Source organism: Mustela putorius, unplaced genomic scaffold (genome assembly GCF_011764305.1).
Source record: "Mustela putorius furo isolate JIRA1106 unplaced genomic scaffold, ASM1176430v1.1 tig00000874_pilon_pilon_pilon, whole genome shotgun sequence".
Taxonomy (NCBI): Eukaryota; Metazoa; Chordata; class Mammalia; order Carnivora; family Mustelidae; genus Mustela; species Mustela putorius.
In genome coordinates, this window is record NW_025421505.1 from 7,633,509 (window position 1) to 7,902,242 (window position 268,734).

The 268,734-nt window shown below is 43.6% G+C and overlaps 7 protein-coding genes and 2 long non-coding RNA genes across 28 annotated transcripts; 3 read left to right on the top strand and 6 right to left on the bottom strand.

Annotated features, from left to right (window-relative positions):
• Nucleotides 1–23,580: 23,580 nt before the first annotated feature.
• Nucleotides 23,581–127,977, top strand: RNF24 (ring finger protein 24). The gene is made up of 6 exons (XM_004772840.3): nt 23,581–23,768; nt 87,250–87,399; nt 105,447–105,489; nt 107,853–107,894; nt 121,121–121,200; nt 121,933–127,977. Exons 2-6 carry the CDS (start codon nt 87,257–87,259, stop codon nt 122,069–122,071), a joined length of 447 nt encoding a protein of 148 aa, XP_004772897.1. The 5' UTR covers nt 23,581–23,768; nt 87,250–87,256; the 3' UTR covers nt 122,072–127,977.
• PANK2 (pantothenate kinase 2) lies at nt 126,236–169,752 on the bottom strand. The gene is given in 8 exon segments (XM_045086057.1): nt 126,236–131,460; nt 135,202–135,327; nt 136,904–137,027; nt 138,889–139,065; nt 140,282–140,535; nt 144,570–144,922; nt 168,832–169,588; nt 169,624–169,752. Coding segments are annotated over 8 exon segments (1,971 nt in total). The 3' UTR covers nt 126,236–131,409.
• Nucleotides 169,753–171,809: 2,057 nt separating this feature from the next.
• LOC106003779 lies at nt 171,810–174,373 on the bottom strand. Its single transcript, XR_001176468.2, has 3 exons — nt 174,314–174,373; nt 173,530–173,681; nt 171,810–172,075 (listed from the first exon to the last, which is right to left on the bottom strand). It is a non-coding gene; the product is annotated as an uncharacterized LOC106003779 (long non-coding RNA).
• Nucleotides 174,374–174,442: 69 nt separating this feature from the next.
• MAVS (mitochondrial antiviral signaling protein) lies at nt 174,443–203,840 on the bottom strand. Of its 10 annotated transcripts, none has more exons than XR_001176466.2 (10): nt 199,440–199,890; nt 198,083–198,257; nt 196,742–196,914; nt 195,916–196,072; nt 194,372–194,883; nt 193,086–193,427; nt 191,509–191,604; nt 178,906–179,147; nt 177,033–177,151; nt 174,443–174,500 (listed from the first exon to the last, which is right to left on the bottom strand). XR_001176466.2 is itself a non-coding variant. In XM_013046037.2 (8 exons), the coding sequence occupies exons 1-7, from the start codon at nt 199,557–199,559 to the stop codon at nt 191,515–191,517; spliced, it is 1,569 nt and encodes a 522-aa protein (XP_012901491.1). In that variant the 5' UTR covers nt 199,560–199,890; the 3' UTR covers nt 176,855–177,151; nt 191,509–191,514. The 10 variants fall into 10 exon arrangements, 5 of the variants coding, with proteins under 5 accessions (XP_012901491.1, XP_044941978.1, XP_004772902.1 ...); XR_001176465.2 differs by having other exon boundaries at nt 174,463–174,500; nt 177,021–177,151; XR_006608393.1 differs by lacking the exon at nt 178,906–179,147.
• Nucleotides 203,841–222,475: 18,635 nt separating this feature from the next.
• Nucleotides 222,476–231,196, bottom strand: AP5S1 (adaptor related protein complex 5 subunit sigma 1). Of its 6 annotated transcripts, none has more exons than XM_013046040.2 (4): nt 231,042–231,196; nt 225,549–225,635; nt 225,220–225,411; nt 222,477–223,537 (listed from the first exon to the last, which is right to left on the bottom strand). In XM_013046040.2, the coding sequence occupies exons 3-4, from the start codon at nt 225,393–225,395 to the stop codon at nt 223,111–223,113; spliced, it is 603 nt and encodes a 200-aa protein (XP_012901494.1). In that variant the 5' UTR covers nt 225,396–225,411; nt 225,549–225,635; nt 231,042–231,196; the 3' UTR covers nt 222,477–223,110. The 6 variants fall into 6 exon arrangements, with proteins under 6 accessions (XP_012901496.1, XP_004772900.1, XP_012901494.1 ...); XM_045086044.1 differs by lacking the exon at nt 231,042–231,196 and adding an exon at nt 230,674–230,838; XM_004772841.3 differs by lacking the exon at nt 231,042–231,196 and adding an exon at nt 226,690–226,826.
• A 2,997-nt stretch (nt 231,197–234,193) lies between these two features.
• Nucleotides 234,194–245,605, bottom strand: CDC25B (cell division cycle 25B). 3 transcript variants are annotated; one of them, XM_045086041.1, is made up of 16 exons: nt 243,632–245,599; nt 242,682–242,791; nt 241,840–241,963; nt 239,742–239,783; nt 239,491–239,527; nt 239,125–239,247; nt 238,896–239,018; nt 238,588–238,722; nt 238,121–238,201; nt 237,854–238,030; nt 237,588–237,683; nt 236,921–236,983; nt 236,665–236,763; nt 236,427–236,560; nt 235,611–235,722; nt 234,194–235,461 (listed from the first exon to the last, which is right to left on the bottom strand). In XM_045086041.1, exons 1-16 carry the CDS (start codon nt 243,829–243,831, stop codon nt 235,321–235,323), a joined length of 1,797 nt encoding a protein of 598 aa, XP_044941976.1. In that variant the 5' UTR covers nt 243,832–245,599; the 3' UTR covers nt 234,194–235,320. The 3 variants fall into 3 exon arrangements, with proteins under 3 accessions (XP_044941976.1, XP_004772906.1, XP_044941977.1); XM_004772849.3 differs by having other exon boundaries at nt 241,840–241,891; nt 243,632–245,595; XM_045086042.1 differs by lacking the exons at nt 234,194–235,461; nt 235,611–235,722 and adding an exon at nt 235,742–235,899 and having other exon boundaries at nt 243,632–245,605.
• Nucleotides 245,606–247,387: 1,782 nt separating this feature from the next.
• Nucleotides 247,388–252,261, bottom strand: LOC106003785. Of its 2 annotated transcripts, none has more exons than XR_006608394.1 (3): nt 252,014–252,261; nt 250,504–250,582; nt 247,388–247,429 (listed from the first exon to the last, which is right to left on the bottom strand). It is a non-coding gene; the product is annotated as an uncharacterized LOC106003785 (long non-coding RNA). The 2 variants fall into 2 exon arrangements; XR_006608395.1 differs by lacking the exon at nt 247,388–247,429 and adding an exon at nt 249,278–249,320.
• Nucleotides 252,262–252,443: 182 nt separating this feature from the next.
• On the top strand, nt 252,444–255,297 carry CENPB (centromere protein B). Its single transcript, XM_045086045.1, has 2 exons — nt 252,444–252,586; nt 252,639–255,297. The coding sequence occupies exon 2, from the start codon at nt 252,656–252,658 to the stop codon at nt 254,474–254,476; it is 1,821 nt and encodes a 606-aa protein (XP_044941980.1). The 5' UTR covers nt 252,444–252,586; nt 252,639–252,655; the 3' UTR covers nt 254,477–255,297.
• A 114-nt stretch (nt 255,298–255,411) lies between these two features.
• Nucleotides 255,412–261,407, top strand: SPEF1 (sperm flagellar 1). Of its 3 annotated transcripts, none has more exons than XM_004772851.3 (8): nt 255,412–257,876; nt 259,092–259,203; nt 259,543–259,699; nt 259,880–259,919; nt 260,054–260,114; nt 260,320–260,446; nt 260,562–260,655; nt 260,935–261,407. In XM_004772851.3, the coding sequence occupies exons 1-8, from the start codon at nt 257,768–257,770 to the stop codon at nt 261,402–261,404; spliced, it is 1,170 nt and encodes a 389-aa protein (XP_004772908.1). In that variant the 5' UTR covers nt 255,412–257,767; the 3' UTR covers nt 261,405–261,407. The 3 variants fall into 3 exon arrangements, with proteins under 3 accessions (XP_004772908.1, XP_004772909.1, XP_004772910.1); XM_004772852.3 differs by having other exon boundaries at nt 260,562–260,665; nt 260,935–261,394; XM_004772853.3 differs by having other exon boundaries at nt 260,562–261,075.
• The last annotated feature ends 7,327 nt before the right edge of the window (nt 261,408–268,734 follow it).

The following is a 268,734-nucleotide window of genomic DNA, read 5'->3' on the forward strand; positions in this document are numbered from 1 at the left end:
CTGTCCCTGACCGCCACAGAGACATTAGCACCCTGGACAAGGGAGCAAAGGTGACCCCCATCCCCAATAGGAGGACATCATAGAGCCTTGGAGCATGACCTTGCTGACCTTGCATGACCTTGATTTCGGACTTACAGCTTCCAGAACTGTGAGAGTATAAATTTCTGTTTTTTCAAGCTGCCCAGTTTGTGGCCCCGTGTTATGGTGGTCCTAGGAACCTGACACAGTGAGTCTAATTGCTGAAGTGTCAACCTCTAAATTTCTGAGGGAAGCCTGAGAATTAGATTCCAGAAATTGGTGGCCGCATCCAGGTACTGCCCTCCTTAGGGATCTGTCAGAGCAGCCAGCTGCACTCGCCCAGGCCAACTTTCTAACTTGGAACCATCATTGACCTCATGTGGAAATAGAGGCTCAGAGAGGGTTAGCTATTTACCCAAAGTCACACAGCTGGCAAGGGGTGAGGCTGAGACTTTAATCCAGACCGATACTAAAGCCTAGGTTTTGGTGACATGAGCCCCAGAGAGTATCCCCACCTGACACCGTCTAGGCAGGCCCATCCTCGGAGCTCCATCCCTGTTGGCTCATCTCACAGGTGTTTCGTGCCATGAGTCAGAGCCGCTGGAGACTTTATGAGCCCTCTAATGGGCTAACTACCTGATAACTTGATTATGCAAAAAGCCACATGTGAGACTCCCGCCCTCATAACCACATAATTTATAAGGAAATGAGTCTACCTTTTCCTAAGGCCTTTGGCTGCCAGCCCTTTATGAAGGCTCCGTGAGCTTTTCAAGCTAAAAGGAGCAGCAAAGAGGCGCTCCATTCCACCTTTCGCTCAGCTCCCAATCCCAGAGAGCCTCAACTGCCCCAAGCCTCCTTCCAGTCTGGGCCTCTTTGCCGTGGGGACCCCAGGGGTCAGGAAGCTGAAGAGGAGACATGCTGGGGGTGGTTGAAGGAAGCAAAGGGGAAAAGGGAGAGAAGGGGGTGGCGGAAAAAAGAGATGGACAGACAGACAGAAGGGAATGGGGCCTTCCAGCTCTTGTGGCTCAGAAGCTGGGGCTGAGACAAAGCCTACCAAATGAAACAGAATTCTGCCCTCTCTGAAGAACAGCAGACCCACACAGCAAGGCTGGGTCCAGAACGGGACAGTGGCCAATGGGAGCTGCCCGTCCCCTTCAACCATCTACTCCTCCAATGTTCAGGGACAGGGCTCCTCATTTTTCTCTGATTCCCTCTGACCTCTGTGTCCTTCACAGCTTCTTCCTCTCCCTCCCTATGTACCTTGGGAGTGTTTATAGCACATGCCAGTCATGATGCCGGGACACTGAGATGAGCAAGACTGCATAGCCTCTGCCTCTGCCTCCTGAAAACAAATATTTTTCCTCATTCTCCTTTAGTTTATGATCTTAAAAAATAAAATAAAATCGGCGGGGGGGGGGTGGATTCAACAGAGTTAAAGCCCCTTTTTCTCCCAGAGTTCATCATTCTCCTGATTAATAAGAATAAAGGACCTACTATATGCCAGGCCCTGCCCTAAGGCCTGTACGTACATTAACTTGTTTAACCTTCCAAATAACCCGCAGGAGGTAGGCACTATTGTGCTATTATTGGCTGGTAGTTACTTCTTCCCCTGTCCTTGCTCTGGTTCTCTCTGAGTGGGGTGTGCTTCCTCTACTCCACTGATTTCACCCTGGTGACTTGCTTTGGCCAGTGAAATGGGGATGGAAGCAACATGCTGTTCTGAGCCAAAGATTTAGGAAGGCATCATGTGTTTCCGCTTCCCTCTCTTACACTTGTGACCTCTGCGGTGAAAAGAACACACCCTGGATAGTTGCTGATAAAGACACATGGAACAAACCCTTACCAACCCACAGTCTGGAGCCAAGCCCAGCAGAACCACAGACAACTCACAGACATGAATGAAAAACAAATGCTTCTGGTTGTAAGCCACGGAACTTCAGGGTTGTTTGTTACACAGCATTAGTGCAGCAACCGTGGACTAACACAATCATCATTTCCCATCTTACATATAAGGAAAGTAAAGCCTGAAGAGGTTAATTAAGCTTTCCAAGTTACAGAACTAGTAAGAGATAGAACTGGAACGCAAACCCAAGCAATCAGGCTGCAAGTCCTGTTACTCTATTCTGACTCTCACATTGAGTATTAGGATTCCTGAGCACATTTACATCACACACACACACACACACACACACACACACACACACAAATATTTGCATGCTTTTAAACTATAAATTGCGACATTATGCAAATTGTTAGGCAGTGTGCTTCTTTCACTGATGATACTTGTAACTCTTGTTCATTTCACCTGCTGCATTCCATTGTGTGAATGTATCCAATTTCATAGGAGATGAACATTTTATTTATTTCCAATTTTTGCTATTTCAGACTATGCAGCAACAAACATTCTTGTATTCATTTTCTCCTACATATGCAAACATTTCTTTCAGGTATGTGGCTGAGAGTGGAATTGCTGGGTCATAGGACACATGAGTTTCCTACTCTACGTTACCAAATGGCTCTCCAAAGTCCTATAGCAATTTGCACTCCCTTGAGCAGGGTGTGAGACCATCTGTTACTCCACACCCTCATGTTTGTGGATGCTGTTGGTGCCTCACACAGATCCCCTTTGCTGGCTGGTACACCTCTGGCCCAGCTGCTGTGCATGTTGCTGCTAATGGCTCCCAGATGCCTCCTTGCTGGAGCATTGCCCTTGGCCATGGGAGTCTCCCATCTTGTATATTCCAGGCCCAGAGTAAGTCTCTATTCATTTTTGTTTTTTGAATTGGGTCCAAAGAGTAGGAATTAAAAATGGAAGCAAGAGAAGGAAGCCACGGTCACTGTCCCTCCTAAGCTCTAGACAAAGAAAGGCGCAGAGAGAGGAGGAAGAAAAAAGGGAAAGTCTCCAAGGAAGAAGAAAGCTGCTTCCTCAAAGCTGCTTCCCACATGAGGAGGGATGGAGGGTAGAAGCTGGACAAGCTTCCCTCCACAGGTGACAAGGATCCTAGAAACTACACCTCATCCCCTATTTGGTCTCTGTCACCCACTTCCATTCCCTCCTCCATACCCCTGTCTTTCTCTTTCTTTCACCCTGATTTCCTGACCCTCTCACTCACTCACCTCATTTGCTCACTGTACCCCCATTACAGGGGGCCTGGCAGCCGGTCAGTGTTTATTACATGAATTCACAGATGAATCTCATTCGACATGCACAAAGGACTTTTAATAGGGGACAAAATGCTTTATAAAAGTTGCAAATTTATCATTCTTCCCCAACCGGTCACTAAATTCTATACTTAAACTCACCACACACAGGCACTTCCAAATATGAAACCACAGTCCTATTTCCCATAACAAAACTGGTTTCTCTTTCTTTTTCCCCTCTCTGGTCCCAGAGCCCAGCCTCCTCCCTCTCTGCAGTGACAAGGTTCTGCCCACCCTCCACTCAGCCTGGCACTCCAGACCACACTCCCTTCCTCTGTTTTCACTCATGTGCGCATTCTTGGCAGCCTTGAAAACTTCTCTCTGTAAAGTCCATGGGCTCCACCCTCCTCAGTCTGTCTACTGCCCCACCTAAGACAGGACCACTTCCTCAGTAGATCCACCCTGCCTGTCTCATCCTTACTGTTCCTCCTGCTCCTAGCAGGCTCCTGTCATTGTTATGTTCATTCTGCTTCCTCCAGCTCCCTCCTCCCCATAATCACATGTGCATATGCATGTGTGTGCAAAATATATACTGTATATAAAGCCATTGAAATGTCTTCTTTTCTGTCTCTTTTATGTAAGAGCCTCTTTTTCCACCTTCCCCTCCCTTACAGTGCTGACTTCCTCTGGGGAGGTATTGCCAGCTCAGTCCCTTTAATCTAGACCCTTGATCACGGGCACTGTGGTGGGCAGAATAATGGCCCTCCAAGATGTTTCTGTCCTACTCCTCAGAACCTGTGAATGTGTTACCGTCTATGGCATAAGGGTCTTTGTGGTGATTAAATAAAGGATCTTGAAGATGGAGAGATTATCCTGGGGAGATGGGGAGATTATTCTGGATTACCCAGGTTGGTCCAATATAATCACAAGGGTCCTTATAAAGGAAAGAGGGAGACAGGCGAGTCAGAGATGTGATGATAGAAAAAGAGAAAAAAAAGAAAGAAAAGAAAGAGGGGCACTTGGGTGGCTCCATCAGCTGAGGGTCAGACTCTTGGTTTCGGCTCAGGTTGTGATCTCAGGGTCATGAAATCTAGCCCCACATTGGGCTCCACGCTCAGCACAGTCTGCTTGAGATTCTCTCCCTCCCTCTCCCTCTCTACTCCCATGAGCTCTCTCTCAAAATAAATAATCTTTAGAAAAGAAAAAAAAAAAAAAACAGAGGAAAGAAAGAGAAACTTTAAGCTATTACACTGCTGACTTTGAAAATGGAGGAGGGGGGGCCACAGTCAAGGAAAGCAGGAAGCCTCAAGAAGTTGAAAAAGGCAAGGAAACAGATATGTTCCTAGACAGAATCTCCAGAGCGAACACAGAGCTGCCCAAATCTTGATTGGAGTGCAGTGAAACCCATTTTGGACTTCTGACCTCCCCTACTACAAGATAACAAATGTGTGTCATTTTAAGATACTTTGTTACACAGCAGTAGGAAACTAATACAGGCACCAATTTGTAAAGCTCTGGGTAGTTGTATCCTGCACTGCCTGAGTAGCTGTTCACAGTAGCTATTGTTCGGTGCTGCCCCTGCATGATGCCTTTGCTGGCTGCAATCTGTATGTGACTAAGATAATGGCACCCATCAGCAGATGCCTTCATTTAGGTTCCTCCAGAAGCCAACTCTCAGACAAGGAACTGGATGCAAGTAGTTTGAGAGGTGATGCTAAGAAACATTTGTAGCAGAGTGGGGAAGTGAGACGGGATGGTGGGGGGTGGGGTGGGTGGGTGGAGGCAGCCAGTAAAGGTACCTTATCAATAAATTGCCAGTACAAACAACTAGAGTTCAATGCCATGGAGTTCAATGCATGGAAAACATGCCCCAGGGTTACCTCCCCCCAAGCTCCAGATGGGAAAGGGAGCTGGAGTGCTTATGCACATGCTCCCATCAGTTGCTGGTGGAAGGCTAAACAGGAGTGATGGGGGAGTATTTTAATCTCTGGATGACACACACGGAACTACTTTCATGCTTTGAAGAAAGTGCTCCAGCAGAGAGATGTGGATTTTAGCCGCAGAACACACTAAGCTACTGAGTCCCAAGCAGTGAGGTAGGCAACCATCCAGCCAGCAGGACAGCCTCCCTCAGAAAGGAGGCACCCCCATATCCTTGGCTTCCACGTCTTTCTTGACTAAAGTGGAAAGAGTAGGAGCTCCGGTTTCTAATCCAGGCACCTCTGTGGGATTCTGTAGACTGTTTTTCCCTTTGGGTTTGTCACGATTAGATTGAGGCAAGAAGCAATACTGTGTCCTTCCTAGTTCATCATGTCAAGGTTATGTAATGTCAATATGGCTATTACTAGTAATCTTGACCTTGATCCCTTGGTTATACAGGTGTCTGCAGGGTTTCTGCACTCCAGTATTTTCCCTTCATAATTAATAGGTAAGCTGAGGAGATACTTCAAGATTTTGTTACCTATCAAATTTTCACCTACTAAATTTTGCAACCATCAATGGAACTTGCCTGAAACTGTTCTTACTGTAGGGTTTTCCTTGTGGAGATTTTTGATCTCCTGCATTTTTAGACTTAGTTTTAAATTCTTCTGCACCTTAGTTTCCTCATCTGTAAATAGGGATTATACGTTTTCCTGCTAGACACAAAGAGCAACGTGACATAAAAATTAAAAGATTCATCCATCCACTAGGAAAGCACAAGGATCCTAAATGTGTACACGCTACAAAGACCTTCAAAATATATGATGCAGAAACTAGTAGTGTTGTAGGAAGAAATAGACAAGTCCACAATGCCAAGCGGAGACTTTAATCCCATTCTCAGCAAGTGGTAAAACTGTTAGGAAATCACTAAAGATAGAGAAAAACTCAACACTACCAGGTAGCAGGATATTGCTGACATCTTAGGAATCCAGGGATAACAGAACACATGTTCTTTTCAAGAATTCATATGATATTCACCAAGATAAACCATATCCGGGACCATAAAACAAACCTCAACTAATTTAAAATAATTGAAAACATCCGTACAAAGTAGGATCTCTGACCATAATGCGATCAAAGTGAAAAAAAAAAAGTCAATAATGGAATGACAACATGAAGAGCTCCAAACTTTAGAAGATAAACCCTCATCTAAATAATCTATGGGTCAAAAGTCTCAAGGGACATTGTTTTAAAAGTGGAACTAAATTAAAATGAAAACACAAAGTATCAAAATTTGTGGGATCCAACTAAAGCAGTGCTAAATGGGACATTTAAAGCACTAAAGTCTTATATTAAAAAAGAGAAGAAGCTTTAAATCAATAATCTAAGCTCCTACTTGGAAAAATTGGAAAAGAGGACAGAAGAATAAACCCAAACCAGGCTGAATAAATAAAATAATAAACAGCTAAAATCAATGAAACTGAAAAGAAGAAAACAATAGAGAGAATTACTTTAAAAAGCTAGTTCTTTGAAAATTTTAATAAAGTTTAAAAACTTTAAGCAAAACTGATGAAGATAAAAAGAGAGAAGATAAATATAACCAATATCAGGAGCAAACCAGGATATCACTTCATTCTTGAATCCATTAAGAGGATAATGAGGGGAATGCTAGTAAAAGATTTATGTTCATGAATTCAACAATTTAAAAGAAATAGACCAGGGGCACCTGGGTGGCTCAGTGGGTTAAAGCCTCTGCCTTCGACTCAGGTCGTGACCCCAGGGTCCTGGGATCGAGCCCTGCATTGGGCTGTCTGCTCTCTGTCTTCCTCTCTCTCTTCCTGCCTCTCTGCCTACTTGTGATCTTTGTCAAATAAATAAAAGTATTTTTTTAAATATTATTAAAAAAAAGAAATAGACCAATTTCAACCTACCTAACTACCAAATTTCAACAAAGATGAAGTAGATAATCAGAGTAATCCTATAACCATTAGATAAATTGAATCCATAATCTAAAAACTCCTGCAAAAGAAATCTCCAGGTCCATATGGGAATTCTAACATTTAAAGAATTAATACCAATTTATACAATCTCTTCCAGAAAACAGACATGGGAACATTTTCCAACTTTTATGAGGCCAGTGTTATTCTGATACCCAAACCAGACAAAAACTGGAAAAAGAAAAAGAAGGAGAGGGCAAGGAGGAGAAGGAATAGAAAATGAGAGTTATGAGATGACTAAGTTCTGGAGACGTAATATATAGTATGGTGACTATAGTTAACAATACTGTATTATATACTTAGAAGCTTCTAAGACAGTGGACTTTAAAAGTTCTCACCACACATACAAAATATTATAGGAGCACCTGGATGGCTCAGTCAGTTAAGCTCCCAAGATTTCTACTCAGGTCATGATCTCAGTGTTCTAAGATTGAGCCCCACGTCATGCTTGATATATATTTTTTTTAACTTGACAGACAGAGATCACAAGCAGGCAGAGAGGCAGGCAGAGAGAGAGGAGGAAGCAGGATCCCCACTGAGCAGAGAGCCCCATGCGTAGCTCGATCCCAGGACCCTGGGATCATGACCTGAGCTGAAGGCAGAGGCTTTAACCCACTGAGCCACGCAGGCGCCCCCCCACCCCCGCGCGTCATGCTTGAGATCAGCACGGATTCTGCCCAAGATTCTCTCTCCCTCTCTCTCCCCTCCCCTACCCCTGCCCCTGCAAGCACTCTCTTTCACTCTAAAATAAATTTTAAAAATCTTTAAGAAAAGTATTATAACTGGGAGGCTGGGTGGCTCAGTTGGCTAAGCAATTGCCTTCAGCTCAGGTCATGATCCCGGACTCTCAGGATCGAGTCCCAAATCAGGCTCCCTGCTTGGAGGGGAGTCTGCTTCTCCCTCTGACCCTCCCCCCTCTCATACTCTCTCTCTCTCTCTCAAGTAAATCAATAAAATCTTTTTTAAAAAGTATTACAACTATGTGAGGCTATGGATGTGTTAACTAATCTTCCTGAAGTAATCATTTTGCACTGTATACATATATGAAATCACTATGTTTACACCTTAAACTTACATATAACAGTGTTATATGTCAATTATATCTCAGCGAACCTAAGCAAAAATAAAATGTATATGGAAAGGGATAGGCAATAGAATAGATAAAACAAGTACAGAAAAGAAGAAAAATAAAGAGGAATCAGTCTACCCAAATTAGAGAGTTATTATATAGCTACAGTAATCAAAACTTTGTAGTACTGGGAGAGGGATAGATATATAGATCAAAGGAACAGAATACAAAACCAGAAATAGATCCACACAAATACGCCCAACTGATTTTTTACAAAGGTACAAAAACAATTCAACAGAAGAAGGATAGCCTTTCAAGAAGTGGTGCTAAAACAATTCAACATCCAAAAGCAAGCAATAACAACAGTAACAAAAACACTTCAACGTAAACATCACACCTTAAACAAAAATTAACTCAAAATGAATCAGAGACTTAAATGTAAAATGTAAAATTTTGGGAAAATCTTAGGAGAGAATCTTTACAATCAAAGCCAGGTAAAGAGTTCACAACCTGGGGCACCTGGGTGGCTCAGTTGGTTAAGCATCTGCTTTCAGCTCAGATCATGATCCCAGCATCCTAGAATCCAGTCCTGCATCAGGCTCCTTGCTCTGCAGGGAATCTGCTTGTACCTCTGCCCCATCCCTGCTCATGTGCTCTTTCTCTTTTCTCTCTCTCTCAAATAAGTAAATAAAATCATTTTTAAAAAAAATTTTTAAAGAGTTCATAATTTGACATGGAAAGCAAAATCCATGAAAGGAATACTTGGTAAATTGGGTTTCATCAGAATTAAAAATTTTTGGCTCTGTGAAGGATCTTTAAGGGGATGAAAATAAAAGCCACAGACTGGGAGAAAATATTTTAAAATCACATATCCAGCGAAAGACTAGTACCTAGAATATGTAAAGAACTCTGAAAAGTCAACAGTAAAAAAGCAAAACCAAACAAAACTGCACAAACAATCCAGTTAGAAAATGAGCAAAAGATTAACCAAACATTTTACCAAGAAGTTCTACAGATGGTTAATAAGCACATGAAAAAAATATATATATTCAACATCATTAGCCACCAGGGAAATGTGTTCAATATCATTAGCCACTGGGGAAATGGAGGGGGAAAAAAGTTCAAAAATCTCATTAGCCACAATGAGATATCACTACACATCTATCAGAATGGCTAGATTAAAAGGCCATGACACACAAAATGCTGGTGAGAATGCAGAGAATTTGGATCACTTATACAGTGCTGGTGGGAATATCAAAGGGTACAGCCACTCCAGAAAACAATGTGGTAGTTTCTTACAAAATTAAACACACAGTTCCATATGACTCAGCAATGGCACTCCTGGGCATTTATCCCAGAGAAGTTATGTTCATACAAAAGCCTGTACATGAATGTTCATCACTCTTGTATTGTCTTGACTGTTCGTAATAGTCCAAATTAGAAACAATCGAGATATCTTTCAATGAGGGAATGGTTAAAGAAACTGTGGAATACTGCTCAACAATAAAAAGGAATGAGCTACTGATACACACAACAATTTGGATAATCTCCAGGGAATTATGATGTGTAAATAAGACCAATCCCCAATGGGGCGCCTGGGTGGCTCAGTGGGTTAAAGCCTCTGCCTTAGGCTCAAGTCATGATCCCAGGGTCCCGAGATTGAACCCCGCATCAGGCTTTCTGCTCAGCGGGGAGCCTGCTCCCCTTCTTTCTCTGCCTGCCTCTCTGCCTACTTGTGATCTCTGTTGTCAAATAAATAAATAAAATCTTTAAAAAAAAATCCCCAAAGGCTACATGCTGTATAATGTCATTTATATAACATTCTTGAGAAAACAAAATTATATAGATGGATAATTATTAGTAGTTGTCAGGATTTAGGGACAGCATGGGGTGGAGTTCAGTGGCAAGAATATGGCTATGATTTAAAAAGGGCAGCAGCACAAGGGATCCTTGTGGTGGTTAAACTGTTCTGTATCTCAACTGTGATGATAATTACATGAATCTACATTTGTGATAAATTTCATAAAATGAAATACATACATATTCCTGTCTGTAGAACTGGAGAAAACAGAGTAAGATTGGTATATTGTGTCAATGTCAATTTCCAAGCTCTGCTCTTGTGCTACAGGTATACAAGATGTTACCACTGGAGGAAACTGAATGAGGGGTGCAAGGATCTTTCTGTGTTATTAATCACAATTTCATGTGGATCTACAATTAGTTAATTTAAAAGGTATCTTACTAGAAACTTAGAGGAATGTATATGCAAATTGTATAACATGTTTGAGAAAATGCATTTGATTTGAAAGAAATTACATATCCACATCTCCATTAGAATAAATCCCCAAACTGGGTGCTAAAGAGATAGTAGATACCTGAAAAAGGAAGCTCTACATCTCGCCTTTTTTTCCTCAATGAAACCCATATCGGTTTGGAAAACCCAAGTGCAGAGAGAACCCTGGGTAGAGCTCAGGGCAGCCATAAGACTTTCCCAAAGAAATGACTGTGTGAATGTGTTACATTACATACAGTCAGGACTCCCAAGAGTCAGGAAAGTGTAGAAATAACAGAATGAGTTGTGTACATCTGTGAATAACCCAGAGAATCCAAAGAGTCCTGAATAACCCACCAAGTTCCCTTGGCCCATCTCAGAACTTTAGAATACCCCATGAATCAAGAAAGGCACAGGAATTGGCTGAGAGACAGCAGGCCTCCAAGGAATCAAGGAGGAAACGATGGGGGTGGGGCCAGCAAGGACTTAGGTGAACTGACCACCAAAGACAACATCAAAAGAGGGCATCTCGTGTGATGCTGATGTGGACGATAACATAGACCAGATGCCACCTGCCAGTGCTTTGGATTTCTGAGAGCCTCCCAGAAACAGGCAACAACTGACTGAGATTAAGGTGACACAACACAGAAGGAAGCTCACAATAAAAAAGGAGTTCAGGAGATGGCTGGGTGGCTCAGTTAATGAAGCATCTGCCTTTGGCTCAGGTCATGATCTCAGCTTCCTGGGCCTGAATCCCGCATCATGCTCCTTGCTCAGTGGGGAGACTGCTTCTCCCTCTACCTGCTGCTCCCCCTGCTTGTACTGTCTCTCTCTCTCTCTCTCTGACTAATAAATAAAAATATTTTTAAAAAGGAAGAAAGAGGGGCACCTGGGTGGCCCAGTGAGGTAAAGCCTCTACTTTCGGCTCAGGTCATGATCCCAGGGTCCTGGGATCGAGCCCCGCATCGAGCTCTCGGCTCAGCAGGGAGCCTGGTTCCTTCTCTCTCTCTGCCTGCCTCTCTGCCTACTTGTGACCTCTCTCTCTCTGTCAAATAAATTAAAAAATCTTTAAAAAAAAAAAAAGAAAGAAAGAAAGAAACTGAGTTCAGTTTAGGTTGTGAAAATTGAAAGGTATTTCTTGCACACCAACCTTTTTCTGCTGAGAGGCACATCTACTGAACCAATAATTTGCTAAGAGAGCTGAGGGTTCTAAACAAGTAACACAAGCTTGTTTTACCAACTGTGTAGAGAAAAAGCTCTACTGTTCACATCAGGGGGTTGATTCTCACGGAGGAAGGTGGAAGGTGCAAGGGTGGGATTCAGTGGTGGGGACATAGACTTGTTTTGGGGTGGTCCCCATCAGTCCTCAAGTAAGGCAGTCTTATCTCTCAGAGGTCCCCTCCTATTCTCAAGGTGAAAAGTCCCCATCCTTAGAATTCTTCCAGTGGGACCCCTGGTTCATTGTACTGGCTTTCTTCTCAGGCCCTAACCACAGATGCCCTCAAGGTTCTTCTCTGCAGCTGTTTGGTGGTATATGAGGATTTCATCCTCTCACCTGGAGGGGCAGGGTGTAGCTGTCAAGGCCTCACACGTCTCTCTTGGCACTCACCACTGCACACCAAAAGCTGCTTACTGTGAACACCTGTAACTTTCTGCCTGAGGGCTTTTTCTTCCCCTTGGTGGCAGAAACATGTTTGGTCCACATACCAGGAAAGCCAGAAGTGCTTGCAGCCCTCAATCAATGAGGAACAGGAATTTGGTGGATAAATATCCCAGCTTCTTCACCTATTAGGCTGGACTGCTCTGAGGTGGGGGTTCTGCAGTGGATCCCAGAGTCCCCAGAGGGTGGAGCCTTGTACCCACAGTGATATCCTACTTGAAAAAGAAGATACCTTCTATTGGCTTCCTTCCCTTCCCTATCTCACTTCTTCATTCCCTTAACTAGCACTTCCTGAGATCACCTCCCACATCAACTACTTGCATTTGAATTCATGCCTCAGAATCTGCTTTGAGGGAGAACTGAAAACAAGATTAGTGGTAATTGCTGGCTAGGGTGTCAAACAAAATGCATTGTGTTGGATGAAAGAAGCCCGATTCAAAATGCTTTTTATTGTATGATTCCATGTATATATTATAGGAAACGTAAGGATGGAGAACAGATTGGTGGTTTCCAAGAGTTGAGGGAGGAGAAAGGGGTTGACTACAAAGGAGTAGCATGAGAGCATTTTTTTTAGGTGATGACTGCGGAGGTGGTTACATAACTATGCATTTTTCAAAACTCATAGAATTGTGTGTCATGAAGAATGAATTTCACAGAGGCAGAGAGAGCCTTAAAGACACATGGACTTCTTGTCGATTCAAGATACATGCCCATTCTTGACATTGAACAGAGGATGATTTAGAAGTCTAGGAAAGGAAAGAGACTTTCTCAGCACAGCTATCTCAAAACAAAGCCAGGACTGAATACCAAGTCTCAAGAGTATTACTGAGAGCTCTTTCCAACAATAAGTGGGGTCTCTGTCATCTAGCCAATTTACCTCAGACATCCGTATCTTGAAGAAAAACTGGTTATGAAATGGTACAATGTCAGTGGTCATCCTGCTCATAACAATCCTTTACATATTTGTGTCTTGAGTCTCTCGGCTCTAATCCTTCTAGGTTCACACTATATCAGCCTCACAGGAATTCCCATACCCCACATTGTGTTAGATCTCCTTCTTTCTGTATTCTGTGTCATTCTGTTTGGTTTACTCCCTCATTTTGGTAGAGAACATCCTTCAGTTACTTCCAAGTAAAGGATGCATAAGATTGTACACATCTGAAAGTCTCTATTCTACTTAGTTCTTGATTAATAGGTTGGCTGGGTATAGAATTCTAGATTGGAAACAAACTTCCTTTAGAATTATAAGGATATTACCCTAGTATTCTACCTTTCAGTGTTTCTGGAACAGTTCCAGCAAAGGAAGTCTGAAACTATTCTGATTCTTGAGATTTGGTTGGTATATGACTCTTTTCTCTTATTCAAGCATGTGGAATCTTCTTTGTCCCCAGGTTTCTGAAATCTCACAAGTATGTGTACTTGTTGGACCACTTTTACCCATTGATCTAGGCATATGATGGGCCCTTTCAACCTGGAAATTTGTTTTTTCAGTTTGGGAAATTCTTCTTGAATTACCTCATTAATGATTTCCTCCCCTCTCTTTCTGTAATGACTGTTATTCAGATGTTAAACCTTCTGGGCTATTCCTCCTGTATTCCTCTTTTCTTTCCTATTTTTCATTGTTTTGTCTTTTGGGTCTATTTCTGGGAAATACTGAGTTTTTCATTTCTCCTATCATGTTCGTTTGTTTGTTTTAAAAGCTTATTTTTGTTTCCTGCCTTCTAAAATAACATCTTAGGGACCCTGGGTGGCTCAGTGGTTAAGCCTCTGCCTTCGGCTCAGGTCATGATCCCAGTCTTGGGATCAAGCCCTATATCGGGAAGACTGCTTCTCCCTCTCCAGCTCCCTTGTGCTTGTGTTCATTTTCTTGTTATCTCTCTCTGCCATACATAAATAAATACAATCTTTTAAAAAATAAAAAAAAATCTTGTTCTTGTTTCATGGGAGCAATATCATCTCTTATTCTTCAGAGTAAGTCCTGGGTTCTTCCAAGTGGCTTTTCTAAATGTTTATTTTGGTTATTAGTTTGCTTTATTTGTTTTTGTTATTACTTCTTCCTTCTCTTGCCGATAGCAGTTTTCCTCAGCTATCTGGTAACCTGTAGCAGATGTTATTGGTGTCCTACCCATACCCCAGCTGATGTGGGTGCTGGTTATTAATGGATCAGAGCTACCCCTTTCTCTAGAGAATTGACCACAGTCAAGAGCTGCCTTGCCTGGGAGAGTACAGCCTCCTCTCTGGCAGCCCACAATCAATGACTGATTAATGTGTGGGCATAAAACAGCCCGCTTACTTCCAGGTGAAATCAATCCTGTGGTGTAATTCACACTCCAGGACTCCCTGGGGGATCAGACTGAGGCTAGACTCCAGCCAAGACCACACCCTTGCCCAGCTCTTCCCCCAGCTGCTTCTTGGGGGAGGTGAGAGAGGTGTGGGGAAGGCTTCTCCTGAGACCCTACCCTCAATAAATCATGTGCACCTAAAAGCATTTGCTTTTAGGGAACAGAAGACATGATCTTTGGCTGTCTGCTCTTGATTAAGACTAAAGGCCTGAAAAGCTAATTGAAAATGTGGGAGTCAGACCTGTCAACTCAGAGATTCACAGTAGGAAGACAAGGGCTCTCATTTATTGGAAATTCTAATGTCAGTATCTTTAGTTCTTTCCTTTGGGGCTGGTCAGAATTCCAGAGAGGAGGGGTGGAGTGTGGCTTTCAGGGATCTGGTAAAGAAGCAGAAAAGAGGGACGCCTGAGTGGCTCAGTTGGTTGGACAACTGCCTTCGGCTCAGGTCATGATCCTGGAGTCCCGGGATCGAGTCCCGCATCGGGCTCCCAGCTCCACGAGGAGTCTGCTTCTCCCTCTGACCTTCTCCTTGCTCATGCTCTCTCTCACTGTCTCTCTCTCAAATAAATAAATAAAATCTTAAAAAAAAAAAGAAGAAGCAGAAAAGAGAGCTGAGGATCTATGTGCAATGAGTAAATATTCACTTAATGCCCCTGTTCTTCACATGAAACCTTTGTTCACAGCCATCCCTTGTGCACCCAATTGAGACACCTTCTGTTTTACCCCCTTCTAGAAGCTACCTCTCCAGCCATATGCCTGTCGGGAGATGGGGCTCTGCAGCATGGAGGGTGATAGAAGGGAGACTTTAACTGCTTCTGGTTCTCCTGATTGTGGCTTGCTCAGTTCCAGAGTCGAGCTAGGACTGCCGATTCCTTTTTTGTTTGTTTGTTGGAGTTTTTGTTTTTGTTTTGATTTTAGGATTTTGCCAATAAAAGAGGGCTGTTCTTAGCTTTACCTGGGTTTTTCGCTTTCTTGAGTCTGCTAAGTCAATCAGTATTCATCCATCTTTTTTCCAGCTTACAAAATTATTTTTGCCATTGTCTCCCTTTCTATTCTCTCTGTCCTTGGGAGTTTGTTTCTTTTTAAAAAAACAATCCTTTTAGGGCACCTGGGTAGTTCAGTGGGTTAAGCCACTGCCTTCGGCTCAGGTCATGATCTCAGGGTCCTGGGATGGAGTCCCGCATCGGGCTTTCTGCTCAGCAGGGAGCCTGCTTCCTCCTGTCTCTCTCTGCCTGCCTCTCTGCCTACTTGTGATCTCTCTCTGTCAAATAAATAAATAAAATCTTTAAAAAAAATTAAAAAACAATCCCTTAGAATGTCTTAGCAGTTTTCAGGAAGGAGCAAAAGTAGATGTGTGGGTTCATTTCACCATTTTAACCTGGGGCGGGGGTGGGGGGGAGTGGAGGGAGGAGAAGGGGGGAGGAGCGTAGAAGACTCTGGTGGTATTAGAAACATATTACCTCCCAGCATTGCCTTCCTGGTGCACTCCTTCGGATGACAGGCGAGTGAGAGCTTTAGTAGGTGAGCCAGAGGCCCGTGATGGAAGTTGTGTGTCATGGTGGAGGACACGCCCCACTACAGAGGTTCAAGATTCTTCCCCAGTCACAGTCTTTGCCTGCCTCAGAGTCTTCAGAGGGCATGAAGGACTGAGTCCCAATTAGGATCATGTGGGTGAGAAGTGTGGCAAGCCAAGATAAATCAGAGATACCTATTTAGAGGAGTTGTCAAAATAGTAGAAGAATCAAAAGATACTGAGGCTCATTTTTCTTTTTTTTTTTTAATTAATTATTTTTATTAACATATAATGTATTATTTGCCCCAGGAGTACAGTTCTGTGAATCATCAGACTTACACACTTCACAGCGCTCAGTATTTCACATACCTTCCCCAATGTCCATAACCCAACCACTTTCTCCCCACCCCCCACCCCCCAGCAACCCTCAGTTTGTTTTGTGAGATTGAGTCTCTTATGTTTTGTCTCCCTCCTCATCCCATCTTGTTTCATTTTTTCCTTCCCTACCCTCCAAATCCCCCACCCTGCCTCTCAAATTCCTCATATTAGGGAGATCATATGATAATTGTCTTTCTCTGATTGACTTATTTTGCTCAGCATAATATCCTCTAGCACCATCCACATCATTGCAAATGGCAAGATTTCATTTTCTTTGATGGCTGCATAGTATTCCATTGTGTGTGTGTGTGTGTGTGTGTGTGTGTGTGTATCACATCTTCTTTATTCATTCATCTGTTGATGGACACCTAGGTTCTTTCCATAGTTTGGCTATTGTGGACATTGCTGCTATAAACATTTGGGTACACATGCACCTTTGGATCATTACATTTGTATCTTTAGGGTAAATACGCAGTAGTGCAATTGCTGGGTCATAAGGTAGCTCTATTTTCAACTTTTTGAGGAACCTCCATGCTGTTTTCCAGAGTGGCTGCACTAGCTTGCATACCCACTAACAGTGTAGGAGAGTTCTCCTTTCTCTACATCCTTGCCAACATCTGTCATTTCCTGAGTTGTTAATTTTAGCCATCTGATTGATATGAGGTGGTGTCTCACTGTGGTTTTGATTTGGAGTTCCCTGTTGCTGAGTGATGTGGAGCACTTTTTCATGTGTCCATTGGCCATCTGAATGTCTTCTTTGCAGAAATGTCTCTTCATGTCTTCTGCCCATTTCTTGATTGGATTATTTGTTCTTTGGATGTTGAGTTTGATAAGTTCTTTATAGATTTTATAGATACTAGCCCTTTATCTGATATGTCATTTGTGAATATCTTCTCCCATTCTGTCAGTTGTCTTTTGGTTTTGTTGACTGTTTCCATTGCTGTTCAAAAGCTTTTGATCATGATGAAGTCCCAATAGCTCATTTTTGCCCTTGCTTCCCTTGTCTTTGGTGATGTTTCTAGGAAGAAGTTGCTGTGGCTGAGGTCAAAGAGGTTGCTGCCTGTATTTTCCTCAAGGATTTTGATGGAGTCCTGTCTCACAGTGAGGTCTTTCATCCATTTGGAGTCTATTTTTGTGTGTGGTATAAGGAAATGGTCCAATTTCATTCTTCTGCATGTGGCTGTCCAATTTTCCCAATACCATTTGTTGAAGAGACTGTCTTATTTCCATTGGACATTCTTTCCTGCTTTGTTGAAGATTAATTGACCAAAGAGTTGAGGGTCTATTTCTGGGCTCTCTATTTTGTTCCATTGATCTATGTGTCTGTTTTTGTGCCAGTACCATACTGTCTTCGTGACCACAGCTTTGTAATAGAGCTTGAAGTCTGGAATTGTGATGCCACCAACTTCGGCTTTTTTTTTTTTTTTAAATTCGGGGTCTTTTCTGTTTCCATGTAAATTTTAGGATTATTTGTTCCAGTTCTTTGAAAAAAATTGATGGTATTTTGATAGGGATTGCCTTAAATGTGTAGATTGCTTTAGGTAGGATAGACATTTTCACAATATTTGTTCTTCCAATCCATGAGCATGAAAGTTTCTTTGTGACTTCCTCAGTTTCTTTCATGAATATTTTATAGTTTTCTGAGTACAGATTCTTTGCCTCTTTGGTCTGGTTTGTTCCTAGGTATCTCATGGTTTTGGATGCATTTGTAAATGGGATTGACTCCTTAATTTCTCTTTCTTCTGTCTTGTTGTTGGTGTATAGAAATGCAACTGATTTCTGTGCATTGATTTTATATCCCGACACTTTACTGAATTCCTGTATGAGTTCTAGCAGTTTTGGAGTGGAATCTTTTGCATTTTCCACATAAAGTATATCATCTGCAAAGAATGAGAGTTTGACTTCTTGCTAATCAGATGCCTTTTATTTCTTTCTGTTGTCTGATTGCTGGAGCTAGGACTTCTAGTACTATGTTGAATAGCAGTGGTGATAGTGGACAGCCCTGCCATGTTCCTGACCTTAGGGGAAAAGCTCTCAGTTTTTCCCCATTGAGAATTATATTCACTGTAGGTTTTTCATAGATGGCTTTGTTGATATTGAGGTATGTACCCACTATCCCTACACTTTAAAGAATTTTAATCAAGAAAGGATGCTGTACTTTGTCTAATGCTTTTTCAGCATCTATTGAGAGTATATGGTTTTTGTTCTTTCTTTTATTTATGTATTGTATCACTGATTAACTTGCAGGTGTTGAACCAACTTTGCAGCCCAGGAATAAATCCCACTTGGTGTAATGAATAATCCTTTTAATGTACTGTTGAGTCCTATTGACTAGTATTTTGGTGAGAATTTTTGCATCTGTGTTCAAACAAGGATATTGATCTGTAATTCTCCTTTTTGATGGTGTCTTTGTCTGGTTTTAGGATCAAGGTAATGCTGGCCTCATAAAAGAAGTTTGGAAGTTTTCCTTCCATTTCTATTTTTGGGAACAGTTTCAGAATAGGTTAATTAATTCTTCTTTAAATGTTTGGTGGAATTCCCCTGGGAAGCTGTCTGGCCCTGGGCTCTTGTTGGGAGATTTTTGATGACTGCTTCAATCTCCTTACTGGTTATGGGTCTGTTCAGGTTTTCTGTTTCTTCCTGGTTCAGTTTTGGTAGTTTATATGTCTCTAGGAATGCATCCATTTCTTCCAGATTGTCAAATTTGCTGGCGTATAGTTGCTCATAATATGTTCTTATAGTTGTTTGTATTTCTTTGGTGTTGGTTGTGATCTCTCCTCTTTCATTCATGATTTTATTAATTTGGGTCCTTTCTCTTTTCTTTTTGATAGGTCTGGCCAGGGTTTATCAATCTTATTAGTTCTTTCAAAGAACCAGCTCCTAGTTTCGTTGATTTGTTCAACTGTTCTTTTGGTTTCTACTTTATTGATTTCTGCTCTGATCTTTATGATTTCTCTTCTCCTGCTGGGTTTAGGCTTTCTTCGTTGTTCTTTCTCCAGCTCCTTTAGGTGTAGGGTTAGGTTGTGTACTTGAGACCTTTCTTGTTTCTTGAGAAAGGCTTATATGGCTATATACTTCCCTCTCAGCATGGAGGCTCATCTTTCTGAGAGAGCTCATTCCTTCTAGCTCTGGTTCTGTGACTCTGTGGTGCCAGAAGTCATTTCAAAGAGCTTGTTTGCTTTCTTGCTCTCTCTCTATCTCTTTTCTGTGCCTTGCTTTGAGATGAGGTGATGATGGTGGAGAGCTATTAGGGGAGATTGGATAGGTTCAAATGGGGGAAGAGCCACTATACTTCCTTTTTCTTAGGATGGTTTGTGAGCAAAGAAACCACTTCACTTCCTCTTACAAGCTTAGACTTAAGAACAGAAAGAAAAGGTAGTGACATAATTGGGTTAAAGAACTCAACAGGGGCAGGAATTGTGTGTGTGTGTGTTGGGGGAGGGGTGCTTCTAATAGTTGCAGCAGTGGTCGAGGGAGGAAGAGCTGAGCTAGCTGTAGCTTGCCTTGCTGCACAGCCATAACTTGTAAGTGTTCTGAGGGTCATCTAGAAGCAACAGGGAGATGGAAGTCAGTAGGTAAATGCCGCAGCCTCAGTGTTGAGACTCTTCCACCAGGTTTCTCTGAGTTTCCCTTGGCAGTAACTGGCTCAACACACCTTTGTATTGGCTTTTCTCTCTCCTCTATCTTGTTTTTCCATTTCTTCACTCCTGTTTCCTGCGATTACCTCCTAAGTAAAGTACCTGCATTCCAGCCCTTGTCTTGAACTTTCTGGGAGAATCCACATGAAGACAGGTATACTCCACTGCAATTGTCTGAGTGGGCTGTACCACCCCTGGAAAATTGTGCCCCCCCTCCATCTGCAGTTGGTCTCAGCTAATTCTCACATGGGATCCTGAGCACATTTATATTTTCGGGGCTCTGAGTTCTGTTTGGGTCATTTGGCTTGTGGGTGCCAGAAAGGCAGCGTGGATTGTTGGTGGCTGAGGACAGAATCCCTGATTTCTGTTTCTGAGGGTGGACACAGTCTTGCCCAAAGCTACCATGCACATAGAAGCCTACACTTCCTCCCACACTTGCACTGTTTCATAGTTGTGTACACACATCCTGCATCAAGGAGCTATTGAGGCCTCTTTGAGCAGGGTCACACCCTATCTAGAGGTCCACGTGTGCTATCAGGACACTTCTTGTAGGAGGAGGCCCAGCAGGAGATTAGGATTATCAAATGAAGGAGTTCAGGGAACACAGGAACACACCTCTGGCTCTCACAGAAATGGTGAGACTCCTCTGCTGACCAGTCCAAAGAATCAAAGCACTGACTGGTCAACACTTGAAAGGGTCATCCAGAGATCTAGATAACCAAGCAGCCAAATCATTGGCCAATATGAGGATGTTTTTCTGGGATAAAGACCACCACTTAACAGATGGATAGTTCTCACTAGGAGGAGAGGATGGACAGAGGGGTTTGGCCAAGGACAACCTTTGAGTTCTAGCTTCTCTTTGAAACACTGATTTTGCCTTTATTTGTTCACACAGTCATTCAATCAACTTGTATTGAACACCAGACCTAAGATGACAAAAAGCAACCCTTGCTCCTACTACAGTTACCATCCAGAAAGTTGCTGTTCCAAAATTGGTCACTAACATTTGATTTAAAATTACATGTCATTTATTTTCCAGAAGGTAGAAGAGTCTTGAAAGACTTCTGAACATGGAGGTAAGGATGGTTTTCTGAGTAATGGGTTGGAGTGAGGAAAATGCTTTAAAAGAAGTATAATGTAGGAAGAGGATAGAGAGGGCTAAGGGGAGAGGAAATGGAAAGAGGGATATCCTCTGAAGACTTAAGCAGTGAAGCTTTTCCCACTCCTCCATCACAAGCAACAAGAGCCCATATTAGCTGAGAAAGCCACTACTTGGGGCACCTGGGTGGCTCCATTGGTTGAGCAAATGCATTCAGCTCAGGTCATGATCCTGGAGTTCCAGGATCGAGTCTGGCATTGATCTCCCTGCTTAGCAGGGGTCTGCTTCTCCCTCTGACCTCTCCCCTCTCATGCTCTCTCTCCCTCTCAAATAAATATATAAAATTAGAAAAAAAAGAAAGAAAGAAAGAAAGAAAGAAAGCCACTACTTCAAGCCCTGGATGCCTGCTGTTTGGGGTACTCACCTAAGCTGCCTAGATCTCTCTGAATACATCCACATTCTACCCCCACATGTATTTTGCCTAAGTGGGAGCAGTTGGGTACAGTGAGAGGGAAGTAGAACCTTCTGTATCACTAGAAAGATAGGATTGTGGATCTGCTTATGAAATCCAGCTGGAGATACCAGGAGACCAAAAAATCTGACTTCTCTCCCAAGAAGAACAAGGAACAGTCTACTACTCTCTCTCTCCTGAGTTTCACAAGGACAAAGGACATGGAAACTAAAGCCACTATACCCTCTACCCTACAACCAGCTTGGACTAGAGAATTTCTAACCAAGCTTTTTAAACAAACAAATAAAACAGGCTTCCTAACACACAGAGGGTAAAGGAAGCCACAAGAAGGGAGGAGAAAGAGAAGTGAGTTCAGCTTTTCTCACCCCTGTGGAACCTCCCTCGCCCACCAGGGAATATCACCTCTCCCATCAACCATTGCTTCCTAATCATTTTCCCAATCACCTGCTAGGTCTTGAGGAGACATTGCTCCCATTGTTGAAGGGCTCACATTCTGGTAATGCAGGAAAATACTAGCAAATGGATATGAATCCCAAGTACATCTGGAGCTGAGAGGGACTTGGGTACAGGACCCAGGAGGATTCCAAAAGAAAGTCTGTCAACAAGGTGGGGAAAGATAGGACAGCTTCATAAAACGGAGACTCTTGAGTGTTTCTAGATAGGTTTTGCTTTCCTAGTAAAGGGAACAACAAGAACATAGGCACTGAGGGTGAAACATTGTGGTGCTATGCTGGAAATGACTGGAAAAAAAAGGGTCAAGTGGGCCACTTTAGAAAAAGACTATGACATAGGCAGATCTGCATATCCTGAGAATCTATTCACATGGGAATCAACAGGCCAGGAGAGAGACGAGGAGTCCTAGGTACCAGCAAATCAGAGTTGGGAAGGTCCTTCTGGTAACAACTCCCATTGAGAGCTAGCAGTGAGAGAAGAAAAGGTCCCCTGAGGCTCTTGGCCTGAAGGGCAAGGGGGTAGGTGTTGATAGGCAGCATTAGAGGAAGAATGGGTCTCCCCCATCCTTTTGTCACACTCTATAGAGCACATGCTTCCAACCATCTCTTACGGTGAAGGACTAGAACTACTAGGTGACTTCTTGAGATGTTCAATGATGTTTTTGCCTTTCCTTCCTCTTCCCTTGGAAGCTTATTTTTTGCAAAGCAGAAAGCATTTGTCTATAGGCACTTTCCATGATGGCTTTTGCTTCCTAAAGTTAAACCACTGAGTTGCTTGTGGTTTATGTGAGGGAAGCCTGGAAGATAGGAAAAGGAAGGAGAACCTCAGAAGGGAACCTGGGGACTGAGCTGTATTCACACACTCAGCCAAGGGACCTTAGAGGGGAAGGCTGTGAGGCCTCCTGCAGGCTCCCAGCATCCCCAAAGATTTCTGTGGCCCAGGAGTGGCAGAGCCAAGGGGCTAAGAACAGGAGGGTGTCTCCAAAGAATACACTGCCTACCAAAGAAGAGAGGCCTCCATAGATCCTTGGAGCTACGACACCCTAAGCCTTGATTTTACAGAAAGGTCTGGGCCTTTTTCAAAACCATGATCAATTTCTTGTCTACTCTGTGCAAAGACATGTAGGGACTGAGGGGACCAGGTCAATGCAAATAAACAATGTAATGCACTCTTTCCTGCACATGCTTCTCCACTACCTCGGCCGATTCTAGGTCTCATCTACCACTGTGGTCCCAGCATTCAGTGGAGAGGACCTGCTGGAGAGACAAATGGAGGAAAGGGGCGATGCGTACTGTCTTCCCATCAAACTAATGGGCATTCCTGTGCCCTCCGAGATTGGGAGGCTGGGTGCTAGGAAAGAGGTAGTGTCCCAAGCTTTCACCTAAAAAAATGTTTACAGAACATGCAAAAATACTAAACAGATGAGGGAATTGGTTTACCCGCTGCAGCAGCCCGTGTAATTGTACCACCACCCCAGGGGGCAGGGCGGAACGGGGCCAGCGCACCAAGTCCCGCGCCTGCGCACTGCAGACTCTGAAGCCAAGGCGCCCTCAGCGAGGTGGGCGGGAGCTGCCCGGGCATCCGGGTCCCTCACCCCGCCCCCGCTGCATGAATGAGAGGCGCGGTGACCGCCCCTCCCCCGCCGGGCCCGCCCCTTGTCGGGGGCCTCCGCGCGCAGTTGGCCGTCGCCACCTCAGCCGCGCTGGGTCCGGACAGACGCTCGCCGCCCTCAGCCTTCCTCCTGCCTCCCGGCGCTGACGGTCCCACACACCCGCCGCCGCAGCCGGCGCGCCCGAGTAAGTGAGGGACCGAGGGCAGGGCGCCGGAGGCTGGGGGCTGTCGCCCCGGGGCTGGGGTTTATGGGACCTGGCGGCTCCGGGCTCGGGATGCTGAAGAGACCGCGGGCCCGCGCCAGCCTCCCCTATTCACACTCCAGGGCGTTTCGGCGGGGACGGGGAGAGGTGGGACAGCGGCCCAGGCCGGGAGGGACGCGGGGCAGGCCGGGGGGGGGAGGCACCGGGGCCGGAGGCTGAGTCCCGCACAAAGGGCGGCGCGAGGCTGTCACCGGGAGGTCATAGAGGGAAGGTTCGCGGCGCCCCGCACGCCCCGCTAGCCGGTGCCGGGCCGTAGGTCCCCGGGCTGGGGAGGCGGCTTGGATGAGCGCGGGGGCGAGGACGAGGATGGCGAGGACCGCTGCCTCCGCGCTGGCGATGGGAACGCGCCTTGGGGGGCGCGGCGTGGCGGTGTTTTCCTGGTCCCCACCTGCCCCTCCCCTTTCTTTGTGGCGTTTGTCTCGTGCCCGTTTGTCACTGTGGGCATGACTGTGGGCTGGGGTGAGACCTATCGCCTCAGCGTACTCATTAATTAAAGTCAGGTGGTGGCCCTTATCTTTGGGTGGGGGGCGGGTGTTCTTCCACAGGCCGGAGAATTAAGGACCCTTCTTTGTTTCCCGAGACAAAATTTTGTGTGTGCCTGAGTGTGTGTGTGCGTGTGTGTGTGTGTCTCCCCGTCCTCGGTGTCCCCTACGAAATGGGTGTCCCCTACGAAATGAGAATCAGAGATTAAAAAGGGTATGAAGAAAAAGAGATTATTACTTCATCAGACCTTCAGGCAATTCTGTCTCTGGTATTCTTTCAAACAATATTGTATGTTTCTTACTGTAAAACCAGTGCGTTTTGTTCATTGAAAATGTTTTTACAATATTCGTTGAAAAATAAGATTCTCATATATCTATATACCTGGAACACTTTGCTTTTTGGGTTTAGGTAATGGATATATATATATACATACATAAATACATAGGTACATATACATACTCCAGAACATATAGGACACTGCCTTCTGGGTTTAGTTCATTGGTAATCTTATTTACTCATATACATATCTACAGAAATACTCCAATATATCCAGGACACTGTCTTCTCAGCTCCTCAGTAGAAGCAGATTTTGTTTCTCCCTGTCTCCCTGTGTTAAGAAGGTGGTCCAGCAGGTTCTCTCCTCCTTGCTTTTTTCTTTTGAGTGCTTTGGCAAAGGATTTTATTGCATATTACCCTGGCATGCGTCCTTGCTTTGATCTGAATTTTCCTGTGCTCTGTTTTCTGGTTGTGTGGCCCAGCTCAATGGCTCCTCTTACAGGACTACTGGAAAACAGAACACCTTTTATCCTTGTCCTCATCCCCAGAGAGAGAAGGAAGTTCTGCAGGTTCCCACAGACTTTGGTTCCATGGGTTGGATTGCCTGACTTTGTTTTGGTAAAGTTACGAAGAGTTACAGTTGATGCAGACCATTAAAAGGAGGCATTTGTAGTAGTACCAGTTATTCTTTGGTCTTTCATTTGGACCTTTTTCTTTTTATACCAGATTTTGTAAGTTTTAAAATATTGTTGGTTGCATTTTCAGTTTCTTTTTTCCCTTATAATTTTGCAGAGTGATAGGAAATTAGCTAAACTTGTATGTAAGAAACACATTTCCAAAATAGAATTTTTTTTTGAAGATTTTATTTATTTATTTGAGAGAGAGCATGGGAGGGAAGAAGGTCGGGGAAGAAGCAGACTCCCCTTGGAGCTGGGAGCTGGATGTGGGACTCTATCCCGCGGCTCCGGGATCATGCCCTGAGCTGAAGGCAGTTGCTTAACTAACTGAGCCACCCAGGTGCCCCCAAAATGGATTTTTATTATGATCTTTTGGTTGAAATAGTGGTGATAAAAAAAATTAAGAGGATCTTATTGGGTGATCTGAATAATTGAATTGGTTAAGTTTTAAGATTCTCTTTAAGATTATTCTTTTTTTTTTTTTTAAAGATTTTATTTATTTATTTGACAGAGAGAGATCACAAGTAGGCAGAGAGGCAGGCAGAGAGAGAGAAAGAGAGGAGGAAGCAGGCTCCCTGCTGAGCAGAGAGCCCGATGCGGGACTCGATCCCAGGACCCTGAGATCATGACCTGAGCCGAAGGCAGCGGCTTAAACACTGAGCCACCCAGGCTCCCTAAGATTATTCTTTAATCATGTGTATTTTAATGCCTGGTAGTTTTTAGTGCAAAATGAAATCCAAACTAAGCAGTCTTCCACAGCATCTGTTTATGAATATTCCCGCTATTAAAAACATTTGCTCTTAATTTGAAGGGGAAATTTGCCATTGGTTGGATAGGAATGTATTATTCTTGGTAAAAGTCTTAACTTATGTTAGCATGGTCAAATTCTTCTTTTGTAGAAGTTAAAATTAGTAAAGGTTGGTTTTTCAATTTGGAGAACTTTTGGTTTTATGATGAAGAATTTAAATAAAATTTTAATGTCAGTGAACTTAACTCAAAATAAGTTAACTTAAAAACAAGGGCTTCATAAATTAGTGTGTGTGTGTGTAATACTGAAGCAACCCCAATAATTTATAACTGCCTGCGTGAAATTTTTTTTTTTGGGGGGGGGGAATTCCCTTAAACCATAAGGGGAAGTCTTAGATAAACAGAGTAGTATAACCGGAATTATCACTGAAACAGGCTTGCATAGTACCACAGTATTGTGGAACTTCATTTTGCAAGAGTGACTTAACTATTGTTTGTATCAAGAAAGGAACTTAAAAACATCCTGGCCTTTTTTTTCAGCATTCTGTTAATAAAATTCTTCACCAACGCATACTTCAGCATTTCTGTAGTATGACGTTTGAAGAAAAAATCTGAAGTAATTTCTCTATCATGAAAATAGATTAAAGTATGCTAAGTGCTGTTTTAGTAGTAAATATATTCTTTATATTAGCAATACTAACTAATACTGTTACGTCAGTGATGGTGATAGCATGTATGGTAACTCTTTGTTACCCCAAACTGCAATATTTTATTCCCCCAACAATATCTGATAATAAAAAGTAGAGCTCTTTTTCCTTGGAGCGTTTTCTATCAATAATGGTTTTTTGTTCAAATAACAGCTTATTCTAAAATCAATTAATAGGGCACCTGGGTGGCTCAGTCGGTTGAGCATCTGCCTTTGGCCCAGGTCATGATCCCAGGGCTTTGGAAGTCGAGTCCCTTATTGAGGTCCCTGCTCAGCGGGGTGTCTCTGCTCTCCCACTGCTCCTCTCCCCTGCTTGTGCTGGCTTGCTCGCTCTGTCAGTGTGCATGCATGCAAAAATAAATAAAGTCTTTTTAAAAATAAAATGAAGTCAGTAATAAAGTAAAGTTATAATATATTAACTTATATGAAATTGCCATTTTTTAGATTGGGGAGTAGTGAAAAATCAGCAGTTTTAGAATGTTGAACTGCTTTCAACTCTCAACAGTTCCTTCTAGTATTTTCCTTTATATTTACTTCGTTCCTTTATATTTACTTCGTTTCCTTTATATTTACTTTACTTATTTATTGATTTTCCATCTTTGAACATCATCTGTGGACTTCTATTTTGGAAGTTGAGGACTTGGTTGTCCTTCATAACTACAGTTCCCAGTCAAGTCAGTACTCAGTATTTATATGACTATAATTGTGTACCTGTTATTCACAGATGAGCCATGTAGTGTACTAGTATTACATTTTCTATATTGTACTTTTGTTTCTCTAAATTAAATAATTTCCTCTCTTGTTTTTCACTTGATTTGTTTTCTCTGTCACTGACTCATCCTCAAATTCTGACAGAACTGATAATCTTTCAATATTTTCAGGTAATATGTTTCATTTATTTTTCATATCTGTCATCCAGGACTTCCCTTCGTCATCATCTTGGGAATTCTTTTTGCCTTCCTCCTGTGTTGGATTCTTTATTTCCTGAATCCTATGGCTTCCTTATTCTGTTGTACCTTCCAGAGAAAAGGAACATACAAACTGAAATTTTTCCTGAATTCATAAGTTGCATATCTGGAAATGTCTTCATTTAACCCTCACTTGAATAGTGGTTTAGCTGAATATTGAATTCTAGACTGAAAATTAGTGTCCCTCTTTTGAAGTCATTGTTCCATTAGCTTCTGGTGTTGCTGTTAAGAAGTCCAATCCAAGTCTAATCCCTATTCTTATTTTTCTCCCATTCTGGAAGATTTTAGGATCTTCTGTTTTAGGATCTTAGTTACCACATAGAAAGTTTCTTTAAACAATGAAATGCAGTCACTTCAGATGTACAAGAAGAATATCAGGTTCATTTAAAAAAATCTCCCTTAGGAAGTAGCAGAAACATTCATGACCAAATAGAAATAATCTTTAGGCTTCATGATTAAATATGTCATGACTAAATATGGCAAATACATTATTTACAAGAATTTCTGTTGTGAGGTGGAGACAAATGGAACTGTGTAGACCACAGCTTAATTGGACATCATTAGTGACTGTGGCATGGATACATATGCTCTTGGATACATTTTTTTTTTTTAATTTTTTAGCCAGGATTTTTTTTTTTCTATTTATAGCTGTTTTATCTCTCATCTGGTTTTTCCGTGAGTGCACATAAGTGGTTGACTATTAGAGGACTTCAGATTCATGACCAGAAATCTGAAGTGGACTCTCAGCACTGCCCAGGAAAGCAATCAGACTCCTAATATTTTTGCCTATAACTATTTAATAATTTCTTCCCACTCTTTAAACTCATGAGCAGCCCACCCTTCCCCATTCAGATAAGTAAGTGGGCTTCATATTTCGTTGAGGTTTAGAAGTTAGAGAGATACCACTCAACTTCCACTCACCAAATCTAGAAATCCACCTTCCTTAGGGCCCATGTTTTATGTTCTCCTCCTATGAGAGGCCAGCTTCCCTCCCTTCTATATTCCCCCTCATACCTAATCAAGGACTTACTCCTGAATTTATGACTCATTTACATCATCACCAAGTCTCCAAGCACTATCCATGTGCTCTGATGTTGTCCATCTTTAAAAATAATTTTAAAATTATAACAAAATTAAAAACAACTTCCTCCTGGGAGTGCCTGAGTGGCTCAGTGGTTTAAGCCTCTGTCATCTGCTCAGGTCATAGTCTCAGGGTCCTAGGATCAAGCCCTGCATCGGGCTCTCTGCCCCGCGGGGAGCCTGCTCCCTTCCCCCTTCTCTCTGCCAAAAAAAATATTAAATAATCTTTAAAAAAAAGTAAAAAAAAACTTCCCCCGACCTCCCATCCATCCTTTTCATTTTCGGCTTAGGTCATGATCTCAGGGTCTTGGGATTGAGCCCCACATCAGGCTCTCTGCTCAGCGGGGTGCCTGCTTCCCCCTTGTTCTCTCCCTGCCTCTCTGCCTACTTGTGATCTTTCTCTCTGTGTTAAATAAATAAAATCTTTTAAAAAAAGGAACTATACATTTCCTTCCTACTGCCTTTAAAATGTATCACTCTGAAATTCTGTTGTTAACTGATTTTTTTTAATTTAGCTCTTTTTAAAAATTTCTGATAAGAAAATCAGTGTTTGTTAATTTTCTTTGAATTACCACTTTTTAAAAAAGATTTCTTTATTTTAGAGAGAGAACATGAGCAAGCATGAATGGGGGAGGGGCAGTGGGAAAGAATATCAGGCTGACTCCCTGCTGAGCATGGAACCTGAGGTGCTTAATCCTAGGACCCTGAACTCATGACTTGAGCCAGAATCAAGAGGTAGACATTTAACTGACTGAGCCAACCAGGTGCCCTTAATTACCACCTTTGCTGTACTTAGTGTTGAAAAAATTACAAAGACTGTATTAATGATTGAATTTTTTTCCTACATTTCCTTCTTTTATAAGTATAACTTAATGTTGGCAGTTGTGCACCCAGATTCTTGGAGTAAGACAACTTGGAGTTGAATTCCAGCTCTTGCAGTTTAGCCATGTGACATTGGACAGGTTTCCTGATGACTCTGTTTCTCCATCTGCAAGATGGAAATAATAGTACCCACCTCATATGTTTGTTGTGTATATCAAATAATACGTAAAATGCTAAAGTCAGTACTTGGTATGGGGGTAGACACAATGAAAACTATAATTACAGTTATTATTTGTATAGCCTTCTCCATTTTCTAATATTTGATCTAATATTTTTGCTCAGAGTATTTCTATGTCATAAGGTTTACTGGCTATAAAAGCAACTCAGTTGTTGTTGTTGTTGTTGTTTTATTGTTTTAATTGCTTGTCTTTCTATTCCCATATTCATAATAGATTAGTGATAGATTAGTAAAATGATCTACAATGGCCAGATGAGCTCCCCCCTCCTTTTTTTAAGAGAGGGAAGGGGGGGAGGCAGAGGGAGAGGAAGTAAGAGAATCCCAAGCATGCTACATGCCCAACGCAGGGCTCTATCTCCCAACCCTGAGATGACCTGAGCCAGAATCAAGAGTCCAACGCTTAACCAACTGAGTTACCCAGAGTTCTGACAGATGAGCACTCTATAGCACTTCCCAATAATTTGGTCACTTGATAAGTCCTTTTGACCACTTAATAAAATATTTTTATGTCAAGCCAAGTCCTGTTCTTTATTTGGCTTGCCTTGGAGGAGAGGTCCTTTCTTCATGTTACTCCAGATTAAGTTTACTTATTTCTAGAAATGGAACCTTTAAAACACCCAATATTATCACTAACAGATTTTTTTTTTTTAATTAGCTATAAGGGAAAAAAAGCAGCTGGAAGACACTGCTGTTTTCACTTACTAGTTGTCTGGGAAGATAAGTATATGTAGCAATAAAAAGTCTACTTTTAGGGCCACATGAAGGATACAGACAGGCTCTGTAGAAGTTCAGAGTAGTGAGGGTCATGTTCAACAAGCCCTACAACTTTTCTATGTGTTAAATTGTCTGTGTAGCCTGTTTCCTTCTTATTTGGCCTGATGTTTATTTTGGAAGTTTGCTTAATAATCATGGGAATAGTTTAGATTTTAAGATAGATAATATACAAACTAAAATTGAGAGCAACTTTTAACTTTAGAAATTATTTCTTGAAGTAATTGACTTAACAGTTATTCTGCCTTTTTCTTTTCTTATCTAGGTAGGCAGTGGGGATCCCTCCAATTATCTGAGCATTTCAGACATTAGAGTGTAGTGCTGGGTAAAATGAGGGTTCAAAAAGAATGCCAGATGGTTTGAAAGGAATTGTGAGCACTCCAACTAGTGCAGCCCATCGAAAGCCAGCTGGCTGAGTTTCCTCTGCTTTGGAGGTAGGAACCAGACACGTTGTTCCATGCCAGCTGGCCCAGGAATAGCTGGCCATTGGCCTTACTTTGGGTTGGCCATTCCTGGGAAAACCAGCCTGGGCTCTCCATCTGCCCTGAGAACAGTCTGACACCAGAGAGTTGCTCTGTGCCTCCATGGTACTCCAGAGAGTTGGAGCAAGCCTGAGTGGCAAGGAAAGAAAGCCACTTTTTAGATACCATTACAGGTGACCTCACCTTAAGTTGTAAATTTGCTCTGAAAAAGTGAAATGCAACTTGAATTTTTATGCATTCAGTGCTGCTAGGTATACTAGAGTGCTTACTCTCAAAGTAACTGTAGTGAATGTTTTTATATTGTAAATAATTTCCAGTTTACCTGCTTATCAAGTTCCTTTTTTTGTTGACTTTTCTTAAAGTGAGATTTGCCTGTTCTTTTCATTGTCATCTTCTAATGTTTTGGACATTCAAGTTAGTAAATTTTCATCTTGTCATAAAGCTTGCTTCTGTATAAATCATAGACTTCTATGGAAGTTTAATTATGTATGTTGCCTTAAATCTGTGTCTCATTTTGTTTGTTGTTTATGTTTTCCCAACTAAGCTAGTGTTCATATCAGATTTAGTTCTTCTATTAGCAAACTTAATGTCAAAATAATTTAGCTGAGAAGGAAAGAAGTGCAGATATGGCACTACAAGTGTAAACATTCAATTCATTTGATGACAGTGCTTATTTAAGAATTCTAAAAATAATTTTGCCACAGTCTGTCAGTATGTTTTATGTTACCTTCAAAAAATTTTTTTTGAGTTTAGAGATTGAAAGGTGCTGCAGTATCTATGTTTGTTAGGTTCATCTAGATAAATAAAAAAATTATGATCTTCTTGTATCTCTTTATTGTTCTCTCCCAACTCTGGGCATGAAAAATTATACTCAGTCATATAAACTTCAGATAGAACCTAGGTGTTCTATCCAAATAGGCTCCTCATCTTGAACTGAAAGAAAAAGTTTGGCAGACAGTGAAACATCAAAGTATGAGCTAATGTAGTTTATAGGAAATGGGTGGGAAGGGAAATCAAAGGTGTGGGCTTTCATTTTTTTCCTTTATTGCGAAAGAAATTGCAAAGCTTCTTCAGAAATATGCTAGAAATCTCAGGGTTGGCTATACTTAAAGTTTTTACTTAAACTTATTTTTCCTGAAAACAGGCCAGAATGAATTTTTGTGGGAGTGAGAATGGTTTTTTTAAATCATAGAACAGCATATCAAAAGCCAGGGACAATATTATACCTGGAAAATCATCATTCATGTTAGCTGACCTTTACTAACGACCTTTTATGACAGTAGTTTTACGTGCATTGCTTATTTACTTCTTACAGCAACCCTCAAATAATTGTTTATGGATGATAAAAGGTCAAAGAAGTAACCTGTTCCAGTTTACAAAGTCAGGAGCCAGATTTAAAACCCAGGCTTTCATCCTCCACCTCACCACGTTACAGTTGGTGATATCAGCTTTCACAGGAATATAACTCTTTCCTATTCAAATGCTATCCTGTACTGGCACTTTCAGAAGACTATTGATAAAGGATATTCAGAGACTGTTGCAGAAAATAGCAGGAGAATAAGGAGGGATTTGGGGAGCCTCTACATCTTTTTAATCTCTTCTGCTCTTGAAATAATTAACCATTGCAGAACTGCAATAAACAAAAAAATGAAGTAAGTAAAAATAACTAGGAGGGTCTCTATAGTTTCCTAGTATTGTCATAACAAATTACAACAAAATTTATGGCTACAACAGAAATTTATCCTCACAATTCTGGAAGCCAGTAGTCTGAAATCAAAGTGTCAGCAAAGCTGCTGCATCCTCTCCAAAGACTCTAGGAGACAATGTTTCCTTGCTTCTTCCAGCTTTTGGTGGTTCCACACATTCTTTGATTTGGTTACATAATTCTAATCTCTGTTTCTGTTTTCATATGGCCTTCTCTTCTTTCTCTCTTAAAGACACTATCATTAGAGTTTGGGTCCACCTGGAAAATCAAAATGATCCCATCTCCAGATTCTTGATTACATCTGCAAAGACCCTTTTTCCAAATATGATCATATACACAGGTTCCTCAGGTAAAAATGTGGACATATCTTTTGGGGGGCCACCATTCAGCCCACTACAGGGAGTAAGAACTTCTTTGGTAATACTTTAAATTTCCACTGTTAATATCATGCAGAATACCAGATTAGAGAAGCATTTGGTGTAGACCATGATACAAAATGGGGAAAGGTGGGCGCCTGGGTGGCTCAGTGGGTTAAACGTCTGCCTTCGGCTCAGGTCATGATCTCAGGGTCCTGGCATCGAGCCCCACATTGGGCTCTCTGCTCGGCAGGGAGCCTGCATCTCCCTCTCTGCCTGCCTCTCTGCCTACTTGTGATCTCTCTCTCTGTGAAATAAATAAATAAAATCTTTTTTAAAAAATGGGGAAAGGTATTGGAAGTATAGGATAGAAGACAAATTCAGAGGAAAGTTTAGGGAATCAAAGAAGATTTCATGGGAGTTGTATTGCTTATGACAGATCATGAAGAACAGATAGATGGTTGGTTGGGATAGCCTGGAATGTGCAGATAGTGGAAATACTCAGAACAAAGATAGCGAGTCATATTCAGGGAACCATAACTAATGCATTTGAGTAAAGTGTGGTGGTTAGAGAAATAGTGGCCAACAGGGTTGAAAAGTCTGAGCTAAATTATGGGAGGCAGTTAGTATTGAGTTGATGAATTTGTACTTTGTTAAGAGCTGCTTATCCATGAGAACACTGTATTACAAAGGTTTCTAACAGGGGCCTTCTGAGCTATGATAAAAACTTTGAAAAAAATCTACATTTTTCTTTCTATAAAAAGATTTTCAGAGGGATTCATAACTCTAAAAAGAGGTTAAGAACCTCTGCTCTGTTAGAAATGAAATGTTTTATGCTTTGAAGATGTTTCTGGAAGATTATTGATTTTCCATTTGGTTTACTTTGAACGACTTGGAAGATAAGAAAATGGAGTTCCAAAGAGCTTTAGTCAGCACTCTTATGTGGAATACCTTATGAATGTTGTATACTAAAAGTTAAAATACTGGGTCAGGAGGGATGTAAACTAGGTCCAGGGTTCTTAGGAAAGTGATCAAATGATTACACAAAAAGAAAAATTCATAATATTCAGTTCAAAATGCAGCTGTGACTTCTGTTTTCTGTATCTCAATTGTCTGTATTTCAATTCTCTACCATTTAGAATTCCAGAATTATATAAAAGCATGACACAGTTCTGAGGAGAGGAAACCGACAGCTGCGTTCTTAAGGGTTTTTTTGGTTTTGTTTTGTTTTTAATGTATTCTGTGAAACTGCTTGTTCTCTGCTGTGAGTTTTCTGTGGAATAATCTATTTCAGGAATAAAACAGTATATTACATAGCTGTTTGAATATCTTTGTCCATTCAGTTTGCTATAACAAAATACCCTAGCCTGAATGTCTTAGAAACAACAGAAATTTCTCACAGTCTTGAATACTGGAAATTCAACATCAAGGCACCAGCAGATTCAGTGTCTAGTAAGAATACACTTCCTCATGCATAAATTGTACTTTTTCATTGTCTTTTTGCTGTGGCATCAAGTGGTGGATAAGGTCTAGGGAGCTATCTGGGCTTCTTTTGTAATGGCACTAATTCCATTCATGAGGGCTTCATCCTCATAAGGTAATCACCTCCAGATACCATCACACTGGGGATGAGATTTCAATATATGAATTAGGGGTTAGGAGATACAAACATTCAGTGTATAGCACTGACCATATTATATAAGGAGAAAATCAGTGCTTTACCATATAACTCAATTTCTAAATAATCAATCAACTGCCATTGATTTTTGTTTTTATTAATCCATTTATTTTCTCTCTGAGATTAGTATTACTTAATAGGTTTACCTGTACTGTTGTTCGGGCTTCTCTGCTAATGAGGTTCTTCTTTTTCTTTTTTTTTTTATTATACAAATTGTAAATACACTCAGAAGTAGACAAATAGTACAACATACTTCCATATGCCCATCACTCAGATGTTCAACTGTTACCAAGGTTTTGCCACATCTGTTTCATTTATCCTTTTTTCTTTCACTTTCATTTGCTGAAGTATTAAGCAAATCTCCAGCATTTCAGTATATGTATCCTGACATATTTCTAAATGCATCTCTAAAAAAAAGTAAAGATGTTTTTATTATAGAACCAAAATGCCTTTTTCACATAAAATTAACATTTACTCCTGGTGTCATCTAATAGATGGACCCAGTTCACGTTTGCCTGATTGTCTCAAGAATACCTTTTTTAGCGATGTCTTGTTCATATCAGGATTCAAAGTCCCTGGACCATATTTGATTATTTTGTCTCTCATGTCTAATTTGATCTAGTGATGTTCCTATTCCCACCCTCTCTCCCTACCTTTTTTGGTGTATCATGGACTAGTTGTAGGAACTGGATCATTTGTCCTATGGAATTTCTCACATTTGGAATTTGTTTTATCATGGTGTCAATTTGTTGGTCTATTCCCTGTATTTTCTACAAATGGAAGTGACCTCTAGAGGCTTGACTAAAATCAGACCTCAGTGTTTTGGCAAGAATGTTTAGGAGGTCACTAATATTACATCACATCCAGAGGCCTGCTGTATCTGGCAACACCACTTGTAGTAATGCTACAATGCAAGACCCCACTGATGGTCATGTCAGTATTAGAGATTTCATCCATTGTGGTTGAATGGTGATTTTCTTATTCTTTTATCTCTTCCACATTTATTAACAGGAATTCTGTAAAGAAGACTACCTCATCAAGCAGGGTTATTTGGGGTTACCCTGATATATGCTTTGTATGAGAGACTGTCAGGTACTTTTATAATATCGTTTTCATGATAAAAGATAATGAGTTTGAATCAGAATAAAAAGAATTGCATTTATTTTCTGTTTTAATGAATTTACAATGAAATTCTAAGTACTATAGCAAAATGTGAATAAGTGCTCTTACCAATTGAGAATGTGGACTCTAGTTGCTCTGAAAGTTAAAGGTGTATATGTGGAAGCCTGTTATAGACTAGACTTAAGCAGTGGAAAGAGTGTTAGATTAGGATTAAAAAATCAGGGGATTTCCAGAGTCTATTTGGCCCAGCCTCTGAATGTCAGATCATACATTCTTAGGCTGAGCATTTTGTGTATGTGTCCCTAAAATATTGTCAGTGTTTTCATGAAATTGGATATAGACTAAAGAAATAAAAGTTGTATATTATAGAATTAATGCGTAAGTAGCTTTAGAGACAGGGAGAATTCTTCATTGAATAGCTTTCTTTTTATTTAAATTGTGCTTTACAGGAGTCATTTGATCGCCGTTTCTCAGAATAACCTCTTGTTTAACTTCATGTCTTCATGTAAGAAGCAGCAAAACTACTGAATAAAGTCATGCTGAAAAGAGCCTTACTTATTTGTTCTGCTCTATTTTTCCTTAAGCCAAACGGTTTTTATTCAGCTTCTGAATTTGTTTGTTGTGGGGAAAGTAACCTTGATATCAAATAAAAATTAAAGAGATGCCTGGGTGGCTCAGTCAGTTAAGCATCTAACTTTGGCTCAGGTGATGATCTTAGGATCCTGGGATCCAGCCCAACGTTGAGCCCCACGTGGAGCCCTGCCTTGGGTTCCAGGGTCAGTGGGGAATCTGCTTCTCCCTCTTCCTCTGCCCCCTCCCCCGCCCCCACATTCATGCAATCTCGGTCTTTCTCAAATAAATAAAATCTTTTTTAAAAAATGAATAGTCTGGTGTTCTTAGCTCAGTGACCATCTCTAGAGAGCCTCTAAGGTTATTTGAGAAGGCCATTAAAAGTATGTGGTAGTATGATTTCTCCTAGGCAAACTCTGCTATGATTATGCTGTTTATTTTTAAGTAATAATACTGTGGGTTTTTTCTGAAAGATAAAGAATGCTATTACAAAAGGATACCTCAAAAGACCATAGATAAGATCAGTATACTTATTTTTAGTCAGTTGAGCTAAGCATCAAAGCTAATTTACTCCTCATCAGGTTTTTAAAATTGTTTTAGTACTGAAATTACATTTTCCCCAGGTTTCAGCACCAAAAAACCCAAAAAACAAAAACAAGAAAAACCCATTACGTTTTCCTACCTGTAGAACAGATGCCTGTGGAATAACTATTCTCTCTAAGTCATTGCACTTGCTCTGTAGTACAGTTGATTTTACTGTTTAGATAAAGATAGTATTTTTTTTTTTTTTTTAAAGAGCCCTCTAGGAAATTGTGTTTCAACAGTTGCCTCCTCACCCTCATTTAATGCAACCAGAAGCCTTGGGGCCTGGACCCAACCATGCATCCTTTGTCCTGTTCCCTTGTTTATTAAGTGCTACGTGGGCTGGAAAGTGGTGGACCACTGGGATTAGTGGGGTTAAAACTATGTTCTTTGGAGGCCACAAAACTTACACATTCTCCTTTCTATCCTCTGCTAGACACAAAGGTGGCTTTTGTCTTTTTCAGACTATTTCAATTATTTCATCCAGCATGCTGCTTGGATTTACCATCTTACCTTTATTCAGATCAATAAATGCTTATTGAGTATCTTTAAAGTACCAAATATTGTTCAGTCTGAATTTATAGAAATCTTACATCTTGTGGTAAGAGAAGCTCTTGTTGAATAATTCCAGTATAGTTAGTGAAGTTAAGGTATAGTTCTGAATTTATTAGATCTGAGGTTGTAATTCTAATATTCTTTTTCAGATTTTTAATATGATCTGACTGAAAAGTTCCCATAAAGCAAATGAAAACTGCCTCCTCATAAGGAATTTCAGTACTTTATGCAAGTTAAGATAACTTACCACAAGTGCAGTGAAATCAATGGAACCTGCATTTGGTTTTTATTCAGACTAACTTTCCAACTCTTAAAAACCTAAGCATGTATTTTTTGCATACTTAGAAGTTTGTTCTCATAAAGGTAAAAAAGGCATGTGGTATTTAAGTTCTGGCCCTGCTATTTGTTAACTGTGTAGCTTTGGTGAATTGTACCTCTCTTAGCCCTGAAATTCTTCAGAGTTATTGAATTTATAATTGAGTTACTTCAGAGATATTGAGAATATAAGTCTGTCTTCTTTAATAAAGTTCTCTCCTAATAATTATTGTTGTTAGGCAAGGAACGGGACATGGAAAGAATGAACACAAGAACAGTCTTTGCTATATCTCAGTTCTCTCGTTTTCATATGGATGGAACCAGGTAATGCTGCATTTTAGCCTGCTACTGGGCTGTGGCTGGTTAGAGGTTCCACTCCAGTGGTGATTGGATGATATAAAAAAAAAAAATGTTATTTAACTGCCCTACATACTTTCTTAACTTTTTAGGAGATTCTGGGTACGTCATTTCTGTTGGTTGTCTAAAGTCCTCTTTCTGCCCCTCCTTTTTTTAAATAGCTTCTTTTGAGACATCATTTGTACCCCATATATTGAAAGTGTGTAATGCAGTGGCTTTGAGTATATTCAGAGTTAAGCATCCATTACCACAATCATTTTTAGAGTATTTTCATTATCCCAAAAAGAAACCCTGGATCCTAGCCATTACTCCTCAATCCCGCCACTGTCTCCTGCCCCCATTCTCCACCCTAACCAATCACTAATCTACTCTTTCTGTCTCTCTAGATTGGCCTATTCTGGGCTTTCATGTAAAAAGAATCAGACAATATGTGGTCCTTTGTGATTGGGTTCATTTTACCTGGCATGACATTTTCAAGGTCTGTGTTCTCTTTTATAACATAAAGCGATATTAAGTTTCCTAGAGGCACATTGACCTATCCTGTGGGAAGAAGAGATGAAATGATTTTTTTTAAGTACACAAATGATGAGAAAAGCCCTGTAAATAGTTACTGTAGCTGCAAACCAAAGAATGGCATTTTAACATTGAATGTGGAAAAGATTCATGTCTCAGCATTTTTTTTTTAGCTCCATTTGTATATGTGGGTAGTGTCATAATTATTGGTCCATCACTCAGTATGGATAATAAGATGTAACTCTGTGGGACTAATGTAACTAGAACTGTTACTATCCTTTTTATTTGTTATTTCCTTTTGTAACTAATTTTCCTGCTGCATATTCTGCATAACTCAAATATTATGATATAATCTGTGGTTACTTGCTACATGTTACATGCTAATATTTGTGGTTATATACTGCATTTTGAATTTTTATGTGAAGTTGATGAGCTAAAGCTTATATTTTATTTGGGGATAGCCAATGATTATATATATTGTATAAATTTTGGAAACAGGATGCACAGAAATAAAAATTTCAGAGCATATTCCACCCCCCCCCCAAGTTTGTGGATGTAGTTTAAAAAGCTACAAAAGGGGAGGGGGGTGGACAGCCTTTTGACTTTAAAAAAACCAATTTCTCTGTGTCTCAGGTTCTTCCTCTATAGAAAGTGTGGAGCAATTGAACTATGATGGTCTTTAACTCTGTGGTTCTGGGAAGGTAATTGGTAAATATATTGTTGATGGTCCTAGACTACTTACTACATTACATGAAGGAAGTTAGCACTATAATGTCAGATTTCTTGTGTTCTAATTAGTTATCTAATGTGTTGTCATGACAGAAGGCTAATGATACATCTTAGCAAAAATCATATTTTTCTGTAGAATTAGAAGCCATGGTCTGTTTTTCCAAATGGTCTGTTAATACAAAATAATTTAAACTAATACTTACCTAGGACGCCTATATATTAGATAAATGTATTCAGCTAAGAGTTGCAGAAAACCCAAAATAACAGCTGGCTTAAAACAACATTAAATTTTATTTCTCCCTCGTGTCCAAGTTGGCAAAAGTCTGGTATGGAACTTCATGGCATTGGGGATCTCTTACCAATTGTCCTTTTTTCTTTCTTGGCACTCTACAATCCCTCTTGGTTATAAACTGTATTCTTATTGAGCAAGATGGTGGCATCCATATTATAAGAAACAGGATGGAGAAAGGGATGAAGCAGAAAGTAGAATGTACCCTCTGTTTCCTGTTAAGCATAATTTCCAGATATTTCCACATGAATCCATGAGATATGTGGCCATGTTTAGCTGCAAGAAAGGCTGGGAAATACAGCCATGTACCCCAATAAAAATTCTACCTACAGTGGAAGAAAGGGAGAAAAGATATTAAGAGGTGGGGAATCTACTACAATCTGTTTAATGATAAACAAAAGGGAAAACTAAAGAGCTTTTGTCATTGTATCTTTTCCACCAGAGAAGGAGCATTTTATATTTCTCTAGATGATGGTGGTTCTCAAAATGGAAATGTCTTTTTACAGGTGAAGAGCTGAGAACGTAATGGGAACATCTCAAGAATATGTGATTTTCTTTTCTGTAATTGGGTTAGTGCACAGGATCTTCCAAGAGAGAATTGTTATACATTTCCTGGTTTGAATTCATGAGTTGATCTTATGATTAATGAGCTAGCCTATTGTGGGTTTAGTTAGTAGAATTTTTCCCCCTGAGCCCAGTGGCCTCCAAGAAAACTGATCAAACATAGAATAGACCCAACCCTAATATGTACAGTGACTTTACTGGGAACATATGCCCTGTAACGTTTCATCTGACCTTAATCACCCATCTCTTACTCCTGATCTTGAAGGAGGAAAAAATTACACACTTGTAAATAGTCTTTACTATATCCATCTACAAAATCAAAATAATAGTGTTTCACATGATGAAGATTAGTAGTGGTCTTAAAAAGTATTTTTATAGGGGCGCCTGGGTGGCTCAGTGGGTTAAGCCGCTGCCTTCGGCTCAGGTCATGATCTCAGGGTTCTGGGATCGAGTCCCGCATCGGGCTCTCTGCTCAGCAGGGAGCCTGCTTCCTCCTTTCTCTCTGCCTGCCTCTCTGCCTACTTGTGATCTCTCTCTGTCAAATAAATAAATAAAATCTTTAAAAAAAATGTATTTTTATATAGGAAAGAGCTTCCAGGGCTAATGATATTGTAAGTCTTGACTCTTAAAAACCCGTTTAGAGAGAATTATTCACTGTTCTGGAATGATTGTGACCTTTTCAGAATTTAAAAAAAAAAAAAAATCAGCAGAAACACACTCACCCCCGGAATACTGAAATAACATGTTTCATCTGTGCCATTATCTCAGCTGTTCCATCGTCTGCCTGAAATCATCTTAAGGGTGAAGTCTCCCCATATCTTTCTTAAAAGAACAAAGTGATCCCAGTAGACAAAGAGACTTTGAGGCCATGCATAATATTGAGAAACTTAAGGTAATTATCACTAGTGTCACTAGTGTCAGAGTACCAAGCAGCCTGAATACTTTGCTGGTTTCATAACTATTTGAGGTTTGCTAAGTTAGTGGAGAGTATCTTAGATGCTGTTTTAGGGCTATAGAATTCTCCTACAAAATCAAGACCTAAAAACCGATAGGCTTTTGATTTATACAGATTAGCCATCTAGAAACTATTGTTGAAGAAGTGTAGCTAAACTAATTCCTGTTTCCCAGAATTTTCTACTCCAAGTCATTTCAGAATGCAGTTCACTCATGGCCCAGGCTCGAAGATTTGGATTAGAACAGAGTGGCCCAGGAAAATGTGGCCTAGGTTCAAATTATCCCTGACTCAAGAAAATTCAGATACCAACTCAATGCTAACCTCGCAGCAAAGAACCAGAAAAGACCTTGATATTGTTGATGAACACTTGCTGTATACAGATACATCCTCCAGAAATGGATGTAACTTACCACATGAGGAAATTGAGACTTGCCTGAAGGCCTAGTGAAGGGAGCAGCTAAGATTGAGTCTGCACTTAATGCTTCTGCTGTGGCATCTTCCAAAGAGCTCACGTATTGTGGTGGAGCCCTCTGATTTACCCTCATTTCCTGGCTGATGAATTTCTAAACCACAGATATATTGTTTTCTCTCATTTTTAAGGCTGTACAATAGCAGAATCTTCAATCACTAGAATCTTTTTCATTTGTTAGCTGGTTCTTGTTTTACCACTCTAGAAGTAACTTGTGGCTTACTTATCTTCCTTGTTTATGTTTTAATACATACAGTTTATGCCTCATCATCTTTCTTCTTCAGGGATTCTTAGCTCATTTAAGAATTCTGAAAAACCATTACCTTTTCTGGTAATTGAAAATTCACCAATAAAGTTCTGGAATTAATGTGCTCAACCCAGAACTTTTCAAGAATATGAGGTAACCTATAAAGGTTTATAGAGGACCTTCTTGCCATTTCTCCCAAAGTAACTTGGATAGGGTCTTGAGACTGTGCACTTTTCTTGTGGTTCAGGGTTTTAATTAGAGTCACCCACACCTCAGCTACTTTTAGGCTACAATTTACAAAAGGGGGTCCATATGAAAGGGAAATGTAGTGCCTTCTTTTTTTTTTTTTTTTTTAAAGATTTTATTTATTTATTTGGCACAGAGAAAGAGATCACAAGTAGGTGGGGAAGCAGGCTCCCCACTGAGCAGAGAACCCAATGCAGGGCTCCATCCCATGACCTGAGCCAAAGGCAGAGGCTTAACCCACTGAGCCACCCAGGTGCCCCAATGTAGTGCCTTTTAATAATCTTTTGTATATTTGAATGTAATTATTAAGCTACCTATAGACTGAACAAACTCAAGTCCTTTAATTTAAAAACAAATTTATCTTTCGTGACTGCTCCATTGAACAGAGTTGTTTTGATTTCTGTCTGGTACTCTGTGTTTTTCCAGGGAGTTATAACTGATTGTTGATATGTTTTCTGTGGGCATGTCTTAAATACAACTGATTTCTCCATATTGTCACAGCCAACATTCCCCTTTATTTAAGGAATGGCTCTTTTTCTGTCTTTAGAGCCACTCTGGCTCTTTATTTCAGGATGTTTTCTTGGCTATTGCATACACCCAGCAAGTCCCAAAACAGGTTTTCAGTATTCAGTGCTGTTTCCAGAAATGCCATGACACTTTCGGAATAAAATAAACTTTAATTTTAATTTAAAAGACACAGTTCTTTGTCACAGATTGAAGAAGACTAAAGAGACGTAAGTAAATGGGAGAAGACTAAAGAGACATAACTAAATGGGATCTTGGATTAGATCCTGGAAAAGAAAAAGAACATCAGTAGAAAAACTAGTGAAATTTGAATGAAGTCTGCACTTTAGTTAATAGTATTCTACCAGTGTTGATTTCCTGTCCTTATACAACATGGTTGTGTAAGATTTTAATATTAGGGGAAGCTAAGTGAAGGGTTTATGGTAACTTGTGCAACTTTTCTGTAAATCTAAAATAGTTTCAAAATTAGAAGTTTAAATATATTTAATAATTCCAAATTGTTTGGTATTATGGTGTTCACCTTTCTTGAGTCTCTCTCTAAGGCAGGGACAACAACCAAGGATCTATCAGCATGCTTACAGTCCACAGGAACTAGTCATAGAAATCATTTCATTTGTGTATCCATTCAGAGAGTAACAGTTGGATCTCTTCACATGAGATCATGGAAGAAAGCATGATCTCATGGGAAGAGTAAAAGATTTGGATTCAGATATGGGTTTCAGCCCCTCTTCTACCACTCATTGGTTTCAGTTGGGCAGCTAACTGGACCTTTCTCAGTTCCATCATCTGAATATAGAGTATGATACCCACCCCACAGTTATTTTAAGTATTAAATGAAATTTATATATGTGAATGCTAGTCATAAACTCTAAAACACTATAAAAATGTTCATTTTGGTTTGTATTCTAAAGGATTGTTTGAAGAAAAAAGATTATTCCGTTTCAGCAAGGTGAAATCAAGGTGATTTTTTCCTGGATTAATTATATTGCAGCACTGAGTACAATCAAAATCCATAGGAGATATATTTATAATTCTGCTTACAGTATTTTGAATCTTTTAACATTAACAATCAGTTTGAACCTGAATCTGTATGATCAGGAAACACAAAGCAGTAAGCAAAATGTTATATATATATATATATATATATATATATATATATATATTCAACATAGAGATTTTAACATGCACATTATTTTTACTTATTTAAGCCAATGTCTAGCCCTTTTACTTTAGAAGTCATAACACTAAGAAGAGAATTTTGGATACAAAAAGTCTAAATTTGCTTTCCTGAAATTTAAAGTGAAAGCCATCAGTGGAATCATTGGAGCTGTTTTCAAGACCTACCAATTATATGGGACTTATTATGGTGTAGTTTGTGCAGTTTGTTTCCAAAAGTTATTCTATAACAAATTGGGGGGCGGGGAGGAGCTCAGTCAAAATATTATAGTAGTGCTGCCAACTGTCTGTGGTGAAATTTTATTTTTTAAAAATTTTACATTTGAGGGATGTAAAGTAGATTCAAAGTCTGTATTTCAGATGGATTATATGCTCTGATTCCTTGCCTGGTGCAGGGGGGCTGTGTGGCTTCAATCATATGTTAATTGTGTCTGTCAGCTGATTTAGCTGCTTCACTAAAGCAGCCTCACAAAGATCAATCAGATTCTTTTTCAAAAGATCCCAATCTAAAGATTAAACAAATACAAGTTCTTCTAGTGAAGTCAGAGCTGCTCATCAGTAGTCCTCAAGTGCTTACCTTTGAATAAGAGGAATATTAAAAAGATTAATTGTTACCGAGTAGGTAAAATGAAATAGTATAATTCTCAAGGAATGCATTTTCCAATTCAATAAGAAGTAGTTTATTAGGAATAGATGGAGACTTCCTTAATATATATTTGTGTATATGTGTCTGTGTCTCATGGTATTCACATCCTATTTACTGATAAAACAATCTCATAAGATCATAAGTAAAACAAATCTTTACACACAGTACAAGGAACTTTTTCTATCCATTTGCAATTAAATTTCTGTTCTCTTTAATAAGTAGTATGTGCACATACTGTAAAATACAAAAGGTATTTTAAACAAGTACTCAATGAAAAGTCAGTCTTCTTCCAGCCCTGTCAGAGACAGTCATTGGTACCATTTTGTTGTTGTTTTTGTTTTTTTAAGGAATATCCTTCCAGAGACATGTTTGGCATATACAAAGCTAGCTTCTTTCTTAATATTTTTACATTTATGGTAATGTACCACATACATATTTTGTACCTTGTTTTTATTTTGTTTACTTAGTAATATTATCATGAAATTGTGACAGATCACCATAATCTACAACATTTTAATTTTTTTATCACCTGCTGCTTATCATGATAAGTACACTCTTTAATCCCCATCATTTATTTCACTCATGCCCCCACCCACCTCCCCACTGGTAGTCATCAGCTTATTCTCTATAGTTCAGAGTCTGTTTCTTGGTTTGTCTCTTTTCCCCCTTTGTTCTTTTGTTTCTTTAATTCCACATATGAATGAAATCATATGGTATTTGTTTTTCTCTGACTGATTTATTTTGCTTAGCATTATTCTTAGCTCCATACATGTTGTAAATGGCAAGATTTCATTCTTTTTATGACTAATATTCCATTATATATTTATACATCTTTATCCATTCATCAGTCATTGGACACTTGGGCTGCTTCCATATTTTGGCTATTGTAAATAATGCTGCAATAAACATAGGGGTGTATGTCTCCCTTTGAATTAGAGTTTTTATATTCTTTGGGTGAATATCAAGTAGTGTGATTGCTGGTTTGTAGGGTAGTTCTATTTTTAACTCTTGAGGAATCTCCAAATGGCTTTCCAGAGTGGCTGCCCCTGCTTGCATTCCCATCAGCAGTGCTATAGGGCTCCTTTTTCTCCACATCCTCCCCAACACCTTTTGTTTCCTGTGTTCTTGCTGTTAGCCATTCTGACAGGTGTGAGGTATATCTCATTGTAGTTTCGAATTGCATTTACCTAACAATAAGTGATGGTGAGCATCTTTTCATGTTGGCCATCTGTATGTCTTCTTTAGAGACATATCTGTTTGTGTCTTTTGCCCATTTTTTAATTGGGTTATTTGTTTTTTGAGTGTTAAGTTTTATAAGTTCTTTATATATCTTGGATACTAACCCTTTATTGGATATGTCATTTGCCAATACCTTCTCCCATTGTATTGGTTGCCTTTTAGTTTTGTTGATTGTTTCCTTCACTGTGCAGAAGCTTTTTATTTTGATGTAGTCCCAGTAGTTTACTTTTGCTTTTGTTTTCCTTGCCTCAGGAGACATATCTAGAAAAAAGTTGCTATGGCTGATATCAAAGAAGTTACTGTGTTCACTTCTAGGGTTTTTACAGTTTCCGGTCTCACATTTAGGTCTTTAATCCATTTTAATTTGATTTTTGTGCATGGTATAAGAAATTGGTCCAGTTTTATTTTTCTACATGTTGCTGTCCAGTTTTCCCAACACCATTTGTTGAAGAGACTTTTCCCCATTGGATATTCTTTCCTGCTTTGCCGAAGATAAATTTTTTAAATTCCATTATTGGTTTTAATAGGTTTTTATAGAATCTTTTAGATTTTCTACAAACACAATAACATTGCCTGTGAATAATGACAACTTAATTTCTTAATTTTTTAAATTTTCTTTTTTTTCTCTCTCTTTTTTAAAGATTTTTTTTATTTTGACAGAGAAAGCAAGTAGGCAGAGAGGCAGGCGGAGAAAGATGGGGAAGCAGGATCCCCGCTGAGCAGAGAGCATGATGCGGGGCTTGATCCCAGGACCCTGAGACCACGACCCGAGCCAAAGGTAGAGGCCCCAACCCACTGAGCCACCCAGGTGCCCCATTTTTCAAACTTTTTTTTTTCATTAACGTCCCTCTCTTTTTTAAAAAAAATATTTTATTTATTTATTTGACAGAGATCACAAGTGGGCAGAGAGGCAAGCAGAGGGGGTAGGGGGAAGCAGGCTCCCTGCTGAGCAGGGAGCACAATGCAGGTCTCGATCCCAGGACACTGAGATCATGACCTGAGTTGAAGGCAGAGGCTTAACCCACTGAGCTACCCAGGCACCCCTATTTTTAAATGTTCTTAATTTAATTCAATTAACATATAATGTATTATTGGTTTCAGAGGTAAAGGTCAGTGATTCATTAGTCTTACATAATACTTAGTGCATTTTTTTTTTATAATTTTCTTTTTTTTTTTAAGATTTTATTTATTTATTTGACAGAGAGAAATCACAAGTAGATAGAGAGGCAGGCAGAGAGAGAGAGAGGGAAGCAGGCTCCCTGCTGAGCAGAGAGCCTGATGCGGGACTCGATCCCAGGACTCTGAGATCATGACCTGAGCCGAAGGCAGCAGCTTAACCCACTGAGCCACCCAGGCACCTAATACTTAGTGCATATTAAATCGTGTGCCCTCCTTAGTGTCTATCACCCGGTTACCCCATTCCCCAATTCCCTCCCCTTCAGAAATCCTCAGTTTGTTTCCTATGATTAAGAATCTCTTATGGTTTATCTTCTTCTCTGGTTTCATCTTGTTTTATTTTTTCCTCTCTTCCCCTATGATTCTCTGTTTTGTTTCTTAAATTCCAAATATCAGTGAGATCATATGATGATTGTCTTTCTCTGATTGGCTTATTTCACTTAGCATAATACCCTCTAGTTCCATCCATGTCATTGCAAATGGCAAGATTTCAGTTTTTTTGATGGCTGAGTAATATTTCATTGTGTGTGTACACACCACATTTTCTTTATCTATTCATCTGTCAGTACATATCTGGGCTTTTTCCATAGTTTGGCTATTGTGGACATTGCTGCTATAAATATTGGGGGATGAAGGTTTTATGTCACTACCTTTGTATTTTTTTTTTTTAAGATTTTATTTATTTATTTGACAGAGAGAGATCACAAGTAGGCAGAGAGGCATGCAGAGAGAGAGGAAGGGAAACAGGCCCCCTGCTGAGCAGAGAGCCCGATGTGGGACTCGATCCCAGGACCCTGAGATCATGACCTGAGCCGAAGGCAGCGGCTTAACCCACTGAGCCACCCAGGCGCCCACTACCTTTGTATTTTTGAGGTAAATATCCAGTAGTGTACTTGCTGGGTCATAAGGTGACTCTGTATTCAACTTTATGAGGAAGCTCCATACTCTTTTCTAAAGTGGCTACACCAGCTTGCATTCTTGCCAATATTGTAAGGGGGTTCCCCTTTCTCTGCATCCTCACCAACATCTGTTGTTTCCTGACTTGTTAATTTTAGCCATTCTGACTTGTGTGAAGTGGTATCTCATTGTGCTTTTGATTTGTATTTCCCTGATGCTAAGTGATGTTGAGCATTTTTTCATAGGTCTGTTGGCCATTTTTATGTCTTCCTTGGAGAAATGTCTGCTCATGTCTTCTGCCCACTTATTGATTGGATTGTTTGTTCTTTGGGTGTCGAGTTTGATATGTTCTTTTATAGATTTTAGATACTAGCCCTTTCTTTGATATGTCATTTGCAAATATCTTCTCCCATTCTGTTGGTTGTCTTTTGGTTTTGTTGACTGTTTCCTTTGCTGTGCAAAAGCTTTTGATCTTGGTGAAGTCCTAATAGTTCATTTTTGCCTTGGTTTCCTTGCCTTTGGAGACATGTCTAGCAAGAAACTGCTGCAGTTGAGGTCAAAGAGGTTGCTACCTGTGTTCTCTAGGACTTTGGTGGGTTCCTATCTCATATTCAGGTCTTTCATACATTTTGAGTCTATTTTGTGTATTTTTGTGTATGGTGTAAATAGCCCGGTTTCAATTTTCTGTATGTAGCTGTCCAATTTTCCCAACACCATTTGTTGGAGAGACTGTCTTTTTTCCATTGGATATTCTTCCATGCTTTGTTAAAGATTAGTTGACCATAAAGTTGACAGTCCATTTCTAGGTTCTCTGTTCTGTTCCATTAATCTGTGTGTCTGTTTTGTGCCAATACCATACTATCTTGATGATTATAGCTTTGTAGTAGAACTTGAAGTCTGGAATTGGGATGCCACCAGTTTTTGTTTTCCTTTTCAACTTTCCTTTGGCTATTTAGGATCTCTTCTGGTTCCAACAAATTTTACGATTGTTTGTTCCAACTGTGTGGAAAAAAGTTGATGGTATTTTGATAGGGATTGTATTAAATGTTTAGATTGCTCTAGGTAGCATAGACATTTTAACAGTATTTGTTCTTCCAATCCATGAGCATGGGACATTTTTCCATTTCTTTGTGTCTTCCTCAATTTCTTTCATGAGTGTTCTATAGTTTTCTGAGTACAGATCCTTTGCCTCTTTGATTAGATTTATTCCTAGGGGTCTTATGGTTTGGGGGGCAATTGTAAATGGGATTGACTCCTTAATTTCTCTTTCTTCTGTCTCATTAGTTGTGAGTAGAAATGCAGCTGATTTCTATACATTGATTTTTATATCCCCCCACTTTGCTGAATTCCTGTGTGAGTTCTAGCAGTTTTGGGGTGGAGTCCTTTCTGTTTTCCATATAGAGTATCATGTTATTTGCAGAGAGTGAGAGTTCGACTTCTTTGCCAATTTGGGTGCCTTTTATTTCTTTTTGTTGTCTGATTGCTGAGTCTGGAACTTCTGGTACTATGTTGAACAGCAGTGGTGATAGTGGACATCCCTGCAGTGTTCCTGACCTTAGGGGAAATACTTTCAATTTTTCCCCATTGAGAGTGATATTCACTGTGGGCTTTTCTTATATGGCCTTCATTATATTAAGGTATATTCCCTTTATCCCTATACTGTAAAGGGTTTTAATCAAGAAAGAATGTTGTACTTTGTCAAATGCTTTTTCTGTATCTGTGGAGACAATCATATGGTTCTTGTTTTTTCTTTTATTTATGTAGTGTATCACATTGATTTGCAGATGTTGAACCACCCTTGCAGCCCAGGAATAAATCCTACTTGGTCATGGTGAATAATCCTTTTAATGTACTGTTGGATCCTATTGGCCAGTATTTTGGTGAGATTTTTGCATCCATGTTCATCAGGGATATTGGCCTATAATTCTCTGTTTTGGTGGGGCCTTTGCTTGATTTTTAGGATCAAGGTAATGCTGGCCTCATAGAGTTTGGAAGTTTTCCTGCCATTTCTGTCTTTTGAAACAGCTTCAGAAGAATAGATATTAATTTTCCATAAATGTTTGGTATGATTTCCCTGGGAAGCCATCCAGCCCTGTGTTCTTGTTTGTTGGGAGATTTTTGATTATTGCTTCAATTTCCTCACCTATCGGTCTGTTCAGGTTTTCTCTTTTTTCCTGGTTCAGTTTTGCTAGTGTATACATCTCTAGGAATGCATCAATTTATTCTAGATTGCCTAATTTGCTGGTATATAGTTGTTCCTAATATGTTCTTACAGTTCATTGTATTTCTTCAGTGTTGGTCATGATCTCTCCTCTTTCATTCATGACTTTTTTATTTGGTTCATTTTCTCTTTTTGATAAGTCTGGCCAGGGATTTATCAATTCTATTAATTCTTTTGAAGAATCAGCTCTAGTTTCATTGATCTGTTTTAGTGTTCTTTTGGTTTCTATTTCATTGATTTCTGCTATAATTTTTAGTATTTCTCTTTTGCTGGGTGTAGGCTTTATTTGCTGTTCTTTTTCCAGCTCCTTTAGGTGTAAGATTAGGTTGTATATTTGAGTCCTTTCTTGTTACTTGAGAAGGGGTACTATTGCTTTATATTTCCCTCTTAGGACCACCTTTGCTGCATCCCAAAGGTTTTGAACAATTGTGTTTTCATTTTCGTTTGTTTCCATGAATTTTTTTAAATTCTTTAATTTCATTCTTTAGTAGGATGCTCTTTAGCCTCCATGTATTTGAGTTCTTTACTCATGTGATTGAGTTCCAGTTTCAAAGCATTGTGGTCCAAAAATATGCAGAGAAAGATCTCAGTCTTTTGATATCAGTTGAGACCTGATTTGTGATCCAGTGTATGATCTATTCTGGAGAAAGTTCCATGTGCACTTGAGAAAAATGTGTATTCTGTTGCTTTATGAGGGAATGTTCTGAATATATCTATGAAGTCCAGCTGGTCTGGTGTGTCATTCAAAGCCCTTGTTTCCTTGTTGATCTTCTGCTTAGATGATCTGTCCATTGTAGTGAGTGGGGCGTTAAAGTCCCCTCGTATTATTGTACTATTATCAATGTGTTTCTTTAATTTTGTTATTAATTGGCTTATATAGTTGGCTGCTCCCATGTTAAGGGCATGAATATTTACAATTGTTAGATCTTCTTGTTGGATAGATGCTCTAATTATGGTAGAGTGTCCTTCTTCATCTCTTATGACAGTCTTGGTAAAAATCTAATTTGTCTTTATTTTGTTTTGATGTCCCAACTTTGTTTTGATGTCCATTAGCATGATAAATGGTTTTCCATCCCCTCGCTTTAAATCTGGAAGTGTCTTTAGGTCTAAAATGAGTCTCTTGCAGACAGCATGTCATTGGGTCTTGCTTTTTTATCCAATTTTATACCCTGTGTCTTTTGATCAGGGCATTTAGCCCACTTACATGTGGGGTAACTTTTGAAAGATATGAATTTAGTGTATTACCTGTAAAGTCACTGTTTCTGTATATTGTCTCTGTTCTTTTCTGGTCTATGTTACTTTTGGACTCTCTCTTTGCTTAAAGGATCCCTTTTAATATTTTTTGTAGGGCTGGTTTGGTGATGATAAATTCTTTTAGTTTCTGTTTGTCCTGGAAGCTTTTTATTACTCCTATTTTGAATGACAGCCTTGCTGGATAAAGTATTCTTGGCTGCATATTTTTCCCATTTAGCACGTTGACTATATCATGCTAGTCCTTTCTGGCCTGCCAGGTCTCTGTGGATAGGCCTGCCAGTCTAATGCTTCTACTCTTGTAGGTTATGGACCTCTTCTCCTAAGCTACTTGTAGGATTTTTTCTTTGTCTCTGAGATTTGCAAGTTTCACAATTGTATTTTGTGGTGGTATCCTAATTCTGTTGATTTTGAGGGGTGTTCCCTGTGCCTTCTGGACTTTGATGCCTGCTTCCTTTCCCGATTAGATTCTCTGCTATAATTTGCTCCAATATACCTTCTGTCCTTCTCTCTCTTTCTTCTTCTGGGATCCCAATTATTCTAATATTGTTTCACTTTATGGTGTCACTTAATCTCTTGAATTCTCGCCCATGATCCATCTGTGTTTTTGAGTACATGTAAGCACATTTGAAAGTTAAATTACTAGGGTGCCTGGGTGGCTTAGTCATTAAGTGTCTGACTTCAGCTCAGGTCATGATCTTGGGGCCCTGGGAAGGACCCCTGTGTTGGGCTCCTCACTAAGTGGAGAGATTGCTTGTCTTTCTCCCTTTGCCCCTTCCCATCTTGTATGTGTGGGCATATGTGCTCTTGCTGTTTCTCTCTCAAATAAATAAAATATTTATAAAAAAATAAAGTTAAATTACTAAATGTAGAATTATTGGATCAATGGGTAAATCCTTGTATAATTTTGCTAAGTCATTTTCATGGAGGCTGACATTTTCAGTAATTGATAGTTTCACTAATGTGTGAAAGTTCTTGCTAATGGGTAATATCAGCTACTCGGTAATATCAACTTTATAATATATTAGATTCCTATATAAATTTGGACTGCTCTTCAGCTTTCTTGTATCTACTAGGTTGGGCTAGATTATACCATAGTAACAAACAACCTCAAAATCTTAGTGGATTATAACAAGAAATTTTCCTTTTGGTACATGGCCATCAAGGATTGTGGAGGCTCTGTGCGATGACTTTCATTCAAAACCTTAGGCTAACAGGGTTGCTGTCATCTTGAACTTTGCTAGTTGTACACCATCAATACAGTCATACATGTGCCCAGAAGATGGAAAACTGAAGATATTTGGCACACAGCAGCTTTGATTAACTACCGTATCTCTCTTCTGTTCCGTTAATCTATCACTTTATGTAATAGAAAGACAAGTTTTTCCTTTTTAGAATATGTCTGGCTGTTCTCTCATTTTCATTTTGTGTATTAAACTAGAATTAGCTTCTCTAACCACCTTTTGCCCTCCTGAAAAAGCTAAATTCTGTCAATATTTTTTGTCTGCATTAAATTTATAGATTTAAAGAAAATTGACATCTTCATTGTATTGAGTTTCCACAACCAAGAAGCAGATATATATTTTCAGTTATTTGTATCTTCTATATTTTCTTAATATAGATTATGTATATTTCTTAGTAAGTATTCTTTTTATCTTACTATCACCTGCAAATAATCATTTTAATTCCTTCTTTATAATTAGGCTGGTTTTCTTGAAGGAGTAGAAAAGATATAACCATTTCTGAAATAACATATTCATTACAAAATCAAAAATTTTTTCAAAGAAATTCATATGGAAGATTTTTCTTTTCAAGATCCATCTTTGTATTAACTCTAGTAAATAAGTAGATTACCATTATAAATACCCCAACAGTAACATATTTACTCTAGAAACTGGAAGCACTTGCCAGATTTTTAAGAATTATATTTGTTTTGTGCTCTGCAGGTGTCTTTTATGCCCACCTGTACAGTCCTGGAGGTGATGAGCCATTAATGTAGAGTAAGATCTGACTCTATAAAGAAAGAAGCTCACTAGCCCTTTCATCATACCTGAGAGATGTTGAAAATTAAACATCCCCAGGTACTTAGAGTGTGGTTTTGAGTGACATAGGCATTGCTCTCCTATTGCATTTTCAATTCTTTTGTTGTGAGAAAAAAACATGTTGTTTTCTTGGGGAAGAAAAAAATTCTGCTTATTTCTAAAAGTAAGCAGGTATTGTATTACACCTAGGGCTTGTTTTATGTTGAGAATGAGAACTTGTCATTGCATCTTATTTCTTTTCACTGCCTTTGTAATTAGGACGTGAAGTTCAACCTGAGAATATTTTCCTTCCTTACAACTTGTTTCTCCTTTCATACTCCTATCTCAGCATTACTCTGCTCTTTTTCTTTTTTATTTCATTTCTTTTCAGTGTTCCAGAATTCATTGTTTATGCACCACACCCAGTGCTCCATGCAATACATGCCCTGTATAATACTCACCACCAGGCTCACCCACCCCTCTACCTTACTCCCCTCCAGAACCCTCAGTCTGTTTCTGAGTCCACAGTCTCTTGTGGTTTGTCTCCCCCTCCATTTTCCCCCAACTCACTTCTCTCCATCTCCCAGTGTCTTCCGTGTTATTCCTTATACTCCACAAGTAAGTGAAATCATATAATAATTGACTCTCTCTGCTTGACTTATTTCACTCAGCATAATCTCTTCCAGTCCCGTCCATGTTAATACAAAAGTTGGGTATTCATCTTTGTTCTCATGGAGGCATAATACTCCATTGTATATATGGACCATATCTTCTTTCTCCATTCGTGCATTAAAGGGCATGTTGGTTCTTTCCACAGTTTGGTGACTGTGGCCATTGCTGCTATGAACATTGGGGTACAGATGGCCCTTTTGCAGTGCAATTGCAGGGTCATAGGATAGGTCTGTTTTTAATTACTTAAGGTTATCTCCACACTGTTTTCCAAAGTGGCTGCACCAACTTGCATTCCCACCAACAGAGTAAGAGGGTTCCCCTTTCTCCACATCCTCTCCAACACATGTTGTTTACTGTCTTATTAATTTTGGCCATTCTAACTGGTGTGAGGTGGTATCTCAATGTGGTTTTAATTTGAATCTCCCTGATGGCTGGTGATGATAAACATTTTTTATGTGTCTGTTAGCCTTTTTTTTTTTTTTAAAGATTTTATTTATTCATTTGACAGAGAGAGACAGCGAGAGAAGGGAACACAGGAAGGGGGAGTGGGAGAGGGAGAAGCAGACTTCCTGCTGAGCAAGGAACCCGATGTGGGGCTCAATCCTAGGACCCCGGGATCATGACCTGAGCTGAAGGCAGACGCTTAACAACTGAGCCACCCAGGCGCGCCTCTGTTAGCCATTTGTATGTCTTCTTTGGAGAATTGTCTGTTCATGTCTTCTGCCCATTTTTTGACATGATTATCTGTTTTGTGTGTGTTGAGTTTAAGGAGTTCTTTATAGATCTTGGATATCGGCCCTTTGTAGTGTCATTTGCGAATATCTTCTTCCATTCCATGGGTTGCCTCTTTGTTTTGTTGATTGTTTCCTTTGCTGTGCAGAAGCTTTTGATCTTGATGAAGTCCTAAAAGTTCATTTTCACTTTTGTTTCCTTTGCCTTTGGAGACATATCTTGAAAGAAGTTGCTGTGGCCAATGTCAATGTCCAATTTTCCCAGCACCATTTATAGAAGAGACTGTCTTTTTTCCCCTGTATATTTTTTTCTGCATTGTTGAAGATTATTTGCCCATAGAGTTAAGGGTCCATATCTGGGCTCTCTGCTCTGTTCCTCTGGTTTATGTTTCTGTTTTTGTGCCACTGCCATGCTGTCTTGGTGATCACTGCTTTGTAGTAAATCTTGAAATCAGGCAATGTGATGCCCCCTGTTTTGTTTTTCAACATTTCCTAAGTACAAATGATCCTAAAATTTGTATGGAACCAAAAGAGACCCTGAATTACTCTGCTCTTTTTCTAACAGTTCATCCTCTTAAGAGTTCCATTCTTAGTTAATCACAAGACTGTGAATTAAATAGAAGTGGTTATTAGGTGCTGATAAGCAGATATTTGTGAAATTATAATGCATGTATGGTTGTGCTCAGGATAGAGGTCAGAGAGGAATACAGGAGATCAAATTTGAATACCTCACCATCATCAAATGAAGTCTCATAAAAATCTGATGGAATGGTGTGCCTGGTTGGCTCAGTTGGTTAAGTGCCTGCCTTTGGCTCAGTTCATGATCTTGGAGTCCTGGAATTGAGCCCAGTGGTGGGCTCCCTACTCAATGGGGAGTCTGCTTTTCCCTCTCCCTCTGCCCTTGCCTCCACTTGCACACACATGCACTCTCTCTCAAATAAATAAAAACCATTTTTAAAAAATCTGATGGAGGGGCGCCTGGGTGGCTCAGTGGGTTAAAGCCTCTGCCTTCGGTTCAGGTCATGATCCCAGGATTCTGGGATCGAGCCCCGCATTGGGCTGTCTGCTCAGCAGGAATCCTGCTTCCTCCTCTCTCTCTGCCTGCCTCTCTGCCTACTTGTGATCTCCTTCTGTCAAATAAATAAAATCTCTTAAAAAATAAAATAAATAAATAAATAATCTGATGGAATGATTTAAACTGAAAATAGAGACTTTATCATTACACAAAAATGGAGGGAAAAGTCTTCATAAAGCTGATGCAGAATAAAGTACGGGGAATATGGCAGAGTAAAAAGAGACCCACCCAAAAAACAAACATCTGAAATATAAAGTGTTTAGAAGACAGAGTTGAGATGTGGTAGACAAAGATAGCACCACAGCCTTGATTTTAGAACTTGGGCAATACCAGGGTACCTGGGTGGCTCAGTCATTAAGTATCTGCCTTTGGCTCAGGTCATGATTCTGGGGTCCTGGAATTGAACCCCATATCAGGCTTCGTGCTCAGTAGGAAGCCTGCTTCTCCCTTTCTGCGTCCCCTCCTTGTGTTCCCCCTCTAGCTGTCTCTCTCTCTGTCAAATAAATGAATAAAATCTTAAAAAGCAAAACAAACAACAAAAAAACCAACTTGGGCAATACCAACAACAAAAAAAAAGTATGTACAAACCCAGAGGAAACAATGGTAATAGAAAAATGAAAACAACAACAACAACACTAAAATGCAGAAGGAATGGAATTGTCAATAATAGGGCTGAAAAGGATAAAGACTATTAAGAAGAACTAGTAAGAAATAAAAACCCACCCGGAAGTACAGTGATAAAAGTATGAAACAGTTTACATCCCTTGAGGGGAAAATGTCATCATAATAGTGGAGTAGTCAATAAAATTGAGGCTAAATGTAAAGATCCAGATTAAAATACAGCTGAAATAGACAAATAGGTTACAATAAATCCTGTATATCTAGTTTTTTGCTCCTGCGACTCTCCTCTAAATAATGGCAGAAGATGGAGAGTATTGCAAATAGGAAGAAACTGCAGTAAAGGAAAAATTGAAGTTACTGCATAGAAAAAGAGATCTTTGTCTACAGATTGAGAGTTCGATGTGTACTTATTTTCCAGATTTGACACTTACAGACAGTATACTCACATACCTACTTACCAGTTTTTTAACACTGGAAAGAACTGTCCTCTGGAGAATAAAAGTTGAGAATGACCTTGGACTTTGTAACTCAAATAACACAATATGCATTTCGAAAAATATTTATAGGATACCAACCAATTATCTTGCTTAGTTGCCTGCCTTTTAAAGATAAAGGGGTTTTGAGCCATGATATCTTAGACTCTCCAATAACCAAGTACCAGAAAATATTATAAAAGACTGGGAATGCAGAGGAAACTTCTAAAAGTGGTGGAGACTAGAGCACTTTGAAGGACGTGAGATGGTGGTACCATCCAGGAGTGGCAGCTTAGGTACTTGGCACAAAGCATCTTAGTGCAGGATCTCCACATGAGGTTCTGCATTCTGGGATCTGGGCCTCTGTACATGTGGAAATGCAACCTTACCTATACTCGGGGATAACCAGAGCCTAGGAAAATCTTGCTGACCAAAGTGCAGACTGCCGATTTACAGATTTATCATGAGAAATAGAATTTTCAGGTGAACTTGAATGTTAGGCCTGAGTAAAATTTTTGTACTCTTTCCTTTAAGTAAGTCACAGGAGAAAACAGAAGTAAAACCACTGTATAACTTCGGTGAATTAGAATAGATTTAGAAGAAAAGAGTGTAAGTGGTTTTAAGAAGTGTTTTTCTGCTAAACTTGAGGTATTCTTCCCTGATATAGGGATGCTTTCTGGGAGACCTAAATGTTGGACATTCACTGATAAGCTCTGAATATGGCAAGAAATGTATGCTTTTAATTGTATACATATAATCCGTGCTTCCATGGAGATGGACTTCTACTGACACTTTCTCCCTTTAAATCCTTTAATACCATTGGCTTTACCAGCTTTTATCTATAGAGATAGATAGGTAGATATTGGTCAAATACATCACTGATTTTTTTACTTTAAATTCAAAAGATGCAGAAGGTTTCTATATGTAAAGAAAAGACTGGATTCCTTAGATTCCTCATCCCCTCACCAAAAACAGCTCATATTATCAACTTCTTAGACCTCCTTCCAAAGATAGGCATATTCAAGCAAATTCCTATATTCTTTAGTAGTGAAATACACCAAATCCATCTCGTAATGAATGTGTTGTGGTTTTGTTGGCCTCTGACATGTTAGAGCTATGGATTGAGCTGCAGAGTTTCCACATCTGCCCCTGACTATTAATAAAGACGTAGAACCTGCTATCTAATTCTCTCAGGCTCAGGTTATTGGAGTAGGGCCAGGTCCTTGGCTAGCCTAGTAAAGCCACAGTGTGGCTCATCAGCTGAATTCAGTCACAGGTCTGAGAGAATGATCTCTTCTGCTGTTGTTTCCTATCCTCTAGCTAAGTAAGACAGGGATGTATCTTGGTTTTCTTGTATTTATAATCCGTTCCTGAGACCATCTTTGGTTATGTTAGAAAACAAAATACTGCATCTTCTAAAACACAGACTAGGCACTGTTCCATTTGGGCAGGGTTTTGAGAGCCAACTTGTGAGTTTGCTATTTTGTTATCAAGAAGATGAGCTAGATATTGGACACATGAAAAAAATGTTCATCATCATTAGCCCTCAGGGAGATTCAAATTAAAACCACATTGAGATATCACCTTACACCAGTTAGAATGGCCAAAATTAGCAAGACAGGAAACAACATGTGTTGGAGAGGATGTGGAGAAAGGGGAACCCTCTTACACTGTTGGTGGGAATGCAAGTTGGTGCAGCCTCTTTGGAGAACAGTGTGGAGATTCCTCAAGAAATTAAAAATAGAACTTCCCTATGACCCTGCAATTGCACTCCTGGGTATTTACCCCAAAGATACAGATGTTGTAAAAAGAAGGGCCACCTGTACCCCAATGTTTATAGCAGCAATGGCCACGGTCGCCAAACTATGGAAAGAACCAAGATGCCCTTCAACGGACGAATGGATAAGGAAGATGTGGTCCATATACACTATGGAGTATTATGCCTCCATCAGAAAGGATGAATACCCAACTTTTGTAGCAACATGGATGGGACTGGAAGAGATTATGCTGAGTGAAATAAGTCAAGCAGAGAGAGTCAATTATATGGTTTCACTTATTTGTGGAGCATAACAAATATCATGGAGGACAAGGGGTGTTAGGAGAAGGGAGTTGGGGTAAATTGGAAGGGGAGGTGAATCATGAGACTGTGGACTCTGAAAAACAATCTGAGGGGTTTGAAGTGGCGGGGGTGTGGGAGGTTGTGGTGCCAGGTGCTGGGTATTATAGAGGGCACGGATTGCATGGAACACTGGGGTGCGGTGAAAAAATAATGAATACTGTTTTTCTGAAAATAAATAAATTGAAAAATAATAATAATAATAATAATAATAAATGAGCGGTAATGCCCACAGAGAACGCAGGGAAAAAAAAAAAAAAGAAGAAGAAGATGAGCTAGAGATCAGCTAGTCCAAAACAAAGTTATATTTGGTGATACTATTTCTTTTTCTTTCTTTTTTTTTTTTTTAATTTCTTTTCAGCATAACAGAATTCATTGTTTTTGCACCATACCCAGTGCTCCATGCAATGCGTGCCCTCCATAATACCCACCACCTGGCTCCCCCAACCTCTCACCCCCCGTCCCTTCAAAACCCTCAGGTTGTTTTTCAGAGTCCATAGTCTCTCATGGTTCATCTCCCCCTCCATTACAATTATTTTAGGTGATATATGAGCAAAAAGCCCATTTGAAAGTCACTGTGTTCATTTGCTTTAGTGTATATTTTGCAACTAGTTGTTCTTGGAGTGCTCACTGCTCAGAGCTGTGAGTGCTTCATTAAGATTTATTTTTATGCAGGCAGTTAGTCACACCTACCCTAAAAAATGTTTCCATGTTAGGCTCTAAAATAAATATACAAAAAGCAGTAGCTTTTCTCTCTGCCAGGAATAACTAGTTTAGAAAATATAATGGAAGAAAAGATCCCATTCATAATGACAGCAAAAATACATATAATAACTGGGAATAAACTAAAGGAAAGTATAAAGCTTATATGAATAAAGCTATACAAATCTACTGAGAGCCATAAATTAAAACTAGAATAAATAAAAAGATCACTAAAATGAGCTATAAATATAATTTCAGTCAACTTCCTAACAGGATATATTTTTATTATTTAAATTCCAATTTAATAAACATACAGCATATGAATTTAATGATTCATCAGTTGTATTATATGCAACTGTGATTGCATATAATCAGTACTGCAAAGTGCTGACTTGCCCTCCTTAATGCCCATCACCCAGTTACATCATTCCCCTACCCATCTTCCCTCCAGCAACCCTCATTTTGTTTTGTATAGTTAAGAGTCACTTATGGTTCGTCTCCCAGCAATTAGACTGCTTATCTGAAAAAGATGTCATAAAAAAATAGCCTTGAAAATACTAAAAAAGAGTAATAATGGAAATATTATATGAATTGTTGGTATTCTAAAGCTATAATGTATGAATGAATTATTGGTGTTCATGTATGAATTGTTGGTAATTTAAAGCTATAAAACATAACATTGAGGGACGGGCGCCTGGGTGGTTCAGTGGATTAAGCCTCTGCCTTCGGCTCAGGTCATGATCTCAGGGTCCTGGGAACAAGCCCCACATCAGGTTCTCTGCTCTGCTTCCCCGTCTCTCTCACTGCCTGCCTCTCTGCCTGCTTGTGATCTATGTCTGTCAGATAAATAAATAAAATCTTAAAAAAACAAACAAAACATGGAGAGCTGATGCAGGCCATCATCACAGACAGAAAAAAGGGAAGGGACTACAAAATACAGGAACAGATTCAGACATAATGTAAAAAGTGACTTTGTGAGAAAGAATTTTAAGACCAAGGAGAAAGAACTTTATAAATGCCATTGGAGGGACGCCTGGGTGGCTCAGTTGGTTAAGCAGCTGCCTTCGGCTCAGGTCATGATCCCAGCGTCCTGGGATCGAGTCCCACATCGGGCTCCTTGCTCCGCAGGGAGCCTGCTTCTCCCTCTGACTCTGCCTTCCACTCTGTCTGCCTGTGCTCGCTCTCACTCTCTCTCTCTTACAAATAAATAAATAAAATCTTTAAAAAAATAAAAAATAAATGCCATTGGAACAAATGACTAACCATTGGGAAAATCAATTTTAGGGTTTTTTTTCCCCATGTAATAGTTTCAAGATGGAATAAACATTTAAAATTAAGTTGCAGAACCACGTAGGTATTATAAAGAATATAGGTGAGAATGTCTAATCTGACATGGGGAAATCAAAGATAGAAACCATAAGGGAGGGGCACAGACTTGCAACAGGGCCATAAAGAAAATTGAATCATCCAAGTACACTTGTGTAGAAAACACAAAACCGTATAACCCTTGATTTCTTTTCTTTTATTTTTTTTGATAGAGGTAGAAATGTTTATCTTCTTTAGGAAGAATAACAGGGTAAGTACAGTAAGTGACTACTGACATTTGTTTCAGAGTTAGGGAGTGGGAGGGTGTGGTGGAAATTGTGACAAATGAGAGCATACTGGGGCGCCTGGGTGGCTCAGTGGGTTAAAGCCTCTGCCTTCAGCTCAGGTCATGATCTCAGAGTCCTGAGATCGAGCCCCACATCAGGCTCTCTGCTCAGCGGGGAGCCTGCTTCCTCCTCTCTCTCTCTCTGCCTGCCTCTCTGCCTACTTGTGATCTCTGTCTGTCAAATAAATAAATAAAACCTTTAAAAAAAAAATGAGAGCATACTGACCTAGGCCCAAGGATGCATTCACCCTAGTATGTAAGACTGTCTCCTCCTCTCATCCCACTTGTACAACAACATGATAGCTTGGACATCCCAAGGACACTGAGTAGTTAGTGCCATACAAGATGAAGCCCAGAATCATCAGGTCTTCTGATCTTTTTCCATATAAAGCTAGGCTGCAAATTATATATTAAATCTCCCAAATTTAAACTGTTATCTTAGAGTGCCTGGGTGGCTCAGTCCATTGAGTCCGTTATGCATCAGCTCTGGTCATGATTCTGGGGTCCTGAGATTGAGTTCTACATCAGGCACAACAGGCTCCCTGATCAGGGAAGAGTCCGCTTGTCCCTCTCCCTCTGCTTGTGCTCTTTCTCACTGTTGGTTAACTCTGTCTCTGAAATAAATAAATAAAATATTTTAATAAATAAGTAAGTAAACTGTTATCTTAATTTTTAAAACTTTGTATAGGCCAAACAAACCATATTCACAAGGCCAGATTCATCATATAAGCCTCAAATTTGTGAACTCCACTGTATAGTTTTGGTTTTGGCTTCATAATTATGCTTACCTCTTTAAATGAGTTGGGATGCTCTCTATCTTTTTCTCTCTCTCTGTCTCTCTAAATCAGTTTATCTAGCAGAGGAATTATCTATACAAGTTTAGGTGGAGTTCCCTCTCCATTCTTATCTTAGCCCAGGCCTCTTTTGTGAAGACAGAGTTCTATATTTTCAGGATTTCTTCTTGAACCAGTTTTGGTTATTTATATCCCTATAAAATGGTACATTTAATCTAGGTTTAAATGAATTCTCTTGTGGATTTTTTTAAAAATGTCAGCATATCAGTAGTTTTTATCTCTTTCACATTCTTAATATTTTATTGGTTAGTTGGTTGATTTCAATTCCCCTATGAATTTTTTTGTTTTAATTCATCTATTTTTGTTTGACCTTTATTATTCCTTCATCTGGTTTATTTTGATTTGTTCTTTTTTAGCTTCTAAAGTAAATTCTTATTTTTTGATTGATAATACAAGATTGAAGATTATTAATTTTTCTCTTAGTACAAAGGCTTTTTCCTCTGTGTGATTAATTTCTAAATGGTCTGTAACTTGTTTTGATTACCTCTTGGACCCAAGTCATTTCAAATATTATTTTTTGAATTTCCAAGTAGTTAGTTTTCTTTTGTTGAGTTAATTTTATTGCACTGTGAGCACAGTATGTGGTCTCTTTCTATCCTTTTAAATGTTCCTTATGGCATGATAAACAATCACCTATCTAAACATAGGTGTTCTGGAGTATTTGAAAAGAATGTGTTTTCTCTGTAAGAGAAAGTTCTAAATGTCTATTTATTATTTGTTAATGGTATTGTTTATATTCTGTCTTTTTAGGCCCTCGTGTTTTTAACCAAATCCTTGGTGTGCTTCTAATAACCTTTGCTTCTGTATTTTGATGCTATGTTAAGTAAAGGTTTGTGTCTGTTTGGTTTTTTTTTTTTTAAAGATTTACTTACTAATATGAGAGAGAGAGAGTGCACACGTGTGGGGAGGAACAGAGGGAGAGAAGACTCTTCAAGGAGACTCCCTGCTGAGGGCAGAGCCCAACTCAGGGCTTGATCTCACCACCCATGAGATCATAACCTGACAGAACCAATAGTTGGACACTCAACCAGATGAGCCACCCGGTGCCCCATGTCTTTTATATCTTATTTGGTTATATATACCTCTAATTTTTTAATGACTATATAACATCACTATTCCATGTAACCTTTTTCTGTCTTCATTTCTACTTGTTTGAAATTGGCACTACAGTATTTACCCACAATATTTGTACTCATTTTCTTACTGTCATTTAGAAAATTCTTAGTATTGGTATAAATGTTTTCTTTTAAAGAAAACATCAGCATATAGCTGATGATTGCATTTATGTAGCCTTAGAGTCTTTTAATAAGGGAATTTAGACCATTTATTATCCTCATAATTAGCCTTAGATCTTATTCCTATCATTTTATTTTAATTTCTTTCATTTGCTTTCTTATGACTATCCCCTCCCCTTTTTGTTTGTTTTAGATTTTACTAAAGTAATCCAGCTTTCTTTGCTTCATTTTCCTCCCTCCTAGTCATGAATGTCATACATCCCATTCGTGGTTTACTACATTTTAACAAACTTATTTGTTGTATTGTTTGATTTTTGTTTTCTTTTTTAGATGCTTTTATCAAGTTGAGGAAGTTCTCTTCTGTTCCTTTATCTCTGGTAGTTTTTATATTGAGTGGATGTTGAATTTTGTCAAATGCTTTCTTTTGCATCAATTACTATGGTCGTGTGATTTTTTAATTCTTTTGCTATTTAATAGAGTCACCATTTAATATGGTGCTTACTTTGACTTTAAAAAAAAAAAATATTAAGGCAACTGGGACACCTGGGTGGCTCAGTCAGTTAAGTGTCTGCCTTCAACTCAGGTTGTGATCCTAGGGTCCTAGAATCAAGCCTGTGTCAGGCCCCCTGCCCAGTGAGGAGACTGCTTCTCCATCTCCTTCTGCAGCTTCCCTTGCTTGTGCTCTATCTTGCTCTCTTTCTCTCAAATAAATAAGTAAAATTTTTAAAACATATATATAAAGCCAGCTTTATCCATAGAATAACCTCCACTTAATTCTAGTGTAAAATTCTTTTTTTTATATTGCTGAATTCTACTTGCAAAATTTTGTTGAGAAGTTTTGTTTTATATTCATGAGACACTATCCTTATCTGCTTTGGCATCCAGAGTAATACTGGCTTTAAAAATTGAATTTGAGAGTGTTTCCTTTTACTTTCTGCACAAGATTGTCAATTGGTGTTAATTATTCTTTAAAAATTTGGTAGAATCCTCTGGTAAAATCATATGGGCCTAGAGCTTTCTTTTTTGTATATTTTTAAATGACACATTTGATTTCTTTCATAGTTACAAAACTGTTCAAATTATTTTATATTAGTTTGTGTTTTTTGAGGAATTGGTCTTTTTCGTCTAGGTTTTTAAATTTGCATGTGTATGCCCTAATCCTTTTGATGGCTGCAGGATCTGTAGTGATAGCTCCTGTTTAATTTTTGATATTGATAATTTGTGTCATCTCTTTTTTTCTAATTATTTTTGCTACGGGTTTGTCAATTTGATTTATTTTTTTTTAAGAATTTTATTTATTTATCTGAGAGAGAGAATATGAGAGAGGGAGAGCATGAGGGGGGGGAGGGTCAGAGGAAGAAGTAGACCCCCCTGCTGAGCAGGGAGCCCAGTATAGGACTCAGTCCTGGATCATGTCCTGAGCTGAAGGCAGTCATCTAACCAACTGAGCCACCCAGGTGCCCTCAGCTTTGTCAATTTAAAAAGAACAAGCTTAGCTTCCCTCCCCCCCCATTTGTTTTCTCTATCATTTTCCTATTTTTCATTTCATTTATTTCTGATCATTATTATTTCCTCTTTTCCACTTAACTTGGGTTTATTTTGCTCATTTTCTAAAGTCTCGATGTGGAGCTTTGATTATTGACTTGAGATCCTCCTTTTCTAATGTGTGCATTTTTAGTGCTATGAATTTCCCTCTAGGTATTGCTTTACCTGTGTCCCACAAATGTTGATGTGTTGTATTTCCGTTTTCAATCAACTTACTATATTTTTTAAAATATAACCCTAGAGACCTCTTTTTGACCATTGGATTATTTAGAAGTGTGTTGTACCCATATGTTCATAGCAGCTTTTTTTGGTAGTGGCCCAAATTGGAAACAACCCTGATGTCCTTCAGCAGATGAATGGTTAAACTGTGGTACATACATAACCATTGAGTAAAAAGGAACAAACTACTGATACATGAAGCAACCTGGATGAATCTCCAGGGATTTATGCTGAGTGCAAAAAACCGCAAAAAGTTCCATACTTTGATTCCATTTATGTATCATTTTTCAAATGACAACATTTTAGACATGGAGAACATATTGGCCATCGCCAGAGATTAGGTACTAAAAGTGAAGGGCAAGAGTACCTTGTCATAAAAGGATCCTTCTGGTGTTGGAACTGTTCAGTATCTTCTCTGTGGTGGTAAATACACATACCTGCGTGCATACAGAAACAAGCGTAAGGAAAACTGGGGAAATTTGAATAGGATTGATTATATCAGTATCCCTCCCCTGTTTGTGATTTATAGTTAAAAAAATCACAACTATATATTAGTTATATTTATAAGATTTTATTTACTTACTTGAAAGGGAGTGTGAGCAAGGAGCATGGGTGGGTAGGGGGAGAGAGAAAAGCATACTGCCTGATAAGCAGGGAGCTCGACATGAGACTTGATCCCAGGACCCTGAGACCGTGACCTGAGCCAAAGGCAGACACTTAACCAACTCAGCCACTCAGGTACCCCAATATGGTTGTGATTTTATATGGTGAAATGTTAGCACTGTGGGAAACTTAGTAAAATATACAAAGGATCTATTATTTCTTAAACTGCCTATGACTCTACAATCATGTAAATAAAAGAGCAATTAGGGGAAAATGTTTTAAAATTCAAAAAAAGGGGGTGCCTGGGTGGCTTAGTGGGTTAAAGCCTCTGCCTTCAGCTCAGGTCATGATCCTAGGGTTCTGGGATTGAGCCCCACATCAGGCTCTCTGTTCAGCAGGGAGCCTGCTTCCTCCCTTCTCTCTCTCTGCCTCCCTCTCTGCCTACTTGTGATCTCTGTCTGCCAAATAAATAAATAAAATCTTAAAAAATAAAATAAAATTCAAAAAAGGGAGTGAGAGAACAAATCTGCAAGTCTACAAAAGTAAACCATGGAAAGTAGGAGCTGCAGAGAGTTGATTTGGGGGAGATAAGAATTGCAGGTGCTGTGAAGGGGAGGAGCCCTGCTTATGGAGACTACTGCAAGGTATTAGAAGCAGTGGAGTACAAAATCTGAAGTTTTAGAAGTCCACCACCACCGGGGTCATGTCTGGCTTAAATTTAAGGTGCTCCACTGGGGAAGGACGGTGGAGATACGAGACTGGACAGCATGGACAGAAGATCCCATGGGTTGCAAGAAGGAGTCGTGCCAATGTGCTGCACTGTTCCCAGGCATACGAGCAGGTGGCTGGCTGAGGGCAGTGATCCTGGGTGCTGGCTCTTTAGCTCTGCTTTTCCATAAACCCCAAACCAATGCACCTGGTGTGCGGGTGCTTTACCAGGACTGGCCAGCAAATGGCAAAAAACAACAACAACAAACAGCAAGACCCTCCTCCAGAAGATCAGCGTCCACATCTACAGGAGTCCCTAAAATTTTGAAATTGTGAAACCTAGCTGCACACCTGAGATAAAACACAGAAGCACGGTGCCACCTGGCAGGCAGACCACTACAACATAGGTTGAAGGCAAGGATCTGACAGAAACTGGGGACACAAGAAGGGTGATTGTTTGCTCTTCTTTGAAGGCTTCCTCAAGAGTGGCAGGCAGAAACTCTCAGCTCTGGAATGAGAGAGTGGGGTGACAACACCATTTTGCAGCCTGAACCCATCCATCAGCAAGGACTAACCTCACTGAGCTACACAGCAGCACCAAGTGGAGACCAGCACCACTTACACCAAGCCCCACCCCCACCCCGTACCCAATAGGTGTGTCTCCAATAGGGCAAGTGCACCTGAGAATTAGCACAAACCAAAATAATGGGGGATTACCCAAAGTAATCTATAGAGTCAGTGTAATCTCTATCAAAATTTCAATTTATTTTTTGCAGAAATGGAAAAGCCAGTTCTCAAATTCTTGTGGAATTATAAAGGGCCCCAAAAAGCCAAAACGGTTTTGAAAAAGAACAGAGTTGGAAGACCTACACTTCAAACCTACACAGTTCAAAACTTACTACAAAGCTATAGTAATCAAAACAATGTGGTATTGGCACAGACCATTGGAATAAATTTGAGAGTCCACAAATAACCTCAAGCATCTATGGCCAATTAGTTTTTGACAAGAGTGTGAAGATCATTCAATAAGTAAATAATAGTCTTACAAGTGATGCTAGGACAACTGGGTATTCACATGCAAAAGAATAAAGTTAGACCCCTTTCACATATCTTACACAAAAAATTAACTCAAAATGGACCAATGACCTAAAATTAAGAACTGAAACTAGAAAATCTTAGAAGGAAACATAGAGGTAAATCTACATGACCTTGGATTTAGCAATAGATTACAAGGTATGACACCAAAAGCATGAACCACCAAAAAAAAAAAAGCTTACAAGATAAATTTGACTTCATCAAAATTTAATTTTTTTTGTACTTTGAAGGACATTATCAAGAAAGTAAAAGGAAACTACACAGTGGGAGAAAATAATTGTAAATCATGTGTCTAATGAGGGTTTAGTATCTAGAATACAGAAAGAACTCTTAAAACTTAGCAAAGAAAGATAGCCCCGTCTAAAAAATGGGCAAGGGACTTAAACAGACATTCTTCAAAGAAGATAGATAAATGAAATAACCACACAAAATGACATTCAACATCATTAGTCATTAGGGACATGCAAATCAAAACCTCAGTGAAATACCACTTTATAAACAAAAATTGCAGAAAATAAAAAATGTGGTATATACGTACAGTGGAATATTATTTAACCATAAAAAGAAATGAAGTACTGATACATGCTACAACATGGATAAAACCTCAAAAGCAGGCTGAGAAAGAAATCAGATACATTATAGAAGTAATATATCATGTGAATCTATGTATATGAAATATCCAGAACAGGTAATCCATAGAAGGAAAAAAATAGTTTGGTAGCTGCTAGGGCTAGGATGTGTAAGGAATGTTTCATAGATACAGAGTGTCTTTAAATTTAGAATGATGAAGTGTTTTAGACTTAGATAGAGGTGATAGTTGCACACCATTGTGAAGGCACTAAATACCAATGGAATTACTCACTTTAAAATGGTTAATTTTATGTTCGGTAAATTTCACCTCAAAATGCTTAAGCATATGCAGAGTATGTACTCTTAAGTTGTGACAAACTAAAATTTTGAAAGTTATATTCAAAGGAATCACTTTTGTAATAATCATTTGCTACTTGACTGATCTAGTAAAAAGAAAGATACAAATTTTAAAATCCAGAATAAAAGAGGACACACAATACCAATCTTACAAAAATTAAAAGAATTATAAAGGGATACTATGAGCAACTCTGTCAATAAATTTTTAAATGTAGATGAAATGGACATATTCTTAGAAAGACCCAGATTACTGAACTGACTCAAGAAAAAAATCCTGAATAGGCCTGTAACAGGTAAACAAATTGAAAAACTTACCAAGCCTTCCCACAAAGGCCATATGGCCTTACTGAATTTTACTAAACATTTAAAGAAGGAATAATGCCAATTTTTCACAAATTCTTTCAGAAAACAGAGGAAGAGGGTCACTTCACAACTCATTCTATGAGACCAATATGTTTTCTAATGATAATACCCTGGTATCCTGGGTATTAGCCTGATACCAAAGCCAAACAAAACATCACAAGAAAAGAAAACACAAACCAGTATCTTTTATGACTATAGCTGTAAAAATCCTCCACAAAATATTACCAAACTTATTCCAGCAATATATAATAATGATTGTGACTGAGATTTACACCAGAAATGCAAGGTTAAACTCATTTGAACACGTACATATATCAATTAATAGACTGTTATGATTAAATACTCTCAACAAATTAGGAATAGCAGAAACTTACACAGAAAAATTGTACGTAAACTCCTGTAGCTACATCATAATTGTGAAAGACTAAATGTTTTTTTCCTCTAAGACTGGAAACAACGAAAGGATATCTGCATTCACTACTACTTTTCAACATTGTACTGGAGATTCTAGTCCATTCAGTCAGGAAAAAAAAATGAAATATAGTCAGATTAGAAAAAAGATGTAAAGCTGCTTTTATTCACAGACAAAGTGATGCTAGATATAGGGAATACTAAGGAATCTCAAAGTGAGGGGAACCCTAAAAAGTGAGATCAGTAAGGTCACAGGATATAAGATCATTATACAGAAAATTAGTATATTTCTATATATAAAGATTGGACAATCGGCAACAAATTTAAAAATTCCAATCACAATGGCATTAAAAAGAATAAATTACTTGGGAGTAAATTTAACAAAAGGAGTGCAAGATTTGTACACTGAAAACCACAAAATAAGGCTTAAAAAAATCAAAGACAATCTAAATAAATGGAGAGAAATTCCCATCTTCATGTATTTGAGGACATTATCATCATGGCAATTCTTTCCAAATTTATAAATTTAAAGCAATCTCCTTCAAAATCCCAGCTGGCTTTTTTGCAGAAATCCACAAGCTGATTGTAAATTTGAAATAATAGAGAATCAAATAGTCAAAACAATATTGAAAAAGAACAAAGTCAGAGGTGCCTGGGTGGCTCAGTCAGTTAAGCATCTTCCTTCAGCACAGATCATGATCCCAGGGTCCTGCGATCCATCCCCACGCTGAGCTCCCTGCTCAGTGGGGAGCGTGCTTCTTCCCCTCCGTCTGCCTGCTGCTCCCCCTACTAGGCTCTCTTTATCTCTCTCTGTCAAATAAAAAAAATCTTTGATTTAAAAAAAAAAAAAAGAAAAAGAACAGAGTTGGAGGACTTCACTTTTTGATTCTAAAACTTACATCAATCAAGACTGTGTAATGATACTGGAATAAAGGTAGACATACAGATCAATGAAATAATTCAGAGTCCAGAAGTAAATCCTTATATTTATGGTCAACTGATTTTCTATTAAGGTCCCAAGGCAATTCAATGGGACAAGGGTTGTCTTTTCAACAAATAGTGCTAGGACAATTAGATATCCAACTAGGACATGTAAAATGATTAATTTAGACCTTTGCCTTGTGCCATATATAAAATGAATTCAAAATAGATCATAGAGCTAAAAGATTATATAGCTAGAACTGTATACTTGTAAAAGAAAACGTAGAGATAAATCTTTATGACCCTGAGTCAAGCAAAGATTTCTTAGATAAAACACCAGAAGTGTAAGCAATAAAAGTCAAAATTGATAAAATAAACATCAAAATTAAAACCGTTTATGCTTCAGAAGACACCATTTAAGGGAAAAGAAAAGCCCATAACTTGGAGACAAGTTTGACAGGCCATGTATCTGATAAAGCATTTGTATCCAAATATATAAAAAACTCATACAACTGAATAATAATAAAAACAGTATAAAATTGGGCAGAGGGTTTAAATAGGTAGTTCATAAAAGATGATATACAGTGGCCAAATGCACATGGAAAGATGGTCAGCATCACTAATCATTAAGGAAATGCAAATTAAAACCATTAGGAGATACCACTTCACATCCCCTAGGATGGCTAAAAGCACAAAGATAAGTTTGGAGAGGATGTGAAGAAATTTGAACCCTCATACATTACTACTAGGATTGTATAGCCTGGCAATTCCTTCAAAGATTAAACATAAAGCTATCATATTACCCAACATTCCACCCCAGGAATATACCCAAGAGAAGTGAAAACATGTCCACACAAAATTTTCACATTGATGTCCATAACAGCATTATTCATAATAGCTAGAAAGTAGAAACATTCCAAATGTCCATCAACTGGTAAGAGAATAAAGAAAATATAGTTTATCCTTAAAATGAAAAACTACTTGTCAGTAAGAGTCTCATGCTCTACGACTGAGCTAGCCAGGCGCCTGCTATTTGTCAGTAAAAATCAGGAACAAAGTACTAATATACGCTATACCTGGAAGACATTAATAAAAGAAGCCAGCACAAATCATATGATTATACGGACATAAAATATTCAGAAAAGGGAAATGTTTAGAGACCGTATATTAGTAGTTCCCTCGGGGTGGGAAAAGGGAATGACAGCTAATGGGTACATTTTCTTTGGGGATGATAAAAATAATTTGAAATCAGGTTATCGTGTTCATTGAACAATTCTGTTTACTAAAAATTATTGTAAACTTAAAATCAGGTGCATTTAAATTGTATAGTACATAAATTTTATCTCAAAGCTAATAAGGAGAAAAAGATTGGGAACTGAGTATTTTGAAAATTGAAACTTTTAGATTATTGCAAGAAGGCTTCTCGCATGCTGAAATGGCATTTGGTACGATATGAAAGACATTGAAATGTGTTTTCAAGAGTTTTCATTTGAACACGTACATATATCATTATTGTTATTTATTTATACCATTATTTAACCCTTTATTTAATAAATATATCCTGGGCACATCCTAGATGCTAGGGATACCAAAATGATCAAAACACCAGATTCTGGTATCTGGGAGTTTCCAGTATAGTTGTGATGAAAAACATTAATAAAATCATGGCTAACTGTTTAATTACAACCTTCGGTAATAAAGGCTTTAATTTGATAAGTCATTTTGTCTTCCTTTTTAATAGAGCTAATTAAGGGTAACTTTTTGAAACAAGTTGGACGTTAGAACGTCCCCAAATTTGTTAATGTGCCCCAGTTCCAACTATGTTTCCCAAGTTTGCTTTTGGAAGCCCAAAATGTATCCCTCACTATTTAAAATGTTAGTTAAGTTCCTGGACCTAATAAAAAGCAGGCCCAAGAGCCTGCTTCTTATTCCATAGCTAGATTTTTTTTTTTTTTAAAGACTCCATTTGTTTATTTGACAGAGATCACAAGTAGGCAGAGAGGCAAGCAGAGAGACAGGAGGAAGCAGGCTCCCTGCCGAGCAGAGAGCCCATTGAGAGTTCCAATCCCAGGACTCTGGGATCAAGACCCAAGCCCAAGGCAGAGGCTTTAACCCACTAAGCCACCCAGGCACCCTCCATAGCTAGACTTTTTTAAAGGGCCATGCAGAAGATAGAAATGGAAATGGAAGAAAATAATTTTCTCTTGTTTTCTGGGAAAATTCCAAACTTAGGCAGAATTCTGAAGTGAACGACATTGTCATGTCAGATCTTTGAACACGTTTTTCTTACCTCCTTTCTTTACCACAGACCTGGCACTCAGTTCTTTGTTGAATTAGGCTAGAGTTTGGTGGTTTGGTCTTTTTTTTTTTTTTTTTAATTCCAATTAGTCAACATATAGTGTAGTATTGGTTTCAGAAGAATTTAGTGATTCATCACATACTCATAGCACCCAGTGCTCACCCCAGCGAGTGTCCTCCTTAATGCCCATAATGCATTTAGTCCATCCCCCACCAACCTCCCCTCTAGCAACCCTCAGTCTGTTCTCTGTATTTGAGTCTCTTGGGGTGCCTGGGTGGTTCAACTTGTTGAGAATCCGACTCTTGATCTCAGGTCATGGTTTCAGGTCATGGGATTGAGCCCCATGTCAGGCTCCATGCTGGGTGGGGAGTTTACTAAAGAGTCTCTCTTTCCCTCTCCCTCTACCCCTTGCTGCCCCCTTTCTTTGATATAAATAAATAAATATTTTTTTAAAAAGCCTCCCTCTTTTTAATCTTGTTTCCTTCCCTTCCTCATGCCCATCTGTTTTGTTTCTTAAATTCCACATATGAGTGAAATCATATATTTGTCTTTCTCTGACTTATTTCACTTAGTATAATACACTCAGTTCCATTCACATCATTGCAAATGACAAGATTTCATTCTTTCTGATTTCCAAGTAATATTCCACTTTGTATGTATACCACTCTTCTTTATCCATTCATCAGTCGATGGACATCTGGGCTCTAATCTGGTTATTGTTGATAATGCTGTTGTAAACATTGGGGTGCATCTACCCCTTCAATCTGTATTTTTGTATCCTTTGGATAAATGCCTTGTAGTGCAATTGCTAGGTCATAGGATAGTTCTATTTTTAACTTTCTGAGGAAGCTCCATACGGTTTTCCAGAGTGGCTGCCCCAGTAGTTGCCTTCCCACTAACAGTGCAAAAGGGCTCCCCTTTCTCTGCATCCTTGCCAATATCTGTTGTTTCCTATGTTGTTTATTTTAGCTGTTCTGACAGGTGTGAGGTGGTATCTCATCATGGTTTTGATTTGTATTTCCCTGATGGTGAGTGGTGTTCAGCATCTTTTCATGTGTCTGTTAGCCATCTGAATGTCTTCTCTGGAAAAGTGTCTATCCAAAAAAAAAAAAGAGAGAGAATTGTCTAGTCATGTTTTCTGCCCATTTCTTAACTGGATTATTTGTGTCTTCGGTGTTGAGTTTGATGAGTTCTTTACAGGTTTTGGATACTAATCCTTTATCAGATATGTTATTTACAAATCTCTTCTGCCATTCTGTAACCTGCCTTTAGTTCTATTGATTGTTTCCTTCACTGTGCAGAAGCTTATCTTGATGAAGTCCCAATAGTTCATGTTTGCTTTCATTTCCCTTGCCTTGGGAGATGTGTCTAGTAGGAAGTTGCTGGGGCCAAGGTCAAGGAGGTTGCTTCCTGTTTTCTTCTCTAGGATTTTGATGGTTTCCTGTATTACATTCAAAATCCATTTTGAATTTATTTTTGTGTCTAGTGTAAGAAAGTGGTCCAGTTTCATTCTTCTGCATGTCACTGTCCAGTTTTCCCAACACCATTTGTTGAAGAGACTTTTTTCCATCATTTTTTTCTGCTTTGTCAAAGATTAGTTGACCATATAATTCTGGGTCCATTTCTGGGTTCTCTGTTCTGTTCCATTGATCTATGTGTCAGTTTTTGTGCTAGAACCAAACCATTTTGATGAGTACAGCTTTGTAATCAGCTTGAAATCAGGAATCATGATGCCTCCCTCTTTGATTTTCTTTTTCAGGATTGCCTTGGCTATTCAGTCTTTTATGGTTCCATACAAATTTTAGGATTGTTTGTTCTAGCTCTGTGAAAAATGCTGGTGGTATTTTAGTATATGTGCTGCCGAAGCGAGCACATTCCTGGTGGTATTTTGATAGGGATTGCATTGAATGTCTAGATTGCTTTGGGTAGTATAGACATTTTAATATTTGTTCTTCCAATCTATGAGCATGGCATGTTTTTCCATTTCTTTTTGTCCTCTTTCATTTCTTTCATAAATGTTCTATAGTTTTCAGAGTACAGATCTTTTATCACTTTGACTGGGTTTATTCCTAGGTATCTTATGGTTTTTGGTGCAATTGTAAATGTGGTTAATTCCTTGATTTCTTTTTTGCTACTTCATGATTGGTGTAAGAAATGCAACAGATGTCTGTATGTTGATTTTATATCCTGTGCCTTTGCTGAATTCATGAATTAGTTCTAGCAAATTTTTGGTGGAATCTTTCTGGCTGGCTTTCTTTCTTTCTTCCTTTCTGGTTTTATTTATTTGAGAGAGTATGAGCTGGGGGAAAGGCAGATGGAGAGGAAAAGGCAGATAGAAAGGGAGAGGCAGACTCCCCGCTGAGCAAGGAACCCAACAAGGGACTCAATTCCAGGACCCTGGGATCATGACCTGAGCCAAAGGCAGATGCTTAACCAACTGAGACACCCAGGCACCCCTTTTGGGTGTTCTACGTAAAGTATCATGTTGTCTAAAATAGTGAAAGTTTAACTTCTTCCTTGCCAATTTGGATGCTTTTTCTTTCTTTTTGTTGTCTGATTGCTAAGGCTAAGACTTTTGGTACTGTGTTAAGTAATAATGGTGAGAGTGGACATCCTTGTCTTGTTCCTGAGCATAGAGAAAAGCTCTCAGTTTTTCCCAATTGAGGATAGTATGAGCTGTGGGTCTTTCACATATGGCCTTTAAGATGTTAAACTATGTTCCATCTATCCCTCCTTTCTTGAGGGTTTTTATCACACATGGGTGCTGTATTTGTCAAATGCTTTTTCTGCATCTATTGAGACAATCATATGGTTCTTATCCTTTCTTTTATTAATGTTATATATCACATTGATTGATTTGGGACTATTGAACCAGCTCTGCAGCCCAGTGTTAAATCCCATTGGATCATAATGAATAATTCTTTTAATATATTGTTGGATTTGATTTGCTAGAATCTTGTTGAGAATTTTTGCATCCATGTTCCTCAGGATATTGGCCTATAAATCTCCTTTTTGGTAGGGTCTTTGTCTGGTTTTGGAATCAAGGTAATGCTGGCCTCATAGAATGAGTATGGAACTTTTCCTTCCCTTTCTATTTTTTTGGGACAATTTGAGAAGGATAGGTATTAACTGTTCATTAAATAGCTGGTAGAATTCTCCTGGAAAACCACCAGACCGTGGACTTTTGTTACTTGGGAGATTTTTGATTACTGACTCAATTTCTTTGCTGATTACGTCTGTTCAAATTTTCTTTTTCTTTCTGTTTCAGTTTCGGTAGTTTGTATGTTTCTAGGAATTTCTCCATTTCATCCAGATTGCCCAATTTGTTGGCATATAATTGCTAATAATATTGTTATGATTATTTGTATTTCTGTGGTGTTGGTTGTGATCTCTCCTCTTTCATTCATGATTTTATTTACTTGGGCCCTTTTTTTTCTGTAAGTCTGGCTGGGGGGTTATCAGTTTTATTAATTCTTTCAGAGAGCCAGCTCCTAGTATCACTGATCTGTTCTACTGGGTTTTTTTGTTTGTTTGTTCCTATGTTGTTTATTTCTGCTCTAATCTCTATTATTTCCCTTCTTCTGCTGGCTGTAGGCTTTATTTGCTGTTCCTTACCTAGCTCCAGTCCATGTAAGGTTACGTTGTGTATTTGAGAATTTTCTTGCTTCATGATGAAGGCCTGTATTGGTATCTTTTCCTCTTATAATTGCCTCTTCTGCATCCCAAAGATCTTGAACTGTCGTGTTTTCATTTTCATTTGCTTCCATTTATTTTTTTATTTTTTCTTTAATTCCTGGTTAACCCATTCATTCTTTAGTAGGATGTTCTTTAACCTCTTTGTGTTTATGGTCTTTCTAAATTTTCTCTTGTGGATGACTTCAAGTTTCATTAGTGTTGTGGTCTGAAAATATGCTTGGTATATTCTCAATCTTTCTGTTCTTGTTGCAGGCTGATTTATGACCCAGTATGTGATCTGTTCTGGAGAGTGTTCCATGTTCACTCAAAGAGACTGTGCATTCTGCTGCTTTAGGATGAAATGTTCTGAATATATCTGTTAAATCTATCTGATCTAGTGTATCATTCAAAGCCATTATTTCTTAGTGATTTTCTGCTTAGATGATCTGTCCATTGCTGTAAGTGGAATGTTAAAAGACCCCTACTATTACTGTATTATTATCAATGAGTTTATGTTTGTTTTTAATTGATATAAATATTTATGCCCCTAATATGGGAGCAGCTAAATATATATAATTGTTAGATTTTCTTGTTGGATAGACCCCTTGATTATAGTACCCTTCTTCATTTCTTGTTACAGTTACTGTTTTACAGTCTAGTTTGCCTGATATATAAGTATGGTATTCTGGCTTTCTTTTGTCATTCATTAGCATGATAGATGGTTCTCCACCCCCCTCACTTCCAATGTGCAGATGTCTTTGGGTCTAAATTGAGTCCCTTGTGAGCAGCATATTGATGGGTCTTGTGTTCTTTTCCATTCTGTTACACTGTGTCTTTTGACTGGAGCACTGACTCCATTTACATTCAGAGTGATAATTGAAAGATAGGATTTTAGGGCCATAGTGTTACCTGTAAAGTTGGTGTTTCTGGTGATGTTCTCTGTTCCTTTGTAGTCTTTGTTGCTTTTGGTCTTTTTTTCCCCAAAGATTTCCCCATTAATACTTCTTGCAGGACTGGTTTAGTGGTCACAAACTCCTTTAGTTTTTGCTTGTCCTGGAAACTCTTTATCTCTCCTCCTATTCTGAATGACAGCCTTGCCAAATAAAGTATTCTTGACTGCATATTTTTCCCATTTAGCATTTAGCACATTGAATATATCATGTCACCGCTTTCTGTCCTGTCAAGTTTCTGTGGACATGTCTGCTGCCAACCTTATGTGTCTACCCTTGTAGGTTAAGGATATTTGTCTCTAGCTGCTATCAGAATTCTCTTTAACTTTGTATTTTGCAAGTTTCACTATGATATGTCTTGGAGTTGACCTGTTTTTATTGATTTCAAGAGTTCTCTGTGCCTCTTGGACTTGAATGCCTGTGTCCTTCCCTAGATTAGGGAGGTTCTCAGCTAATATTTGTTCAAATAAACCTGCCCCCTTTCCTGCTCTCTTTTCTGGGACTCCTGTAATACAGGTTTTATTATGCTTTGCAGAATTGTTGAGTTCACAGAGTCTACATTTGTGATCTCATAATTTTCTTTCCCTCTTTTCAGCTTTGTTATTTTCTATATAATTTTATCTTCTATATCACCTATTCAGTCCTCTCCTTCTTTCATCCTTGTTGTGATTACATTCAGTCGGTTTTGCATCTCAGTTATAGCATTTTTCATTTTGCCCTGAATACTTTTTAGGTCTTTTATCTCAGCAGTCTCCTTGCTTGCTGGGGGCAGGGTGGTGGGGTAGGGGTATTTGGACCTTTAACTAGATGTACTTTGATTTGTTTATTAATATAAGCCTGAAAAAGGAAAAAAGCCCTAATCCAAGCATAGGAAAAGGAGCAAAACAGCAAACAAACAATAAAGTATAAGCTTGATTCCAAAGAATAATAAAGAAGGAAAAAAGAAAAGAAGAAGAAGAAAAAAAAAAAAAAACCTGATCCAAAAAAAGGAAATAATCCAACAAATGAACAAAAACCTATAAGACTAATGCCAAAGAAAAAGAAGGGGGGGGACCCAAAGTAAAAATATTTTAAAAAATTTAAAAAGCTTGGTTCTATTTCCACCAGAACTGAGGCTGATGCTTTTGAGCACTCTATGATGGGTAGAACTGCTACATGCAAGGGGCGTGTGTTGGTCTGAGAGAGAGGTCCTCTGTGCTGGCTCACAATCAGACCCGTCCTTATAAAGATGCCCCTGTGGGCTGTAGGGAGCAGAGTTTGCTGTAAGCACCTCCAGCCTCCACTGGAGGCTCTGTTTCTCTCTAAAGTCTAACTGTGCTGGGCTGTGGGGAGTGGTGGAAGATGACATCATCACCCCCTCCCTCTCCTCCCAGAGAGTGAAGGGGAATTCCCACTCCCCACTATTCAGGAGGCCCTCACAGAAAAGCAAACAGTCTCCTCTCCTGTGTCCCAGGCTTTTGTCAGATCCCTGCCCTTCCTCTTTGTATCTGGCCACCGGCCTACCCAGCACCACAGTTCTGTTTTATCTCTGGCCAGTGGCTGGGATTCAAAACTCCAAATCTGGAGCACCTGGGTGGCTCAGTCATTTAAGTGTCTGACTCTTAATCTTGGTTCAGATCTTGATTTCGGGGTCATGAGTTCAAGCCCCACCTTGGGCTGCAGGCTACATTAAAAAGAAGAAGAGGAAGATGAAAAAGAGGAAGAGGAGGAAGAAGAAAAGACAAGAAAGGGAGGGAGGAGGAAGGAAGGAAAAGAAGGAAAGGAAAGGAGGGAAGGAAAGAAAAGAAAGGAAGGAAGAACGAAAGAAGAAAAAAGAAAACCTCCAAATCCTAAAGGGCCCAGCAAAGCATGGATTCCATCTCTCCCCCCCCCACACCCCAAGAGGGCTTTGCTGTGTACCAGGCACTGTTGTGTCCCAGAAAAGCACTCGCAAGGCTGCACTTGGTGGCTGGAGTCTGTTTTGACACACAGAGGAAAAACTGCAAGCAGGTTGTCTGCCCTCTGCCTGCGCCTGTTTTATGCTGTTGAACAGTCACTCAGTGGCTCCCAGCAGTCCTTTTGTCCTTGGAGAGGCAAATACCCTCTTCCAAATGTACTCGAAGAAGGGGAGTAATCTCTCCCAGTATGACCCAAGGGATCCCCTCATCACAGTGTATTGTACGAACCCTATGCGCTGCTCTCTTTCCTGCTCTCTCTTTTTCCCTGACTTTTCTCTGCAAAAAGGACTCCCTCCATTTCATGGCACTGCAGCTTTTCTGTCCCCCAGTTCACAGCTCTGAATCTCACATCTGCCATACTCTCTCTCCAATTGTGCAGATTGTTTTCTTAATCCTCAGATTGATTTCCTAGTTGGAGAATGAGTTGATGAGAATTCTCAGAATGTATTTGAGAAGAAAATATACTTTTTAAATAGGGAATGAAATAAAACAGCAAAATAAATGAAAAAAAAAATTCTGTTTAAGCAGTCCCAGGTGTTGATCATATGTGTTCATTAGTCGTACTCTTTCCCACCAACAGATGTATAGGTCTATAGATGCAAAGGTGGTTTGTTTTTTTTTAATGGTTCTATGGAAATAAAAGGTGAAAATAATCAAAGAACAACAGCAGTGAAATAAAGAATTCTACGCATGTCCACTTCCTTTGTATTCCCTCCTGGCTTAATGAAGGAGCCCACCTGGGCTGGATTCTGAGTAGGACTTCTTTTCTCCTAGCCCCTGGAGACTTTCCCGTATCAGCAGATGCCTCACCATAAAAGGGGCTTCACTGTTTCATTCCTGAGCACCTCAGAGTTCTTATTTTCTCATAGAATTTGATTAGGACAAAACATGATAAATGGATCACATTTTATGTTTCTTCTGCTGAAGACTTAAAAAATAATAGGTGGAAGGAATGTGCTCCACTGAAGACTTAAAAAATGGAAAGGAACACCTGTATAAAGGATGTGATAAAAATTTCTTCCATGAAATCAATTACAACTTAAAGGGATAACCAGGAGTTCTATAGAAAGAAATATCAAGGGGTTAATCATAAAATTGATATATTCAAAGACAAAGTTCAGCTTTAAGACACTATAATTGTATGGGGTGCCTGGGTGGCTCAGTTGATTAAAGCCTCTGCCTTCGCCTTGGGTAATGATCCCAGGGTCCTGGGATCGAGACCTGCATTAGGCTCTCTGCTCAGCGGGATGCCTGCTTCCCTTCTTCTCTCTCTCTGCCTACCTGTGATCTCTGTCTGTCAAATAAATAAATAAAATCTTTAAAAAAATTTTTTAAAAAGAGACTATAATTGTAGATAATATAAGTAGAGCAAACTAGGAATATAATGTGAAGTATTTTTTGTAACTGTTTGTTACTAGTCTTTCAGGGGCACTTGGGTGGCTCAGTCTGTTGAACATCTGACTCTTGGTTTCAGCTCAAGTCGTGATCCCAGGGTTGTGAGGTTAGGCCCCATGTCAGGCTCCACGCTCGACATGGAGTCTGTTCAAGCTTCTCTCACTTCCTTTTCCCCTTCTCCAACTTGTGCTCATTCTCTCCAAAATAAATCTTTTTAAAAAAAAAAAAGAGTCTTTCAAGGACCTACTGAGTGACTAGAAGCTGAATATAAAGGAATACATACTGTGTGATTCCATTTAACTATGAAATTCTAGAATAAGGAAAATTAATCTGTAATGATAGCAATCAGATCGGTAGTTGGGAGTGGTGGTTAACTGCACAAGGGTACAAGGGAACTTTCTGGGTAAATGGAAATGTTCTGTGTCTTGATTAGGGTTGTGGTAACATGGGTGTATTCACTCTTTGACCTGTACACACAATATGGGTGCATTTTTTAAAGTGAATTATGTCTCATTAAAAAAAAGATTTTAAAAGTCTAAAATAATTTTTAAGTTTTTCTTGGACTTCTGTGCTATAAGACAAAAAAAGTTTGTGGAGGTTTTTTTAATGGTTTGTGAACCATAAATTGTAAAATACAGCAGTCAAATTATTGGTGTCTCTTTTTCTGAGCATTTTTAAAAATTTAAATTCAATTAGCCTACATATAGTACATTATTAGTTTCATATGTAGTGTTCAGTAATTCATCAGTTGCATATAATACCCAATGCTCATCACATCACATGCCCTCCTTAATGCCCATCACCCAATTACCCCATCCCCCTACCTACCTCCCCTCCAACAACCCTAGTTTGTTTCCTATAGTTAAGAGTGTCTTGTGGTTCTTTTCCCTCTCTGATGACTTCCCATTCAGTTTCCCTCCCTTCCCCTATGATCCTCTGTGGTGTCTCTCATGTAACACATGAGTGAAACCATATGATAGTTGTCTTTCTCTGATTGGCTTATTTTGCTCAGCAAAATACCCTCCAGTTCTATCCACATTGGTGTAGATGGTAAGTATTCATCCTTTCTGATGGCTGAGTTATATTCCATTGTATATATGTATACACCATATCTTCTTTATCCATTCATCTGCTGATGGACATCTCAGCTCTTTCCACAGTTTGGCTATTACGGACATTTCTGCTATGAACATTGGGGTACTGGTGCTCCTTCAGAATCTTTGAGGTAAATACCTAGTAGTACAATTGCTGGGTCATAGGGTAGCTCTATTTTTAACTTCATGAGGAACCACCATCCCATTTTTTCTGAGCATTTTTAAAGCAAAAATAGAATACTAACTTCTGGGAAGGTGATGTGGTATTATCTAGGGAACAGGAACTGGCCTGGGAAGAATGTGGCTACCAAACACACTTGAAGAAACACTGTTGTTATAACCTTTCTGGCTGTGTGGTGCATTGTGTTAAGTTCAGGTCATCTATGCAGCCAAATCTTGTACTCTGTCCCTTTTGTATATTGGTGAGAAATCCCACTGCGTATAAAATACTCAGATCTTCCCGCCTCTTTCTTTTCTTTTTTTAATTTTTTTATTTATTTGACAGACCAAGATCACAAGTAGGCAGAGAGTTAGGCAGAGAGAGAGAGGGAGGAGGAAGCAGGCTCCCTGCTGAGCAAAGAGTGGGATGTGGGGCTCGATCCCAGGACCCTGGGATCATGACCTGAGCCGAAGGCAGAGGCTTAAGCACAGAGCCACCCAGGCGCCCCTTCTTTTCTTTTTTAATTTTTAATTTTTTAAAAAAGATTTTATTTGTTCGACAGAGAGGGAGTACATGCACTGGTAGGGGGAGCAGGACAGGGAGAAGCAGGCTCCCTGCTGAAAAGGAAACCCAATGCAGGGTTCAATCCCAGGACCCTGGGGTCATGACCTGAGCCAGAGGCCAATACTTAACCAAATGAGCCGCCCAGGTGCCCCTCTTTTCTCTTTTTAAATAACCTGATTAGATGATTTGAAATTGAGACCGAGACTAGAGATATCAGGAGCAATGAATTTCATAAGGAGGGAAAGGCTTTTATGCAAATGAAATCAGAAATGCCAAGATCCAGCAGTTCTGTTTCTCTTTAAAGATTTATTCATTTATTTTAGAGAGCACACAGGTGAGGCAGAGGGGCAGGGGGAGAGGGAGAGAATCTTAAGCAGACTCCCTGCTGCTTGCAGAGCCTTACATGGGACTTGATCTCCCCAACCCTAAGATCATGACCTGAGCCAAAATCAAGAGTCCGCTGCTTCACCAACTGAGTCACCCAGACTCAGATGTGTTTCTCTTTTTTAAAAAATGACCTTATTGTAAAAGATTAACGCTCATGCTGAAAAGATATTATGATGAAAATACTATAAAACTGAAGTGTCACTAGACTAGGATTAACATCTTGAAACAAGACACCATCTATTTAGACTATTGGGCCAAAATTTCAATTGTAGCTAAGCAATTAAATTATCAAAAGAATGGGAGAAAATTCCTAAAATGTATTCTGCATCAGCTATCCTCTACCAACCCCACCCCTCTGGTAATAGGTTGTAAGGCGCTGCTAAGAAGGGAAAACTTAGACAAATCTCAGCAGCCAGGTCTCAGGAACACTGAGATAGACATCTGTTCCCTCTTCTAATGACAGTGCTACCTTTCATACTCTACATGTCTATGTACCTGTTCAGAATTCCTCAGGTTTGTTGGTGATGCCACCCAGTGCAAGGACTCCTGCAGAGCAACATTCTCACACCATTGACACACTCCCTGCTGGCCTATATTGATGGCTGCCTTTAGCCAGAGTAAGTTTCCAGTTCCTGCCTCTGGGGACCAGGCTGGCAGGCCACTTGACACAAAGCTTGGCAGCATGTGCAGAGGAGCTCCCTGAGAAAGGAGCTCTTGGTTTGGTGAAATCCTTCCCAGAGACTTGATCTTGGTCAAGGCTTCTTTTATGTTCTTTAATTTTTTTTTTAAGATTTTATTTATTTATTTGACAGAGATCACAAGTAGGCAGAGAGGCAGGGAGAGAGAGGGAGAGGCAGGCTCCCCACTGAGCAGAGAGCCCGATGCGAGGCTCGATCCCAGGACCCTGAGATCATGATCTGAGCCAAAGGCAGAGGCTTAACCCACTGAGCACCCACGTGCCCCTTATGTTCTTTTACTTAAAGTCACCCCTCCTTGTTATCCCTGCCAAAATGTGCTCTCACACACACAAATGCACTAAAACCTTAGTATTTTGTACTAACTCTTTCAGATACTTCCGTATCTGTGGTCTTATTTTATCCTTCCAGGAATCCCTTGAAGTTGATAGAATAGGCATTTTTCCACTTGAAAGATGAGAAAATGAAGATATAGATGGACCTAATACTGATATCTAGTTAGTAATATCCTGGGAACAACATCCAGAGTTGCTGACTGCAAACCTGTTCCTTTTTCTACAATACACACTTTCTGTTTCCCTGTTTCCTCTCTATTAAACCTTCCAGCATGGGTGTTTAATCTCTTATTTCCTAAGGTGAGAGTTCTTTTACCAAGCCTTGTTTGTCTGGTGAGGGATATTTCTAAGGGACTGAAGGACTGCCATCCAAGTCTTGACTATAACAAGGGTCATCAAGTGAGGCCTCTCAATGATGTGGAGATTAAGAGTTAAGTTTAGTGCAGCTATAATTTTCTTACAACACTCTAATGTATGTGCTAGATATATTCAATAAAATACTCCTTAACTCTTTCCTTCCCTTCCAAGATGATCTGAGTGTAGGAAAAGGAAAATTATGTATCTGAGTAAAAAAGCAACTTGCAAAAAATTGCTAAAAGTTCAAAATTAAATATTACCCATTATTTTTGCATGGACGTTCTCAGAGAAGAGTTTCCTTGGGATGAAGTTGTCCTTTGCAGCTGTTGACTTCCTGGTATAAGTTATTAGAAGCTGGAAATTAGTAAGTAATAAATAAAAGTAATAAGTTGTGGGGCACCTGGGTGGCTTAGTCTGTTGAGTGCCAACTCTTGACTTCAGCTCAGGTCATGGTCTCAGGGTCATGGGACCAAGCCTTGCCTTGAGCTCCATGCTCAGTGGGGAGTCTGCTCCCTCTCCTTCTGCCCCTCCCCACGCCTGTGTGCATATGCACTCTCTCAAAATAAATTTTTTTAAAGTAATAACTCATTAGATATTGCATATAGCCAGTTAGTATCTCAGTAGTATCTATAAGTATATTCTTCTAGGAACCAAAAAAGACATAAAAAATCTGTAAACACTTTTTAAATTTACATTATATAAAAGATAGCAGTGTTTGGTAGGTCTTTGTTTTGTTTCGATTTTGGCAGTAGTCACTGTTAAAATTCAGTTATCAGTACGTAATCTTGATAATCAGGCCTGGCAGTTGCTCTTTCTTTTGTAATGAATCACAATGAGGAGAAAAGTTCTAGTGAAAAGGTGTGATGAGCCACTTTATCACTAAAACTCATCATCCAATGGAGAGGTCAGCCTCCACTCATGGAATTTGAACTGTGTGGTGATCCATTAAGTATTACCAAATTGACAGAAATAGCCCCTTTTTAAATGTGTGGACAATATTTGCTGTTTTCTGATTATAAAATCAATACAAGAGAGACCATAGAGCATATAGGCTATGGGTTCACTGGCTTTGGAGTTGGAGAAGGCTTGGCTGCCATACATACTTGGTCACTCATGACTATGTGATCAAAACTCTCTAAGCTTTGGTGTCCTTATCTATAAAATGGGAGATACTACTTATCTGTAGGTATATATCTATAGAGGTATTATGTGAAGATAAAATAAAGCCAGTAAAATGCTTAGAACAGGGCCTAACCTAATAAGGGAAGTTAAAAAAAGAAGAAAATCAAAATGACTAGTAAACCACAAGCCACTGTTAACATGTTGACATGTTGGCTCTCAGGCTTTTTTCTGCTATACACACATATACACCAGTATGTACACATTTCTTTCAACCTTTTCCAAAATTGGGATTTTTTTTTGTTTTGTTTATTTTATTTTATTTATTTATTTGACAGATTACAAGTAGGCAGAGAAGCAGGCAGAGAGAGGGGGGGAAGCAGGCTCCCTGCGGCAGAGAGCACGGATGTGGGGCTCGATCCTATGACCCTGAGATCATGACCTGAGCCGAAGGCAGAGGTGAATTGGGATATTTTATATATAATCTATAACCTGCTTAAATTTTTCCCATGTATTTTTTTTTTCCAAGCTGTGTTTATTTGGGGCACCTGGTGGCTCAGTAGGTTAAAGCCTCTGCCTTTAGCTCAGGTCATGATCCCAGGGTCCTGGGATCGAGTCCTGAGTTGGGCTCTCTGCTCAGCAGGGAGCCTGCTTCCCTGCCTCTCTGCCTACTTGTGATCTGTCTGTCAAATAAATAAATAAATAAATAAAATCTTAAAAGAAAAATATGTGTTTATTTAGGGATACCTGGGTGGCTCAGTTGGTTAAGCATCTGCGTTTAGCTCAGGTCATGATCCCAGGACCCTGGGATCAAGTTCCACATCAGGCTCCTTGCTCAGCAGGGAGCCTGCTTCCCCCTGCTTGTTCGTTCTCTCTCTCTCTCTCTCTCTCTCTCTCTGACAAATTAATAAATAAATCTTTTTTTTTTTTTTAAGATTTATTTGGGAGAGAGTGCATATGTGAGCAGGGAGGGGTGGGGGAGAGAATCTCCAGCAGATTCCCCCCTCATCATCCCCCCGCTCCCGTAGAGCCCAATACAGGGCTCAATCCCATGACACTGGTATTACAACCTGAGCCACAATCAAAAGCCAGGCATTTAACCCATTGAGCCACCTGGGCTCCTCTCCCATATATCTTTATATTGCCCTTGACATTAAAATTTACTAAAACAGATTTTCATGATCTCATAATACTGTAACATGATTAAACATATTTAATCACTGCCTCCTTATGAGATTTGTTATTTCCAATATTTTACTATTATTAATGCTGCTATTTTTTTAAGAGTTTATTTATTTATGTGAGAGAGAGCACAGAGGAAGAGTAAGATGGAGAAGCAGACTTCCAGCTGAGCTGAGAGCCTGAGCAGTTTGAGTTTGAACTTTTTCATATGTTTATTAATTCCTGGCATTACTTCAGCAAAATACTTTTTTTTTTCTTTGAGAAGTTGTTTATTTATTTGTCAGAGAGCACAAGAAGGGGGAGTGGCAGGCAGAGGTAGAAGCAGGCTCCTTGCTCAGCAGTGCCAGACTCAATCCCATGACCAGAGCCAAAGGCAAACACTTAACGGACTGAACCACTCAGGTGTCCCAGTGAAAATACCTTTTAATGAATGAATATAACCTGTAAAAGTTTTTTAGGTAGGATCTCAAGCTTATAGAATAGTGCCAGGTACATAATAAGTACTCAGAAAATATTTTTGGCATGAAAATTAGATGAATGGCAAGAATATTAACTATCATATTTGTTTCAGATGGTGTCAAGTCTTAATATCATTGCCTTGTATACATACAAAGATAATGCTATCTTGATTCTTAGTCTTATACCCTAATTTTTTTCCATTCTTTTCTACCCCTACAGTTCATCCATGAGCTCGGATTTCCCACATTACAACTTCAGGATGCCTAATATTGGATTCCAGAATCTGCCTCTCAACATATATATTGTGGTTTTTGGCACTGCTATATTTGTCTTCATCCTCAGTTTACTCTTCTGTTGCTACTTGATTAGGTAATCAATTTTCATTCTTTGTTACTTCAGACTATGTTAAACAATCAATTGTAAATCAGTTCTTTGCCCTTATGTTAAAAAATTATGTAAGTGTGATAATGAGCAAATTTTCTTTCTTTCTTTTTTTTTTTAAGTTTGCTTATTTAAGCAATCTCTACACCCAGTGTGGGGCTCAAACTCACGAACCCAAGATCAAGAGCTGCACACTCCTCTAACTGAGCCAGCCAAGCACCCCAATAATTAGCAAAGTTTCTAAAATTAAGGTTGCTTAATATTTTAACCTTCTGCGTGTTAGTTACTTATCAGTAAACACCTTTATAAAGTCTTCAATCCTTCCTGCTGATGAAATGTTTTACTCTAGAGAAGAAAATTGTCATTTATTTTTCTAACGTATTAGTACCTGGTCTAGGTACACTTACGTCATTTTCTGTTCCCAAGATTTAATCTACATTCACAGATTTCAGGGTATTTTTTCAAGAAGGGTATTACATCATTGTCAGCCAAAGTTATTAGGGATCAGAAAACATTGTCCAAGACAAGATCTGAGCCTTTAAACAGGTTCTTGTGATCTCTTAAGATTTCAAGCTCCTTTGGTCAGGTGTTCAGGTGATTGATTATCTACATAAAACACTAAATATTCAGGGCACCTGGGTGTCTCAGTTGGTTGGGTCTGCCTTTGATTTGGGTCATGATCCCAGGGTCCTGGGATCCCATGGGTCCTGCGTTGGGCTCCCTGCTCAGCAGGGAGTCTACCTCTCCCTCTCCTGCCCCTCCCCCTACTGCTCATGCCTCTCCCTCTTTCTCACAAATAAATAAAAACTTTAAAAAAAAGCCACTAAATACTCCACAAGCTCTACAGCACATATACAGATAAGTGACACCTCACTTGAAAAGGAGTAATGGATTTGGCCAGTAAAGATTCACAGTTCACTTACTTATAATTATTTAATGAAGTATCTTCTTCTTATAAGTTTTTAGATAGGATCTAATTTTCAAACCCAAAACTCAGACTATAAAAATTCGTAAACTATATTGTTCAAAGAGTGTTATAAGAAAGAGTAGAAAAACTGGGTTTTACTAAACAACTATACTTCTAACAATTTTTAGTATTTGCATAATATGTGATTATGGTCAAGGTAAATACCATCAACAGATATCTTTCAGCAATAATTAATTGTTTCCACCAGTGGTCACTCACTGATGGTAAAATTCAAACACTTCTAGTGTGTATTTCCAGTATTCTGACAAGTGAATTTATATTCTTCATAAAAAGTGAATCTTTTCTGAAGCTCTCACAAAATATAGTCACCTCTTATCTCATAGATATGCTGGTTAGTTATGATTTTTAGGTCTTTATCAGAGTAATGAACACTTTAGCTCATGTAATTATAGCATTAGGAAAAGAGTTTTTAAAAAATCTATTTCCATAAATGCCTTCTTTCTAACATTTCTTTAATAATAGTTTGATAGGGGCCTCTGAGTGGCTCAGTCCCTTAGGCATCTGCCTTCCACTCAGGTCATGATCCCAGGGTAGTGGGATCAAGTCCCACATCAGGCTCCCTGCTCATCGGGAGTCTGCTTCTCCCTCTGCCCCTCATCCCATTCATATGCTCTCATGTACGCTCTCTCGCTCGCTCTCAAATAAATAAAATCTTTAAAAATAATAATAGTTTGATAAATTTTATATAAATATTCAGCTTATTTTTTTAAATTAAGGAATTACCCATAGCAAAAATAGGTCTTTGTAACTTTAAAATAATTATCTCTGGGGAAGATGGCAGAAGACTGCTGATTTTTTGTTGTTGTTCCTTTTCTCAGACCTACTAAATTTTTGGGTAATTCCCCTACAGATAGTGGTTTTTAACTAAGAAATTTGTTAACTTAATATTTGAAACCAAATTATATTTTAAAAGAAGATAAAAATAATAAAACATAACAAAATATCTTTAAAGGCTTATTAAAGAAGGGGTTTTATATATATAAAATATTCTAAAGTATTGTAAACAAGCTCATAGTATAATTTTTATTACTATGTCAAAGAATTAATTAAGCCTTTAACCTTCCTGTTTTAAGAAAAACACTAATATACCAATTGTGATTCTGTGTAAATCTTTTGAGAAATCAGTTGTGAAACACCATTTTACCTCATTGTATTCCTTTTTTTTTTTTTTTTTAAAGATTTTATTTATTTGACAGACAGAGATCACAAGTAGGCAGAGAGGCAGGCAGAGAGGAAGTGGAAAGAAGGCGCCCCGCTGAGCAGAGAGCCGGATGCGGGGCTCAATCCCGGGACCCCGAGATCATGACCTGAGCCAAAGGCAGAGGCTTTAATCCAATGAGCCACCCAGGCGCCCCACACCTCATTGTATTCCTTCTAATAACCAGGCAAATAGGTAAAGAGAAAGGGAAAAAATGATAGCGTTGTTTTTACATTATTATTACACTTCTTTTTATCCTTTCTGTATGCTTATTATTCAGCTAACAAAGCAAGTGGGGATCTGCGACACTAAAATAAAATTACCTTGTCTAATCAAAGAAGCCAGTCAAGTTTAAACATTTCTAAATTTCATTTCCAAGTCAGTGGTACCATTTTGGAAATTAAATCATGATCTAAGGACCTTTTCCTGATGATCCCAGTTTGTTACTTTTAACCTTTCGTATGTTAAATTTGGATTTAACAAGTCTTGCAGTTAATCTGGAAATTCATGGATTCGGCTCTTTTAAAATGATCCAAGCCCATTTTTGAACCTAACTTAAGGTCTCTAACACCTTTCCAGGAGGCTCTTCTGTTCTCACGCAGAGAGATCCCTCTAGTCACACCAGACTCATCAGAACCTTAGGAGGAACATAAGAGTACAATCACAGTCTTATACAGTACTGTAGTATAGAATATTCTGCCCTTGATAGCGTTAGGAATAGATCACTACTGGAACACAAAAAGAGGACATCTTACCTTGCTAGCAATGATACTGCTTTATAATGAATAATATAATATTCTGTTATAATATAATATTCTGTTATTTATCTCTGCCCAGATAGATATTTGTTTTGCTTACTGTATCCCAAACACTCATAGCAGTGCCTGGCAGAATACTGGCATTTAATAAATGTTTGTTGGGTAAATGAAAGAATGGTGCCCCTAGTAGGAAGTCATTAGATATGCATAAAAGTAAAAAATCAAGAAGCAGCAACATAAGGAAGGTATTTAAAGACATGGAAAGAAACATCAAAATAGTAAGCTAAAAGGGAGAGGGCAGAGGGCTGATTTTCTTTTTATTACTAACCTTGTAGAACTATATATGACTTTGAAACTTGGGCATATATAATTTTGATAAAGTCAAAAACTGAAATTACAGGGGAGATTGTGAGTTATCTAATAGAAATCATAAGGTATTGAGCCAAGATAATGAATAGATCACTACTGGAACACAAAAAGAGGACATCTTACCTTGCTAGCAATGATAATGATAGTAGAGCCAGAGAGGTTGTTATGGATGGTTGTAAGTAATATTTGTCAGGAGAAAATGAACAGAATTTGGTGACCAGACATTAATGATGGGCAGCTCAGAATTTTTCCTGGACTTCTGGTTGGCAGCCAGGTAGATAGCAGTCTAGAGACAGAAAATGGATAGGCAAGTTTGGGGTGGAAGTATAATAGATTCCGTTTTAGACATGGGAGGACTGTGTTTCCAGTGTAATAGTCAAACTGTTTATACACAATTGGATATATAGGTCTAAAGCTTATATATATACGTCTGGTCTTAAAATAGGAGGTCATGTAATAATAGGTAGAGGCTAAGGCCAGGAGTGTCCCCTAGAGAGAATGTGTATAGTGAAATAAAATAGGTACAGGACCAAATCCTAGGAAAATTTTGATATTTAAGAGGAGCCCATAGAAGACACTTGGAGGGGATAATAGAAGATAGGCAGAAAATCATGAGACCAGTACCCCATAAGTAGGGTTTCCATGGATTGAGTCAGTTGTGTCAGCTGCTTTCGTGGATGTCCAGTAAAAGAAGAACTGAAACGTTCTCATTACATTTGATAATTAGGTTTGCATCTATAATTTTAGTTAGGAAAGTTTTAGTAGCGTGGATACAGGGGTGATGAAAGGTGAGCTGTAATTGGGCAAAGCCTAACCAGCAGGTGAAAATGGATACAAGAAATATGATCTCCTCTCTGAAGAATCTTGGCTGAGAAAACATTAGGTTGGGGTGGGATGGGGGAGGGGTGTGGTTTGCTGTAGAATCAAGGGACTATTTTGGTGTTTGTTTAAGAGATTTGAGCATATTTGTAAATATATATATAATATAAATAATATTAAGGAGAATGAGCTAGATGTGGAGGATTTTTAAGAAAGAAGGAACCATGGAGGTAAGAAGAGACTCACATAAAAGTTCAAGTGGCATTTGTTCTAAGCAGGAGATCCTTCTTAAGACAGAGATGAAAGTAACTGTGGAAAATGATACACATGTATAGAGCTTCCTCAACTTGTAATGGGATTTTGTCTCAACAAACCCATGGTAAATTGAGAATATCTTAAGTCAGAAATGCATTTAATACACCTAACCTGCTGCACATCATAGCTTAGCCTAGCCTACCTTTATGGGCTCAAAACACTTAGGTTAGATTACAGTTAGGCAAAATCATCTAACACAAAGCCTATTTTATAATAAAGTGTTGAATATCTAGTGTAATTTATTGACTACTGTACTGAAAGGGAAAAACTGAAAGGGTTGTATTGGTACAGAATCGTTGTAAGTGTACAGCTTGTTTACCCTCATGATTGTGTGGCTGACTTGGGAGCTGCAGCTACTACCATTGCCCAGCATCACAAAAGAGTATCAGACAGCATATTGCTAGCCTGGAAAGAGATCAAAATCCAAAGTAAGGTTTGGATTTTGATCTCTTTCCAGGCTAGCAATATGCTGTCTGATACTCTCTTGTAGGACTTTACAAGATACAAGATACTCTCTTGTAGGACTTTAGCACCATCTTAAAGTTGAAAAGCACAAAGTCAAGCCATGTTTAGTCCGGGACTTGTAAGTATGTGAAACCAGAGAGCTTTCATATCTGATAATCTCTTTCTTTCACTTTAAAGTAGTTGAAAATGATGTGGAAGGGAATGGTAGGATAAAGCTTGAAGAGAGTGGCAAGAATTTGAATTACCACTGTATGGAAGCTTAGTATACCAAGAATGAATAGGTAGAATTAGAAAACAAGTGGAGAGTCTAAACTGAGAATGGAGACCACAGATTTATTGTGGCCATCAGCTATACAGTTTTATAATTTTCTCCAGCACTATGCAGCTTTTTTTTTTTGCTTTTTTTTTTTAGATTTTATTGATTTATTTGAGAGAGAAACAGTGAGAGAGAGCATGAAAGAGGAAAAGGTCAGAGGGAGAAGCAGACTCCCGGTAGAGCTGGGAGCCTGATGCGGGGCTCTATCCCGGGACTCCGGGATCATGACTTGGGCCAAAGGCAGTTGCTTAACCAGCTGAATCACCCAGGTGCCCTACTATTCAGCATTTTTAATCACACCCTCTTAGATACTTCTTTAGGAATCAGTATTTATTCAGCACTTACTGTCTTTCAGCCCCTGTGCTGTGCACTGCAGTTGAACTAGGTAATTTTATTATCTTTATTTTACAGAAGTTAAATAATTATCTTACAGTCACACAGATAAAAATTGGTTAGAGCTGAGACTCAAACCCATTTGTATCTGACCCCAGAACATGTGCTCTTAACCTTAAACAATAATCAGTTGTGTTTATTAGGCTTCATTTCAAAATAACAATTTTAGAATTTCATAATCACTCTTAAAAGACAGATTTGCATTTGAACCTGGAATTTTTTAATGAAGATAGTACCTATTTTGCTTTTCTTTTAAATAGTGGATAACAAACTATATAAGAAAAAGGAAATAAAAGTATTATTCCCCATTCTCACCTCTCTTCACCAAGTAAGTCACAATCTATATTACTAGTATGTTTCCTGGAAGGAATAGCAAAAAGGTAACTGTTAAATGTGTAGCAAATGGAAAATAAAACAGTTTAATGTAAAATATTAGGTAATTAATGGAACTTAGAGTAAAGGAATGATCAGAAAGGTGAAGTTAATTTAAGGAGGAGTTCCTAGAAGCGATGAATTATGAAGCTTGGATTAAAGAAAAAGGTGAGCACAAATTGGTTTATGCTGTGGTTGGATATAATGATGCTTTGGAAAAATATGTAGATCCAACTAAAAGAGTCAAACAAATATGCAGATCTAGCCTCATTTTAATGAACTCTAATGGAATTCATTTTATTCTTTACATGAAAATGTACTGAACACTTTTCTTGTAAAACAAGCAGACAAAAAGAAGCAGTAAGGATATAGATGATTTGAACTACGTGAGTAATAAATTAGACCTAAGAAAGAGAAATTTATAGTTTTAAAAATATATTTTACAGACAGGCTGAAAACCAGTTATATGTTTTCCTTTAATAAAGCCTAAAAAAAAAAAAGCCAATTAAATCCAAAAGAAAGTAGAAGAAGAAAATTAAAAACCCAGGCACCGAAATCAATGAAATAGAAAACAAATGTATAATAAAATCACTGAAGCCAAAAGCTGATTCTTTGGAAAGATTAACAAAATTAATGAATCTCCAGAAAGAATTGATCAGGAAAAAGAGGAGAAAAAACATAAATTACTAATATCAGAAATGTGGGGCCCCTGGCTAGCTCAGTCAGTAGAGCGTGTGACTCTCTCAGAGTACTTAGTTCAGTCCCCTTATTGAGTGCAGAGATTACTTAAAAATAAAATCTTTTTTAAAAAATTGAAAAAGAGGACAGTACTATAAATCCTACAAATATTGTAAGATCAAAATGTATATTATGAACAACTTTATGCCAATAAATTTGAAATTTTAGTTGAATTGGATATTTTCCTAGAAAAAATGTAGTGCATCAAAACTGACACAAGAAATGGCATTTAAGAAAACCCACAATTAACATCAGACCCAGTGGTGAAAGACTGAAAGCTTTCCCCCTAAGATCAGGAACAACACAAAGGTACCTGTTTTCACCAAGGCTGTTTAGCATTATATTAGCAGTTCTGGCCAGAGTAGTTAAGCAAGAAAGGGAAATAGAAGGCATCCAATTGGAAAGAAGCAAAACTATCTTATTGCAGATGACATGATTCTGTATAGTATTGGCAATCCCACAGAATACACACACACACACACACACACACACACACACACAAAACTCTAGACCTAACATATTAAGCAAAGTTTCAGGGTACAAAATCAATACACAAAAATTGGTTGTGTTTCTATACATCAGCAAGGAATGATCTGAAAAGAAAATAAACAATCCATTTACAATAGCATCCAAAAGAATAAACTTCCTAGGAATAAAATTAACCAAGGAGGTAGAAGACTTGTACATTGAAAACTACAGAAACTGCTGAAAGAAATTAAAGAAGACTTAAATAAATGGAAAGGCATTCTGTATGTTTATGGATTAGAAGACTTAATATTATTAAGTTGGCAGTACTTCTCAAAGCAACCTACAGATTCATTGCACTCCCTAACAAAATTCCAGTAGCCTTTTATATGGAAAAACTGACCCTCAGCTGATCTGGAAATGCAGGGGGCCCTGAATAGCCAAAACAGTGTTGAAAAGGAAATGATTTCTTAGATTTGACATCAAAAGCACAAGCAACAAAAGAAAGAATAGATAAGACTCACAAATATTAAAAACATTTGTGCATCAGAGAACATTATCAAGAAAGTAAAAATAAAGGAGGAGCCTGTGTGGTTCAGTCAGTTAAGCGTCTGACTCTTAATTTCAGCTCAGGTCATGATCTCGGGGTCATGAGATTGAGCCCCATTTCAGACTCTGTGCATGGAGTCCGCTGGAGATTCTCTTCTCCCTTTGCCCTCACTTGCATATATTCTTTCTCTCTCTCTCTCTAATAAATAAATCTTTTATTTTTTTAAAAAAAAGGTAAAAAGATAATCTATAGAATGGAAGAGAAATATTTCCCGTTCATATATCATTTTTTCAAGATTTTATTTATTTATTTGACAGAGATCACAAACAGGGAGAGCAGGAAAGGGAGAAGCAGGCATCCCACTGAGCAGGGATCCTGATGCAGGACCCTGGGATCATGACTTGAGCTGAAGGCAGACACTTAACCAACTAAGCCACCCAGGCATCCCTCCAATTCATATATCTGATAAGGATTTAATAACCAGAGTATATTTTTTAAAATTTCTAACAACTCAATGATGAAAGACAACTGAATTTTAAAATAGACAAAAGACTTAAATAAATAGCCATTTTCCCAAAAAGGATATATGAATGGCCAAGAAATACATGAAAAGATGTTCAAATAGAACATCTGGATCTCACCTTTATGATCATTGATCATAAAGGAAGTGAAAATTAAAACCACTATGAGATCCACTTCACAAGTACTAGAATGTTATAATCAAAAATATAGAAAATTACAAGTGCCCTACCTAGGAACGTGTAAAAAGAAAGAAGATGTAACAAACAGAGGAATATATTGTGTTCATAGTTTGGAAACTTAGACTTGCAAGATGTCAGTTATTCCCACAGTTGATCTATAAATTCTATGTACAACCTCAGTTAAAATCCCAGCAGATTTTTTGGGAAATTGACTACCTCATAAAATTTATATGGAAGTGCAGAGGATCAAGAATAGCCAAGACAGTAGTCAAAAGCAGAGCTTGAGGACTTAACACTATCAGACCCGAAACTTGTTTCAAAGCCCCAGTATTTAAAACAAAGTGCTATTCATCTAGCACTCAGAATTTGGTTTCTAAATACTATTCTTTAATAAAAGGAACCAAGACTCTTTCGAAGAAGTGTTAACCACTTCTACAACTGGGGCATGGGAAATACAAGATGAGTTTGGAACACCTTTTCGTACAAGTAAGCAAGGACATGCATGGAAAAGGGTAAGGGCAAGCTGAAAGGACACGAGTCAGCCTGGTGGAGCTCCTAAAGGCCAAACCCAAATCAGTTTGAGCAACAAAATAAATAATGATCTTACTGAATTATAACCCATAGACTAAAACAAATATCCACAAGTTACTACAGATATAAATAAATAAGGAAGATGGGACATCTTTTCCATACAGAAGAATTCCAGTTAATATACTAGGAATTAGAAAACTATAAAACTATCACCATGCAGCCACTATAGTAATTGTTGCAAGATGGGTGCTAAAATCAGTGGGCAAAAGTTTGAGGGGAAAAAATAGGGTATTTGCATAGTTTCAACATCTCTCCTGCAAGATAATGACTGATCAGTCACAAAGAGGGAAATAGTAACTTTTTTCTTTTTAAGATTTTATTTATTTATTTGACAGATCACAAGTAGGCACAGAGGTGGCAGCGGGGGCGGGGGCTGGGGCGGGGGGCGGGGGTGGCAGGAAGCAGGCTCCCTGCTGAGCAGAGAGCCTGGATGTGGGGCTTGATCCTAGGACCCTGAGATCATGGCCTGAGCCAAAAGCAGAGGCTTAACCCACTGAGCCACCCAGGCTCCCCAAGGGAAATAGTAACTTTTACAGTGGAGAGACCCAGTAGACACTGCCATAACTAAATGATCATGGCTAATGTGTCAAAAGCTTGCAAGTCAAGGGAAAACTAAAGAATTTTCAGGGATTGGAGGAGACTAAGGAGACCTAAATAGATGCAAGGTAGGATCTTAGATTGGATAAAAGAACAGGAAAAGGAGGTTAATGAAAAAAAAAGTTTGAAAAACGGGGCGCCTGGGTGGCTCAGTGGGTTAAAGCCTCTGCCTTCGGCTCAGGTCATGATCCCAGGGTCCTGGGATCTAGCCCCACATCGGGCTCTCTGCTCAGCAGTGAGCCTGCTTCCTCCTCTCTCTCTCTCTCTGCCTGCTTCTCTGCCTACTTGTGATCTCTGTCTGTCAAATAAATAAATCTTTTTTAAAAAAAAGTTTGAGGGGCGCCTGGGTGGCTCAGTGGGTTAAGCCGCTGCCTTCGGCTCAGGTCATGATCTCAGAGTCCTGGGATCGAGTCCTGCATTGGGCTCTCTGCTCAGCAGGGAGCCTGCTTCCTCCTCTCTCTCTCTCTGCCTGCCTCTCTGCCTACTTGTGATCTCTCTCTGTCAAATAAAAAAAAAAAAAAAAAGTTTGAAATTGAAACGGTTTGTTTAATTTTATGATAATATTATAGTAATAATAAATAAGTAATAAATAATATAATAGTAATAAAATAATAGTAATATCAGTGTTAATTTCCTAGTTTTGATTATTGTACAATGATTGTGTAAGTTGTGAACATTGGAAAATCTGGGAGGAAAGTCTATGTGAACTCTATTTTTTGAAGCTTTTCTATAAGTCCGAAATTATTTCAGAATAGAAGCTAAAAGGAACAAAAAAAGCTAATGTGGGGATACCTGGGTAGCTCAGTGACAACATGTCTGCCTTTGGCTCATGTGGTGATCCCAGAGTCCTGGGATTGAGTCACACGTCCAGCTTCTTTCTCAGCGAGGAGTCTGCTTCTCCCTCTCTGCCAGCCACTCCCCCTCCTGTGCTCGCTCCCTCTGACAAATAAATAAAATCTTCAAAAACAAAACAAAACAAAAACTAATGTAATGACACTAGGTGCATCATTTCCCAGGATTGCTATAACAATGTACCACAAACCCAAGTGGCTTAAAAATAACAGAACTCTAGTCTCACAGTTCTGGAGGTTAGAAGTTTGAAATCAAGATGTCATCAGGTCCATGCTCCCTCTGAAGGCTCTAGGGGAGAATCCTTCCTGGCCTCTTACCTAGTTTCTGGTAGTTACCAGAAATCTCTGATGTTCTTTGGCTTGTACCTGCCTGATTTCAGTCTGTTTCTCTCTTTACCTGGCCTTCTTACCTGTGTCTCTGTATGTCCTGTCCTCTTCTTCTACACCAGTCGTATTGGATTTAATGTGGCCTCATTTTAACTAAATAATCGACAAAGACTCTATTTGCAAATAGAATTGTGTTCTGAGGTTCTAGCAGACATGAATTTTTGACACTTTCAACCCAGTATGCAGGAATAGGCAAACAGACTAATGGAATAGATAGAACTCTAGAAACAGACCTACATATTGGATCTGACTTATGACAGATATGCCACTGCTATGCAGTAGGAAAAATAGGGTCTTTTAAATAATAACCCCACATATAATAAATAAATGAATCAATATATGAATGAATCGGGTGCCTGGGTGGCTCAGTGGGTTAAGCCGCTGCCTTCGGCTCAGGTCATGATCTCAGGGTCCTGGGATCGAGTCCTGCATCAGGCTCTCTGCTCAGCAGGGAGCCTGCTTCCCTTTCTCTCTGCCTGCCTCTCTGCCTACTTGTGATCTCTCTCTGTCAAATAAATAAATAAAATCTTTAAAAAATATGTATATGAATGAATCAAATGAATCAACTGAAAATCTGCATGTGGATAAAAAGAATCTTGACCCCTACATCACATCATGTATAAAGACTAATTTCAGATGGATCATAAGTAATTTTGGATGGATACCTAAATGTGACAGGTAAAATAACAAATTGTTTGCACATACACACAAGAGAATATCTTCCTGATCTGGGGGTAGGCAAGGATTCTTTATCTGGATGCAAAAAGGACTGACATTATTGGGACGAGTTTATACTTGGACTTAAATTAAAAGCTTCTGTTCATCGAAAGATACCATCAAAAGAATGAAAACACAGGCCATAGAGTAGGAGATAATTGCAGTACGTAGACCCAAAAGAGGACTTGCATCTGAAATATATAAATAACTCCTACAAATCAATAAGGAAAAGGTAGCTCGTTTTTTAAAGACTCAAACAGGCATTTTATAAAGGAAGTTATCCAATAAGCTTAACAATAAGCTTTTTATAAAAGGTTCTGAACATCAATTGGGAAATGCAAATTAAAGCTGAAATGAGATACCACTGAATACCTACCAGATTGGCTAAAATTTTTTTAACTGATCCTACTAAGTAGTGGCAAAGATGTGAAAGAGCAAGCGCTCTAGTGCATTATATCTAGGAATAGCAATTGGTACAAGCATTTTGACTAGCAGATCTACTCCTCAGTGTATACTTAACAGAATTGAGTCTATATGTCCACTAAGAGATGTAGAATTTATGTAGTAGCTTTATTTACAATAGCCCCAAACTGGAAGTAACCTCAGTATTCATCAGCAGTGGTGGGGAATGCAAGCTGGTGCAGCCACTCTGGAAAACAGCTTGGAGGTTCCTCAGAAAGTTGAAAATAGAACTACCCTATGACCCAGCAATTGCACTACTGGGTATTTACCATAAAGATACAAATGTAGTGCTCCAAAGGGGCACGTGCACCCGAATGTTTATCGCAGCAATGTCCACAACAGCCAAACTATGGAAAGAACCTAGATGTCCATCAACAGATGAATGGATAAAGAAGATGTGGTATATATATACAATGGAATACTATGCAGCCATCAAAAGAAATGAAATCTTGCCATTTGCAACAACATGGATGGAACTATTATGCTGAGCGAAATAAGTCAGTCAGAGAAAGACAATTATCATATGATCTCCCTGATATGAGGAATTTGAGAGGCAATGTGGGAACTTTGGGGGATAGGGAAGGAAAAAATGAAACAAGATGGGATTGGGATGGGGAGGAGTCAAGATAGCAGAGGAGTAGCAGGCTGAGATGACATCAGGTAGCAGGAGATCAACTAGATAGTTTATCAAACCATTCCGAACACATACAAATCCAACAGGAGATCGAAGAGAAGAAGAGCAGCAATTCTAGAAAACAGAAAATCACCCACTTTCTGAAAGGTAGGACCTGCGGAGAAGTGACTCCAAAGCAATGGGAAGATAGACTGCAGGGGGAGGGGCAGGCTCCCAGCAAGTGGCGGAGCAACGGAGCACAAAATCAGAACTTTTAAAAGTCTGCTCTACTGAGGGACATTGCTCCAGAGGCTAAACCAGGGTGAAGCCCACGTGGGGACAGCATGGTCTCAGGTCCCGCGGGGTCACAGAAGGATTGGGGGTGTCTGAGTGTCACAGTTCACAAGTATTAGAGCGGGGAAGCCAGCTACAGAGACGGAGTTGAGGAGTGAGCTCTCAACTAGGGGGTACCTTAAGCTGTGATCCGTGGCACAGTTAGGCCACTGCTCTTTGAGCAGGCACCCCATAAGATCCAGGGAGACCTCCCTGGAGGAGTGCAGGGATCTTCTGGGTTTGGAGACTCCAGGCAGGGCTGTGTGCCAAAGACCGAGACGCTTGGTCACAGGCTGGGTGAGATCGGAGCACAGCCAGAGGCCAGGGAGACGGGCGTGATCACTTTTCTCCAAGGGCACACTGAGGAGTGGGGCCCCTAGCTCTCAGCTCCTCTGAGCCTGAGATTAGGAAACTACCATTTTATTCCTGACCTCTAGAACTCTATGGAAGGCGTTCAGGGAAAACAAGCTCCTGAAAGTGAACCCAAGCGGATTACTTAGCCCGGGCCCTGGTAAGGGCTGTGCAATTCTGCCTCGGGCAAAAACACTTGAGAATTACTACAACAAGACTCTCCCCCAGAAGATCAGCAAGAAATCCAGCCAAGACCAAGTTCGCTTACTAAGGAGAACAGTGGAATTCCAGAGGAGGAGAAAGCAAAGCATGGAATTCATTGCTTTTTCCCCATGATTCTTTAGTCTTGCAAAGTTAATTAAGTTTTTTTATTTTTTTTTCTTATGCTAAAATTTTTTTAACTTTTGCTCTTTCCTCTCTTAATTTTTTTTAAGATTTTATTTATTTATTTGACACAGAGAGAGAAAGAGACAGTGAGAGAGGAACTACAAGTAGGGGGGAGTGGGAGAGGGAGAAGCAGGCCTCCTGCTGAGCAGGGAGCCCAATGTGGGGCTCAATCCCAGAACCCTGGGACCATGTCCCGAGCTGAAGGCAGACGCCCGACAACTGAGCCACCCAGGCACCCCTCTCTTAATGTTTTTTAATTAGTTTATCTTAACGATACCTTTCATTTAAAAAAAAAATCTTTTTGAACCTTCATTATTATTGTCATATTTTATCCTTCATTGTATCTAACTTTATTTTTTGTATACACATAGGGTTTTTTCTTCTAAAAAAGTTTGATATACAGCTTCTCCTAATAGATCAAAATATACCCTAAATCTAGCACAGGGCTTTGTTTAGTCTCCAGCCTGAGCAAATTCTCTCCACTTTCTTTTTCTTTATTCTCCTAACCAACTTACCAACTCCTTTTTTAGAAAAAAGTTTTTTTTTAATTTTTCATCTTTATAGTCATATTTCATCCCTTCATCATGTTTACCCTTATGTTGTGTATGTATGTGTGTGTGTATATATATATATGTGTGTATATATGTTTTTCATTCTTAAAATTTGGGGATGTAGTTTCTTCTAGGAGACCAAAATACTCCCAAAATTAAGTGGGTGACTCTGTTCTATTCACCAGTCTAAATATATATTTTCTTTTTTATAGATTTTTTTTAACATTTTTTTTCTGAACTTCTTTTTGCCCCCTTTCTTCCCCCCATTATTTGGGGACTCTTCTGATTTGATTAAAGCACATTTTTCTGGGGTCTTTGCCACCCTTTTAGTATTTTATTCTCTCCTTCATATATTTTTATCTGGATAAAATGACAAAGCGGGAAAAACTCACCACAAAAAAAAGAACAAGAGGCAATACTGAAGGCTAGGGACCTAATCAAAATGGACTTTGGTAATATGTCAGATCTAGAATTCAGAATGACTATTCTCAAGGTGCTAGCTGGGCTCGAAAAAGGCATGGAAGATATTAGAGAAATGCTGTCTGGAGAAATAAAAGCCCTTTCTGGAGAAATAAAAGAACTAAAATCTAACCAAGTTGAAATAAGAAAAATCTGTTAATGAGGTACAATAAAAAAATGGAGGCTCTTACTGCTAGGATAAATGAGGCAGAAGAGAGAATTAGTGATGTAGAAGACCAAATGACAGAGAATAAGAAGCTGAGCAAAAGAGAGACAAATAACTACTGGACCACGAGGGGAGAATTTGAGAGATAAGTGATACCATAAGACGAAACAACATTAGAATAATTGGGATTCCAGAAGAAGAAAGAGGGGAGCAGAAGGTATATTAGAAAGAATTATTGTAGAGAATTTCCCTAATATGGCAAAGGGAACAAGCATCAAAATCCAGGAGGCACAGAAAACCCCCCTCAAAATCAGTAAGAATAGGTCCACACCCCGTCATCTAATAGTAAAATTTATAAGTCTTAGTGACAAAGAGAAAATGCTGAAAGCAGCTCAGGACAAGAAGTCTGTAATATACAATGCTAAAAATATTAGATTGGCAGCAGACTTATCCACAGAGACCTGACATGCCAGAAAGAACTAGCATGATATATTCAGAGCACTAAATGAGGAAAAACATGCAGCCAAGAATACTATATCCAGCTAGGCTACCATTGAAAATAGAAGGAGAGGTAAAAAGCTTCTAGGACAAACAAAAACTAAAAGAATTTGTAAACACCAAACCAGCTCTACAGGAAATATTGAAAGGGTTCCTCTAAGCAAAGAGAGAGCCTAAAAGTAGTAGACCAGAAAGCAACAGAGACAATATACAGTAATAGTCACCTTACAGGCAATACAATGGCACTAAATTCATATCTCTCAATAGTTACCCTGAATGTAAATGGGCTAAATGCCCCAATCAAAAGTCACTGGGTATCAGAATGGATTAAAAAAAAAACAAAACCGTCAATATGCTGTCTACAGGAAACTCATTTTAGACCCAAAGAGGTCTAGACCTCCAGATTTAACATGAGGGGATGGAAAACAATTTATCATGCTAACAGACATCAAAAGAAAGCTGGGGTGGCAATCCTTATATCAGATCAATTAGATTTTAAGCCAAAGACTATAATAAGAGATGAGGAAGGACACTATATCATACTCAAAGGGTCTTTCCAACAAGAAGATCTAACAATTTTAAGTATCTATGCCCCTAAAGTGGGAGCAGCCAACTATATAAACCAATTAATAACAAAATCAAAGAAACACATCGACAATAATACAATAATAGTAGCGGGCTTTAACACTCCCCTCACTGAAATGGACAGATCATCCAAGCAAAAGATCAACAAGAAAATAAAGGCCTTACATTACACACTGGACCAGATGGACATCACAGATATAATTAGAACATCCCATCCCAAAGCAACAGAATACACATTCTTCTCTAGTCCACATGGAACATTCTCCAGAATAGATCCTGGGTCATAAATCAGGTCTCAACCAGTATCAAAAGATTGGGTCATTCCCTGCATATTTTCAGACCACAATGCTCTGAAGCTAGAACTCAATCACAAGAGGAAATTTGGAAAGAACCCAAATGCATGGAGACTAAAGAACATCCTTCTAAAGAATGAATGGGTCAACCAGGAAATTAAAGAAGAATTGAAAAAAATAATGGAAGCAAATGATAATGAAAACACAATGGTTCAAAATCTGTGGGACACAGCAAAGGCAGCCCTGAGATACAAGCCTTTCCCAAGAAACAAGAAAGGTCTCAAGTATACGACCTAACCTCACATCTAAAGGAGCTGGAGAAAGAACAACGAAGAAAGCCTAAACCCAGCAGGAGAAGAGAAATCATAAAGATTAGAGCAGAAATCAATGAAATAGAAACCAAAAAACCAATAGAACAAATCAACAAAACTAGGAGCTGGTTCTTTGAAAGAATTAACAAGATTGATAAACCCCTGGCCAGACTTACCAAAAAGAAAAGATAAAGGACCCAAATTAATAAAATCATGAATGAAAGAGGAGAGATCACAACCAACACCAAAGAAATACAATTATAAGAACATATTATGAGCAACTATACACCAGCAAATTTGACAATCTGGAAGAAATTGATGCATTCCTAGAGACATATAAACTACCACAACTGAACCAGGAAAAAATGGAAAACCTGAACAGACCTATAACCAGTAAGGAGATTGAAGCAGTCATCAAAAATCTCCAAACAAACAAGAGCCCAGGGCCAGACGGCTTCCCAGGGGAATTCTATTAAACATTTAAAGAAGAATTAATTCCTGTTCTCCTGAAACTGTTCCCAAAAACAGAAATGGAAGGAAAACTTCCAAACTCATTTTATGAAGCCAGCATTACCTTGATCCCAAAACCAGACAAATATCCCATCAAAAAAATAGAATTACAGACTAATATCCTTGTTTGAACACAGATGCAAAAATTCTCACCAAAATACTAGCTAATAGGATCCAACAGTACATTAAAAGTATTATTCACTATGACCAAGTGGTATTAATTCCAGGGCTGCAAGGTTGGTTCAACATTCACAAATCAATCAATGTGACACAACACAGTAATAAAAGAAAGAATAAGAACCATCTGATACTCTCAATAGATGCTGAAAAAGCATTTGACAAAGTACAGCATCCATTCCTGATCAAAACTCTTCTCAGTGTAGGGATAGAGGGTACATATCTCAATATCATCAAAGTCATCTATTAAAAACCCACTGCGAATATCATTCTTAATGGAAAAAAACAGAGCTTTTCCACTAAAGTCAGGAACATGGCAGGGATGTCCATTATCACCATTGCTATTCAACATAGTACTAGAAGTCCCAGCCTTAGCAATCAGACAACAAAAAGAAATTAAAGGCATCCAAATCGGCAAAGAAGAAGTGATACAATAAATATTATTAGAACAAATGGACTGTTATCCAATATAAGTAAAATTGAGCCTTCTTCATTAAAGTGTATATTGTGCTAAGATGTGTTTTAATGAGATTTCACTTGAATTTAACATTTGGATAACAACATTTTATGGTTCTTTGGCTACTTTCTCATAACATGGTAACAGATATGACATTTGCGTGTTTTTCAGGACAAAGATTTGGGATTTTAAACCATAAATTATTTGAATTAATATCAAAAATCTGTTTAAGATCTTTATCAAATTGTTCTATTAAAAACCTTACCATCGATTGCTCATTTCTGTCTTTTAGGCTAAGACATCAAGCACACAAAGAATTTTATGCCTACAAACAGGTAAGAAATTTACTTCAGATTGGCCTTGATTTTTTTTTTTTTTTTTTTTTTTTTTGGTACCAAAAAATAAGAATTTCAGTTTCCACTCCTAGTTTAGCTGGGACTGGATTTACTTTTGTTCATTTTAGCATTTCACTTCCAGACTGCAGTACAAAAATAGATCAACTTCACTTTAAGTAATTTCTTTCAGATTATTTGAAGTTCAGATAATACAATAATATAACGGGAACTTTAGCCAACACTGCTAAAGGGAAATGCTGTGGTTTATAATCCTTGAAGTCACTGTTAATCTAGTGGAGTTAAGAGATTCCATTAAATGAATTTTTTACCTCTTCCATTAGCAGACGTATCCGTTCCTCAGAGGTGAACAGTTGCATTATAGTGATCTCATCTCCTCCTTCTCATGTCACACAACCAGAAGTCTAAATACTTGGGTCACTGCTGTTAATCCCTACCCTTTGTACTTTCATTCCTTTATTGATTTGTTCTTTGAGGGAATAAACTTAGCTTTTCTTGATGGCCAAGTAAAATTTGTTTTTTCTTCTATGTGTCATCTATTAATATTCTACCATTGACACCAAACAGTAGGCCTAGGTGCTCCTTAATTTTGTTTTGGTCCAAAGTGTGAAATTATTTTTATTGTCCTTAGTTTTTTTTGCTTTCTGGTTTTAGGATACTTTTGTTTTGTTTTGTTTTTTGTTTGTTTTTGTGGAGTGGTAGGGTAAACTTTAGTTTGCTTGGGCCTTTAACCTTGCTAACACTGATTCTGCAGGACCATGTCACCATTTTAGGATTATGTATCTCTTTGTCCATCTTTTGTTTATGACTCTAGAAAATCTGAGCTCCTTGTCGAGTTCCCTAGAATGTCCACACTGATGTTCATAGGTAACCCAGTGCTCTTCTGCATAGGTCTCATGTGAGATTCAGAGTTGAATGTTCTACTTTTCTAAATTAATGAATCCTTTCGTCTCAATATTATTATAAAATTTTTTCAGTATTATCATAAATTTGACAACCTATAGGATATTTGTATGTAAGCTAATTAGAAAGTAAAATTGACCTTAGTGGTCATTTAACAAGTAAAATTGACTGATAGAATTAATAGAGTAACAGGAGAGACAGTAAAGTGGTCTCTAAAACATACTGAATTAGAAATTTAGTATATCCCCGCATAGCTGATGGTAGCTTTAGGTTGTGATTTCTGAAAATGTGATTTTCCCTGAAAACGATTTTTGGTTCAAGAATGTAAGATACTCAAAACTGGGAGATTTTCCCCCAAATTTCACTTGCCTATTTTTTCACTTTAAGATAGCATATAATCCTAATAATCTGTTTATTCTCCAAAATTTTCTATTTTATTTTTTTATTTTTTAAGGATATTATTTTTTTAAGAAGTCACTATACCCAATGTGGGGCTTGAATTCACAACCCCAAGATCAAGAGTCACATGCTCTACCAACAACCAGTCAGGAACCCCTGGAAATTTTCTTTTTAAATAGTGATCTGCTGCCCTCTTGCCACTTGTCATTTTTTTTAAACTGGTATCCAATCACCATAAAATCAGGTTAGGGATAGCACCTGGGTGAATTTTAAGTTCATTTACATGACTTTGGGCCGAGCTAAAATTTTCTGAGGATAATGATGTATAAAAGTAAGCAAAACTTGGAAATTAAGCTTGATTGGATTTTTTAATCTTTTATAAAATAATAATCAGTTCCATCAGTTAATACTGTGTTTTAGTGAATCACGAGAGTCAACTCCATTTATTTTCCTCCTAAGTTAGCACTTGGTCCAGATGAGCATGTATTTATGTCTTTTCCTGAAATTTAATCTATACTCAAGGGGATTTTAAAATTGCTTTTCAGGAGAACATTGCATTGCTGCTCAAGTTAAAAATTTTGCTAACAGCCCGAATGGACTAAGACAGGGATGTATCAGAATTTGTTTCTGCCTCTGCTTAGAAAGTCATCTTTTTCTTCTGGGGGCAGGCTGGAGTGATGGTGGTTCTAGCACCTGTTTGAGGAAAGCAAATGGCCTGTTTGATACTGTCACTCTACCACCACCACATGAAGTCACTGACAACTGTCAACAGGCTTCCTACAGCAGCCTTGTATTAACATGAGGGTTCACTGTAACGTTTTGATTATAATAGATAAACCACCTAAGAATTCTGTTAAAAAAAAATTTTTTTTTGCTAAAAAAATTATGGCTAAAATGTTCTGTCTCAGTAAAAGAGGTTTTCTCCAATATTGTACAGAAGGAGAAATGAGCTACATATACAAAAGAAAAATATGTTTGAGTAAAATGAGAAATTTTTTAAATTATAGATTTAAATGGGCATAACATATTTTCTTATCTTACAGGTTATATTAAAAGAGAAAGTAAAAGAACTGAATTTACATGAGGTAAGTTGCCTATAAGTATTTTAATCTTTTCTCAAGCTGTTATCTAATAGAAATAATATGCTGTGGTATGCTTAACCATCTTTATTTTCAGAAGTTAACAAAAGTTAAGCTTATCTTGATCTGCTTAATAGAATATTTGAGGGTGAGGTCACATAAAAATCAATTATGAGATGACTTTAAGAGAGAAGATTAATTAATTGTGAGAAGATTTTTAATAGAGATGGTGGTGTCATAAGATTTCATAGCAGTAGGAATGCTCTGTGCTATCCCTGATATGAGGAGGTAGGTATAAATTAGTTTTTCTACTCAAGATGAATTGGCACTAATTTCATTCTTGAAAATGTTCCTAGTAATCCCTTCAAATAAACAGCACAAAAGAGGCAGTGATTACTTCATGGGGGTGGGAGTTTGGGGAGGTGAGGCAAGAGGATACAATAGAGAAGAATGTAAGGGGAGATATGATTCCTTGGGATTAGCTGCATGGTTGGTTCCCAGGTGTTCATTATGCTACCACGCTTTGTAACGTGAATACAAAAGTGTGTGTGTATCCTGCTGTAAACCTTCAGGCACATCGCCTATAATAATTCTTTTTCATTTTACTCCTTAGGTCATCTCTTACTACAGTATTTCAGAATTTTTAATTTTAGGGCCCTTTTCTCTTCCTTCCTTTCCAAGTTTTTGTTTTTTGTTTTTTGTTTTTCTTTCAAAGATTTTATTTATTTATTTGACAGAGAGAGATCATAAGTAGGCATAGAGGCAGACAGAGAGAGAGAGAGGAGGAAGCAGGCTCCCTGCTGAGCAGAGAGCCCGATGCGGGACTCAATCCCAGGACCCTGAGATCATGACCTGAGCCGAAGACAGTGGCTTAACCCACTGAGCCACCCAGGCGCCCCTTTCCAAGTTTTTGAATTGGTTTGTAAAACAAGGACTTGGAAAGCTGAACATTATATCTGTCTTATGTAATCTAATTGTGGGACAATCATTACTAGTCTCTTCAAAGAGAGTTGATTTGAAAATTATTTGAATAATAATAAAATAATGATTTAGGGGTGCCTGGGTGGCTCAGTCAGTTAAGTGTCTGCCTTTGGCTCAGGTCATGATCTCAGGGTCCTGAGATCAAGCCTGCTTCTCCCTCTCCCTCTGCCTACTACTCCCCCTTCTTGTGCGCTCTCTCCCTTTATCAAATAAGTAAATAAGATCTCTGGGAAAAAAAAAAAGAATGATCTATATTATTGTCAAACACTTTGCAAATGTCTTCTGCTCCTTTGCTCTTTTTGCATATTTTTTTATCAAAGAGTTGCTGTATTACAGCATTTTAGACCTAACCTTGGATTAAACCCAAAGCATCAATTACTGTTTGATTTTTTAATTAATTAATTTGTTTATTTAATTATTTATTTATTTTTACTGTTTGATTTTTAAATTTTCCAGAATTAACATGAATAGAAGATGATCTCTTTTCTATTTGAGGTCTCTTTGAGGACCATAAATGTAAAGGTTATATTCTGACACATTTTACCAGTATTAAACAACCAGGTTCCTCAGGAGCAGAAATCTTCCTCATTGGTGTGACCCACTAGATTAGAATGAGTCTTTATCTTGAATGAGGACATTGCATCGCATCACTATGCATTGGAATTAGTATCCCATTTGCACCCACCCATTCCAGTTTCTCCAAGACTGACCAGCTACTCATCCCTTCTCCCCATTATTTGGGGAGAAGTATGCAGAGGGTGCTGTGTGTTGAAACTGGTAGCTAGGATAACCTAACCTTGCTCTACAGCTTGTTTCTAGAAGCAATCAGGCATTTTTTGCAATTCATTTGGTCCTTTCAAGTTACATTTCTTGGTGATGAAACTATTTTGTCAGACTTTTGTGTTGTGTATGTGTGCATTCCTGTATCCTAATTATACAGTGGTAAGAGTTGGTCCTGTGTTAGCATGTGGAATTTCAATATGGATACTGTTACTAGTGAATAATTACAATAGTGAAATATCAAAGACAAGCTAAATGTCCGTCAGTGGTGAGTAAGTAAGTAAAACATGATATACTGGAAGATTATCCAAAAGAGAGGGAGGGAAGGAAGGAAACCTGTTAGAGTACAATGAGGGTACTATAAAGGAGGCAAAATTAAGGACTGAACTCTACCCGTAAATGTGTCAACTGGGACAGATCTCTAGTGGGATCCAAAACAAAGCAAGTCACAAAGTGATATAAATGTTTATTTGACATATAAACTGAACTAAATACCATATTGTTCATGGATATATATGCATACTACAAGGTGTTTTATTGGATTTGAGGATGACACATAGTTACATGGAGGAAGAGAAGAGAAAAAAGATTAGGGGAAGTTGGTCAAAAAAGATGTTAGTTTTATATGTAATAGTTCTTAAGGAAGGAAAATAGGTTAATATGTTACTTTTTAAATAATTTTAGAGTTGGGGCACCTGGGTGGCTCAGTTGGTTAGGTGTCCAGCTCTTAGTTTTGGCTCAGGTCATGCATGGTATTAGGGTTGTGCGATCGAGCCCCAAGTCAGGCTCTGCATTGGGTGTGGAGCATCTTTGGGATTCTCTCTCTCCCTCTTCTCTCCCTCTCTGAAATAATAATAATTTTAGAGTTACTGGATACATAAAACATGTCAATGCTATACTAAACTAGAGAAATGCAAATAAACATAAAATACTAATTTCTGCTCTTAAGCAGTTAACAGTCTGCTAGAGGGGACTATAAATGAGAAAGTCACACTGAAGTATGCAGTGGGTGCTGTGTGTTATCTGGAATATATGCTGAGAAGTTCTTGGAGGTACTGGTGTAGCACAGACAGCTTCTCCTTGGCTTTTGCTCCCCTAAGGGAGACTTCCTGGGACCTTGTAGACTGGGATGCCCAGGTACCACCACCACCCCAGCTTCTTAGACAGTTGGCTCTATAGCTATGACTATATCATTTTTGCTTAATTTTTCCTACCAGTATAGGAGTCAAACAACACTTACACTAACTGAAGCTAAGGAGATACATGTACATAATCAAAACACGAGAATATATTGTCCTTCTGTGAAGAAAATGTCCTCTCAGTACCCATAGTCTTTCCTATTTTTGTTTATTTCTCCATCTTTTCATAGAGACACAGATATACAGAAGGGGATCTGAGAGAAACAACAAACTGTCATGCAAGTGGGTTAATATATGGCATCTAATAAAGTCTTGGTATCAAAAACAGAAGGGTGATATGACACACTGGGACATGTAAGTCCTGTTAAAGGAGTTGCCAGCACTCAGCTCTAGCTGATTGTTGCCATGTGGAAATAAAGGCTAGTTGTTGCTAGATCTGGGGTTCTTCAAGAGAAGCCTGATGAGAGGCTTGGCATTAGTTTATGATCTGCCCCTGTTTGCACTTAGTCTTTGATTTGTTCACCACAGTGTTCCCAGCTCTAGTTTGGTGAGTGGTAGCTTTCTCCATTAAATTTCCTTTGTCAAAAATCAAATGGTCATATTTTGTGACTATTTCTGGATTCTCCATTCTGTTCCTTTGATTTATACACTCATCCCTTCTCCAACACCACAGTTTTAATGTACCTTTACTATAGCTTGATAAATCTTAAAATCAGGCAGTATGATCCTCCAACTTTATTCTTTTCCAAAACTGTTTTAGCTAGTCTAATTCCTCACTCTTCCACATAAATTGAGGCATCAGCTAGTCTATATCTACAAAAAAGAAGAAATCCTGCTGGGATTTTTGATTAGTACTGTATTAAGTCTATAAACCAGGGGAAAATTGGCATCTTTACCATGAGTCTTCTAATCTATAAACATATTATGTCTTTCTACCTATTTATTTATTTATATAAGGCTCTGTTGTTAGCCAAATACACATTTAGGATTTTTAGGATTGTGTCTTCTTGGTGAATTGATACTTATATTGAAATTATAATACCCTCTTCATCTCTGGTAGTTTTCTTTGCTTTGAAATCTATGCCTAGTATTAATATAGCACCTCTAGCTGGGGTGTCTGGGCAGCTCAGTCAGTTAAGTATCCAACTCTTAGTTTTAGCTCAGGTCATGATCTCATGGGTGGTGAGATCAAGCCCTGCATCAGGCTCCGCACTCAGTGGAGAGTCTGCTTGAAGATCCTCTCCCCCATTTGTGCTCACAAGCTCGCTCTTTCTCTCTCTCTCTAATAAATAAAAAGAATTAACTCCTTTTTTAAAAAAAAAATATGTAGCACCTCTAGCTTTCTTTTGATTGTTTGCATAGCATGTCTTTTTCCATCTTTTTATTTTCAGTCTACCTATATAATTATATTTGAAGTGAGTTTTCTTATAGATAGCATAAGTTTGGGTTATGGTCTTTTTTTCTTTTTTTTCCTTTAACCCACTCTGCCAATCTTTGTTTTAATTGGTATGTTTAGACCATTTACATTAGAGGCAATTATTGATGTTTGGAATTAGGTCTAATATTGTATTCTTTGTCTTCTGCTTTTCCCTCTCTTTGTCATTCCTTTTCCTTATTCCTGCCCTCTTAGGGGTATTGAACATTTTTAGCAGTCCATTTTAGTAATTCACTTTTCTTTTTTTAAACATTTTTTTCACTTATTCAAGAGAGCACAAGAGAGAGCATGAGCGGGGGTAGGGGCAAAGGGAGAGAGAGAAGCAGTCTCCTCACCAAGTAGGAAGCCCAATGCAGGGCTCAGTCCCAGGACCACAGAACCACGACCTGAGCCAAAGGCAATTGCTTAACCAACTGAGTGACCCAGACACCCCTAGTAATCCATTTTTAGTATCTATTATGATTTTGACTTAATATTTTAGTGGAGTATAAAATAAATAATTAGAATCAACGTTTTAGCACTTCAGTTGGAATGTAGAAACCTTCCATCATATAGATCCCTTTACCTTTTTCCCTTTATGCAATAGCTATCATATTACATCTATATGCATTGAAAATCCCATCAGACAGTGTTGTATTTTTTTACTTAAAACTGTCAAATGTATTTTAAAGAATTCAGGAGAGGAAGAATAGTGATAAATATTTATTATTTCTGTTGTTCTTCATTCCTAATATTCCAGTTTCCTTCTTAATTCCATTTTCCTTCTATCTGATGATCTTCCTTTAGCATTTCTTTTAGAGCAGATCTGCTGGCTGTGAATTCTACTAGTTGGCCTTCATCTGAGAATGTCTGTATTTCACCTTCATTCCTAAAGGATATTTTTATTTGGTATAGAACTCTGGGTTGACACATATTTTCTTTCAGCACTTTTTTTTTTTTTTTAAGATTTTATTTACTCATTAGAGAACAAGACAGCACAAGCAGGGAGTGGAGAGAGAGGGGGAAGCAGACTCCCCACTGATCAGGGAGTGCAGTGCAGGGCTTGATCCCAGGACCCCAGGATCATGAGCTGAGCCATAGGCAGGCGCTTAACTGAGCCAGCCAGGCACCATCTTTCAGCACTTTTAAAATGTGCCGCTTCCTTCTGGCCTTCATGATTTCCAGTGAGAAATTCATAGTTATTCAAATCCTTAATCCTCTATCAGTAATATGTCCTTTTTCTCCAGCTGCTTTCAAGATTTTTTTCTTTGTCTAGTTTTCAGCAATTAATTATGATATATGTGAGCATGGATTTCTTTGGATTTATCCTGTTTGGGGTTTAGTCAGCTTTCATAAATATGTAGGTTTGTCTTTCACCAAGGTTGGTAAATTTTCAGCCAATCATCCAGATTTTGTTTCTGCATTGTAATTTTTCTGTCCTGCCACCACATCAGAGTTGGCCTCCTCCACCCGTTGTGGCTGTATGAACCAGAATACACATAGCCTTGTAGAACCCTGAGTTCACATCCACAGTACAGTGGTAGAGCCATCCACGTAGCTTCCGGATTTGAATTAGCCCATCCCCTGTTCCATCACATATTTCCTGTATCTACAGAAGGGTAGGAGACCCTGTTCCCCTCTGCATCTCAGCAGCAGCTGGGATCCTAGCTGCACAAGGACTAGGAAGAGCTATCTTTAGGTCAGTTTTCCCAAGTCAGGTAGGGAGTGGGTGAAGAGTGGTATAACAGACATGCTGTGGCTCTGCTCTGCCCTGCTTTCCACAAGAAGAGACTACAAAAAGGTTGGACCCATTGGAGTTGCCCCCTATAGAAAGAACATCTTTTCCTTCTTCTCCTCCCTCCCCATGGGTTCATCCCCTTCCCTCTGCTCCAGTGAGGAAGTGGCTCTGGCAGTGCAGATTTTGTCACAACCTTTTGTTATGTAAGAGGAGATTGAAACCTTTTCAATCTTTCTAGAACTATTGATAAGTCTTCTTATAAATCACTTTTAAATTAGTGTACAAACTTTGCTTTTAAATTAGTATACAAATATTTGGAGCCCAATTGAGGTTTGTCCCAAGTTTGTTTGGATTGTAAAAACAGAAAAAAAAACCTACAAAAGTCGAAAGCATGTATAAGGAACTGACAGGATACAGGACCCTAAAGATTGAGTGGGTAGAATATAGTCCACCAGTTTGACCAAGGAACAGTGATCCTATGGGAGAGAAGGTCATAAGTCAATGAAGCATGTATAGTAATGGACCAAGGACGTGAACAAATGAGGGCCATGGAAGGGACTGCCTACTATATTTCAGTTTGGAACAGGAAAGTTGGATCTTTCCTGAATAGCACAACCATCTTTAGGTTCTTTTGTAGCTTTCAAAGATTCCAACTTTAAATGATACTTCTGAACTAGAAATGCTACCTTTGCAGAAGATGTGAAATCCTCATAACCATTCAAGGAATGTATAATGATAATGAGTGCCCACCATAGAATCTATTTAAAAGAAAACCATTTTGGCTGAATCACCTGAGCTGTATAATTTTTTGGGTGTGACATTGTCTTCCCCACATGACTCTCTATTCCCCAGCTTCTGGCAGGGCTGACATTATCATAGGATGCATTCTTTGACTTCAGAAAATGAAAAGTGATAAGGAACCTTTCCTCTCTCATTCTGTCAGGTCCTAATGTCAAGACCAGATGAAGGCATCACAAAAAAAAAAGAACTCCAAACCAATATCCCATATGTATATGAGGTGAAAAAATCCTCAACAAAATACTAGCAAACCAAATCTACCAGCATATAAAAAGGATTATGTATTGTAACCAAGTGGAATTTATCCCAGGAATACAAGGTTGGTTCGACAAAGGAAAATCAGTCAATATTAACAGATAAAGGGAGGGAAAACCCCACATGATCACTTCAATAGATGCAGAAAAAGCATTTGATAAAATTTAACATTCTTTCATGATAAAAACACTCAACAAACTAGGAATAGAAGGGAACTTCCTCAACTTGATAAAGGGCATCTATGAAAAACACAGAGCTAACATCCTAATGGTGAAAGGCTGACCGCTTTTCCCCTAAGGTCAGAATAAGACAAGGATGCCTGCTCTTACCCCTTTAATTCAATATTGTACTGCAGGGTCTAGCCAGAGCAGTTAGGCAAGAAAAAGTAATAAAAGGTATCCAGATTAGAAAGGAAGAAGTAAAACTGTATTTGCAGATGACATGGATTTATAAAAACTGAAAATTCTAAAGAATCCACCAAAAATCATGAGTGCAACAGATGTCCAGGATACAAGATCAATATACAAAAACCAGCTGTATTTCTATGCATTGGCAATGAATAATTCAAAAGTGAAATTAAGAAAACTATTCCATTTATAACAGCATCAAAAAGATTAAGGTAACTGGGAATAAATTTAATAAAGAAGCTCAGACTTCTACACTAAAAACTACAAAATATCCTTGAAGGATATCTGGGACGCCTGGGTGGCTCAGTCAGCTAAATGTCTGCCTTCGGCTTGGGTCATGATCCCAGAGTCCTGGGACAGAGTCCCACATCAGGCCTCTTACACAGCAGGAAGCCTGCTTCTCCCTCTGCCCGCTGCTCCTCCTGCTTGCACACGTGTGTGCATGCTCTATCTCTCTCTCTGACAAATAAATAAATGAAATCCTCAAAAAAAAAAAAAATCCTTGAAGGATATTAAGGAAAATCTATGTAAGTGGAAAGACCTACTGTGTTCATGGTTTTGAAGACCTACTATTGATAGGATGGCAATATTCCCCATAATATTTACAGAATCAACACTATCCCTATCAAAATCATAGCTGTCTTTTTTGGGGGGCGGGAAGAAATTGACAAGCAGACTTGAAAATTCATGTGGAAATGCAAGGAACCTAGAATATCCAAAAAACAATCTTGAAAAAGAACAGAGTTGGAGGATTCACACCTCCCAGTTTTGGAACTTAAAGCTTCAATATTTAAGACAGTGTGATACTAGCAGTTGGAAAAACATGCAGATCAACAGAACAGAATTGAGAGTTCAAGTTCAAAAACAAACTTACACATTTATGGTCAATTGATTTTTTTTTTTTTTTTTTTTTACAGAGATCACAAGTAGGCAGAGAGAAGGGGTGGGGGAGAAGCAGACTGCCTGCTGAGCAGAGAGCCCGATTCTGGGCTCGATCCCAGGACCCTGGGATCATGACCTGAGCTGAAGGCAGAGGCTTTAACCCACTGAACCACCCAGGTGCCCCTGTCAATTGATTTTCAATAAGTGTGTCAAGGCAATCCAATAGGAAAAGAATAGTTGATTCAATAAATAGTGCTGTGGTAACTAGATGACCAAATTATATGCAAAAGAATGAAGTTGGAAACCTGCTTCACACCATATACAAAAATTATCTAAAAAATGGACCATGGGTGCCTGGGTGGCTCGGTGGGTTAAGCCGCTGCCTTCGGCTAAGGTCATGATCTCGGGGTTCTGGGATCGAGTCCCGCATCAGGCTCTGCTCAGCAGGAGCCTGCTTCCTCCTCTCTCTCTCTCTGCCTGCCTCTCTGCCTACTCGTGATCTCTCTGTCAAATAAATAAATAAAATCTTTAAAAAAAAAAAATGGACCAAAGACCTAAATGTAACAACTGAAATTATAAAACTCTTAGAAATAAGCATAGAATCACATTTTGTGACTTTGGGTTCAATAACCCAAATAGTTTCTTAAATATGACACCTAAAGCACAAGCAACCAAAGGGAAAAAAAAAAAAAAACATAAATTGAACTTCATCAAAATTTAAAAACCTCATACTTCAAATAACATTATCAAGAAAGTAAAAAGACAACCCACAGGGAGAAAAGATTTGCAGATCTTATATCTGTTAAGAGTCTAGTATCCACAATATATAAAAAACTGTTATAACTCAATAATAAAAAGCCTACAAAATTAAAAAAAAAACTGTAAATATTTTATATCAGTCCTTTCATCCTAGCAAGTCTTCTGCAGAACAGAATCTTTTTAGTTTGATGAAGTCCAGTTTATTGATTTTTTTTTCCTTTGGTTGTTTATGCTTTAGGGATGATATAATGCTTTTGATGCCTATGCATGTCCAATTACTCCAGTACCATTTGTTGAAAAAGTTGTCCTGTCATTGAAATGTTTTTGCTTCTTTGTCAAAATCAGTTGGCTATCTGATAAGGGATTTTTATCTAGAAAATTTATAAATAAATTGTACATGTCAATAATAAAAAGAAAAATAACGCTACTAAAAAAAATGGGGCAAAGACATTTCTCCAAAGAAGATATGTAACATACCAATAAGCACAAAATCATTAGTCAAAAAATGCATATCAAAACCACAATGAGATACCACTTCATACCACCTAGGATAGCTATAATCAAAAAGACAATAATAATAACCTGATGATAAGGAGAAATTGGACCCTTCATACACAGCTGGTGGGAATATGAAATTATGTAGCCACTCTGGAAAACAGTTTAGTAATTTCTCAGAAAGTTAAATACAGGGACGCCTGGGTGGTTCAGTTGGTTAAGCAACTGCCTTCAGCTTTGGTAGTGATCCCAGGGTCCTGGGATTGAGCCCCATGTCAGGCTCCCTGTTGAGTAGAGAGCCTGCTTCTCCCTCTCCACCCTGTTCATGCTCTTTTGCTATCTCTCTCTCTCAAATAAATAAAATCTTTAAAAAAAAAAAAAAGTTAGAATTACCATAACAATTACTCCTAGATAAATACCCAGAGAATTGAAAAGTCAATTACGGAACACCTGGGTGGCCCAGTTGGTTAAGCCGCTGCCTTCAGTTTAGGTCATGATCCCAAGGTCCTGGGATCCAGTCCTACATCAGGCTCCTCGATTTGCAGGGAGCCTGCTTCTCTCTCTGCCTCTGTCTGCCACTCTGCCTACTTGTGTTCTCTCTCTCTCTCTCTCTCTCTCTGACAAAAAAATAAATAAATAAAATCTTTAAAAATAAAAAATTTTAAAAACTCAATTACTTGTCTGGTTTGTTGTTGTTGTGGGGTTTTTTTAAGATTTTGTTTTTAAAAAAATTTTATTTATTTATTTAAGAGAGAGAGAGAGATCACAAGTAGGCAGAAAGGCCGGCAGATAGAGAGCGGGAAGCAGGCTCCCCATTGAGCAGAGAGCGCAGTGCGGGGCTCGATCCCAGGACTCTGAGATCATGACCTGAGCTGAAGGCAGAGGTTTAACCCACTGAGCCACCCAGGCACCCCCTTTTTTAAAAATTTATTTTTTTGTCAGAGAGAGTGTGTGTGTGTCCGCAAGCACAAGCAGAAGGAGCAGCAGGCAGAGGGAGAAACAGACTCCCCATAGGAGGGAGCCCAATGTGAGACTCCATCCCAGGGCACTGGGATCATGATCTGAGCTAAAGGCAAACACTTGACAGACCTGGCCACCGAGGCGTCCTTCAGTTATTTGTTCAGAGCAACATTATTCTCAATAGCCAAAAGGTAGAAATAATCCAAGCTGCTGTCAACATATGAATGGGTAAACAAATATGGTATATCCATAATACTATTTAGCCATAAAAGTGAATAAACGTGGATGAACTTTGAAGGCATTGTGCTAAGTAAAAGAAGGCAGACAAAAAATACCACATATTGTAAGATACCATTTCATGATTCCATTTCATTCTGGAAATGACCAGAATAGACAAATCCATCCAGACAGAAAGCTGATTAGTGGTTGCCAGGGACTGGGAAGAAGGGGGAATAAGGGAGTGACTGCTTATGGATGTGTGCTTTGGGGGCAGGGAATGAAATGTCCTGGAATTGGGTAGTGATGATGGTTGCACAATTCTGTGAATATATTAAAAACTGCTGAATTGTATACTTTAAAGTGGTGAATATTAATGTGAATTACATCTCCATTTTTAAAAAGGTTTGGGAAGTTACACTGGAGAAGCAATCTTGTTGAAATACTGGGAAGTAAAGCTGATTTGCAAAATATGATCTGTAAAGTTATAAAATTAGTTTGGCACTTCATGAAACTTTTGAGAAGTCAGATCTGAGGCTTTTCTCTTTGTGACTACCCTTGGCTTCTAGTCACCTATGGCACTTAACATGTCAGAATTTATCTTTCTTTTTTTTTTTTCTGGGTGACTATGGTTTCAGAATTTGTTTAAAAATATAATAGCACATTATAACCATCAGTCATAACTCTGTTTTAAAAATGCTACAAATCTAATCTTGGATCCTAGAAAAATAAGCAAATTAAAATGAGTGGCTTACCAACTTCTTGCCTTTTGGTAGGATCAGCATTGAATCTTCAGAAGCAGAGCCAGTAGTCCTAACCATCTTTACCTCCTGTGCTGGGAGGGAAGCTTCGTGTTTAAAGCCAGAAGGGCCTGTTCATATAGTCTGTGAGGTGGGAACATCATCCCCCTTTACAGGTGGGAAGCTAAAGCCCAAAAAGATGGCCCCAAAGGCTGGAAGTGCTAGTTTCTCACTTTTCCTCATAGCTTATTCTCAGCCTTCCTCCAGAAGTGCGCAGGCATGAAATTTAAATGAAAATAAAATGTAAATGAAATTTAAATGTAAATAAAAACCACTAGTATTGATAGACTGCCTGCCTTACTTCCTCCTCAGCCCTGCCCCTTGTCTGAACTGATGACAGTGGGGCAAGTAGTGTCCCCAGTTTACAGATGAAGAAACAGAGCTTGAGAGGCATCATGATGGCTGAGGTCCCACATCTAGTGGGTATTTGAGCCAAGGCTATCTGTCCTGGCTTCTCCCATGCTGTCTTCACAGTAATGCTGAACCTAAGACAGTTATTCATTTTCCTCCTCCTCTTGTGAAGATCCTATCTGCTGTGTACACGACCCCCCCCCCGAGAGCTCCCCCAAAGAAGGGTGTTGGAAACCAACATTAAGAGCACTGACCACAGGGCACGAAGAGCCATGTGTCCTGCCACATAACTTAAGAAGACTGGGTTACATATTACAGGTGAATGAAGATACAGGCAACAGGGGGTCATGTCGATGGGATGGACAAGAAATAGTGGTGGTTGAACCAGGATCCCTGGAGGTGGACAGGGAAGCAAGCAGGGAGGAGTTCAACCTTTGGGCAGGAGACAAGTAGTACAGCCAGACATCTGTGCAGTGGACCTGGATCCCCAGCCAGGCATGGTTACCCAACAAGGTGGTCACTCTGAGCCTGTTTTCTCATCTGTAAAGTGGGTATATACAATGATACTTGATGTCCCTGGGTGCTAGAATGTGCCCAAATAGTAGTGGTTAGAACCCAGCATCTGGCTGTGAAGGAGGTGGTCTTTTTCCATGCAGTAGAGCCTGGCCACCTGTCAGAGGATGATCCTCTCTACAGCTCCATCTGTATATTTTCATAAGTTTAACTTTAGTGACTCTTGAATAACTCTCTATAAGACACTGATAGAACTGTGCCAAAGTGAAGGGCCCCAGGAACTATAAAAAGCATGTTATCGCAGGCTGTGCCATGGTTTATAATTTCTACATTATGAAAAACAAAAGGAGACCCCCCCAGGGCATGAGCCGTCCCCCTTAGGGGCTGTGCTGCTGAGCAGGCATTCCCTGGGAGTCAGCCCCACATCCACCACAGGAAAATTGTATTATATTCAGTCTGTCTACTAAGAATAAACCTAAGTGAGACTCTGCCAGTGCACTGAAGTAAAGGAAGCTGCCTTTGCTGTGTCTTCCTGTCTGCCCTCTATCTTGAAGACAGGTGACAGGAAAAGCAGAAGACTCTTCTTCAGAAGACCTGGCGCATTCCAGCCCGTTTATTTCACTTAAGGAGTCATGGGACCTTGTAAGTCCCTTCAAATGGCTGGCCTCAGGGGTCTGTACTTTACTTCGGGGCTGTGAGTGTACTTAGCAGACATGTTGCCTCACCTGTGAATTTGTCTTTCAGCTCTGTGCAGTGTGTCTAGAAGACTTCAAGCCTCGAGATGAGTTGGGCATTTGTCCATGTAAGCATGCCTTCCACAGAAAGTGAGTATTGGTGTGGAATTACTTAAAGGGACCTGTGTTTGAGGTGTATTGAGCAAGTTGTGGGCTTGGGACAGTGCCAGACAAGCTTGACAGCTTTATGACTGGTCTGCAATGCAGAAAGCAGAATGTAGCCAACAGGGTGAGAGAGTGTGTGTGTGTGTGTGTGTGTGTGTGTGTGTACACGTGACATTAGGAGAGATTACGGTGATGGAACATGACTACCAGGCAGGACTTTAAGCAGAGGGCCAGATAAGCCACCTCCTTAGAACCAGGGCTATAAGCAGCTACTTAACTGGAACTTTCCAAGAGAACTTCTATTCTTAAAAACTTACTTTAATCAAAACCATGGTTATTTTAAATCAAAATAATAAAGTATGAATGTAAATGGTAGAGGAGGCCATCTCCCATGAAGACATTAATATTCCCCCTTCTCTGACAATTTTGTTATTTCTATTAAAAACTTTTATTTCTCCTACTTCCCACCACCATCCTCAGTGTACTTCATTAACAAGTCGGGATAATTTGAGAATATAGCATGCTGTGGTTTCTTAGTATCACCTTTTGGAAGACTAGAGGCTCTGGTGTGCCTGCTGGTGGACCTATTTGGGACCCGACTGTTCACACCGACCCCTGGCTATAAGGGACAGAGGTGTTCAACCCATGATGGAGGTGGGCAGGAGGCACCACAAGCATGGGACTGACCTCACCCTCCTGTGTTGTCTCACCTTGCAGGTGCCTTATTAAGTGGCTGGAGGTTCGGAAGGTGTGTCCACTGTGCAACATGCCAGTTCTGCAGCTGGCCCAGCTGCACAGTAAGCAGGACCGTGGACCCCCACAGGGGCCCCTGCCCGGGGCAGAGAACATTGTATAGCTCCCCCAAGGATCAAACTGCTGCGGGATCCAACGTCCATGTGGAGCCAGGAGGAACACAGGTGGTCTCTGTGTTGGCTGCTCTACCTGGGGCACCAGCTACCACTTCCTTTGCCTCGTGAAGAACTCGGGCCAGCTAAGCTGGAAACCCAGACTTCTGGGTCTTGTGACAACCAAAGCACGCTGACACTACCCCATGCCAAGAGAAGAGGAGTGGATGAAGGATGAGCCCTCCAGTTATTTTCAAGAAATGTCATGAGGGTCTCTTGCTGACGCCATTACTCTGTCTCCCAGATACTTATCTCCATGTCAAGGTGAATCTTTATCAAGCAGAAGGGAAGATAAACAGAACTGTTAGAGAAGGGAACTGAGGGCAGGTCTTTAAAGCCACCCCCGCCCCCTACCCTGTGGACAGATGAGCTTCTATGCAGACCGTGCATGCCTTTGCAGCAGCAGACCCTCCCGGCAGCCCCTGAGCCAAGTAAAACCAGCGGTTACCTCAGCTGAAGCACGACTGGTTGCCAGTGATTGGTGAGGCAGTGCCAACAAGGCTTTTCACATTATGTTCCTTTGATAAGGTCATCTTGGAACCCAAGGGCTTTGGTTATCACAGAGCAGCAGTGCTCCTCACCACCCCCTTCTCCCTCAAGTTCACGACACTTGCTTATCAAACCATCTGGAAACATTAGATGCGCTTGAAAAGGCCTGGTCAGAAGCCATTTCCTCTTATTTCCCCGACTCTCCAGTGAGGCCTGGCCAAGGTGCCCATCAGGAGCCCCAGCTGGGTGTGGACCTCTGAGCCAATGCCATCCCTGTGTGACCCAGAGGGCCTCAGGGTGCTGCCCACACCACCACAGGCACAGTATGGCTCCAGCACAGCTGCTAGTCTCAGCCCACTGCCTTGGTAAAGAGCTGCTGTGAGCCCCTCAGACGGCTCCTAAGGGGAGCTCCCTCCTGAGAATGGCCGGTCGTCCCAGCCCTGCTGTGATGAGGATGCTGACCCCCTTGCCTCTCCCCTCTCCTTCCCTCTGTTCTCCTTTCTAGATACCGTTTCTACTTGAGAAAATGCCGGTCATTGATGTTTTAACAATTTGAAGCATCCCAAATAAGATCCTTATGTAATTCCGAAGCTGGGGATCCACTTGAAATTGTAAATAGTGTCAGGAAGCGCCTATGGGACACTGTTCCCCTGCTGGTGTGTGCCTCACTATTCAGACTTTGCGATAAGTAACTGAAAGTGTCTTTACAGGAGAGAAATGCATGCTGCTCTTTAGCCCTTTCGTCCAACTTTTCTAGAAATGATTCCCCATCTGTTCAGATTTACGAATACTGTACAAATCAGCTATCTGAAATGGCTTTGGGTCAGATAGCAAGTTCTTTTCTTCTTTCTACGTCCTTCTGTCATGGGGTAGACTCCTTGTCAACAGCTTTGCTCCATCCCACAGGTGTGAGGAGGACAGTTTCTCGTTGGAAATGTGGTCTGCATGGTATAGAGAGTGGATGGAGGAAGCTTTGCTACTCTATTCGTGGCAGGTCTCTAGGGATTTTTTCTCTGCGGTCTTAGAATGGAAGAGGGAACCTGTCCTTGGCTCAGGTGGCTGGGGCCAGAGGAGGAGGAAAATTCCCACTAGCCTAGGAAAGTTCTGGGCAGAATCCAGCTTGGAAAATTACAAATCCAGTTGGTCAGAATTGGCTGTTTGCTCCGTGTGACCTATTCATGGCACGCCAACTGGCTGCTGGTTAAACGGAGCAAGGAAGTGTGGGATCTTTTTATATGAAAGAAAGCCTTAGCCTGTTGGGCGTCCTTGAAAAGAACTTTTCATGCGTTCCTACTTCCATCGCTTCTGCGTTGTTTCCATAGCATAATGGAGCTGAATGCTGCAAAGCACCCAGTTTACAGTGCAAGGTTTCCAGTGACCATTTCAGAAATAAGCCTGCTTCTGGACTAGCCTCATTAGTGGCCAACACCCACCATTTCCCATGGAATGGCCTTGGGATGAATCTCACCTTGTCATTAATGGGGTTAGAACAGGAAAGAATTTTTCTCCTCAAAGGAGGAATTCTTGTGTTCTAAACTGCAAATGATCTCCGCTCACAGCTTCACCATGATTATAACCCATCAGTTGCAGCCTTTTTCTTCGGTGTAAGGAGACCGCCCCAAAGCCCCTATATGTGTAGGGAAGTAGATGAGTTCATTTCCTGTTACCACAGGAAGCACAAGTTGACATGGTGCGGAGTTCCAGCCGGTGGAGGAAAGTTCAGGAACACTGTGCACTCTCCGCTGGGCACAAACCCCCATGAGGTACCACCCGCGTGACCTCAACACCCATGAATGCGGAGCGCTTTGTAAATGCAGCTCTTCCCCCAGGGTGGGGCTGGACATGGAGCGCCGCTCGTGGTCATCTCCTTTCTTGGCTTCTTCGTCTCCCTGCAGCATATGGCCAGTGCCACGCACAGTAGTTCCTGCAACTGTTAGCAACACAGCCTGAATGCACTTGCTCCCCACATCTGGGTCCTCCAGGACTCTCTGCTGCACTGCTGTAACTGCCAGTGGCCAGCACTTCACTTTTACATCTATCTTTAATTCTGATTAAAATACAGCCTTCTGTGGTAATGTCCATTTGGACACTAACAAGTTAAGAATCCCCTAATATTCTTGGCACAAGCTTATACCTTAGAGGCCAGCCTTGCCACATCTGTCTTGTTGGGGAGTTGATGGTGGCCTTTTGTTAATCTCTAGACACATGGGGCCTTTGGTCTGTCTGCTCTTGGGCCACTGGCTGGTGACATGGTAGTTTTTTACTTTCTCTTAATGAGTCTTAAGCAGCTCAAAGATCGGATGTTACTTGTGTGTTGTGGGTTTAAAGAACGTAACTCAGCCCTAACAGAACTCCATGGGTGGCTGCATCATTCTCTACTTATTGCTAGGGGTATAGTTGAATTTAGCTGGCTTTAGAAACGGAACAAAACCAGCCTGACTTGATAACTGAATGAGTAGGTGTTAAGATACTGTCCTCAGCCGCTTTTATTTGCCACAGTGTGTTTGGTTGGGCCTGTCCCTAGCAGGTAAGGTACTTGTAGTCTGCACCCACCCAGGCAGGGAACAGGACAAGACAGAAATGGCCAGATGGGAGCAGATAGCCCATGGGAAGTTTGGGGTGAGGAGTACAGGGAACATCCCATCATTGCCAGAAAGCTTGTTCTTGACATGTCTTGACAAATGAAGAACCTTTCCTCCAATGCCAAATCTCTTGGGCCCATCAGGGGAATGATTTGCCCTTTTCCACAGACCCACTTCAAAGCCTGTCACCTCCATGGCCTGCTCCTGCTCTGCTAAGCTATTCTGAACAACTATAGTAATTTTCTGAAAGGCTGAGAATTACAAAATGAACACAGGGAGGCATCCCTAGAGCTCTGGACAGAAAAAGTGCGCAGTGACTTGAAATCCTCCCTGGCCATTCACCAGCCAAGCGTCTTTATGCAAGTTAGCCTCTCAAAGCTGGTTTCCTTATTCATCACCTAAGAATTGTAGTAATGTCTTTGCTGGTTCTTGTGTGGACCGGCCACGTCCAAAGCCTGGTGGGAAGTTGGGCTGGGGTTGTGGAAGCTTCTGAGTAGGGGACATCATAATGCATGCCACGCAGGGCTCTTCTGTAGTTGAGGTAGCAATAAAACCTCAGCAGGAGCCTCCTGAGGGACAGGGGGCTGCCCCTGGGGTCTAGTTTTGCCTGGGCCCCTTCCTTTGCCTCTCCAGATCTTCCCTAGTCACCTCCATGTAACTTTGCCCATAGTGCTCCCTAAGTGCTATTCCTTAAGTTTTTGAGTAGGTAATCCCTTCACATAGTTCACAAATCATAAAGTCTTCCTTGCATCCCTGACCTGACAAGCCCAACTTTAACACCCCTTGAACTCCCCCTTTTAGTTTGTTCCATGTAGATCCTTCCAGTGACGGTTTATGCATATACAGGTAAATACACACGTGTATGTATACACGAGTGCTTGTGTGTGTATATATAATGTTTCTTTTTTTTTTTTTCTAACTTATGTGATACCAGACAAGTATATCCAAGGAGCATTCCTATTCATGGGGGAAGAGCCACCCAGAAGGCAGAGTATCTGTAAAAGGTGAGCCCATAATTGGGGGATGTCTTCGCAATCACATTCCTTTTTGAATAAGGCATTTTTTATTGATTGCAGCATACTGGAATTCTTGTTTTCCATACAAAGCAGAAACAGCAATCCCCCCATGGCCCTTACCAAACATGCTCAGATAGTACATGAGCACAACCAATTTCTAGACTGTCTTCCTGGTCTGTGACGGGACACTCAAAAGCAGGTTCCACTCTCTTGCTGACAGCAGCAGTGCAGATCTCTGGTCCTGGTCCAGCAGTCTTTGCAGGGCCTGGACAAGCTGTCCCCACCCCCACCAAACCCTATCTGATGGGGTGATATCCGGCTACAACAGCCATGATTTCTTAGGTGAGCTCCTGTGTTTTTGAGGCAGGGGATGTGAGAAGCAGCAGCAACTAAAGCCTCCGGCAGCCTTCCTTTTTTTGGGTGGGTGGGTGGGTGGGTGGGTGGGAGGTCTCAGATGCTGCTAAGCAGGTAGGTGGGCAGTCTCCAAATTAACCATAGATACACACCATTCAGGGTCCATATTGAAGGTCATGTGCTCTGCTCCCTTTCCCACCCCAACCTTTATGTACACATTAAAAAGAAAATGCTTCCCACAGAATTTTCTCCATTCAAAAATAGAAATTACTCCATCAGTCATCTTTTCCTTTAAAGAAAAAAAATGTCTTAAGTCCATCTTTGCCCCTGTAGAAGATAGAGCTGCTGCTTCCAGGCAGCTCTGCAGGGAGGGACATGGACTCCTGCCTCTTGGTCCTCACCAACCTCCCTGGCATCCTGCCTTCCCTTGGATTAAAAGTGCAACTTGGGCCCCTAACTGAAACTTGAAAGGAACTGTATGTGAAATGCCACCTGTTAGTGAGTATCTCGTCCTGGCTAGAATGTCTTCCGCACAAGCTATTATGAATTTTAAGTAAAAGAGATGAACATGTCTCAATTCGCAATGTTTAAGTTCTGGTAAAATCTGCAGCTGAAAACCAGAAACGGTTCTTTCATAGATAAGATGAACAAAAGATCCCACGTGCCATGGAATGTGCTTCCATTTGAGAATAGCAGGAGAAAAACGGGGCTTATTCAGTTTGTTCACCTTCAGAGCCCAACTTGTTGTAAGATGCAAAGAGTTTCATTCCACTTTTTAGACCAAGCATCGCACCCTTGGCTTACCAACCCAGAGCTCACTCCTGTGGCTCTGGGGTCAGGGAGAACACCCACACTGCTTCAGGGACATGAACCTCGAATGTGGTCCCCACCAGCCAAGGGACCTGTCTGTAGTTTGAGGAAGCTCCTCTCTGCTCCCTGTGCCAGTACCAGCCTGGTGGTCCTAAGTCTAGGGCCAGGTGCACACTATCCTTCCATATGCCCCTTCCCTCACAGGCCCTGCTAGAGAGAGCAGGTGGGGCCAGGATTAGAGAAGTCCCTCCTGGCGAGGGCCTGGTCTTCCGAGAGTGCTCCTGATACTGTTGTCTCTGCATTTCTTGATGCCATTGCCACAAAGGGAATAGTTTAGGTCCTGTAGTTTCTTTAGCCCACTGGATTTTATTCACTAGATCTTGTATAACTCCCTCAAAAAAAAAAAAAAAAAGTTTATGAAATGCTGATTCTCAGGTTTCATAGACGTATTTGTACACTAAGAATTCTGCAGCAGAATATTTTTAAACATTCGCAGTTTTTTGTAAGCTATATTTTTGTATATTTAAGTGCTATTTTAAAATTTTAATGCATTTTTGGCTAATTACTCCTGTTTTAAAAACAAAACTTGCATGTAATTGACTTAAAACAAATGTAAATAAAAAACATGTTTTGAAAATACTTTGTGTTGCATTTGTACCCTGTAACTCAGAGGGACCTGAGGTCACCTATACCCCACTTCAGCCTGTGTAGCAGGAGTTGGAAAGCCAAGGTCAGTGGCTCTGGTCAAAAAGAGCTGGTCACCAGCAACATGGACTGTGATCAAGGCGAGCTTTCAGCCTGCACCCCATACCTCCTGGGTACAGGGCCAGGGGTTAGGGTCAAGGGTAAAGACTGGAGCACCAGGTCACGGTGAGGGAGAAAGAGGCCAGGGCCCCACCTGCCTCCCTCCCTGGCCTTGGTACTGCAGATGCGGCTGGACATACCAGTGGTCTCACCAATGCAGATAACAGTACTCAGGGGAGTTGAGGTGGTGGAATTAGCCCACACCCACCTCTCTAGCTACATCACAGGCTTGGAAATACCAACTATTCTGTTAGAAGAAAAAAACCTCTCCTGGTCCAAAGTCACCCTGTGGCAACTGCCATTTCTCCTCACCGCCCCTCACTAGGACCCCTGAAGGTCAGTTTTGGCCCCACAGCTTGGGGAAAAAGGCCATCCATGAGCCTGCCACAAATCTGGACCACTTCTTAAACCTCCCCTGAATACAGGTGCCTAGAGAGCTCCTCTTCCCCAGCGGCCTGGGCAGCCGGCCCCACCAACGCCTTACTGAACCACTTTCTTCGCAGCCTTTTCCTTCTCTGCCCATCTTGTAATTGCTATTCTCATTCTGCCTTCATAGTCACTAAATTCCCACCTAGATACACATCATTCTCAGGTCTGAAATCTCCAATTAAAATATCCAGCTGCCTTTTTGGTATCAAAATCACAGTCCAAAACCAAGCCTCCCCAAGAAGCCTGGGTACCCTCACAGAGACTCCCTCCCCCCTTGCCAGTCACCGCATCCCAGCACTCAGCCCTGTGAGCCTTCACTTCCAATCTTGGTTTAGGCAACCCCTGCCTGTACCCCCCACACGGTCTCTAGTTGCAGGGGGTGTGGGGACCCTCAGGCTACCTCATGATGGGCAGACTGGGAGGGACACTGCTGACAGAATGCAGTGGTACCTGGAGATGGGAGCTGATTTACGTTAATCTCGCAAGCCAGAGGTAGTGAAGTGGCAGTAAACTGGGATCAGGCTCAGGGAAGAGAATGTACAGCGATGGCCTTAGGAACACCCAGTGGTGAGAGGGGAAGGCGGTCACTGCCTTGGGGCTACCGGTCAGAGGCAAGGGCTAGGAGGGGCTGCCACCTTAGAGATCAGCGTCCATGGCTGCGGACTGCTGAGGGAGGTCCAGACCTGCACCTGTGGCCTATAAGGAGCAGCAGCTGGCACAGGCAGCCGTGGCCTGGGAGGCCGAAGGAAAAGCCAGAGGGGCCTGCTGTGTTAGAACTGAAGATGTGGACCTGAAACGTCCACCAGACTTAGAAACCACTCACTGGTGACGGATCCGGCACCCTCCCAGCTAGTGACAGCGTGGGCTGAGCACAAAGCACAGGGAAGTCACGGAGACAGCTTCTCAAGAGCAGGGAAGTGTGGCTCCACGGAAGCAGAAGGTCAGCGCTCCGCAGAAGAGGAGGCTCTGCCAGCTCGAGCCTGGGACCTCAGGCAGGTTTGTTCCTGCTCAGCTGCAGGGTTCACAAAGGCTGCGAAGAGGCCAGCCACGTAAAGCACTGGTCACAGCCTCGTGAGCACAGTACACGTAGGGGGAAAGCAGGGCACCCCCAGCACAGGGGCCAGAGTCTCTGTGGGAAGCCGGCTCCCTCCTTCCCTCCACTACCGTCTCTGGAGGGAAGCAAACGAAGAGGGCCTGGGGCACATGGGGCTCCAGAAGCATGACTGTGTATCAGCAAACGGGTAATGACACTGTCTCTGGAGGCCATGGGGAATGTGGGGTCATCAAGCCCGGGTCTTAGGCCTAAGGAAGATTAGAGGTGGCCTGGGCTGAGGCCCCCACATGAGGGGCAGCAAAAGCGGAGATGATTGCCACCCAAGGGTCATGAGCGTCCCTCCAGCCCACCAGGCTGGCAGCACTTACAACCCACAGGCGCCCAACTGCATGAAGGGGCGTCCCCTGGGAAATGGCCGCTGGGCAGCTGCCCTTGGCAGGCACGTGCCTCTGCTGCCCTCATGTGGCCAACATGAGAGGTGCCAAGGGATCCAGCCCTCCTCCCTTGGCAACCCATGGACCCTTCCCTCCAGGTGCCTCCTGCCCAGGTGCCAGGAAGGCTGCAGAGCCCTGGGGTTTCCTTCTGGTTCGAAAGCTGATTTACACAGACTCTTCATTGCTATCAACAGCGATGAAGCAGGCACAAAAATACACAGAATAAAATGTTACTCCATCTCCAAAGGGAAGCATTTTTTAAATGATTCTGCACAGCAGAAAGAAATCGTTCTTAAGTCAATCTACCAAGACTCCATCTTAAAACCTCACTCTAATCACGCTATCTTTTAAGCCTGAACGTGCAGCCCTCATGCAGTCCCACCAGCCAGCCTGCCTGGCAATTTCTGGCAGGTAAAGACCCCGAGTGGGAGGGGAAAGCGGAAGTACCACACCCTGCTTCCTATGAGCTAATCAATGGACTTCAATTCCTCACTTTCTACAGTCCGAAACCACCAGATTCTCCCGATTCCCTGAAAAGATGTCAATTCGAGAGGCCCACTTTGTCTGGTTTTTAGTCTTCCGGATGGTGGTGTTTTTCCTACTAGCTTAACTCGCTTCAGACAAAATTATCTCCCACCCACCCCTGCCCCCCAGGAAATTCTGCCCAGGGTAGACTAAGCCCCATCTTTCCAAACAGACCTTCCCAGGACTTGCAGTGTAGAGTAACCATAACTGCCCTTCCAGAAATCGCTTAATTGCCAGCCAGAGTTACAAATACAGAATTACTCTGCCCAATCAAATTTGCAGATCCTTGAAATAAAACATGTTGAAATTATGTTCACACAAAAAGCTAAATGCACACCAGAGTTAATGCACAGATGATGATCTCCGAGGCCATACTGACAACACTGTGATTAGATTACAACATACAGTGCCTGCCTTACATCTAGAAAGTGCAACAAGACACAAAATCACAGCTGAACACCGAACAGCTCTCCCCTGAAGTGGCTCCAGTGACACTGAATTTCAAAAATACATGGCAGGTGTAACAAAGCTATACTGAAGAGCAACTTCAACACAGCAGACCCTCACTGCCATGGACATGGTCCACATTTTTATGTATGTATCTTTCCTTACTGGTTACTAGTTTAGACTGGATTTTTAAGGATTTATCTTGATGACTTAGAAAAATACATTTGTCCTTTCTTGCTTTGATTCGGGTAGTACACAATCATAAAATTGAGTAAGTCTCTTAAAAAACAAAAGTTCACAAGATCCCATTGTGGAATGTTCCAGGAACCCCTCCCCAGGTAATGATCAGGGGATCTTCAACAGCTCAAGAAGTGCTCCAACGGCTCCAAAATAACCCTGAAAAAAAAAAAAAGTACACCAAAAATGAGAGCAATTTTCCTCAAACTTATTTAAATCACCATAAACATGATCACTAGTATTAAAGCCAACAGTGCCCTTTATTCCTGACACCCATTTCTTGAGCACCCATTTTGCTGAGCCCAAGGCCAGCCTGGGTGCAGAGAAGCTCTGAAGAGATCCCAGGCTGGGGAGGAGGGTTGGATGTCTAAGACCGCCCCACAGGTCACTATGGGAGGTGAAGGCAGCAGGAGCTTGGGGCCCATGGCTGCCCAGGGCCCTCTGTAAGAGCCCAGAGCGGGGCTGCCTCCTGCAGAAGGATGGGAGAAGCAGCAGAGGCCCAGAGCCTCTCCAAACAACTAAGGAATGAAGCGAAGATGGGACACGAAGTGCAGTGGAGCAGGAAGGGCTGGGTGGGGGTGGTCACAGAGGGTGAGGGCCTAACTGGGCTGGGGATAGAAGGGAGAATGAGAAAAGCGTGGGATGGATTCAAGACCTGCCTGAAGAAGGGGATGAGGGCAGCAGGTCTTTCCCTTGGGAATCCTTGCTTGCATCTGGTGACAGCACCCCGAGAACAGGGACACAGGAGCAAGAGAGGTGGCAAGCAAGGAAGGGCTTCCATGTGGCCTGTGCACGGCTGAGGCTGACGTGCCCCCGGCAGCCAAGCAGCCACACCCAGGAAGCAACTGGATGTCTGGATCCTGAACAAGACAGTGGGCAGAGGAATAGACAAGAGTGCGCTACTGCCACGTGGAGAGAGGGGCGCAGATGGAAAAGCGCCGTCTGGAGAACAGAAGAGCCCCACAGGGAGGGTAGAGGCATGGGAAAGACAAGCAGCAGCGGAAGGACAGTGCCAGACCACCTCCAGAAGTAGTCAAAGTCAAATACAACCAAGAACCAAGACATTAAAGCCCAAAAACAGAAAGAAAAGAATAAAGGATTGAATGTAACAGAAAATGAGACAAAACCCACTCGGGAAGAAAGAGCACGCCAGCAGCGATCAGCAGAGGGCAGTCCTCCAGCGGTCTAGAGTCCATCAAGGTCGCCAAAGGATAACCAGTCAAGCACTTTCAGAGAGAAATGACCAAAAAAGGACAGTGGGAAGATCCTGAAAGACCCACCCCTGGACTAAAAAGAATGTGCTAAGAGTCTCTATCATAAGTCACGAAAGTCCAGTGTGGTTCCCAGGGAAAACTATTCCAAGAGAAGTCGCCTCACTCGAGAGGAGCTGCAGCCTCTCCTCTCACTGTTTCCTAGCCTTGAGCACAGGCAGCCGCACGATGTGTACGATGCGAGGTCGCCAGTATCGGCGGGGGCCGCCCCGCTGCAGAGGAGGAGGGGTCACTGAGGGACCCCACCACTGCCAGAGGACGGACCCCTGGGCGCTCCCTGTGAGACCTGGCGGTACACTTTGCTCTCCGTGGCATTCGGAATAGCAAAAGAGGAGACGAAGTGAACCATTGGAATGAGCTCCCCTGAAGACCCAGAACCTCCCACCAAGTAGAAGGCATCCGCTGACACGAGCTACCAGACACTGTAATGAGAATGGGACATAAGGCGGACAGAGAGGCGGACAGAGAGGCTGACCGGAGCCACACACAGCTTTCACAGGAGTTTGACTGCGGAGTGAGGACGGGAGAAGATTTCAAGCCGTGAGCAGCCGTGGGCAGCCAGTTTCCAGGGGCAAAGCAGTGGGCGCTCGAGGCAGAGGCCCAGGCGCCATGGGAAGGACACGGCAAGACGTTCAACCAAGACCCTAAACAGAAGTGCTTTAATCCTAGCTGTCCTGGGGTGAAGACTAACCTAAGAATCCCCACGTTCCACTTGGGCAAAGGTTTTCAAGAGGGTGAAATGGAGCAGGAGGAAAATTATACTACGATGTTGACAAGAAAGAGGGTTTCTTTTTATTCTAACATTAAGCGAAATGAAACAGGTCAAAGATCACAAAAAGGAAGATACATATAAAAGGTATAAAAAACGTAATGAGGGGCACCTGGGTGGCTCAGTGGGTTAAGCCTCTGCCTTTGGTTCGGGTCATGTTCTCGGGGTCCTGGGACCAAGCCCCACATAGGGCTCTCTGCTCAGTGGGGAGCCTGCTTCTCCCTCTCTCTCTGCCTGCCTCTCTGCCTACTTGTGACCTCTGTCAGATAAATAAATAAAATCTTTAAAAAAACAAAAAAACTTAATGATAGGGGTGCCTGGGTGGCTCAGTTGGTTAAAGCAACTGCCTTCAGCTCAGATCATGATCCCAGGGTCCTGGGATCAAGTCCCGCATTAAACTCCCTGCTCAGTGGGGAGGATGCTTGTCCCTCTTCCTCTGCTGCTCTGCCTGCTGTGCTCTCTTGCTCTCTGTCAAATAAATAAATAAAATCTTTAAAAAAAAAAATCTAGCAGAAAAGTCTCTTCAATATAAAAATAATAATTTGGTACCAATTTATTAATAACATCAAAAGTAAAAAAAGCATTCAGGGTAAAAATTAAAACGAGCAGCATAGACGCTGGAGAGACGGCAAGCCCAGCCCAGCTCCCACGCTGGGGAGTAAGGCGCTCGGCTCACCCTGGGCTGTGGGACTGGTGGTGCCCGCTGAGCACAGCCCTATCAGAGGAACATGCTGCTGCCTCAGAAGTACACGGTCTTGGGGCACCTGGGTGGCTCAGTGGGTTAAGCCGCTGCCTTTGGCTCGGGTCATGATCTCAGGGTCCTGGGATCGAGTCCCGCATCGGGCTCTCTGCTCAGCAGGGAGCCTGCTTCCCTCTCTCTCTCTCTCTCTGCCTGCCTCTCCATCTACTTATGATTTCTCTCTGTCAAATAAATAAATAAAATCTTTAAAAAAAAGAAGAAGAAGAAGTACACGGTCTTACACATCAGATTTATTCAGTAAAAAACTTTTTAATAAAATAAAGTTAAAATATTTGATGACTAAACTTTCTGAAAAGAGGAACTTGTACACTTGGAATTTTAACTATGAACTTAAGCCACTTCAAAAGGAAAAAAAAGCAAATTTAAGGGAAAAAGCCACCTCTGTAGCAGTTCAAATCTTACTCTGTCAATTCCTGTAAATACTGTTAAACAGGCACTAACAATTCTGAAAAATGTTCCTGATAACACTTTAAAATCCAACAACACTGGAAACTGTTCAACTACCCCACGACCAAGGGGACAGAAGAGAGGTCCCCTCCACAGTTACGGTTCTGTTTTCCCCAAGCCGGAAAAACAGTAAGGCACTTTCCCATAGCGGGTATCAGGCGGAGCGATTCAAGGATTCTCGTCCATTTTGTCATTTCTAGCTTGTGTAGGTGTTAAGTTCCATAACGGTGTGGTTCTAATCTTGGAATAGACTTTCGTTTGTTTTTAGAACATACATCTTAAATAAGTGGCACATGAACTGCATCAATACATAAAAACGGACATCCAAATGAAAAAAGCAGAACCCAGAGTAAGTACATTTACAAAATAAGTGTAATGGGAGAAAGATAAAGGGTGGTTCAGAACAGAAGAGAACCTTAAAAATAGAGGGGTTCAAGATTTCTTAAAAGTTGCTGAAGCTCACAATTAACCAAAAACTTCCCTTGCAGTAAATCAGGTAAGAAACAGCTCTTGAACATTACAAAGTTAAACCCTGTATCATACTTTCACAAAAAAATAACTGAAGTCCATTTCAACGTTTACTTCGTTCCAACGCGGTGGGGATTGCATGCCTTTATGTCTGTAACATTATCGCAAGAAAGAAGTCGGCTTACCTCGTGTTCCGAAAAAAGTGCTTTCAACTGCCCCTTGGACCAATAATCCAAAGCATATGCCAAAAGTCGCATGGCGATCGTATTAATTCTCAAGAAATTTCCAACAAATACCACCTGGTTAATGTTCTGAGCACATCAAAAAAAGGCAATTAGTTTTCATCTTAACTTCTGTTCTCTCGTAAAAGCTACCCCAAACAGAGCACCATGTACATGGTTTTTAGCAGCAACTTGACTGCTGAGCAAAAAATAAAAAAGTATTTACATTTAATCCAGTTGGTCCAAGGCTACTTAAATTTGAACCCAGACAAACTCTGGACCGACCTGCTTCAAACCATGCCAGAAAATGTCACAAGAGAAAACAAATTAGAAAAACCATTTGTATTAAATATGACAGACAATAACTGCTATTAAAGTTTTAAACAGAAAAGTAAAAAAAATTAAGACCCCAAAGAAGGAAAGTGACACAAATAAGCAAATTATACAAGAAATATAATGGGAAAAAATTCAACCCCACCAGTAGTCGAAGAAAGGAGCATTTTAAACCTATTAAAAGCAGAACTGAAATCCCACTCCCAACCATCAGCCTAGTTAGGGTAGCATTGACGCATTCATTCTGTGCTAAAGACACCTGAATTCATAAGCCTTTGTGAAAAGCACCCTGGCAAGATCTACCAAAACTCCTGAGCAGGGTCATATCTTTAGAGAAACCTCACTCCAGAGTAAGGCCCTGATCAGAATAAAATGCAACCAGTGAAAAGCTTCGCACTTAAAAATGCATTCCTGTGGAGCCAACAGGGCAAGCAACCAGATACCCAGCTCCACATGATTGATGATGCAAAACCAAATCAAATACACAGCGGGGAAATTATGAGTACTTAAGTAAAAAATGTAACATGGTATGTACACCCACACCAACAGATCTTAAAACACCTAAGTACAGGAAAAGGAACATGCAATAAAGGAAACAGTAACTTTAACATATTCAAACGAAGAATGTTTTTAATTACTTGATGCTGATACAGTATCTTTTTAATTAAAAACGAGACAGTCTTTTTGTACCTTGCAAAGTCTCCTTTTTAAGCCACATGCCTCCATCATCTCTTTCACAGACTAACTGTAAACCAAACTGTGTAAGTGGGGACACGCGGTAGAGCTGCGCCCTCTGGGCCCCCCAGGGAAGGCCGTTCTCGGTTCTTTCATAGCCCTGTACAATGCTGCTTGACCTGAATGCTACAAGGCAGCACTGTAAAGAAGCTGAAAGCACAAAGACAGCTCGGCGGGGGCGGCAGGGAGGGCGGGCACTCCGGGGCCACCCCATCTTCTCTGGCTCCAGCAGCTTCCTCCAGAGGCCTTCCCGGGGACCGCAGGGCTCCGCAGGGAGCACAGGACCTCCAGCTGGCTGGCAATCCATCACCACCACCCACAGTCCCCATTACCGGAGTCCTGCCTGCCTTCCTACCCTCTCCCCAAAAGATATACTTTTACTTCTCGACAGTGCCAATACTCATCTTCACTGAGTAAAAAACCCATCAGTGAAGAGGAGTCTACATGTGAAGAGCTTTAACTTCCCCAATAAACAACTCCACCCCGTACGACTACACTGAGGCACCATCTGGACAAGACAGACATTGTACACAGCTGAGGCCCCTTAGCACGTTCCGTATTTTGCTCAGAGCACCTAAAGAAATCCACGTCCCCTTACTTCATTAAGGGCACACATTCTTGCTATTGAGCCAATGTTGTTGGTGATGGTGATCAACGTCGCTCTGGCGAGGTCCTCTTTACTGACTGCCTCTCGCTTCTCCTTGCTCATCATGTTTCCAAAGCTGTGAAGGGGGAGAAGAACACCCAGCAGCTGAACCAAAGGCAACTGGCCCAACAGAACTTAGAATAACATTTAAGATAAATGTGACTTTAAGAAGCTACATTGTTTTAATCTTCAAATTTTCTATTATGAAATAACAGAGCATCTGTTCAAAGAGAAACACAACTCAGAAGAAAGCTCTCAAGCATTCCGAATAAGAAAATGCCTCTCCCTGCAGCTTCTGCTGAAACCGAGCTTTGATAACAGGTCTTTGCACATCCAGTTACGATCTCCTCGGATCCACCGTAAGCCACCGGTGGCTCCTTCTGCAGCCAGAGACAGTTCCAGAAAGACACCTCTACTAGCAATCCATTCCCACCAGCACAGCCATTCCACTCAGCTGAATGGTCACATTCTGTCTGGGAAACGGCTTCGTCAGAGCGAAGCAAAAGCACAGACAGTGGAGTCCCAGAGTAAACTCCTTAAGCGTTTCAGATTCCCCTAGAACATGAAGTACTTCAAAGTACCTAAGCAGCAGAACTGCTACATTAATAACGGCTAGCAGAACACAAACCCGATCAAAAACGGAAGTGATTAACAATGCGCAAATGCCGCAAACTCAGAATGTGACATCAACAGCATTTACAAAGACCCGAAATTACCCTGCAAGCATGTCTATGTGTGATCCTTTCTCTATGACTAAAAATCATGTGTCCTGAGGGGCACATGAACGGCTCAGTGGGTTAAGCCTCTGCCTTTGGCTCAGGTCAGGATTCTAGGATCCTGAGATCGAACCCTGCATCAGGCTCTCTGCTCAGCAGGGAGCCTGCTTCCCCCCTCCCTCTCTGCCTACTTGTGATCTCTCTGTTAAGTAAATAAATAAATAAAATCTTTTTTTAAGACATCACCTGTCCCAATACACAGAAAACAACTCTTTATCTAAACGATCTGGAAATGAAATTTAAAAAACAATTCCTGGGGTGCCTGGGTGGCTCAGTCTGCCTTCGGCTCAGGGATGGCTCAGGTCCCGATCCAGGGTCCTGTTATCAGCCCTACAGCAGGCTCCCTGCTCCGCAGAGTGTCTGCTTCTCCCTCTTCCTCTGCCCCGACCCCATGTGTGCTCTTTCTCAAATGAGTAAAATCTCAAAACTAAAAAACAAACAAACAAACAAACAAAAAAACCCAATTCCCTTTATAATAGCATCAAAGAGAATAAAATACTTGGAAATATATTTAACAGAAGAAAGTATAACACTCTATACTGAAAACCACTACCATAAAACATCGGTAAAAGAAAAACAAAACTCTAAATAAATGGAAGGACATTACATCTTAGATCAGAAGACTTGATAATGTTAAGATACCAATATTCCCCAAAGTGAGCTACAAATTCAACACAATCCCTATCGAAATCCCAGCTGCCTTTCTTTGCAACTACTGACAAGGTGATTCTAAAATTCACCTGGAGATTCAAAGTACTGTTTCATGCGACCACATAGCTGAACCTTGAAAACATGCTAAGTGGAAGGAAGGCAATCACCAAAATCTCATATTCCAGGACACCATTTATATGAAGTGTCCAGAATAGGCAAATCTATAAATAGAAAATATATTAGCATTTACCAAGGACTGAGGTGGGGAAATGAGAAGTGACAGCTAATGGACAGAAGGTTTCTTTCTGGGATAGTGAAAATGGACTGAAAGTAGATTATGGTAATGACTCCACAGTTTAGTAAACATACTGAAAACCACTACATTTTATACTTTAAACAGGTGGCTTTATAGTATATACATTATAGCTCAATAAAAGCTGTTTAAAAGGAAAAAGACACACCCAATATTATCTTATTCCTGTCTTTCTTAGAACACACACACACCCTTACCTTGATGCCACAGCCCAGCCCGGCAGTCCAAACCTCTCATAGTCCCCTCCATAAATGTCTCGAACTAGTTTATCCACTTTGGTGCTATCTCCACGAGATGCCATTTCAAGAGCTTCTTCAAAAGTGGTACAGCCAGTAAGAAGACAGCAGAGACCAAAAAAAGTTCCTCCTCCAAGACTGATTAAAAACAAACAACACAGTATTACAACATTTTAAAAATAAGAACAAGAAGGTAATATTTATGAACCCAAAACCACATTCATACATCAACCCACTCTTGCGCCAACCCAGTCACGCTGATGCCTCTGGCAGGCAAGTCTGTGGGAAGACAGAAAACAAGGCGCCTGATATATACCATGACACATATTCACGTGCGCCAACAAGCGAAATGTCAAACACAGGCCTCCTGGCCCAGCCCCGTCCCCAGTGCAGTCCTAGCATCTGCTGTGTGAGGAGTCTGTGGGCAGATCCGCCCGCCACACCTGGGCCACATGGCCTTCCTTTGTCTCTCTAAACCCCGAGTCGCCGTGGCTTATCAGCATCCTCACCCGGAAAAGAACTCTCCCATTAATGTGTTTCTCCCCCAAAATTACTTTTTAAAATTCACACCTGTTAAACTGTCTATCCCAATCCCCAGCTCCTTGTTCTACTTCAAGTCATCCCTAATCCTTAAACCACCAACATACTCATTCCTGCCTGCCACCTCTCCTCCCTGTTCAGCCTGCCCTCTCCCCCCGTCAGTACCTCACCTTTCTAGATCTCAGACCATCCCGTGGCTGGGTAAGTGTGCACACATACGCCTGTATGTATAAAATCGAGGCCAGGAGAGCCTGGGGGGCTCAGTGGGTGAAGCATCTGCCTTCAGCTCAGGTCATGACCTCTGGGTCCTGAGACTGAGCCCCACATTGGGCTCCCTGCTCAGCTGAGACTCTGCTTCTCTCTCTCCCTCAGGCTCTCCCCACCACTTGTTCTTCCTCCCTCAAGTAAATAATTAAAATCTTAAAAAAAAAAAAAAAAAAAAAAAATCTAGGCTGGTTTCAAAGCTGGGATCTTGCCTTGCCTTCTCCTTACAGATGCTCAGCTTTGACTTATGGTATACGCACACCATACACTAGCTGAGGGCAAGGACTATGGGCTCAATGAGTCTGACAATAAGATATTTTACAGAACTCTGATAATGAAATCCTGAGCAGTACAGATTAAAGAAAAGTAGGTCATGATACCAGAATTTTCATAGAAAAACTATCTGTTGGCCTAATCCCAGAAAAAAAAAATGTTTTCCACATAATTTAAACAGATCCTTAAAAGTGTACTTATACACAATACCTGAAAACTCACTTTTAACCCATTACGATATCAAAAACAAGTAATAACCTTTATATAAAAGACCTACCTGGTACCCGTGACCCGCTTGTAATTATCTTTGGAATATACTGCTAAAATGCTAACCCCAGAGCCAATGTTCACCAGAAGCAGAGGGTATGGATTTTTCAAATCAAACGGTAACTTCTGACATTTTTCAGCATCGGCGGGGTTTTCAAAGTAATAGCACTGTGACCGTCCATTGAATCCAACTGAGTCAATGTATAAAATTCCTTTTACTAAGCAATCTAGTTCATCAAGTTTGCAAAGCTGAAGGTCACCTATCTGTAATGAAATAAAAATGTATTCAGACAAGCAAATACAACTCCACTTAATAAAGCACCCCTCTCCATTACACAAAGCACAGAAGTGCTCACAGATGTGGATTATTTATGCATAATTCACAGAACAGACCTGGGGACAGCACACACCTGGACAGACCCAACAAGACAGACCCACCCCCACACCCTCTACAAACAGCCTTCTCGGTGGAGACTTATGCTGAGACCCAAGCACAGGGACCAGGAGTCAGGAGCACAGGTCAGATCACAGCCCAAGCAGAAAGCTGACTCCAAGAAATTCAAGTGACTCAAACACCTGGTGACACATGGCAGGAGACATAAGAACTCTCATGTCTCTCTTCTGAAAGACCATCTTCAAGACTGGAGCAATACCAAAGCAGGCCACACTTTATTATTAATAAACTGACGCCAGAGGCAGAAAAATGTTGAAGTAGAAGGTGAGATTTTTCACTACCTAAACCGATTACAACCCCTGGAAGATGGGAAAATTTTAACAGTATCAAAATTTACAACAGTGTTATCAACTTCATTCCATTTAAATAAACGACTGATTGTTATTCATATTAGGGAGCACTGTACAGCAATGGAGAGTGAAGGGGATCTTTAGTCAATTAAGAACTGAAGTGGGAAGAACTCCAGGGTATGTTGTCAGTCAAAAAAGCAACTGGAGTAACATTTCATAAAGACCCTATCTGCCTGTTACTAACGCCAAGTTTATATGCACACGTATGTGTCATACATAGTCATGCCCAGATAATTAGGAAGATACATCAACTCTGGAAAGATGGCAGAAACCCCACTTCACTCCCTGGACTACTAACCCATGTGAACGTTTAGGAACGTTTATAGGCACGGAGACTCCGTATATGCGCAAAGGGAAAATGGCCTCCACTTGCTGAAAGCACTGATTTCTACTTAGAACTAGGTCTAGCCCCCAAGTTCTCCCCCTTTATTCTACTCTCACTTGATTACATTTACCCTCGACTTATTCAGATCCGCCGCAGAGAGGGAAGTTAATAGGTACCTTCATATTAATCTTTAATTAAAACACCTACCTGGTACCCGTGACTCGGGTAAACCACTGAAAACCATCCCTAAGTAGGATCTGCAATTCCTCCTCAGACCAGACGCAAGCTCCTGGAGGATGCATCACCGTCCCTGCTGTAGACCTGCTTGTGCCCTCCCTGGCTGTCATGAATTCAAAACCGATTTCCTGACACGTGATCTCAAGTGCCAGCATTTCCACTTTGAACTTTCCATCACTTTCATCACTTTCCACTGGCCCAATCAGCTGGTCTTTTTCGTCCTAGAATTTCTTCCTCCTCCTTCCTCTAACTCCTGTCAACCTGCAGTGTCCTGCTAGCTCCTATCAAATCCCCACCTCTAAATGAAAAAGGACTCAATGCACAGCTAACCTCACTAATGCCAGGTATACAGAATGTGGGCACTGTACCAACAAGCAAACCCATTATGTGCCCCTGAAATCTGCATTTTTAAAAAAATTTCCATTAAAATGGCAACAGGGTAGGGGCGCCTGGGTGGCTCTGTTATTAAGCATCTGCCTTTGGCTCAGGTCCTGAGATTCTGGAACTGAGCCCCTCATCAGGTTCCCTGCTCAGCAGGAAGCCTGCTTCTCCCTCTCCCCCTGCTTGTAAAAATCTTAAAAAAAAAAAAAAATTTAAAAGGCACCACGGTAAACTCAGTATTTTAAAAAATATTTCACTGTGGCTTATTAAATACTAGTCACCCCTAATGCATAACAAACAGCATTTGGCGGCCATTCCATTTTCCTAGTTTTTAAGGACAGCACTGGTGCAGAGATGAGAAACCCCAACCGCCTAAGAACCAATTCCTGAGGTCCAAAATCCACTCTGCACCCTCCCCTTAAATTACCACACAATGCTGTACCTCTGGTAGCAACCTGAATGATTTTCAAATATATTCCAAAGGGCATCTCTACAGGGTCCCAGAAAAAGATTTTCTCCGTTACCTATCAATGATCCAGAGTCCACTATGAAGCTTCCGCAAAGGAGGGGACCGTCTCTCCTCCAGCTACACTTCCCCTTTACTCACGGGTGGAAGACAAACCACTGAAAACCAACAACCAAAAGAAATTCAAGCAAAGAATACAGAAACTTGTTAAAAAAAATCATGCCAATTCTATATTATGATTAAAGTCAGGAGACAGAAGACAACAAAAAAGAATAAGATCACAAACCAAACAATGACACGTGTAGAAAAAAGAGGTAGAATGACAAAGGAAAAAGCAGTTCTCTAAAATAACATTCTCATTAGTGGCATTAAAAACATGGTCACTGAAGATATTTTCAATCTATACTGCACCCGGAAGGTCCAGGTCTCGGCCAACTCACTTGTCCTCTCTCCCTCCTAACCCACCCCCACATCCACCTCAAAGGACCCAGCCTCAAGACTTTGCAGTGTTCACTAAAAAGAAACAAAAGCAGGTACCCACTGGCGCTCCCGCAGTGTCACACATGATTCAGACTCCTGCAACATGAGCACAGCACAATACGCATCAGAAGGCATTTGGGGAGAGGAGGCTCCACTGCTAACCATTTCCAACTACCCCTGAGACCGAATAGCCGCTGCTTGGGACCAGAGTTCTTGTTGTTTATAAAGAACTGCCTGCCAGGAAACAACTGAGTTCTTGTTGTTTATAAAGAACTGCCTGCCAGGAAACAACTGAGCGGACAGGAGAAATTATGTGGTAGATGAGACGGGATACAACACTTGAAACGACATTTGAAGAAATGAAACAACATTTTTAAAAATTATTTTTCTTAATTTATTATTTTTTAAAAAGATTTATTTACTTATGTATTTTTATTTGAGAGAGATAGCGAGAGAAAGAACACGAGCAGGGGATAGAGAGAAGGAGAAGCAGACCCTACTGAGCAGGGAGGCCAACTCCCAGGGCTCGCTCCCAAAACCCCAGGATCATGACCTCAGCCAAAAGCAGAAGCTTACCCAACTGAGCCACCCAGGTACCCTAGTTTATTGTTTTTAAAGTAAGCTCCATGCCCAACATGGGGCTTGAATTCACAACTCTGAAACCAAGAGTCACATGTTCTACTGAGCCAGCCAAGCTCCCCAAAATTATTTTTCAATCTCATTGTTCAAGAGGGGTTTTTTTGGTTTATTTGTTTTTTTAAGTTTTTATTTATTTGACATAGAGAGAGATCACAAGTAGGCAGAGAGAGAGGGAGAAGCAGGCTCCGCTGAGCAGAGAGCCCGATGCGGGGCTCGATCCCAGGATCCTGGGATCATGACCTGAGCCAAAGGCAGAGGCTTTAACCCACTGAGCCACCCAAGCGCCCCGAGGTTTTTTTTTTTTTAACAGTAATCTCTACATCCAACATGGGGCTCAAACTCATAACCCCAAGTTCAAGAGGTGCATGTTATTCCAACTGAGCCAGCCAGACGCTCCTCACTGCTCAAGATTTAATTTAACATGTTCCTCAGAGGTAGTTCTTCAGTCTGCTTATCACAGCTTTGCTATTTCTGCAACACTACAAGAACAACAAAATGCCATGCTTTAGGTGGTTGATCCTTATCTATCAACTTATCTGAACTGGGCAAAAAGTAAACGCTACAACAATCTCTAGACAGCTAACTCCTGACTACCACTCATTTACATCTATCTAATCTTAATCGGACTCAAGAAAATTCAAGTTCTATCAGAAATGATTCTACCACTTGCTATTGGTATTACTTTTAACAATCAGATTACTAGCGCACCTGGGTGGCTCAGCTGGTTGAGCGCCCGACTCTTGGTTCCTGCTTGGGTCATGATCTCATGGGTCATGGGTCGTGGGATCCAGCCCTGTGTCAGGCTTTGTGCTCAGCAGGCAGTCTGCCTGAAGATTCTCTCTCCCTCTCCCTCTGCCCCTCCTCTGCACACACTCACACACCCATTTGCTCTCTCTCAGCTAAATAAGTCTTTTTTTAAAAAATCAGATTACCATAAATTGTATATAAGCCAAAAAAAATACATACTGTGAGAAAATCCTTCTCAAATTTGTATGCTCCACCTCCAGTGGCACAAAAGACAGTGTGGAGACTCGAGAAGTTTTTATCTCTGCCCATCTGAATGAAAGCAGGCATGTCGTGAGTGGGAAAGCGTATGAAGTGCAGATTGCCCTTGCGTCCACATAGAGTCAGGTCCTTCAGCTCCAGGTGCACGTCCCGAATACCTGTGGACCCATATGCCACGTTGGAGGTCAGGTACTTCCGAATGCTTTTAAGACTTTCCACCTCTTCCTCTTCTTCTTCAGCAGTGATGTCTTTGGGTTCAAAATAAACCAGCTTGACCAAGGTTCCACCAATATCCAAGCCAAACCATGGAAAAACTAAAGGGAGAAGGAAAAAAAAAGTCAGAACAAATTTTTTCTTGAAAACTAAACATATATGTACTAGATTAGCAACTTATTCATACCTTGAGGTTTCCAAGGACTATAAATACAAAAAGGGGTTGGGGGGGGTAGGATTCTGATTTGGAAATCTTAAAGAAAGAATAAAAAATCAGAACAGTGGTCCAACCCAACCCAACCCTCTTGTAGAGGAAGCCCAAACTACACTTTGAAATATTAAAAAACATCAAAGTGACTACCCATGACCCTCAACTCGGGGGGGCGGGGGGGTAGAAAAAGAAAAAAGATTGAGAATGAAAATCTATATCCTTCCCCTTTGCTTAAATAAAAAAATGCTGAGGGGTGCCTGGGTGGCTCAGTTGGTTAAGCATCTGCCTTTGGCTCAGGTCATCTCAGAGTCCTGGGATCAAGTCCCGCATCGGGTTCTCTGCTCAACGGGTAGCCTACTTTCTCTCTCTCCCTCTGCGCACCCGCTCTCTCTGTCAAATAAATAAAACCTTTTAAAAAAAAAGAAAGAAAAAGAAAAAGAAACAAAGGAAATGAAACGCTGAGGGATGCCTGGGGGCTCACACAGTTAAGTGTCTGCTTTCAGCTCAGTTCCTGATCCCAGATTCCTGGAATCGATCCCTGTCAGCAGGGAATCTGCTTCTCCCACTTCCTCCGCCCTTCCCCTCCGAGCATGCGCTCTCTCCTGCTCTCTCCAGTAAATAAAATCTTTGCTTTAAGATTTTACTTATCTATTTGACAGAAAGAGAGCACAAGTAGGCAGAGCTGCAGACAGAAGAAGAGGGAGAACCAGACTCTCCACCGAGCAGGGAGCCCAGCATGGGGTTCGATCTCAGGACCCTGGGATCATGACTTGATTCGAAGGCAGCCGTTCAACAAACTGAGACACCCAGGCGCCCCCCAAATAAATAAAATCTTTAAAGATAAATACATAAATTAAGAAATTAATTAATTAATTATTTTTTTAAAAAAGAAGAAAAAATGCTGAAACTTTTTTCAGAGCTCCAGTTTACTATGCAAACTAGGGGTGGAGGAAATTCCCAACCCATGTAACATGTAACCTTCAATGGTCAATTTGTCCCTCAAAACCTGATGTAAAAATAAAAGGTTTAATTTTTTTTTAAGATTTTATTTATTTATTTGGCAGAAAGAGAGGCAGGGAGAGAGGGAACATAAGCAAGGGGAGTGGAAGAGAGAGAAGCAGACTTCCCACTGAGCAGGGAGCCCAATCCAGGGCTCAATTCCAGGATCCCGGGATCGTGACCTGAGCAGAAGGCAGACGCTTAATGACTGAGCCACCAAGGCACCCCAAAATAAAAGGCTTCAAAGGACTTTAATGGAATAGGCATTTCAGAGTTATATCTGTTCCCACACAAATCCTTCCCAAAAAATGGCTTTGGGAGATCAAATGAAGATGGACTGCACAGACATGCATGCCTTGCCCTCCCAGCTTAGATCACAGAAATTACTAAAGATAGAGGTATACGCATATATTATTTTCCAAAATAGTTCTGGGAAACAAAAAATGATACGATCAACAGAACCAGTTTGACAGAGACAGTAACTGTTCAGAACCCTCAAAACAAGAATGCTGTAAAAACTGGGAGTAGCTATGAATACTGGGGGAGCACAAGGGTGCTCCATAAGCTGTACAGAGGGCTAGCTGCCTGGGGAAACAGGAGCAGGCTCTGGGGGTCAAGGGTGATCTGGTGGGGTCATCTGGTGCAACTGGACAGACTAACCATTTCCTCACCTCCACCCTCCCTGGCCGCCCCCACCAGAGGCAAAGTCTTCACTAAACACAGGCATTTAACCCAAAGACTCAGGATGGCACCCAAGTAGCCACTATCACTCAAAAGAAATGAGGAGCTCCCACACCTGGCCACATATCCCTACAGTCCATCCTGAGAGTCTGGCAAAGAGACACTACATCCACTGACAGAACAACAATCCTCAAAACAGAGATGCCCATTTTACAAATTAGAATCACCAAAAGGGAAATCTACACCACAAAAATGAGAAACATCTGAGGAAAGAGTTGTAGGAACAAACAAGAGACTTAAAAATAATCATAAATATCCTCAGAGGTAAAATGAGATCTCATCCATGAAAAATGAATAAGCGGGACGCCTGGGTGGCTCAGTCAGTTGCACAGCTGCCTTCAGCTCGGGTGGTGATCCCAGTGTCCTGGGATCGAGTCCCATATTGGGCTCCTTGCTCGGCAGGGAGCCTGCTTTTCCCTCTGCCTCTGCTGCCACTTGGCCTGCCTGAGCTCACTATCTCTCTCTCTGGCAAATAAATAAATAAGATCTTTAAAAAAAAAAAAAAAAAGAAAGAAAGAAAGAAAAATGAATAAGCTACCACAAGGAAAAATCAGAAATTAAGAAATGATTTGCCACCTGTGGTTTTGACTACAAGAATGTATATGTGACAGAATTATACAGAACTAAATATGCATATGCAAAAGAGTTTATGTAAAACTGGTGAAATCTAAGTAAAGTCTGTGAACTGTATCAATGTTAATTTCCTAGTCGCTGGGGTTGGGGGGGAGGGTGTGAAGCTTCTAAATCCAAAAAAGATGAATCTCAAAAACAGGCCGAGTAAAAAGCCTCATACAACAGGCTACATACTATATGATTCCATTTCTATGAAACCCTGAGAGATGTAAAGCAATCATTTCTGCATCTGATAGAAAGTATATATATTGTAGGCTGGGAGAGGAGGGGAAGGAAGAACTATACAGGGGAAGGAGGAAACTTTCTGTAGTAACCCAAATCTTGATTGCTGGAGATGAGGAGAAAGCTTCATGGGTGTATGTATCTGTCAAAATGCATGGAAGTGTACACTTTTTTTTTTTTTAAGATTTTATTTATTTATCGGGGGGGGGGGAGCGCAAGCACAGGCAGACAGAATGGCTGGCAGAGGCAGAGGGAGAAGCAGGCTCCCTGCTAAGCAAGGAGCCCGATGTGGGACTCGATCCCAGGACGCCGGGATCATGATCTGAGCCGGAGACAGCTGCTTAACCAACTGAGCCACCCAGGCGTCCCGGAAGTGTACACTTTAAATGGGTATAGTTGCTTGTGTGTAGATTACATCTCAACAAAAAGTTTTATAGAACAAAAAAAGGAACGAATCTATTTCCAAAATAAAGCTCAACCAATATATTTAACAGCAAAATGGGCACAGAAAAAAACAATGGAAAACAAAAGTAAGAAATTCTCTCAAAATGCCTGTCAAGTATGAAAGAAAGGTAGATATATATATATAGAACTAGGAAGTCCAATATTTACCTTCTCTGAGTCCCAGAAATTTCCTGGAGGAGGAAGGGGGAGGAAAGACATAAATCATCAGGTTCACTAAGTGTTAAAGTGGAACCAAGTACTGGAGGCAGGACAGGCTTGGACATATGCTATTGAAATTTCAAGAAATCCAAGGCGCCTGGGTGGCAGAGTTGGCTAAGTGGTTGCCTTCAGCTCAGGTCATGATCTCGGGTATCCGGAATTAAGCCCCTTGTCGGGGTCCCCACTCAACAGGGAGTCTACCTGTCCCTCTCCCTCCACCCCTCCCCAGCTCATTCTCTTGCTCTCTCAAAAAAAATTCAATAAATCCTTTAAAAAAAATTTTTTTTTTAAGTAAATGTCAAGAAATCTAAAAACTTCTAAAGACTGCATCGACATGGTTGGAACTGGAAGGGATTAGGCTAAGTGAAATAAGTCAAGCAGAGAAAGACAATTATCAGATGGTTTTACCCATATGTGAAACACAAGGAATAGCACAAGACCACAGGGTAAGGGAGGGAAAACTGAATGGGATGAAATCAGAGAGGGAGACAAACCATGAGAGACTCTGGATGCTTGAACCAAACTGAGGGTTACAGAAAGTGGGGGGAGGGTGGGGGAGGGTAACCAGTGATGGGTATTAAGGAGGGCATGTGTGGTGATGGGCACTGGATGTTATATACAACTAATGAATCGCTGAACACTATCATCAAAAACTAATGATGGACTATATATATGCTGGCTAATTGAACACTAAAAAACAAATTTCCATACGATCTCCGATATGAGGAAGGTGAGAGGCAAAGTGGGGGATTTGGAGAGTTGGGAAGGAAAAAATGAAACAAGATGGGATCAGGAGAGAGACAAACCATAAAAGACTCTTAATCTCGCAAGACAAACTGAGGGTTGCTTGGGGGGTGAGGGGGGTTAGGGTGGTTGGGTTACGGACATTGGGGAAGTTATGGTGAGTGCTGTGAATTGTGTAAGCCTGATGATTCACAGACCTGTGCACCTGGGGCAAATAATACATCATATATTAATTTTAAAAAATTTCCAAAGGGAAAAAACTGAATTCCTACAAAGATACATAAATCACATAAATGTGGAATTAAATTTTTCATCAGCAACATAGATGCTAAAAGACAATAGAATAACTGGCTTCAAAGTCATAAGGAAAATGATTTTGAAACATATCCAGCCAAATCAGCTTTCAAGAAAGAATGAAAAGAAATGTTCACACATGAAAGAACTCAATGTTTACTACTTAAAAACCTTCTCTGAAATAATTAGTAAATGCATTCCAATATAATTTAAAAAGCATCCAAGAAGGTATGAGCTTTAAGAAATGATAAGCAAAGGAAGCAGCAATACATGTGACTTTTAAAAAATCAGCAATCTGGAGTTAAAATACATGATTTCAACACAGGAAGTTGAAGAGGGAAGAGAATGGAAAGGGAAGTGAAGCAAACTGCAGTTCTGTCTTGATGCGGGAGAGACCATACATGTCCTGATTAATTCTAAATAAGCAGAATGAAGTGATGGTTTAAACCCATCAAAATCTACAAGTAACTCCAGAAGGAAAAACAAAAACAAAACACAACAAAAAAAAAAAAACACAACGAACATATAACCTTCAAACTATGGAAAAAAATCATTTCAAAAACAAAGGAAAAATATGGCAAGCCCAAAATAAAAAAATAGGAATGGGGGTGCCCAACTGGCTCAGTCAGTTAAGTGTCTGCCTTCAGCTCATGTCATGATCTCTGGGCCCTGGGATCAAGCCCCACCTCCAGCTCCCAGCTCAGCATCAGGATCCCAGCTCAGCAGGGAGTCTCCTTCTCCCTCTGCTGTACCCCCATGCTCTTTTTCTCTCTCAAATAAATAAATAAAATCTTTTTAAAAATTAACATAAAAGTATCAGTAATCACAAATCAGTCAAATTTTCCTTGTAGACTAAAGAGGAAATGTGATTATATGCTTATATAAAAAGATACACTTAAGATAACAAGTAGACTGGGGGGAGGAGCAAGTTGTCAGAGGAATAGGAGACCTATCATCAGGTCCCATGAGTTCAGCTGCATAGTTAAGAAACCATTCTGAATACCTACAAACTCAGCAAAAGATCGAAGAGAAGAGCAGCAAATCTATGAACAGAAAAGTGACCACTTTTGGAAGGCAGAACCAGTGCAGAAGTGAATCTGAGGAGACATTCAGGAACACAGACATGGGGGAGAGGGGCCGGCTCCCAGCAAGCAGCAGAACAGCAGAGAACAAAATCGGAACTTTTAGAAGTCTGCTCCACTGAGGGACATCACTCCAGAAGCTAAGCAGGGGGTGAAACCCTCACAGGAAACTGTGGTCTCAGGATCCGTGGGGTCACAGAAAGACCCGGGGTACCTGAGTGTGGTAGAGCTCCTAGGTATTGGAGCCGGGAAGCCGACTACAGAGCTGGAGCCAAGGAGGGGGGCTCTCAGCTCCAAGTTACCTTAAACCATGATCCAAGGAACAGTTGGGCCACTGCTCTTCGAGCAGGGACCCCACAGGTGGCAGATCCAGAGAGACTCCCTCCTTCCTCCTCCGGGAGGAGCGGCGCGGGAACGCAGTGCAGGAATATGCTGGGTTTGGAGACTCCAAACGGGGCTGTGCACCAGAGACAGAGATGCTTGGTCACAGGCTGGGTGAGCTCGGAATGCAACCGGAGACCAGAGAGATGGGAGGGACTGACCACTTTTTTCTGAGGGCACACTGAGGAGTGGGACCCTGAGCTCTTGGCTCCTCCTGGTGGGAGATTGGGAGGCAGCCATCTTCATTCCCGGCCTCCAGAGCTCTATGGAAAGCATTTAGGGAACAAAAGTTCCAGAGAGTGAACTGGAGCAGATTGCTTAGTCCGGCCCCTGGCAGGGGCGGTGCAATTCCACCTCAGGCAAAGACATCTCAGAATCAGTGCAACAGACCCCCTCCCCCAGAAGATTAGCAATGACATCCAGCGAAGAACAAGTTCATTTATCAATGAGAACTGCAGAACTCCAGAGCTAGGGGAAAGCCACACACAGGATTCATGACTTTTTCCCCATGATTCTTTAGTCCTTCAAAGTTAAATTTTATAAACTTTACTTTTTTCTTATTCTACTTTTTAAAATTTTCCTTTCTTTTTTAACTATTTTATCTCATTGGTACCTTCTTAAAAATCTTTTTTCAGGGGCACCTGGGTGGCTTAGTCATTAAGCATCTGCCTCCAGCTCAGGTCATGATCCCAGGGTCCTGGGATTTAGCCCCACATCAGGCTCCATGCTTAGTGGGGAGCCTGCTTCTCCCTCTCCCACTCCCTCTAACTTGTGTTTCCTCTCTTGCTGTCTCTGTCAAATAAATAAAATCTTTTTAAAAAAATCTTTTTTCAGGGGCACTTGGGTGGCTCAGTGAGTTAAAGATGCTCAGTGAGCATCTGCCTTTGCTCGGGTCATGATCCCAGGGTCCTGGGATCAAGCCCCAAATTGGGCTCTCTGCTTGGCGGGAGGCCTGCTTCCCCACCCCCCTCTGCCTACTTGTGACCTTTGTCTGTCAAATAAATTAATTAAAAATAAATGAATAAATAAATATTTTTAAAAATCTATTTTCATTTTCATTTTTATAGTCATATTCTATCCCTTCATTGTATTCAACCTTATTTTTTGTATACATACAGGTTTTTTCTTTAAAATTTTGGGATGCAGATTCTTCTAATAGATCAAAACATACCCTAAATCTAGCACATGGCTTTGTTGTAGTCTCCAGACTGATCACATACTTTTCCCTTTTTTTGCCTTCTTTTTTCAACCAACTTATCAATTTCTTTTTTAGAATTTTTAAAAAATTTTCATCTTTACAATCATATTCCATCCCATCATGTTTACCCTTTTTCGTGTGTGTGTATACATATATATGTGTGTGTATAGAAAAAATTTTCATCTTTACAGTCATATTCCATCCCATCATGTTTACCCTTTTTCGTGTGTGTGTATACATATACATACATATATATATGTATGTATATATATATGTATGTATATGTATGTATACATATGTATATACATACATACATATGTATGTGTATATATATGTATGTGTGTGTATATATATATATATATGTATATATATATATATGTATGTATATATTTTTCTTTGTTTAAAATTTTGGGAGGTAGTTTCTTCTAACAGACCAAAATACACCCCAAATCAAGTGTGTGGCTCTGTTCTATTCATCAGTCTAGTGTGTGTGTGTGTGTGTGTGTGTGTGTGTGTATTTTTCCCCCCTTTTTTCCTCCTTTCTTCTCCCCCCAGTTTCAGGTCTCTTCTGATTTGGCTAGTGAATATCTTTCAGGGGTCATTGCTACCCTTTTAGTATTTTGTTCTCTCATGCATCTATTCTTCTCTGGATAAAATGAAAAGGCAGAAAAATTCACCACAAAAAAAGAAGAAGATGGCTAAGGACCTAATCAATATGATATCGGTAATATGTTAGAACTACAGTTCAGAATGACGATTCTCAAGGTGTTATCTGGGTTCAAAAAAAGCATGGAAGATACCATAGAACCTCTTTCTGGAGAAATAAAAGAAATAAAATCCAAAAAAGTTGAAATCAAAAAAGCTATGAAGGAGGTGCAATCAAAAATGGAGGTTCTTATTGCTAGGATAAATGAGGCAGAAGAGAGAATCAGTGATATAGAAGACCATAATGATATAAAATAAAGAAGTTGAGAAAAAGAAAGACAAACAACTACTGGACCACGAGGGGAGAATCTGAGAGATAAATGATACCATAAGACAAGACAATATAAGTTGGGATCCCAGAAGAAGAGAATTAGGGAAATTCTCTGCTGTAATTTGCATAGATAGATATATAGATATAGATATAGATATAAACACCAAAGTATACACTTTATATTGGAGCAAATTACAGCAGAGAATTTCCCTAATTTGGTGAAGGAACAAGCATCAAAATCCAGGAGGTGTAGGGAATCCCCCCTCAAAATTAATAAAAATAGGTGCACACCCCATCATCTAATAGTAGAACTTACAAGTCTCAGTGACAAAGAGAAAATCCCAAAAGCAACTTGGGACAAGAGGTTTGTAAAATACAATGGCAGAAATATTAGATTGGCAGCAGACCTATCCACAGAGACCTCTCAGGCCAGAAAGGGCTGGCATGATATATTCAGAGCACTAAGCAAGAAAAATATGCAGCCAAGAATACATATCCAGCTAGGCTGTCACTGAAAATAGGAGAGATAAAAAGCTTCCAGAACAAACAAAAACTAAGAGAATTTGCAAACACCAAACCAGTCAACAGGAAATTTTGAAAAGGGTCCTCTAAACAAAGACAGTGTCTAAAAGTAACAGACCAGAAAGGAACAGAGACAATATACAGTAATAATCAATGCAATGGCACTAAATTCATATCTTTCAATAGTTACACTGAATGTAAATGGGCTAAATATCCCAATCAATAGACACAGGTTATCAGAATGAATAAAAAAACAGACCCATCAATATGATGTCTGCAATAAATTCATTTTACACCCAAAGACACCTCCAGATTTAAAGTGAGGGGGTGGAAAACAATTTACCATGCTAATGGACATCAAAAGAAAGCTTGGCTCAGGCCATGATCCCAGGCTCCTGGGATCCGATCCTTCATCCAGCTCCCTGCTTGGCGGGAAGCCTACTTCTCCCTCTCTTACCCCCTCTGCTTGTGTTCCCTCTCTCATTGTGTCTCTGTCGAATAAATAAAATTTTTTAAAAAAAGAAAGAAAAGAAAAGAAAGCTTGGGTAGCAATCCTTCTATCAGATAAATTAGATTTTAAGCCAAAGACTATAATAAGAGATAAAGAAGGACACTATATCATACTCAAAGGGTCTGTCCAACAAGAAGATCTAGCAATTTTAAATATCTATGCCCCTATCATGGGAGCAGTCAATTATATAAACCAATTAGTAACAAAATCAAATAAACACATCAAAAATAATACAGTAACAGTAGGGGACTTTAACAACCCCCTCACTGAAATGCACAGATCATCTAAGCAAAAGATCAACAAGGAAATAAAGGCTTTAAATGACACACTGGACTAGATGGACATAACAGATATATTTAGAACACTCCATCCTAAAGCAACAGAATATACATTCTTCTCTAGTGCACATGGAACATTCTCCAGAACAGATCACACCCAGGGTCACAAATCAGGTTTCAATCAGTACCAAAAGACTGGGATCATTCCCTGCATATTTTCAGACCACAATGCTTTGAAACTAGAACTGAGCCACAAGAGGAAAGTTGGAAAGAACTCAAATACATGGAGGCTAAAGAGCATCCTACTAAAGAATGAAAAAATCTTTGGGATACAGCAAAGGTGGTCCTGAGAGGAAGGTATACAGGAATACAAGCCTTTCTCAAAAAACAAGAAAGGTCTCAAGTACACAACCTACTCCTACACCTAAAGGAGCTGGAGAAAGAATAGCAAAGAAAGCCTAAACCCAACAGAAGAGAAATACTAAATAGAGACCAGAGTAGAAATCAATGAAATAGAAACCAAAGAACAGCAGAACAAATCAATGAAAATAGGAGCTGGTTTTTGAAAGAACTAGTAAAACTCACCTGGCCAGTCTTATAAAAAAGAAAAAAGACCCAAATTAATAAAATCATGAAAGAAAGAGGAGAAATCACAACCAACACCAAAGAAATACAAAGAACAATTATAAGAACATATTATGAGCAACTATACGCCAGCAAATTTGACAATCTGGAAGAAATAGATGCATTCCTGGAGACATATAAACTACCATAATGAACCAGAAAGAAACAGAAAACCTCAACTGACCCATAACCAGTAAGGAGATTGAAGTAGTCATCAAAAATCTCCCAATAAACAAGAGCCCAGGGCCAGATGGTTTCCCAGGGAAATTCTACCAAACATTTAAGAAAGAATTAATACCTATTCTCCCGAAACTATTCCAAAAAGTAGAAGTGGAAGGAAAACTACCAAACTCCTTTCATGAGGCCAGCATTACCTTGATACCACAACCAGACAAAGACCCTTGTCAAAAAGGAGAATTACAGACCAATATCCTTGATGACCATGGATGCAGAAATTCTCACCAAAATACTAGTCAGTAGGATCCAACAGTACATTAAAAGGGTTATTCACTACGACCAAGTGGGCTGCAAGGCTGGTTCAACATCCACAGATCAATGTGATACAATACATTAATAAAAGAAAGAACAAGAACCAAATGATATTCTCAATAGATGCTGAAAAAGCATTTGACAAAGTACAGCTTCCTTTCTTGACCAAAACTCTTCACAGTGTAGGGATACAGGGTCCATACCTCAATATCATCAAAGCCATCTATGAAAAACCCACAGCGAATATCATTCTCAATGGGGAAAACTGAGTGCTTTCCCCTAAGGTCAGCAACATGGTAGGGCTGTCCACTATCACCACTACTATTCAACATAGTACTAGCCTCAGCATTAAGACAACAAAAAGAAATAAAAGGCATCTGAATCAGCACAGAATAAGTCAAACTCTCACTCCAAAGATGATACGGTACTTTATGTGGAAAACCCAAAAAGATTCCATTCCAAAACTGCTAGACCTCATACAGGAATTCAGTAAAGTGTCTGGATATAAAATCAATGTACAGAAATTAGTTGCATTTCTATACACCAACAGCAAGACAGAAGAAAGAGAAATTAAGGAGTTGATCCCATTTACAAATGCACCCAAAACCTAGGAATACCTAGGAATAAACCTAACCCAAACAGACAAAACACTATAAAGCACTCATGAAAGAAACTGGGGAAGACACAAAGAAATGGGAAAACATTCCATGCTCATGGATTGGAAGAACAAATATTATGAAAATGTGGGGCGCCCGGGTGGCTCAGTGGGTTAAGCCTCTGACTTCAGGTCAGGTCATAGTCTCAGGGTCCTGGGATCGATCTCTACATCGAGCTCTCTGTTCAGCAGGGAGCCTGCTTCTCCCACCGCTTGCCTCTCTGCCTACTTGTGATCTCTCTCTGTGTCAAATAAATAAAATCTTGTAAAAAAAAAAATACTATGAAAATGTCTATGCTACCTTTATAAATCTACACATTTAATGCAATCCCTATCGAAATAAAAGAAATGGAACAAATAATCCTAAAAATTATATGAAACCATAAAAGACCTCGAAAAGCCAGAGGAAAAAAAAAGAAAGCCAAAGTTGGTGGCATCACAATTTCAGACTTCAAGCTCTATTACAATGCTGTCATCATCAAGACAGTATGGTACTAGCACAAAAACAGACACATAGATCAATGGAACAGAACAGAGAGCCCAAATATGGACCCTCGACTCTACGGTCAACTAATCTTCAACAAAGCAGGAAAGAATGCCCAAGGGAAAAAAGTCTCTTCAACAAATGGTGTTGGGAAAATTGGACAGCCACATGCAGAAGAATGAAACTGGACCATTTCCTTACACCACACACAAAAATGGACTCCAAATGGATGAACAACCTCAGTGTGAAACAAGAATCCATCAAAATCCTTGAGAAGAACACAGGCAGCGACCTCCTCGACCTCAGCTGCAGCAACTTCTTCCTAGAAACATCGCCAAAGGCAAGGGAAGCTAGGGCAAAAATGAACTATTCATCAATGAACTTCATCAAGATCAAAAGCTTTTGCCCAGCAAAAGAAACAGTCAACAAAACCAAAAGACAACTGACATAATAGGAAAAAATAACTGCAAATGACATATCAGATGAAGGGTTAGTATCCAAAATCTATAAAGAACTTATCAAACTCAACACCCAAAGAACAAATAATCCAATCAAGAAATGGGCAGAAGCCATGAACAGACATTTCTGCAAAGAAGATATCCAGATGGCCAACAAACACATGAAAAAGTGCTCAACGTCACTCACCATCAGAGAAATACAAATCAAATCCACAGTGAGGTACAACCTCACACCAGTCTGAATGGCTGATATCAACAAGGCAGGAAATGACAGATGTTGGTGAGGATGCAGAGAAAGGCAAACCCTCCTACACTGTTGATGGTAATGCAAGCTGGCGCAGCCACTCTGAAAAACAGTACGGAGCTTCCTCCAAAAGTTCAAAATAGAGCTACCCTACAACCCAGCAATCATACTACTGGGTATTTACCCTAAAGATACAAACATAGTGATCCAAAGGGGCATGTGGACCCAAATGTTTATAGCACCAATTTCCACAATAGCCAAACTATAGAAAAAACCTATACAATAGCCAAATTATAAAAAGAACCTATATGTCCATGAGCAGATGAATGGATAAAGATGTTTTATACACACACACACACTAGAATACTATGCAGCCATTAAAAAAAAAATCTTGCCATTTGCAACATGGATGGAACTAGAGAGTAATATGCTAAGCAAAATAAGTCACTAAAAGAAAGCCAATTATCATACGATCTCTCTGATATGAGGAACTTGAGAGGCAGGGCCGGAGGGTCATGGCAGGTAGGGAGGGATAAAATGACAAAAGATGGGATGAGGAGGGAGACAAACCTAAGAGACTCTTAATTTCAGGAAACAAACTGAGGGTTGCTGGTGGTGTGGGAGGGCTGGGGTGGCTGGGTTATGGAACTGGGGAGGGTATGTGCTATGGTGAGTGCTGTGAATTATGTAAGACTGATGAATCACAGACGTGTAACCCTGAAACAAATAATACATTATATGTTAATTTACAAAAATAATACAATTTTTTTAATTTGTTAATATTTTATACTATTTATTAACCAAATGGGACTCATGTATTAGAAATATTCTCTCATTTAAACTCTAAAAGACATCAGGCATAGTTTGTAATTATGGTAAAAAAAAAAAAAACTAATCAAATTTCTATTAAAGTTTAAAAAAAAAAAAAAGATGACAAGTAGACTGAAGGTAAATAAATGGCAAACCACCCACAACAGAGTCCATTGTGCTTTAAGATGAAAAAGAGCATTCAATCAAAAGTGCTCATATCAGGGCACCTGGCTGGCTCAGTCGTTAGGCATGTGCCTTCAGCTCAGATCCTGATATCCTGGAATCAAACCACACCTCAGGCTTCCTGCTTTGTGGGAAGCCTGCTTCTCCCTCTCCCACTCCCTCGCTTGTGTTTGCTCTCTCGCGCTCTCTCCCTCTGTCAAATAGATAAATAAAAATTTTTAAAAACAAAAGTGTTCATATCAAAATATTAAGCACCTCACTGGAGACTGATATACCAGGTGAATTACATTTAGGAACCATGGTATAGTTCAAGTCAAACCTTATGTTTCAAGACCAGCACTGCATTTAACGCTCACATGAGATGTGCCCCTCCAAACAGCAATCTACCAAGGAAACAGGATTCACCACTCCCATCCTATACTCACTTGAAATTATATATTCACTGACCAATTTGTTGGGTAGAATCACTGGCACCATTTATTAAACTGACTTCTAACATTTATATACTTCAATGTGGATAACCAAAATGATGCCTGAACAATGCTACTCTGCTGTATTAAGCAAATGTTAACAGAAAGTAAATATAATACATGCACACTAAAAAGAAATCAAGCAAACAAAAGGCATTAAAAGAGAACAAAATGAAATTATATCATGTACATAAAAGAAGCAGAATTGACAGGGCCCTAACAAATGCATCAAAAACACTAACAAGAAGAAATTGATAAATCTACACTATAACTTGAGAATGACACAGAAATTTGTACACACACACACACACAAAAAAAATAAAGGTATAGAGGATCTGACTATCAAACTAATAAGGTGGATCTATGAAACATAAATAACTCTGTATCAAAAAATATATATATTTTCTTTTCAAACACCCATAAACCATACAAAAAACTAAAGGCACAATCTTAAAGGACCTCAAATTCCAAAGAACATTTGCTTTCCACAATACTTCAACATTATAAATTAATCCGACAAACATAAAATTAAATCTCTCCGCCTGGGAGAGATTTCTTTTAACTCTGAAATTCTTTTAACTTCTTTTAACTCTGAAATTAAAGAGGAAATCAAAACAAACTTTTAAACAAATGACAATAAGAACAGTATGTATCAAAATCAATAGGATATACCCAAGGTGGCATCCAAAGGGAAATTTCTAGGTTTAAATGTTTATCAAATGGATTAAAAAAAGAAGAAACCTGAATAAAAGCCAATGTCACATACAATGAAATGTTAGATAAAGAATAAAACAGACCCAAAATAAGCAGAAGGGAATTATTTTTTTTAAAGATTTATTCACTTATTTAGGACAGTGAAAGAGAACAAGTTCACGCATGAGTGGGAAAAGGGAGAGGGAGAGAGACTCTCAAGCAGACTCCATGCTGAACACAGAGCCCAACACAGGGCTCAATCTCATGACCCTGAGATCAGGATACAAGCTGAAACCAAGAGTCAGGCACTCAACCGACTACACCAACCAAGCACCCAAAGCAAAAGGACATTATTAAAAATAAAAGCAAGATGTAAATGAAATGAGAAAAACATCATCAAGAGCAAAGCCACAGGAGAGCTGATGAATGAAAATCAAGCTTTGGAAAAGTCATTAAAACAAACAAATTTCTGTTAGGTATATCTAGATGCAACTTTTCCTAGGAAGGAAGGAAGGAAGGAGAAAAGTAAAGGAAAAAGTATATAGTCATGGGGCACCTGGGTGGCTCAGAGTTAAGAGACCAACTCTTGATTTCAGCTCAGGTCATGATTTCAGGGTCATGAAACTGAGCCCCCTGTTGGGCTCTGCACACAGTGGTGAGTCCACTTCTCTCCCTGTCTCTCCTCCTCTCCCTCTGTCTCTGCCCCCGTCAAGTTCCCCACTCATAGCACTCACTCCAGCCCACTTTCTCTCAAATCTTTAAGTATATAACCAGAGACTGTGCAAGCATACTATTTTGTACAAATGGACAATATACAATTTTAATGTTTGAAATGTACACTAAACAGGGGCACCTGAGTGAATCAGTTGGTTAAGCGTCTGCCTTCAGTTCAGGTCATGATCTCAGGGTCTGGGACCAAGCCTCACATCGGGCTCCCTGCTCAGCTCCCTCTCTCCCTGCCCCTTCCCCCCTTTTGTGTTTTCCCTCTCTCTCAAATAAAAAAATGTTTTAAAAAGTACACTAAACAGAAAATTAGCAATAAAAATGGAATACAAAAAGTGGCTCAAAATAAGATCAAAATCACAAATCAAAAGTACTGGAAAATTTTAAAAGGGTATCGAAGATCTACCACCCAAACAAGAGCAAGAAAGTCTGAGTCCCTAATAGTTTCCAGCCAAACCTCTAAGAGCTTCTAGAGTACAGAAAAAAATCTAAAAAGATTCCCAAGTTATTCTAACCTCATTTCAAAAATAGAAAGAAGTATCTCACAATAAAATGCATTAAATTATTAAACAGAATTCACTTATGCACTAAGAGTAATACACAATGGTCAACAAAGATTCTTCTCAGTAACGCAAAAGATGGTTTTCACATTAGAAATTACCTCAATATATTCCAAAGAAATAAAAATTAAAAGACTCAATTAAAATAAAAGAATAAAAAAATTTTAAGTACATGGATTAAAAAAACATAAATACCAATAGCTGTTCCTATGTAAGAAAAACCCAACATGAAAATGACATGGAAAATGTCACATATAATAATATTTAGAAATAAATCATAATACTAAATATGTACTATCACTATTAAAATAGTATACTGAAAATCATAGCAGTGAAAGAGGATTATTCTGTTCCAGAAGAGAATATTGAGTATTACTAAAATGTCAATTCTCCCCAAGTTAATCTAACCATGTCAGTGCAGTTCTAAAGAGAACACTGTAGTTGACTCCCCAGCAGCCATTCCACCTCAGTCCCAGGGATAGTCCTGAACTTTTTTTACACCTCCAAAAATTCCACTGCCAGTGACAGGCCTAAACCAACCTGGCACAAGTCATGCAAAGTCTGTCCCTGGCATCTAGAGGAAAAGTTTCTTCGCCCAAGCACACAACAGCACTGGATATGATGGAAGCGAGGAGATTTGATTCCTGTTTTCCTATCTGCAGCACCATTCCTTTAACCATCACCACCACCATCGCACTTAGCAGAGACACAGCACGCCATCAACAAACGTATCACATCAACAATATTGGAATCCGAAGGTGTGGACATCTAAGACCTATGGAAGATTAGTCCTTAAATTAAGCTTTACTTGGGCGCCTGGGTGGCTCAGTGGGTTAAGCCGCTGCCTTCGGCTCAGGTCATGATCTCAGGGTCCTGGGATCGAGTCCCACATCGGGCTCTCTGCTCAGCAGGGAGCCTGCTTCCTCCTCTCTCTCTGCCTGCCTCTCTGCCTACTTGTGATCTCTGTCTGTCAAATAAATAAATAAAATCTTTAAAAAAAAAAAAATTAAGCTTTACTCCCATTTCCTTAGATTAAAAAACCAAAGCATTAATATATGGCTATTATATTTTAAATGATCAATTGTTAACAGCCAAGTACTTGACTGTATAGCTTATTTAATGCTTGCAACAACCATATAAGGCAAATATTATAATCATCCCACTTCACAGATAAAGAGAAGTGTAGGGGTGCCTGGGTGGCTCAGTCAGTTAGGTGACCAACTCTTGATTTGGTTCAGGCCATGATTTTGGGGTGCTGGGAGTGAGTCCCATGTCCAGCTCTGCACAGGGTGTGGAACCTGCTTAAGATTCTCTCTCTTAGAGTGCCTGGGTGGCTCAGTGGGTTAAGCCACTACCTTCCGCTCAGGTCATGGTCTCGGGGTCCCGGGATTGAGTCCCGCATCGGCCTCTCTGCTCAGCGGGGGGCTTGCTTCCCCCACCTCTTCCCCCACCTCCACCTGCCTCTCTGCATACTTGTGAGCTCTCTCTCTGTCAAATAAATAAAATCTTAAAAAAAAAGAAAAAAGGGCGCCTGGGTGGCTCAGTGGGTTAAGCCGCTGCCTTCGGCTCGGGTCATGATCTCAGGGTCCTGGGATCGAGGCCCGCATCGGGCTCTCTGTGCGGCGGGGAGCCTGTTTCCTCCTCTCTCTCTCTCTCTCTCTCTCTGCCTGCCTCTCTGCCTACTTGTGATCTCTCTGCCCCTCCTCACCCACCCCCTCAAAAAACCAAAACAACAAGAAGAAAACAGAAGTGCAAAAGGGCCCAAGGTCCAGTCAAGAGAAGGCAGAGGTGGGACTCAAATCCAGACTTCCTAAAACCTTCAACAAGCCTCTTTCCACAAGTATCTATACAAACCTAAGAGCAAAGAACACATATTCTTGAGTTAACATGAAAATAAAGTTAAAAAGAAGTTTAATAAAAATAATATTTTAAATAATCAGGAAGGAGGCACCTAGGTGGCTCACATGGTTGGACGCCTGCCTTCGGCTCTACTCATGATCTCCAGGTCCTGGGATCCAGCCCTGCATCAGGGCTCCCTGCTCAGCAGGGAGTCTGCTTCTCCCTCTCCCTCTCTCCCCTGCTCAAGCTGTCTCACATGAATTAAAAAAAAAAAAAAAAAATCAGGAAGATCAACAATATATAAAGAAAAATAAGGAATCTTAAGCAAAGCTCAGTTCATATGTTTATTATAACCTCTAATGGCTTCAGGATTTTTCTGTGTACTCATTGAACCATTTACATATCCAAGAACACAGAAACACTGAGAAGCATGGGAGGTTCATTAGACACATGCTCTTTGATAATGGCTGAGAGAACTGCATCGGGCCACAGAATTCACCCTGTCCAAAGGGGTTTAGATTCCTATCACTGACTGCAAGACTGCCCCAGATGCCCTAATAAAATGAAAACTGGAATAAGCTTTCCAATCCTTGTTCAGAACACTGTGCTTCTGCTGGGAAAAGTCACGGAAAAATGAACTTTTGCTATACCATCAGTCTTTGTATCTCACCAACAGAACACCTATTTATCACTTCTAATTCATGAGTCATTCCATTAATTTTCACAGATATTTTAGTGGGTTTGCAACCCTTAGCCTATTTCTTGATATTAAAGGCCTCAAGGTACTCAGTCTAGACAATTCACACTTGCCTTAGGACAAGCTTCCAGAAAGAATTTAAGCGCTCCCTCACAGGTTGCAGCACCATGTCTGTGTCATAATGAGTTTCAACAACTGAAATGCTTTCCAATAGGAAATAAACGGTTTATAGAAGTGTGCTCAATTTCCACCATTATGAATGACATCTTTACTAGACCACATCTAGTTAAGAATTGCAAACCCAAACCTCTAGGCTGGTCTAGGCAGCAATCCTTGGCCTCACCTTAAAAGACATACTTTAATAATAATTATTCTTTTTTTTTAAGATTTTATTTATTTATTTGACAGACAGAGATCACAAGTAGGCAGAGAGGCAGGCAGAGAGAGAGGAGGAAGCAGGCTCCCTGCCAAGCAGAGAGCCCGATGTGGGACTCAATCCCAGGAACCTGGGATCATGACCTGAGCCAAAGGCAGCAGCTTAACCCATTGAGCCACCCAGGTGCCCCAATAATAATTATTCTTATTTAAAATAGTTTTAACTTGGAGACTAAGTTAAATTAGTCCACCTTCCCTAATTCTTAAAAAATATTATAGATTTTCAAACCAGCAGACTCAAGAATAATCTCTATGTTCAGGAAATATAAACACATGAAACCTAGCAAACTACTAAAAACTAAAGATGGCTCCCACTTTCAGAAAGCAAACTTTAAGACATTATTTAGAAAAGGGGTTTTCACAAGCTAGTCAGTCTTGCTGACATAAAGTGAGGAACAACACAATAAACTGAGAAAGAACAGTGCCTGAAGTTAAAGATACCTCAACAACATGAACCTGAAAAATGCTCCCTAGGTTATAAATGTAAGCCCAAAAAACATCACTGGTCTTTTAAATGACCATTCAAATAACTATTCTTTTCTGCCTAATAAGGTCCTCTCTAACAGCCTACAAGTCTATTGTATTCATTCTCTCTCCTTTTAATATGTGTTTAAGCAAAAAAATATTTTAAAGCATACATCACTTCTTACCTAGGGTACCCCTAGATAAAAAGAGGGTGGGGATGCCAACAATGAACAATCATATTACCTAAATGCATGATTCACACATATAGCCCCTAAAATAACATACTGTACCATTTTACACAGCTACATAATTGGACTATTTTTAGGTCCTGCTTAATGCTGCACATGTTATACATCCAAAATGAAGGGCTTACTTTGATTTCATTTAGATTTAAAGTTGATAAAGAGGTTAAAAAGCATCCTCTCCCATTCTCTCAAAAGTAGGCTACAAGAAAATAGAAATCTTTTTTCCTGAGCTCCTAACATGCAGCCTTCCCTAAATCCCCAGCTGAAGATGAAACACTGAATAAGGGACAATCTCCCAGGGCCCCAGCACCAATTCCATCCTGCCAATAGCCGATGCTCCCAAAAAGCTGAGGAAAAGCAATCCACTTGCCAGGCTAGTATTGTCAAACTATAAACAAAAGCTTTATTTTTCAGATCAATGGTGGTTAAGGATAGATACTCCATGAATGGTATGAATCCAGAAGAAGCATGTCCCAAGACTTCACTGGCATACTACACCATGCTTGAGAGTCACCTTCAAAGATCCAGCTTGTCTCCCCACCCATGGGATACTGTCATCCCAACCTCCCACACCTCCTACACATCTGCTGTACATCCGGGACTCTTGATTGAAATGCATGTTCTCTTGTTACATGCCTGTATACATTTGTCAAATTGGACATTTTGCTGTATTTAACCGAGCCTCAATGAAATTTTTAAAATTAAACATAAGCATTTCTTAGACCCGTTTGCAGACCTGAAGGGGTTTATTCTTTTTTAAGCTTCTGAGTGATTCCATGTGAGAACCACTGCTCTAGGTTACACTGCACATAACTTCCCTCACTCAAAAATGGGGAAAGTCAAGAACATTAGGTCTAAAGTCAGACATCTAGAATCAAAAGACAGCTCTGTTGGGGCACCTGGGTGGCTCAGTGGGTTAAGCCTCTGCCTTTGGATCAGGTCATGGTCTCAGGTTCCTGGGATCGAGCCCTGCATTGGGCTCTCTGCTCAGCGAGAAGCCTACTTCCCCCTCTTTCTCTGCCTGCCTCTCTGCCTACTTGTGATCTCTCTGTCAAATAAATAAATAAAGTCTTTAAAAAAAAAAAAACAGACAGCTCTGTTATTAACTCACTATTCACCCTTGGACAAAGGACAAATTTCACTGACATTGCTTCCTCATCTGGAAACTAAGGATTAAAAAAAAACCTACTACACAGGATAGTTTGGGAGACTTAAATGTTATGTTTATAAAATATTTGGCACAAGGCCTAACACAAGTAAGCAGTACATAACCATCATTAGCATCTTTATTTCCATCATTTTAGATCAATCTTTACTTGGTATTTCTTAGTCCTATGAGACATACACCATCTAATCTAAAACTTCTGAAGAGGGCACCTGGGTGGCTCAGTAGGTTAAGCCTCTGCCTTCGGCTCAGGACATGATCCCAGGGTCCTGGGATCCAGGCCCACATCGGACTCTCTGCTCAGCAGGGAGCCTGCTTCCTCCTCTCTCTCTCTCTCTGCCTGCCTCTCTGCCTACTTGTGATCTCTGTCTATCAAATAAATAAATAAAATCTTTAAAAAATAATAATAATAAAAAAGTAATAATAAAACTTCTGAAGAACTTTTTTTTTTTAAAGATTTTATTTATTTATTTTTCAGAGGGAGAGTGAGAGCGAGCACAGGCAGACAGAGTGGAAGGCAGAGTCAGAGGGAGAAGCAGACTCCCCGTGGAGCAAGGAGCCCGATGTGGGACTCGATCCCAGGATGCTAGGATCATGACCTGAGCCGAAGGCAGCTGCTTAACCAACTGAGCCACCCAGGCGTCCCTGAAGAACTTCTTAAACACAGACATGCCTAGCCTCATCCCTAATGTCTATGTAAGTCTGGGATGAGAACAGGTTTGAGAATCACACTGCTCTAGGAAACATGTGTAGCAGAACAAGATTATAATCAGGACCACAAGAATTCCTAAAATAAACTGAGCAGCTCCTCCTTGTTTCAAATGATGACTAGTCTCCTTTAGTCAAGTAGTATAAGGACATCAGAAGGAGGCGGGCTAACCATAAAAGAAAGGTGGCACTAACCTATAGCCAACTTTCCCAAAGATAAATACAGAGATTTAGTCTTCACTGAATTCTCTCAAAGTTAAAGCCATTCTTGAAGGGTTCAGCAATCAACAGGCTCTCTCTCCATTGAACCCGGAGCACCACTGGATAATAAAAGAAAAAATAAATGGAAGAAAGAACAATACCTTGTTTATTTCTTTGGCAGTTCTCATTACCTGAGATGGCTTTTCATGATTTATCAGAGAAAGCAGTAAAGCAGACCATGACAAGCACCAAACATAAAAATAAAAAAGTAAGCCCTACAACACGAATAACGGTCTTAGTTCCTTAAAAGACATCTCAAAACCACCTTACATGCCACCCCTAACACCCAAGACAGTTTAAACCAGAGTTTTCCAGAGCTGTCTCTGAGACACCTGTACCTAAATGATATGAGTTTTAAAATGCAACTTCTTAGAACCCTCTCCAGATTCTGATTCAAACAAATAGAGATGGACCCCAGGAATCTGCATTGAACTCCCAAGGTCATTTCTATACTCAATATTTGGAAGTACGTCGACAGGACCTAGAAATATTCACCTCAAGTAAGCCTCGAACACAAAAGATGGATATAATGCAACAATGAAGAAAACAGCTAACTGAAAATAACTCAATAAAGCATAGTTGGTTAAGAGGATGTATGAAGCTGGACTTCCTCAATCTACACTTCTATTCCACCACTCACAAGCCATTTTATACAAGGCTAATGTGCCCCAGTTTTCTCATCTGTAAAATGGAATACTACCACCTACCTCAGTTAGGAGTACTAAGAAGTTATTAAAGCTTTCGGAAGAATGCCTAAAAATTTTAAGAAGAGTGCCTGACCCTTGCAAACACCCAAAATACAATACTTATTTAGATCCTTATGGCCAATGGTCTAAAAACGGTTGGCTCCATGGCTGGAATTCTTATTTGCTGAATCCCTGGAATTTACATCCATCTGTAACCATGTAGTAGGAAACCAGTAAGGAACTAACATTGTGCAATGCTTAAAAATCAGATGCTTCTCAAATAAGATACAAACCAAGTAACTGGCTCTAGAAATGGTATAGGTTGAGAGCAGTTAAGCTGTTTTCAAATTTCTTTCAAGAAGATAGAAAACGACAAAATAACTGAGACTCCCAAACTTTTCACAGCAAAAGAGGGCTACATTTAATATTTAATCATCCAAATCACAGAAGATAAAGGTAAAGCAAACCAGGTGGACTAAGGCATCCAGTAAAGACCTCAAACTCACCCTGCCACTTTCCCTCACTCTCATAATATGCATTTAAAAAGCTGACTGGGGCGCCTGGGTGGCTCAGTTGGTTAAGTGACTGCCTTCGGCTCATGATCCCAGGAGTCCTGGGATCAAGTCCCGCATCAGACTCCCCGCTCAGTGGGGAGCCTGCTTCTCCCTCTTCCTCTGCCTGCCACTCTGCCTACTTGTGCCCCCTCTTCAAATAAATAAAAAAATAATCTTAAAACAAGCCGACTTCCTGAAAGAGAAATTTAGCGCGGGGCGGGGAATCTAACCACATGTAAAGTGTCACTATATGATAAAGCTCTTATCAGAGTATTAAGACAGTGGATACTTTCAACAGTAGCAACAGCTGCCAGAGGACCTGAACTGAAGACCTGTTAAAAAAAAAAAAAGAGGGGGAGGGGGGATCTGTACTAGGTTATCACGCAGAAAAAGCAGCCTGATAATAAAATGGAGAAACCGATTCCCCGGAAAAAGCATATGCAACTGCCAAGGCGAGATTCCCTCAAAAGAAAAAGCCTTCATGCCCATAATGCTAGTCCTGAATCGTATCAGCAAACAGATGCAAAGAAAACAGAAGAGATATCTGGGTGAGAGATGACCCGAATTCTCACGGGAAGAAAAGCAGCCAAAGCTTAAGTGCACGGAGCACGGAATCCAATTTTAGGCCTGCAGCAACTCAAGGGCCCGTTAACCATTTCCCAGGAAGCCCGAAATCTTCAGATTAAAGGGATCTGACGTCTTGGACAGCTCTCTGGAAACCCAGGACAGGCAGACACTGGCGATTCAGAGGACTTAGGGGGAGGGGCGGCGGTGGAAGAGAGTCAAAAGAAGCCTTCTCGAAGATAAAATCACGTGACTTGCGGGCAAAGAAATACCCAAGGAGCTAAAATAAGGGAGAAAGGGTCCTGGGTAAAGACCTTCCAATCCCCCAACCGGGAAGCGCGGTCCACTGCGCGAGAGGGTTGGGCGAGGGCCGAACCCCGATCGCCAGAGCTTGGACCCGAGGCCTCCAGTCGGCTGCCAGCCCATGCACCAACCTGGGACCACCGTGCGAGGGCACTGTCCCCGCGCGAGCGCGCGGGAAAAACGGCGGCCGGGCCGGAAGGGGGCAGGGCGAGCCGCGAGGACGACCCGCCGGGCACTTACGCTGCCGCTTCTTCCTAAGGCTTTCGACGCGCTGGCGGGAGACCGAGGGGGCGCCGCTGTAGGAGCCGGGCCGGCTTCGTCTGACGCCCTCCGCCGAAGCCGAGGCCCCGACTGGGGGCTCCGAGGCGCTGCTTGCCCGGCGCCGCAGCAGCTCCCGCCGCCGCCCATCAGGCCCTTCGGGCGCCGGCTCCCCTGCCGAAGAGGCGGAGGTGTCGGCCGCTCTACCGTGGCGTTCCATGGGCACGCCGAGCCGGCCCGCTCCCATCCGCAGCAGCCACCGCTGCCGCCCGAGCCAGCCCCCCAGCGCCGGGTCCCTGGTCGCCTCCTCCGCGGCAGTCCAACCCAAGCAGAAGCGCACCCTCCGCCGGCCGCCTCTTCCGTTGCGCCAGCGCGCAGCAAACCAATCCAAATAGGCTGGAGGCGTCCCGAAGGCCTCGCGTCCAATCGTCTCCCTCACTCAAGGAGGATCGACAGTGCCTCCGCCCAATGAAAGGCTCCCAGGACGGGGCGGGGCGGGGCGGAGAGTGGCGGGGGAGGGGACCCGGGCTGGGCCGCGGGGAAGGCGGTGTTGCTGAGGCGAGAGTGATGGCGGCACCGCCCAATGGACGTGTGGGTGGAGGGTCCAGCGCACCCGCCCGCACAGGTGGACGGGTCCGCTCCCCAGCCCCAGCGTCCCGCCCCGGTGCTGCGTCCGGTCTCTCCCGGCCCGCACCCTCCTCCAGCCCAACAGTGGGCCCCCCAGCGTCTGGCCGCCAGACTTTGGCAAAGAGAAGGACTTGGACCGCGGCTGACCTTAGCCTTTGTCCCTCGGCCTGGTTCCGCCGCTGCCCTCGAGGCCGCCAGCTCCTCCGCGCTATGTTTTTTACCACCACTCTCTCTCCCAGCACAGCCACGGGCGTGTTTGGGCGAAGCCCCCTCCATTCTGTCTGCGTTGGAGAAATGTTCCCGGTACCAGAAGGAATGAAAGGACTGGGGCTGGTCTCCATGGCAACTGGAGAAAGAGGTGGGTTATAAACCCTTCGCCACCCGCCTGTGCTGAAGGAGGGGGTGTGGGAGCCGGGGAGTAGGGTTGGCGTTTTGAAGGACAGTCTGGACTTCTTTTCTGTGCGGCGCACTGGAGGGACATAGAAGGATTTGGTGGCTGCTTTGAAGCCTGTTAGGGGTGTGTGCGTGCGCGTGCGTGCGCGTTAATCATCCTCTTCCCTTTTCGGGGGTGGAGGCGGGAACATGGTCACCTCCAGCCTGAGATACCACTCACTGCAGCCAAAGGCCCTACCAACCAACCCTTCTCCCAAGGTTACCCCAGCCTGAAATGATGCTGCCTTGTTCTGTATCCTCAGGGTACTCCCTCACTCCATCAAGTTTAGCGAGACTGTGTTTTTCTTGCTTGCCACTTATTGGTTAAGTGCCTCCCTCAGGACACTGTAATGTCCCTTGGGTGATAGCCCTCATTTTCTTCACCTTTCCCGTAATGACGGCTAGTAGCCGGCTGAAAAGAAAGATGAGCTTTTTTGCTCGTTGAAGAAAATTAACCGCTTATTCCAAACTAGCTTCCCCTCACTGCAGGAATAACTCTGGAAATCCTATATCCAAACTCTGGAAATTGCAACTCCTGCAAGAAGCCACCCCAGATGAATCCTACAAGAACCAAGAACACCTGTAGCTAGTCTTCTAAATCTCAGCACCCAGTGTGGCCCATCTTTCTTTCTACCCCTCACCAATGTGGTCCTCCTTGACCCGAGGGAGCGTTCATCCTAGACTGTGAGTTCTGATAGGTCATCCTGAAGAATCAGAAATCATCATCATCCAAGACTCCCAAGATGAACCCCAGTAGCAAAACAACACCTGAAATACCTGTGTAGTTTGTTTTTTGTTTGTTTGTTTTTTACAGTGTAGAGAGTGCCTTTACATGTCATTTAATCCTCTAAGAGACACTGGGATGATGAGGCAACTTAACTGGAGACACACAGCTTAAAAAATGACAGAGCCTGGATTCCTGAGAAGTTCAGCTACTCTCTGCCTTACAGTAACCAGAAGGTACAGATTCAGTAAAATTCCAATAAATTCTTAGAAGGGTTTTTGTCCTCTAAATAAATATATAAATATTTATATATCTATATTTAGATATTTATATCTAAATAAATATATGTGTCCTCACTCCGTGGTATGAACTTACAGTTTGTGGCTATCTCTAAAGTTTATAAAAATAACGGATGAATGGCAATTAGGCAAGATGTTTATAATCCTAAATGAAAAATACAAACACACTGAGCAAAATAAAACAGACATGAAAGAATACATACTGTATGATTTATATGAAGTTCAATATTAATAAATGATTAGAAATCAGGATGATGGGGTTTTGTGGGGGGAAGGGGAAGAGAGTCATGATGACAGGGCAACAGATTTCTGTAGGACAGGGAGTGTTCAGTTTCTCTGGTCTGGGTGGTGGCTACATGGGTGTGTTCACTTTGCAATGTGTCTTTAAGATGTTCACGTGTTTCGTGCACTTTTCTGTATGTGTGTTTTACTTAAATAAAACATGTATTTTAAGGAAAAGAAAAGAAATTGAAGATTTTTCGTGGAGCAAGGTTTTTTTTTTTTTTTCCAAAACGTCAAATAAAAGGAGCGAGTAAGAGATTTTCTTTCTCTCTGGGTATTATAAGAGTTTAAAGGGAGAGTATCAATTTTTTTTTAATCACTTCTCTCAATAATTTACTCTTGGGGAGAAACCAGTTTTCTGGTATACACACCAGAGAAAACAAGTTTTCTGGAATACACATCTCAGGGCTGGAGGTGGCTATGTTCTGGTATACACACCAGAGGTCATGGTAAGCATAATGTTTTATAGGAACTAACCAAATTCTAAAGTAATAATTTGCAAATCTAGAGCCATTTCCATGACAAAACATCACACAGAATAGACATCTACCATATTAGTTGCCTTTTGCTAGGTCAGAAATAACCCCAAAACTTAGTGGCTGAGTAATAAATATTTATTATCTCAGTTTCTGTGGGTCAAGAATTTGGGCGTGATTTAGCTGGATGGTTCTGGCTCTTTCATGAAGTTGCAGTCATTTGAGGGCATATGGTCTGAAGGATCCACTTCCAAGATGGCTTATTCACATGACTGGCAAGCTGGTACTAGCTTTTGGCAGGAGGCCTCAGCTCCCACAACATGGGTGGGCCTCTTCATAGGGTTGCTTGAGTGTCCTCCCAACATGACAGCTGGCTTCTCCCGAAGCTAGTGATTCGAGGGAAAACATGCAGAAATTACAATATCTTTTAAGATCGAGCCTGGAAAGTCGTACACCCATCATGGCTGCAATATCCTATTGCAGTATCCAATATCCTATTATTACACAGATGAGACTTCTTCAGACTGGGTTGATATTACCCAAGAATGTGAATACCAGGAAGGAGAGAGTCATTGGAGGCCACGTTAGGGCCCACAGTCTGCCCTCTGGCCCCCAGATGATAGAAGATTCACTTCCTTGTCTCTTACTACTATCTAACAGCCCGGGGAAACACCCTCCCTGAGTTTCTATTGAGTTTTCTTGCAGCTAAAATAGAGCATCACTGGGGAATAAAAAATTGAAAGTATCACAAGAGTGTCAAGCCACAGACTTTTATAGACCAACTTCTTTCTCCTTTCACTGTATTGGTGCCAGGGAAATGAAAAGCATGGAATCAGTCCCCTTTCAAGTACCTGGTCTTTTTTTCCAGAATATAATGGTGTGGAGACTTGGGGGGAACCTTGCCTATTATCTCTTTCATAGGACAAAGATAGGATAGGATAGACAGGAAGTTACTAAGCCCCTAGATATTATATATGCATGTGCATATCTCCAAGAGGAGACTCAGCTATGTATTTTCCAAATGTAATTGTCCATGGAATCTTTTTTTCACAGAATCTCTTCCTTGGACACACTTTGGGAAATTCATCTCTGGATATAAAAATCACTCACATCTCTGTTATAGTAAAAGCAATGAAGATCTAGTTCTTTCCATTTTGAAAGCTTAATGGCATATTTATTTATTTTTGAAAGGGGGAGAGGAAGAGGGAAAGAGAATCTTAAACACGTTCTATGCCCAGCACAGAGCCCTACACAGGACTCCATCTCATGACCCTGAGATCATGATCTGAGCCTAAATCAAATGTCGACCGCTTAACCAACTGAGCTACCCAGGTGATCCAGCTTGATGGCTAAGATTATCTTCATCCCCAAATAAACCTGCAGTAGACCTCCTTCTCCCCCACCCCCCGCCATCTGAAGCTTCGCTTTCCCAGGCCTCATTTACCTGTGGTCAGCCAGTCTTGAAGTAGATGATCCTTCTTCTGAAATACTGTCAGAAGGTCACCAGTAGCCAGTGGCTACATAACAACACCTACATCGTTGCCCTCACTTCGTCTCATCACATTGGTATTTTATTGTCTCATATCATTACAAGAAGAAGGATGGATACAGTCCAATAAGAGATAACATTGATAAAACTCTTATTACAATAGACTATTATACTTGTTCCTTCTTGTGATTACTGTAGTTAATCTCTTACTGTGCCTAAATTATAAATTAAATCTTATCACAGTTGTGTTTTAACAGGAAAAACAGGTATATATAAGGTTTGGTACTCCGTGGTTGCAGCCACCTACCGGGGATCTTGGAACATATCCCTTGCAGATAAGGGGAAACTTACCTTTGTAAAAGCATCTGCTTTCTGAAAACAAGTTTGTCCTCTTTCCTCTTCAACAGCTTCCCTTTCCTCAGTTCTCTTAATGGCACTGCCATTTCTGTTCCTCTGGGCAACATGATTCTTCACTCTCATGTGCCCTTTCCTTGAGTCCAGCACTATTCACCAGAAATACATACAAATCACATGGGTAATTTAAATTTTCTAGTAGCCACATCTTTAAAAGTAAAAGGAAATGGGTGAAATTATTTTGTTAGCATATTTAACCCAATATTTCCAAAACATTATTATTTCAACATACGGCGCTAGTCACATTAGAAGTGATCAGTGGGGTGCCTGGCTGGCGCAGTCTGAAAAGCCCGAAACTTTTGCTCTCTGGGTTTTGAGTTTGAGCTTCAAATTAGGTATAGAGATTATTAAAATAAATAAATAAACTTTTAAAAAATTATCAATAGCCACAAGTGTCTAGTAGCTATCAAATTAGACAAAAAGAGCCCTGTGGGAGCACTTTATTTTGGTTGCCTCCTAAATACTTGTTCTGCTTCTGGTTTACTTTCCAGGCCCATGCTCCCAGGTGCTGGTATAATCTCCCCTCTAAAAGGTCTTGATGAAGGGCACCTGGGTGGCTAGTTATGTTTAGCTTCTGACTCTTGATCTCAGTCAGGAGTTGATCTCAGGTCACGAGTTCATTCCCCACCCCAGCATGGAGCCTACTTAAAAAAAAAAAAAAAAGAAAGAAAGAAAGAAAAGAAAAAGGTTTCACCTACAGAACTAAATTCAAAACACTTACTATAGGGGTGACTGGGTGGCTCAGGGGGTTAAAGCCTCTGCCTTCGGCTCAGGTCTTGATCCCAGGGTTCTCAGGTCTTGATCCCAGGGTTCTTGGAGAGCCCACATCCGGCTCTCTGCTCAGCGGGGAGCCTGCTTCCCCACCCCTCTCTCTCCGACTTCCCTCTCTGCGTACTTGTGATCTCTCTCTGTCAAATAAATAAAATTTTTAAAAACACTTAATATACAAGGAGTCCCACATTTAGCATCTTTCCACTTTTCGTCATTACTTCCCATACACTTGCGTAGTATGTTCTAGCAAAAGGAATCTCCCAGCTCTCCAGACAGACTTGACTCTTACCCAGCTGTAAACTTCATCCTTCAGCTCTACATGAAATTCCTCCCACCCCATTTCTGCTTAATCAAAATTCAACCCAATTTCCATAGTTTATCCCAAAAGATACCTCCTCCTTAAAGTCCTCACAGATTACCACACTTAGCTATGAACCTTCTAATCTTTTAAAATACGTCACTCTTAATGACATGTATCACATACTTCCTTGTGTTAACATTCTTGATATACATGTTTTATAATCTCCAACTAGACTTTGAGAGCTATTAGAATAAAAGCTTGCACCTTCATATCCCCCACAGCGCCTTTCACAGTGTAATACACAGATACACACACACACACAATGTGTTAATCATTACAGTGGCAATAACAACTTCAGGATTCTTTAAAATCCTAACATCTTTGCAGTAGACAATGTTTCATACCTGCCACCTCACAACCATTCCCTCTTCACCCAGAAATCCCCCTACCTACCTGTAGATTAGGCTCCAATAGCCATGTTTGCATCCATAACCCAACACCTTGGAACAGGGACTCAGTTCTCAAAGTGTGCTCCCACATCCTCCATGCACGCAAAGGAACAGAGAAAGCTGATTTGCAGAGAGACCCAAGAATGAACAGATGCACAGAGCAAACCAGAAAAACAAGAGTGCTTTGCCAGTTCTCCTAGTCTTGCCAACTTCCATCCTTTCCTGGGCTGATTACTTTCCTGTCTTTGGGTCCCTTCCTGAAACATTAAAATGTTTTTAAATATTTCTTATGACTCTGTCACCCCTTTTTTTTCTTAATTTAGCTTATATTGTTTTCTCTTACTTGCAACCAGAGTCTTAAAACAGTAATGATGGAAACCAAGCCCATCCTCTCCCAAAATCCAATATTTTGAACAATAACTTTCCTACCATAAGGGCAAGCCCATTTCTCAAGGATCCTCATATTTCAGGCAGCTGAAGAGACAAATGCACAAGAGAAAACTATCTACCTTATTTTAGAAGATGGAGGCTATTGCAGAATTTATTGTCCTTTCCTTAAATAATCCCTGTCTCTGGCCTAATTCACTGAAAGAGAACACCAATATATATTTTTACTAAGTTTTTAATGCTTCCCAGGTGATCCCAGTGTGCAGTCCATGCTCAGACCAAGTTTTCTAGGCTTCCCTTGCTTTTGCATGATGAGTAATTTGTAAGGATCTCAGGACTCACCCCAAACCCACCTTATCTGCAATTTCAGCAAAAGCCTCAGGGGATTCATATATGTATTAAAGTCTGGGAAACACTAATTTAGAATACATGCTTTGGAGTCAGCCAGACCTTAGTCCTAATCCTACCAGCTCCAGCTGAGTGATTTTCAGCAAGCTGCTTAACCTAGCTAAACCTCAGTTGAATAAAAAATGACTGGGCCACAATGGAACACTATGCAGCCATCAAAAGGAATTTGTAATACTTTTAGATATTATAGACTGCTTCCCAAGGTATTTTAACTGAAAAAATAAATATATATTGTCAATGTTAATGGAAAGATAAATGTAATAGGCCTTGGGGAAAAGTTAAATAATATATGTAGAACATCTAGAATCATTTCTGGTGGGGTGGCTCAGCCGGTTAAGTGTCTGACTCTTGATCTCAGCTCAGGTCTTGTTCTTAGGGTCATGAGTTTGGACCCCATGCTTAATCTTAGATTCTTAAGATAGGATGCTTAAGATTCTCTCTCTCCCTTTTCCTCTGCTCCCCTCTCCCCATGCTCCCTCTCTCTCAAAAAAATAAATAAAATCTTAAAAAAAAAAACCCTCAAGTATCATGAACCCCACATTATTTAACTTTCCCTGATTGTCAATCTTTTATAATTGTGTCAAATTCATTTTCCAAAGTCAACATAATGCATTTCATTGCTTTGTCTCTTAAATCTTTTTTAACCTGTTTCCCTCCATTTATTTTCCTTGCAATTTATTTATTGAAGAAACCAGATTGTTTGCCCCGAAGAATTTCCACATTTCTGATTTTGATGACTGCATCCTTGTAATTTAAAGTCTTTTGTGGTTTTTTTTCTAAGGTTTTATTTATTTATTTGACAGAGAGCGATCACAAGTAGGCCAAGAGGCAGGCAGAGAGAGAGAGGAGGAAGAAGGCGCCCCGCGGAGCAGAAAGCCTGATGCAGGGCTCGGAGCAGAAAGCCTGATGCAGGGCTCGATCCTAGGACCCCAAGACCATGACCCCAGCTGAAGGCAGAGGCCCAACCCACTGAGCCACCCAGGCACCCCATAATTTAAAGTCTTGATTAGATGCAGGTTTGCTTTAAAACAATTCATCATTGGTGGTACTATTTATTTCTTATTTGTCTCATCAGAACAGGAAAATCCTAGTTCATAACATTCACTACTTACTTGCATTATTACCTCTTTTTGAGATGTTAAGATTGGTCATTTGGTTCAGGTAACATCAGATTGGTCCATCCATTATAAAGTTCTCCATCAGCTTTTTATCTACTGGATTCAGCAACTATTGGTGACATTGCCTAATGGTGATATAGCCATTATTTTATTACGGGGTGCAAAATTGTGATATTCTAATTCTTTTATCTCCTCTGCACTTAATTAATTGGAATTCTTTTATAAAGAACCTTTATCCATCAGCTCTTTGGTATCCTGAAGTATAACTTCTATAGAAAAGGCAAGACTGATTTTTTTAAAGATTTATTTATTCACTTGAGAGAGAGAGCCTGCATATGGGGGAAGGGGCGCAGAGGAAGAGGCAGAGAGAGTCCCAAGCAGACTCTGCACTGAGTGTAGAGCCCAGTTCAGGACTCAATCCCATGACCCCGAGACCATGACCAAGCTGAAACTGAGTCAGACTTTCAACCAACTGTGCCATCCAGGTGCCCCTGATTCTTTTTTTTTTTTTTTTTTTTTTAACCTCTAAGTAATCTCTATACCCAATGTGGGGCTCAAACCCACAACCTCAAGATCAAGAGTAGCATGGGGTGGGCGCCTGGGTGGCTCAGTGGGTTGAGCCGCTGCCTTCGGCTCAGGTCATGATCTCAGGGTCCTGGGATCGAGTCCCGCATCGGGCTCTCTGCTCAGCAGGGAGCCTGCTTCCTTCTCTCTCTCTCTGCCTGCCTCTCAGTGTACCTGTAATTTCTCTCTGTCAAATAAATAAATGAAATCTTATTAAAAAAAAAAAAAGAGTAGCATGGGGTGCCTGGGTGATTCAGTCAGTTGAGCACCCAGTTTTGGTTTTTGGCTCAGATTATGATCTCGGGATAGTAAGATCAAAATTCCGAGTCAGTCTCCAGTTAGGTCTGGAGCCTGCTTGAGATTCTCTCTCTCCCTTTCCCTCTGCTCCTGCTCTCTCTCTGAAATAAATAAATGAGTCTTTTTAAAAAAGGAAGATCAAGAGTTGCATGCTCTACTGAGCCAGCCAGGAACCCCATTTTTTTCTTTTTTTTTTTTTTAAGATTTTATTTATTTATTTATTTGGCAGAGAGAGATCACAAGTAGGCAGAGAGGCAGGCAGAGAGAGAGAGAAAGGAGGAAGCAGGCTCCCTGCTGAGCAGAGAGCCCGATGTGGGACTCGATCCCAGGACCCTGAGATCATGACCTGAGCCGAAGGCAGCGGCTTAACCCACTGAGCCACCCAGGCGCCCTATTTTTTTTTTTTTAAAGCAGAATTGATTCTCTTTATTGACCAGTTTTCAGAATGAATTGGTTTTCTAGTGTCTTCTTTTTTTTTTTTTTTAAGATTTTATTTATTTATTTGACAGAGAGAGGTCACAGGTAGACAGAGAGGCAGGCAGAGAGAGAGAGAGGGAAGCAGGCTCCCTGCTGAGCAGAGAGCCCGATGCGGGACTCGATCCCAGGACCCTGAGATCATGACCTGAGCCGAAGGCAGCCGCTTAACCCACTGAGCCACCCAGGCGCCCCTCTAGTGTCTTCTTGAGGTGACTAAGAATACATGACTTTCTTGTCACCAGATAACCAGATAATGGTTATCTGATGACTTTCTTGTCATCAGATAACCAGATAATGAATGATTTTCTTGGGGCGCCTGGGTAGCTCAGTGGGTTAAGCCTCTGCCTTCTGCTCAGGTCATGATCCCAGAGTCCTGGGATCGAGCCCCGCATCCGGCTCTCTGCTTGGCAGGGAGCCTGCTTCCTCCTCTCTCTCTGCCTGCCTCTCTGCCTACTTGTGATCGCTCTCTGTCAAATAAATAAAATCTTTAAAAAATAAAAATAAATGAATGACTTTCTTTTTAGTGTTATTATGAACTCACGCATTTTAAAACATATTTGGTGAATTTCAATCCATTGGAATCACTCTTCTTTTTGATGTTCAAATTGGCGCCACATTTGGTCAATGGAAGCCCTTCAGATTGACTCCATAATCATTTAAAGGTGACTCTGATATTCTTACACAGCTTTCTTGTTCTCTGATATGATGAGAGTTTCCAGCCTCAACTCTAGAAATCTCCTGTCCAGATCTTGAATCAGACATTTCTCCAAGGAGTAATTGTTCCTATCAGTAGGAAATGATGTTTAGAGGTCACAATTTGGACACCAGGAGTGCACATTGCTACTGGGTTGTTCAATTTCTAGGCCATTTTAGCATATAGATAGAAAACCTACTTTTATAAAGAGAAAAATATATCATACATTTATATTAATATTTTTCCATTCATTTTTAAGGTTCTAGAGTTTTTACATAATTCCTTTGGTTTTATATTTCTCTTTTATCTTGTCCTAAAAAATCCAAGTTCTTAACAACATTCACTACTTATTTGCTTTATCATTAGAGATAATAGTTTCAGAATAAAAATACCAATATTATCACCAACAAGATGGTTACTAAATACTGTTTAACATTTCCTTGCAGTTTTTTTTGTCTTAAGGATATATTGCACTACAGATGAAAAATCAAACTGTTGTGTTTTAAAGTTGAAATAATTCCTCTCTGTGTGATTCAGGCATCAATTCAATACACAATTGAGTTCTTTTTGCCCCATTTTTAGGGCTACAAAACATCTTTTTCTTTTTTAAGTTTTATTTAAGTAATCTTTCCATCCATCGTGGGGCTCAAACTCACAACCCCAAGATCAAGAGTCACATGCTCTTCCAACTGAGCCAGCCAGCCTCCCCAAAATAAAAAAATCTTAAATTTAACTTTGTTATATAATTATGTAAAACAGTAACATGGTTCCAAAGTCAAATCTACAAAAGAAGGTACATCCAGAAAAGTCTAGCTTCTGTCCTTGAACCCTCTTTTCTGTTCCTGCCCTTTCTTTATAGGTGACCATTTTTGCGATCAGGTTTTGGTTTACCCTTTCATGAAAACAGACAAGAGATTCCAGTCCAAATGCTTTTGGTTTTAGTAATACTCGTGGCTAAGATTTGTTACAGGGAAAGGATGCAAACCAATATCTGCAAAGGGAAAGCTATGTGAGGCAAAGTCCAGATGAAACCAGGCCCAGGTTTCTAAAGTCCTCTCCCAGTAGAGTCACATGGGATACCAAGACTCAACTCTTAACTAAAAGCTTTTTTTCTTAAATAAAAGATTATACATTTTCCATCTCTTCCTTCTTTTAAAAGATTTTATTTATTTATTAGAGAGAGAGAGACAGGGAGGGAGAACATAAGCAGGGGCAGCGGGGAGAGGGAAAAGCAGGCTCCCTGATGAGCAGGGAGCCCCGATGCGGGGCTCGATCTTATGACCCTGAGATCATGACCTGAATCAAAGGCAGATGCTTAACCAACTGAGCCACCCTGGTGTCCCTTGAGTCTTTTGCTACTTACAAAGTGTGCCATAATGATTAGCCTTGTACATATATCTTTGTTTATTTTCGCCAGTGTATTTTGGGCTTAGATTACTAGAAATGGGATTGCTGGGTCAAAGAATTCATATATATGTCCTGTTGCAGGTCTGAGTCAACTTCCCTTTCTATAGCAGAAAATTTCTACAGTGGTACTCCCAATGGTCCCCATGTCCTGGTAAATTGCCCTGTGAGTGCAATTTACAAAAGTGATGAGATATCACTTCTAAGGTTAATTTAAGAAAGACTATGACTTCTGTTGTGCTCTCTCTCTAGCTCTTTTCTCCTGCTTGTTCTAATGAAGCAAGATATTACGTTGGGAGCTGCTTTACGGAGAGGCTCATGCAGCAAGGAATGGAGGGCAGGCGGCCTCTGGCCAACAGCCAACAGCCAACAGGAAGTGAAGCTCTCAGAGCAACAATTCAGAAAGGAACTGAAGGAACTGTACCCTGAAACAACCACAAGAGTAGTTTGGAGAGGCGCCTGTGTGGCTCAATGGGTTGGGTCTCTGCCTTTGGCTCAGGTCATGGTCTCAGGGTCCTGGGATCGAGCCCTACATTGGGCTCTCTGCTCAGCGGGGAGCCTGCTTTCTCTCGCTCTCTCTCTCTCTGCCTGCATCTCTGCCTACTTGTGATCTCTCCGTCAAATAAATAAAATCTTAAAAAAAAAAAAAAAAGAGTAGTTTGGAGGTGAATCCTCCTCTCCAGGTTGAGCCCTGAGATGGCTGCAGCCCCAGCCAACACATTAGAGACCCTGAGCCAAAGGACCCAGTGAGCCTGCACCTGAAATCCTAACCCACAGAAACCATGAGATACGAAATGTGTTGTTTTATGCTATTAAGTATTGGCCTGATTTCTCTTTTGCAGCATTCATTAGCAGATACACCTCCACTAGAATTGTTATATGTACTCTTTTATTAAAAGAATTTATTTATTTCTTTATCTTGGAGAGAGAGAAAGAGAGCATGGGGGGAAGAGCAGAAGGGGAGGGACAAGCAGAGAGCCTGACTGGAGCTTGATCTCACAGCCCTGAGATCACGACCTGAGCTGAAATCAAGAGTTGGATGCTCAAGCAACTGAGCCACTCAGGTGCCCAGTGTTATATATACTCTTAACTAGTAGATGACGATAGGGAGCGTAGAATACTGATTGAGTAATGGTGAGGTCAACTGATGAGGCTGGTTGGCCAATGGTCTTCAGTGGCACTGTGTGGGGCTCTGGCTCTGGATTTGCCCTGTTCTCCATTTCATCAGTGATTTGGGTGGGTCATCCTGCACATGGTGGAGAAAAACTCAGAAGTCAAGGGTCCTCAATCAACTGAAACAAGGACCAAATCATTTGGATTGCTGTATGAACTAAATTCAATTCAACAAAGACCTAGTAAACTTGGCAACAATACTTTGTGGGGTACTATGAGGAGCTATAGAAGAGTCTAGAGGCTAGGAGACCCTGCACCCCACTGCTACGAACAGAGTCCTCACTCCCAAGCCACAGATGGGATTAATTTAGGATTATCAAATGGCACAGTACATAGGCAAAGGCAAAGAATGATGTCTCTCAAACTTACAGGAGAGTGAAGGACATTTTCAACTACTGTTCTTTGTTTTTAACTCAAAAAAGTCTCCTTAGATGAACGTCCAAAATGTGAGACAAGAAACCACCAAAATTCTAGAGGAAAAACAGGCAGGCAACCCCTTTGACCTCAGCCATAGCACTTCTTAATAGGCACATCTCTGATGGAGGCAAGGGAAGCAAAAGGAAAAATGAACTGTTGGGACTTCACCAAGATAAAAAGCTTCTGCATAGCTGAGGAAATCAACAAAACTAAAAGTAACCTACAAAATGGGAGAAGATATTTGCAAATGACATATTGGAGAAAGGGCTAGTATCCAAAATCTATAAAAAAAAAAAAACTTATCAAACTCAACACCCCAAAAAATAAATAATCCAGTTAAGAAATGGGCAGGAGACATGAACACTTACCCAAAGAAGACATACAAATGGCCAACAGACACATGAATGATGCTTCACATCACTTGGCATCAGAGAAATACAAATCAAAACCACAGTGAGATACCACTTCACACCTATTAGAATAGCTAAAGTCAATGACTCAAGAAACAACAGATGCTGGCAAGGATACAGAGAAAGGAGAACACTCTTATACTCTTGGTGGGAATGCAAACTGTGCAACCACTCTGGAGAACAGTAAGGAGATTCCTCAAAATGTTAAACACCTCAGGGCATTTGCATTCTAGTATGGAAAGTAATTTTCGGGGTGGCTGGATGGCTCAGTGGGTTAAAGCCTCTGCCTTTGGCTCAGGTCATGATCTCAGGGTCCTGGGATGGAAGCCCGAAATCGGGCTCTCTGCTAGGCAGGAAGGCTGCTTCCCTTCCTCTCTCTCTGCCTGCCTCTCTGCCTACTTGTGATCTCTGTCTGTCAAATAAATAAATAAAATCTTTTAATAAAATAAAAATAAACAAAGTAATTTTCAAATTATTAAAAAGTACAGGAGTATCTATGTGGCTCAGTCAGTTAAGCATCCAACTCTTGATTTCAGCTCAGGTCATGATCTCAGGGTCATGGGATCAAGCCCCATGTCAGGCTCAACCTTCAGCTCAGAGTCAGCTGGAGATTCTCCCTCTCCTTCTCCCCCTTCCCACCCCACTGGTGCTCTGAATAAATAAATTATATATATGCATAAATTATATATTTTATATATAAATTATGTATGTATAAATTATATATGTGTGTGTGTATATATATATACACATATACACACACATACATATATTTTAAAGATTTTATTTATTTATTTGACAGAGAGACAGCAAGAAAGGGAACATAAGCAGGGGGAGTGGGAGAGGGAGAAGCAGGCTGTCCAAGGAGCAGGGAGCCCAACGTGGGGCTCGATCCCAGGACTCTGGGATCCTGACCTGAGCCAAAGGCAGATGCTTAGCAACTAAGCCACCCAGGTGCCCCATAAATAAAATATATTTTAAAAATAGAACTGCCTTACAACCCAGCCATTGCACTACTAGGTATTTATCCAAAGGATACAAAAACACTGTTTCAAAGGGGCACACACCCTCAGTGTTTATGGCAGCACTATCAACAATAGCCAAATTATGGAAAGAGCTCCAATGTCCATTGCCTGATGAGTGGATAAAGAAGTGATGGAATATTACTCACCCATCAAAAAGAATGAAATCTTGCCATTTGCAACAACATGGATGGTATTATGCTAAGCAAATTAAGTCAGAGAAAGAAAAATATCGTAGGATTTTACTCCTATGTGGAGTTTAAGAAAAAAACCACGTGAACACAGGGGAAGGGAAGGAAAAGCAAAATAAGATAAAAACAGAGAGGGAGACAGACCATAAGAGACTTTTTTTTTAAATTTATTTGACAGACAGAGAGCACAAGTTAGCAGAGAGGCAAGCAGAGAGAGGTGGAAGCAGGCTCCCTGCTGAGCAGAGAGCCAGATGCGGGGCTCGATCCCAGGACCCTGGGATCATGACCTGAGCTGAAGGCAGAGGCTTTAACCCACTGAGCCACCCAGGCGCCCTAGAGACTCTTAACTATAGAAAACAAACAGGGTGGCTGGAGGTTAGGTAGGTCCAGGGATAGGGTGACTGGGTGATGGGAACCAAGGAGCACACTTGTTGTGTCGAGCACTGGGTAATATAGAATCATTAAATTCTACTCCTGAAACGAATACTACACTGTATGTTAACTAACTTGAATTTAACTAAAATCTTGGAAGGAAAAAAGTCTCTTCAGAAACGTAGTGACTGCATGTGCCAGCAGCGGCCTTTCACAAGATCCCCAAGGGAGTGGTATCTACACTGAAGTTTGAGAATCTCCAGCCTAAAAACTGCTTGGTTTGGGGGTTTGATTTTTTGTAGTAAGCACATTTTCATGTATTCCCTGTGTAATTAAAAGATGTTTTGGGGACACCTGGGTGGCTCAGTCGGTTGGACATCTGCCTTTGGCTTGGGTCATGATCCCAGGATCCTGGGATGGAGCCCTGCATCAGGCTCCTTGCTTAGCGGGGGGCCTGCTTCTCCCTTTCCCTCTGCCTGCAGCTCCCCCTGCTTGTGCGCTTGCTCTCTTTCTCTCTCTTGCTATCTCTCTGTCAAATAAATATATATTTTTTTTTAATTTTAAAGAGACTAGATTAAGGGCACTTGTGCCTGGCTCAGTCGGAAAAGCGTGCAACTCTTCATCCCAGTCTCATGAGTTTGGGCCCCATGTGAGGTACAAAGATTACTTAAACAAACAAAAAAAAACTTTTAAATAAAAAATAAATAAAGAGACTGGGGCGCCTGGGTGGCTCAGTGGGTTAAGCCGCTGCCTTTGGCTCAGGTCATGATCTCAGGGTCCTGGGATCGAGTCCCGCATCGGGCTCTCTGCTCAGCAGGGAGCCTGCTTCCTCCTCTCTCTCTCTGCCTGCCTCTCTGCCTACTTGTGATCTCTCTCTGTCAAATAAATAAATAAAATCTTTAAAAATAAATAAATAAATAAATAAACAAAGAGACTAGATTATAAAGAAGGTGAATATTCAAAGGGGGAGATTGGCTGCTGCTGGACTGGGTGGGAAGGAGTCCACTGAGCCAAGTCCAGAAGGTAGCAGGCCGCCCCACACCCTGAGAACGGAAAACTCCTGACAGTGAAGGCAGTGGGGAAAAGGGGGAAAGTCCTGATCGAGTCACCCAGATTGAAAGCTCTGTACTGCAGTAGCCTCACTACAAGCTGACATCTGGTCATCGTAGACCTTCATAACAGCAAGCTGAATGAAGGAAATGTCCAAGGGTTGTAAGTTCTAGAAGTAATAATAGTAGCACGACTACAAATGAGTAGTGTGGACCCACAATTCTAAGGATGTCGTGACAGCGAGTAGGCAAAGAAGTCATTCTTTCAACAATTACCAGTTTCTCTTTTTCCCCATTCCTTTGGACAGGCCTCCTGCAAGAAGCCGATTTCCAGCTGCATGCGATAATGAAAGGATTTTTGCTTTCTTCTTATGTTAAATACAAGTGAATTGATTCAATAGAAGAGAGAGTCTGATTGCTAGGAAATCAGTGATTCAGATGGTGTGGAATGGCACCTGGGGACGGGGGGAGAGAAAACAGGAGGGGAAGGAAGTCTATGCAGCCAACCGAGCCAAGGACACTCAAGGGCTGATGGGACTGAGCCTTGGAGAAGGAAGGATTTGAGGAGCAAGGATTTGACATCACCCACTGTTTGTGGGTCCAGGAGGGTAAGGGATGCCATGAGTTGGCTGTGGACCCAGAATTAGAACCCAGGGCTTCCTCCCCTTCTTCACCTTCCCCCCACCCCCTGCTCTCTCTGGCTGCCTCCACCCTTCTTGCCTCAGATTCCTTAATTCCTTTCTCAGTACGCTTTCCAGTATGTATGTGTTACTTCAAATAAAAAGTTGTATTTGGTGGGGGCGGGTACTTTGGATGCTGTTTTTGTTGTTTTTTTATAGAAACAGTATTGAATATGTAGAAGAAAAGATACTCAGTATAGGCTTTTAAAATACAGGCAAGGCGATGAGAATTTACCCTGCAGGGTTTGAGGCAAGCCATGGGAACTTAGAAAGCCTAATAAATGAGAGAGGTCTGACCAAAGAAGCCTTCCAATTGCAGCTGGGCTTTACGCCAGGCCTAAAGGAAAAAGACACTTGGTGGGTGTGATAGCTCAGCAAAGACTTGGAGCAGGGGGTCTCACCCTCACAGGCAGGCTCCCAGGCCATGGGGAGGGAGAGGGAGCTGGAGGAAATATGTATGTGACAACCCACCTCCCATTCCAGCAGGGGAGGCTCCCCTCAGTGCCCATACTTTTCCCCCTGAGAGACTGAATATAAAAACGGACATGGGCCAGACCAGGTATGACACTAGAACTCTGACCCCAAATCTCTGCAGTAACCAGCCTGGAAAGCCAAACCACAATTTAACCCCATTTAAAATGAGACTTCACACCAACACGTTCCTCCCGGTGTGCCAAGATCTGCCCCATGTTGCGATACTGTAATAATGCCGAATATTATAACTAGTGGTCTCAGGGGTGTTTTAAGAATAGGACTATCATCACTGTGTGTATGCACACGTGCACATGCTAATACACCCCAGAACTGCAGCGGTGGGCCCAGTACAACTAGGACTCAGTGTCTGGCAGCTTCTTCCCAGTCCCCACCATACCTTATCTCTACCAACTCAGGACCAACCAGAGAAACCAAATTCCCCAACCAACCACAGAGGTGCCCCTTCTAGCTAGCCAGCCTCCAGCGTCCCTCCCAGGTAAACCATCTCCAATCATAACATACCTGGAGCTTCCCTTTCTTTCCCATGGTGACACTTCCTCCTCCCTGCCTTTGAGTCCCTTCCTGCCAAATCCAAGTGATGATAGTAGCTGACTCTTCTGCAAGCTCTGAAGGAAGAGCCTCTGTTTGTTCTCATTTAGGTGATCTTGGTGTACTTCTGTATCTGCAGCAGGAGTCTGGACACAGAACATCATACTCTATCTCCTCCAAATCAGGAGGTAGAGCCACCCTCCAGAATATCCCTTCCTGCCTCTATCCCTCCCAAAGGTAACCAGTCTGACCGTCAATGCCATGGATCATTTTTGCTTATTTCTGTACGTTTTATGGGAATAGAATCCCACAGTGAGGACTTCTTGTGTGTGTACTGACTTCTCTTGCTCAACACCAGGTCTGTGATATCTACCCATATTGTGTAGAGCAAGGTCTTCATTCGTACTCATTGCTATATCCCAGTATTCTATTTTGTGATGTTACCACAGCTCCTATATCCATTCTAGCCTGGAGAGCCCTTTGGGCTGATTCTAGTTTGGGGCTATTATAAACATCACAGTTAGAAACATTCTTGCACCAAGAAGAAGAAGAAGAAGAAAAAGAAAAAGAAGAAGAGGAAGACAAAGAAGAAGAAGAGGAGGAGGAGGAAGAACAAGAGGAGGAGGAGGAAGAAGAAGAAGAGGAGGAGGAGGAGGAAAGGAAGAAAGGGAGAGAGAAACGAAGGAAGGAAGGAAGGAAGGAAGGAAGGAAGGAAGGAAGGAAGGAAGGAAGGAAGGAAGGAAGGAAGATTCTTGCACACATCCCTTGGTATACAGAAGATCTCCTTGCTGTGCTGTTCATACCCAGGCATGGAATTGCTACATCCACGGTCAATTTCAGTAGGCTACTGCCAGGTTGCAAACGTTTTATCAACTTCTATTCCCCCACCCAGCATCTGAAAGTTTCAACTGCTCTGTTTTCACTGACATGTGATCTTGCCAGACCCTTTGATTGTAGCCTTTCTGCTTGGGTGTCTTTGTAAATTTACACTTTGTATTCCTCTGATTCTCTATAGGCTCTAAGTATTACTGTTTCCCTGGATTTGGTTACAGTAATTATTAGTAGTACATAACTGATGGAAACAACACTTGTGCCTCCTCCCTACCACCAGCTTGCTTCAGGAGCACTCTTTTTAGACAACTCACTATTGTATTGGAAACAATGGGTAGTGGAAGAGGGCCCACAGAGGTCTTTGCTTTCTCATCCTGTCTCTGATGCCTTTCCCAATACTCTGTGCACAGTAGGTGCAAATCATTGTATAAGGACATGAAAGTATGATATGAAAGCCTAATTGCAACTCACTTTGCGAGCCATTCCCAATCACTGGAGGGTAAGCAGGGGTCTTACTCCTTTTAGGCCTTAGATCCAGCACTGGAGAATCCTTAATGTTTTTAATTTTTAAGTAATCTCTACACCTGACAGGGGGCTCAAATCCACAACCCCAAGATCAAGAGTTGCACACTCCACTGACTGAGCCAGCCAGGTGCATCACGGAGAATCCTTTAATAAGTAATGTTTGCGGGCTGCCTGGGTGGTTCAGTGGGTTAAAGCCTCTGCCTTCGACTCAGGTCATGATCCCAGGGTTCTGGGATGGAGCCCCGCATGGGGCTCTCTGCTCAGTGGGAAGTCTTTCTCTGCCTGCCTCTCTGCCTACTTGTGATCTCTGTCAAATAAATAAATAAAATAGATAGATAGATAGATAGATAGATAGATGTTTGCTATACCAAACTGGCCTCTGGAGGCCGGGCCTTGTAGCCTGTGCCCCCTGCCTTGCCTCTCAGAGCCTCAGGCCATTAAGCCTGGGCACCAATCATGCACACACAGTGATGACAGTCCTATTGTTACAACATCCTTCAGACCATTAGTTATAATATTGCACATTATTACACTATCGCAACACAGGGCAGATCTTGGCACACCAGGCAGGAACGTGATGGTGTGAGATCTTGTTTTAAATGGAGTCCCCAGCTCCAGACATGCAAACAGCTGTGGGTCATGAGCAAGAGTAGGAAACTTCTAGGTCTGGGGTTTGGGGTCACAGCGTTCCCTTACACGTTCTCCTCTGGTCCTTGCTCCCTCCCAGTGTTGCAGACTAGCTATATACATTGGGTCAGAATGGTGCCCCTTGCCTAGGGCTGAGGACTGAGCAAGTTGATCTGTGTAAAATGCTTAGTCCAGTGCCTGGCACACAGCAAGGTATGGGGAAAGCAGCAGCCCTGGGTATTACTATCATTGTCACCAGCTACTGCGGGAGTGCGGAATGCTGGGGGACTGTGCCCGATACCAAGTGTAAGCCTCATGGCCCTAGGCTACAGGGAAGAAAACAGAAAGGTGAGCAGAGGGGAAACATGGGATTCTCATCCATGGAGACTAGTCACTTCTAGCACAGATTAGATCAGGAATGCCAAACACTACTTTCGCTGGGGGAAGGTGAGGCCAATTTACAGAGAGCAAGTGACCTTAAGGCCTGAATGACTCCATTCCTAGGAGACTCCTAGAGAGCAAGAGACATACTGTGAAATTTGAATCTAGCCCAGACAGGTCATTTCTGCCTCCTGGAAGGGTTCTATCAGAGCCTGGCAGAGGCCCCCGATGCAATGGCAAGCTGCCACTGGACATACCCAGATGTCGCCTCTCTGGGACAGGAGCATAGCCAGACCCCTCCAAGGACCCCTCCAAGGACCTTGTCCATGGAGGCAGCCCCTTTGGTCTCCTCTCACTAAGATGGGAACCCAATGCTGCTCACTCTTTGAACTGCTTCACATGGGATTTCCCCCACAGAGACCAAGCAACTAAGAAGGGAATGCCTAATGCTGCCTCAGCAGGAAACAGAAGGCCTTTATCAAAAATTCTCCCAGCTGATAGCTCCACTCCTTCTTCATTTGACAGCATAGTTTTGCCTGTTTTTTTTTTTTTAAGATTTTTTTTTATTTATTTGACAGACAGAGATCACAAGTAGGCAGAGAGGCAGGCAGAGAGAGAGGGGGCAGCAGGCTCCCCGCTGAGCAGAGAGCCCGACCCGGGGCTGAGACCATGACCCGAGCCAAAAGCAGAGGCTTAACCCACTGAGCCACCCAGTTGCCCCAGTTTTGCCTGTTCTTAAACAAGGAAGGAATAAATGGCGTATGATGGTAAATTAAAAATATATATATATTCTCCCAGCCAAGTGTGCCTCACCCCTTGGTTTTCTGCACTCCTCAGTCTCTGAGTAATAAAAGGAACCAGTACAGAAAAAGGGGAAATCAGGCAGGAATGAACAAGACTGGCTATCAGTCCATAATTGTTGAAGCTGGATGATGGGCATGGGCTGGGGGTGGGGGGCGTGTTCTCATTCTATTTTCTCTGACATTTATTTCTGATATACATTTTCTTATGTTCTATTTTGTATGTGAAAGCTTTTCATAATAAACAATGTTTCTTGAAAGAATCTGTGAATAACCCAAAGCCCAGGAGGCTAAGGGCCATCTTCTTGATCTCTTACCAGAAATTCCCCCTAAATCAGATGAAATCTGAGTGTATCCAGCAAGGAAAATAGGGTGAGGGCACAGCACTGGTCTGGCTTTAGTAGGTCATCAAACAAGGTCCATGTTTCTCACGGGGAGAAAAGCTGTGGTGGCTCTTGGGTTTTGAGGAAAATGTTTCAGCGGGAGAGAGAAGGTGAAGAGGGTACTCTGACTGAGTCCGCCCTAACCCACTGGGACTTGGGACGGCGCTGGGCCTCTGGCCCCACCCCAGCCTTTTCCCTGAGGTGAAGTGTGTTCTCCCAAGCCTCCAAGGATAGGTGGCTGGGCCTCACACTGGGGGCAGACGTCCTCTCTCCCTTCCTGGGGTTCTGGCCTCCATATGGTCCATGTCATGGTGATGGGGGTAACCTATCTGTATCACCCTCCTATGCACCCCCTCCTGCGGCTGAAAGCCATACTCCAAACCCAGGATTTCTGAAATCGGAAACATCGTATCAACTATCCCAAGACATCTCCCGGCCACAGGCCTCATTACTCTGGCCAATTCCCAACCCTGCTTGAAGTTGGCATTTTAGAGGCCTTTGGTTGACAAGAGCCCAAACAGGCCTGCTGTTTCAGGCCAGATTAGGGCTCCTGGGCAGCATCAGGTGAAAAGTGCCTCGTAGGTCCCTGAATGATTCCTACGTACCTTACCGAAAGGCGTCTCCCACATGGCTGGTCACTGTTTGAAATTCCACCAGCAAAGTAGTATCCTTTGGGACTATACATTGCTTTCTTGAGATAATCTTTTCCAAAGCTACCCTGGGAAAGTCACACATTAAAACTATACCGGTGTATGAACTGTTTACTGACCCGGGTATCTGAGAGGGAGGGAGAGCACAGAGGGCTGGCTAAGAGCAAGGGTGACAAGGAGTGGTCCAGACAGCTTGGGTAGGGACCTCTCCTAGTTTCAGGGTGCAGGCTGTTGGGTTCAGAGTGAGGGTTGAAAAGATGTTTAGGGGCACCTGGGTCAGTAAGTGTCTGCCTTCAGCCCAGGTCATGATCCCAGGGTCCTGGGATTGGGCCCTTCCCCCTCTCCCACTCCCCCTGCTTCTTGTGTTCCCTCTCTCACCGTTTCTCTCTGTCAAATAAATAAATAAAATCTTAAGGAAAAGTTTAGAGGGAAAGGGACAGGTCACTCAAGGTAGAGGTCACTGAAGCCACCTATAAAGCAAGGCTGTAGCAGCCAAAGCAGGGTCGAGAACCTACCAGCTGTCAGTTTGGGGGTACCTCCCCAGGAGCTAGCCTTTGTCTCTTGCAGAGCACAGGAATGGAAGTGGCTCCTGGGGTTCCAGAGATGGCTGCCTGGAAAAAAACACCCATGAAGATATTCGCCAATCCATCTGGCTGCCGGAGAGGCACCCCAACCCTCACCCTGCACAGCTGCCCCAGTGGGTGTGCCTCCTTTCCCACCCGCCAGTGACTCAGTGCACAGGACAACGGAGGCTGGGAGGGGAGGCTGTAGGATCTGCATCTGCCTTGTAAGCTTGAAGCCAAGCGCTCCAGCCCCTCCATGTTTATAACAGCATGTACCCAACCCTTAATAAATGCCAGGAACCATTCTAAGATTGGTGTACATAAAATCATTTAATCCTCACCACACTGGAAGATCTATTTTCTTACACATAGAAGTTTTAGTATTTCATCCCTATTTTACAGCTGAGGAAACAGAGGCACAGAGAGGTTAATCAAGAGCACAGAGGGACAGAGCACAGAGTGAGTGAAAGTTAAGAGTGGGGTACAGGCCCACCCTACACTACAGAGCAGCACCCTGACTCACTGGGCACTCTGCCTCTGCTACCCTCGTATCTACCAGGCGGCACAGGGGAGAGGTAGGGGGAGTTGTCGGTGTTCACCGACTCTGGGTCAGGCACTTGACAAACACTTGTGTGCTTCAATCTCAGAAGAACCCAGTGGAGATGCGCCATGATACTCACTGCCCATGTGCAGAAGCAAGACCAGAGAAGTCTGACCATCTGCCAAGGCCACACAGCCCAGGAAGGGGTGGAGCTGAAATCCAAACCTTGGTCTGAGCTCTGCCTGGCAGGCCTCTCCTCCCCAAATACGCCCTCCTCCCAGCTAAAGAGCATAGAGACCAGAAGGGAAGGAAAGGAAGATGGGGGTGAGGAGGCTGGAGAGAGGCTTCAGAGGCAGTCCTTAGCCCAGCAGCTTACATTCCCCAAGGTCCAGGAGAATGTCTGGACCTCCTCCACCTCTTGAGGGACCACAAGCAGCCATGTCCCTGTAGATGGACCACCCTGATGCTCCTAGAGCAATGGCTGGGCTTTTGGGGTCTGGAGCAAGGTCCTGTGGAGGTCCGCCCTGCCCCACCACTGCCACTGCACATCTGCTAGCCACCCAGCACAAGGGCAGGATGGGGGGCATTGCCAACCAGTGGTACTTCTTGATCTGTGGACTCAGACAAATGGGTATACAGCCTGGATGGGCATACCTCACCTCCTCCAGAGAATAAAGGTGATAATCCAGATTGCAGGGTAGGCAAGGTCTGTAGCATATGGAGAGGGCATGAGCTGGGACAGAAATGTGGCCTGAGGCCCCCTGGCTCCCCTCTGACCCAGGCTCCACCAGCCCCACAAAAGGGACAAGGTAGGAAGACAGCACAGTCCGTGCTTGGGCTGGATGTCCTCTGGGTAAGGGAGCAGATTCCCAGCACAGAGGACCCAGAGGCTTCACTGGAGCAGGCGCCGCCTGTAGACCACTGTCAGGAACAAGGCCAGGAACACCCCAGTAGCAGCTGCCCTGAGCCACGGAGCCCAGGTGCTGACCTGGATGTAATCCTCCTCCTCCAGGGGCTCCGGGGTGGCATGCGGCCCAGGATTACCCTCCAGCAGGTCAACGCTGGGGTCCTGGGTCACTTGGATCCTAATGGAATCTACCGACTGGTACTCGTTCTCCTCTGGGGCATTGTCAGGCCCCGCGTCCAACGACTTGCTGTAGCTGAGGGCCAGGTCCGCAGAGCAGCCCGAGAATGGCTCACTTTCTACCCGGGAGGCCAGACAGCCTGGCTTGCTCAGCTCCAACTCGGACTCCCAGCCAGAAGAGCTGGGGTTTGGTTCGGGCAAGCTGTCTCTGGTGGAGATGGTGGGCCCTGGAGCTCCTGCAGTCTCCTGGGAAAGAAAGGAGGGGCTGAAAGGGACTGGGGATGGCAGGGAGACAGCCAAGTTGCATGACCCCATTTCCAGCCAGGCCATGAACTAGCATTCCAACCCTCCAATTCCCAGCCCAAAGTCCAGAAAGGAAGCCGCCCCCTCTTGGAGACTCAACCCACTGATGGTACGGGAGGGCAGTGGGGGATTCAGGGACCAAGGCTCTGCTGGCTGGGGTACCAGTGGTGACTTCCTCCAATGTACCCCTCTTGCTACTCACTGGCCTGCCTGTAAGTTCACCCCCACCCTCCTGGAGCCCTTGGTCGCTATGGCCCCATCCCACTCTGATGTTCTGCCTGGGTGGAGGGCCATGGAGCAGCCACAGCGTCAGAGCCCTGCCATGGGCCTAAAGGGTCCCCTGGACTTGGTTGCTCCAGGCAGACAGCAGCTACAGGGCTGCAAGGGCTTGCCCCAGCCATGAAGCAGGGGGGCGGGGGAGGGGCACTGCTGCATCAGTGTGGCTACCTCCAGCATGTTAGTCCCATCTAAGACTGCAGTCAGTAAGGACTGGCTCGTGGTGAGGCAGACTGGATATTCCAGTGGTAAGGAGCAGGGCACTGAAGCAGGCAGGCCGCCCCGTGCTGCCCCTCATTGTTCAGTCTGCAACACACACTACTGAGCTCCATGGGTAGCTGCAAGCTCTAAATGGGCTAAGGCACATGATCAGGGGGATGGCCATCATGCCCAACCGTCCCAAGGCATCTGCACTCAGGGGCTTGAAGGATTATTATTACTCTAAAGGGTGTATGTGGGGTCTGGAAGATGCTAGATCTCAGCTAGCCCTACACCCTCGAGGAGCAGCACTGGGATATCCCAGGCTAGAGATGGACTGGGGACTGGAAAGCGTCCGAGGACAGGGCTAGAGGGAAAAGCCTGGATCACTGCTGGACAGCGCAAAGACTCACCCCTGAGGGTGTGTGGCTCCTGACGGTGGGCACAGTGCTGGTGGGCGCCTTGCTGGGCACCGTGCTTGTGGACATCCTGGGCTCGGGCACCAAGCCTGTAGGCACTCTGGGTGCTGCTGTGCCAGCACGCACTGAGTTGATGGGTAGTTTGGACGGTGGCAGACTTGTGAGCACATTAGTGGCTACTGCCCCTGAGGGTTTTGAGCTGGCAGGCAACTTGGAAGGCACTGCTCTGTCAAGTGCTGAGCTGGCAGGAACCCTGGAGGACGCAATGCTGGTGGTCAGTGAGCTTGTGGACACCCCAGGCCCCGTGGAGCAGACGCCGGCCTCACGATGGTCACCAGAGCCCCCTGCACAGGCCAAGCCCATGGATGAGGAGGAGGTGCCAGCAGATGGCGCTGCCGCGGAGGGTGCAGGCAAACGGCTCGCCCTGTGGGTGGAACGGCTCAGGGGCTGGAAGGAGACAGATGGAGACACAGGCCCACGGGATGAGGGGAGGCTGGAGGCCGTGCCTGCAGGGGGCAAAATAAAAGGGGAGACACAAATCACAGGACCGTTACTCTAAAATCACAGTCACCCTGGGATCAGAAGGCTGAAGAGCCACTGTGCCCTAGCTCAAGTCCCTACTGCCTCCAAGCCCCCCAACTTCTTACCCAGGGAATCTCCACAGTCCCTTTGGTCACTGTGCCCAGGCCTGGGTCCTTGGACCTATATATCCTTAGTCCTTGACCTAAAGCCGAGTCTTCTAAGAGTGAAATGGTCCCTCTCCCTAAAAGCATCTAGGAGCTTAAAGATCACTCATTATCCTCTGCTCTTTCTTCTCCTGCCTGGGACACCCTCCTTTCCTCCTGTGTCTGCTCCTTATCTTGGGGGAAATTCTGGATGCTCCTCCCTCTGCCACCTTCCTCTCCCCGCCCATAGGAGCAATTCTGGACCAGGCAGAAGAGCTCCCAGCAGTCACAGGGCACCAGAGGCCCCTCTTCCCTTACCTGTACCCACACCCTCTGCAGTGTGATTGTCAGTCCTCTCATCCAGGGATGGAGTCTATTTCCTGACTCCTTGACTCTGCGCTGGCCTCCGTGACCTGCTCTGGCTCACAGAATGAGGCAGGATGAAACTGCCAGGGTGAGTCTTTGCCCAGGAGCCTGCTCTCTCAGAATTCTGCTCAGCTGCCATGAAATAGACTTGTCTGGTGAAGGACGAGGACTCGCTGAAGAGAACCAAGGTGCCCCAGCAGAGCGTACGTATGTTTGGGCATCAACGTGTATACAAGAGGGAATTCAGCCGAGACCTGAAGAACTACCCTGAACCAGCCCAAATTGCTCACCCACAGAATCATGAGCTAAATCGTTATATTTTAAGCTACTAAATGTGGGAACAGTTTGCTACACAGAAAATATGGATATGCCCTCTAAGGAACTGAGTTGCTCCCTAAGGTAAACTCCCTTTATTCCCCCTTGCCTCCTGTCCAAGGGGGGCAACTCTAAGTCTTCACCCTCACTGGGAGGTTGGAGAGGCCCCAGAACTCCAGATTCCACACATACCTGGTGTGTGGGCACCGCCTAGTTCTGTGTCCTGCTCTTGATGTCCACTGAAGGTCAGAGGGTTGAAGGCCGCCATGTCAGAGGAGGTTTCCAGGGGGCCAGCAGGCCTCCTCAGGACATCCCCAGAATGGGGCATCGGTGGGACTTTCTTTGAACTCTGCAAGAGGGAAAATATAAATGAGGCAATTGCTTTTCCCAGGAGTGGGCATCTCCTACAGGTCTCAGCCCATAGCACGAAGTACAGAAACTGAGGAAGCCCCTAGCCCGGGCTTTGGTCATTGCCAGACCCTGTCTACAGGAACCTACCTCACCAAAAACACACACTGTCCCATGGGGAGTCTCTATTCATCTGCCTTGCCCTGTAAAAGGTTCCCCTCTCTGATACTATTGCACAGACCCCTTTCTTGGGCTTCAAGTTCATGGTCTGACATCTCCTGGACATCCCAACAGAATCAGCCATTTCTGCTCTGAATCAGCTTTACTGGCAATAAGTACTCCAACCACCCCATTACCTCCTGCTTCCCCAGTACCCCTCCACTGTTCATTCCCTGGTCCCTCGATATAGCTCACCTCGTCACACAAACCACTGCAAAGACCACAAAACTGTGGCTTCACCGCTGGCTGGTAAGAGGATTGAGCACTACCACAGGGTGAAGCCCAGCTTAGCAGTCTGAAAGCTGGTTTGGAGCCTACCTCCACCGAGGGAGCCCTGAGGTTCCGAGCAGAGATTAGACATGGTTTGTGGTTGGGAGAGAAGAGAGCTTCTAGAAGCTGGAAAGATAGGAACACAAAAGCAGGAGGCCCAAAGTAGACTGTGAGGACACACCTCTTCCGGGGACTCTGCTGGCTGGGTATCCTGGACTGGCAAGGGGAAACTTGGCTCCTCCTCTCTGTAGCCGTTGTGGGGGGCCCTGGGGGCCACAGCAGGTTTAGAGGACCGTGGAACCTCAGCAGGAACTAACTGTGGCTCCACTGGGGCTGGAGGCCGGTTCCGGACCCCTGGAGGCAAAGACAGAGTGATGTCAAGGGGGAATCATGGATGCTCCCAATGACAGGAAAGGCCTGCGTGCTCCTGGACCCCCAGGTCAATGACTATCAGCCCCCACCCCCAACTCCCAAAGCTGTCCTGATGTAGGGTGTACTTAGAAGAGACAAGACTCATTGAGTGGGAGGCAGTAGCGGGAGGGAGAGAGGAAGGTAGGGAGGACAAAAACCAGGAGAGGTAGAAGGAGTAGGGTGGGAGAGGTTGGGGGGGCCATGGGGGGCACTCCACAAGCCTCTCACAACCCAGACTGGGTCAGCGGTCACCACTTCTCTCTCCCCTGTCATTCTGGAACCCAGTGGCTTTCTCCTCCTCTTTGTTGGTGGCTGTCCCCCTTAACTGACCCCTCAGAAAGAAGGATGGAAGGGAGAGAGAGGGAGAGGGAGGGAGGGAGGGAAAGAAAAAAAAGAAAAGCAAACAGGAGGCTCTTCTAAGGCTGTAAATCTCGTCAGGGTCTCAGGAGTTGTCTCTAGTCTAAATCATAAATAGGGCTGGCTTGAATTTTCTTCCTGTCATGACCCCTCCGACCTGACCTCACCAGACCCCTCTGGCCACTTGGCCCGGAAGGGTAACTCTGCGGCTAGGGTGGAGGACTGAGAAGACTCCAGGGGAAGCAAGGGGGAGAGGAAGAGATGAGGGAGAGGAAGGAAGGAAACCATGAGGAAGAAAGAGGAGACAGTGACGGGGGAAGGGAAGAGTAGAGTAGAGGGGAGAGAAGGCCGTCAGCTGAACGAGAGACAAGAGGAAGTGAGAAAGAGGAGGGAAGCAAATGTCACAGCCACAAAAATTAGAGGAAGTCCCATCTGGTGAGCACATGGGAGGTGTCCAGTCCCACATCCATCATCTCGTGGTACCAACCACAGTCCTACAATGTAGATGTCTGGCCGTGAGTCCCATTTTACAGAGGGGAAGACTGAGGTTTAGAGAAATTAAGGGACTTGGCCGAAGGGACATGGCTAACAAGAAGCTAAGCTGTGATCCACACCCAGGTTTGTCTACCGCGTAAGAGTCATGGGAGGGAAAGTGACAGAGGGAGGCAGGAGTACAGAGGGGAGGGGAGAGGCTGAATGGAGGCCAAGGGAACTAACAGGGGTTCCACAAGGAGGGCCACAGCAGGAAGCTCACCGGGCAGGTTGCTGTAGTAGATGCGAGCCACTTCGTCAGCAAGATCCACCAGCTCACAGGCCCTTAGTGCACTGATGAGGGACTCCACCCAGCCGATCCGCCGCCGAAGGCTGTTGAAGAGCTCCCAGAGGGTGCCCTGGTTCCCAGAGAGCTGGCAAGAGGCCCGCAGTCGGTCCTGGAAGACACAGCCAGCTGCCCTGCTCAAGCCAGGGGGCCCTGGCCCCTTCCCCACTCAGGAGGGGACAGTTGCAGAGAGAGGCTCCAAGTAGCCCCAAGAGCAAGGCAGCCATCTGAAACTCGGTCAGAGCCCAGGACAAGGCCAGTGTTTGGGCCCAAGTTTAAAGGCAGTTACCAGGAAACAGGCTCTTACTGTGTGCCAGGCCCTGTGCTCAGGATGCTGAGAGCTACTGTCCCGACTCTACTGGTGAGGAAACAAGCTTAGCAGAAATAAGGTAACAAAGATCCTATGGACAGATCCTAGTTAGTCCTTCACCAAAGCCTGGGGTTTGCTCAGGTAGCCCCGAAGGCAAAAAGAAAGGGTTTGGATTAACAGCAGAGGAAAGGTACAGAGGAAACAGAAGACGAAAAGGAGGTAAAGGGACAGAGAGAGGAAGCCAATGCTAAGAATCAGGAGGTTGGGATGCTGGGAGACTCTGATAAGGAGTCTCAGGGCAGAGGAGGTTTTATGGGCACTGAATTCCCACATGCAGACGGGCAAACAGAGAGCAGAAACGAAGACCCATAGGAAACATATCCTGCAGAACTAGTCAGGAGGCACCCCCTATGCCCCCTAATTCAAGGGAGGGGGCCCGAATCCCAACAGCCACAGGCCCCCACCACCATCAGCACAGCCGCGTGGTGGCAGCAGAGAGCCGGAGCCACTGGGAGCAGCTAGAACTGGGAGGCGGCCAGCCCCACTTCTCTTGGGGCTACAGCCAGTTCTGAGAGGCTAGGGCAGTCTGGCTCCCGCGAGCTGTCAAAACTGAGCCCTGGGCTCCCTGTCAGGACAGGGTCCCGTGATAAGGTGAATGGAGTCAACACGGAGCAGGAACAATGACAAGAGACGACGTCAAGGAAAGTCTCGAGGGGAGCACGTGAGGGGACCGAAGCCCAGACATCTCAGGCAGCCAGCACCCTACTTTTTTAGCACTACACCGTATGGACGCAAGAGGGAGCTCAGCTACGTGGGAAAAGGCCAGCTTGAACCACACTTCATTCTGCAAGTTAGAGAAGCGTCAAGGTCAAGAAGCAGGATGCAGAAGATGGAAAAGGAAGGAGTTGGCCCTGGCTTTGGCGGAAAGCTCCGAGCCCCATGCCCCTGCACCGAGTCAGTCAGAATCCCATGCCCCCAGCTCACCTGGTCACTTGTGGTGAGGCAGGACAGGTAAGGCAGTATCTCCAGAACATGAATGCGGTCGACAAAACTGCTGTAATGGTAGCGGATATACTCGTAAGTCTTTTCCTCTGCAAACGTCATCGCTGTCTAGGTTCTGAAGTGATGGCGGGTTCTGGCCCATAAAAGGACAGATGGGGGAGGGGGGGTAAAAAGGCTGGAAAAGAAAGCACACCACTTATGGTAACAGAGTTGGGAATGGGGTGGGACAAAAGGCAATGATTCCTTTCTTTCTCAATTCTCTGGAGTGCTTGCTTCTTTCTTTAATCGTCTAATTTTATGACTGCCTGAGTCCCAGAGGCCCTCAAGAAATTTGCTTAAAAACGAATTGATGACCGGGGCGCCTGGGTGGCTCAGTGGGTCAAAGCCTCTGCTTTCAGCTCAGGTCATGATTCCGGGGTCCTGGGATCGAGCCCTGCATCCAGCTCTCTGCTCAGCGGGGAGCCTGCCTCTCTGCCTACTTGTGATCTCTGTCAAATAAATAAATAAAACCTTTTAAAAAAATGAATTGATGACCAAAAGAAATCAGATCCAGCTCTAGGCCCCATTTCTTCCCTGCAGGCTGGTCAGTGTTGGGGAGGGCTCTGGCTCCCTGCCATTGTTCCAAGGTCTGTTTTGCCCCTAGCTGCTGACAGCAAGTGGGCTCCACCAAGAAGTGCTGCTTCCCTGGTGTGTACCAGGAAAAAAAAAAAAAAAAAAAGAAAAGCCCAAAATAATAATAAGATCATCCTACTTTAAATGTGAAGAAAACAAAGTACCAAGAAATTAAGGGGCTTGCTAGTTAGTGGAAGAGCAAAAAACAGAAGTCTTCAGCCTCCAGGATCAGGTTCTTTCTAGAACATGACTGCAAGCCCACCATTAAGGCTTGTTGCATACATGTTCTTAGGATAGGAGGCTGGTTCCACTCACTGTGTGATCTGGGGCAAATTACCAGTCCTTTGCAGGTTTCTCTTCACCCCTAAAATGGCTTAGAGAGCTTGTTTTGACAACACAATAGTTCAACCACATAAGGTTCACATTTAGAAGTGCCTCAATTACTAGCAATTGCTACTAGTTGCTTAGGTAGCACTTACCACAATTTGCAATTATAGATGGGGTTGTCTGCGAGTTTCTTACCTGCCTCCCCGCTCAGGGAGAGCTGCAGGGAATAAAAGGGACAAGATCTCTGCCATCATCCAATTTATATTCTATTGGGGTGGGACAGATAACAAATGAGTAAACATATACATATATAAGAATTCCAGACATTAATCATGGAAAATAAAGCAGGGTAATGAGACAGAACCCCTGGAGAAAGGTATGTTGCATGGATGGAGGTGGTCAGGGAAGTCTTTCTGAATCCCTGACATTTGAGCTGAGGCCTTCTGGGCTGTAACAAGATCAGCTCTGGGGGTGGGGGTTGGAGGGCGGCACAGCAAATTAGAAGTCCTAAGGCGTAAATGAGCTTGGCGTGTTTGAAGAACAGAAAACGGGTCTGAGGGGTCCAGGTTTAGAAAGCTAGGGGGAGGGGCAGAGATCAAGATCAAGGAGGTTAGGAGAGGTGGCTCATGTGGGGTGTTGCAGGAAAGGACTTTGGGGGTTACTTTGGGGGGGGTGAGATGGGAGGCCATCAGGGGGTTCTGAGCAGGGAAGGGAGAGGACTGAACTTTTGTTAAAGACCTCCCTGGTAGTTGTGAAAACCTGGACTGTGGAGGGACCAGGATGGAAGCAGGGAGATAAATCAGGAGGCTAAAGGAAGGGGCCACAGGATGGGGATGGCGGGAATGCTGCCCTGGGAGGTGGTGAGAGGTGCTTGGGTTCCTGGTGTGCTGCGGATGTGGGAAGTGAGGAAGAGAGAAGAATCAAGGATGCTCAGGTGTTGGTGGACGGAGGGTGCCATTCAGGCAGGCTAGAGAATCTGGTGGAGAAGCTGTGGTACAGAGAGGTCTCCAAAGCTCCATTTTGAACAAGTGAAGCTTAAGATGCTGGAACATGTCCAAGTAGGTTTTGTAGGAAGGAAGGGGTCAGAAGACAGAGGGTCAGGCTGGAGCAAACACATAGGTGCCTGGCGTGGGCGGACTCTAGGCCTCATAGCCTCATGTTACATGCCTTGCTTTGTTAGCTACCAGGGGCGACATTCCTGCTGGTTAATGTGTTAATGACAGAGGTCAAGAGGATCAAGGCGATTTGGTGTTGGGGGGGGGGCTCCTCTGAGCCTTCAGGAGGTGAGCAAAGAACAACTCTAAGGTGGCCAAATGATCCTTTCTCCTTCTCTTCCATGGCATCCAGAGAGGTACCAGGAGAGAGTCAAGTAATACATTCTTCTGCATCTGAGCCTCAGCCCTTAGGCATAAGAGTTTGGGAAGTATGGGGACTCCTGGGTGGCTCAGTTGGTGAAGCATCTCCCTTCAACTCAGGTCATGATCCCAGGGTCCTGGGATCGAGTCTGGAAGCAGGCTCCTTGCTCGGGCAGTTCTCCCTTGGCCTGCGGCTCCCCCTGCTCTCTCCGTCTGACAAATAAATAAAACCTTTTAAAAAGGAGGTGGGGGTGGGGAGTATGAAGTATAACATGCTCCAACCAAAAAGAAAGGAAGCCCATATTGTTCACATTTATTCACCGTTCCACTATAGGCGGGCCCATCCTAAGTTTCTTTCATTTAGGAGAGGAGAAATGATGCCAGGTTGCACAAGCAGTCAGGATTTGAACCCAGGACCTGCTGCCTCTTTGCAGCTCACCATAACACCTTGCAGAATATATGCCCTGCTGCAGCAAGTGAGACTCACAGCCCCAGAGGGACCGAGGGCACGGCTTGTGTGAGGGGAGTTGTGTGAGGGTGTGCCCCTGAGGCTGAAACATTTAGTCCCTTCTCTTTAAAGAACTGTAAATCGTTCAGACAAGCCCGAGTGCATTCCCTCTATGGCAGTCACGGTTCTCAGGCTGTTGACTGTACTTCCAAAAGTTTTTGCGACTCCACAGCATGCGCATGAGAACGTCGATTTTTTTTTTATTTGTTTTTGTTTTTGTTTTCCCAGCATCTCCTTCCCGTCTCAGAGAAGGGCAGACCGACGCTGCGAGGAGAGCTGTCTCCCTGAACACCCCGGAGGCTCTGAGAGCGTCCAGGAAAGAAATAACAACCGGCCGAGAGGGGCGAGGCCTCACCGACTGGGCTCCGATTGCTGGATGGGACCAGGACCAGGCTCGCTGAGGGAGGGAGGCTGTTCTGAGCAGCTGTCACCCCCGAGAACTGTCATGGCTCCGGGGAGGACGGCGGCCCCAGACTTGTAGGCGCGGCCCCGGCTCCGGGAGGTTGGCGCGCCCGGGCCAGGCCTCGCCCCGGAGTCACCCTCGGCCTGCGTGGAGGCTGCAGGAGCTCCGCAACCGGCGCCTGCCTTCTTCCCGCCCAACTTCCCCTCCAGTCCGGGCAGACGCCCCGCGCCACCCCCGGGGCTGGCTGAGGCTCGTGGAGTCCTCGCTGCGGCGAACTGCTCGTGGGCTCTTCCCCAGCCCCACGCACCCAGTGGCGTCCCTGACCCCCGAGCGCCCGGGCGGACTCCAAGTCCCACTCGGCTCTTGACGCCGCTGGCCACCTCCCCGAACGGGATCCGCGAGCCCTGAGCCGACGGGACAGAGGGCCCAGGAAGGCTAACTTACCTCGGGTAGCCACGACTCCGCGACCCGCCGACCTCCGCGGACACTCCGGAACCCTCCCCAGCAGGGAGGGGGCGCGGCGGGGAGAGGCGGGACCGCGCGGCCATTGGCCAGACGGCGGGGGCGGGGCTTCTCGGCCCACCAGAGCCAGAGGGCAGTGGGCGGGGGACGCTTGGCCTTGGCTCCCGGACCTGGACACGCCAGACCGCGCTCCCGGACCGACCTAGGTCCCTGCTGCGGCGTAGAGGATCAGATTATTTTCTTTCCTTGTTTGTCTCGAGCAACGTCCAGGGGAAATCCAGAATCCAAGTGGACGGCCGACCTCGGAGTCAGTGGTCGGCTGGGTCACCGTGCTCCCTACGCTAAGCAATCACTCCTCCCGCCAAGTAATTTGAAGGGGGAGGGTCTTTATGTCATTTGTACCCGGGCACCTAGGACCTGGCACGTAGTTAGTGCTCAATAAATATAGGGTGATACGCGAAGTTCACAGGGCGACTCCTGGGGAAGCAGGATCGCGGTGGGAGGAAGCTGGGTAGGTAAGAGCTGGGCAGGGGCACCGCGATTGACTTGCCCCGCCTGCTGGGTGTGGGTCTTTAGTGCTGCGTGGGAAGCTTCTCTGCGCAAGGGTCTGAGGCAGGTACTTCCCCACAGTGCCAACTGCCTGGCCCTTCCTCTGCTTGGGGCAGAAGCCAGCAATTACTAAGCCACCACTGTGTTCCAGGTACAGGCTTAAAGTCTTATACCCTAGAACCCACTAAATACTCTCACAATAACCAGGTTGAGGTTTATTTTTCCCGGTTTTAAGAGATATTAAAAGATTCAGAAAATGGCAGTTCTTACTAAACTTAAACATGCCAAGTCTATCACCCAGCCACCACTCTCTTAGCTGTGTGTCCAACTAAAAATGTACAGGATACCTAGTGTTCATAGTGGCTTTGTTCGCAATAGCCAAACTCTGGAAACAACCCAAAGTTTCCCTCAGCAGGAGAATGAAGAGACCAACAGTGGTGCACTCACATTATGGAATAGTATACAGCAGTGAAAAAGACAATCGATCACTACACATAACATGGATGACTGTCACCAGGATAAATGGGAACCACAGTTAACCAAGTAAAGCACAAAGAATACATCCTGTTTGTTCCTTCAGTGGCGAACTAAGGCAAGGTTCGAAAATGGGCAAAACTCATCTACGTAAATAGAAATTACTCCTGGGTGGGCACAAGGGAAATTTTGTAGGGAATAGAAATGTTCTCTATCATTGTTTTAAAGATTTTTTTTTTCATTTATTTGAGAGAGAGAGAGCATGTGCATGACCAGGGGGAGGAACAGGGAGAGAAGCAGACTTCTTGCTGAGCAGGGAGCCTGACGTGGGGCTTGATCCTAGAACCCTGGGATCATGACCTGAGCTGAAGGCAGGCGATTAGCTGACTGAACCACCCAGCCACCCTGGTGTCCCAGAAATATTCTATATCTTGATGTGAGTGGTGGATATATGGGCTTGTACATATGTAAAAATGCATCAGCTGTACAGTCAAGATTGTTATACTTTATACTGCAACTTAAAAGTGAAAGACTGGGCACCTGAGTGGTTCAGTCAGTTAAGTGTCTGCCTTTGACTCAGGTCATGATCCCAGGGTAGGGAGATCAAGTCCTACTCCTGGCTCCACACTCAGTGGGGAGCTGGCTTGAGGTTCTCTCTCTCCTCTGGGGCTGGGGGAGGGGTGGGGAGGGTAGGGAAGTGGGAGGTGCTTTGACAGAGATCACATACAAATGCCTGAGTACACACCTATCTTAAAAGTCAGTGCTCCCAAACTAAGCCACAGGAAAATGCCTGAACACTTTTTAGATGAGATTTTATTTATTAGTAACCCTGTGGATATTTCACAACATTCAGCATTTACAAAATGTTATTATTACACCTGAACTCAACTAACTGTAATAAAGCTAGTATGTCTTATTTAGCCAAGACAGGGTGAATGTCAATTGGTTCGAGAATTCATCTTGCCTGCTACCTACTCCAATCCATGACCTCATATCTAATTCTTGCAGGAAGAACACGGGAGGGGCACCTGGGTGGCTCAGTGAGTTAAAGCCTCTGCCTTTGGCTCGGGTCATGATGTCAGGGTCCTGAGATCGAGCCCTGCATCGGGCTCTCTGCTCAGCAGGGAGCCTACTTCCCCCCTCTCTCTGTCTGCCTCTCTGCCTACTTGTGATCTCTCTCTCCCTGTGTCAAATAAATAAAAAATTAAAAAAAAAAAAAGAATATGGGAGTGTGACGACTGGCTTCCAAATGCAGTTTTCACCCCTGTCTCTACCCTTATATTAGGAAAAAAAAAACAACAAACAAACAAACAAAAAAACACAGCTTTCTCAAAAACACAATGAGATACTATCTTAGCCCATTTGGGCTGCTGTCTGGGAGGCCCAGACAACAAACACTTATTTCTAATTCTGGAGGCTGGGAAGTCCAAGATCAAGGTGCCAGTAGATTTGGTGTCTCATAGACACTCACTTGCTACTTCAGAAACATAGTCTTCTTGCTGTCCTCACGTGATGCTTCCATCATGTAAGCAAGGGAGATCTCTGGGTCTCTTTTTTTTTTTTTTAAGATTTATTTATTTATTTGACAGACAGAGATCACAAGTAGGCAGAGAGGCAGACAGAGAGAGAGGAGGAAGCAGGCTCCCTGCTGAGCAGAGAGCCCAATGTGGGGCTCGATCCCAGGACCCTGGGATCATGACCTGAGCCGAAAGCAGAGGCTTTAATCCACTGAGCCACCCAGGTGCCCCTCTGGGTCTCTTTTAAAGAGCACTAATTTGGAGCACCTGGGTGGCTCAGTGGGTTAAAGCCTCTGCCTTCCCCTCAGGTCATGATCCCAGGGTTCTGGGATCGAGCCCTGCATCTGGCTCTCTGCTCAGCAAGGAGCCTGCTTCCCCCGCGCTCTCTGCCGCATCTCTGCCTACTTGTGATCTCTGTCTGTCAAATAAATAAATAAAATCTTTTAAAAATAAAAAAATAAAAGAGCACTAATTTGATCCATAAGTGCTCATCGCTTCTCGGCCTTTTGGCTAAGATCAAGTGTGATCCATAAGTGCTCCACACTTGTGACCCAAATCACCTCCCGAAGATACCACCTCCAAATACCATCACATTGGAGAATGGATTTTAAAATATAAATGGGGGAGGGGACATAAACATTTGGTCTATAGCAGATACAAACCTTTAGAATGGCTACTATAAAACCAACAAACAAGAAAATAACAAGTGTTGGCAAGGATATGAAGAAACTGGAACCCTTGTACATTACTGGTACGAATGTGAAATGGCACAGCTGCTATGGGACAGGATGGCTGTTTATTGTGGTGTAACATATACAGAACATAAAATTTAACATATTCTAACCACTGGTAAGTGTACAGTTCTCTGGCAATATTCACACTGCTGTGCAGCCATCACCACCGTCCATTTCCAGAATTTTTCATCTTCTCCAACTGAACCTCTCTACCCATTAAACACTAAGTCTCCCCTCTCCATTGCTCCCCGGCTCCTAGAAGCTCCTATGCTACTTTATGTCTCTAGGAGTTTGACTGTTCTAGAGAGCTTATGTAAATGGAATGATACAATATTTGTCATTTCGTGACTGGCTTATTTCATGTAGCATAGTGTCTTCAAAGTGCATCCCTGTTATAGTATGTGTTAGAATTTCCTTCCTTTTGAAGGCTGAATCAGATTCCATTGTATGGAGAGACCACATTTTGTCCATTTGTCCACTGCTTCTACCTTTGGCCAGTTGTGAATAATGCTGCTGTGAACGTGGAGGTACAAATATCTGTTGAAGTCCCCGCTTTCGTTTCTGTGGGTATTCCTCCAGAAGGAGACTTGCCAGATCTTTTGATAATTCTATTTTTAAATTTTTGAGGAAATGGGTAGAGAGGTTCAGTTGGGAAAGATAAGAAAGTTCCGGCAATGGAAGGTGATAAAGGCTGCACAACAATGGATGTTCTTAATGCCAGGGAACTGCACACCCCACAATGGTTAGAATGGTAAATTTTATGTTATGTGTATGTTACCACAATGAAAATCCTGGCCTACATGGTCTCCTGCCACCTTTGCCTGGGATCCTAAGGAGGGTATATCATCTCATCTATGCTATTCTTGCCAAAACTCATAATCTGAAAACAATCATGGGGAAATGTCAAAAAACCCAAATGTGGGCCATTCAAGAAGTGTCACGTTCCATACAGTAGCCACTTTGCACCATAGCCATTTCCCACAAATTAAGGTATTGATGTAAAACTCAGTTACTCAGGGGCACCGGGGTGGCTCAGTGGGTTAAAGCCTCTGCCTTCGGCTCCGGTCATGATCCCAAGGTCCTGGGATCGAGCCCCACATCGGGCTCTCTGCTCAGCAGGGAGCCTGCTTCCTCCTCTCTCTCACTGCCTGCCTCTCAGCCTACTTGTGATCTCTATCTGTCAAATAAATAAATAAAATCTTTAAAAAAAAATAAAAAAATTAAAAAAATAAAACTCAGTTACTCAGCCCCACGAGCCACATTCTAAATGCCATTTTTATATGGCTAATGGCTGCCACAGTACACAGCACAGATATTGTGTGGTTCTGTCATTGCAGAACATTCTACCAGAGAGTTTTAAAAAAAGATATACCGGACAGCACTGACCTACAGAATAACTCTCCAAAAATGTCAAGGAAAGACTGAGGAACTGTTCCTGATTAAACAAGAATAAAGAGATAGAACAACCGAAAGCAGTGGGAGATCCTGAATTGGACCCTGAAAGATAAAAAAGGACATTGGTGGGACAAATGTGGAACACTTACTAAGACTTTGGTTTAGTTAATAATACTCCATCTGTGCTAATTTTCTGATATTTATCATTGTGCTGTAGTTATGTAAGATGTAAACATTTTATTATTTTTGCAACTGTTTTGTAAGTCTGAAATTATTTCAAAATGAAAAAATTTTTAAGTAAAAAAAATGTAAAGCCATCCCTATCTTGCTATTTATATTATTGTACCTTTTACAGTGGACTGTGTTCCACCCTATTTCATGAGTAGATTGCATTTTGGGGGCTTTTGAGGTTTTTATTTATTTATTTTTATTTTTTTTTTTTAAAGATTTTATTTATTTATTTTACAGAGAGAAATCACAAGTAGATGGAGAGGCAGGCAGAGAGAGAGGGAAGCAGGCTCCCTGCCAAGCAGAGAGCCCGATGCGGGGCTCGATCCCAGGACACTGAGATCATGACCTGAGCCGAAGGCAGCGGCTTAACCCACTGAGCCACCCAGGCGCCCCTGAGGTTTTTATTTAAATTCCAGTTAGTTAACATACAGTGTAATATTACTTTCGGGTGTACAATATAGTGACTCAGCACTTCCATATGCCACCCAGGGCTCAATCATGACAACTGCTCTTCCCAATCCCCATCACTTGTTTCACCCACCCCACCCCCTCCAGTGAGGGCCTGTGGAATCCCCCTCCATAATAACCAAGCATAACCAAGCAGGTGGCCCAAGTCCCCAAGCGGGTGCTACTAGAAGGGCCGTGGCTTAGATGTGTTGACTCAGCAGCCACCAGCTCACGTTTCCCCCCGGAGAGCAGAGTCAGGCCCAAAGAATAGTGACAGACAGCCCCAAAAAGGGAAATGTTCTCATGTCTGAGGCCCTTCAGGGAGCTAAGACTGAAAAAACAAAATATAAACCTGTCTTTACAACCTTGTTTCAGAAAAGTTTTTAAACTGTTATTATTTAAACTATTTTATCTTTCACACTGCCAACTTCATTTCAAAAAAATTGATATATTTTCAGTAAAGCTGGGGAAAAATTTTATGCTTATATAGTTCCTATGGGGAAAACTAGAAATGCTTGATGAAGAAAATGGAAATCTGCACTCCTAAGGCTTCCACTCAGGAGAAACTGCCAGTGATATTCCAGTATTGTCTTTTCTTTCTTTCTTTCTTTCTTTTTTTTTTTTTAATAAAGATTAACTTATTTATCAGAGAGAGAGAGATGAGAGGCTGGGGGGGGGGGTGGTGGGGAGGGAAGAGCAGAGGAGGAGAAGAATCCGAAGTAGACTCTCCACTGAGCACAGAGCGCACAGGGGGCTGGACCCCATGACCCTGAGATCACCACCAGAGCAGAAATCAAGAGTCCGATGCTTAAGTGACTGAGCCACCCAGGTGCCCCACGCCAGTGGCTTTTCACCTAGGATATGCTTTCCTGCAATACAGGGCCTCTGAGTCCTCTGGCTTCCAGGAGTCACCCTTAGACTCTCTGGACATAACAGGGTCTGGTATAAGCTCACCTTACCTTTCAGTGGTCTCAGGAGAAGAGGGCTTGTCAGCTTGTGGGTCAGTCCCTGCTGCAGATGGCTCTTCTGGGGCTCAGTCCCAGTGGTCAGTCTACTTGGCTTCTTCATCAGCCTCAGGACATTGTTTGCTGGTCACCTGCCACTCAGGCACTGCTCTCCTGTACTTTCTTCCCGAAAACCACTGACGTAAGTTGCTTGGCAACAGACATTTACCTAAAATTTGTGGGAAAACAAGCAAATGCGTGTGTGGGCAGGATATGGCTTGCAAGCTACCAGAGTTCACAGACGTCCCCCAGGACAGCCACCTTCCCCTGATCACATTCCTCCATGGCCCCAGCTTCCTACTGCAGCCTTCCTTGCTTTCAGCCCCTCATGCTCTCTCTTGTCCTAAGGCCCCTCCCCTAGGATCTGGAACCGGTGCAGAAAACAGAAAACACTGTGGTTCTTTTGTGCACAAAAGGGCTTTGTTTCTTGAAGCATAATTCTGTGAAATGTATCAATCTTAAGTGTGCCACTTGATTTTTACGGAAGTAAACACCTGTGCAGCCAGCACCTGGATCAAAATCAAGACTCTTTCTGCCTCTCAGAAAGTTCCCTTGTACCCCTTTATCAATCTCAACCCCAATTCATTATTCTGATTCCAACACCATAGTTTAGTTTTTGCCTGTTCTTGAATTTAATATAAATAAAATCAAATAATACATGCTCTTTGGTGTCTGGCATCTTTCACCCAGCATTTTTTTAAGTAATGTCTACTCCTAACAGGATACTCGAACTCAGGGTTGCATTCCCCACTGACTGAGCCAGCCAGGCGCCCCTACTCAACATGTTTTTGACATTCGTCTATGTTGTTGCATCTATCAGGAATTCGCTCTTCCTTTGCTGGGTAGTATTCTATCACACAATTTATTTATTTATTTATTTATTTATTTATTTATTCTATTTATTTATTAATTCTATTTTCCTTTTTTTTAAAAGATTTTATTTATTTGACAAAGAGAGAGAGAGAGATCACAAGTAGGCAGAGGCAGGCAGAGAGAGAGGGGGAAGCAGGGAGCCCGATGCAGGGCTCCATCTCAGACCCTGAGATCATGACCTGAGCCAAAGACAGACGCTTAAACATCTGAACCATCCAGGCGCCCCTATTAATTCTATCATCTATGGAATACTTGGGCTTCTCTGGGTTTGGGCTACTAGCAATAAGGCTGCTATGGGCATGCACGTATAAATCTTTTTGTGGAGCTAAGTCCTCATTTAAAAATTGCTGGACAACAAGTTATGTTTAGCTTTAATAGAAACTTCCAGGGGTACCTGGCTAGTTTAGTTGGAAGAGCATGTGACTCTTAATCTCAAGGTCATGAGTTCAAGCGCCACACTGGGCATACAGCCTACTTAAAAAGATAAAAAAAAAAAAAAGAAGAAAAGAAAACCTTCTAAGCTATTCCCTAAAGAGGAATTTTACACTTATACCGGCAGTGTACTGATAGTTTCAGGCGATTCAATTCAGTCCTCTACTTCGCCAACACTTAACATGGTCAGTTTCTTTTTTTTTTTTCCCAGAGGAAGGGATTTAATATAGAAAATTAGTTCGTTTCCAAATTGGCCTGGGGTTGGGGGAATGCTGCAGGCAGCAGGAGGCCACCAAGGTAGTAACTGAGCTCAAGAGCACACCCCCATAACCACAGTCAGAAGTGAGAAGGCCGCTGCTGCCACCCCCAGCTCCACAGGGCTCTGTCTCAACATCCAGTCAAGGCAGGAATGCCAAGTCTGGCTGCTGAGATTTCTCTAGATCCTCACATATTTGTGCCCTTGCCGTCAACAGAGATGGTAGCAGGAAGATGGCTCCATCCCCCAAATCTCTGGTGGGGCATCTAATTGTCAGACCACATTTTTTTTTTTAAAGATTTTATTTATTTGACAGAAACAGCAAGAGGGGAAACACAAGAGCAGGGGGTGTGGGAGAGGGAGAAGGAGGCTTCCAGCCAAGCAGGGAACCCGATGCGGGGCTCAATCCCAGGACCTGGGGATCATGACCTGAGCCAAAGGCAGAAGCTTAATGACTGAGCCACCCAGGCGCCCCTGTCAGACCTCATTCTGAATATGTATTTATAGTTTTATGTACATTTATATATTTGTATATATTTAATGATTTATTTATTTGAGAGAGAGCTTTATTTGAGGAAGAGGAGGGGCAAAGGGGGGAGAATCCCAAGCAGATTCCCCACTGAGCACAGAGTCCAACAGGCACTTGTTCCCATGACCCGTGGGATCATGACCTGAGTCCAACCGATAGAGCCACCCAGGTACCCCTCATTTTATATTCTTAATTCTAGCTGCAAAGGAGTCTGATAAGTATATTTTTCCACTTTCCAGCCTCTGCAGCATATAGGAAAGCACCCTATAAAGATATAGGGAGAGGGCCTGGCCTTTTCAGTTGGCTTTGGCTGAGTAAAAAAGCTATCCCAAAATGTAACTGACTAAAATAGCAACCATTTATTTAGCTCACAATTCTGCAGGTTGGTGATTTGGTACTGAGCTCAGCTAGCCAGTTCTCAACTTAGTTGGGCTCACTGATGCCAGTTACCAAATCTATTGGGAACTGACTGGCCGATGATGGGCTCAGCTGGGATGGATCACCTCTGTCTCATGTGGTCTCTCACTCTCCAGCAGGCTAACCTAGGCTTGTTTTCATGATGGCTGGGCAGCTTTCCAAGAGAGAGCTCAAAATGCTCTTCAGGCCTTGGCTCCAATATAGCACATCACTTCTGCCACATTCTGCTGGCCAAAGCTAGTCACTAAGGCTGGCCCAGATTCGAAGGCAGTGGAAATAGATTTCCACCTCTTCCAGAAGGTGACGTAAAGCCACAGTGCAAGGGTGTGAATAAAGGGTGGAATGAGAAGTCATGGCAATCTAGTCCCCAGCACCCACCATACCCCCCACTCCTGGAACCAGCCAGCACATCCCAAGTACTCTCTTTCTTTTCAACAAACAACAAGATTCCCTATATCTTACCTTTTCTGTTCCTTTATTTTGTCCTGTTTCCTGGGTTCCTTCATTTTCCAGATCTTCAAATTAATGTTTAATGTAAGCAATACCTTCACTTTCTGAGAACTCATTCTTATTCTCTGTTGTTCCATAAGGCAAACTTCAGGGATGTGAGATCTTCCTGAATCTAATTACTAAGAATAGTAGGAAGAGAGCTTAAAAAAAATTTTTTTTTCCTACTGTTCCAACTGCATGGTTTTCTTCTAAAGCCATTTTTTTTTTTTTTTTGCTGTTTTCTTAGTTTATTTTTTGCATTGGCAGTCTTTCCCCTAACGTCTGGTGAACATTTTTTTGCATTAAGAATGAGGCAGGGGTGCCTGGGTGGCTCAGTGGGTTGGGCCTCTGCCTTCGGCTCAGGTCATGATCCCAGGGGCCTGGGATCGAGTCCCGCATGGGGCTCTCTGCTCAGCAGGGAGCCTGCTTCTCCTCATCTCTCTCTCTGTCTGTCTCTCTGCCTATTTGTGATCTCTCTCTCTATCAAATAAATAAATAAAATCTTTAAAAAAAAATAAATAAAAAAAAAGAATGAGGCAATATGGGGCACCTGGGTGGCTCAGTCGTTGGGCATCTGCCTTCGGCTCAAGTCAAGATCCCAGGGTGCTGGGATGGAGCCCCACAATGGGCTCCCTGCTCAGCGGGGAGCCTGCTTCTCCCTCTCCCACTTCCCCTGCTTGTGTTCCTTCTCTTGCTATGTCTCTCTATCAAATAAATAAAATTTAAAAAAAAAGAATGTGGAAATAGGGGTGCCTGGGTGGCTCAGTCGTTAGACATCAGCTCAGGTCATGGTCCCAGGGTCCTGGGATTGAGCCCCGCATCGAGCCCCGCATCAGGCTCCCTTCTCCCTCTCCTGCTCCCCCTGCTTGTGTTCCCTCTCTCATTGTGTCTCTGTCAAATAAATAATAAAGACCTTAAAAAAAGAACGAGGCAATAAAAAGCACTGGGGAAGTTCTGTGCACATCCACTGGTTGGCTTCTTTCTGGGGCAGGCAGATGGGGACTGACCTGTACCAGAGCCTCTGTAGGCCAGAACACAAGGCTCTCATGGATGGGGCTATTCTGTTTCTTTAGGGCATGGATGCTTAACCTGGTTCAGGCCAATGACTCCTTGGATTGTCTGGTCAAGTCTGGAGGCCAGAGTAGTATTTTTAAAGGCATTTAAAAATACATAGGATTACCCCAAAATTCCAGTTATACTGAAATAGTCATTGAGCTTTTAAACAACATTTCCTCTCTCTCCATGAGCACCCAGGGCTCTGTTGGTGAGATTCTCTATCTCCTGACTGCTACACATATTTAAAGTATACAATTTGATGAGATTTGACATATATGTATACTTGCCAAACTATCATCACAATCAAGATAATGAACATATCCATCATCCACCGATTCCAAAATTGCCTTTTGTAATTTTTTTTCCCCTTTTAAATGTTGGCCACAAGTGGCAATGGTATTAGCAGAATCTGAGACTTGATCACTAAAAGAAATGATGGATATTTTCTTTTAAGATTTTTTTTAAATCTATTTGACAGAAAGAGAGAGAGATCACAAGCAGGCAGAGAGGCAGGCAGAGACAGAGAGAGGAGGAAGCAGGCTCCCCACTGAGCAGAGAGCCTGATGCGGGGCTCGATTCTAGGACTCTGAGATCATGACCCAAGCTGAAGGCAGAGGCCTTAACCCGCTCAGGCGCCCCAAGAAATGATGGATATTTTCATATAACGAAGAGATGCCTCAGATTATCATTTATGCATAATGCTACTTAAATATCTCATTGAACCAAACAACTGTCAAAGGGCTTCAATGTCCTTTTACTTTTGATCAAGTAAGCACCCCAAGCAATGCCCAACTGAAGGCAGAGTCCTTGCTGGGCCAAAAATTTCTGGGCCCTCAAGCTGCCATGGCCTGCATAATTGGGGTGGACATAGGTATGACTCAGCCCACTGATAGACTTCATAAACCAGGCGATTATTTCAGGGAGCGGAGGAGTTCTACCACTCTTTGACTCACCTTTACCCAGGGCAGAAATCATAGGCCTATGCTAACACCCAATCATAATGCTAACCTCTTTCAGAACACTGAAGGGAAAAATCATTCCTTCCCTTTAACAGCAGTGTAGAAAGCAAGCCAGCCCAAGTTCTGAAACAGGAAGGCTGTAGCAGGAAACTTGCAAATGCTACACCACTGTTTCCTTTGCTCTAACAAACAGCTTATCATCTGGGAAAGGGACGTGTGGTCCTGGGTGGCCCATCCTTGAGAGATAACAGAGGCAGTGTGTTATTTCTATCTGCTTCCCAGGAGAAAGAAGTTGTTACATGATGATGTTGCAGAGTCCCTGGCCCCAACGGTCTCCTATAAACCACCGACTCATTCATGCATTCATCCATTCATTTGTTTCATATATTTTGGATGCCTGCTATGTGCCAGGTGCTATATTTAATTTTAGAAAACAAGAGACACAATGTGAATCCTCCTGGAGGTCACAGCCTGATGGGAAAAGGAAGCATTAAACCAAATAGCACACAAATAAACATATGTAATGGTGGGGTGGAGAAAACGGATTTTTAAAAGTTAGAATAGCAGGGCGCCTGGGTGGCTCAGTGGGTTAAAGCCTCTGTTCAGGTCATGGGCCCGGAATCCTGGGATCGAGCCCCGCATCGGGCTCTCTGCTCAGTGAGGAGCCTGCTTCCTCCTCTCTCTCTGCCTGTCTCTGCCTATTTGTGGTCTCTGTCTGTCAAATGAATGGATAAAATCTTTAAAAAAAAATAGCTGGGCGCCTGGGTGGCTCAGTGGGTTAAGCCGCTGCCTTAGGCTCAGGTCGTGATCTCGGGGTCCTGGGATCGAGTCCCGCATCAGGCTCCCTGCTGGGAGCCTGCTTCCTCCTCTCTCTCTCTCTGCTTGCCTCTCTGCCTACTTGTGATCTCTGTCAAATAAATAAATAAAATCTTTAAAAAAAAAAAAAAAAAAAAAAAGAAAAAGTTTAAAAAAAAATAGCTATATCTGCTTCTTAAGGGGTATATATAATTCATGTCTGGAAGGACAGATCTTTCTAAGGTCCCCTTCAGCCTACAAACATTAGTGGGGAAGGGATTCTTGCTTGAGAATTTAATCATGTCCTGTAAGAGTTTGTGAGTTCAAAGCAGAACTGAAAATGTGCTTTCAGTTGCTGCCGATGGAGACTCAGAACAGTCTTTTTCTTTTTCAGGTGGGCACAGGTAGGTCACCAGCAGGCAGGGCTGGAGCCAAGCTGGGTAGGGGATGAGGCCCTAACCTGCTCAGCATGAATGGGACAGAGGGAATGAACACAAATGAAACAAGACTGCTGAGCACAGCACAGAAGCAACACGGGGAGGTACTACTTAATGGACGCACAGTTTCTGCTTCCCATGATGAAAACATGCTGGAAACATACAACGCTGTGACCTCATGTAATGCCACTAAATTGTATGTTTAAAAATGGTTAAAATTGTCAATCTTAAGTTATATATATTTTACAATAAAAAGAAGAGAAACAATTGTTAATTTAAAAAAAAAAAAAAAAAAGAAGGGAACAGCCTGAAAGTTGATGGGACGCTGAGGCTCCAAGAGGAGCTAGGAGTAAGAAGACCCTTCAGAGGGAATGGTCTAGAGATTCAGAGAACAGGAATGTCTAACAATCAATCTTAAGTTTTTTGATCTTTGTTCTTTTCTTTTCTTTTTTTTTTAAGATTTTATTTATTTATTTATTTGATATATATAGAGAGAACAAGTAGGCAGAGAGGCAGGCAGACAGAGAGGGGGTAAGCTGACTCCCGGCTGAGAAGAGAGCCCGATGCAGCAGGAGCCTGAGATCATGACCTGAGCTGAAGGCAGAGGCTTAACCCAGGCACCCCATGCTCTTTGTTCTTTAAGATAACTCTCCTCTATCTCCCTAAACTTTAGTAAAAGTTTGCTACACCCAAATGCCTGATTCGAGGTGGCATCAGGAGAAAGAACGTGTATTCTGAGTCTGGGCGGACACAGCACCACAGAGAAAAGAGAGGAGCTGCATGTTTTGAGACCCAAGTGAGTGGACACCACCAAAGAAGCAGAGAAGACTCAGATATATAAATGATGTGCGGGGACAGTGCTGAGCGTCCCGCTGCAGGTGGAATGACAGCTCACGCAACTGCCATTGCAACACTTAGGGATGCACCAACGCCACGGGGTGGAAGACCCGGCACCATCCAGAAGGTAGCAGTCTGAGTCACACAGGTGGGCCTCATGAACTTCATGGTCTGCCAAGCTGAAGTGGGTCCTGCTGGGGCTCTGTCTGTACTTCCAACCTCATGGAAAGTAAGATATCCATCTTCAGGAAGTCATTTTTTGTGGCTCAGCTGGAAGCCTGCTTCTCCCTCCGCTGCTCCCCTTGTAGTCCCCACCCCCCCCCGCTACCCTCCTCCCGCTGTTCCCTCTCTCACTCTCTAATAAATAAATAAATAAATAATCTTTAAAAAATAAATAAATAAAAAATAATAAGTAGGGGCGCCTGGGTGGCTCAGTGGGTTAAAGCCTCTGCTTTCGGCAGAGGTTGTGATCTCAGGGTCCTGGGATCGAGCATCAGGCTCTCTGCTCACCAGGAAGCCTGCTTCCCCCTCTCTTCTCTGCCTGCCTCTCTGCCTACTTGTGATCTCTGGCTGTCAAATAAATAAATAAAATCTTAAAAAAAGAATAAATAAAAAATTTAAAAAGATGAAAAAGTCTTTAAAAAAAAAAGGAAGTTATTTTTCTTTTCTGATGCTTTCTGGGATCTGTCATGTTAAAAAGAGTAAAAGGTGGAGGGATTGGTGAAATAGATATAGGGAATTAAGAGGCACTTCCAGTTATAAAATACATCTAAGTCAAACGAAGATGAAAAGTACAGCATGGGGAGTACAGTCAATAACCTTGTTAACAACATATATGGTGACAGATGGTGACTACACTTGTGGGGAGCAATGCATAATGTACAGAATGGCTGAATCACTCTACCGTACACCTGAAATTAATATAACATTGTATCTCAATTATACTTCAACAATTTCTTCTTAATTTTTTTTTTTAAGTAAGCTCCAGGCCCAGCCTAGAACCCAAGGCAGGGCTTGAACTCACAGCCCTGAGATCAAGACCTGAGCTGAGATCAAGAGTTGAATCCAACTGTGCCTGGGTGGCTCAGCAGCTTAAAGCCTCTGCCTTTGGCTCAGGTTATGGTGGCGTCCTGGGATTGAGCCCCACATCCAGCTCTCTGTTCAGCAGGGAACCTGCTTCCCTTCCTCTCTCTCGGCCTGCCTCTCTGTCTACTTGTGATCTCTGTCAAATAAATAAATAAAATCTTAAAAAAAAAAAAAAGAGTTGGATGCTTAATCAACTAATACACCCAAGTGCCCCCAATAACAACTTTTTAAAGGATTAGGGAGGAAAAAAGATAGACATGGATAACAGGCAAAGAAGAGCCAACTAGCACTTAATTGGAATCCCTGGAGGAACAAAAACAATGAAATATAATAGCTATTAAAGATATAATTCAGGGGACGCCTGGGTTGCTCAGTTGGTTAAGCATCTGCCTTCAGCTCAGGTCATGATCTCGGGGTCCTGGGATGGAGATCTGAGTCGGGCTCCCTGCTCATTGGGGGAGTCTGCCTCTCCTCCTCCCTCCCCACTGCTTATATTCTCTCTCTCTTTCAATTAAACAAATAAGATCTTTAAAATAAAATAAAATAAATATTTTAAAAAACCAAGGCTGGCCCAGATGAATTCAATGGTAATTCTACCAAACCTTTAAGAAAGAAAATATACCAATTCTCTAAAACCTCTTCCATAAGATAGAAGCAGAGGGACTACTTCCTAACCCATTCTAGAGGAGAGCATTATCCCAATACCGAAACCAGACAATATTATAGGAAAAGAAAGTTACAGACCAATATTGCTCATGAGCATAGATATAAAAGTCCTTAACAAAATAGAATCCAACAATGTATGAAAGGAATTACATGCCATGACTGACCAAGTGGCATTATCCCAGGTGTGCAAGGCTGGTTCAACATCTGAAAGATACTTAATGTAATCCATCACATCAACAGACTAAAGAAGAAAAATAATATGATCATAAAATAGATGCAGAAAAGGCATTTGACAAAATCCAACACCCATTTATGATAAAAGCTCCCAGCAAGTTAGGAATAAAGGGGAATTTCCTCAACGTAATACAGAATATCTACAAAAATCTGCAGTCAACATCACAGTCCACGGCAAGAAACTAGAAGCTTCCCCATTAAGATCAGGAACAAGAAAAGGACGTCCCATCTCACCACTCCTTTTCAACACTGCACTGGAAGTGTTACTTACTCGGTAAGACAAGAAAAGGAAATAAATCTATCTACACTGGGAAGGAAAAATAAAACCGTATCTGTTCGCAGATGACACGACTGGCCATGTGGAAAATATGAAGGATTCAGAAGAAGAAAAAAAACCTGTTGGAATGAATAAATGCCCACAGCAAGGTTGCAGGATATAGGATTAATACTCAAAGGTCGCTCACTTTCCTCTTTACCAACAATGAACAAATGGAACTGAAATGAAAAAAATATTGCTGTTTATGTAGGTATCATTAACACCCCCCAAATGAAACTTGGGTGTAAACTTAACAAAATAGGTGCAAGATCTCTATGAGGAAAACCACAAAACTCTGATGGAAGAAAGCAAAAGAGAACAGCATAAGTGGAGGGTATTATTCCCTGTTCACGGATCAGAAGCCCCAGTAGTGTCAAAATGCCAGTTCTTCCCAACTTGATCCATTTGATCTACAGATTTAATGTGATCCCAGTCAAATTCCCAACAAGTTATATTGTGGATCTGACAAGTGGATTCCGAAGTTTATATGTAGAGGCAAAAGACCCAGGGTGGCCAATTCATTACTGAAGAAGAAGAACAAAGTTAGAGAACTGACACTACCTGCCGTTAAGACTGAATACTACAGGGGTGCCTGGGTGGCTCAGTGGGTTAAAGCCTCTGCCTTTGGCTCAGGTCATGATCCCGGGATCCTGAGATGGAGCCCCACATCAGACTTTTTACTCAGCAGGGAGCCTGCTTCCTCCTCTCTCTCTCTGCCTGCCTCTCTGCCTATTTTGTGATCTCTGTCTGTCAAATAAATAAACAAAATCTTTAAAAAAGACTACTACTTAAAGCTACAGTAATCAAGACAGTGTGTTACAAGCGAAAGAACAGAGAAATAGATCAATGGAACCGAAGAGAGAACCCAGAAATAAAGCCCCATAAATACTGTCAACTGGTCTTTGACAAAGCAGCAAAAGCAATCCAGTGGAGCAAATACATAGTCTTTTCAACAAATGATGCCGGAATAACTGGACGTCACATGCAAAAAAAAAAAAAATCAGTGTAGACACAGAACTTATACTTCTCACAAAAATTAACTCAGATGGATTGTAGACCATTTTGTCTAAATGTAAAACAAAAAATGATAAAACACTGGGAGATAACATAAGAGAAAATCCTTTGGATGTTTAAAGCACTTTGGATCAATTTAGTGATGCTTAATCCATGCCGCTTTGCAGGCGTCTGTGGCCCACTGTCTCCTCGACTCTTGGGGGCACCTCACACCCTAAGAGCACCTAGGCAGGTTTGATAAACCTGATGTAAGCCTAAGAATTTGTGGCAGAAACCTGGCTCAGAGCTGCTGGGGCAAAAGTGTGAATATATGGAAATGGCAAAGGGTGAGCTCACAAGGTTAAGGGAACCCATGTACTAACCGGGCATCTGGAACAGAAACCAGGAGCTCAGCGGTCCCAGGGCAGGTACTCAGTCTCTGCCATTCTCTGCACACCCATTTTTCTACACCTGACAGGAACCAAAGCTTCCAGCCCCACGTAACCCTAATTTCCCACAGCTTCCAGGGGAGCAGGGTCTCGCCCTCTTCCTCAAGCCTGGTTAGAAAAACAGGCAGAAAGGTTTCAGAGCAGTCAAGCTTGGGTTCTTCAAAGCCAGAGGGGACTGTTCTTTTTTTTTTTTTTTTTAAAGATTTTATTTATTTATTTGACAGAGAGAGAGATTACAAGTAGGCAGAGAGGCAGGCAGACAGAGAGAGGAGGAAGCAGGCTCCCTGCTGAGCAGAGAGCCCGATGCGGGACTCGATCCCAGGACCCTGAGATCATGACCTGAGCCGAAGGCAGCGGCTTAACCCACTGAGCCACCCAGGCGCCCTTTTTTTTTTTTAATTTATTTGACACAGAGAGAGATCACAAGTAGGCAGGGGTGGGGGGAAGCAGGCTCCCTGCTGAGCAGAGAGCCCAATGCAGGGCTCTATCCCAGGACCCTAAAATCATGACCTGAGCTGAAGCAGAGGCTTAACCCACTTAACCCACTTAACCACCCACATAACCCAGAAGGGCCTATTCTTGTGAGAACACGGGCACTCCACCAGGAGCACTAACCTGAGTGAAGGAAGGGGCAGCCTTAGAGAGAGGACTGTATGGATCAGGGGTGTCTCACTAGGGATCTGAGGGACATTTCCAGAGGCATGACTTGCCACACACAGAGTAAGGTCTCTCTAAGTCTTCAAAGTCAGAGGGTGATTTGTGACACCCTATGATGTAGAAGGTCTCAATGGTGATGGTGGAAAACATGGCACGGCTGGTGGCATTGGCGGCAGACTCAGAAAAGCAAAACCCCGATCATAAGTGCTGCCTCAGAGTAGGTGTGGGTGGGTCCTTCCTGGGTGCCAAAGGGCAACGGATACTTGGCAAGCATGATGGGGCCAAAACCTGAACCCTGACCACCTAGGAGGCTCATTTCTCCTGTGCAAGAAAGTCACACCTCACAGTTAACATTCAGATCATGAAAACAGATGTGAACGGGGGTCTTTCCAAAAGAATTATTTTAAACCACCACTAGGAGCTGCTGATTAAAGACTCTTTTTTTTTTTTTTAAGATTTTTTATTTATTTGTTTGACAGAGATCACAAGTAGGCAGAGAGGCAGGCAGAGAGAGAGAGAAGGGGAAGCAGACTCCCTGCTGAGCAGAGAGCCCCATGTGGGGCTCGGGCCCAGGACCATGGGATCATGACTTGAGCTGAAGGCAGAGGCTTTAAACCACTGAGCCACTCAGGCGCCCCTGATTAAAGACTCTTAATAGGTGTTTGGTGCCCCACGCACATCCCTTTGGGCCTGACCATTGTGCCGCCAGGCCCAGCTCCACACTGCCCTTTTCTGGGGACAGAAGGAGCCAGGGAATTTGCCCTAGGACCAACTCACAACCACTGACTGAAAGGAATGGCAGACAAACATTCACAGCCCCTCACCCCTCTTGTGAGGTCATTCAGAAGTGACTATTGTGTTACAGATCTCCAGAGGCACGAAGCTCCCTACCCACCCTTGATAATGTACTTGTATGGGCTGCCTCCCCTTCCAGTCCTTCCTGGGATCACCTCCCACATAAACTACTTGTACTTAATCCTTATCTCAGGCTCTGCTTCTCAGAGATCCACACCAACCCACCACATTTCGGTAGAGAAAACAAGTGCTACCATCCAAAGGAGGCACATAAGGAGACAGGGGTGATGTGGGGTCACAAGAGGTAGAAACCTTCCAAGATGCTTCTTGGGGTCCTCTCTGACCACAAAGGCTCAGATACCCAGCTCAGGGCCATACAAGAAAGCAAGTACTCATCATAGCAAACATGCATTAGCCAAATTTACAGAAATGGGAGCATGAAATCACACAGTGCTTTTAACTCAAAATGAGAAAGACAACTTCATCCTGGCTAGACCTCTTGCACCCACCTGATGGTACCTTCTCTCTCTACAGACAAGGAAACCTATGATTATCTCAAGGTTGCCTGGTGGGCAAGGGCTGGGCCCAAAATGAGCTACAGAATCCCCCTGCTAAGTGAATGACACATTTGGGAACTGTGGTGGGACTGGACACCAAACAAGTGCTCACTGACAAAATCCTTATTTTTTTAAAAAAGATTTTATTAATTTGACAGAGCATGACAGCAAGAGAGGGAACACAAGCAAGGGGTAGTGGGAGAGGGAGAGCAGGCTTCGTGCTGAGCAGGAAACGGGATGTGGGGCTCCACCCCAGGATCATGACCTGGGCTGAAGGCAGACGCTTAATGACTGAGCCACCCAGGTGCCCCCAAAATCCTTACTGATAATGTTGCCTAAGTGGGTGCAAAGGCAGCAGCCAGCTCCCCGACCCTGGGAGTCTCAGATTCCCTTTGGGTTGCAATGACTGACTGTGGGTTTAGAATGAGAAAGTGGACTGAGTTCTGTTCTTTATGCTCTAACACTAGCAACTGGTGGACTGTTTGGGGGGCTGGCTGCCAGAGATGGGAGAAACTGGGGTCAAGGACAGGTAGGGCTGGCCCACTGCAGCAGTATGAATAAGTTACATGGCAACACCAGGCACAGGATGTTCTGGGATTCCTCCCTACCGTCCTTTGGCCAGCCCCCTCTTCAGTCCACTGTTATGGACAGTGTGTGCTGTCCACTTATCCTGTGTGTGGTACCACGCCAGAGCTGGGGGCAGGCTGTGAAGGAGGCCAATGCCAAGCTTCACCTGGCTGTGTGTCCACCCATCCCTGTCCTCCCTCCTTGCCCTCTCGGGCAGTCCCATCCCAGTGAGGGATCAGCGGGGCCACGCAGCACTGAATTCCTTCTCCAGACCCTGGACAAACTGGTCGTTGAGAAAGAGCAGTTGACCATGCGGCAGGAAGCGGGCGAGGATGCCCTCGATGCGATCAGCCCGAAGCAGGAGGTTGGTGCTGGGGGTCAGCAGCCGGAGGTGGTCGAGAAGGAGGCGTGCCAGCAGCCGGAGTGTGCCCTCAGCCAGCAGCAAGTTCTCGTGGGCATCCAGCACCAGGGCAAATCCTAATGAGAGCACACCCAGCCATACCACTGTCCGAGGCTCCTGAAAAGGGTCCCCTGCTGCCAGGCGGAAGGCCCCGAGGGGGGCCTCATGCAGGGGCACTGGCTCATCTGATGACTGAGGCTGCAGGTCCATGGGGGTCCGGCCAGATGCCTGCTGCTGCAGCCGGCACATGGAGTCCACCTGCCTGCGGAGAGTGGGTGGGTCACTGACTTCTGTCATCCTTATCACCACCCTGAGAACTGAGAACTGCTATTAACTCCGTATCTCAGATTTAGAAACTGAGCCCCAGAGAGACTAAATGACCTGCTGAAGACCACAGAGCCACAGAGCAGGAAGCATGAGCCATGACAGGAATCCAGGCTCCTGCCTCCAGGCCCTGAACCATTTCATTCCATGTGTTCAAGAGAAGGCAGGTTTTGAACACAGCCCCTTGGGCCAGGAAAGGGCATCAGGGGAAAAAGACCCTGCCCCCACCAGCTTCACAGAGGGCTCCTTAACATAAAGAAATGCAAGACTTGGGTTGCCTGGGTGGCTCAGTTGGTTAAGCATCTGCCTTTGGCTCAGGTCATGATCCCTGGGTCCTGGGATCGAGTCCTACATCAGACTCCTTGCTCAGTAGGGAGCCTGTTTCTCCCTCTCCCTATGCCTGCAGCTTCTCCTGCTTGTTCTCTTTCTCAAATAAATAAATAAAATCTTTTTAAAAAAAAGCAAGCCACGGGCGCCTGGGTGGCTCAGTGGGTTAAGCCGCTGCCTTCGGCTCAGGTCATGATCTCAGAGTCCTGGGATCGAGTCCCGCATCGGGCTCTCTGCTCAGCAGAGAGCCTGCTTCCCTCTTTCTCTCTCTGCCTGCCTTTCCATCTACTTGTGATTTCTCTCTGTCATATAAATAAATAAAATCTTAAAAAAAAAAAAAATAAAAAAAAAATAAAAAAAAGCAAGCCATGAGAAGTTGAAGTCATGTTCAACTGCACCGTCCAATCTCTCTACCCCTGTCCTACCCTGCAACCCTCTCCAAACAAAAAAGAAAGACCTCTCACGTGAACATTTAGGCTTTAGAAATCACACTCTGATCCCTTCTGAATCACCTTCTGCATTTGGGCTGTGCACAAGCTGGTTTTAAAGGCCTTTGGTTTTCTGTGCCACGGGAGGCGGGGGTGGAAGCCCAGAGAAAAAAAGGGATGGCAAAGGCTAGCAAAGAGCTGCCCCAGAATGTTAACCCCCCCACACACCCCACACACCCCCCCCACCACAGAATGCAGAAAGGCAAAGGATTCTGGCACTTGCTGGCTCCATCTTGGTCTGGGATGGGAAAGGCCAGGGAAAACCACCACATCTGGAACAGTTTCCTAAATGTGCTCAGTGGATCCCAGGCTTTCAGGAGGCTCTGGGATAAGAGTTCCTAGGTACCACATTCTCTCTCCTCCTTAGGGATTCATAAAACCTACACATACACTAATCGTTCTGAAAAGTCCTGCACTGCAAAGCATGTTTAATCCGTTCCAAAGTCTGCCTGCCATGTTCTAGCTGCATAACCTTGGGCTGGCTAAGTTCCTGTGCCTCCTGAGAGGTGGGGATAATAACCATATCTATCTCAGTGGACTGTTACAAGAATTAATGAGTTCATATACATGAAATGCTCCGAACACTTAGCACATACGTACAAGCTCAATTAAGGCGAGCTATAATGGTAATGATGATGATGATAGCATTATTATTTCTTTAACTCCTTTTCATAAAATACTTGTGAACAACCATGGGTGACTTTTGGAAACAGTACTCAAACTTTCTGCTTCTTAGTCTGATTCTCTGTACCCTCCCAGAAAACCTATCACAATCAGGCATGTGTTCAATGAAGGCCTGCATTACCTGGCCACAGCCAAAATCTGCTCCTTTCGGAGGAGCCTGTCCCTCTCAGCACCACGTGGTCGTGGGTCATCCAGTGAGTTCTCAGCACCAAAGACGCAGGAGTAGAGCACTCGGCAAAGGCCCGTGTCCTGGGCCTGTGGAGCCCGCAAGGTGTGGATGAGGAAAGCATGGACCATGGCTCCAGGGTGGACACTACAGGGAAGCCAGAGACCTTGGTGAGTGTGAAAGCCCAGCAGCGCAGGCAACCACAAAACGGGTCTCGGAGCATGTGTGGAGGCTGCTGTGACTGGTCATGGGTCCTCCTCCGCCAACCAAGAGGCACTCCCTACCTCTGAATAATGGCGTCTGGTCAGCAGCACTTCTGTCCACCAAAGAGTCAACTGGTGAAGAAATCTCAGACAACCCCAAACCGGGCTCTACAAAATAAATGGCCAGGAATCTTCAAAAGTGTCAAAGTCATGAGAGTCAAGGGACGCTGGGGAGCTGCTCCAGAGGAAACTTAAGGAGACAGGGCAGCTGAACACACCAGGCCGTGTGGTCCCCAGCCAAAAAGGGTCGTTTCAACATACAGCATTATTAGGACAACTGGAAACAGCTTAAATAATACTCTTGATCAGTGTTACCTGATTCTGGATGTAGGAGAATGTGCTCGTTTTTAGAAAATACACACTGAAGTACCACTAAATACAGAGGTTAAACGGCACCGTAGAGGCAGCCAACTTTATTGTCAAAAGGTGTACGGTAGTCTTTGTAAGAAAACTCCTGAAATCTTCTACAAGTTTCGGAGTACTTAAAAATAAAGTCGACTAAATAATGGCACTACTTGGGGCACCTGGGTGGCTCAGTGGGTTAAGCCGCTGCCTTTGGCTCGGGTCATGATCTCAGGGTCCTAGGATCGAGTCCCGCATCGCATCGGGCTCCCTGCTCAGCGGGGAGCCTGCTTCCCTCTCTCTCTCTCTGCCTGCCTCTCTGTCTACCGTGATCTCTCTCTCTCTGTCAAATAAATAAATAAAATCTTTAAATAATAATAATAATAATGGCACTACTAATAATAGCAGCGTCTGGCTGACTCAGTGGCCAGCCCGAGGTTGGGAAGGCAGCCGGCACACAGGAAGCTGGTATCTTGATCTCTAATTTAGGGTAAGTAGATCGTCCGTTTAAATTGGTCAAGCAAGAAGTTTCGCGAAGGCACTTTGAAAACTGCAGCCCGCTCACCCGCGAGTACCTCCGGTGACCCCCACCCCAGCCTCATGAAGAGCACGTCATCAGTCTTCGCCACCGTGTCCCCCCAAGTCACAGCGAAATGGTAGCGACCAAACCCTCACGTCACTGTCTCGCGCAAGCCTGCGGCGCAGTGCATTTCGGGAGTTGTAGTTCCTTGCTCCTGTCAAACAGCCCTAAGAGGAGCACCCCAACCGAGTGTACTGCCCCTTCAGCCTTGGAGCCGCTGTCCTCCGGGCCTCAACTCACCCTTCCTTCCTTGCCCGCGGACTTCTACTCAGAGGCCGCTCCACTCCGCAGCAGGAGAGCAATGGCGGCTGCGCGGCCCCTGAACGCCTGCGTACACCGGTCGCGGGCGCGCACACGAGCTGACGCGCGCGGGAGGGGGGCGGGGCGAGGCCCCCCCCAAGTCAGGTGGGGTTCCCACGTCAGGTGTACTGTTCCGGGAATGGGCAGGGGTGGTGTTCTGACACCTGGACGCTCCCCCACGGCTTTCGCCCTCGGACCAAAGACCCCTTGCTTCGAACTCCCAGCGGGACCCTCGCGGGTTATCTCCAGACCGGGTATTGGTGGAGTCCCGCTGCGAGGCCTGGAGTAGCCGAGCCCCAGGCCTCCGCGAGGGGGCGCAGCGTCCCGGAGCGTGAACCTTCCGGAAAAGGCCCGGTGGCCACATCGTCGCGGGCGGGCGCGGGTCGGTCCTCTGCGGTCCCTGCCAGCCTTGTGAGGCTCGTGGGGCCTAAATAAAGGTGCGGGGCCGGTTCTCGAACTGGCCTATATGCGTGGGAGTCACTGGGGTGCCCGTTAAAACGCAGATTCCTAGGCTTTCTTCGTGGAAATTGTGACTTTAGGAGAAAGATGCATGTTTACGCTGTCGGTGGGGGAGGGTTTGGGCTTGTGGATTTCCGCAGCGGGTTAAGACCAGAGTTCGTTTTGGAATAGAACGATTTAAATTTGTCCCCACCCTGTCACCAGCGGTGTGAATCACTTCATTGGGCCCCAGTGAAGAAGCCCCCGTAGGGTTTAGTAGGCTTACCAGTTTATCTTCATATTCCCACCACTAACAAGGTGACCCATCTTTGAAGGAGGTCATCAAAGTAAGGAGACTTACTTCACACTGAAAGGGGCACTGTCAGCCACCAGCCTCTAGGGACAAACGGTGGAATAAAAGCCCTACCCAGAGGTGTTTGGGGCCCTGCTAGGTCTGTCCTGAGCCTCACTGCCTAGCCTGGGTCACGCACCTACACACTCTTTTAGCTACTATGGCCATGTGAAGGGCTCAAGACCCCGTGGTCCATGCCTCAGAGCCTCCACACCGGCTGTTCCCTCAGCCTGGAATGCCCTTTCTTCCCCTTCTTTTGCCCTTCCAGATGTGCTCAGACCAAAAGAGGGGCGGCCGCCTTGCCTGGACTGTCCATTAGCATTCAGTTGCCCCTTTGCACCCATTGTTGAGGGTCTGTCTGTGATGGTGACGTCTCCCAGGGGGCATACCCGGGCTAAGGTACTCACCCATTCTCCCCAGGGCCATGCACACTCCTTGGTGACTGAAGAAATGAAAGGCAGGGCAGCCCAGGCAGGGACCCTGGAGTCAGGACCCTCCAAGGGCAGGGGATTCCTGGCCCCTCTGGCCATAGAACGTGGGTGGGGGAAAGTAAGGAAAGCTAGAGGAAGTGCCCAGGGTGTGTGGGCATTTTGGCCACAGGTACAAGCCATAAATTGTAGATGGACGGGCAGACCCAGAGATGATGTGGGGACCCAGTCACAAGGCTGGGGGTCATGGTGGCTCAGTTCCTGGCTCCCGGACCCTATCACCCTTAGCCAGAACCCATGTCTGCTAGCTGATTACAGCAGAAAGCTGGCAGAGGGCTCTGGTTGCTTGGGGCCACCTAGCATCTGGAACACAGTATTCTAGCCTCTATCCACTCTGGGCAGTGAATCCACTCCAAGTCCCAGGCCACCAAGGGGCTGGCTGGCCTTGTGTGAAGTATGTGAAGGAGACAGCAGTGAGAAGCTGCCTGAGCCACTACGGTGGAGGGCTGTGAAAGACCCAGATGGGGGTGGTGTCCTGATAAGGAGGAGAGAGGAGTCAGGTGCCATTGCCAACTTTTTGCAGCCTTCAGCCAACCTGTGCCTTCCGGGTCAAAACCCTGGAAGCTGAGGACAGCGAGGCAGGAAGGAGCCTGAGTTCCCCAAGATGCTGCAGGGCCTTCCTGCTGAGGGAAGAGCACACATATTGATTTTGCTAAACAGCTGTGTGGGGTTGATGTTATTTACAGTCTAATTCATTCCTAAGTGAGGCAGCATGTGAAGAGGTCAGGGTGTTGCCTGGCCTAAGGTAGGCACTCAGTAAATCTATAAATGTTGACAACTGTTAATACAGAGGCAGGATTGGAAGAGGTGTCAGAGAGGTGTGGATCATCACTGGAAAGCAAGTAGGACTTTCTGGTCTGATGAGAGTCAGAAGCAGAGAGTTGGACGGGCTGAACTTTCTAGTGCTTCTTGGAGTTGTAAGACCTGCCTTGAAGACCAAATGGAACAGCCTGAGTGGGATGGAGGTAGCATGTGTCGCACGTTCGTGTGTGTGAGGTCTTCATAGTGATTACCCTACAGATCATGGCTGGGCCAGGCATAGTAAGTACAGATATGGGCTTGTGGGATATGGGCAGAGAAAGAGAGAGAGAGGTAGAGACAGAAACTGGGTAGAGAAGGAAGAAAAGTAAAATTAGACAAAGCACTACAAAAAAATTAGAGGAACTTCAAGGAAGCAGGTTGCTGGATTTAAGACCTGGCCCACCTGTCTAGAAGTGGCTGGAGACCACACTTCCTATCTTTTCCCCTCCCCTCCCTCTGGCTGTGGGCAGAGTTGCCCATCACCCCTCTCCCCAGCCCTGCTATTCTCCATGGACCTCTGAATTGGGGTGGGGGGGCTGGTATGCCTACAGCCTTTTGCATTGGCCCCCTCCCCAGACTCCTACCCTCCACTACTGTCTGCCCCACGTCAGGGCGAGGCCTACCCCTCAGTGCCCCTTTTCCAGTACCCCTTGGTGCCCACCACTGCGATGTCTGCACAGTGACTTAAACTGATTCAATTTGCAAAGCAGTTTCCATTCCCCACCTACCCAAACCACAGCATTGTCGTGAAACACTGGTGAGCAGGCTGGCTTGGGAAGTTCTGCTGCTGCTCCTAGACATCAGGACCAACTCCCTGGTCTTACTTACACACCTCCAGGGATGGGGAGCTCACTCCTTAGAGACAGCCCCATTGGTTTTTGACAGCTGGAAACCCTTACCGATGATCTTGAGTCCTCAGGCTAGACTAGCAGAGCAGCCACCTACTTCTGGATGTGGGGAGGGCAGTTGGGTGGAATCTGCCAGCCCCAGGCAGTGGATTTTTTTAACGACTCCCTGATTAAGAAGTCTAGCTGTTTCTTGAAGAGTAGAGTAGCAAACTAAGAAGAAGGAATCTGCCTTTTCGAGAATCCAGGCAGGCTGAGATTAAATTGATAAGGTTGCCCTAGAACCAAGGGGACGAAAGTCAGGCAAGCATTGTCCCTTCATCCCCCTGCTCCTCCCTAGATCACCTCAGAGATGGCATTGCCCTGTGCAGGCGGCCTCCCACTGGACACGCAGATGGCTTCCTCCTCTCTCTCCACCACATCCCCTTCCACAGCTTCTTAACTGCTACCTGGACTGGTGCAGTAGGTTACCAGCCTACACACAACACCTGGGCTTTTCTGCAACCCCTCACCAACCTGACTGCTCTTGCCCATGTGCGGAATGGAAAGAAACTCTCAGCCTAGACCCCTCTCTTTTAATTGTCTTCAGGCTCCTCCTTTTTACCTGTCTGATCTTGTAATCTTGTAATCTTCACACTGCCCTAAATCATAACAGCCCTAGCAGACTCTTGTAGGGCATTTGCTGTAGACAAGACTCTGTTCTGAGTGCTTTACATATACTAACTCTATTGATCCAATCCAAAACCATTTGAAGGAGGGTCTTTACAATTCCCTTTTTTTTTTAGATGTGGAAGTTAAGACATGGGAGATCAAGTAACTTTCCTGAAGTGAACACATGTGCTAAGGGAAGTGTGCATGTCAAGAGATTTCAGCCTGCCCCCTTCCTTCCCCTGGTGTGTCCCCTTCTCCCCTGTCACCTCATAGTCCCCCTAGGGGCTGGCTCAGCCCCTGCTCCCAGCTCCAGAAGGCCATAAGCCTCCTCAACCCCAGCCCTGCTTACCTTGTACAACCCAACCCTGGGAGCTCCATCTCACCCTCAGGGAGCCCTGGGCCCCATGGAAGCCATCTTGGCTGGGCTCCAAGAGGATGAGGCCATGTGTGATTCGTCCTTTCAAACAGCCACGTTTCCTGAAGGGCTGACAGCCAGAAGGCCCCACGAGGCAGCTCAAGCCCAGCCACGTGAGGCTCCCTCCCCTCCCGCTGCCCGGGGCCTGGCCGCTGACTCAGCCTGGCTGCTGCTGGCCGGTGCAACCACTCCCTCCCAGGGGCGTCTGCTGGTGCAGGCAAGGTGGGGCAGACTCAGCCCTTGCCTCATACCCCCTGGCACCCCACAAATTCCTGTGTGGGTTGGGTGGGAATGCTTCTTACCTTCTGTCCCATAACCAACTGTCTTCTTTGAACAATCGGCTGTGAACAAGTCCACATCCTGCGGCATTCTCTCAAGGCATGACTTTCCTGGCCATAGACCAGCAACTTCTCCATCATTACTCAACTTCCCTCTCCTGATTGTTTCCAGATTCCACAAGGCCGGGACCTCCTGTCTAAACATTCCTCCTTTCTGCACCTACGGTTTTCTTGCCTCTGGAAAGTGGGTGCCTTTGTGCTCAGTTCCAAGGTTGAGGACTTTTTAGAAATCCCAAGTTTTCTAGAAGGCTGTGGATGGACTCAAGCCAATGACATACAGCCAATTAACTCCAAGGAGTCACTTTTCAAAGAATCTGACCTGCAGAAAAACTAAAGACTAATATTCCCATATAGGAGAGTTAGAAAAGAAGCTGGGTTTAAAATGCTTGAGCCCTTGCCACTATCACACCAGCGTGGGTGGGTTCAGCACTGCAGAGAAGTCTTTGCTATATACAACAATCAGATTTTCCTCAGATTTTCCGGCTAAGAGAGAGACATTGAAATTGACCTATTTTGCTGAGCAAATGGAGCAACAGAACTCTCAGATTCTGCTGGTGGGAAGAACGGTATAGCAACCACGTGGAAAGTGCTAATGCTGAAGGAACACACTGCAACCCAGCAGTTCCACTCCAGTTCCAATCCATTCGGGATTATATCATGCGGAATAACCTATCAAGGGGAGAATGGAAGTGTTCTATATCCTGACTGTGGTGCTGGGTACACAACGGCATGCATTTATCAGAACTCACAGAACAGAACTGTACACTCAAATGGGTGAATTGGGCTGCATGTAAATGATATCTTAATTTTTTTTTTAAGTGAAAACTGGAAGAAAAAAATGTAGGATGAATAATTCAATTTAGGAGGAGACCCATATGATGGAATACTATACAGCAAGGAACAGGGACAGACCACCCCCCGCTAAAGGAAACAAATGAATCTCAAAATCATGCTGAAGGAAGCCAGACATAAGGGATGCCTGGGTGGCTCAGTCAGTTAAGCTTCTGCCTTTGGTGCTCAGGTCACAATCCCAGGGTCCTGGGACTGAGTCCTGCATCAGGATCCCCTGCTCAGAGGGGAGTCTGCTTCTCCCTCTGCCTGTCTCCCCCCTCCTGCTTGTGCGTGTGCGCATGTGTGCTCTTTGACAGATAAATACAATCTTTAAAAAAGAATAAAATAATGGAAAATTTTTAAAAAATTGTTATTACAAGGGATCTAGTGAGCAATTCAGATGATGCCCAGACCCCACCAGTGCCCACTGACTTGGCCAGCTCCCTGCCTGTGCCTGGCCCCACAAAGCCCTTTACTCACAGAAGCAAGCTGCACACGGCTGCTCCAGGGCTGGAATTTCTGCCCCGCCCTGGCCCAAGCAAAACAACCTTTAAAACTGGCCAGCAGCCCAGGTTTTTAAACAGCTTCCTTGCCAGATCTGCTCCCCTTTATGAGCACCCAGGAAGAAAGTTACAGCTTCTCTGGCTGGGGGGAGAGGAGGAACTGGAACATCTCTACCCCATCCCCTGAACTTCCCAGGTAGATGGGGTCCTGGCCTGAGCTGGAGGGGCAAACCTCTGGAACTCCCTTCCCCAGGCTCAAGCCTACTCCCCACGGGGTATAGGCCAGCACCAGGACCTTCTCTGGGGAAAGTTTTGTTTCCTGGTTAACCAAGGCCCTCTCCCTGCCTCTTCCTCCTCTTCTGCAAAATGAGCTATATACCAACCTTGTAAGCTTAAGAAACAATATGCAAGTGTCTAGAACAGTCTAAAGGTCTTGTGACCACAGCTGTGCTTCGGATGGTGGGACAGATGTAGCCTCAGATGTCAGCACCTGGCACACAGCCTGGGCCTTGTTAAACTCTCAGCACCCATTGCTCCCTCTTCCCCACGTGGCCTGCTCCTAACCCACGGAGTGGAAATTTGACACCCAGAGCAGAAGTCAGGCAGCCTGATCCCACCCCCTTGGCTGGGACGGTGGCAGGAGGTGAAGAGTGGGAGAATCCTAGGCAGCTGAAATGCCTGCTCTGCTTGTATCTGCTGTGTGACTTGGGGGCAAGCATATGCCCTTTCTGGGCATCCAGCAGCCTTCCTCCTTTGTATAATCAGGAAGGATGGAATGGAGCTTCCCAAGACCACCTAAGCAGAGTGGAGCTGGCAGATCTCAGTGGAACAGTGCCCAGAGCTCTCTCCCTGTTTCTCACTGTTCCTTGGGGGTCTACACAGCTACTTTTCCTTTTCTGGGGCAAGTCCCCTCACCCAAATAAATGTTATCCTTGGTATCAGCTGCCTGCTCAATGGAGAGGGCTTCTGGAGCTCTCAAAGCCCCTCTCTTCCTAAGCAAAGGCCCAGTATCCCCAGACCATCAAAGCCACACCCCAACACCCCCTCCCCAGCCATTGTGCCCTTGTGGGAGGAGTGTTGGAGGGTAAGCCCCAACCTTTGGGCATAAGAATCTTGGGAGAAAAGCTGGAGACAGGGCAAGCATCATTTAGACTCAGCCTAGGAATCTAGAGTCTCTTGTTGCTCTGGTAGGAAATCGCCTCCATTTTCCCATCTGCAAAATGGAGCCAACAATCATTGGCACCACCTAGTTCAGAAGGTAGATGAACTTCGACAAAGTGGTAATGGTGCCTGACATGTTGTATGTACTCTGTATCAGGCCATTACCTTACTTGTTCAAAGGAGGTCCTACAATCACAGACTCACATCTAGGGGAGGAGGTCGCCTGCAGGGGTATTCTGAGGGAATTTCCCAAGATCCCAGGTTTGGGCCTGGGACTGGTTCTCCCAGACTGGCCCTTTTCCACTCTCTTGATCTTGAACTTGGCATCTCCCAGTTGGTAGAACCTCTGCTGGGTGCTGAGTGTACAGAGAAGAAAGTCATTTCTCTGATGGGGCAGGAAGGAAGGCTTCTGGGAGGAGGCGACCTTTGAAATGGAGTCTCGAAGGGTGAATAAAAGATGGGGGAAGAAAATTCCTGACAATGCAACAGCTGCAAAGGGAGGAAGTGTGAAGAGCAAGGTATGGGAATTGGAGCCCTATCTGCTGACCTGCCCTCACTCTATCCTGCCCTCAGGGTGCGCCACGGTCTTGTCAGAGGCCCACAGGACACGAGGCAGGTTACTCCACTTGCTCGGTGCTTTATTGACCCAAGGCCCGGACAGATGAGTCAACAGGGCCTTCAAACACAGCCCTCCACACATCCTGAGATTCAGAATCCAGACGTGGCTCTGTCCTTGGCTTTGCCGCTTCCACAACATTTTGTCTTGAGTAACTCCAAAGCTTAACATGTAAAGATTTTGTCCACACAGACTGACACACATCCGTTCTTGCCGCAGGCGGTCACGCTCACTGAAATGCTTCCACTCAGCCATTTGTGTGTGCTGGACATTGGGCATCTCTGGCTCTCCATCCATCTGCCATCCATCCATTCATCCATCTGTCCACGCACAACAAGAGAGCAGCAAGTTCTGACCAATCGGACCCCGGAGTTCACAGCAGTGGGGGCTGAGCTGCAGACCTTAGCCCTTGCCCAACGGCCCCCCCAAGGAGGTCATCCCTTTCTGAGGCATCAGAAACCAGGGCCGAGTGGCTAATTAATGGTTGGAGTCTCTAACCCCAAGTGGAGAGAGGAGCCGGGATCCGAGCCCATGCATCTCCCGAGATGGGCACCAAATCAGACGAAGGAGACAAGCAAGCAGGTAACACTGAAACAGGAAAGAGTAAGAGCTTCTGTTTGTGCTAGAGGTGTTCAAGTGGAAGGATGGGAAAGAGGAAGAGAAAGGGATCTTGACAGACACATCCAGGAGTGCCAGCGCCCCGGGGCAGGGGGGGGGGGTGGCAAGGTGTTGCTTTCTCCTAGACACAAACAAACAGAGCCCCTGGGAAAGAGGGCGGCTTTTCTGGACACAAGAAGACAAAGGGTTAACTCAAACAAGGAAGGAGAAAAAGCAAAAATGTTCCTGTGGGACACAAAATACTTCCTTTGAGCTGGACTTAATCCAGTTTCACCAAGTCAACAGGCTGGGCTCTCCCTGGGGCTGGGCTGGGGTAGAGGCCGTGTGAGGATGTGGAATATGATTGCAGCAAGACATGAGGATTGGGGCTGGGTGCGGATGGACAGGACACCCTCACGGTCTTTCCCCTGGAGGGCAGTTGGGGCCTCGAGCAGACCCTCAGCCCCACAGGCCCCTGGGAGGCCGGCACCCACGCAGCAAGGCAAAGGAGGCAGGCAGGACTGGCACCAGCCCTTCACTGATCCTGCAGGCGGCTGCAGAGCTCCCGCCGGCTCCGCTCCCCAGCCCAGCTTCGGGTCTTGAGGCGGAAAGTCTTCAGCTCTTCCCTGAAGGCTTCGTGGTTCATGGGCCGGTAGTCCTGGGGCTCACAGAAGGTCTAGGGCAGGATGGGAGGGTCCGTCAATATGGGGGGATGGGGAACTTTTCGAGGAAACCTCCCTTCTCCTTGGGCCACAGGCTGACCGAGCCCTTCCCTGCAGTCCAGCCCTCCCAGGAAGGCTTCAGCCGCGCCCCTCCCCATGGTACCGGGTGTTGGGGGAAGAACTCCTTATAGCCGCCCTTGAGGATATACATCTCAGGATAGTAGAGGCTGGGGTAGTCGTTGGCAGCTCTGTCACGCTCTCTGATGAAACGGCACCTGCGACCAGCAGGGGCGTGCGGGTCAGAGCTGGGTGGTAGGGCAGGATATACCTCAGGAGACCTGTTCTTTGCACCCAGTCTTTTGTGGGCCTTGGGGAGCCACAGAAGGCTTGAGTGCAGGAATGTCAGCCATAAGAATGCTTTTAAATCGTCTGGCTACGGGAACCAGAGGAGGCTGGAGAGATGGAAGGAAGGAGGTAAATCAAGGGAGTTGTTTCTAGAAGGCAGTTCATAATCTTTGTTAGAGATAACGGACCTGGACAGAGAAGGGGAAGCATAACAGAGAGAAGTGGACAGAATTAGAGAGATCTTTTCAGGAGGTCCGCATGAGACTTGGTGAGCACGAGAGTCGGGGAGCAGAAAGATCAGTCAAACCCTGGAAGGCTCTGCATAGCTGAGGGACAGGGCCCTTGGATATTACGGACACTGCTGGAGACTTGGAAGCAAATCTTGAGAGGGGAGGGGTGGTGACAATGGATGGAGGGTGGACATAGGCCTGATGGGAAGGATGGGGAGGAGGTAGGGAGAGGGTGCCATGCACAGGAAGGGAGGGTGAACGTCTGCTCTGGGGTGCCAGGGGACTAGAGGCCCAGATCTAGGTGGGGGCTGGGGCTGGGCTCAGGCCTCTTGGGCAGCAGATGGTTCCAGCACCCCAAAGCCTGAGCAGGAAGGTCAGGAGCAAACACTAGCTAGCAGACTCACATGCGGGGACCGCGCTCAGATGAGAATTCACAGTGGAAAATGAGGATGATCCTCTTGTCCAGATTACAGGGTGTGATGGGGCTCTGCAGCAGGAAGGTCTCAGCATCCCGTTCCAGGGGCAGGTTCACGGCAGTCTGCCAGAGGAGCTGGAGGTCAGGCCACAGCCCTGGGGCTGGATGGCACATCCACCCTTGGCCATCCCCAACTTTCAGGGCCTGTCCCCATCAGCCCGCCTCACCTTGATGTGCCCGCCTTCGTACTCGTAGGGGTACCTGCAGTCCACAATCACAAACCTCTCCACGATGTTGCTGAACTTGCCCACCAGCAAGGCTGCCATCTGTGGGCCACAGAGGTGGGTCCCAGCAGGTCAGGCTAGCAGATGGGGGCTGACCCCAACCCTACCACCGGTCTGGCCTTACAGCCCATCCCCAAGGAAAGCTAACAGGCAAATGGCCATCCCAAATGTGCCTGGAGAATGGCTTTCCCCCACGTACCGTTTCTGGTGAGATGTACTTGAGATCTTGGTGCTTTCCATCCACAGTCTGCAGAAGGAAAGCCTGAAGAGAAGGGGAGAGAGATTGAGAGAGGCAGAGGGGGAGGAGAGAGAGAGAGAGAAAGAGAGAAGAAGAAGAGGAGGAGGAGGAGGAAGAAGAAGGAGCAGCAGAAGAAGAAAAGATGAAATTGGCAAGACTAGGAGCCTAGAAAGGATAGTTTCTTTCCCAAGCTCAGAAAGCCACACCTGCTTTGACCTTCAAATTCAGCTCTGGTTCCCATAGCAACCAAGAGACGCCTCTTGGGCCTGACATCCAGGGAACAATCCCTTCCAAGGGGAAATGCAGAAGGGAACAGAAGAGATGAACTCCCCACCTCCTGCTTCACACTCTGTCAAGGCCCCCGCATGAGGCCCGAGGAGGTTCCAAGCCGGATATTAGTTTGGAAATGTTTTCCAAGGTTGAAACACAACCGACACCACAGACAGATCTGGAGTAGAGTCAGGAGACCAAGGACAGCCAGAGAGAGGAGTCTAGGTGAGAATAAAGAAGAAGCTGTGCTGGACAAAACCAGGGGTGGGATGGAGGGAGGAGGTACCAAAGCAGCTTCTGAGCTCAGGGGGCCACACAGTTAGGGATCGAGCCTCCCGAGGGTCCCCATTGCTCATACCTTGGAGTAATCCCCAATCAGTTCCCGGTGGTCACTGTCCAGGATAGTCTCAATCTCATCGTGACACAAGGACTTGGAGCGGAGGACACGGGCTTTCTGCGGGGTAGATGGTGACCAGGGTCAGGGGCCAGGCTGCTCCTCAGCATCCCTGTGTGGCTGCCACCTCTCTCCCTGCACCTTGCCCACTGCCACAAACCCCGCCCAGGTGTGCTGGCGGGGTGGACTTGGACAGTAGCTGCCCAGCCCCTCCCCAGGAGGGCACCCACAGGTTCCTCGGCCTCCTGCTGCTCCTCTGGAGGGGTCACACTCCTCCTGCGCTTGTTCTGTGTGGGCAGGTCCCTGTCGTGGGGCCGCTCCAACCTCTTGAGGATGGGTCGGATCACGCTGCAGGGCATGGATGGAGAGCGGAAGAGCCGCTGGCATTTGCTGTACATGATGAGGTCCTGGCAGGGGTGGCAGTTCGGGGGTCAGAGTACCTCCCCCCTCCCCCCTACCAGCCCTCCCAGTTCTGGGGCAGCCCCTCAGAGACCCACCTGCTCCTCCTCCTTTTCTGAGGTCTTGACCAGTGGGGCGCTAATGAGGCTCTCCATGCCTGGGGGTACTGTCTTGTCATCCTGAGGCCAAATCAGCAAGAGGATGGTCACACCCACGGGCAAAGGCCAACCCCTTAGGCCCCAGGTCCTCCAGCATAGCCACATGGGGCAATACCCCAGAACCAGGAAACTGCAGGGCCCCACTTGCTGAGAAATGTGACCATGAGGGAGGGCCGGCCTTGCCTCTGTCCTGCAGCGCCCTCCCTCCCTGCAGCTTCAGCCACCTGCCAGTTTCTGGTAGGCCAGAGTCTGCTAGGCCAGAGGCTGCACCATGACTCCATCAGCTTGCATTCCTCTTCTGACATCAGAATGAAGTCATGTTCTCCTGGCGGGAGATCAGGGCTTTCCTCTTTTGGGAGATCCCGGGACAAGGGAGGTCAAGTGCCTGGTGAGGCAAGGCTGGTTACCTTTAAGTCGCTCTCCAGGAGGTCCACAAATCCATCATCTTCCTCGGAGGCCCCCTCGGTGGCAGTCAGGGAGAATCGGCCTCGGGCAGGGGGACTCAGCTCCTCTACTTCCATCTTTTGCTCGGGGGTGAGACACTGTGTTGGGGGGGAACAGCCACAGACTGCTCAGGGGTGGGACCTGAGGCACAGAAAAGGTTCCCACTGCCGCTGGGTTCAGGGTCCCCCTCCTCCTCCCCACCCAGGCTGCCTCCAGGGGTGCCCACACTGCACAAAAGCCCACCCTGCAGGGTTCCTTTCTCCCAGTGTACCATCAGGTCAGGGGCTGAGTTTGGTCTCTGGGCAAAGGCTTCCCTGCGGTCGGCCCACTCTGCCAAAGCATGGGCATGGCTGGGATGTGGGGGTTCCCATGGCATCTTGAAGACAAATCCATCCTGTGGGCAACATGGAAGAGTGTCATCGAATGCCAGAGAACCATCCCAGCACACCTTCTTCCTTATCCCCCTGACGTTCTCCCACTCCAGCCTTCTGGAAGCGTACATTCTCTTTGTCCTCCTCAGAGCTTCGGGCAGCTCGGCCACACGCCTCACTCTTCCTCCAGCGGCCAGGTGCTTGGGAGTTGGTGATGTTCCGCAGCACAGGGCTGTGGCCCAGAAGCCTCACCTAGAGAGCCAGGTAGGGCAGGAAGGACTGAAGGCTCTATTCCTCTGGCACCAGCCCTGACCCTACCTTCTCCTGTCCCTCCTCTGACTCCCCCACCTCCAAAACCCCATCTCCCACAGCCAGACCAGGGACACCAGACGGTTTCAAGTCTGCCCTCTGGGAGGTGACCCCAGATCCCTCCTGCCCCTCCTCCAGCCTGGCCAGGGCCTGAGCCTCCAGTGTCAGACCTCAGAGGGTACTCACCGGCAGGGACTGGAAACGTCGAATGGCAAACTGCTCGCTGCAGGAAGAAACAGGGAGACGTCAGGGCTGGAGAGTAGGGGGCCGTGCAGGAGAGCATGCAGGATGGCCCTCTGGCACAAATCCCTGCACATCCCTGGGGAAGGCAATGGGAGAGCACCTTTCCCATGCCTACTCCATCCAGTGGAGGGCATGGTGAGAGCCTGGGGTAGGTGGACCTCCAGAGCCTGCTTGAGGAAGTCTGGGACACTTACTTTCGGATGACCCGGCTTGCTGCCTGGATGGCCTGCTCAAACCTAGAAGAGAGAAAAGTCCCATGCAGCCCACCTCCCCCTACAGCCCAAAGCCCAGTCCCAGCATCAGCCCCCTCTTTCCATCCACAAGGCCTGGGGCCAGGGCTCAGGTCAGTAGAAAGGAGAGGGAAGAATGGGGACTCTCAGGGGTCCAGGTATTGGGGAGGGGGGAGAGGAGAAGCAGCCTGAGATTTTGAAGCCTGCCCTGAATGGAAGAGGGCCCAGAGAATGGAGCAACAGAGACAGCTGGGGGAGGTCACAGGGTGGCTGAGGCGCTACCAAGGCAACGGTCTTGCCAGCTTGCCCACAGGCCTTCCACCTGTATGCAAATCACCTCAGTGGGGCCATATGGCCGCCAGGAAAGTCATCCATCCGTCCCATGATGACAGACTGTGGCTGACAATGTGGGTATCTCCAGGGCCTGGATGCCAGCAAGACTGAGCTTCCCTTCCCTTGTGTGGGGGCTGTCCCAGCTCCCCCAGGGAGAGGGGCCTGGTTTAATGTGCTCCCGAATCAGCCACAGTGTGCTATGCCAGACCCCCTAGTGACAAATGTTCAGGGTCATATCCTCTCCTCCCTCCTATGGAATTTTCTAGGACCAAGCCTCCATCCCACCCCCTTCTCCCGCCTTAGAAGAGGCCAGCCGGCAAAGAATTCCAACAGATGTTCCTTTTGAGGCTGGGGCACAAGCTTCTGTAGATAGGCCCCACCCCCTAGCTATGTTACCAGAGACCACCTGCCATGCGGGGCTTTTGTGTGTCTATGTGAGCTGAGGCGCGCGCGCGCACGCGCGCGCGCACACACACACACACACACACACGCTTCTTTCTGAGAAACTGTAACCGTCAAAGCAGGTGGAAAGGTTGGCGGGGGGGAGAGGACCACAGAGGGCTAGTGTTAGGGGCATGACTCCCAGGGCTGGGGCAGGGTTGTACCCAGATAACCTGGCATTAGAAATGATGAATTTTATTGGCTTGGTTTCCCATCTGTGCCTACGCTGCAGGAGTAAAGCAGGGACAGTTCTGGCTTGTCAACCTGCAGTCCCCCCACCCCCACCCAGTTCTCTCCCTGTTTCCTGTTTGTGAACAAATCTTGTAGCCCAGCCCAGTTCGATCAAAGGCAGTGGGAGGAAAGAAAGCCACTGCCCTAACCCCAAAGCCATAGTCCCTCTGCCCAGTCTGGGGATGCCCAGCTGTCCCCACTAATGCCTGGCAGCTGCTCTCCCTGCCAGGGCTCTAACAGCTGGATAGGGACAGCTGTGCTCTAGAAGATACTACTCATGCCCCACAACCCAGGAGGAAGGACCTATCCTGAGTACAACTCCCTCACCACTCTCTCTCTCATAAAGGGCCTGGTCCAGGGGTTGGCAGGAAAGTGTCCCTGAAGCCAGAGGTTGCTGATAGGATGGCCAAGGGCTGAATCAACCTGTCACAACTGTTTCTGTTTGGCCTACAGTGAATTAAAGGTTTTGAATTCATTAGACCATATTTTAAAATTGTGATGTTTCTATTTTTTTTTTTTTTTTTTTTTTTTATTTGACAGAGAGAAATCACAAGTAGATGGAGAGGCAGGCAGAGAGAGAGAGAGAGGGAAGCAGGCTCTCCGCTGAGCAGAGAGCCCGATGTGGGACTCGATCCCAGGACTCTGAGATCATGACCTGAGCCGAAGGCAGCGGCTTAACCCACTGAGCCACCCAGGCGCCCTAAAATTGTGATGTTTCATAGAAAAAAAAAATGATGTGTATAAGCAAAAGAAAAAAGGGACATACACCAGACCTGTATTCTCACAGGCCAGGGGCTTGCTGAAGTATCCAGTGCTCCCATAAGCCTCTATCTCCACCACCTGGCTCTGAGCCCACACTCAGCTGCTCCTGTGGGAGCAGACCCTGCTCTGAGACAGGAAGCAGAATCTCAGGACTTGGGAGATCAAAAGGTCACCCCCACATGTGGATTGAAGGGGACTGGCCACTCTCCCAGACTTTCCCTGGTGGGTGTATGCTGAAACTAGGATTCTCAAAGGTAGGCGCCAACTCCTTGGTAGTGGGGATCCCTTTACTCACGTCCGCTCTGCCATCTTGGGGTCCATGGGGCTGGGAGAATCCATACACAGACCTGGGGGGACAGAGCACCTTGGTTTGAAAGTAGTGACATCCTCTGCACACATTCCCCCACCATGTCCCAGTTCTGTTCAGAGAGAGGAAAAACTGTTTCTAGTTTAGATCTTGATACATTAAAAAAATGAAACAAAACCCTGCCCATGAACACCAAGGGCTAATACACTGCCCCCCAAATTGGGCAGGGCTCTACTCCCTCCTTACTACAGAAACTCCCTTGTATACGTTTTATATTTTTTAATATTTAATTTATTTATTTGAGAGAGAGAGAAGCAGATTCCCTGCTGAGCAGGGAGCCTGATGTGGGATTTGATCCCAGGATCCTGGGACCATGACCTGAGCCAAAGGCAGGTGCTTTACCCACTGCGCCACCCAGGTGCCCCTCAGCTGTACAGGCTTTAAGCCAAAACTTTGCTAAGCATTTTTCTTAAGCTGGTTTAATTTGTTCTAGAAGAGATAGTAACTTTTAAAAGAAAAGGTTACCGCTGAAGGCAAGTGAACATTATAAAATGACCAACATTCAACCCTAATGCCTCCCAGCTGGGGCTGTGGTTCAGGGACTTTGGCGCCTGGTTTTAAATAGGTAAGATCTCATCTCCCCAAGAGGGCCCCACCCTACCACCCGCTCAGCCCATCTGGGCTGGATGTGGGGAGCCCCACCAGAGGTGGGCAGCTGCAGGCTCCTGGGCCCACCAGGTTGTGGGGAAGATGTTAGTTTGATCAGCAGTGAAGTGGAGAGACTCAGCACCCCCCCCCCCCGCAAGCCCCATGGTACCCCTGAGCCTCACCTGCATCAGAAGATTCAGAGGACTGGGAGGACAGGGAGGATTCAGATGCCCGCCGCCGGGACAGGGACAGGCATGAGAGCAGGCTGCCTGCCTGATGCTTTGGAGTCTCACTGGGAAGGCAACAGGGTCCCAGGGAAGGAGAAACGTCAATGTGGGGCTCAAGGGCTAGCTGGCCCATCCATGTTCCCACCAGCCACCCACCTCTGAAGGGCTCACCCCTGCCCCAGGGAGGGCTCTGAGGGCCTGCCCTCTTCTCAGGTTTTCTGCAGAGGCACTAATAGCTTTTCTTTGTTGATTAAGAAAGGTCCTCCTGGGTTCAGGGGGAGGTGAGCCCAGGGCAAGAGCAAGGAGGTGGGTTGAGGGCCATTCTGGGGATGGCAGGGCAGCAGAGTAGCCCTGGAGGGTCTTCCTGGGGACTCCTCAGGCCCCTATCCATCCACAAGCCTTTTTGGAGCCAGGGCAAGACTTAGGTCTGCATTGCTGCTGAGGGCAACCCAGCCTGGACACTGCAGGTTGCTCAGGAAGCAGGACCAGTGTTTAACCCCTTAACCTCAGGAAAGAACTGGGGGTGGAGGGAGCAGGGGCAAGGACAGAAGGGAATCAGCCTTCTCTGCCACCCTCAAGTTCCCACTCCAGGCTCGGCAAAATAGTGGATAAGGGCAGACAGTAGGGAGCCAGCGTGCTGGAGGCACGCGGGAGGCAGGGGTGGGGAGTGGGGGGGAATGGGACCGGTGGTCCCAACTCCAGTGTCTTGTGTTGCCAACAGCAAGTCACCTCGAGAGTGTGCGCAGCACAGACCTGGCCTCACGCCGTAGTCCCGGGTCCCTGAAGTAGGCACTACCCAGGACACCTCCCCACTCCGCTTCCCAGATTTGCCTCCCACGCCGGGTTCCACGGGAGGCCCGGGACCAACACCCCACACCCAGCATCGCAGTGCGCGGGCGTCCTACCTGCCGAGCCCGGCGAGGTTGTGCATGGTCTGGGTCAGGCTGGTGACCGGCGAGGAAGCAGCCGCGCGCTCCGGGGACCCCACGAGGCCATGAGCTCCCAGCTGGAGGCCCAGGAGGTGGCTGGGACGCTCGGTACCACCCCGCACTCCCGCCGGACTGAGAGCCGGGTCCGGCGCGGGCTCCGGTGGGGGCAGCTCCATCGCACAGCTGGCCGGGGCGAGGTGGGGAGCGGGCCCGGGGTGGGGGAGGGAGGGAGGAAGAGCCACGGGGTCGGAGCGAGGGAGGAGAGGGAAGCGGGGAGGGTGGGGCGGGGTGGAGGGACGCAGGGACCGGCCGCCAGTCCGGGAAGCCTCTAAGCAGCAGCTGCCACCTCCACCTCCTTATATATTCGAAAAATAACAGCGGCCGCGCCGCCGGCCGCCACCAATGGGGGCGCGGGTTAGGAGAAGGCGGGACCGAAGGCGGGGCCCGCGGGGTGAAAGGCGCGGAGGCTGACCAGCCCGGCCCAGCCCAGTTCCCGAATCTGGTCCCGGCTAAGGGCTGGGGGTTTCGCCTAAGCCTCCACGCGCCGCACCCCGCCGCCCCAGCCTGGACTCCAGATCTTGGCTGCCCAAATTCTGCTTCTCGGGATGTGTTTGGAGTTATCCCCGGCGGAGAAGGTCCCTGAGGAAGCCACAGCCTCTAGGGTGGTCTCCCAGGGACCCCCCCCCCCCGATTTAACATCACCTACACCCACCAGTAGGCTCCACTCCGGGAGTTTGCCAGACACGGCTACGCGGTGCGGACTGTGTTCGCCACTCTACCAACCCGGGCGCTGAGGCGTGGAAAACTTCATTAGCTCGTTCAAGGTCACACGGGGCAAGTGGCAAAGCAGAAATTCACCCCAGGAGCTCCTGAAGCCTTCCTGCCCGCTCGACCCGCAGCGCGGAGTGTCGGTGAAGCGTAATTGCCAAGCGGAGCCTCCCCCAACCCTCACAGGAGGTAGACCGGAGGTGGGGGTCCCGTGTAACTCATGGGGCCCCAGGTTATCTGTGACCCCAAGGGGTCCAGTTTTCTCCAACAGCCTCAGAGGAGGCTCTAATGGCTAACCTAGCCATAGGTTTTGGCGATTGGAACCAAAGAAGGTGGCTTCCACCTCAGAACCAAGTTATGGAACTATCTCATGCCCACTGAGGGTTTGGCTAAAGTGAGGTCAATGGCATCACACTATTTAGTTGACGTTTCTTTGATGGCCAGGGAAACTGAATCTTTCACTAGTTTAAACTGAGCATGCAGATCATGACATTTCCTTCTCCCAACATTTTGTTCAGCTTCTGTGATGTGTCGGGTGCTGTGCTTCCTGCTGGACAGGGCTGAGGTTTCAGGTACGTTCCTGGTTCATCCAACTGGATCAAGGGTCCAGCTCCCAACCTCCAGCCACTACTCACAGCCCAGGATGTGACTGTCCTGGGGAGCAGGGTGAGTGATCGAGGAGACCGTCTGTGAGGCTTCCCACCTCGAAGACCAGAAAGAAAACTGAGGGATTGCATTTTCGAAATCAACCCAGCAGGGATTACTCCCATCCAACACACACACACACACACTTCTACAGGGTGTGGGGAGGTGTGTGTGTGTGTGTGTGTGTGTGTGTGACCAACAAAAGGAAGGGGAGTATTACACTCTTGAATCCTCTCAAATTCCACACTCAGGTCACCTCTGGTCCAATGAGAGGCCAGGATCACAGAGGGGTCATTCCAGAGCATTCCATACATCAGCTCTGTGTATCTTCCTGAATTTCCTTTTGCCAATTAGATCACAGATTATGTGCTCAATGAAAGAAAAGAGAGAGAGAGAGAAAGTAAGAAAAGGTGCAGTTGGTTAAGCCACTGCCTTAGGCCCAGGTCATGATCCTTGAGTCCCCGGATTGAGTCCCATGCCAGGTTTCCAGTTCCATGGGGAGTCTGCTTCTCCCTCTGACCTTCTCCCCTCTCATGCTCTCTCTCTCTCTCTCTCTCTCTCAAATACATAAAGAAAATCTTTAAAAAAAAAAAAAAAAAGCTAATCAACAAAAATAAGCTAAAATAAATATTTGCAATCATATCATGAGGATTGACTCCTCCCATCCAGCCAGGTCTTGGTTACAATGATAGTTCTGGGCTGGGGAAAGCTCCACTCCCCATAAAAGGAATACCCAGGCTCTGGATTGTACATATCAAGCTCTGGGCTTGCTTAACCGGGTCTGGTGTGACCCCAGTGCCCTGGCAGAAAAGAAGAGAAAATTATCACATGTTTGCAAAATCCTTCTGCTTCTCTAAGCCTATTGCTGCACAGCATCTTCTTTGTGGGACTCACTTTTCTAGTGCCTTTTCTGTCATGCTTTGTGACATGTTAAGTGGTTTTTAAAAATTGGGTCATGGTACCAAAAATTCAAACAAAGGAGAAAATTCAAATGGTGCAAAACAGCATTGAAAAGTCTAGTCTCCCACTCTACACAAACCTTCAGGACCCCTGCCTAGAGGCAGCCACCAATATGAGTCTCTTGGATATTCTGGAGATAGTCTGGAGACAGTCCTGGGCAACTGAAACATAATGGGGAGGCACAGATATGAGCCACATACCTAATTTAAAATTTCCTAGTAGCCACATTAAAAAATAGGAAAAGAGGGCGCCTGGGTGGCTCAGTGGGTTAAGCCGCTGCCTTCGGCTCAGGTCATGATCTCAGGGTCCTGGGATCGAGGCCCGCATCGGGCTCTCTGCTCAGCGGGGAGCCTGCTTCCCTCTCTCTCTCTCTGCCTGCCTCTCTGCCTACTTGTGATCTCTCTCTGTCAAAAAAAAAAAAAAATGGAAAAGAAACACCTGACATTTTAATATTTTATTAAACTTTAAATATTCAAAATATTATCATTTCCACATATTATCAATATAGGAATTATTAGATATTTTAGATACTTTTTTAAAAGATTTGATTTATTTGAGAGAGAGAGAGATAGTGACAGAGATAGCAAAAGAGAGCACAAGTGGGAAGGAGAGGGGCAAGCAGGCTCCCGCTGAGCAAGGGTCCTGATGTGGGGCTCAATCCCAGAACCCTGGGATTGGGACCTGAGCAGAAGGCAGCTGCTTAACTGACTGAGCCACCCAGGCGCACTAGATACCTTTATTTATTTATTTATTTGTTTGTTTGTTTGTTTATTTGGTGCATTTGATAATCACAGCACATCTCAACTTAGATTTGCTACATTTCAAGCGCTCGATAGCCACATGGGATTAGTGGCTACCATAGTCCACAGTGCAGGTTTATATATGTATAAGCACATGTATGTCCACATTTTTACAAATATAACAAACTGTGTGAAACATTGTTTTACCCTTGCTTTCTTCATTTTACTTGAAGGTGACGCCAAATAACCATAATGCCATGTATTTATTCATTTCCCTAATGCTGAACATTTAGGTTATTAGCTTTCACACTGATGCAGCAGGTATATACAGTGTTCATTCCAAAAAGGGAAGATTTGGGGGTGCCCGGGTGGCTCAGTCGGTTAAACACTGACTCTTGATCTCAGCTCAGGTCTTGATCTCTCAAAGTTGTGAGTTAAGCCACGCTAGGCTCCATGCTGGGAGACTTTAAAAAGAAAAAAAAAAAAAAAGGGCACCTGGGTGGCTCAGTTGGTTAAGCGACTGCCTTCTATTCAGGTCATGATCCTGGAGTCCCAGGATTGAGTTCAACGTCGTCGGGGCTCCCTGCTCAGCGGGGAGTCTGCTTCTCCCTCTGACTCTCCCCCATCATTCTCTCTCGCTCCCTCTCAAATAAATAAAAATCTATAAAAAAAATAATAAAAGGGAATTATTGGAAGGTGTGGCTCTATTTATTGAAATCTCCTTTTCCCTTTTCTGATTTCATTTCCTCAAGCCGACTGAGCTTTTGAAGAACAGGGACCAAGTCACTTGTCTCTCCTCCAGTCTCCCAGTACCTCATATAGGCCCAAGTCCAAGGTTGGCCCCTGACCCAATATCCCACTTCTAGGGATTTCTCTCTTTCTCTCTCTTTTTTAAAATATTTATTTGTTTGAGAGAGAGAGAGAGAGAGCACATGCACATGGGCAGGGGAGGGGCAGAGGGAAAGGGAGAAGCAGACTCCCCGCTGAGTCAGGACCCTGGGATCATGACCTGAGCCAAAGGCAGATGCTTAACTGACTGAGCCACCCAGACACCTAGGGATTTCTCTTAAAAAGATGATAAAAGTAGGGGCGCCTGGGTGGCTCAGTGGGTTAAGCCACTGCCTTCGGCTCAGGTCATGATCTCGGGGTCCTGGGATCGAGTCCCGCATCGGGCTCTCTGCTCAGCGGGGAGCCTGCTTCCTCCTCTCTCTCTCTGCCTGCCTCTCTGCCTGCTTGTGATCTCTGTCTGTCAAATAAATAAATAAAATCTAAAAAAAAAAAAAAGATGATAAAAGTACACACAAATGTATGTTCATTGAGCACAGAGAGCAAGCTGAGTGTTCTTATAGGGGAGCAGCTAATGTGGTGACTCCTCTATAGTTCGTAATACCTGTGACTTTTAAAGAGAACAGGCATGGGGACAGGTAGGGATGCTTGGCACCAGGCAAGGGCTCAATGAGTAATTGTTGATGTTTGAATGATGACATATTGGGCTTCCAGAAAATGGTCTTTTGAAGAAAGGGTTCCAAGAGTAAAATAAATTTGTAACTCACTGATGGAGATAATTATTGACATGAAAAGATGTTCACAATATGGGCTACAAAATATCATGCCAAGTGTATCATTAAAAACTATGCACAGAAAAGTATCCCACAAGGATATTCTCTGAGTAGTGGAATTAAATGTCTCTATCCTCAAAATTTTCAGTATTTTGGGGCACTGAGGTGGCTCAGATGGTTGGGAGTCTGCCTTCAGCTCAGGTCATGACCCCCAGGTCCTGGGGTCAAGCCCCAGGTCAGGCTCCCTGCTCAGTGGAGAGTCTGCTTCTCTCTTTCCCTCTGCCTCTCCCCCTGCTTGTACGCTCTCTCCCTCTCAAAAGAATAAATAAAATATTTTTTAAAAATTGTTGGTATTTTAAAATATTTTCCAAGGAACAGGCATAATTTCTTTTAAAGATTTTGTTTATTTATTTGACAGAGATTACAAGTAGGCAAGAGAGGCAGGCAGAGAGAGGAGAAAGCAGGCTTCCCACTGAGCAGAGAGCCCGATGCGGGGCTCGATCCCAGGACCCTGGAATCATGACCTGAACCAAAAGCAGAGGCTTTAACCCACTGCCACCCAGATGCCCTAGAACAGGCATAATTTTTAAGTTAATTAAAAGACCATGACCTCAAATTGGCAGTTCCTCAAACAATTAAACATAGAGTTACCATATGACCCAGCAATTCCCCTCCTAGGTATATATCCAAGAAAAAATGAAAATGTATGTCCACACAAAAACTTGCAAACAAGTGTTTATTGCAGCATCATTCTTAATTGCCAAAACACAGAAATAATAATCTCCATCATTAATAGATGTCCATCAAATGACAATTGGATAAAAAGGTCATATATCGGGGTGCCTGTGTGGCTCAGTGGGTTAAGGCCTTTGCCGTTGGCTTAGGTCATGATCCCAGGGTTCTGGGATTGAGCCCTGAATCGGGCTCTCTACTCAGCTGGGAGCCTACTTCCCCTCCTCTCTCTCTGCCTGCCTCTCTGCGTACTTGTGATCTCTGTCAAATAAATAAATAAAATCTTATTTAAAAATATCATATATCTACATAATAGAATATTATTCAGCTGTAAGAAAAAATAAAGCACTGATAGGGCTTCATCATGCGTGAATGTTGAAAACATAAGGCTCAGTGAAAGAAGCCTGTCATTAAAGACACATATTATATGATTTCATTCATATGAAATGTCCAGACCAGGGAAATCTATAGACAGAAAGTTGATCAGTGGTTGCTCAGGGCTGAGGAAGGGGCAGGGAGTGGATAGGGCGATACTACTAAAGAATATGGGATTTCTTTCTAAGGTGACAAAAATGTTCTAAAATTGACTGCAGTGATAGTTGTATGTGTCTGTGAATTGTATATGCTAAATAGGTAAGTTGTATGATAACTGAAATACATCTCAATAAAGCTGTTAAAAATGAAAGCATGAATAGAATTATGGAGGACTTGGGGAGAGATGAGGTATTTCTCTTGGGACTCTTGGCTCTAGGAACTGCAGAGACGTCCTCAAATGGCTGGACAGCCTCTTTCCTGCTAACTATATCCACCTCCATCAACAGACCCACATTGTCTTCTACTTCCAGGTCCATCCTTGGTGCCACATGAAAGATACCAGTATGGCCATTTCCAGGACAAAAAAAGAAGCCATACACATATGCTGATGACGCAGCCATTTCTAGACATCTGGCCTGCCTGTCTGTACCAAGGCATAGGTCCCATTTCTACTCCCTCTAAAGTGAGGAATTCCCTTGCCAATCCATCTGGAACCCTAGGATTGGGGCCCCCCACTTCTCTCTGTAAGCCCCATCTTTCCAAGGCAAGGGAAGTGCAAAGTCCACCTTCTCTTCTTTTGGCCCAGACTGTCCAAAGTTGCCCACTGGGCCTAATACCCATTCCTCTTACCTAATCATTATTTTTCATGTCCCTCAGCAAACTTTCCATTCTCCTTTTCATTTTAAAGGGCCTGTTGTACTTGCTTATTGAAAAATACTTGGAAAATTCAGTGAAGTAGGAAAAATAAACCCACCTACATGACATTCACCCAAACACACATTGATTATAAGTCAGGATGGGTGAAGAGGCAGGAAGGACATATATGCACATGGATGAAATCACAGAAATGTTGACATGGTTTCCTGAAAATATATGGTAGGGAGTCTCAGATAGGTAGCTCTATACTCACCTTTGCACAGGGACCATATACCCATTACGGACCAAGAATGGGCTCCTATAGGGAAAGTCTCCCATGTTTTCTCCTAGACCTGTGATTAGGAAAAAAAAATATTTTTTTATGTCTCAGGAGTGGGAAAGGCCTACGTAAGACAAAAAACCCAAAAGCAGTAAAGGAAAAAAATGACAGATCTGCCTACTTAAAGGTTACAAACTGGGGGATCTGGGTGGCTCAGTCAGTTAAGCCTCTGCCTTGGGCTCTGGTCATGATCCCGGAGTCGTGGGATGGAACCACATGTGAGTCCGTGTGTCCATTTCCCTGCTCAGCAGGGAGTCTGTTTCTCCTTCTTCCTCTGCTCCTCTACTTGTGTTCTCTCTCTCTCAAATAAATAAAATCTTAAAAAGAAAAATAATGTTGGGGTGCCTGGGTGGCTCAGTGGGTTAAGCCTCTGCCTTTGGCTCAGGTCATGATCTCAGGGTCCTGGATTCGAGCCCCGCATGGGGCTCTCTGCTCAGTGGGGAGCCTGCTTCCCACTCACTCTCTGCCTGCCTCTCTGCCTACTTGTGATCTCTCTCTCTGTGTCAAATAAGTAAATAAAATCTTGAAAAAAAACCAAAGGTTACAAACTTCTCATACTAAGATTCCGTAGGTTAAATTAAAGGACAGCTGGCAGGCTGGAAGAACATATTTGTAATATATTTAACAAAGATTTTGTGTTCAGAGCCTATGAAGTGCTCCTGTAAGTCCACTAAAAGACTAATACCAGAGAAAAATGGGCAAAGAGTATGACTAGAAAATTCACAGGATTCAAATTGTCAACACACACTAACACAGCAGTGAGTTACATTTTCTTCCCTTGGCCTCCAGAAACACCATGCAGGCTTGGTGTTCCTCCTACCTCTTCAGCTGTTTTTCATGAGTTTCTTGTCAGTCCTTTCTCAAACCCTTAACCTTGGAAAGCCCAGTGCTCTGGGTCACAGCCTTCCTCTTGACTACACCTCACTCCACTCTAAGAGATTTTTTTCAAAACACCGCAATGCATTTATTGTTTTAAGAATATGTCATTTTTACATGTGCGGTGGAGAAAGAGGTTTCAGGGATTCACGTGTATATGTTTATGTATTTATATACATGACATTATTTCTATAGGTGAAAACACAAACATTTATGCCTGTATGCATGGAAAAGCCCAGAAAGTGAGCGTTAATCTATGGATTGTGGGATTATCATCAAATAGATTTAAAAGCCTAACGTTGCTTATAAAAGTAATCTAAATGTGTAACAACAGGCTACATAGATTAGTGTTCATCCCTAATTGGAACAATATACAACCATTAAAAAGCGTGTTGGCAATATTTTATCGATGTGGCAAAATTCTCATCACTCTTTGCCAGGTAAAACAGCAGAAGATGCCAGATATACAGATTATACATCCGATGCCGGTTTTATGCAATCGATTTTTTAAAAATAAAACTGCTTTCACCTAGAGAAAAGACTGGAAGGAAACGTATCAAAATGTTACCTGCTCATCTCACCAGGTGCTGGGGTGAAAGGTGATTTTTAGTTTCCTGTATTTTTCAGTATCATCAAAGAGCGTGAGCTATTTTTGCTATAACAAAACAAAAACCACAAACCACAGCTGTTATTCTTTACATGCAGCAAATCGCCGCCCACCCCGCGCGGAGGCCGGGAGCCGCGCCCCTGCCCGCAGGTCGCCGGACGCGCGGGCGCCGGCCGGTCCAGCAGGCCGCAGCGCCCCCCCGCGGTCGGCCCGGGGCAGCGGGGAGGAGGGGTGGGCGCGGAGGGCGGGGAGGCGGCGCCGGGCGTCCCCGCGCTTCCCGCGAGATCCCGCTCCGCCCGCTCCGCCCCGCTCGCCGCGCTCCCTGCTCCCCGCGCCGCGGCACTTCCTGCCTTCCGCGCCCGCGCCACCCGCCCTCGCCCGCGCCCGCCGCCTGCCGCCCGCCGCCCGGCGCCGCGCCCGCCGGCGCCCCCGAAGGTGCCCCCGGCCCGGCCGGGTCGCCGCCCCGCCCGCCGCTCCGCGAGCCGCTTTGTCTCGGGCGGGGCGCGCGGGAGAGGCCGCCAGGTGCCCCCCGCCGCGGGCCCGGGCCCCCCGCCCCGGGGCGGCGGCGGTGGCGCCGGGCCCCGGGGCGGGGGGCGCGCCGGGATGGGCCCCAAGCGGCGGCAGCTGACGTTCCGGGAGAAGTCGCGGATTATCCAGGAGGTGGAGGAGAACCCGGACCTGCGCAAGGGCGAGATCGCGCGGCGCTTCAACATCCCGCCGTCCACGCTGAGCACCATCCTGAAGAACAAGCGCGCCATCCTGGCGTCGGAGCGCAAGTACGGTGTGGCCTCCACCTGCCGCAAAACCAACAAGCTGTCCCCCTACGACAAGCTCGAGGGCTTGCTCATCGCCTGGTTCCAGCAGATCCGCGCCGCTGGCCTACCCGTCAAGGGCATCATCCTCAAGGAGAAGGCGCTGCGTATAGCCGAGGAGCTGGGCATGGACGACTTCACCGCCTCCAACGGTTGGCTGGACCGCTTCCGCCGGCGCCACGGAGTGGTGTCCTGCAGCGGTGTGGCCCGCGCCCGGTCACGCAGTGCCGCCCCCCGGCCCCCAGCGGCTCCCGCCAGCCCGCCTGCGGTGCCCTCGGAGGGGAGTGGCGGGGGTTCGACGGGCTGGCGCGCTCGGGAGGAGCAGCCGCCGTCTGTGGCCGAGGGCTACGCCTCCCAGGACGTGTTCAGCGCCATCGAGACGAGTCTATGGTACGACTTCCTCCCCGACCAGGCTGCGGGGCTATGCGGCAGCGATGGACGGGCGCGCAGGGCCACCCAGCGCCTCAGTGTCCTGCTGTGCGCCAACGCAGACGGCAGCGAGAAGCTGCCCCCACTTGTGGCCGGCAAGTCGGCCAAGCCCCGCGCAGGCCAAGCCGGCCTGCCCTGCGACTACACCGCTAACTCCAAGGGTGGAGTCACCACCCAGGCCCTAGCCAAGTACCTGAAGGCCCTGGACACTCGCATGGCCGCAGAATCTCGCCGAGTCCTGCTGCTGGCAGGTCGCCTGGCTGCCCAGTCCCTGGATACCTCGGGCCTGCGACACGTACAGCTGGCCTTTTTCCCTCCGGGCACGGTGCAGCCGCTGGAGCGGGGAGTGGTCCAACAGGTGAAGGGCCACTACCGCCAGGCTATGCTACTCAAGGCCATGGCCGCGCTGGAGGGCCAGGATCGCTCAGGCCTGCAGCTAGGTTTGATGGAGGCCCTGCACTTTGTGGCTGCCGCCTGGCAGGCAGTGGAGCCCTCGGACATAGCTGCCTGCTTCCGGGAGGCTGGCTTCGGGGGTGGCCCAAATGCCACCATCACCACTGCCCTCAAGAGTGAGGGGGAGGAAGAGGAGGAGGAGGAAGAGGAGGAAGAAGAAGAGGAGGAAGAAGAGGAGGAGGGTGAAGGGGAGGAGGAGGAAGAGGAAGAAGAAGGCGAGGAGGAGGAAGGGGCGGAAGGAGAGGAGTTGGGGGAGGAAGAGGAGGTGGAAGAGGAGGGTGATGTGGAGGACAGTGATGAGGAGGAGGAGGAGGAGGAGGAAGAGAGCTCCTCTGAGGGGCTGGAGGCTGAGGACTGGGCCCAGGGGGTAGTGGAAGCCGGTGGCAGCTTCGGGGGCTACAGTGCCCAAGAGGAGGCCCAGTGCCCTACCCTCCATTTTTTGGAGGGTGAAGAGGACTCTGAGTCTGACAGTGAGGAAGAGGAGGAAGATGAGGATGATGAGGAGGATGAAGATGATGAAGACGATGAGGAGGATGGTGATGAGGTGCCTGTGCCCAGCTTTGGGGAAGCCATGGCCTACTTCGCTATGGTCAAGAGGTACCTGACTTCCTTCCCCATTGACGACCGAGTGCAGAGCCACATCCTTCACTTGGAACATGATCTGGTCCATGTGACCAGGAAGAACCACGCCAGGCAGGCGGGAGTTCGGGGTCTTGGACATCAAAGCTGAGCCACTGGGCCTAGTCGTGCCCGACCCGGATGTGGCAGCACCAGCCCAGGGCAGAGGACTCTCTGGGCAGCCGCTATGGATGGAGCCAGAGTGGGGAGCTCCAGATTCTTTAGTGATGTTCCTCGGGCCCTGTGACGGGCCCAGCCACCTCGGTAGGGCCCAGGGCTGGGGTCAGCCTCACTGCCTGCTTATTGCCTCTTTCTCAGAGTCCTCCTTCCTCCCCATTTGCCCCCCGGGCTTGGGGGACCAGGTGGGGAGCTGTCCGGTGCTACCACACCGTGCCATCCGTGGACTAGGCCCCAGGAGCAGCCAGGGGTGGGCCCTGGAAGCTCCCGGCCGGAGAGTGCCTCTCCCCTCTGCCGTCCACACCAGGTCTTTGGTGGGGGGGACCCCAAAGCCATTCTGGGAAGGGCTCCAGAGGAAGGTCCAGCCTAGGCCCCCACAAGGCTGGCAGCCCCCTACCCCTGCCCCTGGGCCGCCTTGAGAAGCACAGTCTAACTCACCGCAGGCTCCTGAGCCTGCCTCTGCCTGCTTCCCCATCTTCCCAATCCCTTTCTCTGGCCCAGTCCAGGTTACTTTGGCCCTTGGTTTTCTTTCCAGATTGGAGATTCCCAAGAGGCCCTTCAGGGGAGTGATAGTGGGCACTTCCTTGTGGCTAGCTGCAGGCCCCATGCCTCTCCTCCCTCTCTGGCAGGGCCCTATCCTGGGCAGGGGGCCTGGGGCTGGGCCCGTAGTCCAGCCATCCAGCTACTCCTTTCCCAGTCTGAATTCAATAAATCCGTCCACTCCCCTTTTGTGGGGGTGAACGTTTTAACAGCCAAGGGTGCATCCTTCATGGTCTGGGCTTGCGTCTGTCTTGGGAACACGTCCTTTCTTGGTTCCTTTTGGTCCTTTTTCTGGTGGGACATGGAACCAAGTGTTGAGAGGGTAGCCACAATTCAAGTCCTGACTGGGGCGAGGGGCCACCTCCATATCTAAATGTTATCTAGGCTTGGGGAGGAAGGGATCTTTAGTGTACCTGTTTGGGTTTGAGGAAAGCTGGGCCTTGCACTGCTTTGGGGTTAGAAGTTGGGGTCAGTTAGCTAGGAGAGGAGGGAGGGAGCCAACTATCCCTGTTGGACAAAGTTAAACTGGGAACTAGGCCTGTTAAGCCCATTAAAGAAGGTCCTTGCAGGAGTGGGCCCAGAGGACAGAGCAAAAGGGGTGCTGGGGCAACTTCTGTGGTCCAGGTTAGAGTCTGGAGGGACATACAGAGCATCCCTTGGTCTACCTTTAATGCCGTAAGAGGGAGCCCTTTAGACCTCAGTGATTAGCATCTCCAAGCCTGGTGGCCATCCTGGGGACAGTGGCAGGAGGAAGATAAAATTCCTGGGACAGACTGCACCCCCAAGAGGCTGGGGGCACCCCAGTCCAAAGGTGAAGCCTCGTGTCTCTGCTGATCCTACCCCTTTTCTCCTTTCATGGCCCAGCCCCTCCCTCATTGAGGCCCTCAGGCCCCAGTGGTTCCAGCCAGGGGGAGGCCTGGGCCTGAGGAGGCCGCTCAGCTCTGGGTCAAACCGGTTTTCCCACCTCCACTGGGGCTGGCACGTTGCTGCTGTGGTTCCCTCCCCACCACTTCCTTTCAGTTCTTCCTCTCTCCACCCTGGAATGTTAAGGGGGGTATATCTAAGTCGTCTTTTGTCCCCTCCCTGCCCTGGGTGTGGTCTTTTCTAGAAAGGCAAGGCCACTATGTATGACTTTAAATCAAAAAGGTCGAGTGACAATTCCACACTTGGTCTTCCAGACTCTGGCACTCAGATTTCCCCTGTAGTCCTTGAGGACAACGAAACTAAAAGACTAAGGGACTGCAAAACGTAGTTGGGATTCCCCTTACCATCATTCCCCCACCCCATCTGAGCTGTGGAGGAGGAAACCAGAAGGCCTTAAAGGAAGCCCAGTGCCCCCCCCCCCCCCCCGCCGCCGGCCTGCTCCAGAGTAAGGGGGGCAGGAGCAGTAGTCTTCTCCCTGTTGAACATGGCCCCTCCCTCAAATACCAACAAGGCAAATCATTTCCGTGTGTCTCCTCTTCTGCTGGAACTGAGGTCATCTCATTAGTGATAGCACCAACTGATGTTAATAGGGCCCTTGCTGTGTGCCAGGTGCTGTGCTAAGCATTTTCAATGCTCACGAATCCCTATGAGGTAGGTAAAACCATGTGAAAACAGGCACAGAAAGGTCCAGTAATGTGGCCAAAGCTACACTGCTAGTCTTTGGTGGAAGCAAGCTTTCTTCTCTGGCTGATCCTAGAAGTGCCTCTTTTCCTGCTACTCTTGTCCCTTCGCTAAGGAAGGACCCATATCCCTAACCCTACTACAAAGAGTGCTCTTTTGAAATGGAACTGGCTACTAAATCCATTTCTAACCCATGGAAGATAGCTCTCGGAAGGAGGTGAGAGGCTGTGGAAGTGTCTACTGGAGCTCTTGCAGCTTTTACTCCCATATCCCCAGTCCCCATACAAATGCAGATCTTCCATAAATACCCTTCCCATTTTCCTCCCTATTACCCTGTTGGGACAAATAGGCGAGAACCATTCCCATTTCGTGAAAGGAGAAATATGATTAAGGAGCTAAATAACCTGCCCAAGGCACTGGCCCTGAACCCTAGTATTCTCCCTGGGAATCTGGGGGACATATTAAATGCCCTATCAGGACACTGCTGGGAAGGGCACTAGTGTTGATGGCCCTAATAGTACAGAGCTCTGAGGAGGGACCCAGCCAGGAGACAGTCACACAGCCTATCACACAATCCAGCTGGGAAGCAGCAGATGATTAGCAGTGGACGCCCAGATGAAGCTGACAAACATTGGGATGCCGCCTTCACTTGGGACTGATCACTAAAGGATGGGGAAGGGGAATCCCAGCCCTGGGGAGGCTGGTGCAGGGATACTGAGGGCCTGGTTGGCACTGACAGGTTTCAGAGTGGGCCAGTTTGGCTGATCAGGTGGCGCTTGGCACAGATGCTGGGAAGACAAGGCCACTTAATCACCTTTTCAAAGCTGGGGCCTGGGAGTAAGTAGAGGGAGAAAACTACAACTCCCAGAAACCCCTGCTCCCCGCCCAGCTGGGGACAGTTGCTATGGTTTCAGAAAACAATATGGCTGCTCCCTGCTGGGAGAAGAGTCTTCGGGTTAGAGAGGCAGAGGCAGGTCTGGTCGCTGTCAGTGTCGAGAGAAGAGGCGCCTGAGGGATCGTGAAGTTGGGGCTGGACTCTGCACGGCTGGAACGGCCTGGTCTTGCCTTGCCGAGGGTGCCAATGGCGAGCAGCGTGGATGAGGAGGCGCTGCACCAGCTGTACCTGTGGGTAGACAACATCCCTCTGTCCCGGCCCAAGCGAAATCTCTCCAGGGACTTCAGTGATGGAGGTGTGCACCTCAGTATGTGTGCGCTCCTGTGTGTATGCCCCGTGTGCCCGTGTTTGTTGACACGTTCTGTCCTGTAGTACATGTGTAGGGGGTCTGTATGCATATGTCTCTTTGTGCTTCTGTGCGTGTGGGTATGTGTGTATTGGGGGTGCCTGACTACCTCTTAGAACTTTAATTGTGTATATGTGTGTGTGTTTCTGTGTGTGTCTGTGGGAATAGGAATATGTGTGTATCCATATGTATGTCCCCTTGTTCTGTCCTTTATGCATGTGTGGTGGTGATGATGGTGTGTGTCTAACTGTGTGAGTCTGTGACTCCCTCCTGACACCTTAATAAGATGTGTATTTGTGTATGTTTTTGTGCTTCTTTGTGTGTGTACTTGTTCTTTGCTGTATTCCATATATCTGTCTTGTGGGAGTCTGCGCATGTGTATGTTCATATGTTTGTTGATGGGTTCTGTCCTGTATGCAGGTAGGGGGTCTTGTGTGCATATGTGTTTCTTTGTGATTTTTAGGTGTCTCTGTGTCTAAGGGTGTCTCTTGAGATTTTAATGACAGAAGTATGCATCTCTGGTACATTAGTACATTGGTGCCTATGTGACTTACTGTGCTTGTGTTTGTGTGCTTGTGTGTGACTCTCTTGAACTTCAATGACGGAAATATGTGTCTGTGTATGTGTTTGTGAATCTCTGTGTGTTGTATATGTGTGTGCTATATGTGGGCTTGTGTATGTATGGGCATGTGTGTTTCCTGCGTGTCTACACACTTTGTGCATATCTGTAGGGGGATCTTATCACATGTCTCTGCTTGTGTGACTCTGTGACTCTTTCCTGGGATTTTGGTGGTGGGAGTGTGTATGTAGTCATGTAAATGACTAGGATGGGATGCCAGGCTCCTGGCGCGCTCTCTTGGAGACTCATTCTCTACTAGAGGACCAGAGACCCTAGTTTTCATATGCCTGAGCTGAGGGGAATGGGATGCCTCTCCTCTGGGGTATGCTGGAGGATGATTACTGATTTCTGGTCTTGCTTTCTTGAACCCCTTTCCCTCTCTTCCACCACCCCTGCCTCCCTATCATCCTTTCCCTTTCCACATCACCTCTTTGCTTGGCCCCACCACTCTGCAATCCATGATTCTCCCATCCCATCCACATCTTCTCCCTACTCCTTTTCCCTTACCTCCTTACTCCCTTCCATGTCTGCTCCCATTCCATCAGTCCTGGTCGCAGAAGTCATCAAGTTTTACTTCCCCAAGATGGTGGAGATGCACAATTATGTCCCTGCCAACTCTCTCCAACAGAAGCTCAGCAACTGGGGTCACCTAAACAGGTAGCAAAATGCCTGGTGCGCTACTGGAATCTCCATCCCCTACCCAGACCCCGGGATCCCAGGAAGGGCTGCCCTACCATGCCTCCCCCCATCCCCGACACACACCTCCCATGGCCTCCAAAGCCCAGGCTGGGATTCTGTTTGTGGCAGAGTAGGGAGGGACAACACAGTCAGGATCTGGTAACAAAATCAAGGGACTCCTTTATTGGGGAGGAGGCAAGGAAAGGGGACGCCAAGAATCGGGTTCATTCCCCCAGGGTTGCAACACTTCCTTCTACTCCGCGCCCCTCAGTTCATTCCCTGGGGACCTAGTCCGCCATCCCTGTGCCTGTCTCCCAGGAAGGTGCTGAACAAACTGAACTTCTCCGTACCAGAGGATGTGATGCGCAAAATCGCGCAATGCGCGCCGGGCGTGGTGGAGTTAGTGCTCATTCCGCTGAGGCAGCGCCTGGAGGAGCGGCAGAGGCTCAGGAAGCAGCGCACGAGCTCCTTACAGGTGCCGCCCCATCCGAGTATCTTCCAGTCAGCAGGAAGCCCCGCCTTGCCGACAGATGTGGGAGAGGGTGTTTGGCAAACAGAGGCTGGCCTTGGGGACCACGGAAGAGACATGGGGCTCCTTGCGGATGAGCGAGCCTGAACTCACAGTAAACCCCCGGGGTGGGGGGTGTTATTTCAGGAGCTGGCTCCCCAGGATGGCACTGGATACATGGATGTGGGTAAAGTGGTCTTTACTTTTCTTCCCTCCCAGGAGCAGCTTTCTTTCTGTCCTACCTATGGGGGAGGGGAGGGAGAGAGAAGTCAGGAAAAAGGGACTCCAGCTCGACTAACTCCTCCACTTGCCTCTTCTCAGGTTTGTCCCAGAAGGCCCGAGGGGAAGGTACCCCAGACCCCCAGGGAGGGGGGCAGGTCAGGTAAGAAAGCCGAGTTCCTATCTCACCAGGTCTGGTAATCCCCCAACGCAGCGCTGGCAGATAAGGGTGGGGACAGACTGTTCCTGGGAAGCAGGAACGGGGTTGGCGGGAGGGGATGGGGGAAGGAGAGTCTGGCCAAAGAGCATCAGAAGGGTAAGAGTGGGGCCCCAGCTCCAGGCCTCCGCTAAACTGCTTCCCACCCCAGGGGGGGCCGGCCGCCCGCGCCCCGGCCTCCGGGATATGGCCAGGCAGTGCAGGGCGGCGACCCAAGCTTCGTCCTCCAGATCGCTGAAAAAGAGCAGGAGTTGTTGGCCTCGCAGGAGACAGTGCAGGTGACGGTGACTGGGAAGGCGTGGGCAGTGGTGGGGCATTGGGTGCTTAGGGACTGCAGTGGTGGGGACAGAGGGCAGCAGGCAGCTGACTTCACCTCTGTGCCTCGCGGCCCAGGTCCTGCAGATGAAGGTGAGGCGTTTGGAGCACTTGCTTCAGCTCAAGAACGTGCGCATCGACGACCTCTCCCGGCGGCTCCAGCAGGCAGAGCGTAAGCAGCGGTGAGCCGTGGCGCGGGCCACGCTGGGACGCCCTGGTACCGGCCAGAGCCCAGATGCCGCAAACCGAGGCACCCACCCACGCACCCACCGACCCACTGACTGACTGACCAATGGGCGGGCGGAGCCAGCAGCTCCAATGAGTCTCCTAGGGAGCCGGCGCGCCCCTCCCTTGGGATGGGGGCGAGTATGGGAGGGAGGGTCAGTGAGGCAGGCACCTTCAGAGCAGAGCCCCTGGACTGAGCCACCTCCTTCCACTCCACCCGGGTCAGGAGAATGGACCGCTTTCCAGAACCCAGAAGCCACGTGCAGAGACCTCGAATGCTCCCCAAAGCAGTGCCCAGAACCACGGGCTCCGCTTTGGTGCTCCCTGCTGTGGGCCTTGGGGGGCGGTGCCCCGGTTGGGTCCACACCCTTAGAAACAGGTCCCAGCCCAGCTCTGAAGACAGTGGCATCTCCATCCAGGCTAGTTGTCTGTGCTCTGGGCTGGGGAGGAAGTTGCCCCAGGCAGCCAAGGGAGATCCTTGCCTCTCCTGGGAGCTCACCTGGGACCCAAGTCGAGGATGGAGAACACAGCAGATGGAGAAGAAGGGGTGAGGAATGGGTTCAGCCAGGAGTGGGGAAGACATGGACTGTGTCTGTCCCAATCACCCTCCCCTCCTGTGGGGGGACCTTTGAGAATGCTTGGAAGTTATGGGATCACATTACCCCCATTAAAGAAGTTGTGCTATCTTTCCTGTGACCACCTTCTCTCTCTGCCCAGATTTCTTGCCCCTCTTAATGCTGTGTTCCACCATCACCACCACCCTTTTGAGTGAAAGAGCCTTGTAAGCCCAGAATGGGTCTCACCTTGTGGGCACCTGGACCCTGGGTGGCCACTGCCTGAAGGTTGATGACAGCACAGGGGTTAGATCATGTGCACTTGAACAGCCTGACTTCTAACTCTGGCTTCAGACTGACCGCCAAACCCACCCTCACAGTATCTCCCAACACTGTCCAAACCCAAATCCAAGCTGAGTCTTCACATTCTCTCCAAATGTAGCCACACCCTTACCTCCAACCCTGACCATTTACAGACCCCCAAATCTATCCTCTGTATGACTCCCAGCCCCTCTCACAGCCTGACTCCTAATTCTATGGTTCTACGGTTCTATGACTCTCAAACCTGACCAAGATGGTCTGGCCATGATGTGACCCTAAATCTAATAATTTACCAACTACTGGTAACATTCTAAGACCCCACGATTCTATTCCTACACATATACTCAGCATATACCTAGGGGAAACTTAAGGTCTTGTGTTCTGTATTCTGTGACACCTGTATAGCAATGTTCATAGTGAAATTCTCCGTAATAGAAAATAATTGAAAAGAACTTGTATGAGTGTCTATCATATGTAAGAAATTACCATAAACTTAGTGGCTTGAAAGGGCATACATGTATTATCTCATATCTTCTGTGGGTCAAGAGTCTAGGTGTGGCTGAGCTGGGTTCTCTGCTTCAGAATTTCTCCTAAGACTGCAACTGAAGTGTTAGCTAGAGCTGTGGTTTCATCTGAAGTCTTGACTGGGGAAGGATTCATTTCCAAGTTTACTTGGTTGTCGACAGGGTTCAGCTCCTTGTAAGCTGTTGGGCTGAAGGTTTCACTTTCTTGCTAGTTGTTGGGTGGTGCTGCCCTCCTTTCCTTCCCCTATGGTCATGTCCCGTGAGTATGCTAGCTTACTTCACCAAAGCCAACAAAGGAGAGAGTTAACAGAATCTGCTAGCACGATGGCTGTTACAGTCTTCTCTAATGTCATCATGGAAGTGACAGCTATCATACTTGTTGTATCCTATTTATTAGAAGTAAGTCAGGAGCTCTAGGCCACCTTCAAGGGGAGAGGTACACGTGGGTGTGAATCCCAGGAGACAGGGATAATTGGGAACCATTTTAGAAGCTGTCTACCACAAGGAGGAAAAAGTAATAAAAGGATAAAAGCTAGGACAGCAGTTACCTTTGAGAGGTAGCAGAGAGCAGAGAGGCGAGAAGCATGCACATGAGTTATTTGTAATGTTTTAGTCCTTGGGCAGGTGGTGGATTTATAGGTATTCATAGTGGGCTGTTTAGAGACAAGCAGGAGAGAGTGTCATGAACTAAGGAGTATGTGCAGTCCAATTCTGTTCACCTGAGTTCCTAAAATAATAAACATAAAAATTGAGAACCACTCCTGACCTTGATCTGAGCCTCTTCCCTGCACTCAACTTGGTCTTAGGTTAACACTGTCTTCAGCCTGATCTTCTACCTTCTCCAAATTAACCACCAGCCCTCACACATGTTGACCCCAGCTCTAGCACTATTATTCTGCTATAGTTTGTCTTGAGTCTCGAGAGTTTTGTTCTCTGAATCCATTGTCATGGAGCACACCTGTAGATTCCTGTATGTGGAGCTGGTAGGAATGGTGTGTAGAGGGGCTTGGGGACCAGGAAGTGGGGTAGGGCATGGATCTGCCTGACAGGGACACAGTGGGCCCAGAATACAGGTTTTGTGGCAGGAGTCACCCTCTCAAGAGTCTGCTAGCTCCTCCATGGCAGAGGCTGGGCCAAGTCCTGGAGGTTCCTCTTCCCTGAGTTCCTCCCCTGACCCCAGCTATTCCTAGTATCCACATATGCCTGAGTCTAAAATCATATTTGACACCCTACAAATTAAGTTTCCAAAACAATGGAGAATTTTATTGAATGTTTCTTGGGAATAAATATGAAAGTGGGTTATATCACAATTTATAATCCTATAACTCTTCTGGAAACATCCCTCTTGTTCCCCAAACTTCCCCTCTGACAGCCATTGTCATATCTCTCCCCCACTGATCCTCACACTCTTCTTCACTTTCTGACCCACATGAAATCTGATCTCTTCTGGATCATTCATTAATTCATTCATTCCTCTAATGTTTATTTAGTGCATATGATATACTAAATGCCAGGAACACAAAGATGAATATAAAACATGATTTGTCTCCCCTGGTGTTCACAATCCTAGAAGAGAAGAATGCATGCAAAGTGGTACTTAAAATTTTTTGTTACTCAATGTTTTAAACAGATAAAATACACATAATTAAGACACACATAAAAAGTAAAATGTCTCCTTGGTGCCCACACAACTTCAATAGGCTTAACTTTTTTATCTTTAGTTTTTGTACATTCTGCCAGAATGTCTTTTTGTGAATACAAGCAAATATGCATATTTATTGTTATTCTGCATCCTCCTTTTTTTTTTTTCTTACCATAAAGGGGAAGCATATTACCCATGCTGTTCTGTGTCTTGATTTCCATTCAATATGATCTCTTATAGATATGTGATAGCCAGTGTTATATGCCAACTTAACTGGGCCACAGGATGCCCATAATTTAGTCAAACATTCCGTGAGGGTGTTTTCAGATGAGGTTGATGTTTTTTTTTTTTTTTTTTTTTTTTTTTTTTTTTTTTTTTTTTTTTTTTTTTTTTTAAAGATTTTATTTATTTATTTGACAGAGAGAAATCACAAGTAGATGGAGAGGCAGGCAGAGAGAGAGAGAGGGAAGCAGGCTCTCGCTGAGCAGAGAGCCCGATGCGGGACTCGATCCCAGGACTCTGAGATCATGACCTGAGCCGAAGGCAGCGGCTTAACCCACTGAACCACCCAGGCGCCCAGAGGTTGATGTTTAAATTGAAAAACAGACTGAGTAAAGCAGATTGCTCATCTTCATGTGGGTGGGCCTCATTCAATCAGTTGAAGACCTGAAAATAATAAAAAGGATGTCTCTTCCCTGAGTAAGAGAAAATTTCTTCTTGATGGCCTTTGAACTAGGATTTGCCTTTTTCCCCTGCCTATAGACTCTGAGATATCAATTCTTCCTGTGTCCTGAGCCTGTCAGCCTTTGGATATGACTCTCCTAGTTTCCAGTTTGCTGACTCATTCTGTAGATCTTGCAACCTGGCAGCCTCACTCATCACATGAGCTAATTACTTCTTATAAATCTCTATCTGTATCACCTATACCATCTGTCTCTATATCATCTCCCCTTAGTTTCTCCAGAGAATCTCAACTAATACAAGATTTTTCTATACTAATACATTGAAAATTTCCTGTTTTTAAATCCATATAAAATTCTATTGTCTGTACAAAATGTAATTAATCAGTCCTCTATTTGGACATTAAAGTTGTTTCTAACCTTCTGTTATTAGTAGCAATAATGTAAAAGTGAAAAACCTCATACATTCATAGTTCAGTATTCTTTGCAAGCATATCTGCATGACCAATGCCAGAACTGGGTTTGTTAGGATGAAGAATATGTGCATTTGTGATCTTGATATTGCAAAATTTCTTCCACAAGGGCATGGTTCAGAGCAGAGGCTGAAGAGTGATGGCCCATTGCCCTGCTTTGGTTTGCACAGTGTCATATTTTTACAAAACTGCTAATTTTTATATTGATGAGGATGTGAGGCAACTGGAACTCTTTTACTCTGCTGATGGAGTATGAGTACAACCATTTCAGGAAACAGTTTGGCAGTTTCATATGAAATTAAACATATGCCTATGCTATTGTATTCGTTTGGGTTTAATTGGAGAAGCAAAAAGCATTTGTTACAGGAATTTGGCTTTGGGTAACTATTAAACAGTCTCTGTAATACTGTTGTTTTACATATGATGGTGGAGCTTATAAGTCCCCAAGTCAGGCCATTGGGAAGGAAAGATGGATATAAAGTGGGGGAGAGAAAGGACAAGCTGGAATCCATGAGCATAAGCTGGAACCTTTGATGGCACACTAGAACTCGTGTTGGTTCCCACTACCTCCAAACTTGATGTGTGTGTCCTGTAGGAGAGGAGGGTGCCCTCTGTTATCTGGCCCAGGAGTCAAAGAAGCTGAAGGAGGATCTGGGGAAAGGGGGAGTAGGTGCCAGCCTGTTATCCCAGGTCAACGATGTGTGCCAGCAATCAGCAACAAAGTTCCTGGGTTGCAAACCTCCTGTCCAGATTTTGCAAGTGTACGGATACAGCCGCTGCTTTTCTTCCACCCTCCAAATCTCCTGTAAAAATGTCTGTTGTGGCCCACTCTGCTTGGAAAGGAATTCTGGGAAATGTAGTTCACCATAGCTAAGTTGACACATTATACAAGAAAGTTGTACATTATAGCCCCAGCTATGTTCCAGCAATTTCATTCCTCAGTATATACTCGGGAGAAATACATATGGATGCTTATGAAGACAGGTACTAGAATATACAATACAGTTCATACTATTATGGGCCAGGGCTTCTTTTGCTCAATATCGTCTGTGAGAATCATTCAAGTTGTTGCATGTATCAGTAGAGGCTGTTCTTCGTCATTGCTATATAATAAGCCATCCTATTGCTTATATATAAGCCACAGTATTTTAAAAAATTCATTCTATTGTTGATGGACACTTGGGTCAGCTTCAGTTTGGGGTTCTTACCGATGGTGCCAGCATGAATATTTGTATACCTATCTTTTGGTATGTAACCAAACCTGTGGATTGCTGGGTCAAAGCGTTGGCATTTTCAGCTTTATTAGATACTGTCTGGAAGTTTTCCAACAAGGTTACTGTTGTCCAATTTTTATTAAAAAGAATAGAGTCCATAATACCACATGTTTGGAGCTGGAATAGATGTTTTACAGGTGTTCAGTCTGTTCTCCTAAACTGGAGTTGTTCTTAATTCCTTCCGGTACTGCCGCAATCTCCAGGGGGCCTGTGGCTTCCCTCAAAGCTCTGTTAAGCCCCTCTGCAGAGAAAGGCCCAGAAAGGCCTGGGCACCACTCTGATGTTTAGCATCTCTTCTTGGTACACAGACACACTGAACTGCAATGGGGCAGCCACATACCATCTAATCTAGCTTCCTCCTGGCACAAAGAATCACATTTTCTCTTGGAAACTTTCCAGAACCATCTGCAATTACTGTGGCTTTGGGGCCTTCCCTGGGAACCTGTAGTCTCCCCAGGCATGGACAGCTCTGTATTGCAGGTCCTTCCAATTGGCTAGTCAGTGAGACTGTCCAGCACCTAGGAGTATGAGTGTTTGGCAGGGACAAGAAACCACAGCTCTTTTTTCGTGGTGTACTTCCTATCCTGAACTGCGAGTACCTGTGATTCCAGAGCCTAGCACAGCAACTTGATCATCATTTCAGATGTTAAGCGTCTGTCTTCGGCTCAGGTCATGATCCCAGGGTCCTGGGATCGAATCCTGAATTGAGCCCCGCATCAAGCCCGCATCCGGCTCCCTCTCAGAGAGAAGCCTTCTTCTCCCTCTGCCCCTCCCCCTGCTTGTGTTCCCTCTCTCCCTGTCTCTCTCTCAGTCAAATAAATAAATAAAATCTTATTAAAAAAATAAAGGAATTGACCAATAGGAAATGGCCCCAGGCAATGCCCAGTTAGTAGCTAGTCTCTATGTTTTATTTATTTATTTATTTTTAAGATTTTATTTATTTTTTTGACAGACAGAGATCACAAGTAGGCAGAGAGGCAGGCAGAGAGAGAGGAGGAAGCAGACTCCCTGCTGAGCAGAGAGCCAGATTCGGGGCTCGATCCCAGGACCTTGGGATCATGACCTGAGCCGAAGGCAGAGGCTTTAACCGACTGAGCCACCCAGGCGCCCCTAGTCTCTGTGTTTTAAAGAGCCAACCCTGGAGTGAGTTTTGAGGAGAGTTGTCTAGAAAGACATAATAAAGGCAGGCCTTCACTTGGTCTTGAAGGGAGGGTGAATTTTGCCTATGAGAGGAGAGTGGGAAGGACATTTGACGTAGAAAGATAGCATAAGGAGGGCATCAGGAAATCAATGCCTACACAGACCCAGAAGGTAAAATCAATGTGAGAAAATAGGGATTGGCGGGCACAACAACAAGGTGAATGTGCCAGTCTCTGGTCCCAGGCTATAATGTGAGCCCACGCAGTTAGAGCTTCTGATATTTCAAAAGGGAATAAGAAGGGAAAGAGGGGGAAGAGGAAAAAGAGAAAGAGGAGAGGAGAAAAAGGGAGAGGAGGAAGAAAAAGAGGAGACGAGGAAGAATTAGAATCTTAAAAAAAGCCCCGTGTGGGCTAAACAAGATAGATCTGCAGCCTGCTTTGGGCCAGACTGTCTGCCAACTTCAGAGGCTGAAGAATAGAATAGACATGGGAATGCACTTTTTTTTGGGGGGGGGGGAGAGGATAGTGGGGCACATGGAATTGTGGGTTTGGGTAGTTAGAAAGCATCTGACAGAAGCGGATGGTCTGGGATCAGAATGTGGAAATCTCTCAGTGCCCACGCTGGAGGGCAGCATCTCAAACGCCAGAGTGCGCACCAATCACCCAAAAATGCTTCTAAAAAGTTTGTGAAGCTCTGCTGGACACAGTCCCAGCACACGGAGGCTTTGGAGCAGAGGAAGGTGTGATGGAAACAATAGCTTAGAAAGATTAATTTGTCAACAGTGAGGAGACCAGACACCATGGGATAGGTTAGGGACCATAGGGATCCAGCGGAGAGGATACGAGCCTTGGCGGTTCCCCAAAAGGCGGCGACATTGGAGGTCCTTCTCGACCCTCAGCCCTGCCATACCATCTCTCCCATGGTTACACCGATTGGGAGACGGGAACCTCGTGCAACGGACAGTTCCCCGCACTCAGTTTAGGGACCCTGTAACAGACTGCGAAATGGGGGAGGGGGACTGTTGTTCAAGGACAGCCAGGCGCCTGGCTGAGCCAAGGCTGGAACTCTTAAAGACCCTAGGGCCACGCCTCTCGCTCCCGGGCTCTTGTGCAGGTGCCCACACACCACGCCGCTGCGCTGTGCGGGGCGCCTCCCGCTGTCATGGCGACCGCCTCCATGGAGACCAGAAGCAGAAGATGTGGTCCCCCGAGGTTCATCCCGCCTGCCTTCTTTGTTCTGATGCTTATTCGGGCCGGCCGGGCTCCCAGCACGCGTTTCGAGTCAGCAAGAGAGCGCTTCCTCCAAGGAGGGGGGATGGGTGGAAGGGGAAGAGGCTGAAACCCGGGGGTCGCCGAGTGGGAAGGATGGCGGGTTCCTCAGCTGCGAAACAGGACCTAGTGATGCCCATATCGATGGGC

Bases quoted from the DNA above. Each gene is read 5' to 3' on its own strand.
- AP5S1 (XM_013046042.2), bottom strand. From the start codon at position 225,395: ATGGTCCATGCTTTCCTCATCCACACCTTGCGGGCTCCACAGGCCCAG. The intron at 223,538-225,219 runs GTAATGCAGGCC...CACTCTCCGCAG, and splicing joins CAGATTTTGGCTGTGGCCAG to GCAGGTGGACTCCATGTGCC.
- RNF24 (XM_004772840.3), top strand. From the start codon at position 87,257: ATGAGCTCGGATTTCCCACATTACAACTTCAGGATGCCTAATATTGGA. The intron at 87,400-105,446 runs GTAATCAATTTT...TCTGTCTTTTAG, and splicing joins TTCTGTTGCTACTTGATTAG to GCTAAGACATCAAGCACACA. The intron at 121,201-121,932 runs GTGAGTATTGGT...CTCACCTTGCAG, and splicing joins AAGCATGCCTTCCACAGAAA to GTGCCTTATTAAGTGGCTGG.
- MAVS (XM_004772845.3), bottom strand. From the start codon at position 199,559: ATGACGTTTGCAGAGGAAAAGACTTACGAGTATATCCGCTACCATTAC. The intron at 198,258-199,439 runs GTGAGCTGGGGG...TGTGTCTTCCAG, and splicing joins GCCTCACCACAAGTGACCAG to GACCGACTGCGGGCCTCTTG. The intron at 194,884-195,915 runs GTATGTGTGGAA...TGCCCCCTGCAG, and splicing joins AGGCGGTGCCCACACACCAG to GCACGGCCTCCAGCCTCCCC.
- SPEF1 (XM_004772851.3), top strand. From the start codon at position 257,768: ATGGCGAGCAGCGTGGATGAGGAGGCGCTGCACCAGCTGTACCTGTGG. The intron at 257,877-259,091 runs GTGTGCACCTCA...CCATTCCATCAG, and splicing joins CAGGGACTTCAGTGATGGAG to TCCTGGTCGCAGAAGTCATC. The intron at 260,115-260,319 runs GTAAGAAAGCCG...TTCCCACCCCAG, and splicing joins CAGGGAGGGGGGCAGGTCAG to GGGGGGCCGGCCGCCCGCGC.
- CENPB (XM_045086045.1), top strand. From the start codon at position 252,656: ATGGGCCCCAAGCGGCGGCAGCTGACGTTCCGGGAGAAGTCGCGGATT.
- CDC25B (XM_045086041.1), bottom strand. From the start codon at position 243,831: ATGGAGCTGCCCCCACCGGAGCCCGCGCCGGACCCGGCTCTCAGTCCG. The intron at 242,792-243,631 runs GTAGGACGCCCG...TTGCCTTCCCAG, and splicing joins AACCTCGCCGGGCTCGGCAG to TGAGACTCCAAAGCATCAGG. The intron at 239,784-241,839 runs GTGAGTAAAGGG...TCTCTCTTCTAG, and splicing joins CCCAAGATGGCAGAGCGGAC to GTTTGAGCAGGCCATCCAGG.